The following is a 288,358-nucleotide window of genomic DNA, read 5'->3' as shown; positions in this document are numbered from 1 at the left end:
CATATAGTGATAAACCACCAGCCAATGGGCCAGGCACAACTACAGGACAACTAGCCCCAATGAGTCAGCAAAACAGATAATAACATCACAGTCATTGAGTCATGACTCAGCATCTCCATGTCAGCATCTGTGTTTACACATTTGTGGGCCTTTCATCACCTACCTACTACGGGCACTGGTTTGGGATGCGAAGACCCCTCTTTCTGCTACTCAATCAGTTGTCTTTTTATTCATTCCAAATGACTGCCCTGAGACAGAGGATGCAATGATGACCATGGTATTGCAGGGTCTGTCTTAGTGTCTCAACTCTTACTCCAAGCCTACTCAAAATGCCCTCTCCTTTCTGACATCTAGCTGCCAGGAATTTTGCACAGAAGCAGAAAAAAGAAACATTATTTCTGGATCTCTGTCTCCTCTAGCCTCCCCTTACCAAACTTCAGTAAAAGATCATACAAGGCCTGGTGTAGTGGCTCACGCCTGTAATCTCAGCACTTTGGGAGGCCAAGGCAGGCAGATCACCTGAGGTCAGGAGTTCAAGACCAGCCTGGCCAACATGGTGAAACCCTGTTTCTACTAAAAATACCAAAAATTAGCCAGGTGTGGTGGCGAGCACCTGTAATCCCACGCCAGACCTTGTATGATCTTTTACTGAAACTGGCTAAAATTCCATCTAGTTACTTTTTTTTTCCGCTCAGGCTAGAGTGCAGTGGTATGATCTTGGCTCACTGCAACGTCTCCAAGAGAATTGCTTGAATCCCGCTTGGCTCCTGGGTTCAAGCAATTCTCCTGCCTCAGCTTCCCGAGTAGCTGGGATTACAGGCACCTGTCACCACACCCAGTTAATTTTTTGTATTTTTAGTAGATACGGGGTCTCACCATGTTGGCCAGGCTGGTCTTGAACTCCTGACCTCAAGTGATCTGCCTGCCTCAGCCTCCCAAAGTGCTGGGATTACAAGCATTAGTCATTGTGCCAGGCTCCATCTCGTTAGTTCTATTTAAATCTAGTTAGTTCTATTCCTTGTACATTTATAATATTGAATGGAAGATAAAACTAAAGATATGGTGGAAAATTGTTTTATTGCAAGTTTCACTGTTTCAGTGTTCATGAGACCTCCAAGTGGGGCTTGAGAATATAAGTTTTATGCAGCACTCCTTTATCCTAGGCGTGGGATACAGGACTACTCCTGTAGTCCCACCTACTCAGGAGGCTGAGACAGGAGAATCACTTGAACCCAGGAGCAGAGGTTGCAGTGAGCTGAGATTGCACCATTGCACTCCAGCCTGGGCAACAAGAGTGAAACTTTGTCTCAAAAAAAAAAAATACAAACGTAGAGATGTCACATATGGAGATGTGGCAGAAAAATGTAACTCTGTAATTTTATCTGAAATTAATATTGTTTTACTCATAACCCTAGCCACTTTGTGGATAAAAATTAACTAAATTTGCATTCTCATTTAATATTGATATTATTTGCAAATTTTTGAAAATTCAGGTAATAGTACCTCATTTTGATAAAAGTGCTTGAGCTCTCAGAGCCCCTTGCCCCTTAGGAGGGAGTCCAAATGTCTGGAGGGAGGTGTGTGGCTTATGTGTCCTTATAACATTAGGGAGAAAGGACATCCTATTCTCATGCTGGGCCTTTGGTGAATGCTGCTTTTGGTGAAGGCTCATAGTATCTGCTGTTTTGCAGAGCTGCCTGTTATCATCTGGAAGCTGTTCATCCTGATGGCCCACTCCTTAGCCTGCTGCTGGAGCAACTTGAGATCTGAGATTCTCAGTTTCCATACAGCCTGCTAGAATGCCCTAGGCTATTGTCCCTCACTTGTCCCTTACCCACTCTAATAAACCTGGTGGCTCAGCAGTTCACCCCTGGCTCTCTGGACTAGAGCTCCATATTCCATCTCAGTAATGCTCTATCCAGTTCTATTCAACCTGCTAATGAAGTCATCAGTCAAAATTTTTTTTCAAGTATTACCTTTTTAATTTCTAGAAGTTCTACCTCAAAAAAAATTCTGCCTTTTCTCTGTTCATATTTTCAATTTCCAACTTATCTTTTTTTTAACATTAAGGATAACTTCTATTTAGCATTGATAAATCAAGCTGGCTGAGTCTTTCAGAGTCTGTGACTGTTGTCTGCTCTTTGAAATTCTCCTTTATGTTGCTTTGTGTGTGTGATTTGTGACTACAAGTGGCTCATTTCTCTTCAACCTTTTCTGCAAAAATTATTTGAGGCCTGAAATGAACTTCCATTCCTCTATAGTGGATTCGTGTCTACTTCTGCTAGTTACCTGGAAGTGCTACCAAATAAAAATTATTTAATTAAATTCTCAGCTTGAAGGCATGAATTCTAATAGGTCATCTTTCATGGGACTATAATATGATTGTGCATTTTCAGTGAAGATTTTTTTTCCTTCTTTTCAAAACCAAAAGTTACACAGCAAGTTATTTTGTAGCTTTCCTGCACAATGGAGTTTATTTCTCATTCAGCAACTTTTCATAGAGGATGCAACCACTTGAGATTCTCCTAACTTTATGCAAGGATTCCTCACCTTGGCAGAGCTCTGAAGTTTATCTTTCATTCCCTGAACCTCAAGCAACAACCAAGGTTTCCAGGTTTAATCAGAATTCCCCAGTTTAAGAGCCTCCAGCATCTGGTTACCTCCCAGGGTTCCTAGTTTCCCTTCTTTTATGTGCTTAGTGAATTCCTTACTTTTGTGCCAGCTCAATGCAGCATTTTTATTCTGCCCAAGATTTTGTTTTAGTCAGGAGAGCCACCTAGGGTACTACTCCAGCATACTACGGGAAGCATAACCAGTCCTTTTTCTACCATAAATAAGAAATAAACATTTACGTGGTTGAGATTTTGAATCCTCGGGCTTTGACACCAGTCAATTTCAGGTGAGAATTTCAGTTATTGGACCTACTACTGTATGGCCATAGGCAAGTCAGGTGTTTGTTCATCCATTTGTTTGTTTGTTTGTTTTTAATTATGTCCACAGCGAGGGCGCTGCTCTGCTTAGTAGAAAGCCTCAGCCCAGAAGCTGGTTGTCTCTGAATAAAGGGTTTAGGATGACCTCCCAGGCTGGAGGGATCCATGGAGACGCATAGTGTGACCCAGAGGGGAACATGCTCCACTCCCCTGTTGGGCTGCAGTAAGTTTCTTAAACTTTTTTTTTAAGCTCTCCTTTCTTTATTTGTTCAATTGAGATAATAACACCTTACCTCTCAGGTTGCTACAAGGATTAAAGAGATCATATTTGTAAAGTATTTAGCAGACTCCCCGGCATATATCTGGTGATTATTAGCTATTGTGATTATTAGTGTTATTTTGTACATTTTCTCCATGCTCTTAAATTTTTCGTAAGCATCAATTTTACTCAATTAAACAAATACTCATCGAATGACTACCATGTTTAAGCTTCTAGAGTTAAAACAGTGAGCAAGACAAAGCCCCTACACTTTGATATTTATGTTCTAATAAAAAAGACCGGTAATAAGCCAGTAAGTAAATAAATAAAGTATATAATGTCTTGACCCAGCAATCCCATTACTGGGTATATACCCAAAGGAATATAAATCATTCTATTACAAATATACATGCATGAATATGTTCATTGCTGCACTATTCACAATAGCAAAGACATGGAATCCACCCAAATGCCCATCAATGATAGACTGGATAAAGAAAATGTGGTACATATACACTGTGGAATACTATGCAGCCATAAAAAGGAATGAGATCATGGCCTTTACAGGAACATGGATGGAGCTGGAAGCCATTATCCTCAGTACACTGACCCAGGAACAGAAAACAAAACACCACATGTTCTCACTTATAAGTGGGAGCTGAACAATGAGAACACATGGGCATAGGGAGGGGAACAACATATACTGGGGCCTGTCGGAGGGTGCGGTGTGGGGAGGGAGAACGTTAGGAAAAATAGCTAATGCATGCTGAGCTTAATACCTAGGTGGTGGGTTGATAGAGGCAGCAAACTGCCATGTACATGTTCACCTGTGTAACAAACCTGCACATTCTACACATGTACCCCAGAACTTCAAATAAAAATAAAAATTAAAAGATATATATGTATACAATTTCAAGTACTAATAAATGTCACCCCCAAAAGCATAAATCAAAGTAGAATATGAAAAATGATTGGATATGGTATAGATGCAATATTATTTTAAATATGATCAGATAAGGCCTCTCTGATGAGGAAATAGTTAAGAAAAGTTTCTGAGTAAAGTGAAGGAATAAGACATACAGAGATCAGAGAAGAAAAACCTCCCAGACAGAGACAACTACAAGTACAAAGACCTTGAACTCGAGATGCACTTGCCCCAGTGGGAGTGTCAGGAAGGCAAAGATGACTGGAGCAAAGGGGGAGGAAACGAGTTGGAGAGGTTGGGAGGGGCCAGACCATGTAGGGACTTGGGATCCACGGTATGGATTATGGCTTTTATTCCAAGTATAAAGAAATTGTCGTTGGGGCATTTTATACAGGGGAGTGACATGATCTGATTCATATTTTAATAAGACCATTCTGGATAATGTATGAGGAGCAAATAATAAGATGAGAACAAATGAGTCTAATGGGAAAAGCCAGTTGGGAGGCATCTTGCTGATTCAGTAACAGACAAGAGACATGGGGTTTGGGATAAGGTGGTAGTTGTAAAGATGCTAAAAGGGTACACGATTTGAAAGTAATGCTCACAGAGTTTGGTGCTGGATTTGGATGTGGAATGATGAAAAGGAGTCCGGGATAATGAATATCTAACATTTTGAGCTGAATGAGACAGGGATAAATGAGATGGGGAAGAATGGGAGAGCACTGAACTTGGTAAGTGAGGAAACCAAGTCTGGCTTTGTACAGATTGAATTTGATATGTCTATTAGTGGAAATGTTGAATAGGACATTGGTTACCCATGAGTCTAGAGCTCTGAAGAGCTGTAGATAACATCTGGGTCAGTAGCATATGGATGGTTTTTATTTTTTATTTTTTAGTTATTTTTTTACCTGCTAATAAACATTTTTATTTTTTTGAATGCTTTAAAATTTTTTGTGGGTATGTAAGTACATATATGTATGGCGTACACAAGATGTTTTGATACAGGCATGCAATGTGTGATAAGCACATCATGGAGAATGAGGTATCTATCCCCTCAAGCATTTATCCTTAGAGTTACATACAATCCAATTACACTCTTTAAGTTATTTTTAAATGTATTATTGTTATTATTGACTATAGTTACCCTATTGTGCTATTAAATGGTGGGTCTTATTCATTCTTTCTTTTTTTTTTTTTTTTTTTTTTTTGGTACCCATTTCCCCACCTCCCTCACAGCCCCCAGAATACCCTTCCCAGTCTCTGGTAACCATTCTACTCTCTATGTCCATGAGTTCAGTTGTTTTGACTTTTAGATCCCACAAATAAGTGAGAACATATGATGTTTGTCTTTCTGTGCCTGGCTTATTTCACTTAACATAATGATCTGCAGTTCTACCCCATGTTGTCGCAAATGACTGGATCTCAATCTTTTTTATGACTGAATAGTACTCCATTGTGTATGTGTACTGTCTTTATCCATTCATCTGTTGATGGACACTTAGGTTGCTTTCAAAGCTTAGCTGTAGTAAACAGTGCTGCAACAAACATAGGCATGCAGATATCTCTTTGATATACTGATTTCCTTTTTTTTTTTTTTTTTTTTTGTCTCTATACCCAGAAGTGGGATTGCTGGATCATATGGTAGCTAAATTTGAAGTTTTTTCGAGGAACCTCCAAACTGTTCTCCATAGTGGTTGTACTAATTTACATTCCCATCAACAGTGTACGAGGGTTCCCTTTTCTGCACATCATTGCCAGCATTTGTTATTGCCTGTCTTTTGGATATATGCTATTTTAACTGGGGTGAAGGAATAGCTCATTGCAGTATTGATTTGAATTTCTCTGATGATCAATGATGTTGAGCACCTTTTCATATATATGGATGGTTTTTAAACAGTGAAGCAGGATGAGATTACCTAATGAATGCATGAATGTAGGTACAGAGGCAGAGTTCAAAGAATTGAACCCTGGCTGCTCTGCCATTCGGATACTTAGAAACCAAGCATGAGAATCCAATGAGTATAGAGGAAGATATGAAAACAGATATCCAAGAAGCCAATTGAAGAAAATATGTTTTACTGAAGATTTTGTGGTCAACTGCTTCAAATGCTGCTAAGAAGTCTGTAAGATGAGGGTTAAAAATTGACCACTACATTTGACAAAATGAACATTATTGATAGGAATTAAAACATGGAAGTAGGTTGATGTGAGAGATTTAATATTGACAGCTTTTTGGAGGAGTTTTATTATAAAGGAGAGGAAAGTAATGGAGTAGGTAACTCTCTCCTGTCTTCTGGTGTTGCCAGCTGTCTTTGGCATTCCTTGGCTTGTGGCGGCATGAAACTCCATTCTCTCGCTCCATCTTCACATGGTCCTCTTCTTTGTGTCTATGTTTCCTTCTATCTTTCTTCCATTCTTGTAAGTGCACCAGTTATTGGATTTAGGGTCCACCCTAATTTAGACTTCATCTTCACTCATTATATGTGCAAAGACCCTATTTCCAAATTAGGTCATATTCTGAGGCTCCGAGTAGACATGGATTTTGGGGAGATACTGTTCAATTCACTATTAGAATTGAGGGCATATGCAAAGAAGTGATTACCTCAATGAACCATAGAGTCTAATAAGGAAAGAGATATAGGACATGTAATGGGATGGATAATGGTCACTGAAAAATGGTAAGGCACATAGATTGGCCAACCCTAAACAGAGTAAGGGTACTACAGTAAGTGAGCTGGAAAAGCAGATGGCGGACAAAGAGTGGGATGCCAGAAATTTTGGAGGCAGTGTATTAGTCGATGATGAAATTCTAGGGTATAATCTCTGAAGAGGTTGGAAACGGGGCTGTAAAGGAAATGAGCATCAGAACTGAGTTTAGGTTGGGTATGGTGCTTCATGCATAATCCCACACATTGAGAGGCCGAGGAGGGTAGATTCCTTGAGCTCAAGAGTTCAAGACCAGCCTGGACAACATGGCGAAAACCTGTCTCTACAAAAACTAGAAAAATTAGCCAGGCATGCTGGTGTGTGCCTGTAGTCCTGGCTACTAGCGAGGCTGAGGCAGGAGGATTGCCTGAACCCAAGAGGTCAAGGCTTCAGTGAGCCATGTAGGCTGGGCAACAGAGAGAGACCCTGCCTCAAAAAAAAAAAAAAAAAAAAAAAAAAGAACTGATAATAGCAGGGAACTTTGAAGACAGGACATTAGCTGATTTACCTATGGGGATGTTAAAGTCCTCAAGAATGATGTCAGGAGGGGTGGTAGATGAAAAGTTAGGGAGTCATGTGCCAAAACCCTTAGTGAGAGAGGAAGAATAATGAGGCTGTCAGTTAATTACAGCAGTAAGTATGAATAGCAGCCAGATTCTTATGGATGTAAGCATCAAAAGAACTGCAGATTTCAAGAGAGGAGCAAGGTAGGTACCAACGCACCTGCAGGCACTGTGAGAGCCAGAGGTGAGAAAGCAACAACGTGTTCTCCTAAGAGGGTCCAGTGGGCTGCATAATTCTCAGGTGCTATTCAGGTTTCGGTTAGAACAAGGATGTTCCAAGCACGTATTCAAGACATAAAGGATTCTTCTGGCAACAGCCTAGTAGAGGGGTGTGGAAAATGATCAGAACAATGGGAGACAGAATCAGATTACAGAGTGTACCCTGCCATGCTAGGTGAGAGGCTGGGGAGGAGGTTTGGCCAAGGAGACTTCTGGGGGTGATAGAAGTGAACAGGACGGCAAAGCCCTCCGTTGTAGGGACAGACTGTAATTTAGTTAATTTTTCTCCTAATTTGAGACACGTGACAGTCCCTATATTCCCAATATTATTTATAATGGGATGGATAATGGTCACTGAAAAATGGTAGGGTGCACAGATTATTTGTAATACTGAGACTATTTGGTACCCCCGCCCAAGTGTGTTACGGCAACCATGCCCTCAGATCGTAGGTGGCCCACTGGGCTTATTCATACCACTGGAATGGGAGCCTGAGGTCATGGAGAGATGGGCTTGTGGGCTATGTAACTTCTTTATTCACAGCACCTTGCACATAGTAGGAGTTTCAAAATGGTGGCATGAGTTATGGTCATTTGAAAATCTAAAACTAAAACAGTCCTTGGTTCTCTTCCTCCACGCTTTCCTTTGTCCTTTTTAGAGGTGGAGTGGGGGAGCACAGTGTTAGCCAAAAGATTTTTCTACTGTTATAATAGTCTTCCAGCCTGTTTACTTGTTCAGGGCACATTGTCACCATGTGACAGGACGTGTGGGCTCTAAAAGGACAAAGTGTGTGGATCCTAGCCAGCAGGGTCAAGAAAATACTTCATAAACAAGGCTGTAAATAACATCTGGGCTGTCCAAATACAGGAGGACCTGGTAGCTTTCCTTTGGTTGTTGTTTTGTTTGGTCATGGCCATCTCCCTGTAGATCCAAACAAGTCAGGGAGCCACAGTAACAGCCCCAAATTACTTCAGGCTAATTCTCGTTGCCGAGACTATATGGCAGGCTGTCAATGGGAAAACCAGACTCTCTGCAGAGTGAAATGACAGGAAACCAATGAATCATAGCATTGAAGAAGAAAGCCAAAAGATCAGATTAATCAAGATAAAGACTTTGAACCATGAAGGGGAAATAAAGTTTATAAACATTTTTTATCTCAGGGTACAGAAAATATTTAATGAGAAGAAGAAGCATAATTGAATTTTTTTTCATGTAAATACCTCAAGCCAAAAATTTTCATGTCGATATTAGTCAACTTATGCATCCAATACTCAATTTTCTTTCTTCTGCAATTGATTTGCAGATTATTATAAAAACATCCTTTACTAGTAAAAATTACTTGAAATAAAAGATAAATATGATTTTTAATATCTTGAAAGAAAACTACATTGTAAATATGCACTGCAGAAAACTCTGCCTTGGCTCCAGGTGCGAAGTTCCCAGTTACCTCAATTATTCACGTGATGCTTGCATCTTTGATGGATGGCATAACCTGTTCAGAAATCAGGGTAAGTTCTGCTCAGGCCACCCTTACAAATGAAGGCAAGTTTGAAGGGAAAAACAGTGGAAAGGACCCTCTACAGTGGCTTCTCCCTTTCTCTGTCTCAAAGGGGAGGCCCAGGAAAAGATCTTTTGCCAACATCATCCTGAACCTCTACTCAGCCATTGTTAGAATGACAGAATTGAGAAAGAAAAATAGATGTTTTGACAGCCAGACTGGGAAGGGTTCCAGCTCCCCACCACTGGCTGCAGATGTCATCTAGCTGTGTCTATGGAAAGATCACCCAGGTGCCGATGTCTGGGAGCCCTGTTCTGAGAAAAGGTGTCACAAGGGCAGCTTTCTTCACCACTGCTCTGGAAGCACTATTTTGTCTCTGATTCAATTCCTTTCAATAGATACTAATTGAGTAACTACTATGCACATTGTGAGCTGACAAGGAAATAGCACTGGACTTGGAATCAGGAGATCTGAGTAGATAGCAAGGTTCTATCACTGACCACCTATGACAGTAGGTCAACAAGTTGGTCTTTTTCTCAGTGTGTCTCTACATCTGTGAGATGGGTTTAATGCGAGCACTAGATGTCATAAAGTTTGTGCTGCTATGTGGCCAACTGTTACTTTTCTTCCTATCTTCTTGTGGCTTTGCTGTTGCAGGAAACATAAAATCAGTTTAAGTCAGTGTTGTGGCTCTCTGTGGAGAGATACTAGCCTAACTCCTGGGAGAATTTTGCACATGTACCTGGACATGACATGAGGGGCCCACCCTAGGACTGTGAATCCGGATCTCTGTGATCCAGGCAAGAATCTTTCTGTTCCCCAAACTTCCCGGGTGATTCTGCAACATTCTACTGCAAAGCTGGCCTCAGTTTTCCTGAACCCCACAAATGCTGGCATTGTCACAGAGATTCCTGAGACATAAGGCCTTCTAGGCATTCCAAAAGTTATGTTACACCCAACACTTTAGAGTTGGGGGACTGGATATAGGCAGAGAAAGAAAGGGAAGCTTTCCCCGTAACCTTGTCTTCCACTGTATAATGTATGAGCTCTGACCACAAAGCTCACATAGCAATTTTTTTGTTCCTCTTTCATGATACTAACCCCATTCTCCTTTGCATTGGAAATTATATGTAATTTATTCTCTCCATGGTTCACCTTGTATTCTTCAAACTGCTTGGCACATGGCAATGATAAATGAATGTTGAGGTGCATTGATAGGTAAACGAATTCAACAGTGAATTCAGTCTTCTCAACTTCTATACCTGCTGAGATCCAAAAGGAAGAGGGTGATTGGACCAGGAGGAGAAAGGCAGTGTCAGTATCTCTGAAGCTGCCTTGACCAGGAACAAAGCATTTTTGACTCATGAGGGACCATTTCCCCAGGGGTGAGAACAAGTGCACCTTTTCCTGTCTCTCCAGGCAAGAAACGAATGGTGAGATCTTGAAATGCCTTGCTGTGCTCTGCCAAACTCACAAATACACCATATGAGATGCTGATGAAATACTTTTAAAGAAAAGAAAAACTGGCCGGGTGTGGTGGCTCACGCCTGTAATCCCAGTACTTTGGGAGGCCGAGACAAGTGGATCACCTGAGGTCAGGAGTTCAAGACTAGCCTGACCAACATGGCAAAACCCTGTCTCTACTAAAATACAAAATTAGGTGGGTGTGGTGGCGGGCACCTATAATCCCAGCTACTTGGGAGGCTGAGGCAGGAGAATTGTTTGAATCTGGGAGGCCGGCGGGTATGGTGAGCCAAGATCGCCATTGCACTTCAGCCGGGGCAACAGAGTAAGACTCTGTCTCAAAAAAAGAAAAAGAAAGAAAGAAAGAAAGAAAAACCGTAATTGAAGTGAGTTGTTCTCCAGTGACACTTAGTGCCCCCCAAAAATCTAAGCAACCATGGTCTCAGGCTTTCAGCAGGCAGCTTGCTCTTGTCTCGTGCATGCAATTCTGTCTCGTGGAGAGCTATAATAGACTGATAAGCAGAGTTTATAGTGAGGAGGTTTCTAAAACCAAGAAACTGTATAAACATAGAAAAGTAAAAGAGGAAGAATCAACGGAACCAAGAGCTTATTTGTAATGTCTCATGTACCATGTGGGAGGCTTCCAGGTTTGAACTGCTTATTTGAAATCTATCTTGCTGAGGGCACATATGAAGGCATGTATTCTCCAAATCCATTTTGGGGGCATCATTTCCAACAGCCAGGCAATTTCAAGTCCAGGTTGGCCAAGATATCTTAGGATTTCACAGTGGAACATGTCCTTTGAAAAACAAGAATGAAAAGCAGGGTCTCAGGTGGTGAATATGGAGGGTCAATCAATTACTGTTAAAATCCTTGACAAGGTCTACCCAGATCTGCTGTTATTGAGGAAATAACTTCAGTTGGAACAGGTAGCAGTCACTTAACCCATCAATTGAGCTGTTTAGATGAGTGGCTCACAAGATTCACTGCCAACCTGAATTAAATGTAAGTGTACACCCAGACTGGTTTCAGCATCACTTGCACAAATATATATATATTTCCACCTCTACCTCTGAAAAAGCCAATTCAGTAGGACTATGATAAAAGAATAAATACTTTTAAAGGTCCTCATATGATTCCAGGGCCCAGTTAGATTTGGGGACCACTACAATCCATAATTAATAGAGTCCAGGTGTAGCCCAGCTACGGAACAACTCCAAGGCAGCTTTGGAGTAGCTACCAAATTGTAAGGGCATTTCCATTCTTCAGTGCATTTTTAACATTGAGAAACACTTTAGGTAGTGAGTTAAATCGTATATTCATGTGCTCTACACACACACACACACACACACACACACACATACACTAGTGATAGGAAAAAAAATCTAGATTTGATTCATCCAGTTGCTGGCCAAATTCTTTCCATCCACTGAACTTCCTCAGAGTTCTTTGAAGTCAACAATTACTTTGTTCTCAGAGGAATCGTTCTGCGGCAAGGAAAATGTTGAAAGCTTAGCAATGGTATTAGGACTTTCCCAATCTGAATCATTTCAAAATATTTATCTGCATTTTGTTTATTCTTTTTCAATATTTAGACTTCATTCTTTCTATTAACAAAATCTACTGATATTAGTCACTTGGAAGGCATGGCAAAGACAGCGAATTTGCCAGTGTTGATAACAAAAGGCAACTACCAATAACTGATTTCCTTATTAATCTACCCTGTCCTCTTTCAGAAGCACAGGTTTGGTGCATAGAGCCTGAAACAGAATCATTTCATAGTAAATATGAGCTATAATTTGCATTCTTCTTTTTTCATTAGCTCATTAGCCTGCCCCTCTCCTCCTGACAGGTTACCAGCAATGTACTGAGGGAATATTTTACACACATCCTATTCCTATATTTTAGCATTACTGTTCTCTGACCTCCCATTCTGCCCGTCATATGTTTGTCCCTGGCACTTACAGAGTGAGAAATCTGGGTAACATCCCTTTATAGTTGAAACCAGTGGCTTTTTTAGCGTTTTTCTCTTAGATTCTCCATTTACAGGAAACCATAGACACTAATGTCAATTTCCTATACTGCTGTAGTATCTCAGGACACAGGGATTGCCCTTTTCATGATCCCTGTTCTTTCTGCATAAGCCCATCCTCGCGGAGATGCTCACTGTAGTGTCTGAACACACACTGACTCCTAACTGTGGGAGCGGCTGCTCCCACCCGTTTCTACTCCGCACCTCCACTCTGTGGCGCTCTCTCAGCCAGGCCCTCCAACTCCAAAGGGTACTGAATTGTTGTATTACACCCAGTCCAGATCCCAGTGTGTAGCCTCTGTGTTTTTCACTATGTAATGGATGAAGTGTTGATATTTATAGTAGCGTAGTTATTGATAACCCAAATGATAAGATCACTTCAGTGTCTCCCAAATCATTTCTGTTCCTTCAGTGAATGCTTCCACTGGATTCTCTCATCACAGCACATCATCAATCAGCCTCTGCAATCACAGGGAAATTCACAAAGCCAGAGAGGGTGTGTGTCTGAGGCTTTGCAAGAGATACGCAAATTACCCCAAAAAGGAACATTTTAAATCAGTTTTTCTTTTAATGGCCTTCCACCTCCCCGCCCCCCCACCCCCCATCCCCCACCCCCCACCCCCCCCCACACACACACAGAGCTTCTGTTTTTCCAAGAGCTTTTGAAATTTTGCTTGGCTTATACCCCTGAGGCCAGTGGACAGGAAATGAGAATTGGATAGGAAAGGAGTTGAAAACATCTTTTGCAAATTTTTTTGTTCTGTGGGGTATGATAATTTTCCGTCTAAAATGTTTTAAAAATAGGTTTACCAGGAAATATTGTTTTATATAGGACTGCCATTATTTAACATTTATATATGGTTATTATTATCACTACCAGTTAAAATGACCATATTAATAACCTCTTGGACAACTTTCATTTGACCACCTGAAAACTTAGAAAATACTGAGACAAATTTCCCTGCAGTCTAATTTTAGGGATGGTGTTCTAAGAACAGTCTTATCCTATTGAAGAAACATGTCCCATAGAATTACAGTAATTGAAGGGGCAGATTTTTTTAAACCCTTAAATCATTTGCTCTTTTAACTTCACTTACCATAAAGGAATAGTTTCAAGTGATTTTTATCTAAACACAGCAAATGACCCTTCTGATTTTATTTAAGACTTTTAGATTTTCTAATTCCCTTCATCTTTGTTATCAATTATGCATTTTCTTCCCAATCTGTATGGAAAAAAACAAGATAAAGACAATGTACAGAGTTTTTCCATAAAGATTTGTTCTTTAGTTTGAGCTTATTTTCTGCTTACTATTTCTATGTTCAAATGTCTTTGTTTTTTGAAGTTACGAATATGATAAAACATTTTGCTTATTGTTCTCATTTGACAAAATTAAAAGTTGATGCTTCCACATCGGTCCCCAAATTTAATTTTGACGTTTCATTTCTGAATGAAATATAAAACTCCTGAAATAAGCACTCTGCCTTTAGAATTCCACAGAGACAGAGCACCACTAAATGCCACCACAGTGACTGCAATAAGCCAGAGCACGTAGGGATGCCTGCTGGAGACTTTGCCGCTATAACTTAAGAAATAGATTAGGTGACTGTTGCTGGTGTCCCAGAGGTCATAATTCTTCTTCAGATATTTCAAAAGGATAAGGTAATTAAGTTAATAATCCCTGTTGTTATAAATACTAGATGTGGCATTGTTCATTTATTGCCTTCTAACATCCATGATATCGATTTACACAAGAATAACTTGGGGGAAGCTCTGGTATTGAAGGCTCTAGAAAAGAACTAGGATCAAAGACTCCTAGATTAAAGGGTTGATTTAGGATAAATGTTTAAAGGCATAATGTGAACAACACTCTTATTTCAAACAAGAAATCCCGGTCTTACCTACGGTTCTCTCTGGTGACAGGGATTTCACTTCCTCTAAAAACAAAACAAAAATGGATGCATAATTGAGTGAAGTAAATTGTTACTTGTGCAGCTAACATAAAAGTGCTTGTATTTAGATACCTTTAATTTACATTCAAAATGCAGTTTAATAGTTAATGTAAGTAGGCCCACACAAGAAGAAAAAGTGGAGCTCTTGATATATACATGTTTAAATAACATGTACAGTTAATGTGCATATGTTTTGCAACCCTAACAAGTGTACTTATCTATCTGTTGTATTTTGAGATCATAATAGTTAGTGTCTATATCTGGCCTCTTTTGAGAAATTCCCAAAGTACAATTAAATAGCTAGATGGCCCCACTTCATAAACCACAGACATCCAAATTAGCATAGTCTCATAGGCTCAAAGACAAGACAAATTGGTATGTGGTCAAAGAAGAATTTTAGTAAAACAGGAAAATACAACCTATGCCAACTGTGCAGTATTTTTGCAAGCTACTGGTTGTCAGTGTCATGTTATATGTGACAACCGCTATGGCAAATGGCTGCTGAGAAACTTCTGGAAAAAAACAAAAACTTATGCAGAATAGTAGAATTTCAAATCTGTCAGCCAGGTTGACGTAGCAGGATCATTTCACAACAAATTTCTTTAAGTCTCCATTTTCCCACTTATGTCCTATTCCCTGGGCAATTTGCCAAGCCTACTACCACTTTCCAAAGGCCCTGGGTGGGTATTTGTGTTTAGCATCTGGCACTGAGAAGAATCTGTCTTCATACCTCTGTGATTGTCCACCATGCCCTGCAATTAAGTATGTTCTGTTCTCTTCCACATTCAATTTTTATTTTTGATTAACATATAGAATTTTTCCATAAGAAGGGCCACAGACTATAGTCTACAGGCCAAGTATACCCTACCACTTGTTTTTGTAAATAAAGTTTTATTGGTCCACATGCATGCCCACTTGTTTATGTGCTGTCTGTGGATGCCACAGTAGTTGAATAGTTGCTATAGAGATTGTAGGATACAAAGCTTAAAATATTTACCATCTGGCCCTTTACAGAAAATGTCTGCTGACCTTTGGTCCACAAAGAAGAAAATAAATATTATAGGAGGCAATTATCCATCAGGTGGGTTTGGGTGCTAATTCCTTATGATCGAACATTGCAAAAGAATGTTCCATTTAAAGTCATTGCCTTTCAACTCACTGAGAAAAATATGCAAAGACAGCTGCCTATCCATGTTTATTTTTATTTTATTTTATTTTTTTAGCAGCTGGAGTGCAGTGGTGTGATCTTGGCTCACTGCAAACTCTGCCTCCAGGGCTCACGTGATTCTCCTTCCTCAGCCTCCCAAGTAGCTGGGATTACAGGCGCCTCCCACCATACCAGGCTAATTTTTTATATGTTTAGTAGAGACAGGGCTTCACCATGTTGGCCAGGCTGATCTTAGACTCCTGACTTCAGTATCTATCCACCTCCTCGGCCTCTCAAAGTGCTGGGATTACAGGCATGAACCACTGCGCCCAGCCCCACCTTCCTTTTTAATACTTGATCTTTGTGTAGATTCACAATATGTGCTGAAGGAAGAGGAAATATTTTGAGCAAGAGTGATCAGTACTGAAGCAGACATGTCTTTGGCAAAATGTGAAGAAGGTGAACCCATCTTCAGTGTCTTTTCACCATCCCTTTTCTTCTGCCATCCTCTCTACCCCTCCTTTGTCCTTGGCATACTCTGGGTCATATCCAAGTTCCTCTTGTATCTGGCTTAGCTCTCAACTAATCCCCACAGGACTCTTATCTGATAGTGACTTTGGTGTTACTCTTCCCATGGTGTTTGTATTTTAAAGATGAACTTCTGAGACTGACGAACTATAGCCAAAAAACAGCTTGTCAATCGGGGCTGACTGTATTGGTTACCGTCATGCCAAGGTTTTGATTGCCACTGGGCAGCCCATGGGCCAGTTGCTTCCCATTGGCCACCTTGCCTCCAGAGGCAAGGAGCTTCCATCAGGGTGACATTCCAACATTACTTGCTATCATGTCATGAAATAAAAAAGCTTGGGAAGCATTCACCTCCAGGAACAAATCATTGTGTGTTTCATTTACCCCAAAGGTAACCGATCTTGGGAAATTCGAGTTAATGATGACCATTTTATAGTTCCCGGAAAGTATGAAGACTCTGTTTATAAGTAAATCAATAGTCTATAGATAAAATTAGATGAAGTGTAAGTTTGGGTCACTTAATTCTCAATCAAGAATAAAGTCAGGTTTTACTGATTAACTGATCAGGACTGTATACTGAGTATAAGAATGTAAGCTACACCTCTGTTCTTGTCTCCTGTATCCTCACCACCTCACCCAATGTCTGGTCCATAGAAGGAGATTAATATTCTATGATCACACTACCTCTAATATGACCCATGGATGTGCAGCATTGTCATTACCTGAGAACATGCTAGAAATGCAGAATCTCAGGTGCACCCTAACCTCCTGAGTCACAAGTTGCTCTTTAGCAAAATTCTTTAAGGGATTCGTATGCACTAAAGTTTAAGAAGCACTGGGTAGGAGACCAAGTGAGACTAGACCCTCCAATGAAACCTGGCTGTGCCATCTGAAATTTAGAAGATATGAAATTAAAAATAAATGTTTTAGGAAACATTAAAAAAACACAAAACAATAAAGTGAACATAAAAGGGAAAAGTGTTGATGTTGTTGTATTGTTTGGTAAACATCTGTGAGGGCAGAGTGCCATTTTGTAAACTCAGTCATCACCGAGACAGGCTTTGTGTACCACATAGCAGATGGTCAGGCCTCCAAAGAGTTAAGCAGAAATCCTGACTTGGTCTCTAACTTGTATCATTTCCTTTAAAATACTTGGAGGGGTGAAACCCTGATGTGTCGAGCTTAGTTCAGGCTCTATTTTTCCTGGCAGGGAAGTTCATCAGCTTCATGCTCATGTGGGGGGTTCTGGGCTTATAGCCGGAAGGCTCAGCGGGACACAGGGATGGTTTAATGGACCATGCAAATCTCCAAAGTGGATCCCACTCCTAGAATAGAAAAACGCACCTGATTCTTAGAGTGCATTATTATATGGCCAAAAGGAAGGATGATCTTCTCTACGGTTTTGTGAATTTTTAGGTGCTGTCAGGCCACTCTGACTCCTAAAGGAAATAATTTTTAAAACCACTGCCACACCAAAATGGAAGGTTGAATTGTCTAATATTTTAGAGAAAAGAATCACACAACTCTATAGAATATGAGGTATAACTTACAGGCTTAGCTTTGATCCTTTGCCATCTTTAGAAATAAATGTTTCTGGAGCCAGAGGACAGAAATAAACACCACGTTGGGGAGAACCATATTCTGCCCTGTCCCTTATACACAGTAAAATGCTTTGAACTTTTCTGGACATCATTAGGGATGTTTAAAGCCAATTATTCTGACTCTGTAAGAGCATCATGGGACATCCTTCTTTTAGATTTACTCCCATGAAAACAAATGCAGAATCCAACTAAAGGGAAAGAGTCAAGGTGGCCTGAGGTCACAGGCATCCTTCTGGAGAGCTGGTAGGACCTGCAGCCCTACATTTAGACTTGGCTAGAGCTAGCCCCTGCACATGAATGAGTCAAGATTCGTTGACTCTTGGGGGCTGAGCAGAGACAGTGCAAGTGGTATGCTAAGGAGGAGAGAAGAAGCAAAGTGGAGAGAAAAAGCAGCTAGAATTCACAGTCTACAAGTACAAGGCAGCACAAAGTTTCCAAAGCCTCTCTAGATATCTTGGCAGGGTGCTGAAGGCACTTTGTAGCCTGTCCTTAACCCTCCTGGCCAGCCTCAACCTATGCCATGTTCTTTGGCAGTGCAAGTCATTGCCCTGCAATTTCCTTTCCAGTCCTTTCTCTCTCACCCAGCACAGTAAACTGAAAGTCCTTTTTCAAGACTCAGGTCCTGCAGTATTTCCTTACCAATGTATTCCCACCCCTGACATGGCCAGGAAAGCCAGCTGTATCCCATATGTACCTCATTTTTTGGATTCCCATTATAGTACTTGTCATATAATTCCTTTTTAGAACTTGCTACCTTGTCCTTTGATTTCTTATTTATCACAGACACACTAACATGGTGCCCTAAAGGGCCGTCATGTCTTTCTTGTTCATTTGACAGACCCAATTCTTAGCAACAGAGCACGGCATGTAGTAGGCATTCAACATTTGCCAAATTTGAACAAAAATATTATTTCATTTCTGAATACTCTTTAATCTCTCAACTCCTTTAATTTTTTTAAAAGTGAGTATGATGTAGCTGTCCTGTAGAAATCATTTGGAAAACTCATCTGGAAAAACATGAGAGGTATTAATGACCCAAAGTCCATTGCAAGTCCTCATCTTCTATGAGCCTTTTTTTTTTTTTTTTTTGCTGACAACTCTGTTCCCTAGGGCTGTCTCCTTTATCCACAGGGCTGTGAGTATGAAACCGTGTTTGAGGTGTGCTGTCTCTTATTGCTCCTTAATTGTTTCATATCTATCAATCTTATCTCCTCAGCTAGGTTGTAGTTCAAGTCAATTCAGACATTCAAATCAGCAAATGGTTATTGAGTGATGGGTATCTATGAAGATCTGTGCTGCTTGGGTGTTGGCACCAGTTCTTGTTTTAACTTAATTCCTTTAGTAAGTATTTATTTGGGCATTTACTTATACACATGATCTCTGTGATAAGAGAGATTACCAAGGAAATTGCCAGTATTAAGCAAAGTCAAGGGAAAATTGACCAGGCTACTGACCTAGCGACTGACCAGGACCAGTGAATGATCCTAAATGAAGTAGCTTGATGGCCCCAAACTCAATATAAACTCACGTGCAACAAGATTGCATGAGATTCAGGTAACCCTTGGCATCGGAGGGCCCTTCCAGGGGTTGAAACATTGTGGAAATAGACTTTGAAAAGCAGTCCATGTCAGAAGTCATGTCATCCATAGGTTATAAGATCTCTGCCAGGTGGCAGGGGCTTGAAAAACAAAGCCCTGCCCTGGGGTGAAGGAATACGGTGGCCCCAATTCTAGAGAACACCTAAAAAACAGTAAGAAAAGTAGCAGGCAGAAGCTTGGGACTATTAGTGGAACCCTCATAAACTCTATGAATCTCTGATGAGAATGCTGGCATGGTAGCTCATACCTAGAAGCCCAGAGCCTATATGTCCCAGGCTGCAGAGGAGGCTGGAGGGTATATGCAGGAGCTTGGGAGTTCCAACTGAGACACTGAGTTCCAGATCTGGAGAGCAGAACTCAATTCTAAGTTCTCCCAGATGGTGACCTCAGGCTGCTGACCTTTCATCCTGCCATCTCTCCCACTTCGAGGGGAGGATGAACCCGTTCTTCCATTGAGTAGAAGATTCAATGCCAGTTTAGTAAGAGAGAGAAGAAGGGGACCAGACAGGACCAGGATCAGGGAAGACCAGAGGAGCTCAGGACCAGAAATTTACCCGCCAGGTACTATTATATAAATAGCTCCTTGTGTTACTGCTCTTATGGCACTACATGGGAATTACTGTTCAACTTGTTCATTACTTTTACCAGGCACTAAGCTGAGTATAACCATAAGGGCAGAGTCTGGGTCTTATCTTGTTCACAATTTTATTCTTAGCACAAAACACAGTGCCTGCCACAGAGTGGGCACTCAAGCTATGTTGCCCGACAAATAAATTAATGTCAGGCATAGGATCAAGCAAAGTCAGTCAATTAAATAAAAGGCAAAGTGCTGAAGATGGAGAGGTACTATACTCCAGAGAAGCAAGGCATCAATCAAGTCTGGAAGACAAAGTAAGGCGATACTGAGTAGTGGTTACTGTCTAGGCTCTAGAATCAGTCCTGGGTTTCAATTCTGGTTCTGCGTCTGTTCATTTCTATTTTGTGAGCTTTGGCAAGTTGTTAAATTGCTCTACATCTCAGTTTCTACTCTGCAAAATAGCAGTTTACAATATTAACCTAATGTGAGGATTAAATAAGATAGTAAATGTAAAAGGTCAGCTCGATGCTAGATCCTATATTCAACAAGTGGTTGCTATTAAAATGGGCAGGAAGAAGCAAATCCTGTAATTCCAATAGCTAATAAGAATCATCCAGAGTTAGGGAGATTGGAGCTCAGAGATAAAGAACGGAGTTTCCAAGACTAAGAAGTAAATGATGAGGGACTCAAATGGAGACTAAAAACACAGACCAAGGATTGAGGTGTCAAGGAGTAAGGTCCAGGCAAGGGATCTTGTATGCCAGGCATGAAGGGAAAGTGGAAAGAGTGTAGCTTGAACCCGTTCCAACAGCTTTTGGAGGCCAGGGATCCTTCTGTGCCTTACAGCAGTGCTGTTCACAGTGAGTAGGCAGGTCTGAGCTCATCAGAGAAGCTAATAAGTACACTTGGCAAAGAGCAGGGATGAGAAGGGGTGTGAAGTCAGACAGTTCATGACAGCTAGGTGCATGGAAGGTGGTCAACAAATAGCTGTTGATAATTTATTTTCATCATTAGCACAATTGTTCCAAGGTGGGGGAGTGAATAAGCCTTCACTTGGATTGTGAAACTCTTTTTTTTCAAATGAGGCAAAGTTGAGCATCTTACTTGCTCAATTTTATTTGTCAAATATTCTAGAGAAAATGGTCATGCCTAAACTATCCCTATTGTTTCATTTGTAGGATCACTGGTGCATCTTATGGAATGTTTGATCATGTGTCATTAATCTGCATCCAGTGGTACAAAAAGCACTACCTGGAAACAAGATTCCATGGCTGAAATGAGGGTGAGCTAAACTGAGAGTTGTTAGAATGGATCTGGCACGTTTACCACTCTGAAGGCCTTCTCTCTCCAGCCCCTCTTACTGCAGTTCTGTGGTGATTTTGCTCACCGAGACAATAGTGGGTCTGAAATTCTCCAGCTCCTTCAAGCCCTTGCTCCAGCGTGTGGCCTTTGGGACTCAATTTGGGCTGGTTTTTTCCTGAGTAACCAATCTGTTTCTCAGCATGAGAGTCACAGGCATCACACAGAATGCAAAGTTTTCTTGTAAAAATGTCAGTTGCAATAAAGGGAATCTGGAGCCAGCCTGGCAGCCTGGGGGCTGTTACAAGATGAAGTCAGAGCCTCAGCTTGTGTCTACAAGATACCAAACATCCACTTAAAAAGTGAAAAACTCAAGCAGTCATCCAGATGTTTTGTCTGCTTGATGCCAAGCATCCTGATATTTTCAACTATCCAGATGTTTGGCATCAGGCAGACCAATATCCAAAATCTGGAAACATCTAGGTGTTTGGTATCTTGTATTATGCCTTAGTCCACTGGAAAGTGAAGGCCAGAAGCTTGGACACCATTTTTCCTGACTGCGGGGAGGAATTGTGAATCTCTCAAGACCTTCATGGGAATCAGACTATCTAGTCTAAAAAGTAAAAAGAACTTGGAATCAAACACATAGGTTAATAGGGCTTTGCCAGAAGGACTGAAACAAGGAAAGGGAAAACACAACAAAGCCCACTGCAGTTCAAATGGCTTTGCAGTATCTTGCTCAGTCAAGAAACCTCTTTATGTGTCCGTTCCTCAAATCTCTGGGAAGGGGCAGTAGAGAGCTCAACTCTGAAGCAAGCCAAAGCTTGGGTCTAATTTTGTATTGCCATCAGGCATTACCTATTAAACTGGGGCCTCTGCTTCCTGAAAGTGAACCTGAACTTCTAGACTGACTTCAGAACATTTTCCATGTTCTCATGGCTGACCTGGTCATGCTGGAGTTACTTAAACCTTCAAGTTGACCTATTTCTGCGTATGTCCCCTAAGTGTGAATGTAAACAGGGATTGAAGTGGCCTCTAAAGAGATTGAGAGAATGAACTGTGCTTTGCTAGGACCTGTTCTCTTATTCAGACACTCCTTACCCTGCTCCCTTAGATTCTGGCTCACAATCTACGCCTAACTCTCCTCTCTCTCTTCTCCCAAAAATCCTGAGAAATGACAAGTGCAGTTGAAAGAAACGAGAGAGAGAGAAGAAGGAAAATGTTCTGCAGATAACATGTGCAGGGGAGTTTAAAAACAACACCACAACAACATAAAAGAAACAATAAGAGCAACCCAATAAATGAATGAAACACAGTCATGCAACAGAGGGAATCTGAACATCTGCACTTTTTCTTATTTATAACCATGTCAGGAAAACAGGAAAAACAGTGTGCAAAACCTTAAGCAGAATTTTCTTTCTGTTCCAATTTTGCTAGTGAATTCCACTAGGAAGAAAGTGACCGGTTTGATTGTCTTCTATAGGCTTGTAATATACAATTCATCATTGTCTCATGCATCCTATGATTGTGAGTCATTAATACTCACTGTTATGTGGGGAAATTCCTCTCCTACTCACATCTGGACTTTACAGCAAAGGATAGAAGCAGAGCCCGTCTGGCCCTTTATCATTTCTGGATTTGATGCATCCTTTTCTCTTCTAGGATGGCTCCTTTGCCATTGTTTTGTTATTGTTGTTGTTTATTATTACTTGGTTGAGTCAAATGTTTTAACAATTTTATTGTGACAATGGTAATGGCAATGATTGCATTCAATCCAAATTAGCTCCTCAATACCATCATTGTTAAATCAATTGAGAGATTAGCAATAGCTAATATATCCATAATTTGATCTCCTTAAAGGAGACAGACATCTGTTTTCCTTGGCAGCAGTCTGTTTCCAGGCCCTTACTTGATACCATGTGCATGCCTAACTCCTGTTCACAATAGCTTTTATCCTTGAGGTTTGGTAGTATAGTTAATTAATGCCTTTATCTTTTCATGAGAGATGCCAGCTCACATCAACCCCTACCCGCCCCCCCCCAAAAAAAGGGGGAAGAAAAAAACCACACAACTACAAAGGCTTGGCTTCATATCTGGTGTAAACAGAGAACCTCAAAGTTGGATTCAGTATTAGAGAAAAATAAAGATTGCTTTCATCCACGTAGCTGAAAATTTGCCTGTATCCTCTAATTGTTCCTGCCATCACTGACAATGCAATGAGTATTTGGGTCTGAATATTAAAAATCTGATTTTTGCTTTTGAGACATACAAATGTCAATCAAAATAGAAGAGAAGAGAAGCAAGATGTGTGTTTCCTGGACGAGAACAGTCCTTGATGCCAGACAGCATGGTAGGAACCATTTCATGTTGTGCTGGGAAGGGAGGGAGAGGCCAGCTGCCTTGTCTAGAAAGAACTGAAGTGTGCATTTTTATAAGTGCTTAAATAAACCATCAGGTTTTTTGCTTTATTTGTTATAATACTGTACAAACCTGCATAATGAGAAAAGCATAACTCATTTCCTACTTACAGAAAATCAAATTCTTTAGTAGGTCAGTAATTCTGTTGTCCTCAGAGAAGTGTCTAGTTTTCTTATATAAGAGAAATCAATGTACTAAGATAATTATGTAGTTATTCATACCCTCAAAGAGTATTTATTGAGTACAAAAGCAGAATGCTGTTGATGAGAAAAACTCCAGACTGAAACCTGGGTGATTCAGGGTTCTGGTTCAGTTTAGTTGGGAAGATAAGTACAGGAAACATTTAAATGAAAGTAAAAACAATACACAATTAAGTACCTAAATGGGCATTTGGTAAGATAAAATCTGCCTAAAGAAAAAATAAAGCTTTACACTTCCAGGATGTAGGATAAGAAACACTTGTTAGGCTGGGCGCGGTGGCTCACGCCTGTAATCCCAGCACTTTGGGAGGCTGAGGCAGGCATATCACAAGGTCAAGAGATTGAGGCCAACCTGGCCAACATAGTGAAACTCTGTCTCTACTAAAATTACAAAAATTCGCCCAGTGTGGTGGCAGGTGCCTGTAGTCCCAGCTACTCAGGAGGTTGAGGCAGGAGAATCGCTTGAACCCAGGAGGCGGAGCTTGCAGTGAGCCGAGATCGCGCCACTGCACTCCAGCCTGGTGACAGAGTGAGACTCCATCTCAAAAAAAAAAAAAAAAAAACACTTGTCAAAACGTGTCATTAATTGTTTTCATGATTACTTCTTATCATTTTTGATACTTAGTCTCAAAACCTAAATCCAGATATTTTTCCAATGTGAACACAAAAATAGGCATCAAGACTTAGTGTTTGGATAGCCACTATACTAGTAGCTTCAAATGTTTTTTCTCTCAAATCCAACTAGTCACAGGTATTTTTTAATAGTTACATTTTTTCTTTTTAATTATTACAAGTATTAAAAAAACAGACTAATAATAAGCACTAATGTGTACACCCAGCTTTGTTAAATCTTAATCTTTTGCCCTATTTCTTTCAAATCTTTTTTTAAGGAAAAAAAGACATTCATATTTAGTTGAAACTCCCTATATATCCCACTCCTAATTCTACTTTCCTTCCTCCATCCCTTTTAGAGTTAACCACTATTCTGAATTTGGTGCTTTTCTTGCATGTTCTTACATTTTTATATTATATGTTTATATCCATAACTATATATTATATGATTTTAACTTTATTTTTTATCATACTATATTACGATTACACAATTTGCTTTTTCCCTAAACATTCTGCTTTTGAGACTTATCCATATGAAAATTTGTAGATGTAGCTCATTTATTTTAATGGTTGTATTTGAATACACAATCTATCCCTTCTCTGGCTCATAGACACTTGAGTTGCTTCAGATTTTTTACCACAAAGCTTCCATGAATATTCTTGAAAAAGCCTCTGTGCACATGTGCTAGAGTTTCTCTAGGGGCAGAATTGCAGGATCATACAACATGTGCATCTTTTCCTTTTCTCACTATCATTGAATTGCACTTCCAAGAGGCTGTGCTGATGTATATACCCATAAGAAGTATATGAGAATTTCTGTTTCTCCACACCTTTCACAACACTTGCTATTGCAGGTGCACATTTGAAAAAAAGTATTATCACTGTCTCTACTCTCGAAATGCCTGAAATACTACTAAATATATACTACTCAATAAATTAAAAATGCATAATTGCTTCCTTATTGAAAATATTGTACATTATCACTGATGCCATAAAAGAATCTCAAATGCCTACAAGCCTTCTCACTAGGGAAAAGTTACCCAACAGGCAAAGACTCTTTCTCTTCCTGAGAGCTTTCAAGGTGTTCATCCAAGCCATGATCAAGTTTTAGAGCTAGAAAACATTTTAGAAATCATTCTCTCCAGCAGTATCATTTAAACTAAAAAATCGGAAGAGTTATGCCCAAAGGTACTCAACTGTGACAGTGATCATAATGTTATCATTAATTTAGAACCTATTACGTGCCAAGTACCTTTCTAGATGCTTCATAATTGTTTTTTTACAGGTTAGTCTCAAACTCCTGGGCTCATGCAGTCCTCCTGCTTCAGCCTCTGGAGTAGCTGAGTAGATGACATACTAGAGGAGTATGTCATCATGGTCAACTGCTTCACATGTATCTTTAATCCTCATGACAATAGCCAGGTAGCTCCACGACTAGTTTATTCTCCAAAACACATTTCCATGGCTAGTGAGAGCAAGCCACGATGCTGTTAATCTGGTGGAACCAAATTGCACCAGAGACAGTTCCTACTTTCAGAGGCATAAAATCTGGAAAGGAAAGGAACACCAAAGTATAAATGAGCATGTGAGGAAAGCTGGGTGATGGCTCAGCCCAAGCCATGCTACTGCCTTGGATCTTTTTCCAGGTATGATCATTTGGGAAAATGTTCTAAAGAAACTTATATGGGAATTAGGCTTTAGAGGCCAGGGAGAACTTGGATGGGCACCATCTTAACTTGGACGTGTAATCTGGGCAATGCCCACTTAATGACCATGAGATAGACAGTGATGGGAATCCAAGACCCTGCCATCAAAATGGGGTATGTCTGGAGAGAATGAGGAAGGACGAATCAAACCAAAAGGAACTGGGAGCAGGTAAGCCTGACAAACAGTGCAGAAGATCTGCAGAGCCAGGCAGCTGGCAACTGAGGAAAATCCAACAAAACTACTTCTCAGGAACATAGCAACAAGGTTTCCCATGCTCTGGCCCCGGCTGCCCTCCTTTCTTAACCACTCTTCCCTCCTTTACCCTGATCTGCTGGCCTCTCCTCGGTCTCTGGTGATTACAGCAGGGTCTTTCACCTGCAGTTTCCTCTGCTTGGGACATCACCCAGCTTTACACATGGCTGGCTGCTCCTTCTCATCATTCCACTCTCACCTGAGATATTGTCCCTAAGCACCCCATCTAATCCAGCTTCTGCCCGTCCCTGCCTCCATCTCAGTAGCCCATTTGACTTTCCTCATAGTCTTTCTCACTCACCCAAATTACTTTGCTTCTTTACTTAACCACTTACCCCAATGAGAGAGTGAGCATCATGAGAACAGGGAATTGTTCTTGCCGTGTGTTATGTGGCCAGGCCCTGGTATACAGGAGGGCTTCCGTAAACATTTATTGATTGTTGAATGAATGAACCATAATATTCCAGTTTTCAATGAGGCAGGTAGGCTGTTAGAATCTGCAAAGTGTTGGCCGGGCGCGGTGGCTCAAGCCTGTAATCCCAGCACTTTGGGAGGCCGAGACGGGCGGATCACGAGGTCAGAAGATCGAGACCATCCTGGCTAACACGGTGAAACCCCGTCTCTACTAAAAAAATACAAAAAACTAGCCAGGCGAGGTGGCGGGCGCCTGTAGTTCCAGCTACTTGGGAGGCTGAGGCAGGAGAATGGCATAAAACCTGGGAGGCGGAGCTTGCAGTGAACTGAGATCTGGCCACTGCACTCCAGCCTGGGCGACAGAGCGAGACTCCGTCTCCAAAAAAAAAAAAAAATCTGCAAAGTGTTTTGGGACCTCGGAGTCTCAGTCATAGGGGTGGAGTTTAAGGGAAGGATTATGTGAAGGGAATGCTGAGTACAACGTGTGAGGTAAGGGGCCCCCAAGAGGGACGCAGAAAACAGAAATGAGGCATAAGTTCAGGTACCAGGACTGAGGGTGAAGATGGGCCTCAGAACCAAAGCAAAAGCTGAGAGGGGTGAACAGGCTAAATTGTCACAAAGGGACTTTCTCTACCACAAAGTGTCAGGCTACGTACTATTTAAATCCCTCCTGCCCCAGATCCGGGCAAGACCTGACCACAGCAGTGAAGTGAGTAAGGGACATGCGTATCTCCTGATCTGGCCCCGTGGTGGAGGCAGACAACTCCATGGTGATGGAAAGCAGAAATATTGGTGTAGATAAGTGTGAAGATGAGCTGTTCCCAGCAGAAAGGACAGCAAGAGCAAGGCAGGGAGGTGAGAGAATCATTGTGTTGGGAAACAGAATAAACAGAATGTATTGGGTGCAAGGCTGAGCACCTGCTGATGAAGAGCAAGGGAAAAGGGAAAGTGAGGCCAAATGGTGGAGGAACTTGATTTCCAAACCAAGATTTTGCCATTAAATCGAGGAAATAGAGAATCTTTGAATATTACTTTACTGCTTTGGTTGGCTTTACGCAGGGAAGTTATGTAGTCATTTTGGACACTTTAGCAAGTTTCCTTAAGGCAGGAATCTTGTCTGTTTATTTAGTGATGTGTCTCCAACTTAGTGCCTGGCACACAAAAGAGCACAGGGAAAAAAAACAAAATACCACTGTCAAAGGCATTGCATTTCCACTTTAATCTGGTGGCTATATTCAGGACAGCAAGCCTAACGGTGGGCCAACTCATTGGAAATTTATTCTAAAATCTGGTTTTAGAAATTTGATTTGTTGCAGTAGGAATGGGAAAGCACAGATTTGGCAAAAGAATCAGCAGGACTTAATGACTAACTGTATGTTTACTTGGGGTGGGGGTTGAGGCAGGGGACAGTGCAGGAAAGGTGGGAGTAAAAACTGATTCTGAGCTAGTTTAGAGTGTGGGTGACTGAATGATACCACTACGGAGGCAGAGAAGTCGGAATGCAGAACTGTTGAAGTGGGATTGGGAAGCTCGGTGTAGGTATTTGAGGTGCATGAAGCCTTAAGTAAGTAGTGATATTCGGAAGGCACTCGAAATGAGACTGGAGTTCTGTAGAGGCCTGAAGGAAAGATGTATATTTGCATGTAAGTACTTCAATCATTTTCAGAGACAGATGATTGGGAATAAAACTAAATAGAATTGAAAACATCAACTGCATAGCTAGGATGCAGTGAAACCTAACTTACCTGGCCTGCCTCGTATTCAATAGTAGAATACTAGGATCCATTTCTAAAATCAAACATGCTGAGTGACTTCGCACCAAAACCCAATTCCTGCTAGGCCTTCAGGACCTAATGTCCTCAAAGCTAGGCAACTTATTTTTTTTAGGAGATGGTATTGCCAAGTGATTGAGAGTATGGCAATAGAGTGAAACTGCCGGGGTTCAAATCCTGACTCTGCCACTCACTAGCCAGATGAGTTTAAGCCAGTTACTTAACCTCCCTCTTTCTGTCTCTGTAAAATAGAAGTAATAATAATACCTATCCCCAGCAGACTGTTGTGAAGACCAAATGAATCAATGTTTATAAAGCATGTAGCATAGTACTTGGTAATAGCCAATGCTCAATAATGGTCCTTGAAGCTTTGTACTGAGGACTGGAATATGCGCTCTTATTTTCATTTATGAAAAGCGCATGCTTTCCCTGAAAATCCCTGGGATATTGTAGAATATTTTCAGCAAAATAGGAAAAAAAAAACACACACACACACACGTACCCTATCAATGTTCATTCTACCAAAAGAGGTCACCTCCTTAGATTTAGATTAAAAAATATACCACTTAGGCATGCTGCCACTATAGTGAGTCTAGCAACTCAGGTGCACTAAATTCTCACAATTGAAAAAGCCCTGGGAGAATTTCAATGCTATTGTTTTGGAGACTTCCTTTCACCCTGCTTTGAATTTGTCACAGTTCCAATTTTAGACAGTAAATTATAAGTCTTTAAAAAGAGAGTTCCATTCAATCTTGAGAAAAGGGAAAATGAACCCCTGAACTGGATGTCAATTATCAGTCCCTGACTTGGGCAATGTCTGAACTCTTCAGGTTGGTAAATTCAACCATGGGGTGTTATGTTTTTTTGTTTTGCTTTGTTTTGTTGGCTTGTTTGTTTCATTTGTTAATTTTTTTTTTTAAACAAGAAGTTTGTTTCAAAAGAGCCTTTCTGTTTTATTCATAGTTGTCAGACCATCACAAGCAATGAGGCAGTGAAATTTATTTGAATTGCCACTCTTAGTTACTTTTTAAAAATGTACCCTTAAAATAGTAACTCTTACAAGGATAATCTACCAGCAAACATCAGTAGGCCAGACATACTGGCAGTCCCCAGTCAATCTGTAACTGAAAACTAAAAGTATAGCAGGAAATCCTAATAATGAAACTTGCAGGATTAGAGAGCTGATGAAGCAGAGAACAAAAAGTAGGTGATAACTACTCAGTACAGCCTTGCTGAGTGTCAGGCCTTTAAGGATTTTCTTAACATGTGGGTGGATCTTCATCTATTTTTGACTTCACTTTAGCCATCCAAAACAAGTCTTGGCTCTGGGTTATTTTCCATCCTCTTCCAAGATAACCCCACACAGCTATAATCAACAGAGTTATTCCAACAAACATTTTTTTTTTCTCAGTAGTCTTTCTCAAAGTAATAGAGAGTTCAAGTTATCGTATCTTAATGTCATGTGGTACTAAATCACACACTCCAAGGAGAGATAACAAGACTGCCCAAGGAGGGTGGGTGTGGTGGGTGTGGACTTTGCCCCAGCCAATGTTCCTTTCTCTCTAGGGGGCAAAATATGTCCAGCTCATGTATGGCAAGAGGTATCACAGCTGGATGGGGTGAGGCAAAGAAAATAAAGAAGACAGCTCTGCCAATGGTTTAAAAATGCCTAGGCTCATCTTGGTTCCATAGTTGGAAACGGGATGATTTCATCTTGTTTTGCCAGTGAATCACAAGGTGGCCTTGAGGGATCACATGCTCCCAGCTTGCTTTCCTTGGATATAGAGGCCTTTGCATTCATCTGTCAAGTGCAGAACGTGTGGATATGTCAGGAAACCCAAACCTTCTTGTTGGTCATACCAACTGTTTTCCAGTGTTCTACAGGGGGTCTTAGGACCTCACTGTCCCCCACCCTGACAGAGTCATGTATCCTAGACTTTGCATTCAGTCACACACAGGTTCTGGTTGCAGAATAAACTAAAATGTAGACTGAATCAAGACCTATAGGACATACTTCCTGGCTTTGCTGACTTTTTTGGCCCTCATCTCACCTCATATTACCAAAGTCCACATGCCTGGAAACTCTACAGATCTCTTACTGATGAAAACTATATAGAAACCAGGGCTTTAGCCAGTAATTCCCCTAATCCTCCTTTGGCAGTCTCAGAGGGCAGAGGACACATCTACGGTAACTTCCCAAAGGCCGAGGAAAAATCAGTTGATCAGTTGGTAAGACTCAAGCCCTAGTGGAGACACTACAGGCACCAAGTACAAAAGTAATCCCTTCATAAGAACTCAAAACCATTTATGTACAATTGGAATCCACTCTTACCCACTCACCCACCCATATACACTGTTGAAGTCATGAAACTGTGGCAATTATTAAAGGAATATATTTATTTACAGAATAGGAAAGTGCTATAGTTTTACATTTTATTCAATGTACAATGGCTTTGTGGCTATGAATTAAGACAGTATGTAAGAAAACAGCAAGAAGATACAAATAAGGGCCTAGAAAATGTGTCCCTTTGCAGCATCTCAACATCACCAGCTCCCAGAGAAAAACAAATGTACCTTTTGCACGGGAGGAAAAATCTTTTAGTAGTGGTTATGAGGGTGATGCTTTCTGCCAGAACGCAGACTGTTCTTGAACGCCCAACATCTCAGCCTACTCAGGCTTCTAAAGAGGTATAAGACAAAACCAGTACACATACAACAAAATCCATCTGATCTTCAGCATCCCCAGCCTCTGGGATGCTGGGGCAATCATGGAGCCAATCTGGGTTTCCTTTCTGTAAAAAACTGGGTCAGCACTGGAGATAAGACCAAAGAATCACTGGGTCAGGCTTGAAGCACCCCAAGCTCCCTAACCACCCCTTCAAATAGATGAGCCTCTTGGCCGTGTTTTTAAGAACTAGAGAAATCTGAGGGTCCTGCAGAAATGTTTTTACATTCAGATAGAAAGAGAAAAGCCTCTCAGGTAAACTGCCTGCCTTAGATCTTCTCTTGAAATGAAGACCTGGAAATAAAAATATCCAGTATAGGAAGCATATCAGGAAAATATACACACACACACACACACACACAGTAACTGCACATACAACATACAATGTGTTATATCCTACTGTAAAATTGACATCTTTGTTCATGTTCTTTAAATAATTTCTAAGTTTTCTGTTAACATTTTCCTAAAGCTGATGTTTTCCTTCTCACCTCACATGTTGGTTTGTTTGTGGATGTGTTTTCCCCACCTTGGAATGTGTATTTTAGCCAGGCATGATGGCTCATCCATGTAATTCCAGTATTTGGGAAGACCAAGATGGGAGGATTGCTTGAGCCCAGGAGTTTGAGACCAGCCTGGGAAACAAAGTGAAATCTCACATCTACAAAAAAAAAATCAAAAAATTAGTTGGGCACAGTGGCATGTGCCTGTTGTCCCATCTTCATGAGAGGCTGTGGCAGGAGGATCCCTTGAACCCAGAAGGTTGAGGTTGCCATGAGAAGTGTTCACACCACTCACTGTACTCCAGCCTGGGTTACGGAGCAAGACCCTGTCTCAAAATAAATTTAAAAATTAAATTTTTTAAAAAGAAGGTATATTTTTCATTGGACCTCATGTCATTGCTCATTTTCTATCTTTCTCTAAACATTGGTGAAGACACTCTGCGATTTCAGAATATGTGCTTCACATAACACTTGTCACCTTATTTCATAAGTGCTTATTGTAGAGACAATTGAAAGCATAAAGAACAGAGTTCTTCAAATCCTCAAATGTTTAAACCTCAGTTTCTTTTATAAGACCTATGCCCACAGTATTGTGTCTGAAACCAATAGGGGGAAAAAGAAAAATGTTATTCCTTGGATGTCCCTAAACGTGCCAGGGTTCATTTAGACTCTCCTTTTGCACACATGTCCTCTAAATACATCTTAATGTGTGTTTATGTTATGGTACAAATATGGCCATTTGTTCAGCTTTACTTTGAAGGAGATCATAGAAGTCTTTTTTTTTTTTTTTTTTTGACAGATTTTCCCTCTGTTGCCCAGGCTGGAGTGCAGTGGTATAATCTTGGCTCACTGCAACCTCTGCCTCCCAGGTTCAAGCAATTCTCCTCCCTCAGCCTCCCAAGTAGCTGAGATTACAGGCATCTGCCACCATGCCCGGCTAATTTTTGTATTTTTAGTAGAGACGGGTTTCACCATGCTGACCAGGCTGATCTCAAACTCCTGGCCTCGAGTGATCCATCTGTCTCATCCTCCCAAAGTGCTGGGATTACAGGCATGAGCCACCACACCCGGTCAGAAGAAGCCTATTTTGACCTTCTAAAATGAAGGCACTCACACAGTCACTTCAATGAGTGAGTGAAAGCTATGAAAGGACATTTCAGAATAGTTTAATTATTGTCTTGATTCATAACTCAGTGATTTTAGTACATGGTTCAGAAAAGGCTCTTGGTCACTCATCAGTCAATACAGTAGCAGCTGTGGGATCTTTGACAGCCATAAGCCATGTCTCTCTGGATCTACATAGGTATACACAGGGATATAAATAAACATATATGCCTGACTTGACCCATATCCGCCCTCAGTATCATGTGATTTCAAGAACACTTTGAAGACATTTTACTTCCTCAAGGATCTCCTCAGTAGCATAAGTTCCACAATCAGAGACTCATTCCTTTACCTTAAAGTTTCTTCTATTATATTACAAATAACCCTGGGATAGTGCTAACATTGAGAATTATGCCCCAGTGCAAGTGAAGTTATCAGACTCTCTGCTGAGAGCTGTGTTTGGTTTCCAGGAAAGCAGAAAGGACAGATGATACTGATTGCCCAGAGGACTCCAAGATGGGAGGAAGGAGACCAAGAAGACAGGATAGGGTTGCTCCAAGACAATTCTCACAATTGTCCCTAAGGCCAGAATGGAAGACATGTTTCAAAGCAGAGATGACTTAGTTAGTGAAGTCAGAAGAGGCCTTTAATCTCAGGAAAAAGAGAGAATGAGAAAAGAAATAGAAATGTCAATGAACAAGAGAGGTACACCTCTCTCTCAAAGACCCTACACCATCTGCCTCAAAAGGCTTCAGCGTTTCTCCAACTTGTTGTTTGTGGGCCCCAAACAAGATCTGGTTGCTTTTTATACATTCAGATTGGCCATAGACCAAGGCCTGCATTTCCCTTGTTAAGAAAAGGAATTAAGCCCCAGATTGCAAAACATTTACAAACAAATGAGCTTGGAGTAAACTTTCAAAACCAGCCTTAGACAACAGTGACAATTATAGATGGTCAAGATGGTGACAGTGAAACCAAACAGGACAGAGAGAATAACAGGGTAGAATAGAACCCCCAGCTCCAGGTCCAAGAAGCCCGGCCGCTAAAGATGAAACATTTCTGATCCATTATTGGGTCTGGCTGATGGTTCACTGTCTGAATGACAGGTCTCATCGGCAGGGTTTATGCGAAAGGAGATGATTTCAATTCCTCCTTTTATGGTACAAGGACTTTGGCAAGGTCACTTGACGTGTCCCATGTGAGCTTCTCAGAATCTTCTCCAAGCATTAGTGAGAGACAGAACAGCAGATTTTAAATGTAAAGATTGGGCAAGCTGTGCTGTGTCCAGGAAAATGCTACCACGGTGGGCTTATTGTCATTATGACCATTATTTTTCCGCCAACATCTTTCATTGCCTCTCGGTGTTTTTATGAAACAAAAGAACCCAGCTGAGACTTCCACAAAGAAGAATGCAGGGAAAGGGGAAAGGGGAGAGAATACCTTGAGCAAGAATAGCTTGGAAGGAGCCAAAAGTGGAAAAGGAAGTCTAATTCTGTCCTAGTCCAGGGGGAAAAATGTTTTTTGAGAAATGTAAACAAATCAGGAAATCCTGGCACTTACTCCAGTTCCGATCTGGGGAGACATACAGGTCCTTTCCCGAGGAGGGAGCTGCTGTTTGTGAATGAAATCCAGATAAAATTATTCATTGAGCGCTGCCAGCCCCAGTTTCCAGCTTTCTTTTTGCCTATGGCATAGCTCAAACCTTAAAATAATAATAATAAAAAAACATATGCATGTTATTAACTCTCCATATTCAAATGGAAATTCAATGCTATCATAAATCTCTCTTTTCTAATGTAAATTCCATTCTTCAGCACGAAGCTGCAGGAAAGCCATTGTATCTGAGTAATCTAAACTTGAAAGAGAATTTTTGTTAAACTAGTTATGATAGGGGAAACATGTTTTTCACTGAGTCGAAAGATTAAAGTTGGTTGTAAAAAGGGGTGGGGGACTGAAGGAGAATTATTGGTTGCTCAACTAATGATTAGATACAGAACTTCAAGGACAAATTAAGAGGCACAAAAGAGCGAGCCATGCAGATAAGTGAAAACAGTTCCAATGATATTAAATAAAAGATGCATTGTTTATGTTAGGTTGTAATCTCTATTCCCATATTCATCTAAACAACCCCCACCACTCCATTAGCTACCCCAAGTAAATTCCTAACTCCACTGCACAACGCATCTGCGGATTGGAGTAGTATCTACCGTTCCCTTTCTCACTGCCAGACCATCCTCCCTATCTTTAGTTTCACTATGTCTAAGCCCCTCTTCCTTTCCTTTTTTTGTTTTTTTTAAACAGAGATTCATACTTGTTACCCAGGCTGGAGTGCAGTGGCATGATCTTGGCTCACTGCAACCTCCACCTCCCAGGTTCAAGTGATTCTCCTGCCTAAGCCTACTCAGTAGCTGGGATTAAAGGCATGCACCACCATGCCCAGCTAATTTTTGTATTTTTAGTAGAGATGAGGTTTCACTGTGTTGGCCAGACTGGTCTCGAACTCCTGATCTCAGGTGATCTGCCCATCTCAGCCTCCAAAAAGTGCTGGAATTACAGGCGTTAGCCACCATGCCCAGCCTCTAATCCCCTCTTCTAATGAGGCCTTGGTCCAGAAGAATGTAGTAGGCAGGAGGATTAAAAAAAAAAAAAAAAAAAAGAAGAAGAAGAAAAAAAAAAAAAAGAGGTAAGGTAGCCTTTTTTTGTTGTTTTGAAAATATGTTGTGAACCCTTTGGTTTATTTCAAACGATTTTCAACCAGTACTGTATATCATCCCTCATCTCAAATCGACTCCACTGATTTCTTTTGATTTATCACTCTTGTCCAACCTACCAACCCTCTTTGCCACTCATGCCCACTGTTAAATTAAGTGTAGCCTAAAACCACCTCCTTACATATTTTAAACTCAGCCCAAAGGTTTCTCTCTATATAGTGAACTGCAACCTAAGTGGATGTGTAAACAGACTGTAACCTACTCTAGTGACAATCACCAAGTTTCAGCCAATCAAGGGTGGCCAAGTATTCAAACCATGTTCAAATAAGGCACACTCGAAGCTGTAACCAATATGGCTGTTTCCGTTCCTCACTTCTGTTTTCTGCACATCACTTTCTTTTTCCTGTTCATGAATCCTCCACCACATGGCTGCACTGGAGTCTCTGAGCCTCCTCTGATTTGGGAGGCTGCCCAATTCACATACTGCTCTTTGCTCAATTAAACTCTGTTAAATTTAATTTGTCTAAGCTTTATCTTTTAACATCACAAAACTTCCCCAGGTCCCTTCTTTGAAAAATTATTATTCTGAATGTAGACTTGGTTTGGGCATGTAGCAACAAGAATGTGTCTGTGCATTACAGAGCTACAGGGAGCAAATTTAAAGGGCTTCCTCAAGCTCTGATATCAATAGCGGCTCAGGTAAGAGACAAGTTTCCCTTGGAGGGAGGAGATGGGTTGCTGGGAAGGACTGAGGTCCAGGACATACCTCCCCTCCAAGGGGTCTGGGCCTAGGCCCTCACTGTCTATGTTTGCATGGAAACCTCCAGAGCAGAGCAGGGTCTGGGCTTTAATCCTCAAGACAAAAACCTTCTCAGCTAACTTTTAGGAACAGAGAGCAAAGATATACAGATAAAATATATCCCTCTGTATCAATGCAAAGAATTAACTCTGTCCCAGAAGAGTACTTGTGATAAAAAGAAACACTGAAATCAGAATAGAAATAGTCACAGTAGGGGTCAGGTGCCGTGGCTCATGCCTGTAGTCCCAGCATTTTGGTAGGTTGAGACAAGAGTCTCACTTGAGGCCAGGAGTTCAAGACCAGCCTGGGCAGCATAGTGAGACCCTGTCTCTCAAAAATAATAATAATAATAATAATAATAATAATAAACATTTGTTTAAATAAAAATTTAAAAAATATTAACAGCAGGACAGAACTTGACTCGTGCAGGTGTACAACTAAGGGTTTGGCTACACATGCACACGCCTGCTGTCAATGTGTTATTAATATTTAGAGCTGAAATAATACAACTTAGAATCATCTTGATGAAAATACCAGAACCAACCTCTGCAGCGGCTTATAACATAGTCACCTTGCCTCAGGACCAATTTCTCCCCTGATCTCTTATTAATGTTCAACATTCAAGATAGAAGATTTAATGTTCTCTCTGGATTTTGTTCAGAGATTTATGACACCTATAGAAATGTTCATAAAATTTGAGGCTATGCAAGGCTTTTGGCATCTGTCGCATTGTTATCGGAACCATAAAAGTCATCACCATCTTGTCCACAGCCAGTCTTTTCTTCCTAGATAATCCAGAGAAAAAGAAAGTTGCCTCTGAGTATCTGCTTGAAGCAGGCTCTGTTGTCAGGTGTGTGTGTGTGTGTGTGTGTGTGTGTGCTGAAGGAATAGTGGTGTCATATCAGGGAAAGGAGAGAGAATAGCAAATCAACCTGTATGTGTTTGAGGACTTAAAGGGGAACTTTGAGAAATTGTTTCTGGAGCAACTCATTTTATCTGTCAAAAGGATGCTGCAGTATATGTGTCGCTCACTTCAGCCTGGTTCTCTGGCCCAGCCTACCCAGGAGTGGTAGTCTCCAGAGTGTACACAGAGAAGGGAAGCAGGTGCTTCAACTCCCCCGGCATCTGGTTTAGATGACCACAATGCTGAGAACACCTGCAGCTTGCATTTCAGCCAAGTCTGGCCTCCCATTGTATTCAACTGGACTTTCTGCCTTGAGCAAGAAAAAGGAATTGTTTATCAGATTTGCCAAAGGATCTCCGGGGAGGTGGAGAAAGACAGGATAAACAAACATACAACAAGTAAGGGTAAGCAAAGCACTGGGAGACCTGGATTATTTGTGACTGTCCAAGGTAATCTTTCAGCCTGACACAAAGTAAGGAAAAGCTGAGAGAGAGAAGCAAATGTTAGCATGGACCAAGTCAGTTTCCGAGCGGTTGGTGAGGGAACTGATATTAGATCATCTTGTCCAAACTCTGGTTGTAGGCTGACACAGAAATCAAATTCTCGAGACTGGAAAGACTTTTAGTTAAACAACATGGGTTTAAAAGATGACTGTCCTAGAAAAATCTTACAAAGAAGATGGTCTTACCACTTGCGTAGCAAATGTTCCGTTGCGCACTTTATAATTTCATATTTTGTAATAAGTACACAATGGGTAAACTGGTTACCTGCAAATCATATCAAAAGCGGTAATCTTGGTTTTACTTCTCTAACCAATGTAAGCAAAGCAAGCACGTCTGATGTAGCGATACAATACAACTTCATGGTTGGCATATTGGAACAAAAATTAACACGCTTATTTCCAGGGCCTCAGAAAATAGTTTAGCGGTATCATGTATTGTGTTTTCTTAGTAAATAATTCCGCAGGAACCCCTTCTTTTTCTTTCCTTTGTGTAGAGCCCCAACTAGTGGAATATTGGAAAACTGCGCTTAAAGAGAAAACATGTAAATAGGAGATGACCACGGGTCTCTCTCCTCACGTTAAGAGCCAGTACGATCGTACAGACACAGTTCATTTTGAGGTGTGGAGATATGGACAAGGTGCTAAATTAAAAGGGGAGGGGTGTGTGAAACTGGTTTATACTTAGCTCCTTGCAGGCGTAAAGGGCAGACTGGTACTGATAAAAACAAGTGCAATCTCCAGCATTTGAAATGAGTCAATGGGCTATATCTATCACTAGTTTGAGAAAGGAAAATATTTCTTGAGTTCAGAACTTATCTTCTTGAAGACATCTTTTCCAAAGAAAGAGGAAGATATCCTGTGACACAAGATTGCATATGTTGGAGGAAAGAGACCTGAGACCTGGTTTCACAAATTAGATGAGAAGGCAGTTGGCAACATTGTCCCACTGGTGCAGAACAGAACAGGTAACACCGTGCCTGTGCTGGGGTCGGTGAGAAGGAAGGGAGAAAGCAGGTGGAAGCAGCAAAGTGAAGGGAAGGACTCCCACACAAACAACTAAGAGTAAAATATAGACACCTGGAGAAGTGATTTATGATACAGATTTTCCTGAAGGAATGAAATCTTAAGGGTTCTCAGGCTTTTAATTTTGTTTCTTTCTTTCTTTGTTACCTCTCCATTTCAAGGAATCTCATGCTTGTAGATTTTTTTAGGAGTCTTGGCTCCCTTGCCAAAAAGTACCAATAAAATGCAGGCAGCCCGGAAAGGTTATAAAAATGCAAGATGAATTCATCCATCAGACAAGGTCTTGTCTGTACGTGCAACAGGGGGTTCATAGACAGGCTTCAGGGACTTGGTGGAGCTCCCTAACAAGATGTGCAACTTCTGTGTGTGTGCATTCTTCTGGATTTTATAGCTTTTATCAGATTCTCAAAGGGGCCTGTAACCCAAAAAGAAGAATAAGGAATATAACTGTATAGAAATCTGCACCAAAAAAACTCACATTTTAATAGATGCCCCTCAGAGTAATCCCAGACTCCATGAAATTCTGCTCTTAGAGAAGCCAAACAGAGATATCAAATTATTTCAGTACATCGTGAGTCAGATTGTAGCTTTCTCTTTTATCATGCAGTGACTCTTTGAACAGAGAGCTGTGAGACGTTTTTTGTTGCATTTTGCACTGCTGTGATGGCATAGGACACCCTTCTCAAACCTCAACAGTGCTGTCCTCTTGAGCAAGTCCCAAGCTGATTAACCTCCATTAACCAGCTTTCTTCACTGTGCATTAAACAAACAAGATGAATTACGCTCAAGGATCCAAAAGCAGCAGCAATCATTTTTGTTAGTTTTTTTAAAAAAAATAGATTAAGCAGTGGAAAATAGAAAAAAAAAATGCTGAACTTTGGGACTTGAAGACTTACTCAGCACATTTGGTTGTTATCAAAATTAAATCATGAAAGCAGAGTTTCTTATACCACTTCATGTTTGTGGTGGTTATTAAATAAACTCTCCAGTTTTTCATTTCTTTTGAAAGGGGATTTGTTTAAATACTACTTATTTGAAGATTATTAAGTCTCCAGAGTTCAAGGATAACCAAGGTGATAATGCCATGGTGATGCTATCTAACTTCTTTTATGGCGTCAGCTTTCCCATAGATTTTATTCAACAAATGACTTGGTTGTGAAGAAAAACTGTTTATTAATCTGTCTGTCTTAGCCTTCACCTCCCAACCAGACAGTTAATCGTCCAAGGGGAGTTTGAAGGATAACTAGAGAACACACATCATCTATAAGTAATCCTCTCGTCGGATGGCGTGTGGTCCAATGTCACTATGATTTTCCTTCTGAGCTGTTAACTCCCGTTCTTCCTGCCTCAGAGAGGCATAAATGTGTTTTTAAAATTCAGGGAAAACAAGATGTGTAGCTAATCTAAGAAATAATGTAAAACTTGCCTGCACTAAAGGAGGGGAGTGGGTCCGGGGGCTTTCTGTTGCTTTTGAGACTATAAGAAATTTACGTGATTTGTTGATGTCTTTGTGTCCTTATTGGAATGATTAGACAGGTCTTCAGGAAAACAGTTTTCAAAAACTGAGGTTTGGCATTTTTTGGTTTTTTAATTTGCCTTCCTACCCAAGACCATTTTTAAAAAGTATTTCGAATATAACCACAAACTGTTCAACCAACCGAAAATGAAAGTAGGCCACTTAGAGGTTTCTGTCTAAACTAAAGCAAAATGTCTTGAGCTAATAATTTTAACCATTGGGAGTTTGCTGGTCACTAAAAGCAGTTACTTTGGAATTAAGAAATAATAATTTTAAATATTACACATTAGAATTTGTAATTTTTCTTTTATGGGATATGCAGATTATAGTTGGTTTGGGATCTTTTGGGTTTGGTTTGGTTTTGTTTTTTTCTTTCCTTCCTTCCCCCTAGGACTAACCTGACCTTCCTGAGCAGTGAAACCTCAGACTTGGACTTGGGCCAGCTGCCTTTCAGCACACCATTAAGAACTCATGGAGATGCTGTTTAAATGTGAATTTTCCAGCACTCCTTCACCAGACAGATAGACAATGCTAAAGCAGTTGGGGCATGTTTGACACATCCAATTTTTAAAAGCAAGAAAAGAGGAAAAAAAAACTTCAAAAATATGTATATCAAAGTGAAAGTTAATGAATAATGAGGCCATTTGTCAGATACAACACCTTTCAAGACTGTCTAGATAATAACAAATCTGCGAGTCAATTTAAAGAATGAACAAGGCTTCAGATAAAGATGTTTTCATGACTTCTGAAGAAAGCAAGCATTCCAGAAATAAAAGGAGACCACTCACACCCCTTATATTCTAATGACTTAGGATCCCCTCAGGCATTGTCAAGGTCCACTATGGGACCTGATTAACCCGAAGAGAATTATAATACATAGGCATACCAAAAAAACAAAAAATGAAAAGCAGGCAGAGGGAAAAAATGAAAAATCTGTATTTCCATTAGGTTGATAATGACATTTTAAGCCCGCTATAGGTTGAGACATGCAGATGAAAATAATAAGGTCAACTCATGAGCAGTGTTTTGGAGGTGAGCCATACCACCGCCCAAGTGAATGGTGAACTGCACTTCAGCTAGCAGGCCTAGTCTTCGATAAATGATAGCAGCTTTCCTCTATTGTAGTTTGTGATGGCAATTGAATATCTAACCATAAAATAAAGCAGAAGCAGCCAGGTGATTTGAGGACATTTCCCTCATTTGACAGAATTATATCAACATGTACAAAAATACAATGTATGAGCCCATATTCACAGTCAATTCTCAATTACCTGTAACTATGTTCCCACCTCAACTGCTCCCAAAGTAATGTCTAATTAATTTTGGAAGACATTTCAAATTACTCTACCTTCTGCCATGCATTTTGCTTAATCTCATTTTACTATCTTAGCACACTCTGATGGAGTTGGAGGACTAAATGATAATCAACAATAATGACTGAAGAAGTGGCCTGAAATGCTTAAAGTAATGATGAAAGTTCATAAAATAGATAACCAATACAAACATAATGACACATGCAAACATTTTGTTTTTACTGCCTTATTTATTTATTTATTATTTTTAGATGGAATTTCGCTCTTGTTGCCCAAGTTGGAGTGCAATGGCGCGATCTCGGCTCACCGCAACTCCGCCTCCTGGGTTCAAGTGATTCTCCTGCCTCAGCCTCCCGAGTAGCTGGGATTACAGGCACGCGCCACCACCCTGGTTAATTTTGTATTTTTAGTAGAGACGAGGTTTCTCCATGTTAGTCAGGCTGGTCTTGAACTCCCGACCTCAGGTGATCCACCCACCTTGGCCTCCCAAAGTGCTGGGATTACAGGCGTGAGCCACCGCGCCAGGTCTGCCTTCTTTATTCTTAATTTCTTTCTAATGACAGTTAAACCTTTTCACATAACTTTCCATTGTGAGTTTTCTCATCGACTTCCACAATGACAAAATGTGCTAAGTAAACTATTCTTAATTTTTTGTGGCAGAAGTATACACATTGGGAGTATTACTATTTTTTTTAAAATACGTGATAGTTTTTTCTACTTACAAACCAGGGTTGAGTTGATGACAATTTTTAAAGAAATTCACTTTTCACATAGTACAAGTTTTCTTAAGGTGAGTTACCTGATAAATACACTTGGCCTTTGCGATTTCCCTTCCAAGAAAAATATAGTCAGATTGGCACACACAAAAAAGAATATACAGATAATACTAATATTGATCATTTCCATTTGTTTAAAATGCATCTCCATATTGCAATAGAATTAATAAGATAATTTTGTATCTCTTGCAACTTGTACAAAATCCTGAAAAAGAAACTAAAAACTGATTCTGAACAAGTCCCAAATGCTTGAAAATTTGGAGTTTTGCTTATTTAACAGTAGACAACTTTTAGCAAATCAATTCAAATATGCAAAGAAAACAAAGGATTGCTTTAAACAAGTTATTAACAAAGGTGTAAGTATAAAGGCAAGTTGCTCCCCTTGAATAAATGTATCTTGGCTTTGGTAAGTCTCTGTGTCACGTCCAGAGCAGACGGAAGTATCAGAACGTCAGTTCTGTTTGTTAATGGCAAGATTCCAATTTTAGAATTTTGACCTCATCTGTACTCCTTTATACCTATTTTTAAAGAAATATGCCATTATTATCTGGCCCCAGACTACATATTTTTTTAATTTAAGTTTTTATTGATGTATTTCTTGCAATATACTTGGGAAGGATGCCAAAATGTTAACATTGGCATCAATAAAAAATGATATAAATGCTTTAAAGGAAAGAGTGAGAGAAAAGAAGAAAGATAAACCATTTCATGTCTGTAGCTATATTATTGTCATCATTAAAGTAGAGATACAGTAAAAGTAAGAAGAGAGAAAAGAATGGCACACACATGTATCCAATCATATTTGTCTCAAAAATATGCCAACTTTCCATTTAAAATGCCATGGCATTTATTATTTTGAACCCATTCAAAATTTCTTCTTACTGAGGTTCTTGGAATGGGCTCCTGTAATTTGAGTAGTTGTAGACATTATTTGTCTAATGTGAAGTTTTCGGTTATTAGTGTAGTCAGAATGTAATTTCTCTTAATTTGCACTAAAAATTATAAAGTTTGATACTTTTCTACAACCTAAAACTAGGCTTTATGTTTATTGTGATGTGTGGGATCCTTAAAATAATTTCTTATTACTAAAATATTTTTATACATTGGGAATCAAAATTTAAGTATGTATTAGGCTAAAATTGGTACTATGAATTTTTACAGTACACATTAAAACTGAATGGAGTTTCAAAGAAACGAGTAAATAGTTATTAGAACTTTACTGCATATTTCTGCCGATAATAGTGCAAAGAAATTTTCTTGTGGGAATTGAACAAGATGGGCTTTTCTCTTCATCTATTCCCCCATTCCAATTTCTGAAAACAAACAAAAAAGATGTTCCTTAATTATATCAACCTTGCATCTGAGACAGGGTGTGGTGACTCACAAGTGTAATCCCAGCACTTTGGGAAGCCAAGGCGAGCAGATCACTTGAGATCAGGAGTTCAAGACCAGCCTGGCCAACATGGCGAAACCCCATCTCTACTAAAAATACAAAAATTAGCCAGGCATGGTGGCGCACATCTGTGGTCCCAGCTACTCCGTAGGCTGAGGCAGGAGAATCACTTGAACCCGGGAGGTGGAGGTTGCAGTAAGCTGAGATGGCACCACTGCACTCTAGCCTGGGCAACAGAGCAAGACTCCATCTAAAAAAAAAAAAAAGAAAAAAAATTCATCTGAGAGCAGGTAAACTATGGCAAAGTCATGCCCCAATCGTTGGTGTACGATAGCCATTTCCTAGAATTGACATAAGTTCCAAAACACAGGTGACCTAAAACAACAGCAATTCACTCTCTCACAGTTTTGGGGCTAAAAGTCCAAAATCAAGGTATCATCAATGCTGTGTTTTCCCTGACAGTTTTGGGGAGAATCCTTTCTTGCCTCTTCTAGCTTCTGGTGATACCTGCCAACAATCCTTGGTATGTGTTGTTTTGTAGATGCTCCACTCCAGCCACGTGGTCACCTTCTCTCTGTGGGTCTTCAGGTAGTTTTCCTCTGTGCCTCTCTCATGTCCACATTTCTACCTTTCATAAGGACACTAGTTAGATTAGATTCAGGTTCATTCTAATAACCCCATTGTAACTTTATTACCTCTGTAAAGACCCTGTTTCTAAATAAGACCACTTTCTGAGGTACTATGGATTAAGACTTCAACATATCTTTTTTTCATTTTTTGGTGAAGGGGAGTGTCAGAAAACTAACTTGTTGCTTATTTTTTTCTGTTCCAGACGAGACAGGGTCTTGTTGCAATACAGAAAAAAAATAGAAATCATTTATAAATATTATGGCAGGAAGGAGAACCTGAAAGTTAAAAATTAAAACTATGAAATTTCCTTTAAAAAGTAGATAATATTAAGTTGAATGATACAAAATTACTGAAAACTCCAACCATTTTGTACCTATAAAATGGTAAGTTTATATGCTCCAACTTAATAAATTAGTGGAATGAAAAGACTAGGTATTTACACACAAACAAAGAAAACGTTTTCAGGAATGAATAAATGGGTTTTATATTTTTCAATATGCTGGCAATAGCAAGAGTCTACCTCCCTGATTTCTGAGAGAGTACTAGAAGTATTTACATTCAAGTACTTAGTAGTACCAATTCAAGTACCATTTTCATAAACATCATTAAATTCTTGAATTTGAACTACATCTGAAGTTTCAGTATTATAATAATTAATATTCTTTCAGTTGCAAATGACAAAAACCAAACTCCAAAGAGCTAAATCAAAAAAGGAGAATTTATTTTCTTATGTAAGTAAACAGACCAGGTAGGACTTGAGCCAGGATTCAAACCATATCATAAGGAGCCGAATTTTTTTGTTCTCCAGTTTGAGACTCCACTTTTCCAGAGACAGTCCAAATTTTACTATGATTGGTTCTTCTTACACCATAAGTTCACCCCTGAGCCAATCACTGTGACCAAAGGAATACAATTTAAATCTGGCTCATGTGCTCTACTCTTAGGATCCGACCACAAAATTGAGAAAGAAGTAAATTTTAAATAATAAAAATTGGCAACTTTCATATCACCTGAGCCCAGAAGATTGAGCCGCAATGAGCTGTGATCACACTACCGCACTCCAGCCTGGGCGACAGAGTGAGACCTAGCCTTGGAAAAAAAAAAAATAGAAAAACTCTCAAATAGGAAAGGAAGAAGTGAAATTGTCTCTGACAACGTGATCTTGTATATAGAAAACCCTAGAGAAGCCACCAAAAAAACTGTTAAAACTGATAAATTCAATGAAATTGCAGGATACAAAATCAACATACAAAAGTCAGTAGTATTTATATATTACTAATAATGAACTATCTGAAAAAGAAACTAAGAAAACAATTCCATTTAAAATCACATCCAAAAAAAGACACACCAAACCTCAGTGACATGCAATTTACCCATGTAACTGGGTAAATTTACAAACCTACACATGTAACCCATGAACGTGAAATAAAAGTTGAAAAAAAAAATATTTAGGATAACCTAGGAGGTAAAAGATCTATATACTGAGAACTATAAAACATTGAGGGAAAAAATTGAAGATGACACAAATAAATGGAAAGATATCCCATGTTCGTGGATTGGAAGAAATATTGTTAAAATGTCCATACTACCCAAATATACAGATTCAATGACATTCCTATCAAAATTCCAATGTCACTCTTCACAGAAATAGAAAAGCAATCATAAAATACAGAATCACAAAAGAGCTAGAATAGTAAAAGAAATCTTGAGCAAAAAGAACAAAGCTGGAGGCAACATACTATTTAATTCCAAAATATATTACAAAGCTATAGTAATCAAAACAACATGGAACTGGCATGAAAGCAAACACAGGGACCAATGGAAAAGGATAGCCCAGAAATAACCCTCCACACCCAAGCTCAACTGATTTTCTACAAAGGCGCCAAGAACACACAATGGGGAAAGGACAGTCTCTTCAATAAATGGTGTCGGACCGACTGGCTAGCTACATGCAGAATAATGAACTTCGACTTTTATCTCACCCCTTATACAAGAATCAACTCAAAATGGATTAAAGATTTAAATGTAAGACCTGAAACTGTAAAACTACTAGAATAAAACATGGGGGGAAATCTTCGTGACATTGGTCTGAGCAGTGATTTCTTGGATATGATCCCAAACGCACAGGCAACAAAAGCAAAAATAGACAAATGGGATTGCATCGAACTAGAAGGATTCTGCACAACAAAGGAAAGAATTAATAAAGTGAACAGACAACCCACAAACTGGGGGAAAATATTTTCAAATTATATACAAGATAAAGGGTTGATACCCAAAATATATAAGAAACTCAAATAGCAAGAAAACAACACTATTAAAAGTGGGTAAAGGGCCTGAATAGACATTTCTCAAAAGAAGACATACAGATGGCCACAGGTATATGAAAAAATGCTCAACATCACTAATCATCAGAGGAATGCAAATTGAAACCACAGTGAGACATCACCTCATATCTGTTAGGATGGCTATTATTAAAAAGATGAAAGATAACAAGAGTCGATAAGAGTGTAGAGAAAAGGGAAACTTTGTCCACTGCTGATGGGGGCGTAAATTGGTACAACCATTTTGGGTTACAGTAAGGAGATTCCTCAAAAACCTGAAAGTAAAATTACTATATGATTCAGCAATCCCTTTTCTGAGTATGTATCCAAAGGACTTGAAATCAATTATGTCAAAGAGATAGCTGCACTCCTATGCCAAGATATGGAACTAACCAAAGTGCCCATCAATGGATAAACTGATTTTTTTAATGTGGTATATATACAGAATGGAATACTATTTAGCCATTAAAAGAAGGAAATTCTGTCATTTGCAAAAACATACGTGAATGCAGAGGACTTTATACTAAGGGAAATGAGCCAAGCACAGAAAGACAAATACAGCATGATCTCACCTGTATGTAGAATCTAAAAAAGTTGAACTCATAGCAGAGAGTAGAATGGAGGTTACCAGAGGCTGACTGAATAGGAGTGGTAGACAGGGAAAAGGGAATTGTTGGTCAAAGGGTACAAAGTTTCAATTAGGAGGAATAAGTTCTCTTCACCTATTGCACAGCACAGTGACTATAGTTAATAATATTTTATTGTACATTTCAAAATTGCTAAAAGAAAAAGTGCATTTTAAATGCTCTTACCACAAAGAAATAATAAGCATGGGAGGTGATTGGTATGTTAATTAGCCTAATCTGACCATTCTACAATGCATACATATATTGAAATATCACATACCCCATAAATATATGCAGTTATTATTTGCCAATTCAAAATAAAATAAACCTTTTTTTAAAAAAGCAAAGCAACATCAAAATAAGCCAGTCACAAAATAATCGTGTATAATTCCAACTATATGAAATACCTAGAGTAGTTAAATTCATAGAGACAGAAAGTGGAAGGGTGGGTTCAGGGACCAGGGAAGGGGAATAGGGAGTTAGTTTATAATGGTGCAAAATGCCACTGAACTGTGCACTTAAAATGGTTAAAATGATTTTTTGTTATGTATATTTTACCACAGTAAAAAGAATGGGGGGAAAAAAGCAGCATCAGTGGAAGCCAGATGATGGTGGAATGATTTTTTTTTTTTTAATGATGCCTTGTCAGAAGAAGAATTGCAATGTGGTGAGGCAAACTTTGACTATCAATTTGTTTGAAACACAAACCTAATAGACAGAAATTATAGGAATCTCTGTCAGATATAAAAATTGTGCTAAAATCAGGTTGGTCTCTTAACCTAAATAATACTTTTATTTTGCTTTTGATTGTGAAGGTGGTAAATTCAGTCAAAACTGAAATGGGTGATTTGGGGAATCCTAAAGGTTTCACTCTCAAACAATTTGGGGGCTGTTGCATAAACACAGTTCCATCATATCTCAGGTATCATTTGAAGGCATAATCCTTACACCTTCCAGCACCTTCAGACTGCATGGAAAGAGATTTCTGCATGGGAAGAGATTTCTAGCATACCCAGGGCCAGAGAGGGACCCATAAATGAGGCTATTGATGCAAAACTCTGTGGATTAAGTTCAACACCTTGAATTACATGGGAAATAAGCAGGAGCTGGGGGCAGCTAAGGGAACACAGGTGTGGCGTGTCCAGAGAAACCCACATTCCTGAGTCTACAGGCAGCCATATTCTATTCAAGCTGCATTCCCCGGGTGGTCCAGCTAACAAAGCTTCCTGTCATAAAGCTATCGCTCAGTACAAGGCAAGTGTATTGTGAATGCCAGGTTCAAAACAGTTCATTGAAAACTTCTTGGTTAAGTAATTAAAGCAGTCTGAGCTTTGGGAAATCCTCCAGGAGAGAGCTCATTTTGAGAACAGCTTTCCAATTCACATGTTTCATAAGCCAAGGGTGAGCTTAGTTCAGATGAATAACACACACACACACACACACACACACAAATTGTGGGATTTAAAAGTAGAACTGAGGTCAGGGCAAGACCACAGCAGAAGTGAATTGGCTTCAAGAAAACTAGATTTTTTTTCTCCAAAACCATCTGTTTATTGGATTGTTTGACTTGATTGCCACTACTGGTATCTCCAGATACAAATCTATATTGGAAAGATTGCAGGTGAAGTTGCCTGCCTACCAGCCACACAGCTCAGCTTTTTCTCCCCTTTGGGCAAAAACCAAAACATAAATTATGTGTGTTTTAAGTGAATGAAAGGCAAGCAGACTTTTATCTTCTGCTAACCTAAAACAATGAAACAAAACAAAATAAAATGGTATCATTTTTCCTAGAGGTGTTTAAAAAGAGAATGGACAAACTATTTCTCCTACAAACTGTCCTTTGTCTCAGGTCAAGTGACTAGAAAGATAATTTTTCAAACTCCTTTCCATTCTGTTATTCAATGTTTTTGTCATATATGTGGTTATGTATTTTACTTTTTTAGTTTGCAGAGATTGCCTTTATGGGCCGAGTGCAGTGGCTCACACCTGAAATCTCAGCTCTTGAGAGGCCGAGGCGGGCAGATCACTTGAGGTCGGGAGTTCAAGACCAGCCTGGCCAACATGGTGAAACCCTGTCTCTACTAAAAATACAAAAATTAGCTGGGCATGGTAGCACATACCCGTAGTCCCAGCTACTCGGGAGGCTGAGGCATGAGAATTCCTTGAACCTGGGAGACACAGGTTGCAGTGAGCTGAGATCACGCCACTGCGCTCCAACCTGGACAACAGAGTGAGAGTTTATCTCAAAAAAAAAAAAAAAAAAAAAAAAAAAAGCCTTCCATCATGGTACTTCCATCATTCTCCTGTAATTCTGCTGTAACAAAGTACCAGGAACTTAGTTGGTTAAGACAATGTAAATTTATTCTCTTAGCATTCTGGAAGTCAGAGGTCCAATATCATTTTACTAGGTTAAAGTCAAGATGTCAGCAGAGCTGGTACCTGCTGGAGGCTCTGAGGGGAAAATCTGCTTCCTTGCCCTTTTCAGCTTCTAGTGACCACCTGTATTGCTTGGCTTGTGGCCCCTTCCTCCATCTTCAAAGCACATCATTCCTATCTCTCCTTCCAGGATCACATCACCTTCTCTGATTTGACTCCTCCCGCATCCTCTTACAGGAACTGTTATGATAACAGTGGGCCCACCTAGATAATCCAGAGTAATCTCCCCATCTCAAGACCCTTACATAAATCACATCTGCAAAGTCCCCTTTGGCCATACAAGTAACATTCACAGGTTCCAGGGACTGGGACATGGACCTCTTTGGGATGCCATTATTCGGCCTACCACAGTACTTCAGAAAATTGGATCGATGTCATTCTACGACATTGTTCTCTACTTTCAATTTTTTTAAAAAAATAGCCTACATGTGCTAAACACTACTAGCTCTGTTGTTATATCTTGGAAGTAACAGGGTATAATCTATGCTTTTGGGGAGTTTGTAATCAGGTTGGATAAGACCTATTCATGAGCAGATTAGAGAAGTATTAAATAGTAAATGGAGGTGGTGTACAATGCTATAGAGCATCCACTATGTGTTAGGTACTGTGTGAGATGCTCAGTGTGAAAGATGAATGACTTATGGTCCGTAACCCTGAGTGGAATAAGTACTGCAGAGTGAGAATTAAGTATGGGAGGAAAGTCTTTGTTTACAGAAAAAGACTGCAGATGTACACTCAGAATTAACTTATAGATTGGATTGGTGTGATGGAAAAAGCAGGCGATTGTCATAGGCCAGAAATCTGGGCTTTTCCAACAACCTGGCAAAAATTAGGTATATATCCTTGAAAAGATCATGTCTCTTCTCTGATTGCTCTGAATTTTAGCAGTTTCCTGGTTTTAATAGACTGTGAGTTCTCTGAATACCTTTCAGAATTTTAATAAAGAACTGTTGTCAGTACTGGAATTGATGAAAAACACAACCCAAGGAACTCAGAAGATAGAGAAAAGAATTCAAGATTGTTCGAAAATAAAGGAAGGCAACAAGAATATAGTTACTGGGATAGTAAAGAAGCAACTGGATTCATAAAGATCAAGCAGCTACGGAAAGCATTGCCTCTCCAACCATAATAGAACTTGCATTGCTGAAATGATCAACATATGTTCAGTTTGGTTTTGCTTGTCTTGCTTGTCTACCACCATAATCCACAATGTGAGGCTTACCTTTGAGAAACTTAGCACTCCTGATTGTTGAGATGTCTAAAGAACTTATTAAGTCAATTGTTCCCTGGAGATAAGCATTAACCCCTGTATAAAAGCTAGGACTTTCTGGCAATGGGCACGAAGTTTTCTAGCCTGAATATTCCAGAACATTCATGAAAAAAAATTTTAATTTATGTATTAATATTTTTGAATTGTTTAAAAAATTTCCCAATCAAGGGACCTGTGAGAAAATACATCTTCACCTAGTTTGAGGTGGAAAACCTGAGCTCAAAGTAGTCAATGTTTATTCTACAATTTAAGGCTTTTAACTTTCCAATAGCCTAACTTTAAAGTGTCCCTGAACCTTTTTATTCTCCCTGATGCGGGGTTAGGGGTGAATATCAGTGAATAGGAAAAGAGCCCCTAAGAACGAAAAAGAAAATCCTTTCTCACGAATAGCCTGAGGTGAAAAAGTGCTGTTACTCCGGGGGGGTTGTGGCTGGCTCCTTCTAGTCTTGCATTCTGAGTTTTAAAAGCTGCTGTTGTGGGTTGGTAGCATTAATGTGCTTCAGGAGAAAACTAAACAGCTTTCCCCTGACCTGTTGTTATTTATGGAGAAGGTAGAGGGGCTTTCTTTTTAACCCCTAGAGTAAAAGGAGAAAAAAATTGGCTCATTTGAGGGAAATGATATACCCTGTAAATGGTGTTTTCAGGAAGTTTCTGATGTGGCCAACAGAAATTTTGTGTCAGCTTAAAGATTTTATTTTTTCCACAGTTGTAGAAATGAGGAAAGTACAGATTTCACTGGAAATATAAATAAAAATTAAATTGAAATGGCTCACCTGGGGAACACAGTCTTTTCCACTAATCTCCTGGGAACAAGCTAGTCAGCATTTGGTAAGATACACACACAAAGCAGCACAGTGCCCAGTGTGAAGAGAGGTGGAATAAATACATGCACCGTTTGTTGGTTTCTTATAATGCTTGTTGCAAATCTAGAATTGACAATCCTCAAACACAAGGCCATTATGTGTTCTTGTACAGTTGAGGTCTGTTTAAATGCGCAGCCTTAGAGTACAATAAATTCCACCAGTTTCCCTAATGGATTTATTCTTCTTAAGTTCTTTATGTGAGAAACATTACACCATTTGAACCAATGACATGAAACTGTTGAAGAGAAGATTTATTCACTTAACAGGTTAATTCATGAAAGTGTGGTTCTAATTGTTGATTTTAGCAAGTGGAAATACAACATTTGAACAGCACTACTCATTTCCTTTCTTAACAGCAGGCTAAAATAGATTGATATTTTTCAGCCCCACTTTCATTTCATGGGATTTACACCCTGTTACTAAAGCAATCAACAGCCTTTGATTGATGGTGATGCCAATTAATTCAGATGATCTTATCCCAGGAGTTCATGGAATTTATCATTGCTGCTCATAAAAATTACCTTTACACTCTAAACTTTTTTCCTTCTCTTCTTCTGTAGACTTTTCTCAGGACCAAGTACCTAACTAACGATTGATCACCTTTCTAACTTTGGATGATTGGTGAAATTGTCATTGTCCTACTTATATACACGAAAAATATATTCCATTTCAATACTTTAATGTGTATTCTACCTCACTGCTACTAGAACCACGAAATGTTTTAAAGTGGAACATCCTTAGTTATTTTTGTTACCTAGGTGGCAAAGTTCAGTCAACATCAACAAATATGCATTGACATATAAGTGCAATGAAGCATTTTCCATGGTTAAACTAATTTTTTGCCATTTTTAAAGCACTTTTGTATCTATTATGTCATTTAGTCCACACAACGACCTGAAAGTTGGAAAGGGCAAGTATAATTTTATCACTGGAAAAAGACAGGGGTTAAATGTCTTGCTAAAGGTTGTGCAACTAATTACTAGCAGAACCAGATCTTCAACATGAGCCTTCTGGCTTCTAATGAAGGGTCCTCCCTCTCCACCAGGGTGTTCAAAGTCTATCCTGAGAAACCTCCTCTGAGTCTACCTAAAAGAAGCATCGCAGAAAAGGAAGACAGGAACACTGGACCCCATTCCAAATTCCGTCAGTTTTTATCTATTTCACACGTTGGGAGACTGGATAAATTTTTGTTTAAACAAGGAGATCCTTGGCAAAAAAAAAAAAAAAAAGAGAGAGAGAGAAAAGAAAAAATGGAAAACCAGTGCACATTATACTGCCTCAAAACGCATAGGAAATCCTGGCACAGTGATAATGTCAATTCAGTCATTTTTTTTTCCCTAGTACTAGTAACTGATTTAATCAGTTTAAGAGAAAAAGGCCAATGTAACAGAGAAAAATGTAATCATTGTTATCCTTAAGGCATTAAGAACCTGGTTGTCTGTTAACACCAAATTAGATCCTTTTTTTAAACATTATATGTGCACCTTCTACAAATGTATCTATTAAGAATAGCAAAATGATGATTTGGGTGCACACAGAGAACTGGCCATAGGTGTGAGCAGTGTGGGATGAAAGCAGGGAGGATGTGATACACTTCAGCCTTCATCTCTTTAGGGTACCAGGTTGGCCATTCATCACCCACGCCAGCACTGGGCCTCTTTAGTACACTGTATTCTAACACGGTTTTCTTTTCTTTCTCCAGAGAGATTTCCTGTGAGGCACATTAAGTTCAGTTTGACAAATAAGGTTTTAAGAGATAATACATGCATTGGGGCCTCTTAAGTCATGAAAGAAGAAGGATTTGAGTCTGGGGTTACTAGTGATCATCATGCCTCTTTCCCCTCACCCTCCCCCGATACACAGAGAGGAAAGCCCTCTTCAGAGGGAGAGACAGGAGCCAAGCAGAGAAGGGTCTAGCCCAGGCAGCCTCTTCTCAGTTCCCATCACCAATGTTCTCAGAACAACCCTGGCTTCTGCAGACCTTCCCGTTATTCTATGACTCTTCCAATAACAATCCTCTTTTAGGCCAAGCTAGTCTGAGTTGGTTTACCATCACCTGTGCTAGAAAAGAAAAGCCCCTAATACTGCACTAGCTCAAAGTGGTAGAGACAGCAAAAACAAACAACTCTGAATTTGAGTCATGATGATTCCAGCCACTTAAAGTTGGGTTAACTATTTAATTTCTCGAAGCTCCAGTTTCTTCTTCTATTGAGTGGTAATATTAATAACACCACTATCACAGAGTTATTGCAATGGCTAAATAAAATTACATGGGTGAAAATCCAGCTGTTCTTTCCTGGTGCTACCTTCAATAGGCATATTTCTAAGGCCCCCAATTGAGTAGTAGTTCATTCATCCCACACTTATTTATTAGTCAAGTATCAACCACATGCCTAGCATATCTGGCATTGGAATATGAAAGTAAGAAAAAAAAAAAGAAGAAGAATATAGTGTCTCTAACCTCAAGAAGTTTGTAGTTTCACTGGAGAAACATACAACCTATAGATTAACTGGCATCAGAACAATTTTTGGCATAAATATGAGTTGATAGAACATGAGGGAGTAGCCAAGGTGGAGTATGGCATATCAGAAAAGTTTCTTAGAGGGAGGAGAATTAGAGCTAAGTCTCAGTAGTAAAAAGAGTTATACAATAGATTACCAGAGGAACACTTGTAAGATGAAATGTCCTTCCTTGTCTGTCAAAACGTTTAGATACTTGGTCTTTCCAAGTGAAAATTTTAATATCAAATGGCACTTCTGGTTTGTGATTTGAGTGACTGTACTCTCCAAGAAGTCACTATTTGACTATCCAGGTCAAATTTAATTCTTACCTAAACACCTGACAGTTTTGACTTTTCTGATCTAAAATTCTCTCCAATATTTTACTTTCTAAAAACGCCTTGAGTGGATTACTCTAAATGAGTAAAGGGTAGATAGAGAAGCACAAAATATTGTTTTCAGATTTTCTCTAACAGCCCATGCACTGTGAGGATGCCCATGGCATCCCTTCTGTCTAATTGGGTTCAGATACCATCATGTTTGAACTAATAAAGTGACATCAGCTGGTCATAAATCAAAATCTGTCTAAAGAAATAATAATATATGATTAATATGCAGAAATACTTGCTTAAGGAGCAGACATTAAATGCATTTCTAAGAATTTGTAAAAATATCCTTGATTTGCCCCAAAATCCACACATTTGTTGGGGAAAAGAAATTAGAAAATATTAGTGGTTAAGAATATGGCTTTGATGTCAGGTGGACCTGATTAATTTCCCTAAGCCTCAGTTTCCTCATCTGTGAAATGGAGATACGAATAGCTGTATCTCACAGAACTTAGTGAATACTAAATGAGGAGATGTAATAAAGATTCAGGGTAGTGCTTGGCACACACTGTGGTAGGCATTTCATAAATGACTCACTTATGATAACTGTTCCCCAGCCCTAGGTGGATGCTAGAATCACCTGGCAAGCTAAAAAAAAAATCAGACCCACCACAGAGATTCTGATTTCATTGGTCTGGAAAGAAGCCCAGGCACTGGTAATTTTTAAACACTCTTGAAGGGATGCCAGGGATGAGAACCACTGCCTTAGACTTTGGCATCATCAATACCTACAACTCCTCCATAATCTTTTATTTTTCCCCAAAGAAAAAAGCTATTCAATTTGATTATTTTAATTTTTTAATTACAAATAAAAATTGTATAGATTTATAGTGTGCAATGTGATGTTTTTAAATACCTATACATTACAGAATGGCTAAATCAACCTAATTAACATATGCATTACCTCACATCCTTATCATTTGTGATGAGAACACTTAAAATCTCTCAGCACTTTTCAAGTATATAACAACTATATAACAAGTATATAGTTGTATTTAACTATAGTCACCATGTTATACAATACATCTGTTGAATTTATTCTTCTGTCTAACTGAAATTGTGTATCGTTTGACCAACATCTTCCCAGTCCTCCCCACCTCCCCACCACCTGCTCATGGCATGATCCAATTTTAAGCATCCCACTTCCCATGTTCTGCCTCCTGACTTTTCAGTTCACTCTCTTTCCAATCTCAGTAAAAATCTTTTCAACTCCATGAGGACCCAGTGATTCTATCGCCTCTACAATGACCCTCCCCCAACTTTTTATAGGTGTCCTTACTCAGCTTAAATTCCATGCTTCATCATTAAAATAATTCCCTTGATGTTTTCTCAGCTCCTTTGCCCCCTCCACTTCACCCACCTTATTTGGGGTGGTATCTCTTCTTCAAAGATAGCTCCCAATGAAACATACCTCCCAATATTCACGCCCTTTTGTAGACCCCTCTCATATTGAATCCGGTTGACCTGTGACGCACTTTAACCAACAGAATGCAGTGGAAGTAACACTGTGCCCCGTCCAGGATTGACTTAAGAAGGCCTGGCAGCTTCTGTATTTGCACTTTAGTGAGCCGTAAGCTACCATGTAGAAATTCAGCTACCATGCTGGCAGGACCATGTAGAGATACTACATGAAGAGGCCTTAATGGAGAAGAGATGCCCAGTCATCCCCAGTTCCTAGCTGAACCCACCCTTACAGCTGTCTCTGCAAAGACACTAGCTCAGTTAAGCCCAGATGATTGCAGCTCTAGCTGATACCACATGAGGCAAAAGAACAGCTTGGTCAGTCCACATAATTGTGAGAAATAATGCATTGCTGTTGCTTTAAGCCATTAAGTTTTGAGGATCCTTGTAATACAGCAATGGGCAAATGTAATATAAATTGGTTCCTACAAATTCAGTGCTAAGATAACAAAAACCAAAAATCTGTGACATTGACTTTGGGACCAGATAGAAGCTGGAAAGGCCTCAGGAAGACTATTAGTGAAGATGGTAAGGGCAGTTAATAAATTGCTCTTGGAGGCTGGAAAACAGGGGGTACCTAAGTTATGTACTGACCAAAAAATTAGCAAAACTGTTACATCATCAGAAAAAGGCTCCCTAATGAAGGATGAGTTTGACTATGGAGATTTTCAGGCACTATGAGGCTTCTGTCTAATAGAGTGGATTATAATTTGATACACAGAAACCCACAAAGTTTTTAAAGGAATTATATCCACTTCTAGCCATCCAGAAAGACATGTGAATGAGCTATTGTGAACATTTCAGCCCAATGAAGTGTACGACATCACTTCAGCCCAGCCTCACACCTTGTGAAGCAGAAGACCAACAGGTCAAACCATAGACTTGGAAGAAAGAATAAACTGTAGTCATTTTTAAATGACTGCATTTGGAGATTTGTTATGCCGCAATAGATGATAACTGAAACACCTCAATTCTAATTGAATACAACTCTTCTGTTCAAGAGTACAACTGGCATAGGTGCATTCCCAAAGCTGAATGAGGCTGGAGAAAACCATATGTTGACCGGTCTTTAAATCATGACCAAAACTTCAAGTAAACTCTTAGTACTATAGAAAAATAATACCACATGTCCTGAGTTCATACAGTTATTCAACTATGCCATCTTTTTCTCAGTTTTTTTTTTTAACCTTACCTCTTCCAAACTGTCGATATCCTATTCTCCATCCTCACTCTTAGCCTATGTCTTTTGCTCCTCCTTTCATGGTTAAAATAGAAGCAATTAAAAGATGGTTTTCACAAGCTCCCTTCACATCAATTCATCTGCCTATACTGGAGGCCATCAACTCTGCTTTTCTTTCCACTACCATAGGCAAACTTTCCATGTTCTTATTTTGTGCCAACCCCTCCACTTTTGCATGAGATTTCCTTCTCTATCACTTCAGCCTCTCTCTTCTCTGCTTCAGCATTTTTCCCCTCTCTCCTTGGTCATTCCATTAGGGGAAAAAAAAATCTTCCATCTTAAAACCATCCTTCTCTTCATCCCACTTTCCCATCTAACCACTATCAATCACATTATCAGTACTCCCCTTTATAGCAAAATCTCTCAAAAAGGTTATCTGACTGTCTCCAATTTCTTTTCTCCTATTCTTTTCTAAATTCACTCTGATAAGTATTTTACTCCTAACCATTTCACCAATGCTCTTCATACAATCACCAATGACTTCCCTGTTGATAAACCCAAAAGCCAATTCTCAGTCCCTATTTTATTTGAACTTTCAGCAACATTTGACATAGTTGCTCACGTCCTTTCATTTAAATCACTTTCTTTACTTGATATCCAGGACACATGCCCTTTTGGATTATTTCCTTTATACCAGCCCCTGCTTGTAGTCTCCCGTACTGATTCATCCTCATTTTCACAACATCTAAAGGTCATCTCATGACCTGGTCCTTGGACCTCTCCTCTTTCATCCATTAGTACATACTTGTAGATATTATCCAGTCTCGTAACTTTAAAAATAATCTATATGCTGCTGTTGATTTCAAATGTATATTTCTAGTTCTAATCTCTAAAGGGCAGATCATAACTGCTTATTCAATCATAGGTATATCAAATTTAACATGTCTAAAGTGAATGTTTTCCCTCTTACACCACAACCTATTTCTCTCATTTCTTTCTAGGCTAACTTTGTTCTGTACTGTTGCTCAGACCACAAACCTTGGAGTCATCCTAGACTCTTTTCTTTCCCTCATACTACACATCTAGTCAATCAGCAATTCCTGTTGACTCTATGTATTAAATGTGTTCAGAAGGTGGCCACTTGCCACTCCTCCACCATGGCTACCTTTTTCCAAGCCATCATCATCTTTGCATAGATTGTTGCCACAGCTTCCTCACTGGTCTTCCTACTTCCCTACAGTTGTTTTCAATATAGCAATCAAAGTGACCATTTGAAAATATGAGTCAGGCATGTCACTCCACTGCTCAAAATCTCCAATGGCTCCCATCTCACTCAAGTTAGAACCCTTACACTGCTGACAGGCACTAAAAAGTCTGCACCCCCTCACCCCACCCTTCTTCTCTGACCTCACTCTCATTCCACTCCAGCCACTCAGGGTTTCTTGGACTCCTGGCAGGAACTAGGACTTTTGTACCTGCTTCCTCCTGGAATGCTCTTTTCCTAAATATCTTTATGCCCTCTCCTTCAACTCTTTCAATACTCAAAAATGAACTTTCAGTAAAATTTTCCCAGAAAATGTTTACTAAAGTTTCCCAAGAAGTCTCTAATGTCCATTCCTATAGCAATTGTACCATTTGTGTGTACATATAGGAAGCTCTTACTTCCTGTCTTTACTAATATGCAAATTCCATGAAAGTAGGGATTTGTCTCTTTTTATTCACAGTTGTTCATTGTCACACTGTTCATTGTCAAGAACAGTGCCTAGCACATAATAGGTACTCAGAAAATATATATATATTTTGAGGGGTGAATGAGGGAGAGAGGGACAGTCTCACTCCATCACCCAGGCTGGAGTGCAGTGGTGCGATCTTGGCTCACTGCAACTTCCGCCTCATGGGTTCAACTGATTCTCCTGCCTCAGCCTCTGAAGTAGCTGGGACTACAAGCACGTACCACCACACCCGGCTAATTTTTTGTATTTTTAGTAGAGGTGGGGTTTCACTATTTTGGCCCGGCTGATCTCAAACTTCTGACCTCAGGTGATCCACCTGCCCCGGCCCCCCAAAGTGCTGAGATTAGAGGTTTGAATCAACACGCCTGGCCTCAGAATACATGTCTTAATTGAATGGACGTAGCCTTAATAAAAATACAAATTCTAGAGCTACCAATACACACAACAACACAGATAAACCTCAAAAACAATGCCAGGCCCAGTGGCTCACACCTGTAATCCTAGCACCGTGGGAGGTTGAGGCAGGAAGATCGCTTGATCCCAGGATTTCAAGACCAGGCTGGGCAACACAGTGAAACCCCATCTCTACAAAAAATACAAAAACTAGACAGGCATGGTGGCACATCCCAGCTACTCAGGAGGCTGAGGTGGGAGGATCGCTTGAGCCCAGGAAGTAGAGGCTGCTGAGCCAGGATAATGCCACTGTACTCCAGCCCGAATGACAGAGTGAGACCCTGTCTCAAAAAAAAAAAAAAAGAAAAAAAAAAGTTGCACTAAAGAAACCAGACACAAAAGAGTACATGCTGTGTGAATCCGTTTACTTAAAACCCTTAAAAAAAAAAAAAAAAAAAAAAGCTAATTTATAAATAGAGAAAGCAAATCAGTGATTGCCAGAAGCTAGGGGTGGGTGAGGAAATTGACTGAGAAGGGACACAAAAGAACTTCTGGAGGTGGAGAAAATATTATTTATAATGATTGTGCTTTATTGTATATAAGTTATACCTTAGTAATTTTTATTCTATATATCTGTATTCATAAAAATACAAATTCTATAGTTGGGACCATATGTCACCAGGTTATATGAACAAGTGCCAGAAACATAGAGTTAATTTATGTGTTTGGAGTAAAAAGACTCAGAGTGATTTTGAAAGAAAACAAGATAAATCTCACAAATCATAACCTATAATAAACACAATATTTAGAGACTGAAACATAAATGACACTTCTCTCACCACAGTGCGCTGTCTTTAGGAGATGTTAGCCAAATGTGTCATGCCTTGGGTTTAGTTCTTCAAATTTTTTTTTTCTTTCAGCAAGATTCATTCATTTCTAACTCTTACTAAATAGAACATGTAACTCAACTTCAATCAAAATAAAGCCAAGATGGGAAGAAGACAGAGCGCAATGCTCCCTGTCTCACTCTGGGACCTATCAGGAAACCCAAAATGGGAATTTGATATAGGTAACCAGTATGAGCCAACACTAGTGGAACAGTAAACTTAACTGTTTCAGAGTACCTGAGAAAAGGATACTTTTAAAATCCAAGACCTTCTGAGAACCATGCTCAACAAGTATGTTTCCCATGCATTTTAAAAGTTGGGTAGATCCATAACACATTTATTTGTATACATTATATAAAAATAAAATTTTAAAAATTTACAAGAACTCAGTAAAGAAAATAGCAAAACATTTCCATGAGACTTTCAAAAAGACTAATTGATGGAGACATTATGACCTCTCCTAAATGGACCTATTCTCCCTAAGTTAATCTATAAAAGAAAGAACTGTTGATACAGCAAAAGGTTGAATTAATCATCAGAGAATTATGCTAAGCGGAAAAAACAATCAAAAATGTTATATACTATGTGATTCATTTCTATAATATTCTTGAAATGGCTACATTATAGAAATGTAGAACAGACTAGTGGTTACAAATGGTTAGGAAGGTGGGTGGGGGCAGGAGGGAATTGGGCATGACTATAAAGGGCAGCAAACAAGAGGAATCCTTGTGGGGCAGAGATGTTCTGTATCTTAACTGCACCAGGGTCAACATCCTGGTTCACATTGTTCTATAGTTTTGCAAGATGTTACCACGGGGGGAAACTGGGTAAGGGGTACACAGGATCTCGCTGTGTAATTTGTTACAACTGTATGTGAATCTACAGTTATCTCTAAATTAAAACTTTAATTTTGAAAAAGTGAATCAATTACTTAACCACTGGGGGAAAAAATCAAATCATACCCCTATTTCCAACTTGACATCAAAACTAATTCCAAGAGTTTGACAAGCTGAATATAAAAACAGCTCATATCTACCACGTGTTGGGCAATTTCTATGCGCCAAGTACATTCATAGAATGGTAGAGCTCCCCAAACCCCTTGCAGGTATTGCAATAAGGGTGTGGCTCATTTGCTCGGGTCACCATGCACTCAAACACCTTATGGGAGGGGGAGCATGCAGACGGGCAGATGTGGGAGTCAGGGAAAGTGCTTTTGGGCTCTGGCCCCATGGTAGCATCTAACGGTGTGTTACAACTAATATTATTTTAGCAGTTGCCATCCAAATATGGCTGAGTGTTAAACCACCTCAGTGAAGGGTCAGGGTGACACCCTGCCCTCTTGGTACTCGAGTCCTTATCCAGCGTCCAGAAAGAATCAGGTCACATGGACTTGAAGAATGGTGAATGTGGGGATTTTACTGAGTGATGGGATGGCTCTCAGAGGGATGGATGGCGACATGGAAAGGGGATGGAGTGGGAAGATAATCTTCCCCTGGAGTTTGGCTGTCCTGTGACCAATCTCCTCTCTGTTCCCAGCTGAACTCCTCTCGAGATGTTCAGACACTCAGACACTCCTTCAGTTCTTTCTGTCTCTGCTGTGCCACTCTGCCACTCTTCTGCTCCTTTGTTCTTCTGCTCATGGAACCTCGGGTTTGGGGTTTGTATGGGTACAGGATGGGGGGCGTGTGGCAGGCCAAAAGGCAACATTTGGACACAAAAACAGGAATGCCTCTTCCCATTTAGGGCCACAGGTTTCCAGGCTTGAGGGTGGGGCCTTTGCCAAGGAACCACCCTCTTCTACCCAGTATTTCCCTGCCTGCTGTCCGTGTCATTCATCTATATCCTCATGCTATTCTTCCAACAAATTTGTGATAGAGGTATTATTATCCACATTTTAACAAAGAGGAATATTAGTTCGTTTCCCAAATTTGCACAATAAAAAAGAAAAATCTATACATAGAAGAGAAATAATACACAGCAATGTGTTAACCTTGATTTGGATGAATAAGAATCTAAGTGTTTTGAGATTTTTCTTCTGTAATTATTTATATGCACTGGGTTTTTCTATAATGCGCATGCTTTCTTTTTTAAAAAAATTTTAAGATTGTGCAAAAATAAAGGAAGGAATTTTTATCGAACACAGGAACAAGTCAGAAGGAAGTATGGCTCAAACAGCACAACACACAAACCCAGGTTAATATAAACTATGTTCTAATAATTGCATCTAATTACAAGGGAGAGCTAAGCACTAATAATGTTTAAAGAGGATGTTTTTAAAATAACAATTAGCAATTACAAAGGAGAAATTTGGCAACATTTGAGAAATGACTGAATGGAATAAATATAACATTTCTTGAAAGGTGATTTTATAATTACTAATTATTTTTGTTCCAATTTCTACCTACTTTAAAAAAAAAAAAAAAAAAAAAACAGGTGGGCAGTCCTGAAGCCACAAGACTGCTGTAGTTGTCTAGGCAAAGAGTAACCAGAACCTGAATTGGTGGATAGGAAGGAAGGGGCAGAGATCAGAAAAGTTAAGAAGGAAGTGAATAAGACTGATGATTCATTAGCAATGAAGAACAATGGGCAGAGAAAAGTCGGAGTGTGATGTAAGAGACAAAAACAACATTGGCTAGTCTTGGTTTTGCCACAGTCCAGTTGTAGATCCTCAGGACAGATATTTAATGCTTTCTTAGCTTTGTTTTCCTCATCCCTACAATGAATGTGTTGCTCTATAACTTCTCAGGTCCCTCCAAGATCTAACGTTTTGAGGGTGAGTGACCAGAATGATGATAGTAACGTGAACAGAAGTCCCACAGAGGAACCTGATCCCAATTTCTGGGATTTAGATGATTCTGTTCAAGCTGTTTAACCTGGAACCCTTCTGTGTATCCATTTCCATTATAAAATGGTAATAATAATAATAATACTGCCTACCTCGTAGAGTTGTCCTACATAAACCTATAGGGGAGTGCCTGGCATATCATTAAGTCTCAACAGATGTGGGCAACAAACAAAAATGCCATGCCTTCTTAAAACTGATCACAACTATGCCTCATGGTCTCATCAGAGAGACTCTCTAGACAACAAAACTTTTGTCATGAAATCCAACTTTTATGATGTCCCCTCATATATATTATTGGAGCAGATGTTGGATGTTTACAGGAATGTGACATGTAGGATTTTGAGTAGCTGAGTCACCAGACTTTCAGAGTTGAAGCCTTCAGACACTACGTCCTAAAGGGAGTGCTCGTTGTCACGTCCACTCTTCCTAGCCCTACACCATCACGTCCTAATATTTGTCATAGGTATTACCCCAAAGCAACAGAACATGAAGATCTGAGTCATTTTGAAAAAAATAAGTGTTGATCCAGCTGCCGTAACTGTCAGAAACAAACCACCCTGAGCACAACGGATGCCAGTGCACCAGATTGTGAGGGTGTGTGGCTGACCTCCCAGTCCTTGGCTCTGTTGCCGTCACTTAAGGGATTTGCAACAAGAACACGGCGATATGGCACATTTACGCACGTATGTGGCTTCCCTCCCTGCCCAAGCCTGCTCTCACCTGAATCTCATAATAGGGCTGGCAGTTCAAATAACGTCTGCCAACCCCCCAAAAAAGAAAGATAGTAATTATTTACCTGGGTCTCCAGGAGGAAAACTAAGTACAAGAGTGTCAAACTTCAGGGGAGAGGATACCAGTGAGGAAACATTATTAGAACATATGCCTTAATATTAAAATTATAGGAAACATCTACAGAAAAGATGCAGAGAAGTTTTTGCTATTATTGTTTAAGATTCCATTGAGTGCATTTGGCAAAACTTGTGATTTCAGAGCCAACTTTCAATTTCAACTACATACAGCTGCATGAATCAGGCACTCTCTAGGTCACCATCTAGAACAATGCTAAAGGTACTTTCCAGTGTAAAGTCAGGGTAATTCTCTTCTATCCAGTTCCCTCAACTTCACCTTAATGGCCACCAAAATTGTTGGTATGGAAATTCCTATAATGTAAGGGGAAAATGGCAGTTAAATGATTATTCCTTTGTTTCTCTCTATCGTGGCAAAAAATATTTTTGTTTTATCTCTGTATTAAAATTTTTTTCGTCACTGTCAACATTATATACTGACTAGACAGAATGTTTATATCAAACCTTAGAGTCTCTGGTTTACAAGGTTCATAAATGAAGAAGGTGACTCTGTTTGTTTTTTCCTCATCACCTAGAACACAAAACACTCCTATCAGCCTCAGGAACTAAAACTCAACTATCATGAGCTTGCTCCCTTAACACCTTGAACATTTGCTCTTGTGACACATTGCAATTTTTCATCATCTATCCTTTTGTCTACAGGCATTAGTAGAGATGATCTGTAGTTTTGCTTTTTTCCTTTTTTTTTTTCTGCTGACAAGCAAAGCTGTGGAGAGGAGGGTGGGTGGGTGTTGAAGAAGCTGCTGAAGAAGCACTAGCAGTTTGTTCTTAAACTCAAAAATTTCAGTGGTGCCTACAGCCCTTCCAGTAATTTTTTGAGTGCCTATTTCCCTGAGTTAAATCCTTTTCTTCTTCAAATACCTGGAGGTATTTCTATTTCCAGTTCTGAACATAGACTGATAGTTAATATCATTGGTCTAGGACAATGACCCTTAGGGATGGTCCCGACACACCATTTACAAAGTGAATTGCTTTTTCTGAGGTATAAAAATACACATTGAAATTGGTTTTCTGGCTACCTTACTTTTACTAAGCTGAGTTCTTTTTATTCGTGTTTTTGTTATTCCTGCTCTCCTAATTATTGAAAAATCAGTGAATAAACATGAACAGCACAGCCAGGAATTCTTGGCTCATGAAAAGGGATTTTTCTTAATGCTCATTTTATCGTCTACTAAATAATCAAAAGGATGATGATATTCATGAATCTTGGTGGGATTGTGGAAGCATTTGAATGAGAGCTGTAAAGCTAATGATAAAATGTTTACTGATGGTATGTAATTTGCCTAGACTTTATAGAACACCACACGTTGTCACTTTTCTGTTTTCATGACGGTTTCCAAAATGGGAAAATTGAAACTCAGAAAATTTTAGTCAAGGAAAATAGCAAAGAGCTAAACAAGAACTCAAACCTCGGATATTTGGTTCCAAACACCATGCCCTACTTTCTACCCCATACTACTCCTCTTTACATTAGAGATCAGTACCTTAGAGATCAGACCTAAAAGTTTTAGGCAGTATAGTGTATACACACACACACACACACACACACACGTGTATGTATGTTTGCATATGTATCAAGAGGCACAAAACTCTTTTTTATCATTATTTTTCTTTATTTAAGAGGCACAAAACTCAACCTCGATTATTCAGGGTCATTAGATTTTAGCCATGTTTCTTATTAGAGTAAGTATTTTATAATATCAGGATATATTTTATCTTGATTCTAAATATATATATACACACACACACATTTTATACACATACATTTATATGTGTGTATATATGTATATATTTGTGTATGTATGTGTGTATGTGTGTTCCTTAACCTCTGTGGTTTTGTTAAATACTGACCTTCACTTTTAGATTGCAAGGGGAGTAGGTCATATTAAGGCTGAATGTTCCAATTCTGATTTTAAATTATCCATTTGTAAATTAAGCCACTTTAAGCCTGATGCTCATCCTTGTAGTTCTCTTTACAGTTCTCTCCCCTCTTTAAGTAATCAGTTTCTTCTCTTTCTCTTTTATGTCAAAAGCCTTCCTGAGATAATGAAGGTCAATTCTTTCTCTATGAGGGATATCTCAAATCTCTTCAAGGGCTTTCTCAAATCTCTCCAAGGGCTTCATTTCCTATGCAGAGTGCGCCATCCTTAATTACTCGAAGAATCTTTTGACAGAGCCTTTCGTAACAATTTTGTACTTTCCTGCTTTAAAGAATTTGCCGGCTTAGTAAAGGCATAGATAGAACCAGAGCCATTGCAAGAAGAGCCAAAGGTGGAAGGCTCGTGAGACAGATCCTTGACCTCAGTGCTCCCTAAATTGGAGAGAAAGTGGATGAACAACAACAAAATATTAATTCTCTTGTTCATTTATTTCTCTTTTGCTAGTTGAGAACTAGCTGAAATACAAAATCTTCACTATGTTATGGAACACCAGTTATGGGGATTGTGTTCTATTGTTTCAGCTTGTTACATGTGATTTTCAAACACTGCATTAACTTACCCACTGCAGTATTATACTGTGATTTTTTTTTCTATAATTTACAAGATAACTCAAGCAAAAGCACATTAAAGAGGGACCAGTACCAAGAAGATACTCAGTAAAATCAGCAAATGTTTGCCTCTCCCAGCCTCCACAGGTGATTTATTGTACACAGGTACAGGCTTTTGCCTGAATCACTTCATTTTCCCTTGTTGGTTCTGGTTCATAGTTCAAGCCTGTCATAATCTTTTTGGCCCAGGTTCCATCATCCAATGTATTTGCTATGCCTCCAAGCTTTGCATGCCAATTGGCTTTTTGAAAGCAATTTCTTTTATTTTTATGTGTCCAAATCTGGGTGAGAGAAGGGAAGGTATAGGGGAGAAAACCCTATACCGGGAGATAAGTTTTTATCTCCCGGTATAACACAGAGTACTTAGAAACATTCTAAAGTGTTATTTAATGATTTTTTTTTTTTTTTTTTTTTTTTTTTTTTAGACGGAGTCTCGCTCTGTAGCCCAGGCTGGAGTGCAGTGGTGGATCTTGGCTCACTGCAAGCTCCGCCTCCCGGGTTCACGCCATTCTCCTGCCTCAGCCTCCCGAGCAGCTGGGACCACAGGCGCCCACCACCACGCCCAGCTAATTTTTTGTATTTTTTAGTAGAGATGGGGTTTCACCAGATTAGCCAGGATGGTCTCCATCTCCTGACCTCATGATCCACCCGCCTCAGACTCCCAAAGTGCTGGGATTACAGGCGTGAGCCACCGCGCCCGGCCAAGATTATGACAGGCTTGAACTATGAACCAGAACCAACAAGAGAAAATGAAGTGATTCAGGCAAAAGCCTGTACCTGTGCACAACAAAGCACCTGTGGAGGCTGGGAGAGGCAAACATTTGCTGATTTTACTGAGTACCTTCTTGGTACTGTTCCCTCTTTAATGTGCTTTTGCTTGATTTATCTTGTAAATTACAGTTTTAAAAAAATCACAGTATAATACTGCAGTGGGTAAGTTAATGCCGTGTTAATGAGAACAGGGGCTAAGTGGGAGTTAACTGAATCATATTTGAGTTCATGTTATGAGTGGGTGCATTATTTCCTGGTTTTATTGGAATAAGTGCAAGAAAATGCAGGACTTTGGGCTTTCAGTAACCCCTATACTGCTGATGTGCAGTATATGTAGAACTATAGCACTAGAGCTAATAAGATGGTAACCACACCGCCTTCTGCTGCTGAGACCACATGGGGAATCCTGCTTCCACCCCTAAAGATTATTCTCTAAGTGAGAGAGGGCAAGTAGGACCATCTTTGGAAGAAACCAGAGAAGCATCTCATTTTAGGTGGGCCACAAATTCTAAAGTCACCACACTAAAATTATGTATAGTCAACTTTGTCTTTGAACTTTTTTTTTTTTTTTTGAGACAATGTCTTGCTCTGTTGCCCAGGCTGGAGTGCACTGGCACGACCTCGGCTCACTGCAACCTCCATCTTCCAGGTTCAAGCAATTCTCATGCCTCAGCCTCCCAAGCAGCTGGAACTACAGATACACACCACCACACCTGACTAATTTTTTGTATGTTTAATAGAGACAGGTGATCTACCCGCCTCAGTCTCCCAAAGTTCTAGGATTACAGATGTGAGCCACCAAGCCGGCCTCTTTGAACATTTCTTAAATCAATTTTATATTTCCAGGACCTGGGTCATAAGGTCAAAAGGCATAAATTAACTCCTTTTGTTTTCCTGTGCATGTTTTCTGTGAGTTCCCTTTCCTTTCCCTGGTTCACCCTTTCTCTAGTTCATGAATCCAGTGGGAATGGTGACTGTGAAAGGGATCAGAAAAATGCCACTTCAAACTATGCCACTTTTGCATATTTACTATTTGAGACGAAGACAATTGAGAAACAGCAGCTGCAAGAAAGGATCTTTGCCCTTCCCCTTTCTGGTTAAAAGCAAGGCATATTTCCCATGAGAAAGTTGCCCTTCTGATACCAAGAAGAGAATACTCTTATCAGAGACAGGATTTGGGAAGGAGATGGTGCAGAGATAAGTTTGCACAAGCAAACCTTGCCGAAATAACTCTTATCTTCCATTAGTTTCTCTCATATATTTTCTAGTCACTATCCCACAAATTACTGCCCCTAGGGCCTTTTTGGACCCCCATCCTTTGTCCTGTCATTTCTCCACAAGTTTTTTGCCCTTTGTTAAAGTGGTATATAACCCCCTGAGTCTAACTGCTTCTTTGGGGTTTTCACTTCTTTCCTATGAAGCCCCTCATGCCACATAAAAGTATCGACATCAGATAAAATTTGTATGATTTTCTCCTGCCAATATGTCTTTTGTCAGCTTGATTCACAGGCCCAGCTACAGAATCTAGGAGATTAGAGAAAAGGTTTTTCCTCTCCTACAAGTGTAAATGGGAGGAAAGGAATAGGGGATTCTTCCCTCACTGTTGCTGCTGTTGTTTGGTGCAACACAAATATTACTGAATTTCTACTAGTTAAATGAGGTTTTGTTGCAACTTAAAGGAAGGTTCAAAACCACATTATACAACTGAAGAAATTAGAGATATTAAACCACAGAATTATATATTCACAGAAGACCCCAGAGCTATCTTAAAATATTGAAAGGACTATCCATTGACAGAGGAATTAGAACAGAGATGGCCATTTCAACAACTAGTCATGGCTGTCTGGAGCTCTGAATTAAAAAGAATGTGAAGCAGCATCCAAGCTCAGTGGGAAAAAATTCTGCTCGACAATGATGTCTGTCAAAGCTTGAAAGAAAGCCAGTACCCATGTGTTGAGAACAGAATGGCTATAGCTGAAAAATACTAAGCATTTGAAAGAGGAGTTTATGTGGGGTTTGGAATGCCATTTTCTGTCATGCACACTAAGTCAAGAAGGTTTAAAAGGGAGAGAGAAAGAGAGAGAGAGAGGGAGAATAATAGAATGATTCTTCAGAAATGAGAGCACTTACAATTATAAAGAGCATTCTCTTTCATTCCTGGTACGTTTCCACTTCCTTTTGCATTTTCTCATAAAGAAATCCATGTATCCTCATGATAAATTTTCTTGGTTAGCTTTAGATAGTCATCTAGATTTCTGGTTTTTGCAGCCAAACAACCCCTAAGAGATCTATGTCTTAGTGGGGGCATATTTCAATCCCATTTAATTCAATTCAACTGATGTTTATTGAATACCTATTGTGTCTCTTATACCCAATAATTGGGGTTGAGTCTTGAATCTGGTCTATGACTGGAATCTATGAAATATCCAAAGAGAATAATAGGCATAGGTTATGATGAGCTATAAAGAAAGAAATGAAACAGAACATAATGTAGAGTTCTTAGCTCTCCCCACCCAGGTTTATGTTCTGAGTTTTCTTTAACATTCTGTCCAATCGAGTGTGAGTGGGCTGAGACGTGGGTGGCAGAGCTGAGACACGGCCCCTCTAACTGTCTCATGTACAAACTTGAGGGGTAAGAGGAAGTTTGACACAGGAAATAACAGCCAGCAGCCGGGCTCTCTGACAAACACTATCCACTGAAGCCTTTTAATTAAGCAAGATCATTTTTTTTTAAATCTGCTCAGAAAATACTGCCTTAATCTCTGAAGATAATAAACCTCATTTAAAGTCCTGAGTTGACTCACTGTCCATAATGACTGAGATAGAAGCAGAGCTTTTATCCTGCAAAAACCATTACCAGGACACAGCCAATTAAGAAATTAACCAAAATCTCCATCCCCAGTTAGAGTGCTTACCTCTAGGAAAAGCCTGAGGGAAATTATAAACACACAGTTTCTATGTGTGTTCTAACGCCAAGGTCCAAAGCAAAAGAAACCCAAACCAAATAAAAAATTGAGAGGGAAACTGTTTTAATTGATCATGAGCAGCCAGACTTCCTCTTCTGCATTATCTGTGTTTAAGTAATCCAATTAGTTTGACCTCATATGAGCAAGAGAACCCAAGTGCACATCTTTTGAAGTGGTTGTTTAGGGGTATCCTGAAATTTCTTAATATCAATCCCAAGAACATCTAAATGATATTTGCCCCTGCACTCCTACCAGCATAGAGGAAATATCAATACCAGAGGCAGGGTGGAGGAGGAAGATATTTACTTTTTGCTATTCATTATCATGTACACACACACACACACACACACACACACACACTTTTACCCACATTGTGGAACTACTAAAAACCATGTGTGGCTCAGATTAATCATCCTATGTTGCAAATAATATCAAAATGACTCTGAGTAGCATAGAGTCAAGCATGGGTGTCATGTATGAGCTGATGCTGCTGGTAAAGCCTTGCTTTTCCATACATAGAATATATCACAAGAATATAGCCTGGAGGTGCCAAGTCGTGGATGACTCTTACTCCAGCAGAGGGTCTTGGCCATTTACACTGAATGAACGTGCTAGTGGCAATGCTGCCCTCTTTTGGAACAGGGTACAGAGATGGGTCCAATTACCAGCTACTTTTATGAAAAGCAGTAATAACAAAAGACAATGCAGTGATTTATCCCCACCGATGACTCCTCTTATCTTTTCAAGACAGTAGTGGTCCAGAGTCTCTAGTGGTTTTCTTTAAGAGTTGGAATAGAGTGACTAAAAGTATACACGAGTAATCCTCAAGAATAACTCATCTGAAAGGCTGGTACCCACACCTGGCTTTCTTTTTGCTCTTCGCATCTTATAGTTTAGCATGCAGCCATTGATTATATGCTTACTGCCAGGACTTGGCAAAAGAGTGCAAATAGAGGGCCGTATCCTAAATGTCTAAATAGTTAAAGGCTATAAAGCAAGCTAACAAACTGCTAAAGAAAACAGATTCTATCCTTCTGCCTTGACAAATTGACCTAAGTGACCTGGGGGCCCGGGTTAAATTTAGAACTTTTGGATTCCTTGGAATTTTGTACCAGAACGTTCTACCTGTACTCTACTACCTCTCTTCTTCCATTTCTGATACTGTGCCACACAGAGACGGGTCCTCCATTCATGCATGTGGACACTCTGACCCCCATGTTCACACTCTATCTAGTGCTTCCCTCCCCAGATAGCCACTCCTCAGTCTTCCCTTGGGCTGAGAGGTCTGCACACTTCTGTTGCTATCCACCTTTGGAGGAACAGCCAAGAGAAGACCTTGCGCAAGCCCTGAAACCAGGTTTAGGGCCATTTGGACATAGAATTCCAGAGTTCCAAGGACCTGGAATAGGCTCTCTGGGAAGGAAGAGAGCAAAGTTTATGTTATCAAGCAAGTTACTAGTTGGACAACTGGAGCTTAATCCCACTGGGGAGCTCTAAAAGGCTATGGAGACCTAACCACAGAGTTACCCCAATCAAGGGCCAAGGGAACTGGGGTATCTCTACAGGACTCCCCCAGTCATTGGCTGAGGGTGATTTCCAGAAGGAGTTAATTCCTTGCCTCTTTTGGCCTACTCTATGCATAGACAGAGTGGGCTCTGATGACCAAAGAAGACTTTTAAGTGGAGTCACAAGTGTTGTCAGTTGGAAATCTGGCTGAGTGCAAGAAAACAGTCAGTGCTAAGGAAATATGGACCAGCATCGGCATCATCTGTCTCTTGCATGCTGAGATCCACTCATGCTCCACATTAAATTGACCCTACACTGCCATAAATTCTTCATGGTGGTGTTAGAAATAATAATAATAACGAGGATTCCTGAGTTACTGAGACCAGCTACAGTCTCCAATGTTGCAATTGGCCCCAAGGCCGTAACTGACATTCTTTGTTTCTTCCTCCATCACCCAGATTCACTCTCACATTCAGCCATACTGCGGCTGGTCTAGGATGCCTGCCTGGTAGAGTAACCCGGACCATCAGGAAGGAGTCCAAGCCTTTGGTTACCAATTCTTGTTGCTGCAATCACTCATTTATGGTTATCAGCAGGTATGGGAAGCACCACAAAGTATTCGCAGGGAATTTCTGAATTTCGGATATTTTCCTCCCTGCCCTCGTTTTGCAGCAGCAACTCTATCTCCTAATAATAATCAAAGTTAATTGCATCTTCCAGTATAAATGCTTTTTTCCTTTGCTTACCTATCTACTGGCCAGAGGAGCCCAAAATGACCAGTCAGGTGCAGATATAGTGGAAACTGATATGTCCTCTGTATTAAGAACCTCAAGAACCAGAACCTCTAAGTGAAGTAAAGGCAGAAGTTGCTGGGACAGGAAACATAAGTGAGTTACTGAGAGTGATGGTGAGTAAAGCAGCTTCTACTTCCCTCACCCTTGACCTTGGATCCCAGATTCATGTATTCCATACATCAGCAACAGCACCATACATGGCTGATGACTGGAAGTATATAACACCTCTTGTCCCCACCTTCATCTGACCGCCCCAGGAGACAAAAGCACAGAAGTAACACAAGGTGATCTTCAGCTTTATTAAAAGGATCCTTAGTTGCCAATAACAAAAACATCTCCAATTCAAGCAAGAACAAAATATCATTAAAGAACATTAGGTGGGAATCTTTGGTAGGGCAAGAAAGTTAGGTTCAGACATGGCACGGCCAGAGAAGATACCCAATCCACACCATGGGACTCTCTGACCAGACACAAATGCTAGGCCTTATGTAGCTGACACAGAACCAGCACCACTGCTGTCCCCATATCAAATGCCTCAGCTGCCACTCCCATCAGAAAATGGATTCTGCAAGGCTCTTCATGCTGCTTATCTGGATTGAAGTCTTGTACAATATTTCAGATCAGCAGAGCCTGGGGCACACGCTTAGGCCCTTCCTGCAAGAGATGCTGGGAAAACAAGCTATTGCCTTTATTCATGGCAACCAGGAGTCACAAAATGGAACATTCTCCACACTGAGGAATGTTGCTGAAAAGATTCCCATAGCCACAAACATGCAAAGCCCGTTATATCACTCAGAGGGTTTATTTCCCAGGCCTAAAATCCAGTCAATTAAAAACCTAATTTGGCAAAAGACTGCCAACCCTCTCCAAGGAACAATTCTCACCTTCTTCTTCTTCTTAGAAGTGTAACTCCCTCCAAGTTGAACTGGGCACATGGCCACCAGCTAGAGACTACATTTCCCAGCCTCCTCTGCAGGTATTATATTACTACATTCTCACCAATGGCATGTAAGAAAAAATGTATTGTCGCTCCTGGGTCTTTTTCTTAAAGATGAAAGTTTCTTAGCCTATACTTCCACTTTTCTTCTTCCTGCTGGCTTAGAAATGGCAACAATTGGACCAGCTGCCTTGGGCCTTGATAGGGATGCATACGTTGACCACAGCAGAACCAACCCACAAGCCTGGTTCCTGGATGAACTCACAGACCAGTGGTGCCTTTCCAGCCCAATTAGAGTACCTTTGGGCTTTTACATGAAATAGAAGTAACTTTTCTATTATTTAAGTTGATTTATTTTTACAGTAGCTTAGCCTTCACACTCAATAATGTGCTTCATCATTCGAGAGACAGCAGGAATGTTTTTGTGGCTTTTGAGAATCCTGAAGTGCTGGAGGTAGGCTCAGAGGCCACCGGTATTCTGGTTGCCTTCTCAAATAATGCATAACCAATAGGAACCCTGTGGTAGACCTCAGTGACATTATAAATCTCTAGGGCTGGCAGGGCGCAGTGGCTCACGCCTGTTATCCCAGCACTTTGGGAGGCCAAAGGGGGCAGATCACCTGAAGTCAGGAGTTTGAGACCAGCCTGGCCAACATGGTGAAACCCCGTCGCTACTAAAAATACAAAAATTAGCTGGGGGTAGCAGTGCACATCTGTAATCCCAGCTACTTGGGAGGCTGAGGCACGAGAATCGCTTGAACCCAGGAGGCAGAGGTTGCAGTGAGCCCAGATCGGTCATTGCACTCCAGCCTGAGTAACAGAGCGAGATTCTGTCTAAAAAAAAAAAGAAAAAATCTCCAGGTCAATGCAATGGAATATTGTAGGCATTTAATAAACGCTAGCGAGCACCCTTCTTTCTCAGGAACCACAGCAGCTGAATGTCCTGAAGGAATATTATTGGGCTTTGGGATGTTTCAAAAACTCTCACAGAGAAGATGGTCAAATTGTCATCAGAGCTAGGTGCCAGCTTAAATTTACTGAGATAAGAACTGAGCAAAAAGGAAGGAACTTGATTTGAGTCTGAGCCTATGTATTCTCAAAACATGTAACTTGTTTAGGTGGAATGCTTGAAAAGATGGGGTGCCTGGTTTCCATTTGAAATCTTTTAAAAAAGAGGCCTTGTATAATACTTAAATGGATACTAACCAAGAAAACTGCTGGGTTTTTCATCCATGGGGACTGGGGGGAAGGAGAACATCTTGCTTAGATAAAAAAGACTAGTGGCAAAAGGAGGTTCTTCAGCATCACAGGGAGCACATGATGCTGAATGAATGGGGACGTGAGGAGGATCATAGTTTAGGAGAATAAAGGAACCATCAAAGGACAGAAGATGAGACTTCTATCTGTGAATCTGTCCAAGACCTCCATTAGGTTGAACATCCATTCATCTATTTATTCATTAGTTTACAACATTTATTGAGCACCAGCCACATGCCAGAAACTGGGCAAGGTGTTGAGGACACAGCTGTGCATTAAACAATATAAGGGAAGAAAATTAAAATAAGGACAGGAGATGGTAAGTGACAGAGGATGCTCTCATAGATAGGATGCTGGGGAGGCTCTCTGAGGAGGGGAAATATGAACAGAGACCTGAATGAAGTGAGGAGGGGAGCCCTGTGGGTGTATATCTGGGAGTTCCAGGCAGAGGGAGTGTAAAAGACAAAGGATCTGAGAAGCAGCTTACTTAGCAAATTTAAGGAACAGAAAGGAAGCCAGGGACTGAGCATGGTGGCTCACGCCTGTAATCCCAGTGCTTTGGGAGGCTGAGGCAGGCGGATCACAGGAGTTTGAGATGAGCCTAGACAACATGGCATTATGCTGGGTGCATTGGCATGCACCTGTACTTTCAGCTGCTCGGGAGGCTGAAGTGGGAGGATCACTTGAGCCCTGGGAGGTTGAGGCTGCAGTGAGCCAAGATTGCACCACTGCACTCTAGCCTGGGAGACAGAGTGAGACCATGTTTCAAACAAACAAACAAACAAATAAATAAATAAATAAATAACTGGAAAAGGAAGCCAGTATGGCCAGAGCACAGCAAGGTAGGAGAAAAGTTACTGGAAATGCAAGTAGAGGGGGACCTGGGGCTAGCTGATACAGACCTTATAGGTGATAGGAAAGGATCCAGCTTCCCAGCTTCAATATTCACAGAACATTCCTTAGCCACTGAGCATAGGGGTTTGCTCTCACATTTTTTTTTTTTTTTTTTTGGAGAGGGAGTCTCGCTCTGTCGCCCAGGCTGGAGCGCAGGGGCGCAATCTCAGCTCACTGCAAGCTCCGCCTCCCTGGTTCACGCCATTCTCCTGCGTCAGCCTCCTGAGTAGCTGGGACTACAGGTGCCCGCTACCACGCCCGGCTAATTTTTTGTATTTTTAGTAGAGACAGGGTTTCACCGTGTTAGCCAGGATGTTCTCAATCTCCTGACCTCATGAGCCGCCCGCCTCGGCCTCCCAAAGTGCTGAGATTACAGGCGTGAGCCACCGCGCCCGGCCAGCACCGTGATTTAATACTGTAGATACTGTGCAAAGAAACAGGAATAAACTTCAGGTAAACTCTGGAATAAACTGTAAACAGGCATATTAGGGATACCCAGCCACAAAATAAATACTTATATAATGTTTAGTTGGAGGCTGTGGCAATTCTCTGCACAAATAATCTTGTCTTTGGCAATCAACCAGTTACATTTGCTATAATAAAAGTAATCATTTTTATTTCAACATAACTGCTGACTGTGGTGGAACTTAGAGGGCATTTGCTCAAAATAATATGGCTTAAGTGTCATAAGACCTGGAGCAGCCATGGCGAGAGTCTATTTTGGTCATCAGTTTGGCATTCAATAGAAGCATTTATTGGACAATCTACTTCTATATTTTAGAAAAACCGAGTTGTAAGAAATTACCCAGGAAACACAAAGGAATGCTGCCTGCCAAGAAGACTCTACCTTCCCCTAGTCTACAAGTGGTAGAAACATTTTTCACAGCCAGATTCTGTAAGGAAAATTATGAAATGGGATTGCTTAGCCTAGAAATTTTCTTCAACGTATATTAGTGTATTATTTATGTTAAAACTTCTCCCTTTCCTTTTTTAAAAGGAAGATGCTTAAATGAGGGGATTTGCTTTTTATCCTGGGGCAAGAGTGGCCTTTGACTCAAGGTTAGATAAAGATAACTCTATAAAAAACATTGAGGGCTCTGTGATGGCAACAGGAAAAGCCCAAGAAAAGAGAGAACCTTGCTGAAGGATCCATCCTGGAGGGGGCAGGGCGGGCTCTGATGGGGAGGAGGGAGGAAGGCAAAGAGTGAAGAAGATGAAGGAGACCTGGAAGTGACTATTATTTCAAGAGATGGCCCTGATAAGCTTATTGTAGATCATGGAGCTTGGTCAGTGACCTTTAGCTGGACTCGGGTTACCTTAGCTGTCACTATTCAGTCATCACAAAGATAGTCCTGTCCTTTTGAAAGACACGTACAAGGTATAGTTCAACTTAAACTATGTCTGTAATAGCATTAGGATGTTCACCTCTTCTGTATAACATCCATATAGGTATCTAAGGCAACTCTGCCTTCTAATCACCTACCAGTTGCTATGCCAAGTAGGGTACTGAGGTTCCCAATCTTAGCATAATAGTGGCTTATGCTCAATTATAGAGCTAAGGACTGTTGCAGGCTGTGGGGGAGGCAATATGAAGAGGACAGGGAAAGGATATGTATGGGATGGGTTTTATTTCATTGAGACAATTTCTTAGAGATTATACTGTCTTTATATAAGTTTTTATAGTAGTTTACAAATAGTATTTTTAAATCGTTCTATTTTTAGCAGTTTCTTCATTTTGTTTTCTCTTTTTCTTTAGAAGAGATGCCATCTCTTATTTTTAAAATCTCTTTTCAAGAATTTAATTTTATATTGCCCTCAAGACCAAAAATATGTCAATTTAGCAAGGGAAGATGTTTAATTGCTTCAGAACATCCACATTTTGAAGAATAAACATGTTTCTTTTTCTCCTTGGTCAATTTGGCAGCACAAAGTAACTTATTTGTGGCTGTTATTTGTCTCCACAATTTCCCTTAATAGTAGGTTTCACAGTCTTTATATTCATGAAGTATTTCCTTATGTCTGGACCAAATCCCTTTTTGCTCTAATTTGAGGCCAGTGACTCTGTGGAGCTGCTCACAATTGTCTACTGAGTAGACAAACACTTGGAGTTTGTTTTGAAAACTCACTTTGGCCTACTCTTTACTGTAATAAACAATCCTGAGCTTCCACAGCCTTCCTCAATGGCATTATAGTGCACTTATGAAAATGTGCTCATGTGCAAAACTGGACATAGTTCAACAGTCTTAGGACTAGTTCAAGAAATGCAATACAGAATTGATTTAATTTAATCCTCTGATCCCTTGTATTTGAATGGTACTTTAATTTACAAAGTACTTTTATAAACAATAGCTCATTTGATCTTGATAACAAATCTGTGAGATGTGTATTACTTTTCTTTTTCTTTTCTGATAAGGTCACTGAATCTTGGGCCACACTGCTAGTAAGTGGGAAAGTAGAGATTCAAGTCTCACTCCTCTGAGACAAGGTCTGTGGAATTTCCACTACCTACCAGCTGCATACTATGTGCAAAGCCCTGTGCTGAGTGTTGGAAAGGCTATAACTATATCCTATATATAAAGGATATACAAGAGGTCTTCAAAGAGTTCATGGACAGCCTGGGCAACATAGTGAGAGCCCATCTCTACAAAAATTTTAAAAATTAGCTAGGCATGGTGGTGTACACCTGTAGTCCCAGCTACTTGGGAGGCTGAGGTAAGAGGATTACTTGAGCCCAGGAATTTGAGGCTGCAGTGAGCTATGATCATGCCACTGCACTCTGTCTGCATGATAGAATGAGGCCCTGTTTCAAAACAAGAATAAAGAAAAAGTTCATGAAAATGCATTTTATGAAAAAACTATGTATTCAAAATTTTTTTGTACCAAAATAAACTTGAACTGACATGTTATAATGGGTCTGAACAAGATCTTGTTTGAGGCACTAAGAAGAACAAGACATCAGTTTGAAAAGAACCCCTATCAGAGTAACATGAATTCTACTAAAATTGAAATAAGAGCAAACATCAAATTTATGGTAAAGCTTGGCTGGAAGAATGGTGAAATCACTGATGCTTTACGAAAAGTTTATGGATACAATACTCCAAAGAAATCAACAGTTCACAAATAGATAACTCATTTTAAGAAAGGACGAGACAATGTTGAAGATGAAGCCCACAGCAGCAGACCATTCCACATAAATTTAGGAGGAAAAAATTAATCTTGTTTGTGCCCTAAATGAGGAGGACTGACAATTAACAGTAGAAGCAGTAGCCAACACCATAGATATCTCAATTGGTTCTGCTTACACAATTCTGACTGAAAAATTAAAGTTGAGCAAACTTTCCACTCCATGGGTGCCGTAACTGTTGTGCTCAGATCAGCTGCAGACAAGAGCAGAGCTTTCAATATAAATTTTAAACAAGTAGGATCAAAATCCTGAGGCGTATCTCCAAAGAATTATAAGAGGAGATGAAACACGGCTTTACCAGTGTGATCCTAAAGACAAAGCACAATCAAAGCAATGGCTACCAAGGGGTGGCCGTGGTCAGTCAAAGTGAAAGTGGACCAGTCAAAAGCAAAGGTCATGGCAACAATTTTTTTGGATGCTCAGGGCAGTTTACTTGTTGACTTTTGGAGGCCAAAGAATGATAACATCTGCTTATTGTGAGAGTGTTTTGAGAAAGTTAGCCAAAGGCTTAGCAGAAAAATGCCTGGGAAAGTTTTACCAGAGAGTCCTTCTCTACCACGGCAATGTTCCTGCTCATTCTCTCATCAAACAAAGGCAATTTTGTGAGCATTTTGGTGAGAAATCATTGGCATCCACCTTACAGTCCTCATTTGGCTCCTTTTGACTTATTTTTGTTTCCTAATCTTAAAAAAGTCTTTAAAGGGCACCCATTTTTATTCAGTTAATAATGTAAAAAAGACTGCATTGACATGGTTAAATTCCCAGGACCCTCCGTTATTTAGGGATGGACTAAATGGCTCGGATCATCACTTACAAAAGTGTCATGACCTTGACGGTGCTTATGTTGAGACATAAAATTTACATTTTTAATGTTTATCTTTTAATTTCATGTTTCTATGAACTTTTTGAAGTCCCCTTGTATAAACAGTCAATTCCTGCAGACTTGCTTGTAGAGATAAGGAAAAAGGTCTTGGGAAGAAAATAGAATGAGTTGGGCTCTGAGTGTTAAGTAGGTTCCAGGTATGTGGAGAAGAAATTAAGAACATTCCTGATATGAAGAACAGGCCTCCATGAAGGCATGTTTTGCAAGATCATTGCATAGTAAGCTTATCTCCTTTCACAGTAGAAGGAATAAAGGTGCCCTCTTTGAGAGGTGATAAAGTTTCATGAGTAAGAACTAGAGCCGTAAGCCTAGCATGGTGGCTCACACCTGTGATCCCAGCACTTTGGGAGGCTGAGGTGGGTAGATCACCTTAGCCCAGGAGTTCAAGACCAGCCTGGGCAATATGGTGAAACCCCATCTCTACAAAAAGTATATATTTTTTTTAATATTTAATATATATAAATATATTTTTATATTTAATATATAAATACATATAATATATTTAAATATATATTTATATATTTAATATATATATTTATATATTTAAAATATTTAATATATTTAAAATATTTAATATATTTAAGTTAATATATTTAAAATATTTAATGTATTTAAATATATTATATATAAATATATATTTATATATTTATGTATTTATAAATATATATTTATATATTTATAAATATATATTTATATATAAATGAGCCAGCCATGGTGATATGTGCCTGTAGTCCCAGCTATTTGGGAGGCTGAGGTGGGAAAATCACCTAAGCCTGGGAGTTCAAGGCTGCAGTGAGCTGTGATCACACCACTGCTCTCTAGCTTGGGCAATAAGAGTGAGACCCTGCCTCAGAAAAAAAAAATAAGGAAGGAAGGAAGGACAATTGGAGTTATAGCTCATTCACAGGGATTTAAGCCTAGCACCTTGAGTACTCCCAAGAAAATGTGTCATGCATGTGAAAACTTTCTACCATGTGTTCTTGCCAATTTAGGGGACAGTGAGGAGGGCTTGTGTTGGAGAAGTGGAAGAGGTAAATATATTTGGCTGTGAGGTTGATCAGTGTCTCCATTTTGAGGTGGAAGAATATAGTATCACTAATTATCTTCATCGCCACGGGCAAATATAATCACGGTTGTCGTTTTCTTCCTCCAATGGTCTACTTAGTGCAATAAGAGGAATGTCATTGTTGAGTAAATGTATTAGTTTCTTATGGCTGCAGTAACAAGTTTCCGCAAAATTTGAGGTTGAAGCAATGCAAATTCATTGTTTTACAATTCTGTAGAATAAAAGTCCAGCGTGGGTCTTACTGGGCTAAAATCCAGGGGTTGGCAGGGCTGCGTTCCTCTCTGAAGGCTCTAGGGCATAATTCGTTTCCATGTCTTTTCCAGTGGCCAGAGACTTCCCTCATTTCTTGGTTCCAGGTCTTCTCCCCTCTTTCCAAAGCCAGCAACAGCAGGCGAGTCATTATCATATCACATTCCTCTTTCCTACTTTACTGCCTCCCCCTTCCATTTTTAAGGGCCCTCATAGTTACATTGGGTCCACATGAATGATCCAGGATAATCTCTCTACTTTAAGGTCAGCAGAGTAGCAACCTTAATTCCATCTGCAACCTTAATTCTCCTTTGCCATGCAAGGTAACAGATTCACAAGTTTTAGGGATGAGGACATGTATATCTTTGGGGACCCATAATTTTGCCTACCAGAGTAGACAGTGATGCCCAAAGACATTCCCAAAACCATTTGTTTAACAGATCCATTGATTAGTTAAGTTGTAAGGCTCTGTTTTGTCCAAAAATGTCTATTAAAAATGGTCAAGCCTACCAGACACAGACACTTGGTGCTGGCATTTATCTGGAATAGCACCTCTGCCTACTAACTTGGAGACAAACAAGGAAAGAAGACAAAGAACATCAAGGTGTTGTGTGCTATGCTTATCTTATGCTGCCCAGCTTATGTTCTTTGCCTTTATTATGTGCATTTAAGGGCTTCTACTCAGAAGGACCATCAGCCCACACTCCAAGGACTACTGAGAGCTTCTGTATGAAGCTCCGATGAGCTCTACCATGTCCATTTGCCATCTCCTTACTACAGCTAAAATGGGCTCCCAATAATTCCAAGCTTATCTTTTGTTGGCCTTTCCTCTTTTCTGAGTATTGAACTTTCATTTCCAAAATGCCTCAGGACACCAGAACTCAAACTCTGACCTGATTTAAAGAAAACAGATACATTCAAATGTATTTTTAAAATTCAACTCATGACTCAGCCTATACAGTTGAGTTGGGAATCTTCAGAAAGGAGTAGCCCCCTCCCCTCTCCCCACAAAAAAAAAAAAAAAAAAAAAAAAAAAAAAAAAAAAGGTTATTAGAGATATTTCAGGAAAGTTAAATTTAATTATAAAATTGTAGAATATAAATATACTTTAAAAATTCTAACAGAACTTAATGATTTTTCCTCATTTATTTCTCTTCTGTATCAGAGAAAGAATCAAATCACTTACATCAGTACAGGTGCAGTGGCTCATGCCTGTAATTTCAGCACTGTGGGAGGCCAAGGTGGGTGGATCACTTGAGTTCAGGAGTTTGAGACCAGCCTGGACAACATGGTGAAACTCTATCTCTACAAAAAATACAAAAATTAGCTGGGCATGGTGGTGGGCACCTGTGGTCCCAGCTACTCTGGAGACTGAAGCAGGAGAATTGTTTGAACCCAGGAGGTGGAGGTTGCAGTGAGCCAAGATTGTGCCACTGCACCCCAGCCTGGGCCACAGATTGAAGCTCTGATTTAAAAAAAAAAAAAAAAAAAAAATCACTAACATCAGAGGAAATTGTCTTGTTTTAATTTTAAGATTTTAAGATTTTCATCCCATCAGAGGATTCAGCTCCACAAATTTTCTTGGCAATACATTCTGAAGTTTAACAGTTCTCCTGTCTAAAATCAATTCCTGGTCTAACCTAGTTTAAATCTATTAATTCCTTTATATTCGTAGTAGAAATGTAGAAACATCTGGTTTTAAACTTTATCCAGAGGATGTGTAGATACTTGAAGATGTTTATCACTGTTCATCTTTGCTACGCTTGCCAGAATTTGGTACATATTTTGACAAAATTTGTGTTAACAGTAATGCACTGTAGTGTCTAATCTGGGCACAAATACTACATGTGTGAGTGCATGTCAGCAAGTGAGTGAGTGTGTGTGTATTGTTGATATTATTTTAAAAACAGAAGAATCTCATCCATATGGAACATCTGGGAACCCTATCAAATTCCTTTTTTTCCAAATCAAATAATCCCAGTCTCATTTAATTTTGTTTCAAAAAGTTGAATTTATAAACCTCATAATGAACCATTAAAGGAAGCAAGAAATCACTCTGGCACTCATGTAGATAGGCACCTAGGGCAATGATGTTGAGCCAAGCTTTCCTAGAAACAGGAAGATAAATAAATAAGGTTTGTTTGTTTGTTTGTTTGTTTGTTTGTTTGTTTTTTCTAGCATTAGAATGCTATGGAACAGAACCAAGTGTACCAACAGACATTTGAGTATCCGATAGATTTGTAGCACTGACATAGGATCTGTGGAACAGACGAGTAATGAGTTTTGTGACCTGCTTGAAACATGCAAATGGAATTTATCTCAGGGGTGCCAGTTCAGTCATTGACTGGAAATTTACTCAGGCTTCCCATTCACCCAGGACTTCAAATGTGAGCTTTTGGTGATTTTCCCCAAAGGGAGTCTCAAAGATACATACCCATGATTGACAGAAGATATTTATCATTCAATTATAAGCTTCTGTCCCATTACAGGCATCCTGCCTATAGTGCATTTTAAATTAAATACTTTTTGTAAGTCATGTAATTATTTTACAAAAAGTACAATTACATTGTATTGCTTATGTATTTAAAGCATTAATTTATTAACAGTAAACATTTAAAATATATCACAATTTTTTATAACCTCATTATAAAATTGGGAAGTAGCCTAGTGCCTCTTTCAACCTCTGGGAGAACCTATTCATATAAAATCCCATCTTGGCTTCTGAGCCTTTCAGTAAGAACCTGAAAGTTCCCATGCGTGGCACTATGTCCATGTCCTGAAAGAGCAGGATCTGGCTTTATTGGACTGACGCTTTGATGGCCTTTGATCAGGTCATTGTACCAGAGCAGCCAAGATATAAAGCAAGATGTGGCCTTTCAGTAACCTTCCTTTCTTGTGTGAGAGTAAGACAAGTTAATTGGGCTTGACAGTACAGATGACCCTTTCAAGTCAGGTAAAATGAGACTGTTGTGCTTATCACAGGTAGATAACCATTAATATCGCTTGTACTGTCTCTGGGAAGAGAAAGGGGCTTGTTTGTTTTCAATGTTTTTCAAGGAAGGCAACAAAGATTCCTGAGAAGGTTGCCTGGTCAGTGCCATCTAAGGAGACAATAATGCCATTTGAAAGGCTCAAGACACACTGAAAGGCAGAAAACACACTCCCATTGATAAATTATTATTATTGATAACCCCATCTTTGTCCTTTATTTTGTGTAATTGTCAAAGTTCAGACTGCAGGCCCCAGCAGATTATTTCAGACCTGTCTTTAGAAAGCTACCTCTGAAAAGGGAGTCTTTTTGTATCCTAATAACAATGAAATGTCCTGGGCAATCTGAGTTGATATTGTTTATACTTTATTTAGCAAATTGTTTTGCTCACAATATATTCTGGGGCTGTTCTTTCCTTTGTATTAGTTCGATTCTCTTTATGATCAACAGCAGTGATCACACAAGTGTTCACTGAGGGAGACGGCGGTCATAGAAGAAATCTCCCTCAGCAGAATATCATTCACTCTTCCGCTAGGCAAAGTTTCCAGGGATGCAAGATGGCACCATTCTCTCCTCTTCCCTGCAGAAAACCAAAAAATTACAGGCTACTCTCAGGGAATCAAAGGCCCTTTGAGTTAGTAGGACATTGGTACTCACCATTCTATTGTCACCAGTGTTGGCCCTGTTCCAGTTTCAGCCATTCAGAATCTAATTTAGAAAGAAAGAAAGGGAGCCAGGTGCAGTGGCTCACACCTGTAATCCCAGCACTTTGAGAGACCAAGGCAGGCAGATCCCCTGAGGTCAGGAGTTCGAGACCAGCCTGACCAACATGGTGAAACCCTGTCTCCACTAAAAATACAAAAATTATTCCAGCATGGTGGCCTGCGCCTGTGTAATCCCAGCTACTCAGGAGGCTGAGGCAGGAGAATCGCTTGAACCTAGGTGAAGGTTGCAGTGAGCCGAAATTGTGCCATAGTACTGCAACCTGGGCAGAAAGAGCAAAACTCCATCTCAAAAAAGAAAAAAAAAAAGAAGGGTGAAAGGGAGGAGGGAGGAGGGAAGATAATGAGGCTGGCCTAAGTAGAGTTCTTAGGCAGCCTACAGTGTGTTTCTGCTATCTGTGAACACAGTCCTGGTGTTAGGGACATGATCTATGGATTGATGTCACATGCCTTATGTTAGTAAAGGGAGATTTCCAAATTACTTCAAGATTTACCAATAAAATCAGAAATAAATCTGAGTTTTGTTGCTTAGCACAAAGGGAATTACATCAGTATCGTATTGGCAGAGGGGCTTCAGAAAAAGAGACTCATCCATTATCCTTCTAGGTTTTGTCAATTGGCAGCAGTTCTTCTGAACAACTTGACAATGCATATCAAATGCAAGGCAACATGATAATCCTATTTTTGGAAATATATCTTCAGGAAATAATTCAAGAGGAGAAAATGATGTTACTGGAAATCTCCAAATAAAGAGAGATGCCTAGAGAAGCATTATACTATCTAAAACTGGAAAAATCTAAATTTCCAACAGTAGAGGATAATTGAATAACAAAATATCAATGCTGTGAAATATTAGGCAACCATGAAAATAGTAAGTGTGATGGATGTACATGGAAAAATATTTATGAAATATATAATGAAAAAATAATGCAATATTCTATGTATACAGAAGACTACTATTATGAGACATTTCATGTGTATCAAAAGGGTCTGTAAATAAATGAAAATAAATGATGTGTTTTTTTGGTCTTTTACAATTTCCTGATATAATACTTCAAAGCTGATTTAATCATAAATAATTTACATTAAAATTAGTTCCTGTTTAGTGAATGAGTGATTGTTGGCAGACGTATATTTTCTTATATCATTACAGGTAAGGAAATAGTAGGAGATTTGTTTAGACACCAAACTTAGTCCATAAAAATTCTTTCATCATCAAAGGTGTACTTGATATGCTTGAAAAGATTAGGATGATAGATTCTGAGTCTTCCCTTCTTGGCATGATCAGAGGATAAAATCTTTTTTCATCATCTTAAAAAAACAGAATTACCATGTGCAGTCTCAGAAAAATAGTGAAATTTTTTTCACTATTTAACATAGTTAAATGAACCAGTTCACACTCATTCCGAAAATTAGCTCAGAGCTTTTTCTTCCAAATGTAACAAACTAAATAAACAACAACAAAAAAAATACTCCGAGTAGGGCATAATCATATTAGCAAAGCAAAAATTAGTTTTAAAGTTCTACATGTGACCAATGTGCTTGGGTGGAAGACATTTGTTAACTTCTTTGTCGTTTATGGAAGTCTGTCCCTCTGTATCTGTATCATGGGTTCCTCTAAGGACAGATAATTTGCTTTTGCATCATTTATACCCCTACATGTCTCCAACATCTAGCACATCATTTGCTAGATATTTGATTAAATAAGTAACAAATTAACAGTCCAAGCCAAATTTCAAACATGTCTTTTCCCCCATTTAATTGCCACATACTATGTTAGAGTGGAGCATGTTTAATAAAATAATACTGTCGTCTTTGATAGAAAGCCAAAAAAAATCAACATTTAATAATAGAGTCAATTCTACCACATGCAGAGCCAGGGAAGACTTCTACTCTTACACTTTATGTATTGTTTTACATATCCACTTTCTGGATTGTTTTAATTTTTTTTTTACTTTAAAAAATATATATTACTTCTGTAATTTTAAAAAAATAGAATGAAAGGCTGGGAATATTTTGTTTTGGCATGAACATTCACACTTCAGGAATTTGTTGTTCCTTATTAAGGGTGGGGACCAAAAAAAGTTTCAAAGATGCTGAAGCACAAAAACTGTTTAATGTAAGTGTTAGGATTCGCGTAACTAGAACTTGGAAAAATGCTATTGATTCAGATCCCCCCAATACTTTGCTAAAGCAATTAAAAAGAAACATATTTTCTTCCTATTTTAAAGCAATACATTGTTTTTTCTAGACTGTAGGGGATGGGGAGGGAATCATGTTGTTTCATACTTCTTAAGTGTAAGTATACCTTATAACTCCTTGCAAAAGAAGGGAGAAAAAAATATTAAAGAAGGACAAGTCACAGCCCTTTCCTTTTTTCCCCCAGAAAGTTTATTGCAGGTTAGTAAGAACTTACAGAACTATTTGCCACCAAACTTACCTGATAATCTCAAAGCTGTGCCTAACGTTAATGAGACTTGACTCTAAAATTCAATGGATGATGACTTCAAAATGAGGTAAATCTTCCCATGTCTTAAGAGTGGGTTGTGTAAAGTGATTTTCTTCCAAAGACTACTGAAAGGAGAGGGGGGATAAAAGTAACTTTACAGCAGAGACACCTGACAAACACTATCCTGGCCAGGTGCTCAAGGTTAACAGCAACAGTGATAAGTCTGGCCGATGGCATGTACCCTTGAGATGATGTGATGAGTGGGCCATTTCACCTCTGTGGTCTTTCTCCCCCAAACCCATTACTGCAGCCTAATCATAAGAAAAATGGGCAAATCCCAATGGAAGAACATTCTACAAAATACCCAAACAGTATGCCAGAAAACTGTCAAAGTTATCGAAAAGAAGAAAAGTCTGAAAACCTGTCACAACCAAGAGGACCCTAAAGAGACATGACAACTGAATGTAATTTAGTATCCTGGATGGGATCCTCCCTAGAACAGAAAAAGACGTTAGGTAAAAACTAAAGGAAATCTGAATAAAGTATGGACTTCAATTAATGTCAATGTATTATTATTGGCTCGTTGTTATAACAAATATACCATAGTAAATATAAGACGTGAATAATAGGAGAAAATGGCTATAAAGTATATAGGAATTCTCTTACTCTCCTTGCAACTTTTCTGTTGAGTCCAAAACTATTTTAAAATAAAAAGTTTTTTTTTTTTTAACAAAAGTAAATGAAGTAGAAATAAGACCTGAGCAATTTAATCTTTGTGGCAGGAATTAAAGATTTCATTAGTCAGAGGCAGTGGTACACATCTGTAGTCGCAGCTATTTAGGAAGCTGAAGTGGGAGGATCTCTTGAGCCAAGAAGTTTGAGGCCAGCCTGGGCAATATATTGAGAACCCATCTCTAAATTAAAAATTAAGAATTGGCCAGGCGCGCTGGCTCAAGCCTGTAATTCCAGCACTTTGGGAGGCCGAGGTGGACGGATCATGAGGTCAGGAGATGGAGACCATCCTGGCTAACACGGTGAAACACCGTCTCTACTAAAAAATACCAAAAAAAAAAAAAAACTAGCGGGCGAGGTGGCGGGCGCCTGTAGTCCCATTTACTCGGGAGGCTGAGGCAGGAGAATGGCGTAAACCCAGGAGGCGGAGCTTGCAGTGAGCTGAGATCTGGCCACTGCACTCCAGCCTGGGCGACAGAGTAAGACTCCGTCTCAAAAAAAAAAAAAAAAAAAAAAAAAAAGAATTAAAACAAAAAAGTTTTAAGATTTTTTTCAAGCATGCAAGTTCCGATTATTTGACAAATATGCACCAGTCTTTGTGGATTACTCTAAAAATACTCTTTTATGATATACTCTTACAATAAATTTTGATAAAACCATAAAAAGCTGTATCTGAAGAGTGGAACAGATCTTTGAAATAGACTCATCTTTATTTTATGAATGAGTAAGAAGCTGATAGGCAGAGCAAAAAGGCAAACCCAATCCCCCTAACTCCACATCCCCAAAGTATGAAGACCCCATACCACAAAATACCAACTGAACACAGGAATCTATTTCTAAGATATCTATCACTCCAAACACAGCCTGCCAGAAATTTGGTATAATTGCCTAATGTTTCCAATGACTTAATTTTAATTAATTCTAGATAATCAGCATAGCTGAATAGAATACTTTAAAAATCATTTATATTTCTCAATTCTTTGCTTTAAAGCTGCTCTATAGCCCTGGAGTATCAGAGCAGGTACATCCAGACTGCCACTGGCTCAGAGTGTGAGCAAGTTTTTGACTTACATCTGGGAACATCCCAGAGAGAGAACGCTCTTACCATACCTTTCGGCCATGTGTGCCCAGCCTCAGTGACCACAAACGGATGTCAGATACAGTACTAGCTTCAGGAAAATAACATGCTTTTTCACTTTCCCATCACTTCTTAGAGTAACTGAGAATCTCTCATGATGTAACTAAAATGCCTTAATCAAATCCACCTCATAGGCAAGGTTACTAGGCTTTGTAACACCTCAACTCAAGAGCTGAGCAAATCCATTCTAGAGACAAGTCATGTTTCTTGACTCTCAATCTGGTACTCTGGATACTAAGTTGTACCCAGAGTTTTATTCATTTAAATTGTCGGAATCATTGTTATTGAATCCAACATTTCAAACAAATTCAACCATTGTTAAATTTCATGAAAAATATGCACAATATCAAGTACTGCATTCAAAGATAAAATATGTTCACCAATAACTACATCTGAAATGTTAGAACTATCCTACCATTCAGCAAAGATGTATTCACCCTTACTGAGAGATTCTCTCCAAATTATTTCAGCCCATAAAAGGGGATAATAGTGTCCTTAAATCTTATTCTAGAATATATGCCAACACAAAATACAGTTGTCCTTTGGTATCTTCAGGGGATTGGTTCCAGGACATCCTTGGGTACTCAAATCCACAGGTGCTCAAGTCTCTTATAGAAAATGGTATTGGTATCACATTTGCATATAACCTACACACATCTTCCTGTATACTTTAAATCATCTCTAGATTACTTATAATATGTAATGCAATGTAAATGCTACATAAATAGTTGTTATACTGATTTGGTTTTGGTTTGCATTATTTTTTATTGTTGTATTGTTATTTTTATTGGGTTCTTTTCCAAATATTTTCAACCCAGAGGTGGTTGAATCCGTGGATGTGGAACCCATGGATACAGAGGGCTGACTGTAATGTAGTATTTGCACTGAGGGAAGACACACTTCAATTTAACATTTTTCCACAACTTCCAGCCCTGAAGGAGAATCCATAGCTACTTTGAGTTGGCTGACTCACCACAACCATTCTGAAGTGGAAGAAAGAGTCACATTAACAGGAGTCACTTATGGATCAAGGAACAGGTATCACACAGAGCCCACTATGATTGTGTGTCCTGTGAGCTTGAATATAGGCAGTCAAGACTGTCTGGGAAGGAGAGGGTCAAAGAGTAGCTTATTATGCTACTGCCTACCTTTTCTATTTGATGGCACACTGTCCAGTAGTAGCTAGATATTTACAGTTTATTTGGTCCAAAAAAACATAAATGAGGTCCCTCTAGGTAGAAGAAAAAAATTATTCTATATCAGGCAATGAAAGTTAGCTTAGGAAAGAATTTCAAGAGACATTTTCTTTCAACGGTATCGTAATATTTTATTTCTTGTGATATACTCTAGCCATGTAAACAATAATTATCATCCTCAACTTTACTACCCAAAGAGAAATCACTGGCTGAGGGGAGCAATTTGAAAGCAAGTATGCAATTTCCTACCAATGTATATTTTGTATTTTTGAAGTTGTAAAAGTTGGGCATTATATACAGAAAAGATGGCACTTGGACAGGTGGATAGCCACAGTGTTCCACACTCTAGACCGGTGTTATCCAGCAGAACTTTCTGCAATGTTGAAAATGTACTTTATCTTTGTTGTCCAATGTGGTAGCCACTAGTCAGACATGGCTACTAAGCACTTGAAATGTAGCTGGAGCAACTGAAGAACTAAATTTTATTTGTATTTAATTTCCAGTGGATAGCCATAGTGGCTAGTGGGTACCTCATTGGGCAGTGCAGCTACAGACCAATGGGTTATAACCGCTCTGCAAGAAGTAAGAGGAACAGTCATTAAGGATCAGGATAAGAGCTAGTTTAGGTACAAAATACTAAATGTGAAGTCTGGAGAGTGTGGGGCTTTGTGCCAGTCATTTCACCATTAAATCTCTTCAGCTGTAAAATAGGAATTTGTGACTCATCTAAAAAGAATGTACTTACTTCTATAAAATCTTAGGAGCATTTTTCAGATTTTCGTATGAATCATACAAATTGATCAACAAGATTGTATCTCTTATTTTTTCCACTCTTTCTTTATCTACTATAATGTTGATGATTGATGATGGTGGTTGATTGAGACTTATGTGATTTTTATAATACAAAGAATTCTATAAACACTGCTAATAAATAATGTAATTAAATCTCCAGATCCAGGGATCTGATATCTTGGTAAATTAAAGTTATTTGTTCACATAAAGTTCTCTTTTGTCCATACTAAGGCTAAGTAGAGATATCAAGGAGACAGTTGAATGTACAAGTCTGTAATTTAGGAATAGTTCAAGATGATAGCTTGTATACCCTCTCCAATTTTAATAGAGTAACATAGTATCTAGGTATTCAGTTTATTAAAATTATAAATTCCTGTAAGAGACTATGTCTACAATATATCTCCTATCTTCAAGAGTCTTTTCTATAGCACTTTTCTCAGTTCCATATGTCATTGTTTTATTCACAATTTAAATGAAATGGAATCAAGTTTGCATTGACAATTTAACAACATATCCATATGTATTTTTAAATTTGTGTTCTAGCTCAATGCAACAAAACCTTTGGCTAGCAAAAACTTCAAAGTTCCAAAACAGCCCATTCATTTCAAACTGTTAAAATTAGAAAAATGCTAACAAATAAAGTTTTACATTTTTCAAAAGTTCTTTGGAGTTCATTTTAAAAAGATATGAGCAATGGTAAAATGTAAAATGTAATGATAATGTTGCTATGTATGTTAGCTTTTTCCCAACACCCTTTGTATAAGAAAACTGCTGCACGTGGTGGCTCATGCCTGTAATCCCAGCACTCTGGGAGGCCTAGGTGGGTGGATCGCTTGAGCTCAGGATCTCAAGACTGGCCTGGGCAACATGTGAGACTCCATCTCTGCAAAAACTAAAAATAAACTCGCCGGGCATAGTGGCATGCACCTGTGGTCCCAACTACTTGGGAGGCTGATGTAGGAGGATTGCTTGAGCCCAGGAGGTCAAGGCTGCAGTGAGCTATGATTGCACCACTGCACACCAGCCTGGGCAACAGAGCAAGACCCTGCCTAAAAAAAAAATTTTTTTTAATTAAAAAAAAAACCTTATACAACACTTAAAAAGGAATTCCTGAAGTTGTTAGTTTATCCTTCCACATTTAACTTAAAAATAGATATAAAAGACCCATTCTGAAATATCACTTAATATGGTGGTTTTACTATCCTAGGACCTTTACCCACATTCAAAATGACTGGAAGAAAACCATTCAGCTGAATGGTTTATGAAACATACCCATTTTAAAAGCCTTACTTTTCAATTCACTTGATAACGTACATTGTACATACAGTCTTTCTATCATGAAGCATCTTTAAATATGGAGATTATGGCTTTTTCATCATATTTAAAATGAATACAATTAATTAAATGTTTTCTGAAATTCTGAGGATTAATCAAAGGCAGCTAGCATTCTTTTCTTAAGTCACTAAAAATTGGGTTTTTGCTGCCACCTGTTGACAGTAATTGCAAATGATAAATCTCGTCTCCACAAATCGCAAACTTGCGTGCTTGAAAAAGTCCTTAGAAACATACTACTTCCTTCATTTTATGAATGATAAAAGGGCCTAGAAGGGCCAAGTGACTCTCCCAAGGTCACTCAAAGGGAGACAGATCTGAGACTAGAACATAGGTTTGGGGGTTTGGGCCTTGGAGTGCAGTGTTTGTTTTCCCATGCCTCTTATTGAGCTTTCATAGGTGGCAGAGCACCTGAAATCCATAGTGCTCTTTACACAACGCCATGAAATACTGACGTGTTTCAATCCATTATATTAACTAGTAATATTTTTTACCATATTTTGAAGGAACAATTCTATGGCTCTCTAATATGACATTCAAACAAGCGTGGATATGTCTGGCCAAAGGGGAAGGTGGGTCCACCAGTTGGCTGTTTGCATGAGCAATTGAACAGCCATCTGGGAAATAACTCATCTCTATGACAGAAGAGAGTTCAGGCCCACAGGTCTAACCCAAGAGGACACAGAAGAGGCTGCACAGAGGTTAATGTGTGTCAGAGTGGCTGAGGGCTCATGTTTGAGCCTGAAAGAGAAAGAGCTGGAACCAGAGTCAATAAAAACTAAAAGAGTGCTTCACACTTCTTGGGTGCTGGCTTCCTAAGTGAAAGAAGACAGCTCTTCTGAGGCCTCAGTCGATTTCACAGGCACCATCATCACTCTGGGAAGGGCATAAGTTCCTTCAATACCAGCATCAAGGGTGGCTTAGTGGGGACTGTCACCTTGGAGAGTCAGGGCAGGGACAGAGCACACATGGCACCTGGCTGACCACATTAATTATCACATAGTAAACATCCTTGTGACTCCTGGAATTCGTTCAGAGGGAAGACTCTGAAATGGGCTTAGACTTCTCTCAATTGCTGATGGCGACATAGGTGGACAAATGCTGTTTTGTTCCTATTACTCTGAACACCAGGTCTGTGCCACAGAATTGGTGCTTATCAATTTGCACATGACAAAATATAATGCTTAAAATTTGTAGTTTTTTTTTTTAATGAAACTGGTAATCATGATTAGCTAATCTAAAGGAAAGTTGTTTGACCTTAAAAAAAAAAAAAATCTCTCTAGGCCTTGGTTTCCCTGTATATAGAATGAGGAAATTATTAACCTACCCTTCCAACCTCCCTGAAATGTCTGAGAGGATGCTTTAAAACTGTGAGACTTACTCATATGGAAGGGAGTGTTTGTTAATTTAACCTATCCTTTGCTACTTATTGATACGCAGTTAATTGTGAACATGTGTCTTCCTTTGGCCAAAAAAACATGAGCAGAAGTGACACACCACTTCCAGATAGAAGCTTTACAAGTCAGTATGTACTTCACCACGTTCTCATCACTCTAACAGGATGCTTACGGAACACATTAGGACGGAGCCTCTGTTGATCTGGATCTGGTCCTTGAGTGACTACACGTGTGCTGAGCCACATTGGACCTGGAGCACGAAGGAGAAACACACTTTTGCTGATCTAAGTCACTGAGATTCTGGGATCATTACCTCAACATTACCTGGACTATCCTGACTGGTCCAAGGACCTCGCCACATCTGGGATACAAATGTAAAATGTAAAGAAATAATCCCAGTCAAATCGAGGTGAATGAAAGAGGGCTTCTTAGAATAAATGTTTTAGTGAAAGCCTAAAAAAAGAAAAAACTAAGAATAACAGATGAAAGAACTATTATTTCATATAGCTAGCTTAATTTGAAATATGGCTAAGAATTAGATGGTCAATAATAACTATGCAATGTTTTTAAACAATATCAAAATGCAAATTTCTCATATACTATAATGCTTAGAATGACTTTAGAGGAAATCAAGTCCTTACCTGTATTTCTATGAGGCTTATATATTGCCTGAAGACAGAAGTAAAAAGCCCTAACACTCAGAATTCCTTTTTATGTATTTATTTATTTATTTTCCTTTTCTTCCTATTTTGCTTATGACAGTGAAGATCTCTATAAATCATGAACGTAGACATATGAGTTTTAAATGTCTGAATTTGGACAAAAAGGAAACAAACCCAAGGGACATACACAAATAAATACAAATTTATCAACAGATTCCCCATCCCTCCTCACCTCCATTGAATGTCGGCTTTAAACTCTTGGTGAGGAGTGGTATCTCCAACTCTTGATCTTACCACTTTCATCCTCACTTTAGCAGCATTGTAAAAATGACCCCGAAGACATTGCTGAGTGAAAGCATACCTTCCAGAGTGACACAAGTGAAAGAAAGAAAACATCCAAACAATGAGGCCTTTGATGGGGAGCCCTGAGATTTCCTAACAGCAAATAGGACTAATCAGTGGCTATGAAAGTAGTAGCCTCAACTCCCATTAGAAAGAAACAAGATGCAGGCCTCTTTCTGTAACTCCCAGAGAGAAACCCTGGGGAGAGTGGTTCACCGGGCTGTCCAACCCAGACAGGTCAAACTTCTTTGCCCTTCCTGAGTGCAGTATGAAGAAAGCATCAACATAAAGGAAATATTTTTGTTGGCAGTCATATCAGAGCATGCTGACATCCCTGTTTTTAACAATTCCCTGGTCAGCCTGGGTGTGGTTACTCTTTTGAAAGTTTAGTCTTGAGGAAGTAGGTCAAGGGAGCCAGTGTTGTTGTGTTCTCCTGAGCATGACTGAATCCTTGCATTCATTACGTGCACGTTGCTTTGGAATGAGCGTCTTGCTGACACTGAGTGACACCTACCAACCAGAATTTCTGGCTTCCCCAACTGGCTAGCAAGGTTGGGCTCTCTCCTTAAAACAGGCTGAGCTGGGCAAGCAAACAGCCTGTTGTGCTGAGAGTCAGAGGATATTGATCAAACATGAATCTTGGTTGAGGAACGACAAGTAGCTAGGGTTGAGATAAATAATCCAAGAGGCCCTGTATGTATTAGCATAAGGGAAATGGAAATTGAAAGAAGACCAGGACCACGAGATAAGCAGAGGCAACTAGAGAAAGGGCTCTTAGAAGGAGTGAGCAATGGTTCTGATTCATAGCCCACCAGCACTTCCCTCCAGCACTGTGTCAGACACTATTCCCCAAAATCCATTTTCTCTTCTTCCTGAGCACAAAACTGGGCTCCATTTTCCAGGGTACTTTGCAATATGGCGTAACCAGGTGACCAGGTTCTAACTAATGGAATGTGACAGAAGCAGTACGTGCTACTTTCAGACCTGGCCCATAAAAACCACTTACTCACAATCCGTTTTCTCCTTCTAGTTTCCTGGGGTGGTGATGCTAGAAACCATGGGTTAAAGATAGCACAGATGCAGTTAGCCGGGGTCTCTGCAAAAAGCAGAGCCCACCTTCTCCTCTTCCCATTTCTAGCTGCTGACTTGAAACCACTCAGTCCTGTAAAGTGAGAAAGAAATAAACTTTATGTTCTCTAAGTCATTGAATTTGTAGATCTTTGTTGCAGCAGCAAAGCCTACCCTGCTTATAATTTGTATCACACCTGTGACATTATCTGACTTACACTATAGAAGCCATTTACTATAAAGCCAGTGCATAACTATAAAGCCAGTGCATAAGTCTCCTAGTTCCCTATCATCAATGAATATAAGAGACTTGCATGATTTGACCAGTTTTCCTCTCCCGCTTCATCTCTCCTGACTCCTACATTGCTCTGTAGGCTCTGATATGGTTTGACTGTGTCCCCACCCGAATCTCATCTTGAATTGTAGTTCCCATAATCCCTATGTGTGGTGGGAGGGACCCAGAGGGAGGTAATTAATCATGGGGGCGGATATCCCCATGCTGCTGTTCTCGTGATAGTATGTGAGTTCTCACAAAATCTGATGGTTTCTTCCTGCCGCCACATGAAGAAGGACATGTTTGCTTCCCCTTCTGCCATGATTTTAAGTTTCCTGAGGCCTCCCCAGCCATATTGAAGTGTGAGTCAATTAAACCTCTTCCCTATATAAATTACCCAGTTTTGGGTATGTCTTTATTAGCACTGTGAGAACAGACTCATACAGGTTCCAACCATACCAAACTCTCACACTCCTTCACATGCATCCCTTTTACACAGCCCTCAGCATTTCCATAGGGTACTCCCTTAAACTCTGCACCTAGCCACCCCCCCACCCCTACTTCTGATCTGTACCTCATTACTTCTTACTCATTTTTCTAATTCAATTTAGACATTACTACCTTGGGTCACCCTTCTCTATCCCTCCAAGACTAAGTTAGATGACATCTGTGCTCCCACAGCATCCTGTCCAATAGATTCAACCGTACTAGATTAGAGTTGCCTCCCAAATCCAGGTTCCATAAACCTCTAGCTTCTAGCATGGTACCTGGAATGTGGTAAGCACTCAATAAATATTTATTAAATGAAAGACTCGCTCCTGAAGTGGCCATCAAAATCCTAATATAGTAATCTGAGATCATGTTTGAGCACAAGTCAACATATGTTCATCTTTTTATAATTCCATGTTTAATTCAGTATCCTGTGTACAGGTGTTACATGTATATATCTGTTAAGTGACTCCCTTTTCGGATAAAGACTTATATTTTTGTTTGTTTGGTCAGTTGGTTCTTGAGACAGGGTCTTGCTCTGTCACCTGCGCCTCAACCTCCCAGGCTCAAGTGATTCTCCCACCTCAGCCTCCTGAGTAGCTGGGACCACAGGCATATACCACCATGCTAGGCTAATTTTTAAAATTTTTTTATAGAGACAGAGTCTCCCTATGTTGCCTAGGTTGGTCTTGAACTCCTGGGCTCAAGTGATCATCCCATCTCAGCCTCCCCAAATGCTAGGATTATAGGCCTGAGTGACCATGCCTGGCCATATTTTGTTATTAAAGGGAAAACTCAAAGTGAAACTTTGATGCCTGATGCACTATTTGCATTTTATCCTCAAAATGGCTCTATTATCCATTTTCCTACATGTACTTCCATATGCATAAGAAGCGTAATTTCTCCTGTAAGTGATAATTAGAAAAATTCAGAAAGATCAATTTAAATAAAACAATTAAATACATGTAAGAAATGGATGTGCCTTAAAACTGATACAAATACATCAGAAATATTTTAGGCAAACAGAGTAACATCCAGTCAAGTTTAGAAATGGGGCTAAAGTGTTCATCTGAAGGATAGGAGATTTTAGTGGATGTCAAATCCTGTAGGCCAGCAAAACAAAAAAAAATCTGATCAAGAATTCTTAGACTTGTGATAGCTTGTTGGAAAGAAGCTAATGGCAATGATGGAAAGGTATATAGGTATATAACCACACATACACAAAATCAAATGTTCTAAGAGAATAGATTCTGAAGAGGTGAGTCAAAAAAGGTAAAGAAGGAATAGAGAACAAAGAAAATTCTTTTTTTTTTTTTTTTACATTTTTTATTTTATTTTATTTTAGGTTCTGGGGTACATGTGCAGGATGCACAGGTTTGTTACATAGGTAAACATGTGTCGTTATGATTTGCTAGACCTATCAACCCATCACGTAGGTATTAAGCCCAGCATGCATTGGCTATTCTTCCTGATGTTCTCCCTCCCTCCATGCCCTCCACCCACCTGGGCAGGCCCCAGTGTGTGTTGTTTCCCTCCATGTGTCTATGTGTTCACATTGTTCAGCTCCCACTTATAAGTGAGAACATGTGGTGTTTGGTCTTTCTGTTCCTGCATTAGTTTGCTAAGGATAATGGCTTCCAGCTCCATCAATGTCCCTGCAAAGGACATGATCTTGTTCCTTTTTATGGCTGCACACTATTCCATGGTGTATGTGTACCACATTTTCTTTATCCAGTCTATCATTGATGGGCATTTGGGTTGACTCCGTGTCTTTGTTATTGTGAATAGTGCTGCAATGAACATACACATACATGTATTTTTATAATAGAATGATTTATATTCCTTGGGGTATATACCCAGTAAGGGGATTACTGGGTCAAATGGTATTTCTGGTTCTAGATCTTTCCGGAATTGCCCCACCATCTTCCATGATGGTTGAACTAATTTACACTCCCACCAACAGGTAAAAGCATTCCTATTTCTCTGCAGCCTCACCAGCATCTGTTGTTTCTTGACTTTTTAGTGATCACCATTCTGACTGGTGGGAAATGGTATCTCCTTGCGGTTTGGATTTGCATTTCTCTAATTATCAGTGATGTTCAGTTTTTAAGATAATCCTATTCTTAAGACTTTGAAGTTTTATGGCAAATTTTGTGGTGCCAGATAAATCCTCAATAACACACCTTGTGTTTGTACTGTACTGTGATGAGAGATTGCCTTATTAGCAGATAATGTTTTTAAAAATATTTGTATGTTATTTCTAAGGCAGACTGGAAGCAGACAGTCCTGGGTTAAACACAGGATGAGTGATCTTGGCAGCTGTAGGTGGTATGCACCTGTGATTTCATAGGAACAGTATTCATCAGAAGAGACTGGAAGCAACTGGTATCACTGCAGACTTCTAGGGTACCTCAGGGAAAGGTTTCCTAACTGTTTTTAAGGATCTGGGTGACATATTGGCCAGCATACTCAAGGACCAAAAAAGGATCCATGGCTTAGAAAGAAGAGTAAACATCAGACATTGACCTTAGAATTAAATGTCACTGAAGGGATTAAGCCAGGAGCCAGGGAGCAACCTTAAGTAGAGAAGTCTCTCTTTCCAAGAGCCTCGTGCTATATTCGCAGAAACTGTGCAAGAGCCTAAGCATCTCTAAATTCTATATGAACAGGAAACTTCACCAGATGAGGAAAGGGAATCAGCTGCGATAGGGATTGATGAAGCCGTTTATCTAGGGTGAACTTTAGTACTTGGCAATGGGAGTCCCCCTTTTTAGGGTAAATCCGAGTTCAGACCAGCAGAGGGCAGTGTAGTAAACTTTGAAACATCAAATGGCTAGGGCTTAAGAGAGTATGAATCCAGTACTGAGGGACTGTTAGTGAAGAAGGGATGAAGGACTGTCTGTGGGATCAGGGTTGCCTTGAAATGATAAAGAAATGGTCAGCACTGCACTCTAGCTTGGGTGACAGTGCAAGACCCTGTCTACAATACAGTACAAACCATACAATACAATACAATACAATACGATACACAGAAATGATCAGGAGTGAGCCTACACTTGTGATGTGTAGGTATGAGAAGTGGAACAATTAGGAATTAATCTCCACTTCATTTCAAAGAAGATGGATCAGTAAGCTGGTCCCTTTTTCTGACTCCAAGAACAGGAAAAAGGACCACAACAAGTCGCGTCCCAGTCACTCTTTCAGGAATCTGCAACTGGCACCCCAGATTCTTCTGCCCAGGTGAAATCCTAACACTCAGCTTTCTCCTGCACACCTCTTCTTGATGTAGGCCTGACAGGGGGCTGGCACTGTGGTGCTATGGATCATGAGAAGCCCTTACCTCCCTATCTGCTGCTATCACTCTTGGAAAGAAATGTGAAAGACATCCTGTAGACCTGGGTGACCACTCAGTGAGGGTTCAAAGCTTTCCTACTGGCAGGCTATGGAATACTTTGTCTATAAAAACAGAAATTTCCTTACATTACATGATAGTTAGCATGCTTACTAGTGATCCACTTCAAGCTTTTACTACTGCAGAACCACCTGTGCCTTGCTTTCTTGCTGGTCCCTAAATAGCACGTCATGGCAGATTGTGAATGCTTTACGTACTGCGAGTAGCAATCACTCAGGACCTTCTCCAAGTCCCTCTTGCCTTTCTTTGTATCCTTTTCTGTTTTACAGTTCACAACTCACAAAATCTTTGATTTTCCTGGTCCCAAACTCTGGATCTCATACCCTAAATTTGGTGTCTGCCTTTGGAACTTTCAGATTTGGCAGGTTTTAAACCCTAACCAGGTTCTTGGATCTTGGTCCCATAGCACGGCTTTAAGCATTGCCTCCAACCTAAGGGGTGTCCTATTGCCTCCAAGGAGGGCTCCTCCTTCCCTCTGCCATATGTAACTGGCCAATGAGACCAGCCTCTGGTCCCCAAGACCTCCAAAGGGAACTTTGAATTGTCAGCAGCTCAGTGGGCTATCTAGTGAAAACATTCCCTCCATCATATGACAGATAAGTTGACAAAATAGGCCCAGAGAGTAGTCTTAGACCACTTGTATCTCTGATACCAGGGTTATGCCACAAAAATCAAGATCAATTAAACTTGAATTTAAAACAATCCATGTTCACCATGACTTTCTGAGTGGACAGAAAATAAGAAATCAATAAATACTGTCTGAGGTTTAAACTTGTACTTAAATAAGAACACACACGTTCACACACATAAGAACATTCCATAAAGACTATAGCATTATGATTTTATATATACTATTAATTATGTATTAAACTGATGCCACTACAAAAAGTAGAGGAAAATGCAATTCTGTTTACTTTTCATAATATTACCTCCAAAGAGCTCTTTTGAGAGCTACCATCTCTAGTTTTTTTGTTCATTTGTTTTTTGTTTTTTTGAGATGGAGTCTCACTCTGTCGCCAGGCTAGAATGCAGTGGAGTGATCTCGGCTCACTGCAACCTCCGCCTCCCAGGTTCAAGCAATTCTCCTGCCTCAGCCTCCCAGGTAGCTGGGACTACAGGCGTGCACCACCACAACCAGAGATGGGTAGAGATGGGTTTTCACCATGTTGGCCAGGATGGTCTCAATCTCTTGACCTCATGATCTGCCTGCCTCAGCCTCGCAAAGTGCTGGGATTACAGGTGTGAGTCACCACACTCAGCCTAACATCTCTAGTTTTAGAGAAAAGTCTATCTGAAGTTTCAGCAATTCCATCAGTTTTACTTTTTCTTTTTCTTTTTCTTCTGTTAAAGTCAAACAAATACCAATACAGATGTTCCTTGACTTACCATGAGGTTATATCCTGATAAACCTGTCATAAGTCAAAAATATTGTAAGCCAAAAATGCATTTAATAACCAGACATACCCATTGTAAAATCAAAAAATGATAAGTGAAACCATCATAAGTTGGAGACCATCTGTAGTTATTATTTAAAAATCGTGTGTATTATATAACCCAGTGTGTACGTACTCAACAGTTTATTCAAGCTACTATTGGTGGACATAAGTTTTGTTTCTACTTTGGTGCTATTATGCACAAATTCTTCCATAAACATTCTTGTATGTATATCCTGGTGCACATGTCCATAAGCTTCTCTTAAAAATACCTGAGTGGGATTACTGGTGTGACATATCTGAATCTTCAACTTTATTAGGCAAAGCAAAACTGCTTTTCAATGTGGTTTTACCAATCTACATTCCTTCAAGTGGTGCATAAGAAGAATCTCCCTTGTTCTACATCCCTCCCCTATACTTGGTATTTTCAGAATTATTGTTTCTTTCTTTCTTTTTTTTTCTTTTTTTTTTTTTTTGAGACAGAATCTCACTCTGTTGCCCAGGCTGGAGTGCAGTGGCATGATCTCCGCTCACTGCAAGCTCTGCCTCCCGGGTTCACGCTATTCTCCTGACACAGCCTCCCAAGTAGCTGGGACTACAGGCACCTGCCACCACATCTGGCTAATTTTTTGTGTTTTTAGTAGAGATGGGGTTTCACCGATCTCAAGATGGTCTTGATCTCCTTGTGATCCGCCCACTTTGGCCTCCCAAAGTGCTGGGATTATAGGCGTGAACCACCATGCCTGGCCCAGAATTATTGTTTCTAATCTAGTGGATTTGTAATTATACCTCACTGTGGTTTTAATTTGTATTTCCCTGATTCCTAGTGAAATTAAGTACTTTTGCATGTGTAAATTGGCCATTCAGACTTCCTCTTCTTTGAAGAGGCTTTTTAAATCTTTTAGGGGAGAGGCAGAACAAGATTGCTGAATAAGACTGTCCAGCAATCATCCCCCAACAGGAACATCAACTTGAACAACTATCACACAGGCAAATACCTTCACAGAGCTGAGGAAACCAGGTGAAAGATCATAGTACCGGGTTATATCCCAAAAATTAGAAAAGATGCATTGAAGAGGGTAGAAAGGACAAGTTTACATTATACTTATGTCCCCACCCCTAACCCCAGGCAGCACAGTTTGGAGTGAGGGACCCTCAACATGGAGGAAGAGAGGGAAGTGAGTTCAGAATTCAGAATTTTGCCTTGGATCCCAACACTGGGCCCACCACAGTAAAACTTCACAGAGGGCATACCTCAACTGCCCATATGCCAGATGGGTACCCACAGGTGGGTACTGAGACTCTAGGCCTTCCCCAGCTCCAGGCAGAACCACAGAGCCCCACACTTCAGGTTTGCATGGCAGACTCAATCTCCAGCCCACATTACCATCAAGCCAACTTCAACAAACTCAGCTTCCAGACAGCCCTCAGTAACCCTGGGTTTTTGGTGCACCCCAGTGCCATACCAGTTGCACCTGCCCTGGGCTTCTGGTGCACCTACTGCCATACTGCTGCAGGGCGCTTAAGACAAAGCCAGTCTGTGAATACTAAAGTACTTCTTAAAATGTGCAGAAATCATTACATTACCATAAGAATCAAGAACAATCAGAGAAACATGACATTCTTAAACAGACAAAAAAGGTGCCAGTGACTGACTTGAAAGAAATGAAGATGTATGAAGTGCCTGACAAAGAATTCAAAATAGCCATTTTAAGTAAGCCAGTGAACTTCAATAAAATACAGAGAAACAAACAATTCATCAAAATGAGGAAAACCATGAGTGACCAGAATGAGAAATGTAATAATTGAAATTTTAAAAAATCAAACATAAATCCAGAAGCTGAAAAGTACAACGAACAAAATTTAAAATGCAATAGAGAATATCAACACCAGAACTGATCAGGCAGGAGAAAGAATCTGTGAACTCAAAGTTATGTGAAAATATACAATCAAAGGAAAAAAGCAGGGAGATAATTAAAAGAAATTTTAAAAGCTTATGAAATTTATGTGACAGCATCAAAAGAGCAAATATTGTAATCATAGGAATTTAAGAAGGAGAGGATAAAGATAAAGGGGTAGAAACTTTACTCAAAGAAATAAGAGAGGAAAATTTTCCATACCTGGAGAAAGATATAAATAACAGGTGCAGAAAGGTCAAAGGTCTCCAATCAGATTCAATCCAAATAAGACTTTCCCAAGACGTACTGAGGCAGGAAAATAGGGCCTTCAGGCAGAGGACATAAGGCCAATTCATACTTCAGCTATGATGAGAAATATCCTCCCATAGGGCATGAGCTGAGTAAATGACTTTGTAACTTTATTCCATCGTCTTCATTTACATAAGGTGTACACCAACTAACCAATAGACTCCTTTAGAGTGTATTTAAACTCCCAAAAATTCTGTAACGGGGCCCTTGAGCCCCTATGCTCAGGCCTGCTCCCACACTGTGGAGTGTACTTTAATTTCCAATAAATGTCTTCATTCTCTCCTCGCTTTGTTTGTGCATCGTGTCCAATTCTTTGTTCAAGACACCAAGAACCCAGACACCCTCCACTGGTAACATATTTTGACAAGCCAGCCAGGAGAAGGTAGCCCCGAAGTTTGGGGTTTATTTTTCTCCTTTCCCCTTTTACATACAGGGAAATCTTTATCTCTCTCTTTCGCTTTCCAACTTGGGACCCTTGGTGGGCAGTGCCTAAAGATGGAAGCAGCTACAGGTTCCTGTCTGTGGCTGGTGTAACTAAGGGGCTTCCATGTACAAGAGCCTAACTGCAATTTCCCAGTTCACTTAAGGGACCTGGGTCTTTTACTTTTTCTTTTTCTTTTTCCTTTCTTTCTTTTTCAGTCTTTCAGTGGCTGTACATAATTGCAATGACCCAAAGGGGGAAAGACTCTTTTTTTTTTCAATCTTTTCCAGTTGTGTTCCCTGATCCCTACATGCAGTGTGGCTTGGAGCAAACTCATACATGTTTCAGGCAACTTAAATCTTATTTTCTTTCTTTCTTTTTTTCCTTTTTTTTTGAGACGGGGTCTTGCTCTGTCACCAGGCTGGAGTGCAGTGGTGTGATCTCGGCTTAAGGCAACTTCCGCCTCCTGGGTTCAGGCGATTCTCCTGCCTCAGCCTCCCAAGTAGCTGGGATTACAGGCATGTGCCACCACGCCCAGCTAATTTTTTTGACTTTTAGTAGAGACGGAGTTTCACCATGTTGGCCAAGATGGTCTCAATCTCCCCACCTCTTGATCCACCTGCCTCAGCCTCCCAAAGTGCTGGGATTACAGGTGTGAGCCACTGCACCAGGCCAAACCTCCTTTTCTTATGCTAAATTCTTCCCTTCCCTACTCTACTGGCTAAGGACAAAAGGGAAGCTCATAGTAGGCTCTGGAGGGAAAACATGCGAGTGGCACCAGTGCCCACCTAAGGTCAGAGACATCTGAAACTCTAAGATTGGACCCCACTGGGGGACCCCCAAGGAGGAATTCTCCAGACCTCAGAACCTCTGCTAAGGGTGGCCCCTTTGGAGAGGTTGAAGTCTGGTATTAACCCCTCCTCACAATTTTCTCTCAGAGTTGCAATACTGTTTGGCCCCAATATTGTTTGGAATCTGGAGTTTGCTGTTGAATGGGAAAGTGGGATGGCATTCCATGTATCCGGGCTTTTGTGCTGCTGTTCTAAGCAAGGGGCCTGGTTAACATATGATACTCTTTTTTGGTCCTATTTGACCTTTAAAAAATCAAACTGCCATGGAGACTACTTTACCCGAAATTTTGGTTCACAGCCTTCATTGGATTATCTTTTGGGCCAAAGTAAAACCAGCAAGCTTTTATTGCTGTCTTGTGGCTAAGGTTCCAAGCTATTGGATCTTCATTTATGTGTGTGTATAGATGTCCAGATCTGTTTATTTCTATGTACACTTCTTATTATATGTTGTGTCTACCAACTTGGCTTATAAGTAAAACAATGCTCATAAATTAAGTAAATATTAAGCAATTTTCAAGTTCATGTGACTTAAATATAACTTTACTGGTTATATTTAAAACAAGCTAGTTTTAAAATTATTGGTATAATAAAAATAGAAATGCCATCAGAATTGTCAGCATACATTTTGTCTGGATTTTATGCTTGTCTTTGCTAGATATTTTGAGATGTCAGTGTTTGGCATAGATGGTTATAAAACTACAAACCCAGCCAAAACAAAAAGATCTTGGTTTGTGTGCTTTCTTTTGAAGAATGAGAGTATTTTATGAGAGTATTTTATGAAAGGAAAATATCTTGGTCCCCCCAAAATCACTAAGCTGAAGGGAAAATTCAAACTGGCAATGTTAGGGCAAACCTGCCTCCCATTGTATTCAAAGTCACTGAGATAAATACATATCTGATTGCCTCCTTTGGAAAGGCTAATCAGAAACTCAAAAGACATGGAGACTCCCAAGCCCCTTCCCTGCTTCAAGTTGTCCTGCCTTTCCAGACCAAACCAATGTTCATTTTACATGTATTAACTGGTGTCTCATGTCTCCCTTGTTAAAAGTGAAAGAATTGAGTACAATGAATGGGATAAATGTTTTAGGTAAACTTTTTGTGTATGTTATTAATGAGAAAAAGAATAATTTTGTCTAATTCAGAAGCTATCCCAAAGCTAGTTCAAATTACAGATTTTAAAATGTTATTTATGAAACAATGTAGTAAGGAACCATTAAGTAAGGGAGAAAGATGTGGAAAAAGCTTAGATAATAAAACATTCATTAAAACCTAATAGAGAATTGGAGACATTAGCTAATTAACATTTTCATCATTAAAACTTAGGCAAGTAATAATTTGTTCCATTTTTCTGGAATTCCTAAGCTACCTTTGTTGAGCCCACAGGAATTAATGGAGCACAATAGCCTTTTAACCTTAAACTAGCTTTTTGGATTTTAGGCTTCTTGATACCTTTTAAGTGTGTTGAGTATACTTTCTTTTTTTTTATTTTATTTTTATTTTTATTTTTATTTTTTTATTTTTTTTATTATTATTATACTTTAAGTTCTAGGGTACATGTGCATAATGTGCAGGTTTGTTTCATATGTATACTTGTGCCATGCTGGTGTGCTGCACCCATCAACTTGTCAGCACCCATCAACTCGTCCTTTACATCAGGTATAACCCCCAGTATAATCCCTCCCCCCTCCCCTCCCCCATAATAGGCCCCGGTGTGTGATGTTCTCCTTCAGAATTTGAGTCATATTTCTCTCTCTGCCTAATTTCTTCAAAATTTGTAAACTGTTTGTGAATATTCTTAATTCATGGCAATGTGTTTGTTTGCAGATAGTTGAGCAGTGTCCACAGGGCCACTCAGGGAGTGAGAACCCATAAACCTGGCTTGCTGGCAAAAGGGTAAGAATTTCTTACCAGTCAGTCTCTGGCCTCTTTTTCACTGTGCAAACTAGTTAAATGAAAGGTAACAATCACTGTTTATCTCCTCTGTAAAGTTTTAATTAATACAAAAGAGTTTTAATTAATTGGTGTAATAATAGGAGCTTAAATCAAATATTTTGTCAGAAAAGTAAAAAGTGTAATGCTTTCTAGTTCACATGACTTTAGTAATCCTTGTGAAATAAACAATTTAAAAGATTATTGATAAAATACAAATGTCTTCAAAATGTAAACATGTGGTCTAAATTATGTTCAAAGATTAGGTTTGTTAAACGCTTTAAGGTCATAAGCTGCTTTTTGGCTTTTGGAAATTGTTTAACTTGCTTGCTTTACAGCTAGGTAAGGCCTGGGGACATGTGGAGTTGGGCATGCCCCTAGCTATGCTGGAAATAATCAGTCCTTATCAGCACCTAGCACACAATTAACATAACTTACCAGGTTTTACATTAAAATTAAAATTGCTAAGAGTCACCATTATAACATGCAATTAAGACTACTAGTAACAGTTTTGCACTCAAGGTGTATATGAACGGTAGAATGTGTTTTTGTTTTTCTTTTTGTAAAAGGTTATAAAAGGTGTTTGTTTGTTTGTTTGTTTTATGAGACAGAGTTTTGCTTCTGTTGCCCAACTGGAGTGCAATGGCATGATGTCGGCTCACTGTAACCTCCACCTCCCGGGTTCAAGTGATTCTCCTGCCTCAGCCATCCAAGTAGCTGGGATTACAGGCACCCGCCACCATGCCTGGCTAATTTTTGTATTTTTTAGTAGAGATGGGGTTTCACTATGTTGGCAAGGCTGGTCTCAAACTGCTGACCTCAGGTGATCCACCTGCCTTGGCCTCCCAAAATGCTGGGATTACAGGTGTGAGCGACCACGCCTGGCCAAAAGGTTTTTCTTTTAAAATTTCTCAGTCATCATTTTAGCAAAATAAATAATTTATGATAATCTGGAATTCCAAAATCAAACTTCAGTTTCAAAATTATCTTTTCTAATGCCTGGCTTTTTGGATGGATCTAAAGGCCCCTGAAAACATCCGGATACTAGGTAAACAGGATTATTTGATATGTTTAGGTACATGGGATTGCCAAATGATGTTCCATCTTCTTTAGGTTATATTTTTGTGAATGACACTAATACATGTTCCAGAATCATATGGGATTTCTAAAATTCTAACGTCTAAGTATAATTACAGTTATTAAGTTATTATAAATCACAGAAATAACCACATTTCCTTGTATAAAGCTACTAACCCAAGTAGAACAAAAAATTAATTAAATGCCAAGAAAATACTTTGTCAGATTTTCATGTTAAATCAGCTGATACTGAAATTGTTTAAATATACAATTTGAATGAACTCCACGGTCAAAGTCAAATTACCTATGATAACCCCTCAGTTATCAGTGCTATCCACCTAATTTGGAGAAACAACTGGTATTCAAGAGGATATGTCTAATGTTAATTAAGCATGGACTCATGGAGAATCAGGATGGCCATCTTGTGCTTCCTGAGTCCTTAGAGCTTTTATTATTAAAAGTTCTGCATTCTATGACTCATCCTGGAAAAGATAAAATGATCCAAATTAAATACATTGTTGTGGTAACTTACAAATTACTAAAATAGTTTATAACCAACGTTTGGTTCCATATTTCTGGGAAAACAGCTAAAGCTTCAGGTACATTTGGTCACCTGGTGGACCATTTAAACATTTTATAAAGGGATTTCATTCAGTTGTTATTTTCAATGCATGTTTTCTGCTTGCGTAAAACCTTTCTCATGCAAGAGGGCTGATGTTAAAACAGTAGATTATTATGCTACCATAATATCTTCACCAGGTAAGGAAAACTTTTTATGGTTTGGATCTTCTGAGAACATCAAAGAAAAACTGTCCTTGCCATCCACAGTAAAACAAAACTTTGGGACCTTGAACTTTGGGTTCATAATCTCACAACTGAGAAGGGTCGTTCCACACTCTTGGAACTGTTAAGGTAAAACTAACCGGGGAGGTTTCTCCCCAGAGGAGAAGGGCATCCTTAATGTAAACAGCTTATGCCAAGTTCACAGATTAAGACTTCTACTATCATGAAACTCTTATCTTTGGATAGTTTCCCTTGCTTATGCCTCTATGAACAAAAGAAGTGAAAAGGGGGTCTATTATGTGCACTTATAGGGTATACTTTTATTTTAAGGAGTTTTCAGCCAACCTTATACGTGGATAACTTTGTACTTTGATAGATAAAAGAATGAAGGCCCAATGTAGGTAAGAAACTTTAATGGTACATATGTTGCCTCATCATCAGTCAGAAACAAAACATTGGTTCACTCCTGTTAACCTACATCATAGGTTAAAGACAACATTGCCAGGAGGTCTTCACTCTTCTAGAAGGGCATCATTTGTTAGGTCCTTTTTCCATAGTTTAAAGTAAATGAAGCGAGGACTAGAAATGTATCCCTCATGATAGGCTCTATAGCAAATTCTCCTGTGAAGGCAGATTAATGAAGAAACTGCTTAGTTAAGTACATAGACTCTTTATCTAGCTTACCCTTTGATGTATTTGATTTTAGGAGGTCTGGTTTATGGGGACCTTGGGTAAGGATCATACTCTGAACTCTTTGTATTATCCTCCCAATAAACATAATAATAGTCTCCTTGGTGCACTGTATTCTCTCAAAGGTTTTAAATGCTTGTGTGCAGCCACATCTAGAATGTCACATGATCTCTCTTGAACTGGAATGACAGGAGCTGAAAGAAATGTGCAACCATGAGGACACTGTAACCTATAAATGATGTGCTGTGACTGGAAACCCAAAATAATGGTAACTGAGAGTGGCACTAAGGCCCTAAGTTTTGGTCACACTCTTACCTAAGTTAGAACCTAATCAAAAAGGGGAAATTTTAAAACAAAATTCTGGGAGGCCATCATTTTGGACTAAGTCCATGCACTAGACCCCAGCAGACCAAACCAGACAAAAATGGAGTCGTTTGTGCTAAGACTTTAAGGAAACACATAGATTCTAGAACAAGTCAGGTTTTATTTTTTCTCCTGGAAATCTCTATAGCAAACATTCCTGACAGCATAGCTATCCACCCCCTGAAGTTCCCATTAAATCTTTTAACCAAATTCATTTCCTCTCACCTAGAGACCATCAAGCTTCAGATAATCATGCAACAAAGGTTCCAGCCAGTTCCAGGTGAAGATACCACCCCTGGTCATTCAGAAGCTACCCTGCCTCCACTACACAGAGCAGGGTGCGAGTTCCGTGATCCCCAATAGGTAGGGACTATGCCCTAAGCCAGCATGAAGCAGTTACAGAAGAAAGACCATTGTCCCTCTCCCTCCCATAAAGATTTATGGGGATCACATCTTTCAGGGGAGAACTGAGGCAGGAAAATAGAATCTGGAGGCAGGGAACATAAGGTTGATTCACACTTTGGCTATGACAGGAAATATCCTCTCCATAGGACGTACACCGAGTAAATGACTTTGTAACTTTACTTCATCCTCTTCATATACATAAGGTGTACACCGACTAACCAATTGACTCCTCTCGAGGGTATTTAAACTCCCCAAAATTCTGTAACAGGGTCCTTAAGCCCCTATGCCCAGGCCCACTCCCACACTGTAGGGTGTACTTTCATTTTCAATAAATTTCTTCATTCTTTCCTTGTTTTTTGGTGCATTTTGTCCAATTCTTTATTCAAGACACCAAGAACCAGGACACCTTCCACCAGTAACAATATAATCAAACTGTCAGAGAAGGTGGTCCCAAGATGGCCAACTCGAAGCTACTACGGTGTGTGACTCTAACCAAGAGGGATGAAAGGAACAAGTAAATACAACACCTTCAACTGAAACATCCAGGACTGATCAGCAAAACAGCATGACCCACGGAGAATGGAGAAAAGCAGGGCAGGGCGATGGCACACCCAGGAGTGACATGGAGCCGAGGGAACCTCCCCCTGCCCAGGAAAGCACTGAGTAGATGTGCAACCCTGGAAACCATGCTTTTCCCATGGATCTTGACACCTTTGGGTCAGGAGAGCCCCATGTGAACCCACTCCACCAGGGCCTTTGGTCTAACACACAGAGCTGTGTGGAGTCTCATCAGAGCAGCTGCTCAGGCATGCATGGAGACCCAGGACTTTTACATACGCTGGTTTCAGGCTCCCTAGAAAAGGTGACTGCAACTCAGGCAAGGTGGGAGGTTAGACCTCCACACATATCCCTAGGAAAGAAGTTGAATCCAGGGGGTCAAGCAATGATGGTCTCCAGGCCCCACTTCTACAGCACCTAACAGGATAACACCCACTGGCTTGGCATTCTAGCCAGACACCAGCAACAGTGTTGCACCTACCTGGGACAGCACAGAGTTCCCTGGGGAAAGCAGCAGGCTGCCATCTTTGCTGTTTGGGCAACTCAGCCATTCCAGCCTGTGGGCTTTGGAGAGTCCACACTGAATGGGGGCAGAAGGAATCCCCAAGCACAGCACAGCTGCTCTACCAAAATGTGGCCAGACTGCTTCTTTAAGAGTACCCTGATCCCTTCCTCCTTACTGGGTGGGACCTACCAACCAGAGCCTTCAGCCACCCCGGCCCATTTTCTCTGACCTGACAGATATTTGATTTCTTCCTGGGACAAAGTTCCTAGAAGGAGGGGTGGGCCAGCATCTTTGCTGTTTGGGCAACTCACATGTTTCAGCCTATGGCCTTTGGATAGCCCAAGCCAACCGAGGGGGTGGGCGGGGAAGGGTGGTAGAAGTGGTATCCTAGCACAGCACAGTTGCTCTATGAAAACATGGCTAGACTGCTTCTTTAAGCAAGTCCCTGATCCCATTACTCCTGACTGGGTGAGATCTCCCAACCAGGGTCTTCAGCTACCTCCTACAGATGCATTTGGGCTGGCAACAGGTCCATACCCCCCCGGATGGAGTTCCCAGAGGAACGGACAGGCTACCATCTTTGCTTTTTTGCAGCCTTCACTGGTGTCACCTCCAGGTATTGAAAAATCCAAGAATGACTAGAAACTTGAGCAGACTCCCAGCAAATGGCAGCAGCCCTACAGAAAAGTGGCCAGACTATTAAAAGAAAAAAAAAATCCAAAGATCAATAACCTCAAAGATTGAAGAGTCCCAAAAGCAGCAAGAGAAAAGAAGCAATATATATAAGGGAGTTCCAATACAGCTGGTAGCAGACTTCTCAGGACAAATCTTACAGGCCAGGAGAGAGTAAGATGATATATTCAAAGTACTGGAGAAAAAAACCCACCCCTACCAACCAAGAATACTCTACCCAGAAAATCTATCCTTCTGAATGAAGGAGAGATAAAGACTTTCCCAGACAAACAAAAACTGAAGAAGTTCATCACCACTACCTGTCTTAAAAGAAATGCTACAGGGAATTCTTCAAGCTAAAAGAAAAGGACACTATTGAGAGACATGAAAATATGATTGTAAAAATCTTTTGCTCATTTTCTACTGACCAGATAAATGTTTTCTTATTGATTTCTTTGAATATTTATAATATTTTATACAGGATTTTAATAGTTATATGTGCTATAGATATTCTTTCTCTTAATGCGGACTTTTCACTCTCCTTATGAATGTATTTTGATGAACAGGGGATCCTAATTTTAATGTAGTCATCATTATCATTCTTTTTCTTTATCATTAGTGTTGTTGTTTAAGAAATCCTTCACTCTGGCTGGGCGCGGTGGCTCACACTTGTAATCCCAGCACTTTGAGAGACCAAAGTGGGTGGCTCACAATGTCGAGAGACCGAAGTGGGTGGATCACGATGTCAGGAGATTGAGACCATCCTGGCTAACGTGGTGAAATCCTGTCTCTACTAAAAATACAAAAATTAGCCAGGGGTGGTGGCATACACCTGTAATCCCTGCTACTTGAGAGGCTGAGGCACGAGAATCACTTGAACCCAGGAGAAGGAGGTTGCAGTAAGCCAAGATTGCACCACTGCACTCCAGCCTGGGTGACACAGCAAGAGTCTGTCTCAAAGGAAAGAAAAAAGAAAAGAAATCCTTCACTCTAAAACTAAGAGGTTTTTTCCTATTTTCTCTTCTAAAAAGTCTATAGTTATCCTTTTTATGTTTTCTTTAATCTACCTTGAATTTATTTTTATATGTGACTTAGGTACAAGTCAAATTTTAATTTTTTTGTACAAATTCACAATTGGTTGGTTTTTTTGTTTTTTGTTTGTTTGTTTGTTTGTTTGAGATGGAGTCTCACTCTATTGCCCAGGCTAGAGTGCAAATGTCGGCTCACTGAAAACTCCACCTCCCAGGCTCAAGCAATTCTCCTGCCTCGGCCTCCCAAGTAGCTGGGACTACAGGCGCCCACCAACATAGCCAGGTCATTTTTGTATTTTTAGTGTAGACAAGGTTTCACCATGTTGGCCAGGCTGGTCTCAAACTCCTCACCTCAAGTAATCCACCTGCCTTGGCCTCCCAAAGTGCTGGGATTGCAGGCATGAGTCACCATGTCTGACCAAATTCACAATTGTTTTAACATATTTATTATATATAAGAATACAGTTGGTTTTTATATATTCATTTTATAACCAGTGGCTTCCTAAAATTTTAGTAATTGCAATCATTTATGCATAGATTTTTAAATTATATACCTATGTAATCATCTTTCTTCATACTTCATGAATGAACAATAAATTTTTTTCAACATATTTCCAAAAAAATTAAAATTCATAATGTTTCCCATTTACTATCTTAATGTGGCCAAATTTATAGATTTTTATGTTAACCTTGTACTCCAGGGATAAATCAACTAGACTATAGGAGATTGTCCTTTCTATACATTGCTAATATTTTATAATTTTGGTACCTATGTTCACAAGTTATATTAGTTAGTCATTATAATTTTCTTATCTTTTATTTTTTTAATGCCTCCTAACTGAAATTTTGTATCCTTTGACCAACATTTTCACAATCTCCGTACCTCACTCCATCCCCAAGTAGCCACCATTCTACTCTCTGCTTCCATGAGTTCACCGTTTTTAGATTTCACATATAAGTTAGATGCAGTATTTGCCTTTCTGAACCTGGCTTGTTTCATTTACATAATGTCCTCCAAGTTCATCTATGTTGTCATATATGACAGGATTTCCTGGTCTTTGGAGGCCGAATAGTATTTCATCCTGTATAGGTACCACATTTTGTTTCCCCATTCATCTGTTGATGAAAATTTAGGTTGATTCCATATCTTTGCTAATGTAAATAATGCTGCAATGAACATGGGAGTGCAGATATCACTTCAACGTATTGATTTCCCCTACTTCACATATATCCCCAGTAGTGGGATTACTGGATCATAACATAGTTTTGTTTTTAGGAAACGCCATAGTTTTCCCTAATGGCTGTAATAATTTACATTCTTACCAACAGTACATAAGGGCTCCCTTTTCTGCACATCTTCACCAATACTTGTCATGTTGTCTTTTCCATACTAGCCATCCTCACAGGTGTAAGGCGATAGCTACCTGGGGTGGTCTCAATGTGTGTTTCCCTGGTTATTACAGATCTTGATCATTTTTTCATATACCTGTTGGCCATTTGTGTATCTTCTTTTGTAAGATGGCTATTCAAGTCCTTTTCCCATCTTAAAAACAGGGTTATTTGTTTTCTTGCTATTGTTTGAGTTCCTTATATATTTTGCCTTTTTACAAACATTTTTATTATATTTTAAGTTTTAGGGTACATGGGCACAACATGCAGGTTTTTTACATAGGTATACGTGTGCCATGTTGGTTTGCTGTACACATTAACTCATCATTTGCATTAGATATTTCTACTAATGCTATCCCTCCCCCATTCCCCCATCCCACAACAGGCCCTGGTATGTGATGTTCACCACCCTGTGTCCAGGTGTTCTCCTTATTCAATTCTTACCTATGAGTGAGAATATGTGGTGTTTGGTTTTCTGTCCTTGTGATAGTTTGCTGAGAATGATGGTTTCCAGCTTCATCCATTGTCCCTGCAAACACGTGAACTCATCCTTTTTCATGACTGCAGAGTATTCCATGGTGTATATGTGCCACATTTTCTTAATCCAGTCTATCATTGATGGACATTTGGGTTGGTTCCAAGTCTTTGCTATTGTGAATAGTGCCACAATAAACATACATGTGCATCTGTCTTTATAGTAGCATGATTTATAATCCTTTGGGTATATACCCAGTAATGGGATCGCTGGGTCAAATGGTATTTCTAGTTCTAGATCCTTGAGGAATCGCCACACTGTCTTCCACAATGGCTGAACTAGTTTACACTCCCACCAACAGTGTAAAAGTGTTCCTATTTCTCCACATCTTCTCCAGCACCTGTTGTTTACTGACTTTTTAATGATCACCATTCTAACTGGCATGAGACAGTATCTCATGGTGGTTTTGATTTGCATTTGTCTGATGACCAGTAATAATGAGCATTTATTAATATGTATGTTGGCTGCATGAATGTTTTCTTTTGAGAAGTGTCTGTTCATATCCTTTGCCCACTTTTTGATGGGGTTGTTTGTTTTTTTCTTGTAAATTTGAGTTCTTTGTAGATTCTGTATTTTAGCCCTTTGTTAGATGGGTAGATTGCAAAAATTTTCTCCCATTCTGTAGGTTGCCTGTTCACTTTGATGGTAGTTTCTTTTGCTGTGCAGAAGCTCTTTAGTTTAATGAGATCCCATTTGTCTATTTTGGCTTTTGTTGCCATTGCTTTTGGTGTTTTAGTCATGAAGTTCTTGCCCCTGTCTATGTCCTAAATGGTATTGCCTAGGTTTTGCTTTAGGGTATTTATGGTTTTAGATCTAACATTTAAGTCTTTAATCCATCTTGAATTAATTTTTGTATAAGGTGTAAGGAAGGGATCCAGTTTCAGCTTTCTGCATATGGCTAGCCAGTATTCCCAGCGTCATTTATTAAATAGGGAATCCTTTCCCCATTTCTTGTTTTTGTCAAGTTTGTCAAAAATCAGATGGTTGTAGATGTGTGGTGTTATTTCTGAGGCCTCTGTTCCATTGCATTGGTCTATATCTCTGTTTTGGTACCAGTACCATGCTATTTTGGTTACTGTAGCCTTGTAGTATAGTTTGAAGTCAGGTAGCACGATGCCTCCAGCTTTCTTCTTTTGGCTTAGGATTGTCTTGGCAATGCGGGCTCTTTTTTGGTTCCATATGAACTTTAAAGTAGTTCTTTTCAATTCTGTGAAGAAAGTCATTGGTAGCTTGATGGGGATGGCATTGAATCTATAAATTACCTTGGGCAGCATAGCCATTTTCATGATATTGATTCTTCCTATCCATGAGCATGGAATGTTCTTTCATTTGTTTGTGTCCTCTTTTCTTTTGTTGAGCAGTGGTTTGTAGTTCTCCTTGAAGAGGTCCTTCACATCCCATGTAAGTTGAATTCCTAGGTATTTTATTCTCTTTGTAGCAATTGTGAATGGGAGTTCATTCATGATTTGTCTCTCTGTCTGTTACTGGTGTATAGGAATGCTTGTGATTTTTGCACATTGATTTTGTATCCTGAGACTTTGCTGAAGTTGCTTATCAGCTTAAGGAGATTTTGGGCTGAGACGATGGGGTTTTCTAAATATACAATCATGTCATCCGCAAACAGGGACAACTTGACTTCCTGTTTCCTCATTGAATACCTTTTATTTCTTTCTCCTGCCTGATTGCCCTGGCCAGAACTTCCAACACTATGTTGAATAGGAGTGGTGAGAGAGGGCATCCCTGTCTTGTGCCAGTTTTCAAAGGGAATGCTTCCAGTTTTTGCCCATTCAGTATGATATTGACTGTGGGTTTGATCTTATTATTTTCAGATACATTCCATCGATAACTAGTTTATTCCGAGTTTTTAGGATGAAGGGCTGTTGAATTTTGTCAAAGGCCTTTTCCGCATCTATCAAGAAAATCATGTGGTTTTTGTCGTTGGTTCTGTTTATGTGATGGATTATGTTTACTGATTTGAGTATGTAGAGCCAGCATTGCATCCCAGGGATGAAGCCAACTTGATCGTGGTAGATAAGCTTTTTGACGTGCTGCTGGATTTGCTTTGCCAGTATTTTATCGAGGATTTTTGCATCGATGTTGTTCAGGGATATTGGTCTAAAATTCTCCTTTTTTGTTGTGTCTCTGCCAGGCTTTAGTATCAGGATGATGCTGGTCTCATAAAATGAGTTAGGGAGGATTCCCTCTTTTTCCATTGATTGGAGTAGTTTCAGAAGGAATGGAACCAGCTCCTCCTTGTACCTCTGGTAGAATTTGGCTGTGAGTCTCTCTGGTCCTGGACTTGTTTTTTTGTTGGTAGGCTATTCATTATTGCCTCAATTTCAGAGCCTGTTATTGGTCTATTCAGGGATTCAACTTCTTCCTGGTTTAGTCTTGGGAGGGTGTATGTGTCCAGGAATTTATCCATTTCTTCTAGATTTTCTAGTTCATTTGCGTAGAGGTGTAATTACAGTATTCTCTGATGGTAGTTTGTATTTCTGTGGGATCGGTGGTGATCTCCCCTTTACCATTTCTTTATTGTGTCTATTTGATTCTTCTCTCTTTTCTTCTTTATTAGTCTTGCTAGTGGTCTATCTATTTTGTTGATCTTTTCAAAAAACCAGCTCTTGGATTCATTGATTTTTTGAAGGGTTTTTTTGCATATCTATCTCCTTCAGTTCTGCTCTGATCTTAGTTATTTCTTGCCTTCTGCCAGCTTTTGAATTTGTTTGCTCTTGCTTCTCTAGTTCTTTTAATTGTGATGTTAGAGTATCGATTTTAGATCTTTCCTGCTTTCTCTTGTGGGAATGTAGTATTGTAAATTTCCCTCTACACACTACTTTAAATGTGTCCCAGAGATTCTGGTACATTGTGTCTTTGTTCTCATTGGTTTCAAAGAACATCTTTATTTCTGCCTTCATTTTGTTATTTAGCCAGTAGTCATTCAGGAGCCTGTTGTTCAGTTTCCATGTAATTGGGCAGTTTTGAGTGAGTTTCTTAATCCTGAGTTCTAATTTGATTGCACTGTGGTCTGAGAAGACAGTTTGTTGTGATTTCTGTTCTTTTACATTTGCTGAGGAGTGCTTTACTTCCAATTATGTGATCAATTTTGGACTAAGTGCAATGTGCTGCTGAGAAGAATGTATATTCTGTTGATTTGTGGTGGAGAGTTCTATAGATGTCTATTAGGTCCGCTTGGTGCAGAGCTGAGTTCAATTCCTGGATATCCTTGTTAACCTGTCTCATTGATCTGTCTAATATTGACAGTGGGGTCTTAAAGTCTCCCGTTATTATTGTGTGGGAGTCTAAGTCTCTCTTTGTAGGTCTCTAATGACTTGCTTTATGAATCTGCGTGCTCCTGTATTGGGTGCATATATATTTAGGATAGTTAGCTCTTCTTGTTGAACTGATCCCTTTACCATTATGTAATGGCCTTTTTTGTCTCCTTTGATCTTTGTTGGTTTAAAGTCTGTTTTATCAGAGACTAGAATTGCAACCCTGCTTTCTTTTGCTTTCCATTTGCTTGGTAGATCTTCCTCCATCCCTTTATTTTGAGCCTATATGTGTCTCTGCACATGAGATTGGTCTTCTGAACACAGCACACTGATGGGTCTTGACTCTTTATCCAATTTGCCAGTCTGTGTCTTTTAATTGGGGCATTTAGCCCATTTACATTTAAGGTTAATATTTTTATATGTGAATTTGATCCTGTCATTATGATGTTAGCTGGTCATTTTGCCCATTAGTTGATGCAGCTTCTTCCTAGCATTGACGGTCTTTACAATTTGACATGTTTTTGCAGTGGCTGGTACTGGTTGTTCTTTTCCATGTTTAGTGTTTCCTTCAGGAGCTCTTGTAAGGCAGGCCTATTGGTGACAAAATCTCTCAGCATTTGCTTGTCTGTAAAGGATTTTATTTCTCCTTCACTTATGAAACTTAGTTTGGCTGGATATGAAATTCTGGCTTGAAAATTCTTTTCTTTAAGAATGTTGAATATTGGCCCCCACTCTCTTCTGGCTTGTAGAGTTTCTGCTGAGAGATCTGCTGTTAGTCTGGTGGGCTTCCCTTTGTGGGTAACCCGACCTTTCTCTCTGGCTGCCCTTAACATTTTTTCCTTCATTTCAACCTTGGTGAATCTGGTAATTATGAGTCTTGGGGCTGCTCTTCTTGAGGAGTATCTTTGTGGTGTTCTCTGTATTTCCTGAATTTGAATGCTGGCCTGTCTTGCTAGGTTGGGGAAGTTCTCCTGGATAATATCCTGAAGAGTGTTTTCCAGCTTTGTTCCATTCTCCCCTTCACCTTCAGGTACACCAATCAAATGTAAATTTGGTCTTTCAATATAGTCCCATATTTCTTGGAAGCTTTGTTCGTTTCTTTTTACTCTTTTTTCTCTAAACATCTCTTCTCACTTCATTTCATTAATTTGATCTTCAGTCACTGATACCCTTTCTTCCACTTGATTGAATTGGCTACTGAAGCTTGTGCATGCATCACGTAGTTCTTGTGCTATGGTTTTCAGGTCCATCAGGTCATTTAAGGTCTTCTCTACACTGTTTATTCTAGTTAGCCATTTGTCTAATCTTTTTTCAAGGTTTTTAGCTTCCTTGCAATGGGTTCAAACATCCTCCTTTAGCTTGGAGAAGTTTGTTATTCTGACTTTCTGAAGCCTACTTCCGCCAGCTCGTCAAAGTCATTCTCTGTACAGGTTTGTTCTGTTGCTGGGGAGGAGCTGCAATCCTTTAGAGGAGAAGAGGCACTGTCTTTTTAGAATTTTCAGCTTTTCTGCTCTGGTTTCTCCCCATCTTTGTGGTTTTATCTACCTTTGGTCTTTGATGATGGTGACCTACAGATGGGGTTTTGGTGTGGATGTCCTTTGTGTTGATATTGATGCTGTTCCTTTCTGTTTGTTAGTTTTCCTTCTAACAGTCAGGTCCCTCAGCTGCAGGTCTGTTGGAGTTTGCTGGAGGTCCACTCCAGACCCTGTTTTCCTGGGTACCACCAGCAGAGGCTGCAGAGCAGCAAATACTGCAGAACAGCAAATATTGCTGCCTGATCCTTCCTCTGGAAGCTTCGTCTCAGAGGGGCACCCAGCTGTATGAGGTATCAGTCAGCCCCTACTGGGAGGTGTCTCCCATTTAGGCTACATGGGGGTCAGGGACCCACTTGAGGCACTTTGTCCGTTCTCAGAGCTCAAACATCATGCTGGGAGAACCACTGCTCTCTTCAGAGCTGTCAGTCAGAGATGTTTGAGTCTGCAGAAATTTCTGCTGCCTTTTGTTTAGCTATGCCCTGCCCCCAGAGGTGGAGTCTACAGAGGCAGGTGGGCCTTTTTCAGCTGCAGTGGGCTCCACCCAGTTCGAGCTTCCTGGTGGCTTTGTTTACCTACTCAAGCCTCAGCAACAGCGGACACCCCTCCCCCGCCTCATTGCTGCCTCGCAGTTCAATCAGACTGCTGCGCTAGGAGTGAGTAAGCCTCCGTGGGTGTGGCACCCGCTGAGCCAGGTGTTGGATATTATCTCCTGGTGTGACATTTGTTAAGACCATTGGAAAAGCGTAGTATTTAGATGGCAGTGTCCCGATTTTCCTGGTACAGTCTGTCATGGCTTCCCTTGGCTAGGAAAGGGAAATTCCTGGACCCCTTGCACTTCCCGGGTGAGGTGACACCCTGCCATGCTTCGGCTTGCCCTCCATAGGCTGTACCCACTGTCCAACCAGTCCCAGTGAGATGAACCAGGTACCTCAGTTGGAAATGCAGAAATCATCCATCTTCTGTGTCAATCATGCTGGGAGTTGCAGACCAGAGCTGTTCCTACTTGGCCATCTTGGAACAGACCATAATTGTTTTTTCTAATTCTGTGGAGAATGTCATTGGTATTTCGGTAGGGATTGCATTGAATCCATAGACCGCTTTGGGTAATAAGGACATTTTAACAATATTGACTCTTCCAGTTCATGAACATGGAATGTCTTTCCATTTTTTTGTATCCTTTTCAATTTCTTTCATCAGTGTTTTATAGTTTTTATTGTAGAGATCTTTCACTTCTTTAGTTCAGTTAATTTCTAGGTATTTTATTTGTGGCTATTGTAAATTAGATTACTTTTTAAATTTGTTTTTCAGATTCTTCACTGTTGCCATATAGAAATACTACGGATTTTTGCAAGTTGATTTTATATCCTGCAACTTTGCTGAATTTGTTTATCAGTTCTAACAGTTTTTGGTAGAGTCTTTAGGTTTTTAAAAGTGTAAGATCATATCATCTGCAGACAAGGATAATTTGACTTCTTCCTTTCCAATTTGGATGCCTTTTATTTCTTTCTCTTGTCTAATTGCTCTAGCTATGACTTCCAGTACTACATTGAATAACAGTGGTGAAAGAGGGCACTCTTGTCTTATTTCAGATCTTTGAGAAAGGCTTTCAGTTTTTCCCCATTCTATAATACTAGCTGTGGGTCTGTCGTATATGGCTTTTATTATGTTGAGGCATATTCCTTCTATTCCTCGTTTTTTGAGGGTTTCTATCATGAAGGGATGTTGAAGTTTATCAACTGCTTTTTCAGCATCAATTGAAATTATCATAGGGTTTTTGTTCTTCATTCTGTTGTTATGATGTATCACATTGATGGATTTGCATATGTTGAATCATCCTTGCATCTTTGGGATAAATCCCACTTGGTCATGATGAATGATCTTTGTAATGTATTGTGGAATTTGGTTTGTTGATATTTTGTTGTAGATTTTGGCATCAGTATTCATCAGAGATATTGGCCTATAGTTTTCTCTTTTTTTTTTTTTTTGATATGTCTTGGTCTGATTTTGGTATCAGAGGAATACTGGACTCATAGATATGAGTTTGGAAGTATTCCCTCCTTCTGTATATTTTAGAATAGTTTGAGTAGCATTGGTATTCACTCTTTAAATGTTTGGTAGAATTCAGCAGTGAAGTCATAGAGTCCCAGGCTTTTCTTTATTGGGATACTTTTTATTACACCTCTGATCTTGTTAACTTGTTATTGGTCTGCTCAGGTTTTGGATTTCTTGATGGTTCAATCATGATAAGTTTTATGTTTCTTCTAATTTATCCATTTCCTCTAGATTTTCCAATTTATTGGCATATAGTTTATCATAGTGGCCACTAACAATCCTTTGAATTTCTGCAGTGTCAGTTGTAATGATTGTAATATATCCTTTTTCATCTTTGATTTTATTTGTTTGGGTCTTTCCCGCCCTTTTTTTTTTTTCATCATTAGTCTGGCTAAAAGTTTGTCAATTTTGTTTATCTTTTCAAGAAACTAACTTTTTGTTTCATTGATCTTTTATATTGTTTTCTTCATTTTATTTCTTTATTTCTTCTTCAATTTATTCATTTATGCTCTGATCTTTATTATTTGTTTTCTTCTACTAAATTTTGCTCTTGGTTTGCTCTTGGTTTTGCTCAGTTTGCTCTTGGTTTTCTAGTTTTTTAAAATTCATCATTGGGTTATTTATTTGGAGCTTGTTTCTCCTTTCTGATGTAGGCACTTTCAGCGACAACTCTCCTCGTTAGTACTGCTTTCAGTATATCCCATAGGTTTTGGTATGTTGTGTTTCCAATATCATTTGCTTCAAGAAAATTTTCAATTTCCTTCTTAATTTCTTCATTGACCTACTGGTCATTCAGGAGCATATTGCTTAATTTCCCCGTGTTTATATAGTTTCCAAAATTCCTCTTGTTGATTTCTAGTTTTATTCCATTGTGGTCAGAGAATATGCTTGACATTATTCCAATTTTGAATGTTTTGAGACTTGGTTTTTTTTTGAGACAGAGTCTTATTCTGTTGCCAGGCTGGAGTTCAGTGGTGCCATCTTGGCTCACTGCAACCTCCGACTCCCTGGTTCAAGTGATTCTCCTGCCTCAGCCTCCTGAGTAGCTGAGATTACAGGCACATGCCACCACGCCCAGATAATTTTGGTATTTTTAGTAGAGACGAGGATTCACCATGTTGGCCAGGATCATCTCGATCTCCTGACCTTGTGATCCACCCACCTTGGCCTCCCAAAGTGCTGGGATTACAAGTGTGAGTCACTGTGCCCAGCCAAGATTTGTTTTGCAACCTAACATATGGTCTGTCCTTGAGAATGATCCAGGTGATGAGGAAAAGAATGTGTATTTTATGTCTTTGGATCAGAAGTTCTGTAACTATCTATTAGGTCCATTTGTTTTATAGTTCAGATGAAGTCTGACATTTCTTTGATGAGTTTCTATCTGGTAGATCATTCCAGTGTTAAAAGTGGGGTGTTGAAGTCTCCAGCTATTATGGTATTGAGGTCTATTACTCTTTTTAGCTCTAGTAATAGTTGCTTTATATATCTGGATGTGCCAGTGTTGGGTACATAAATATATTTATAATCATTATATCCTGTTGCTATAATGATAAAGGATTAACCCCTTTATCATTATATGATGACCTTCTTTGTCTCTTCTTACAGTTTTTGTCTTAAAATCTGTTTTGTCTGATATAAGTATAGCTACTTCTGCTTTTTCTTGGTTTCCATTGCCATGGGATATCTTTTTCCATCCCTTTTATTTTCAATCTATGTGTGTCTTTATAGGTGAAGTGTGTTTCTTGTAGGCAACAGATCACTGAGTCTTGCTTCTTCCACCCCTACCCTGTCCCCCCAACCCCCGCCCCCCCGCCAGCCATTCAGCCATTCTATGTGTTTTGATTGAAGAGTTTAGTCTATTTATATTCAGTCTTATTGTTAATAAGTAGGGACTTACTCCTGCCATTTTGTTTTTTGTTTTCTGGTTGTTTTGTAATTTTATCTTCCTTCTTTTCTTCCTTCTTGTCTTCCTTCTAGTGAAGATAATTTTCTCTGGTGGTATCATTTAATTTCTTGTTTTTTATTTGTGTTTATCTGTCATATATTTTTCAATTTAAAGTTATGTTAGGTTTGTAAATACTATCTTATAACCCATTATTTTAAACTAATGACAACTTAACGTTGATTGTATAAACAAACAGGCAAAAAGAAAACTGATAAAAATTCTACACTTTAACTTCTTCCCCCTGCTTTTTAACTTTTTGTTGTTTCTCCTTATGTCTTATTCTACTGCCTATGTCTTGAAAAGTTGTAGTTACTAATTTTGATTGGTTCATCATTTAGTCTTTCTACTTAAGAGTAGTTTACACACTAGAATTACATGGTTATAATATTCTGTGTTTTTCTGTGTGCTTACTATTACCAGTGAGTTTTGGATCTTCAGATGATTTCTTCTTGCTAGTTAACATCCTTTTCTTTCAGATTGAAGAACTCTCCTTAGCATTTCTTGTAGGACAAGTCTGATGTTAATGAAATCCCCCAGCTTTTGTTTGTCTGCAAAGGTCTTTATTTCTCCTTCATGCTTGAAGGATACTTTCACCATTCTAGGGTAAAAGTTGTTTTCCTTCAGCATCTTAAATATGTCATGCCACTCTCTTGTGACCTGTAAGGTTTCCACTGAAAAGTCTGTTGGTAGATGTATTGGAGTTCCACTGTGTATTATTTGTTTCTTTCCTCTTGCAGCTTTTAGGACCCTTTCCTTGACCTCTGAGAGTTTGATTCTTAGATGGCTTGAGGTATTTCTCTTTGGGTTAAGTCTGCTTAGGGTTCTATAACTGTCTTGTATTTTAATATTGATAACTTTCTCCAGGTTTGGGAAGTTTTCTCTTATTCCTTTGAATAAACGTTCTACCCCTACCTCCTTCTCTACCTCCTCTTTAAGGCCAACAACTCTTAGGTTTGTCCCTTTGAGGATATTTTCTAGATCTTTTAGATATGCTTCATTCTTTTTTATTTTTTCTATTTTGTCTCCCCTGACTGTGTATTTTCAAATAGCCTGTCTTCAAGTTCCCTAATTCTTTCTTCTGCTTGATTAATTCTGCTATTAAGAGACTCTGATAAGTTCTTCAGTATGTCAGTTGCATTTATCAACTCCAGAATTTCTGCTTTATTCTTTTTAAATATTTCAATCTGTTTGTTAAATTCACCTGATAGAATTCTGAATTCCTTCTCTGTGTTATCTTGAATTGTTTTGAATTTCCTCAAAACAGCTATTTAGAATTCTCTGTCTAAAAAGTCAAATGTCTTTCCTTCTCCAGGACTGGCCCCTAGGGCCTTATTTAGTTCACTTGGTGAGGTCATGTTTTCCTGGATGATCTTGATGCTGGCAGATGTTTGTCAATGTTTGGGCATTGAAGAGTTAGGTATTTATTGTAGTCTTCACAATAAGGGCTTGTTTGTGTCATCCTTCTTTAGGGGGCTTTCCAGGTATTCAAAGGGACTTGGGTCCCTAGCCCAATATCACAGTGGTTTCTGCAGACTCATAGAGGTACCACCTTGGTGGTCTTCAATAAGATCTAGAATAATTCTTTGGATTATCAGGCAGAGACTCTTTCTCTTTTCCCTTACTCTCTCCCAAACAAACAGACCCTCTGTCTCTATGCTGAACTGCCTGGAACTGAGGGTGTGGTGAGGCAAGCACCCCTGTGGTCAGACCTGAAGCCAGCACAGCACTGAGTCTTATCCATGGCTCATTGTAACCACTACCTGGCTACCACCTATATTCACTCAAGGGCCAAAGGCTCTATGATAAGCAGATGGCAAAGTCAGCCAGGTTTGTGTCTTTCCCTTCAGGGTGGTGAGCTCCCCCAGCCTCCAGCTGTGACCAGATATGCTATCTGGGGGCCATGGATTGGAGTCAAAAACTTTAGAAATTTGCCTGATGTTCTACTCTACGGCAGCTAAACTGGCACTCACAACAGAATACAAAGTCCTACTTGCTCTTCCCTACCCTTTCTACTGGTAGAGGGGCCTCTGCCTGTGGCCACTACCATCATCTGTCCACAGAGAGTGGGGTGGTTCTGCCAGGCCACTATCAATGTTCACTTAAAGCCCAAAGGCTCTTCAGACAGCTTGTGGTGGTGAATGCTGGCAGACCTGGGACTCACCCTTCAGGGCAGTGGGCTTCCCTCTGCCCCAAATCAGGTCCAGAAATGCTGTCCAAGACCCTAGGCTTGGACTTAAGGACCCCAAGAGCCTGTTTGTTGCTCTACTCCACTGTGACTGAGCTGGTACCTAAGGTGCAAGACAAAGTCCCCTTTACTTTTCCCTCTGCTTTTCTCAAACAGAAGCAGTCTTTCACCATAGGGAAATGTGCTGGATTATACCTGTAATCATCATGTCTCAGAGCAAAGGCCCATGGCATACTACCTGCTGGTTATTCAGGATCCAAGGGCTCTTTATTCAGCAGGTAATGAATCCTGCCAGAAATGGGTCCTTCTCTTAAAAGCAGCAGGTTCTCTTTTGGCCCAGGGTGTGTCTAGAAATGTCATTCGGGGGCTAGGGCCTGGAACGGGGGCCTCATGACTACCTGGTGCCCTCTTACTGTAGCTGAGCTGGTATCCAAGATGTATGACAAAGACCTCTTTACTCTTCATTCTCCTCTCCTTAAGCAGCAGGAAGGAGTAACTTTCATGACTAGGAGCTGCATTGCCTGAGGTTAGGGGAGGGATGGCACACGTACTCCCTTCACCACCCTGGCTGGTGTCTCCCTAGGTCATGTGCCACCCTAGTCCTCTGACTCTGAGCCCAGCCCAGCACTATGAGTTGCCTAGGAATTGCAGTCCTTAGCAACGAGGACTAGGACTAGTACACTAGCCTTTCAAGTTTACCTAGCACCCCAGAGCACTTTGGCCTGAGGTGGCAAGGCTTGCTGAGAAACTCAAGTTCCTTCTGCTGGGATGGGTGAGTCTCTTCTGGCTGGGTCTGGTCCAAATGCTCCCTCCAGGCACAGGTACTGGCTGAGTCCAGCACAGCTTTGCTCTCTGCTATGACAGGACAGCACTGAGTTCAATGTAATGTCCCCTAGTCACTGCACTGTCTCTTCCCCAAGTGCACAGGCTCTCCATGCTGTACAGCCACTGCTGAGGGATGAGAAATGAGTGGCATTGGTAATTTAACATTGTCTCTCTGGCCATCTTCAATGCTTCCTTCAGCACTATGAAGTTAAAACCAAGTAGTGTAATTGCTCACCTAATTTTTTGGTCCTTGTGATGGTACTTTTCTGTGGGCAGATAGTTGTTAAAATTTGGTGTTTTTGTGGCAGGGGACAAACAGTAAAGGCTTCTATTCTGCCATCTTGCTTGGCCCTCTGATTAACTTATTGATGATGTTTTATAATTTTACCAATTTATTTTTTATTACTAAATGTTATCTTTAATTTTTTTCCAAATCCAATAGGTCACTTCTACATTTTCTTACAACTTGCTATTTTGAAGATAGCATTTTTTTCTTGAAATATTTTATATCTTGGCATTCCATATTCTGTATTTGATTTTTCCAATAAATAAAACCCTCAGAGGATCTAAATATGCTGCTTCTTATTTTTTCTTCCTCATATTCACGTTAAAAAGTCTAGGTAGAATAGGGAGACTGAGGTGGGCAGATCACGAGGTCAGGAGATTGAGACTATCCTGGCTAACATAGTGAAACTCCATCTCTACTAAAAATACAAAAAATTAGACAGGCGTAATGGCATGCACCTGTAGTCCCAGCTATTCAGGAGGCTGAGGCAGGAGAATTGCTTGAACCCGGGAGGCAGAGGCTACGATGAGCCAAGATTGCGCCACTGCATTCCAGCCTGGGTGACACAGCGAGACTCCATCTCAAAAAAAAAAAAAAAAGAGTCTAGATAGAATAAAACAGAGGAAGATACTTCAAATAGAGGGAGTTTAATATAAGAAATCTGTTTGGATCCTTATTCAAATAAAATAAAAAACAAAAACAAAACATTTTAAAAAAAGAAATTTGTTATGCAAGTGGGAAGGCCTGGATGGATGATTTTAAAAAGTAAAAAGAAGAAGAAAGGTGATGGTACCTAGAGATTAGTAACCGTTAGAAACCACTCATATGCCTGAGGTTGGAGGAGCAAAAGGTTAGGTGGTATCATGCTGATACAGTTTGGATGTCCCCTCCAATTCTCATGTTGAGATATAATTCCCAGTGTTGGAGGTGGGGCCCGTTGGGAGGTGATTGGCTCTTGGTGGTGGACTTCTCATGGTTTAGCACCATCCCTTGGTGCTGTTCTCATGATAGTGAGTGAGTTCTCAGGAGATTCAGTTGTTTAAAAGTGAGTGACACCACCCCTTATTTCTTGCTCCTGCTCTCATCAGGTGATGTGCGTGGTCCCACTTCACCTTCCACCATGGGTAAAAGCTCCTGAAGCCTCTGTAGAAGCTGAGCAGATGCAGGCACCATGCTTCTTGCACAGCTTGCAGAACCATAAGCCAATGAAATCTCTTTTCTTTATAAATTACCCAGTCTCAGGTATTCCTTTACAGCAAGGCAAGAATGGCCTAATAGTAAAAATTGATACCAAAGAGTGGGGCATTGCTATGAGGACACCTAAAATTGTGGAAGTGGCTTTGGAACTGGGTAACAGGTAAAGATTGTAAGAATTTGGAGGACTCAGAAGAAGATAGGAAGATGATGGAAAGTTTAAAACTTCTTAGAGACTGATTAAATGGTTGTGACCAAATGCTGATAGTGATATGGACAGTGAAGACCAAGCTGCTGAGGTCTCATATGGAAATGAGGAACTGGAGCAAGGTCACCCATGTTACACTTCAGCAAAGAGCTTGGCTGTATTGTGTTCATGCCCTAGGGATCTGTGGAAGTTTAAACTTAAGAGTGACAACTTAGGGTATCTGGTGGAAGAAATTTCTGTACAGCAGAGTGTTCAAGGGGTGTTCTGGCTATTTCTAACAATCTACACTCAGATGCAGGAGCAAAGAAATGACTGAAAGTTGGAAGTTATACTTAAAGGGAAAGCAGAGCATAAAAGTTTGGAAAATCTGTAGCCTAGCCCCATGTGAAAAAGAAAGAAAAAGCTTTTTCAGGGGAAGAATGCAAGCAGCTGCAGAGCAACCACTTCCTAGAGAGATTTACATGACTAAAAGGGATCTAGATGCTAATAATCAAGACAACACGAAAAAGGTCTTGAAAGCAATTCAGGGCTCTTTGAGGCAGCATCTCCCATCACAGGCCCACAGGCCTAGGAGGAAAAAATGGTTTTGTGGGCCAGGCCCAGAACCCTGCTGCTCTGCTGAGCCTCAGAACACTGCTTCCTGCATCTAGGCCACTTCAGCTGCAACTTTGGTTCAAAGAGCCCCAGATACATATAGCTCAGGCCACTGCTTCAGATGGTATAAGCTGTAAGCCCTGGAGGCTTCCATATGGTGTTAAGCCTGTGAGTACAGAGTTGCAAGGAGTGAAGGAGGATTGGCAGCCTCTGCCTAGATTTCAGAGGATGTATAAGAAAGCCTGGAGGCCAGGCCTAGTGGCTCATGCTTATAATCTTAGCACTTTGGGAAGCTGAGGTGGGTGGATTGCTTGAGTCTGGGAGTTTGAGACCAGCCTAGGCAACATGGCAAAACTTCATCCGTACTAAAGAGACAAAAAATTACCAGGGCATGATGGTGTGTACCTGTAGTTACAGCTACTTGGGAGGCTGAGGTGGGAGAATCACCTGAACCCAGGAAGTCAGGGTTGCAGTGAGCCATGATCGCATGACTGCACTCCAGTCTGGATCACAGAAGTGAGACAAAAAGACTTTGGGGGACTTTTGGGAAGATTTGATACTATTTTGCAAAGTGAGAAGGACATGAGATTTGGGGGCCCAGGGACACAATGATATAGTTTGGATGTCCCCTCTAATTCTCATGTTAGATGTAATCCCCAGTATTAGAGGTGGGGCCTGTTGGGAAATGACTGGCTCATGGCAGCGGGTTTCTCATGAATGATTTAGCACCCTCCTCTTGGTGCTATCCTCGTGACCGTGAGTTCTCAGGAGATTTGGTTGTTTAACAGTGCATGGCATTTCTTCTCTCTCTTTCTTGCTCCCGCTCTTGCCACATGATGTGCCTGCACCAGCTTCACTTTGCACCATGAGTGAAAGTTCCCTGAGGCCTCCCCAGAAGCAGTGTAGATGATGGCACCATGCTTCCTGTACAGCTTGCAGAACCATGAGCCAATGAATCTTCTTTTCTTTATAAACTACCCAGTGTCAGGTATTCCTTCACAGCAATGCAAGAACAGCTAATATACATGCAGACCTCATGAGTACAATACTGCTGATGCTGCGTCAGCACCACTGTTATTATTCTGGTCACTGTTGCTACTGCATAAGAAGCTCAACTAGCTCTGCAAGGTCCTGGAAGTCCCTAGGCCATTTGAAATTGCTGAATTAGCTACTGATGCCTCTGAGGCCCCAGGTTCCCCACTGCCGACCAACTATGCTCCTATTGCAGCAGACGTCAGTGATTTGAAAGTTCCTGCCATTGCCAGAACCTAAGTTAAAAGAGAAAAGTAGTATCTCTCTTCCTCCCCATTCTCATCTTTATTTTCTTTCATTGGTAGAACCTAGCCAGAAACGAGTCGACAATGGAGTTCAGGAAATGTTTTTAGGCTTGCAGCCCTTTGCAGTACAGAGGATAGCAAAGTGGTGTGAAAATGTTGCTGGATGCTAAGAGACAAAAAGCCAATACAGTGTCCTTGCATGATCTTTGAGAGTGATTTAAATCATGGCTGATTTAATCAGTAGAAAATCTCTGAGCCTACATCAGGATGCCTTCTTTCAAAGATGGCCACCTATGATTGACAACTCTGATGTAGTAATTTATTTTCAGGGGCAACCTTTCTTGAGTGTGTACAGGGAAATTACATTCACAACTCCAGAGAGTAACACTTACATGGAATATCATGTAAATAATGTCCCTTGGAGTTGGTTTTTTTTTTTTTTTTTTTTTGGTAATCACAGGGACCCTGTTGCTTCTCAGTGTTCTGTTTTTGGTACATATTTTTAAATGGCTGATCTGTTTGGAAGGAGTAAGAGTGTAAGGAGTAAGAGTAAGAGCAATGTAATAGCAACTCTTTCTTTTAGCAGGACCTGTCTAGTCCACCTTACTGCCCACACTAAAAACTTCCATGTAGTACTTTGACAGAAACAAAAACAGAAGCGGTTTTTCTTTCTCCCTTCCCCACGAGAGAGCTGGGAATTCTGTCAGTTATCTTTCAATGGAATTTGAGCTACCCCAAGACAGGGCTTAGGTACTTTAGATTGTCTTAAGGATTGGGGCAAATCCCTAAATCGGCTTGGCACTGGACTTTTTGAGTTTTACGGAACACTGACTCTCCACAGTGCAGGGTATAATGGACTGAATAAAGACAAAACTTCCTCAGAACATATTACTTTGCAGAGGCTGTAATGCTACATTGTGGTTTACTGATAAATGGTTAAACTATAAATGTCAAATAAGACCAGCACAGTAAACTTGAATATAGGCTTCGTTCTTTTCTTTTCTTTTTTTTAGACGGAGTCTCACTCTGTCACCCAGGCTAGAGTGCAATGGCACGATCTCGGCTCACTGCAAGCTCTGCCTCCCGGGTTCATGCCATTCTCCTGCCTCAGCCTCCCAAGTAGCTGTGATTACAGGCGCCCACCACCACGCCCAGCTAATTTTCTGTATTTTTAGTAGAGACGGGGTTTCACTGTGTTAGCCAGGATGGTCTCGATCTCCTGACCTCGTGATCTGCCCACCTCGGCCTCCCAAAGTGCTAGGATTACAGGCATGAGTCACCACGCCCAGCCAGGCTTAGTTCTTTCTAAATCAAGATAGCAGTGAGTACTGCATGAGAGAAGCAGTAGCAAATGGAAAAGCAATTACCTGGTTGCTACTCAGTTAACTCCAGAGAAAACTGGAGAAAACTGATCAGGGTGAAGAACCTGGAACATGTAGGTCAGATATTCTGCTTAGTTTACATTAATTAGAAAAGCACCAAGAGAGACTGGGTGCAGTGGCTCACACCTGTAATTCCAGCGCTTTGGGAAGCTGAAGTGGGTAGATCACCTGAGGTCAGGAGTTCGAGACCAGCCTGGTCAGTGTGGTGAAACCTTGTCTCTATTAAAAATACAAAAAACTAGCCAGGCGAGGTGGCGGGTGCCTGTAGTCTCAGCTACTCGGGAGGCTGAGGCAGGAGAATGGCATAAACCTGGGAGGTGGAGCTTGCAGTGAGCTGAGATCCGGCCACTGCAGTCCAGCCTGGGTAACACAGCGAGACTCTGTTTCAAAAAAAAAAAAAAAAATTAGCTGGGCATAGTGGTGGCACCTGTAGTCCCAGCTACTCAGGAGGCTGAGGCAGGAGAATCACTTGAACCGGCAGGCAGAAGTTGCAGTGACCCGAGATTGTACCATTGCACTCCAGCCTGGGTGATAAAGCAAGACTCTGTCTAAAAAAAAAAAAAAAAAAAAAAAAGCACCAAGAGGATAATCATTAATTATCCTAGAGTTTTACAAATTCCAATAGAACTTAAAATTTGTAACAATATCCTAAAGGCCACAAGATGAAATGTTGCTCCATGAAACTCTCTTTGCAGTTGTCCAATCCTGATTTTCTGCAGTTTTCATGTGCTTACCTGTCTCCATACTATCTTTTTGTGCTTATCTTTACTTTTCTTGGTATGAGCAAAGCTGTGATGCTGTGTGTTCATCTTGCTTTGTCTATCCCATTTTCCCCCTTTCTTTTCCTTCCTAAACTCCTCCCTCTCTAACTTTATACCCAATCATTTTGAACTGACACATTTTCTATTATACGTTGTATTTATTGAATAGTTTTAAGTTCTCAGTGCTCCATTTAAAACAGTGGATGAATAGATCATTTCATCTTTTTCTACTTCAATGAAACAAGTTAATTTTTCATGCAGGGGGCCACACCTGATTTTTCTCCTACAATTGGCGTAAGAAAAAAGATTCCTCTTTCCTGATTTAAAAACATTCCTATCTTAGGAACTTCATTAGAAATGCTTTAAATAAGTTCCATGAACTGAAGTAGAAAAATACTTCAGATTCATTCTTGATTTACTTTCTCTGCCCACATTTTTAATCTGGATTGAATTCAGCCCTATCCTCTCATTTTAGTGCTTAATTCAGCCAAGCATTAAACTGAGAAGGGGAAGAATGAGGTGGAGACCTGGATTTCACAGCTGTAATTCCAGACACTTCAGATCTCCTTTTAACCATATGCCTATGCTGAAAGTAAGGTATTAGAAGGGAACAGTTAAGGGTTGGCACGGTGGCTCACGCCTGTAATCCCAGCACTTTGGGAGGCCGAGGTGGGCGGATCACGAGGTCAGGAGATCAAGACCAACCTGGCTAACACAGTGAAACCAGTCTCTACTAAAAATATGAAAAAAATTAGCTGGATGTGGTGGTGGGCGCCTGTAGTCCCAGCTACTTGGGAGGCTGAGGCAGGAGAATGGCGTGAACCCAGGAGGCAGAGCTTGCAGTGAGCCAAGATGGCGCCACTGCCCTCCAGCCTGGGCAATTGAGCAAGACTCTGTCTCAAAAAAATAAATAAATAAACAAATAAATAAAATAAGGGAACAGTTATAGTTCCTGAAAAGGTCAGATCTATGAATTTAGTATGGACTACAGGCCCAGCAATAGTCCCTAGAGCCAAATCTTCTCTTGAAAATTGTTTGAAAACAGAAGAAAACTATGGAGAAAGTCTTTTCAGTAGACAGATAATTACTGCCCAATCTTACGGGCATCTGTCCATAAGGTTTGGACAATTCTCTCTCAGGACAATCTTATTCTTAATTCGGAGTTACTTCTGAGGTTCCTGTATCTTCTGTTCCCACTCAGAATTAGAAAAACTTAGATTCTTCTGAAATCACCAGACCCAACTGCCACAATTTCTAAATTAAAATATTGATGATATGACGGACTCATTCAAAGTTAGGAAACCAGTTAGTGACAGAGCCTGAAAGAGAATCTTACTTACTCTTATCTTAGGTGCTATTTCACATTTCACGATGCCTTGCAAAGATTAGATATACAAGAATACATAAGAATTTCCACTAAAGGTTTTTCCACTGGAAAAAGCAACATAAATCTTTGGGGAAACATAGTCTGAAATGACTGCACTCCACCAATTAGTCAGTATGTTAGCTAGCTACCTGGTAACCAGAGTCAGATTAAAGGGTGGATTATCCAGGCAGCACTCAAAGCATCCATCTCTAAGGGGTGCTAACAAGACTTCACCCTTGTGTGAATTAGAAAAATATCCTTTACCCAGGAAAGTGCAGCCCCTTGAGACTAAGACACCCCTTCCTCCAGGTGAATGTGCCAGCACCTGTTCGCAGTGTGGCAAGTGGAGAGTGAGATGTATTTCAGTTCCCACTTCACCCCTTGGGTGGGCATCCTCGTGCATTTACCAGAAATCCTCTCTTGGAGACCACATGTGGGTAGGGGTTGCTTTCATAAGCAACTCAAGGTGGGTAGAGACAGCCAAGCAGCAGTAAATGATCACTAGCCTGCCTTCTTCGGAGGGTGACTCTGCTTAACTGAGTGGGGCACAAAGTTTGAGGTCAGAAGAGAGGCTGAGGGCTGCCCTGGAAGTCCTTCTACGTCTCTGCTCACCCTCATTCCCCCAAGGGCCTAGGGTTCTGAGTTAGAGCATGAGTTATCATGGTGTAAATTCTACAATTCCCCTGAAAACAGTTTACGTGTCAGAGGTCACAGAGTGCTCTGGTTTTTATTCTGGAGGTAGCACCTCCATTCTGAGATAGTTCAAATACTTCCTTTCTCTTCATTGTCTATGGACAAAATTGACTTTGCAGTCAACTGATGAATATGAATTTTGTACTGTCTTAGCTGTGTGATGACTTTGAACTAATTCCCTGAAAGCTGCTGAGATTCCTTTTCCTCATCTGTAAAATGGTCTTTGCTTTAAGGATTAAAGGAGACAACACATTGGCAAACGGAAGTGCAACTGATGTGGCCAATGGGAGGGGAAAGGGTGCTCTCCCATCTTCCCTCCCACTCCATCTCACTCCAGGTGCAGCTAACCTACTGCTGGGAGCCTATTGCACTGTCTGTGCCACTACAAACCTTTAGCTCTCAGGGCCCAGAGGAACTGGGCACCAGAACGGTTGACTGAAAGGGAAGAGAGGATGATATCTGAGGTTTGATTTATCTTTTGGGTACCACAATTTCCACATTTTCTTTAGGTCCTGCTAAATTGAAGTTTTCCCTGCTAACGGGTGCCCCCTAGACTCTAGAGTATCTCTACTTATTTATGGGTAAGAGGGCCGTCAGAGTGGTTAAGAATGAGCATTGGTATTGGAGAGACCTAGGTTTGAATCCTGGCTCTACTTTTTCACTTTTTGTGAAGTCCTGGGCAAAAGTCAGTCCCAGTTTTCCTTAACTATAAAATCGGGACGTTAGTTCTAGATACTTTCCTGATACATTGAAAAAAACAATAAGCATAGTTTGCTGATACATTGAAAAAAACACTCAATAAGCATTAACATTATCATTAGGGGGTCTGCTGGGTCAAGTGCTCCTGGGTTGCTCTTTAAAAAATCCATCACAGTGGCAGAAGGAGACAATGCCTGCCAGTCCCTGCGTCAGGTGACAGCTAGGGAAGGCAGGAGGTGGGGTCTGGAATTGGGACTTCTGGGCTGTAGCGGGCTATGCCCCTGTGTTTGCACGAAGTTTGTTATCAATAGCGTGAGTTCTCCCAGAATTGAGAATTCTGACTGCCCAAGGAGGGGGTATCCGGGATCAGACGCAGAAATGATGACACATCTCTGTGATCGTAAATGGTGAACTAAGGGTGAGGCGTGGAATTGGGACCATATCACAAAAGAGATGGAGGACACAAGTTTACAATAGTTACCATATCCACTTAGATTCAGGAGGTGAAGGACTTTCTGGTTACATCTATTCTTTCTTCCAGGACCTTTTGGAAGCCAGGGATAGAAAACATACTGGGCACACACTATATCCCTGATGACTGGGGCTATGAAGTCTCTTCTTGGTGGTCCAGGAAGTAAGACCAGAACACATACCGCTGCTAGCCCGAGGATGATGACATGTAACTATTAAATTTTCATGGGTTTGAGGTCAAGCATCTTGTCTAATATCTTTTTTCCCCATAAACAGTAGGTGTTCAATAAACAAGCATGACAGCAGGAGGAGAAATGAGGAACAGGCAGGATAAATAAAATACCCCCGATGAGTTCCAGGCCTCCTAATCTTGGTCCTTTCTCAATTGGTAAATCTCAAATAAGGGCTCGGCCGTAGTCCTGCCAACACCTCCAAAGCATCTCCATAGTCCGGATGCTAAACCACCCAGTGTCCACCAGGGGTCCTGGGATGAAGGGAGACGTGTTTCTTTCACGGTCTGATATGATCGATTACTTCTTCCCTTCAAGTCCAGAGTCGCAGGCAGTGGACATAAGGCCACTTCCAGCCCTCTGCTTCCAAGGCTGGGGAGAGGCAAGGTCTCCCTTCGCCGCCGTACCCAGCCCGGGAACAGGAAGGCTGGGGATAGTGGCGGACTCCATCAGCAAGGAAACCCAGGGGCTTCACTCTCCTACAGGCAGTCCTGCGAGCGCGGCCAAAGCGAGGCAGGGCGCTGGGGCAAGCGCGGGGACCCAGCCTCGGTGAAGGGACTTGTACCAGGCGCAGAGGCCGGGCAGGCGGCCGGGCGTGGGCGAGCGCGTAGCCGGCGTGCCTCCATGCGCCCGGGCGGCGCGGGCGCGGCCGGCGCTCCTGCAGAGGGAGCTGTGCGCCGGGGTTGGCGCACGCTCGGCACCGCCCGCTCCCTCTTGCCGCCGCCGCCGCCGCTGGGCCCGCCCGCCGGGGAGGGGCTCCCGGCCTCGCCGACAGCGGCTTCCTGCTTTCTGCACGTCCTCGCCGCCGCGCCGTCAGTCGGTTTGTGCTAGCTGTGGCCGTGAGCCGCCCGCCCAGCCGCTTCCTGCGCCCCAGCCGCGCCTCGCGGTCAGCCCGGCTCGCTCAGGTCCGCTCCCGGAGCCCGCGCCCCTCCACGCTGCCCCCTGCCTGTCCCCGGCCATGCTGTCCCTTCAGTACCCCGACGTGTACCGCGACGAGACTGCCGTAAGTACCCCTGCCCCCGCCCACGGGGCTCCCGGGCGCAGGTGTCCCGCCGGCCTGACCCGTGGCGCTCGCAGCTCCTCTCCCTGCAGCCCTTTGCCCCCCCCACCCACGTCCTTCCCCTCCCCCTCGGCCTTTGTTTGGGAGAATTGGGCCGGGGGCGCGGGGCTCCTCTACAGCGCTGGGGCCCCGCGGGCGGTCACTCTGCTAGTGCTGGCGGCGGAGTCTGTGGGCAGCGCCGATCGGCCGCTTTCCAGAATCAATGGGGTCAAGGGCAGATGCCCGGGTAGGAATGAGTGTCTGTAGGGAGTGGGAAGACAGACGGTGTCATTGCTTTTTTGACTGGCGAAGCCTCTTGCTTAAATATGGTGGTAGGAGAAAGTGTCTGCTGGTGTGTGCGTGTGTGTGTGTGTGTGTGTGTGAGATATGATGTCACCTTTGAAAACGAAAACAAACTTTTTAAAACTTACACTTTAAAAGTCCTTAGAGTTGAAGCATATTCGTTCAATTTTAAAAGGTGTGTTGAGCGCCTACCCTGTCCCAGGTCGGATGATGCGCATTGGGCCTTGGGGGTGCCAGAGACCCAGACAGAAATGGGGAAGGCAGAGCAGTGACCCCATAGTGTGGCCATGCTGATCCATGTTTTCTTAAACAAGAGAAGGAGTTGAGAGAGGGTGAGAGGAGGTCTTAGAAGGGAGAGGGGTTGATCTTTTTCAGAATAAGTAAGTTTTGTCTAGTGGCGGAGTTGACCACCATTTGCCTTAGCTGCAGATGAACTCAAGGTAACTGTTGAGATCCAGTAGGCGGAATTCTGGGCAGACACCTTTTTTGTGTAAACATGAATTTGACGTCTTAAGAACTGGATTGCATCCACATGTTGTGGCCATGATTCTCTTACTAATAGCTACATTTCTCAGATTACTTAAAATATAATCAGAATGAGTATGTATTTGTGTAACACAGTTTTAATGTTTTTCTGTTTACTTTCCCGATTTATGCCAGAAAGTGTTTACTTTAAAGCACGTGTTACATTGGGGTAAAGGGTGCTGACGGTTTAAAGGACATATTGTTTTAAATTAAGACTTCCAAGTGACACCGATGCATTCATTCATAGTTTCTCTGACCAGTGGCCATCTGGTAACCATGTTTTCTCAGTCTGCTCAGCTGCTTGCTTATTAAATTCACCCTAACAGCTCAAGAAGCTCTATTCCTGTGATTTAAAGGGTTGTTTCCTTTGTATATGGGAGTGAAGTGATCCCTGCTGGAATGGAGAAATGATCCCACTGGACTAAATGAAAAGACCAGAGTGCTAGTTCTGGTTCTGTCATTCACTAGTTAGGTGACTTTTAGCAGCTCTTACCTGTTATGGGCCTTTTTCCTCTATGTGAAATATTTGGACTGACCATAGGACTTACTGGCTTCTGCAGTAGGAATGTTGTCGTTCATTCATTCATTCATTCATTCATTCATTCACTTGACAGTCTAGCTCTGCAGTGTTCCAGACTAGTAATGGGAAGACATGTGACTATTTGGTTCTGGTTCTTGAGGTTCAGAATATAAAGAACTACCCATTCTGTGGTTTGATAAGTGCAGTTTTAAGTTTGTTTTTAGAGTTACTTGTTAGTTTTTCACCACTCTGGGTGCCTAAATCCTACAGTTTATTTATTTGTGTTTAATAGTTCATGAAAGGTTTAAGTGGGGATTTTATGAAGACATCTAAGAGATTATAAACAATTAACTCGGAAGGGTATACTGTGGATTTTAATACACTCCAGTTTCTTCTCATTAAACAACTCATGATAACTCGAAGCCTCGCGGCCAAGGGAATGCAGTTCTGGCCCAGTCTGAATCCTGTTCTGTGGCTCCCTCAGCCTACGGTGGAGTATCTTTTTTTTTTTTTTTTTTTTTTTTTACATTAAGGTTTGGTTACTAAGCCCTAGGCTTGACTTAGGTATTTGCTTAAATTGTAACCTTTGGTCTCTAGGATGGGTTTGTTTCTCCCCAGTATCAGCTGGGGGATTGCTGTAGCTTTCTGTCTCTTTCACTTGAGCACCTTCACCCACATGCTCAGTATTCTGCTGAAAGTGTTGGAGCATTGAAACTGTTTTGGTGGAGTTCTGCCTTTTTGGGCAGAAATTTGGAAGCCATGACACTTCTTGTGCAATGCCATTGACCACTGCTTAAGAGAGTTGCTATCCGGAAGTACAGGCCTACCACAGGGGACTCACACGCTGATAGAAGAGGATTTAGGATGAGAGGAGAACACAGAATAGGATGGGACTAATTTCCATCAGGAGGAGGAGGTATTATGTAAAATGAGTCTGGAAGTTGACCAGTTGGGTAAGGGACAAAGGACATTCCTGATCCTGTGACTAAAATAAAGTCATAGCTAGGCAGACCTGGATGGTTGCGGAATTGCATTTGTTTGTAGGGTGGCAAGAAGGCCATTCTGACCAGACCATCAGTAGATGGATAAACTTGCATGGGGCTTGAAAGATGACCAGGGCAGGTTTGATGGGTCCTGCCTGCTGTGTGTACGAGTCTGCACTTTGTCCTGAAGGCGGTGGGTGAACTGTTGAACGGTACAAATGTCGAACAGGATTAAGTAGTACAGTACCTTATCAGGGCTCTATTTTTAAAGCGTCTTGGGGAGATCAAGAATGATTAGCAAACTTAAATCAGGTGGAAGAATTTGATTCAAGGGACGTGGCTATAAGACACACCCACCTCATTTGTAGGGTGTGGTCTTAGAAAAAATTGGAGGTGGGGAGTTGTGACTCCTGGGATTGACTGTGGAATTGTCCTAGAGAGAATCAGTTTCTTGTCCTAGTTAAAAATATCTGATCAATAACTTCCATCTGCTGTAGATGGTGGTGCCTGGTCTGAGCAGATAGGGCTGCTTGGTGTAAATTTCTGGATATGCCTGAATTTAGTAACATAATCCAGGAACATTTTTTAAGTGTCTACTCTGCCCCCTCTGATGAGTGTTTGGGGAAAACGGTGGGCTGACTGCTTTAGTCTCAGGTCTGGTTCTGAACTTGGTATGGTTCTGGGCATGTTACCCAACGTTGTCCCTGCTGTTGCTCCTAGAAGTATATGATTGAAAGATGCTTTACAATTCAAAATTTTCTGCTTTCTTAATGCTAGGAAAAGAAGATTGTTATTTTAACCCTATTTTGTAGCCACTTCAGGGTGTGTAAAATGTAAAAGACTTGCAGATGAGAAGAAAAGATAAAAAGCTTTTGTTCAGTGGTGACAATCTGCTAAAATTTAGAGAGGTCAGGATTGAAAATTGGTAACTTTATGAAGACCCATCAGGAGAGGCCTTAGTCGGGTTTTAAGTTCCTTGCTCTTGTTTTTATGTCTCTTGCTCAGTCAGTTGTTTAATGAGAATATATACAGTGTTCTGGCTTACCTGCCCGTTTATCCAGTTGTGCATTTCCCCAGGAGTTCTTTCAGCTGGCATCAGACGAGGACAGATGTGGAGGGCCCAGTGTTGTAAGGGCCAGGGAGATTGTTCTCACCTAGCCAGCAGCCACACTGCAACTAGAGCAGCACTAAGCTTTCTTTAGGAAATAGCCCTTACCTTCTGGCCTTATAGAAGAAAGCAAGGAGACAGATTAAAAATTCATCTGAGATAGAGGTAGTCTTCCCAACAGCCTTATACAAAAAGTCTTAACCAGAATGTTGGAGTGGTTCAGAGACTCGATTGGCAAGATATTGTCAGTGTGGTTTCATTAATGGGGTTAATCTTTTTGTTTTGTTTTGTTTTTTGAGATGGAGTCTTGCTCCGTTGCCTGGGCTGGAGTGCGATGGCGTGCAACCTCTGCCTCCTGGGTTCAAGAGATTCTCCTGCCTCAGCCTCCCGAGTAGCTGAGATTACAGGCACCTGCCACCATGCCCGGCTGATTTTTAAATTTTGAGTAGAGACAGGATTTCACCATGTTGACCAGGCTGGTCTTGAATTCCTGACCTCAAGTGATCTGCCCACCTCAGCCTCCCAAAGTGCTGGGATTACGGGTGTGAACCACCACACCCTGCCCTAATGAGGTTAATCTTGATGGTATCAGGTGGAGAGATTTTGTAATGATTTTTACTGCTGGATAATACTTTTGGCATAGTCACTTGAGGAGTAGTGAAAACTGCTTGTACTTGCTCCTTCAGATGCTTTCAGGGGGCTTCTAAGGCCAGGCCTTAGAAGCTCCAGAAAGCTTCCTTTGGCTGGGTTCTACTTATATTAAGCAGTTTTATTTCCTCCGATATCGTGGTAACCTGAATGGGTGATGCTTTTGCACCTTCTTTTTGTAAACATTAAAAAAAAAAGCATTTCATAACAATAAAAAGGAAGAAGGGCATTAGTTTTAAAATGTTTTGCCATTGCATTTAAGTCAGCTTTTTAAACATATGTCAATTAGAATCGTTATACTACATATTAGTAACTTGCTTTTTGGCAGTTTAGCATTAAAAGCAAAACTGACTGGGCTATATTGCAGGGAGATTTTCTAATCATTGGGAAGCTCGTGGAACAGGAGAATGAGCACGTGTGTGTGAGCCCCTCCCTGACGTGCCCTTCTTGTGTGCCCACTGTATTGTCCACTGTATTGTGTCATTCTGTGCTTGGCTGCTGACAGCATGTTTTCAAGTTTCTTTAGCACAGTGGCAGGTCTTTGTTTTGTGTTGTAGGGACAGAGCGGTTTCCTGTTCTGACCTTTCATCTTTCTTTCCTCTCTAGCTAAAACATTCTTTTCATGAAGGGTGGCTTGACACCTTTGAGAACCTGCCAACTTTGGTTCATGTGGTAATTTGGGCAGACATGTTGCCAGTGAGCCAATTAGCATTTTTGTCCATCCCTTTCGTATTTCTCCATTACATTTAACAAAAATACCAGTTTTAATCGGGGTTAGAGAGTAATTATCTAATACGTCATTTTGTCTTCTACAGGTACAGGATTATCATGGACATAAAATTTGTGACCCTTATGCCTGGCTTGAAGACCCCGACAGTGAACAGACAAAGGTAATTTGGTTTCTAATTAAAGATAAGGCAGCCTTAGTAGCTGGCACCAAACTCTAAATGTCAGTTAACTACAGCTTTTCCTTTCTGGTGTCCTCCTGGGTTTTCTGCCATGGGATGGTGAGTATACCTGTTGTTACCGCTACTTTTTGTCAAGTGATTCATGGGAAAAAGACGAAAGCATGGCTTAGTCCCAGAGAAAGTCATGTAAGTGTTTCAGATAATGTTTATGGTTCATAGTGACACTGATGAGCTATTTTAAGTGAAAATATCGGAAAGAAAACTGATTTTTGCCAAAAGAAATATTGAAAACCTAGATGGAAATGATGTTAAAGGAAAAAATTACCTGAATGTTTTTTTCTAAAGAAAAGAAAATCTTGTATATGAAATGAGTATCAGGTCTTGAAAACTGAATACTGTCCTTAGATTGCTTATTGATGTCAACACAACAACAATGAAACAAAAGCTAAGTGGTAAAGGGGCAGAGGGGAGCATTTTCTGCCCTAAAAACAAAGCTTTTGTATTCTTTTGGAGAAATAGTATTTCAAGGATCCTGCTGAAGTCTCATTCAGTAATGAAGGTGGCCCTAAGTCCTATGTCCCACAGACATTTTTCACCTTTTGGAGTGCCTGGGAGTTGTCACTTATGTATACTTTTTTTTTTTTTTGAAGACAGAGCCTTACTCTGTCACCCAGGCTGTAGGGCACTGGTGCGATCTTGGCTCACTGCAACCTCCACCTCCTGGGTTCAAACAGTTCTTGTGCCTCAGCCTCCCGAGTAGCTGGGATTATAGGCATGTGCCACCACACCCTGCTAATTTTTGTATTTTTACTAGAGAAAGGGGTTTCACCATGTTGGCCAGGCTGGTCTTGAACTCCTGGCCTCAAGTGATCCTCCCGCCTCGGCTTCCCAAAGTGTTGGGATTACAGGTGTGCACCATCGTGCCCAGCCTATTTATATGTACTTTATGTAGTTAATTAGGTTTGCTTGGGTCGGGGAATAGTGTTTCTCAAGTTCATCTTAAGTTCTTTGATTCTTTTATTTATAACCATAGTTCATAATACTTAGTACATATTTACAGTTTCTAATATGTTCACCATCCTGAAATTTATTCGAGCTTCTTTAGAGTCTCAGGGTACATTTCCCATTAAAAAAAAAAAATGTTAAATGGCACTCTAGGTAGTTTTTCAGGCCAGTCTTCAAACGCCTGTGTCTTAACTCCACCTGTTTCCTGTGGTCCCTTGCCACCGTATATACCAGTGTTCTCTGGAGACCTGAATTCAGATTTGCCAGAAAAGCATCCCTTCCTGATGTGGAATTGCCCATCTCCCCACTGGGACAAGGAAAGGGATGGAGTGAAGAGCTTAGCCGGAGCATGATGGTATATGGAGAAAAGAAGAGAAAGTAGAGGTAGGGGAGTAAACCATATGATCATCTCTTTCTTCTTCCTTTAGTCTCAAGCACTGGCTCACCTGCTTTCTGCCATCCTCACCTGTTCTTCGTGAGTAGCATCTCTCCTTAGCCCACTGCAAACCTCTTAACGACTTCTTTTTATCCTTTGTCCCTACAGTTAGCACACTGCTATTTTGAGATTTCCCAGTGGTTTTTACTTTTATCTGCAATCCTACATTCTTTCTCTAACTCCCTTCAAGAAAGACAAAGGTCTCATGGATGAGAATGGTTGCTATTTGGGGTTTAATTTTTCTTCCCGGAAGCACTGGGTTATAGTAGGGGATGGGCAGAAATTCCAAAGTGAGAAACACAGGAGTATCTTTAGGAATGGTGGAGGCTATAGCTCTGCAGGTAAGTCTGGGGAACAGAGAACAGGTGTGGGGTTACCTCCCCACTTCATCCCTGCCATAGATTACCTTGATTGTTCAGCACTGGACTGAGACAGAGGGATTGGGTCTGGGAGTGAAGAGTCACACACACCTGCCTAACCTGTACAGGCTAGAAAGCACCAGGGAAAGGGTGAAGTTCTTGTACATCTCTTGGAAAACTGTCCCTAAGACGTGATGATTTCTTCGTCTGAAGTATTGGCTATAACCTGGATTTCTACAGCCTTTGATGGTGATTGAGTGATTGAGCGCTGTCAGAATGACCCAGATTTTATCTGTTAATGAATGTATACTTTGCTGTTCCTTAGTTGATAATGACACATTCGTGGATGACAAGCCACTTAGTAGTGGATATCAAGCTTCCAATTAGTGGATGAAACTGCTAGTTAATGATCTTACAGTCAGCTCTTGGTAGAAACTGAGACATTGGAGTGTACACTGTTATTTTTGTGGTATACATTTCTTGGATGCTTACTATGTGCCAGGCAATTTACCAGGAGTTCTGCATATCCTGTTTCATTTGATTCTCAAACTCTGAAATAGATATTTTTATTTCCCCCGTTTTACAGATGAAGAAATGGAAGTGCCAGGTGATTAAGTATGTTGTCCATGGTTACTCAGCTAGTAAGTGTGTAGTCAGGGGTAACCCAGGTAGACCAGGTGGTTATCAATTACATGTTAAAAAATAAGTAAAAGTAAAAAGACTGGGCATAATACTTTGTAGATGCAAGCTAAAGGAATTTATTCACGTCTGTGCTTGCCGTGTGCGTTTGTAGGCCCTCGTGTGTGAACCCTGGGCCAGCCCCCGCTCTCATGCTGACCTGTTCTTTTTCTAAAAATATATATATTTTAAATTGTAATATTTCAGAGTACTGTGATCTTACATTCTTCTCTGACTTCATATTCTACCATGGCAATTTTTCGTGTTAGAAAGCAATCTTTACAGCCCAGAATTTTAATAGTCATACTATTTCATCAGGCGGATGCACAATATTACGCCTAATGACTTCTGTTGGAAATTATTGTTTTCAACTTTTCACTATTACAAATAAGGTCCCAAACACGCGCTTTTCTAGATCTCCACATTTCTGACAATGACATGATTACTTGTTGCAGTAGCCTTGAAATCTCTTCTCCATTCTCAGATATTTGCTTTTTGTCGTTGCTATCAAATGCGTTCCTTTTTCATTATTGATGGCATATACGAGTGTTACTGACTCTTTTGTTAGATACTGAGTCTTGCTCTCGCCCAGGCTGGAGTGCAGCCATCTTCTGGGCTCCAGCCGTCTTCCTCCCTTAGCCTCCCAAGTAGCTGGGACTACAGGTGCATACCGCCACACCCGACTAAACTAGCTACTGCTACCGATTTTATATTTATTTTGTACCTAGTTCCCTTACTGAACTCACTAAATTTTCAGTTATTTCCCTTAGATTTTTAGATACATAATCATATAACATATAATCAAATTTAGTGATAATTCTATTTTCTCTTCCTACGAAACTTTGGTTATTTTATATATTTTGTACCTAGCAATTTTTTTGAACTCACTGATTCAAATAAGTTTTCAGTTATTTCCCTTAGGTTTTCTAGATACATAATTATATAATCTACAATCAATTATTATTTTCTCCTCTACCAAATTTTGGTTCAGGTCTTACTGAATTGGTCAAAGCTCTGCAAAACACGTACGAATAATAGTGACAAAGAACTTTCTAGCCTAGTGTTTAAATTGTTATTTTGAATAATATTTGTCATCTTGTTTAAGCCTTGTTATTCCTACTTTTAGTTTTGGATTTCAATTTCTTTTTAATACCAATCAGGATAATTATATAGCTTTACTAATAATATTAAAATGTCCTTGAATTCGTGTGATAAAATTCCATTTTTTCTTATCTGCTTTTATGTTCCTTACAACTGTATTTACAAGAAATGTTGGTCAATATCTTGTTATCCAATATAATAACCACTAGCCCACTAGCCACTTGTAGCTCCTGAGGACCTGAAATGTGGCTAGTCTGAATTGATTATGTGTTGTAAGCATAAAATACATGCCGGATTTCAAACACTTAGTTTGAACAAAAAAATGTGAAATACCTCAATATTTTATATGGATTATATAAAACCAGTCAGGACATTGGAAACATCTGTAGCTCTCTTATAAGATCTGAAATAGAGTTTCTATTTAATCTAGTATTTAATACAGGTTAGCCAATCCTGACACTGCCTAGCATTTAAGGTTATATCCTTTATAAAACAAAATCAGAGAAGACTTGTAATGGAAAATTCTCAAAAACAAGGTTGAAATGATTTGTGTGTAGTGGATTACATAAAATATATTATTGAAATTTTTTTTCCCTTAATGTGGCTACTAGAAATTTTTAAATTATATATGTAGCTTGCATAATGTATCTACTGGGCAGCGCTGCTCCTCTGTTTCTTTACAAAATATCTCTGTTAACATTTTTCATATCAGCCTTAGATTTGCTTCAGAGAATCAACTGAATTGTGTGTTATCTTGTACAATCTGAAGCATTTGCTATAAAATAGCAATATTGGCCTTGACAGCTAGAAAAAATTCATCCAGATTCAACTCTCCCTCTACCCCCTGCCTCGCCCCTGTTTTTGAGAATTTTCTGTTACAAGTCTGCTCTGGTTTTGTTTTATAAAGGATATAGCCTTAAATGCCAGGCACTGTCAGGATTGGCCAACCTAAATTAAATACTAGATTAAATCTGAGACCTACTGATAGCATTTTAGATGTTGTAAAAGAGCTACAGATGTTTCTCACTTCTTGACTGGTTTTTATTGGAAATGTAATAAACAGCTTTTTATTTGTTGTAGAGGCTCTGTAAAGATTCTCCTTTTTACAGCAAGGTATGGCTAATACACCTTTGTGTACATGCTAATAACCATAAATAGAAAATGTTCATGCTGCTTTTCTGCTCTTATGAAAAACACACCATACCTTTTCAGTCTGGGACCAAAATTTAACTCATCAGATCCAAGATGATAGACTCACTGGCATCAATAACAAGCCTGTCTAGGGACGAATGAGAGGTATGCATGGAAGGTGCACAGGAAAGGCCCCCTCTGACACCTGAAGTATGCTGTCTGAACAGGTCAGCATGGGGCCGGCCGCAGTGGTTCACACCTGTAATCCCAGCATTTTGGGAGGCCGAGGCGGGTGGATCACCTGAGGTCAGGAGTTCAAGACCAGCCTGGCCAACATGGCAAAACCTTATCTATACTAAAAATAGAAAAATTAGCCGTGCGTGGTGGCGCACGCCTGTAATTCCAGCTACTTGGGTGGCTGAGGCAGGGGAATCACTTGAACCCAGGAGGCAGAGGTTGCAGTGAGCCAAGATCATGTCACTGTACTCCAGTCTAGGTGACAGAACGAGACTCTGTCTCAAACAAACACACAAACAAAAACTAAATTTGTAAAAACTGGTCTGGGAGAACTATATGGAAATACAAACTAAACGCCAAAAGTAAGGTAAAGGAAAAACTTTGAGTTAGAAATCCTTCAGATTCCTGCTAAGTATAATATGCTGTTTAAGTGCACGTTAACAAAGTGTAATTTCACTGGTGTAAATGCGATATCAGGGTAACGATGGTAGCGTTAGCGTGAAGGGCCAGAGAAGGCGGTTTGCAGTCCTTAAAATGATTTGAGGCTAGGTTTTGTGGCTCACACCTGTAATCCCAGCACTTTGGGAGGCCAAGGCGGGCGGATCATGAGATCAGGAGATCGAGACCATCCTGTCTAACATGGTGAAACCCCATCTCTACTAAAAATACAAAAAATTAGCTGGGCATGGTGGTGGGCGCCTGTAGTCCCAGCTACTCAGGAGGCTGAGGCTGGAGAATGGCGTGAACCCGGGAGGCGGAGCTTGCAGTGAGCCAAGATTGCGCCACTGCCCTCCAGCCTGGGCGACAGAGTGAGACTCCGTCTCAAAGAAAAAAAAAATGATTTGAAGACTAGATAAGTAGGTCCCAATAACCAGGCATGTTTCCTATTCCGCACGCATTTCCAGCTTATCCTTTGTAGCTTGGAGAAGGAAGTTTGATGCAGTCTTACCTTACACCGTGTTTGGCAGCTTGAGCCTCCAGTGTGTGAACAACATGTGGTTGACTTGCTAAACTTTACCTTTCTAAATTTCCCTCTGGTATGTGTACTTATTTCCCCTGGTAAACAAATAAGCAAACCCCAAACCCCACACTTTGCCTTAGCTCTTCTGAACCGCCTTCTTCCTTTCAGTCGGTCTCTTGGTCCCTTAGGGCGTGTGCCCTGTTCAGATCTTACTTTATCATGGGCTCTCTCCCTCTCTTTCCCTGCCTGTCCACAAGCCGCTTTCTGCATGCCTGTTGACATAGTTGAAACCACCCTTTTCTTTGTACCACTCCCAGTAGCATCTCCCATTAGCATAAACTATTTTCTTCAAGATCAGTGGTGGCCCAGTGGCCAAATCCAGAGACTTCTAGAAATCAGGCTAGGCACAGTGGCTCACACCTATAATCCCAGCACTTTGGGAGGCCAAGATGGGAGGATTACTTGAGCCCAGGAATTTGAGACCAGCTGAGATGACATAGTGAAACCCTGTATTTTTATTTTATTTATTTATTTGTTTATTTTTGAGATAGTCTCATTCCATCACCCAGGCTGGATTGCAGTGGCACAATCTCAGCTCACTGCAACCTCTGCTTCCTGGGTTCAAGCGATTCTTGTGCCTCAGCCTCCTGAGTTGCTGGAATTACAGGTGCCCACCACCACCTGCCAATTTTTTGTATTTTTAGTAGAGACCAGGTTTTGCCATGTTTGTCAGGCTGGTCTTGAACTCCTGACCTCAAGTAATCCTCCCGCTTCAGCCTCCCAAAGTGCTGGGATTACAGATGTGAGCCACCACACCGGGCCTTTGTCTCTTTAATTAAAAAAAAAAAAAAAATGTGTGTGTGTGTGTGTGTCTGTGTGTGTGTGTATGTATAAAACTAGAGACTTAGATAAATCAGCATATATTCCTCACTAGGGAGATGGACCTCATGTCCAGGGCGAATTGTAGAGTTGGGACTTGCAGGCAAGGAGAATGCTCTTCCGTCAGCCCTGCCTTTTTTACATTGCTTTCATCATAGAGGCAGCATCTCTCCGATCACTGGGGGAATGCTAAATTAGCATTTATTCTTCCTGGCCTCTTTACCCGTGTGGTACCAGGTAGTCTATATTGCATAATTTGCTCCCTTTCCTAGTAGTGATACTTTCTTCTCTTTACTTTTCTGGCTTGGTTTTGCAACCCAGGAGTCCAGGTAGAAGCAATGTTCTTGTAATCTCAGTCTCCCCATCTTACCCCATCTTATTGTGTCTTCAGCCTTTTAGCTGAATGTTCTAGAAGTTGTTACTGAGTTACTGAAGGAGAAATACACAAAAGAAAAATTTACACCCTTCAAGGGGTGACTGCCTTAACTGTAACTGATTGTCAGGTCTGGCTCTCACAGAACTGTCCTGGAGCTTGGGCTCATGAGTTAGCTAAATGTAGAATATCAGTGGCATTTATCTAATAACTTTTTATTCTCCCTGAGTGCCGCCCTGGGCCAAATGAGAGTAACAGCAACTCCATTTCCTTCACAGACCTTGAGAAGAGAACTCTAACAGAATTGGAAGAAAATATTTTTATTTATATTCGTTCCTTCTGAAAAATAAGATAAAATAACAATTTGTTTCGGAGAGGATGAAAGGAATATAAATGTAGATTTCTTTTCTGGGACATGTGAGTTCCCACTTTTCATTCTCTCACTGACTAGCTGGAAGTGACCCCGTTACACCAGCTGATTAAGGGGCTATGGCAATTAGAACAGAAATCCTTCAGGATTGCAGGATAAGAATCCTGGAAATGTCACCACCTTCTCCCCCTGTCTCAGTACTGTTTCTTTCCTTGGCAGGAAAGATTTAAATCTTAAAGGACTTCTGATCATATCTGGGATATTTAAATCCTAGGATTTCTATGTAGGTATTTTAGTGTCACAGAGATCAGCGGAGAACAAAGTTTGTGTAGGAAAACATCTGCTTTCCCTGGTGCCCTTCATTGTCTGTCCTGAAGTCTTTTTGTTTCTTTGCTTGCTTGCTTTTGTTTTTGGTCTCTGGGGTTAACCTTAAAGTGTGTAGCTAGAGGAGTTTCTGTTCTTTCTGGTGTCAATTTCGGTGACAGTCTGGCCTAGGTCTGCCTGGATCATGTGCTTTCCCTAGTCCAGATCCAGAGCCAGCTTCTCGAAGAAGTAGTGCTTAGCTAGGTGAGCAGGGATTGATCTGTCTGATTGCCCTTCCCCATCTGGCCACTACCTTTTCAGGCTAAAGGAGAGCTATTGGGGTGGACGCTTGCCCCCAGGAAATTCCAGTACATGAGGGGCTGGTTAAATGTCTCTAAGCCAAAAGCCAGCAGTTAAAGCTTACTGATGGAGCTGCCAGTCACCAGAAATTACAGGTATAAAGGGCTGGTTTTGGTGTACAGTGTTCTTTGAAAACTTTGTAATAAACCGGGGGTGTCTCTGTGGATAGTTCCTTCATTCTGTGAGTTGGCAGGCATTTCCGATGTTGCTTCTGTTGCAAGGCAGTGTGGAGGAAAGAAGTATTTGCTGGATGGTAATAGAAGTCAGAAGATACAAATTGCAGTCTTTGGTCTTCTGTTTTCTTGTCCCTGACTGTAGCAAGCTGTCTAATCTAGTATTCATTTTCTTCATCTATAAAGAGTTAAAGTAATATTCATTCATTTAGCTCCCAGTTATGATAACACCCAAGTGAGAAAATGTGTGTAAAAATCCATATACAGCAAAGTTCCGGTCAGACGAAGACAGTGCTGCTTGGGCATTGCAGCTTCCGTGTATCAGGGTATAGACTTTCTGACTCTAGTCTCCTAATTGCTTAGTCAAAATGTTTGACTTTAAAGACTCTTATCTCTTTTTATTTTTATCCACAAAACTAAGCCGATTTTCGTTTTGAATTCTAGATTTTTCACGAAAAGATACATTCTGAACATTGTTTTTTCGTTGGAACTGTGACTTGTAAGTGTGGTTTCATTGTTCTCAAGTGTAGTGTTGAAACTAGGCCAAAGATTACTTAAAGGCAATAGCCTTAAAGTAGCGTCTTTTTAAATTGATACCTTTGAACCCCACTGGCAAAACTGGCCTGTGAGACGCCTTCCACCCATTCATTCATGTTCCATATATGGGCCTGGATTGAGAATTACTGCTGTATATATCCCTGCTCTAGTAGATATGGGAAATGTGTTTAGTAACTATTTTACCACATAGTATCTCAGTCTTTAAGACTTCTAAGGTCTTAAAAGTCTTATTACCTTCTGTGGGAACGTTTAGCTTTATTATAGTTTGTAAACATACTTCTCATAAATTCACAAGGAAACATGTATTGAGGGAATACCTTCCTTCTGATCTCTGGATGGGATAATTGTCAAAAGAATGAGGAAGTTGCTGGTACTGGGCTACTCTTAATCGCTACATTCCCTTTTCCCCCCACCCCCACCCCCCAATCTCCTTTCTCTTGCTTTCTGTAATAGGGTTTTTGATGCAAGTGGCAAGAACTGATTCTGGGCAAGTTAGGCAAATAGGCATTTATGGCAAGGATATGAAGGCAGCTTGGAATGGACCAAGGGCCAGGCTCTGAGCAGGCAGGAATGTCACTTTTCACCCAGCATGGCTATGGCTTCAGTGATCTCCAGTCATTCAGCCTGCCATCTCTTTTTCAAGTGATGGTATCCCAAAAGAAGGAGTCTTGATTGGCCAAGCTGTGGGTGTGTGCTCGCCCCTTGGCTGTAGTGCAGCAGTAAGAGAAGACATTTGGTAGAAGCCTCAGGGACTCTCTTTGGCTTCTGCAGTGGCAGCCCAGCTACCTGCTCCACTTAGAAGGGAGGGCACGAGGGAGGGAGAATGGATGCTGGCTACCCCAAGTGTCACATGCCTGTAGGTTTCATCTCTCTCTTTTCTCCATATGTGCTTCATTTCCTCCTCCTTCTTCACCTTTCCTCCTCTCTCCTTAGTTTATCTGTGTGCCCCCCTGTGCTGAGTATTGGGTTAAATAAGGGGGATGCGGTGTTGTAAGTAAGACAGATGCCCATACCAGCATGGAATTTGCATTGTAGCTTGGGAGGACCAGAGATTGAAGATGGACACACCACCTGATCTCTGTGCTGCTCGAGATCGGAGCAGAAAGGAGGCCAGGCCACATCTTGTAGCACAAGCTTGTCCGGCCTGCGGCCCACTGACCACATGTGACCCAGGATGGCTTTGAATGCTGCCCAACACAAATTCGTAAACTCTTAAAACATTCTGAGTTGTTTTTTTTTTTTTTTGCGACTTTTTCTTTTTCTTTTTCTTTTTAGCTCATCAGCTATCATTAGTATTGGTGTATTTTATGTGTGGCCCGTGACAATTCTTCTAATATGGCCCGGGGAAGCCAAAAGACTGGACGCTCCAGTTGTAGAGGGACTCCAGCCCCATTGGTTCGCTCTCAGGGAAAGCTCCATTTTAGAAAAGCACACCCTAAATCATTGATGAATTGTTTCAAGTACTTGTATACATTTAATGTTGCTGTTTTCTCTGTAAGCAGTTACTCAGCTTTGGTTTCAGTCATCTGAAGTTTTTCAGTGAAAAATGCTGGCATCAGATATGGTATTTTTGGGAAAACAGCTGTTAAAAAGTGAACATCTAAAGAACTACGATAACTGATTTCTTTCAGCTTCTTTTTTGTTTTGTTTTGTTTTTTGAGGTGGAGATTTGCTGTGTCACCCAGGCAGGAGTACAGTGGCAGATCTCCACTGCAACCTCCACCCGCCGAGTTCAAGCAATTCTCATGTCTCAGCCTCCCAAATAGCATGAGTAGGTGGGACTACAGGCATCCGCCACCACACCTGGCTAATTTTTGTATTTTTAGTGGAGATGGGGTTTCACCATGTTGGCCAAGCTGGTCTCGAACTCCTGACCTCAAGTGATCCGCTCACCTGGGCCTCCCAAAGTGTTGGGATTACAGGCATGAGCCACTGCGCCTAGCCTTAACTTCTTTTTTTCCCCACCATGTTTAGGTGCCTAATTCACTGTCCCATTCTGCCATGTTTAGGGGAGAAAGTGCTTAGCCATAAAAATAACCAGAGCACTTGTTAAAAATACAAATGCTCAGGCTTCAATCTGGAGCATTGGATTTCAGTATAAATCTGTTCTCCAGGAGCCCCACTCCTCACCCTCAGGTAATTCTTCAGACCCAGAAAGTTTGGGAAAACTTCCCTAGGGAATACTTAGATTGCTTGATTAAAGAACAATTATAGGATGGTGCGGTGGCTCACACCTGTAATCCCAGCACTCTGGGAGGCCGAGGCGGGCGGATCACGAGGTCAGGAGATCAAGACCATCCTGGCTAACACAGTGAAACCCCCTCTCTACTAAAAAATACAAAAAATTAGCTGGGCATGGTGGTGGGCGCCTGTAGTCCCAGCTACTTGGGAAGCTGAGGCAGGAGAATGGCGTGAACCTGGGAGGCGGAGCTTGCAGTGAGCTGAGGTCACACCACTGCACTCCAGCCTGGGCGACAGAGTGAGACTCCTTCTCAAAAAAAAAAAAAAGAATAATTATAATACCTTTCATTTTTTTAAGGGCCTATTCATAAGCAGCTAAGTTCTAATAGATGCCTCATTGTTGTTTATAGCATCTTTGTAAATTAGTGTTAATGGTTCCAGTTTTTCTCATTGGGGGAAATCAAGGCATGTGACAAAATTTCTGGGACTCTTCCAGATCCTCTGACCATTTGAATCAGCTCTTCATTTAATCATATACATGACTCTCTGGAGCTCCAGTTGTACCTCCATAAAACCTCATAACTTTCTGCTTGTTCTTGTCCATGCCAGCACCTCCCTGGGTCCCGCATACATTGCCACTGAGCTAGATGTTCAGTAACTTCCTAACTTGTCTCTTTTCTTCCAGACTTTTCTTTTTACTCTGCTCCCTCTAGCAACTAATGAGAACCCTTAGAGATGTTGGAACCTCTGCCTGTTCATAGGAAGGCAGTGTGTATAGTTGTTAAATGAGCAACTTTAGAGGCAGAAAGTCAGGATTGAATCTTAGCTCCACAATTTTATTAGACATTGGTCATGTTGGTTTTTTTTTTTTTTCTTTGAGATGGAGTTTCTCTCTGTCAGCAGGCTGGAGTACAGTGGCACGATCTTGGCTCACTGCGATCTTTAACTCCCTGATTCAAGCAATTCTCTTGCCTCAGCCTCCTGAGTAGCTGGGATTACAGGCATGTGCCACCACACTCAGCTAATTTTTGTATTTTTAGTAGAAACGGGGTTTCACCATGTTGGCCAGGCTGGTCTCGATCTCCTAACCTCGTGATCTGCCTGCCTCGGCCTCCCAAAGTGCTGGGATTACAGACGTGAGCCACCATGCCTGATCCGACATTGGTCATGTTTTTTAGCCTCATTTTTCTGACTTGTAATTTGGAGAAAACCACCTCATATAATTGTTAAAATTAAATGATAGTAGTTTTGAGCCATTTAGCAAAGTAGTAGGCACACAGTAAGTGCTTAATAAATGCTCACCATTGCACTTGTTATTGAGCAGTTTCAATAGTATGGAAATTATGGTTTTTGATAATTTGAAAGACTTCATCCTTAGAGTTATCTGGGGACAAGTTCTTTTATTGCAATTAATTCTTGGGCTCTTTCCCCCCATTTTGTTTCACAGTCATTGCTCTGTTCAGTTCTGCTTTCTTTTTGGATCAATTTTAGTCCTTTGTATTTCTTAGTAAATTATTCATTTCATTGAGATTTAAAAATTACTAGCATGAAGTTATGTGTAATATGCTTTTAATATGACTTTACTCTCCCAATCCGCGGTTATATTTGTTTATAATTTCTAAATTTGAGTATCTGTAGCATCATCTTTGCTTGATTAGTTTAGCCAGAACTTTGGCTAAATGTGCTTTTTTTTTTTCTTTTTTAAAGCATATCTAGGAAGTCTGTAAGTTTCATACTTAGAAGTTTCTAGTTCATCAATTTCTTATTTTCTCTTATTTTTAAATTTTTTGTTTTAATGCTTAAAGTTCATTCTTTCTCATAAAACGCCTTTATTGTAAAGAACTTGTTCAGTCATCCCCAGCCAGCCCTGGAGCAAGCTTCTGGTCAGCTCTCCTCTTTCCAGCCTGCTCATGGTCATCCAGTCCCATCTCTTTCAGAAAACCAGAGGCTTCCAAGGAAAGCTGTGTTAGTCAGGACACTTGATTACTGGTACCTGAAACCCAACTCAGACCAGCTCACATAAAAAGAGGAGCTGAGTGGCTCATGTTATTGGGGTTCAGGGTATAAGTGCCTTTAGGCATAGTCCGATCCAGGAGTGCATGTTGTATTTTTGGAACCTGTCTTTTTCTCTAAGGTCATCTGCTTTTCTCTGATAATTCTATTTTTCCAGCAGCTGCTCCTATGTGGTAGAGAAAGATGGGTCTTGTCTCTTTGGGTTGCACACAATCCTTGTAGCCCCAAGTGTCTTAAGTTGAGATAACTTCTGTCTTCAAATACTCATCTCTGTCCCTAAAAAAGGATTCTGATTGTTTTGCCTGGGTTTACTACTATTACTATTTTGTTGACTATTGCCTGTGGGTTAGAATTGATGGAAAGACTTTGCTTATGAAAATGAACAGGGTTTACTTTATATAAAGAACATGGAGGGGAGTTAGCATAGTTAGAATACAGACAGAGGTGTCTGTCACATTTTCTACGACAGATGGAGGTACAAGCGACCAGTACCCAGAATCCTCACTGAGAATGCTCAGTTGCAGATGATACGATCTGATGGAGAAAGAGGGCAAAACTCAAACTTAATGAAGGTATAACTCTCACCGTTCCAGCCAGATGTTCCTCATCAGTCACAGTGTGATCACTGCCCTTCAGTACCTGGCATAACCAAGCATGAGCACTCAGTCTCCTAAGCCTGCTTCCTGCATGCTCCTGAGTTAAGTAGTGCAGGACTGGAAGAGGCTGGCTCCCTGATGTGTGAGTCATGCCAGAAAGCCCTGAGATCAGCCATAGCCTCACCTGCTTGAGGTCCTGCCCAGCCCTGGTCTGGGGTAGAGACATTCTGATTGGCCAGCAGCGGTCACACCCTTTCGCCCCAACTATCAGTGGGACTTCATACAGCACCAGAAAGAAATAGACGTCAACTCCAACAGTGTTTGCCACATCCCATGAGCCTTAATGTGTGATAGGCTTGTTTTTCTTAATTTTTTGTATTTTCTAAGTAATCTTGTTACAGTTTGGATTTCCTCATTGATACAGACTTATTCAGGAGAGGGAGGATATGTGTGTTTATTGTCCTCATGATCAGATATTTAGTTAGGTTTGGATTTGAGGTGCAAATCACCTCTTCAGGTTTTTTTTGTCAGGAGAGTATACACCAAAGAACAGAGCCTAAAGGGGTTAAAATTTCAGTTTTGAGTGGGCTCCCTGGTCGTGACGAGTATTGAGAACAAGGCCTGAATGTCAGGTCAGAGTGATGGTTTCTGCTTCTTCCCCAGTTGACAGTAACTGGCCCCAGTGAGGGAACGAGTTGGTTTACCTACACGGGGATGAGCAGAGAGATGGAAAGAGGCCTAACTGGGCTTCTAGAAGGCCCCGCCTAGCCTGCTGGTCATGTGCAGCTAGAAGCTTACTATGAGCCCTTTTTACCCAAGAGCAGGTGGTCCCAGGGAGAAGAGATGGGCCCACTCTGGGTTTTTTATGTTAAAGTTGAGCCCAAAATATTTTGGACTCTCACTGACTGAATGAGAATATTTTTCCAGCTTGAGAATGAGCAGGTGGGTGCTTGTGGGCCAGGAAAAGAAAGCACTTCATGGGGTGAGGTTAATGGCATTGTGGTCAAAACTGTGACCTGAACAAGCTTTTCTTTCTGAGGCTTAAGTTTCCCCCTTTGTTGTCTGATGGGCTGCTAATTTTTTGTAAGTCCTGGAAAATTACGAGCACTCTTTTTTTTTTTTTTTTTAGTGGTAGAGATTCCTTGGCATAAATATTAGCCTTGGAAAGTACATTATTCCAATCTTTTATAGTTTCCATTTCTGGACACGTTTCCTGAAAAGCAGCTGCGTCTAATTCTCTTTTGGTTGTGACCTACCTTGACTGTCCTGCCCTCCTGGCCCTAAGTCCTACAGCCTCAGGGTGAGCTCTGCCGCCTCTAGGCTGCTTTTTGATGGGCTGTCCCTGTACTTGGAGAGTCATTTCCAAATTCTAAATTCTGCTGAAGTGAGAGGGGATCCAAGTGTCCTGCCCCCACTTTTCTCTTAAGCTGGAATGATGGTTTTTGCCACTTTCTCCAGAAGCCCCTGATAGTTGCTTAACCAAGTCCTGTATTTGTTATTTGTAGCAGATACTCCTCAAAGCTTGTGGGATGTAGATAGCACCATTCCTGGTTTTCATTGGTATTTCAGAAGAGGGGAGGTTGATACCCGGGCCTGAGCCAGTCTCTACCTGGAAGTCCCTGGTCATCTTGCCTGCCTGCCAACGGCACTTGCCCCAGCCTACCCTGCTCTGCCCTGGAAGTAGCTTCCCTTTATTTGTTCTCCTCTAGCACATATCTTTGTCTTTCATTCATCTTGTTAATCACCGTGGTGCACATTGTAGTGTTTTGTATAAATATTTATTTAGTAACTCTAGGTATAATTTTTATTCATTTATGTAAGAATTGTAACAAGATGAGTATTTTTTAAGTGAACAGTATTTTTAATTTACACTTCCATTTAGAAAGGGAAAAATTAGAATTATATATTCAAATATGGAGCAATCAGTAAATGAGCCTATATCTGTATTTCGTAAGTCAATTTTTTAAATTGACAAGTGAAAATTGTATATATTTAGGTGTGCAGCATGTTATTTTGATATATGTAGAAATTGTGAAATGGCTAAATCAAACTATTTACCATAGGCATTACCTCACGTCTTTTTTTTTTTTTTGTGGTGAGAACACTTAAAATCCTTCTTAGCAATTTTCAGGTAGTTACCATGTTATACAGTAGATCTCTTGAACTTATTTCTCCTGTCTAACTGAAACGCTGTGTCCTTTACCAACATCTCCCGCAACCCCCGCCTCTGGTAAATACCATTTTACTGTTTCTGTGAGTTTGACTCTTTTAAATAAAATATATAAGTGAGAGCATGAGGTATTCATCTTTCTGTGCCTGGCTTATTTTGTAGGACTGCAGTATTTTGTGTATTAAAATAGAGTACATGAGGGCAGTTTGAAGAAATTCTTCTGAAGACATTAGGAGCAAAGGAATCTCGGCTCCCAAATTAAGCCACCCTTTGCCAGATAGCTTTTCTTTTTCTTTTTTTAATTGCAGTAAGAACACTTCACATGACGGCTACCCTTGTAACAGATTTTTCTGTGCACAATATAGTATTGCTAACTATAGGTACAGTGTTGTACAGCAGATCTCTAGAACTTAATGATCTTGCATAACTGAAGCTTTGCTTTGCTTTTAAGTTTTCTAATAGTCAAGGCAAATGAGATATAAGTAAGATTTCTTAGTTTTGAGCAGCTACTCTTTCCTAGGAAAATGTGTTCAGATTCATCTGTGGATTTAAAATCTAAACTGTTGACTCTCTTTAGCAGCTCAGCTGCATGCATTGGGGCTTTCATATTTCAGTTATTTTAATACATCCTAGAATGAGACTACAGGTACTGAAACTCCTTGAACAACAAGGAATTTGAGTTTTCCTCACCCTACCTCCTTATCACCATGGAACTCTTCCATTTTCTTTTTATTTTTATTCTTTTTCTCCCTTTTCCCCAATTTTTTTCCTAATTTTTAGATCAACCAAGATGGTATACCTGTTAAATACATAAATGACCAAGAAGGTATTTTCCTGGTTGAAATATCAGAAATATTATTGGCATTTATGAAACCCTAAATTTAACAAAGCTTCTTTACAGAAATTTTCTGCCACCCTCATGAAAATGATTTGCCCGAGTTGTAAAGATGTGTTATGAAAGAACTTGAGACTTTTAGGAATTCGGACACTCTTTGGTTTTACATCTAGATATTTGACTTAGAGGAGCGCAGTCTTTAAGTAATGGTCTATTTAAAGTAATTAGCTAACATTTGTGGGTAGGAGGTGACAGAATTGGATGTTACTAATCCTAGCATTCATTATTTGGTAGCATTTTTATGCCTGGCATAACAGTTTTATGAAAATTTTATATGTGAAAAGCCAGTGTGTCTGCTTCAGGGTGAGATTAATTCTGTTGCAGTGGTTGTAAGTATACTATGAGACATGTAAAAGAAGCAAAGCAAAATAGAGAAACAGCTGGAGAACACAATTCTGCTTTTCCAAGGAAAATGAACTTATCTGTTGAGCAGCCTCTGACCCTTGAACCCATTGTGGGCCTACGTGCAGCCTGATGCAAATCAGAAGGATCAGGGAAATGATATCTTCAGGGTGCTCTCTTTAGAGAATCCCTCAGTGGAAGGGCGGGACCCTCAGCATGTCGAGATCTCAGAGTGGAATCCTTCTTAGGACTCTGACTAGAACGTTCTGGTGAGGCCCTCTGGGAAATAGCCACCAAAACTGCAAACTAACATGTGCTGTGCCTGTTTTTTTTGGTCTCCACTCCCATTATAATGGTTGTTCCCACCCCTTTTAAGAGACCAACCATTCCTCTCGGCCTTGTCTCTCACCCAAACCACTGTCCCAGCCTCCTAACTGGCCTCTCTCTGTCTGCACTTTTGCTCCCCTGTAGTCTGTTCTCCATCCAAAGCACAGTAATCTTTCAAAAAAGGTAAATCTCCTTACCCAATCATGGCTTATTTGCACTTCGATGAGAGATTGAAACTTCCTATCTGCCCACCAGGTGCCGCCTGCTGTAGCTCATTTTGGTCCTCTGGCCTCAGCTCATTCCCAGCCTCATTCACGTCTTTACTCTTCTTCACACCTGCCAAGCTGTTCCCTCTGTGGGAGCCAGGACTCCCACATCTGCTGTTTCCTCTGCCCAAAACATTCTGCCCCACCTTGCGTCATTGTTCCCTCTCAGACCTCAATTTGAAACCTCCTCAGAAGGGCTTTTGTGACCACCCTGCTTAATTAGGTGCCTTCTTTCCCAGTGATTTTCAAGATCTGCAAGGAATGGCTGATTTGTAAATTTCCAAACCATTTGTGGATTGAGGTTTTTCCAAAATATAATGAAGATGCTATAGTAATGTCAAATTGCCGTCAAGGTATTCAACACTCACTCTTGTTTTCCGTACTCTTCTCATTGTGGCCTGGTAGCAAACAGTTCAGGCCAACACTGATCTGTAGTTGACACTTTTGTAGCAAGCAGCATTGCTCTGCTGATTACCCTGTGTACATGTCCTTAGAACCAACCATTCTGCAACCCTCTTGCTTTTTGCGGGTGTGTCCCCAGTAGAATGAGCTCCATGATGACAGGGATTTTAGCTTGGACTTGTCACTCATCCATCCACAATGCCACGATCAGTGTAAACACACACAAGATTTGTGTTTAGTCTATGTGGATGCTCCAGCTCCCTGATGTTCCTACCCAGCACAGCCCAGTTCACGGAGAAGAAAATCATAGGAGCCCTAGGTTGCATCTCCCTTCTTTCCTGTGTGGATCTGCTTCATCTCCATCTCCTTTTTCAGTCTCTTAGTAATTTTGCTAACTCACTGCATGACCTTAACCAGGGAACTTTAATACCACTTGCCTCCACCTCCATATCTGTGAAGTAGGCATGGTGTTTTCTTCCACTGTAAAATGAAGTAGTGCTTTTGGACACACTTTGTGATCTCCAAAATGCTCCCCTGAGTGGTTTCTCAGATAGGCATTGATTTTATAACTAAAAAAACAAAATCCAATTTCCTCCTTGATGTTTTTAATGAGGGAAAGTGCAGTCAGCAAACTTCCTGTAAAGGGCCACATAGTAAATATTTTAAATGTTGCAAGCCATATAAGTCTGTTGTTTTTTTCCCCCCAGTTCTTTAAAAATATAGAAACCATTCTGATCTCCAGAGCTGCAGAAAAGCGGGCCAGGGCAAAGATTACCAATCCCTAGTGATAGTCGGAATTGTATTTCTGTGGGACTCAGTAAATTTTATTTCCTGTTTATATGAAATCAGAAATGTGACCTGTAACAGTTTTATTTTTCTTGAACTGGCACTCTTGCAAAAATGTTAATTACTGTATTCATACTTTACACCCCTTGTCTCTTGTTTTTAAATGCATCATAATCACTGATTTTTGGAACAGTTTATCTCACCACAAATACATGGTTCTCCAGAGCGGGATTGGTGGTTTTTGTAGGGGAACCCAAAGCATTGTTGCACATTTGAAGACCATTTTGAGCTTGGATGGGCCCTTAGAGCTTGATGATATATCCAAAAGTGGACTCTGATAATAATGCATTTTTGCCTGCCATTCAAAATATATTATGGTCTTAATTTCCTTAAGTTTTTCTCTGATGATTTGCTTATTTATAGACATCTGATGAAATCTTCTATTGAATTTAAAGCTGATACAATGTTCTTGTTTCATTTCTTGCTAATAGTCAGATGTGAATTACTACTGGCCAAGTTTTTATAGTATTGTCAACTTTTTAACTGGTTAGTTACAAACAGGCTGTGCTTCGATACAATTCATCTTTTGTAAAAGCCCCTTTTCCTGCCTTCACTGCCAGTATTTCCTGATGGCCATCTCTTGCCTTTCTTATAAACCATGTTGCCGATATTCTTCTGCAATGCCACTTGTTTCCGGTGTTTTTTGTTTGTGTGTGTGTGTTTTAAGACAGAATCTCCCTGTGTCACCCAGACTGGAGTGCAGTGGCACGATCTTGGCTCACTGCAGCCTCCACCTCCCAGATTCAAGCAATTTTTGTGCCTCAGCCACCTGAGTAGCTGGAATTACAAGCATCCACCACCACGCCCAACAAATTTTTTATTTTTACTGGAGACGGGGTTTTGCCATGCTGGTCAGGATGGTCTCAATCTTCTGACCTCAAGTGATCCACCCGCCTCAGCCTTCTAAAGAGCTGGAATTGCAGGCATGAGCCATTGCACCCGGCCTCCAATGTTTTTTCAATGTTCTTTGGTTGCAGATTTTAGCAAAGTTCTCTGATTGAAATTAACATGGTAGTAGGTCTTAACAAGTCAAAACCAAAATTGATAAAATAGCACCTGGGTATCCCTAACTTTTTCTTTTTAACTCTAGCTTGCCTTGGGATGGCCAGCTGCTGAATGAGAAGCCCGGAACCATGGCGCTATGTAAATGCAGATTATTGGCAGTGTGTGATATGAGCTACAGTATAGTGTGTTAGGAGCGTGGATCTGGGAGCCAACTCTGCCATCTGCCACTTCCTAGCTGTATGATGTCGGGGAACTTTTTAACCACTCCAAACCTCAGTTTCCCCATCTGTAAAGTTGGCCTAATAAAAGGACCTTCTCCATAGGATTATTGTGAGTTCTAAATAAGTTAATACTTGCCCTCTAAGCATTAGCTGAATTAGTGCCATGTAAGCACTGGTTGTTACTATGTATTAATCAGTCACTTGGCAGGAGCCGGGCAGGTATGAAGAAGAGTAAGGAGGTGAGAGAGGCTGGTAATGAGAGAAGAGGCACTGGCTGAGACAAAGTGTGCTTTTTCTGATACATGTTAGTGGATAACATTTCACATGGAAAATTTTATATTTAACTTGCTTTGTCCATTTTAATTTCTCCACAGGCCTTTGTGGAGGCCCAGAATAAGATTACTGTGCCATTTCTTGAGCAGTGTCCCATCAGAGGTTTATACAAAGAGAGAATGACTGAACTATATGATTATCCCAAGTATAGTTGCCACTTCAAGAAAGGAAAACGGTGAGGCTGCTTTTACTGAATTTCCTTTTTATTTTCAAAGTAAATGCTTGCTTAAATTGTAAAATACAAATTCCAGATAACTTGTCCTTGTATAAGATTAATTCATTATAAGGAATTAATTTCTATGTCTGAATATGAGAATAATATTTTTGATCTATTACATATTGTCCGAATTGTTAAAATAATGGCTAAGAAATTTAGTAGAGATAGGTCATGTAAAGACATCTAGATTATAGGAAATTGTTGTTGTCTTATGGGTAGTAATTGGTGAGACAGGATGATTCATAGACAGCAGTGGAGGTTTGTTTGCCTCCAAATTTAATTATCTTTGACGTATACTACTTGGAAACATTTAATTCTGTGTATTTCTTCCATCAAAGAATGGTGAAATGAGTGAATTCACTTCTCTTGTTCCTGTCCTGTTAACACCCACTTACACACGTTTTCTTGATCTTCTATTAAATCTGTTTGGAGCCACTATCACACATTTACTTTAGACTTTCTTCAGCCCTCTGCCATTCTTACACAGAGATCAGCAAAGTAGAGTCTGCCTACCAAACCCTGCCTGCCTACCTGTTTTCATAAATAAGGTCTGATTGGGACACAGCCATGCTTATCGGTTTACGTATTGTCCATGGCTGCTTTTGTGCTGCAGCTACAGGCTTGAGTATTATAATGACAGACTGTATGGCTCACAGAGCCTGAAATATTTGCAGTCTTGCCCTTTACAGAGAAAGTGTGCTGACCTTCCACCATAGCAGCCTCGCTAAGGAAAAGAACCAGAATTTGATTTTAGAAAAGTCTGCTTTCTTCTTCATTTAAAAGAAAAAGTTACTGCTTTATTTGAATATCAGTTTTTATTTTAACACACAAAATGGTGTTTATTTGTCTCTACTTAGCTAATGTGCAGAATTACAGTATTTGATTTGATTTGAATATGGAAAGCAGTTCCGTTAACAAGCTCTAGGTGGAGAGAAATGATGGGCCCTTTCACCTATGTCCCCACGTCCCTGTGACGGCCAGGTTACAGTTGTACCTTTGTAGGGTTTTGGTTTTGTTTTGGTTTTTGCTTGTGCGTGTTTGGTTTTACTCCACAAATAGAAGACTCCACAGCTAAATAAAGACCATCTCTGTTCCCCAGGTATTTTTATTTTTACAATACAGGTTTGCAGAACCAGCGAGTATTATACGTACAGGATTCCTTAGAGGGTGACGCCAGAGTGTTCCTGGACCCCAACATACTGTCTGATGATGGCACAGTGGCACTCCGAGGTAAGTGCTATACACAGAGGCCCGTGGAACATCCAAGACCCTCACTTGGAGCTCTGAAGTTAGTGCAGTTGCTTCACCTCTGAAATACCAGGCAGGGTGTGGACCATATTGTAGAACAGATGCACATACAATATCAGGAAAGCTCATTTTTGCACAGTATATTTAGAACACATGAATAGTCACATTCCTCTTTTCCACTCTGATGGCATGAAGCAGAACTGGAGAATAATTCACACTGGACCCAAATTAGCTTCTAAGGCTTCTGGAATCTTCAAGTATCATCATAATTTCCTATAACATCCCTGAGACATACCTGTGATTAGAAAAAAATAAGTCATCTTTCATAAGAAATTTAAGCTGTACAAGGAATGCTCCAACTATGAATATTAAACAGGAAAGAATGTTTATCAGATCAATTTCCCTCTTGGGAAGGAAGCGTCAGAGTTTTAAAAATCTAGTTAATTGTCAGCATGTCAGAATTACAAGTAAAAACACACAAATCTTGTAGAAATTGGACAGCTGGGTGTCCTGTTCCCTGAAGATGCAGGTTTGAAGACTAAGTTTGTCCACAGTTGCTGTACATCTCCTGCTTAACTCTGCCCCTAAGGTAACCTCCTCCACAGGCCACAGAGAAGATTATCCCAGGTTTGTGCAGTAAGCAGAGTTCTGGAGTAAGGAACTAAGTTATTCTCCAGTTCTGTGTTTTAATAATTGTAAACTCTACAATGATAGTGTCCTAGATGATGTTAGCTCAGCCTTTCCCCTGCAGTATCTTCTGGTTTTGTAGGAAAAAACTATATGATTAGTTATGGCCCTCTAGAATTGAGAAATTGAGACATTGAAGTCCTCTGTAATCAATAAGATGGGAGTTACAGAGCCCCGTTCCATCAGACCTGTGCAAAGACCCTTTTATATGAACACTTCTAACCATGATCCAGTCATTCAGTGGTCCACCCTCCCCTCCTTCTGAATAGGCTGTGTATATAAACAATGATCCTTTATCAAACCAATATTGAAAATAAGACGTCAGCCAGCTCAGATTCTTCCATGAATCTGACCGTGTAGTTTTCAGTGAATTTAATACACAGATTCTGTTGAAGTAACATATCCCATATAGGAATTCATTTAGTTTCCACAAGGATCTATCTTGCAACCCATCCAGAGGGACAGGGTCTTAACTCCCACCCCAATAATGCATTCTTCCAGTGACTTCTTTATGGAATGTTTGCCATGGACAAAGCCTTGATGGGTGAGGAGATAAATTAGGCATGAGACCTGCCTCAAACAGTCATTGAGTTTTCTAAGAGCGGTATTATAGGGAAGTTATCACAAAAGGAGTAAACATTCAGATTCTTTTTATAGTATATGATTTTTAAACATACATTTCAAATCAAAATGTTTAATTTCAATTTTTCTGATAATTTTCTGATATATATATATACACACGCACATATACAATTCAAACACTCCAGTGCTAGGTAGAATAAAAGGTGATTGTGTTTCTTCTTCCTGTCACTTTCTAGACTCTTTTCTGCATTTACATACGTATGAGCCTAGATACTTTATAGGACTTACAATGGTTAATGAGTAGGTTCTGCAAAATTTTAAACTAATTCCTCATTAATTAAAATTCCATGTAAAAGAATAGGAAACTTCTAATAATAGTTGAGCTTCTTAAAATTTTCAGTCCCAAATAACATTTAGCAAACAGCCTAGGAGGAAATCTCTGGTGTCAGAGTCTTCAATAGGAGGTGTTGTATCAAATGCTTTACATACTTCATAATTGAAACAGCTAATATGAAACACAAGTATTTGCCAGGAAACATTCCATAGTGATTAGAACATTCCACCAGGGCCCTAAAGGATTGTACATGATATGACAGTGTATAGACATGTTGCTTTTCCTTTCACAATTTCTTGTGGAATGTGCACGCTGGGCACCTTCACTGCAAACCCTCAGGCTTTATTTACCTGGGCCTGTGATGGTCAGACAGTGTGGACATTAATCCTTGTGCACAGGTAATGCTCCGAAAATGAGGCTGTAACAAGGGATTTTAGATTGGAATCAATCCCCCAAATTACCTAATGGCTCCAATTTAGTTCTATTATATGGTATGTGTCATAATTCAGTCATTACTCTAAAAGCAGTTTCCTTTTTCTCCTTATTCCCTTTAGAGTATAAATAAAATATGACAGAAGTCTCAGATGAGCTCTGCTTTTAACTGAACTGCCTATTGCATTATAAAAATTTCAAAATGAAAGCATTTTAGTAGGCATATAATCTGATATTTCATTTTATAGACAAATTAAGACCTGGAGAGGTTAGGAAGCTTGTCTAAGGTTATAAGGGTAATTCTTGTAAAACTTGGGCTGAGCCCCAGGATTCCTCACTACCAGATTCCTATCCCTTTTGTTGCCACATTCTACCTCCGTGTTACGGAAGAGAGCTTTGTCAGATGGCATAGAGGGCAGTGGAGTTGTGTTCCTGCCGTTGTCATTGGATGATTTCTCCTGTGTCCCATAGGTTACGCGTTCAGCGAAGATGGTGAATATTTTGCCTATGGTCTGAGTGCCAGTGGCTCAGACTGGGTGACGATCAAGTTCATGAAAGTTGATGGTGCCAAAGAGCTTCCAGATGTGCTTGAAAGAGTCAAGTTCAGCTGTATGGCCTGGACCCATGATGGGAAGGGAATGTTCTACAATTCATACCCCCAACAGGATGGAAAAAGTGATGGTGAGCGAAGATTTCAGATGAAGCACATTTTTCACAAAATGAAGTGTGACTTCAAGTGACTGAAAACAGATGCTAAACCCTACATAGAGGCTGTGTGGTCCAGAACCATGTTTCCTCAAAGGGTGTTGTATCAGTTGCCTTTGCTGTGTAATAGACCACACCAAAATGTAGTGGCTTAGAATATTTTTGCTATGAGCCTGTGGGTTGGTCAGGTAGTTCTTCTGGGCTTGGCTGAGTTCTAACATGTATCTGTGGTCAGCTGCAGGTCAGTTGGTTCATCTTGGCTTGGCTCTTTTACATATCTGGGGCCTCAGCTGGGATGACTAGCAGACTAGCCTGGGCTTGCTCACGTGGCACCTCAGTAGAATTACAAGATGGGGAGCTGAATGACATAGCCTTCTTAATGCCTAGGCTTGCTCCTGGCATGTCACCTTTGCTGCATTCTGTTGGCTAAAGCAAGCCAGAGGGCCATCAACTTTTCAATGGTGGAGAAATAGATACAGGGAACTGTGGAAAATTGGGATCATTATTACAATCAATCAGTCCCTTATAGATGTGTTATATCTCCTAAGGAGATTATGGAGAAGATGAATTTTTAAACCGAACCAAACTATTTGATGATGTTGAGTGATTATAAAATTTTACTACTGTAGTAATCGCATATTCTTCTCTGATCAGAAGTTATTGGTCACCTGTTGGTTGGCATTTATCTTCATGCTTTTCTCCTTGTTACTTCCTGGACACACCTTTATTGTTCTCCTCTTTAATTGCACAAAGATCCTGTTGTGTTCAAAGATCCTCCTTCTTTGTTCCTTCACTTCTAATTTTCCCAGACAGGAAGGGCTGTGTACCTTGTAGCTTACTGGTACAATGTGTCATTTTCTTCCTTTTGCTACCCCGCATTTCAATGTGGTATGTAGCATTTTCTTGTTATGTTAGTTGGTCTTTACAGGTGAGTTTTACAATCCCTGTGTTAGAGATTAGGAGCTTGGGCGCAAAGGCTCAGTAATTTTCTTGAGGGCTGGGGTCTGGCAAGAAGCACAGCTACTCCAGTGCTTTCTGCTGTACATGTTGTCCCCTTATCATGACTTGCTGTATCTTTGTCATCTTTAAATATCCTTGCTTTCTTTTCTGTTTTTTTCCCCCGCAGTTGAATTGGGAATAAGGCTGTAGTGCTTTTCATCTGTTGGCTATGTTTAGCTTTTTCTGCTTTTTGATTAGGCTACATCAAGACCTTTTTTATAAATTCACCAACGAATTACAAGAGGAGCTAAAAGTAGGCTTTTTATTCAAAGATGTTGGCTAAAGAAAGACATCTGTGCTCTGGAAACGAAATTAGCTGCCTGTGTTAAGAGTGCCCCAGAGTTAGAGAATGTTAGTTATTTCCATGTTCTGGGAGACAAAAAAGTATAACTGGCCAATTCATGTTAGAGAACGTTACTACGTTAACTTGTAAAAACCAAAAGTCATTATTTACCGTCAGCTTTCAGTGGCACAAAATAATAATAATTAGTAATTGTGATAGATAAAAGAAAGCCAACATCTTCTTCCAGCTATAATTTTGCTTCCCTCTTGTTAGGATCTCAGTAGCCTCTTAGACTGTGATGGGACCCTTAGAAATGAAGCTAAGCAATTCCTACCATGTGCTTCTTACCAGTATCCCTGAAAGCTCAATGACAATTGCTTTAGTGCCATAAAGCTTGTTTTACATTATGGTATTATCTTACCTTTTTCCCTCCCTTGCCCTGAAAGCTTGGTACATCATCATCATCATGAAAAAAAGAAGTTCAGCCTCAAAGAAGTCTCCAAAATCAGCAAATATGAGTTAGTTACTTTTAGTTCGATATTCAACTGATACCTAACCTTTTTTTTTTTTTTTTTTTGAGATGGGGTCTTGCTCTGTTACCCAGGCTGGAGTGCAGTGGCGTGATCTCAGCTCACTGCAACCTCTACCTCCCAGGTTCAAGCGATTCTCCTGCCTCAGCCTCCCGAGTAACTGGGACTAGTTAAGTGCCACGCCTAGCTAATTTTTTTTTGTATTTTTGGTAGAGACGGGGTTTCGCCATACTAGCCACGTTGGTCTTGAACTTCTGACCTTGTGATCCTCCGGCGTTGGCCTCCCAAAGTGCTGGGATTACAGGCGTGAGCCACCATGCCTGGCCGATACTTAACTTTTTAAAAAGTAAAGTTTAGTTTTGAGAACAGTTTTAAAAGCAAAATTGAGAAGAAAATACAGAGACTTCTCATGTACCTCCTGCCTCCACATATTCATAACCTCTCTTATTGTGAACATCCCCCACTGGAGTCGTACATTTATGTTTCATTGGCAAATCTACATTAACACATCATTATCACCCAAGTTCATAGTTTACTTTAGGGTTTGATTTTGGTGTTGTACATTTTGTAGGTTTGAACAAATGTATAGCGACATGTATCCAGTGTTGTAGTATCATACAGAGTAGTTTCACTTGTCCTAAAAATCCTTTGTGTTCCAACGATTCATTCGTTTCTCTCCCCAATCTTTGGCAGTCACTGATCTTTTTACTGTCTTTATAGTTTTGTCTTTTCCAGAACATGCTGTAGTTGGAATTAGACAGTGTGTAGCCTTTTCAGAAAGGCTTTTTTCACTTACTAATAATACATTTAGGTTCCCTACATGCCTTTTCACGGCTTGATGGCTCCTTTCTTTTTAGTGTTGAATAATCATTGTTTGAATGTGCCACAGTGTGTCCATTCACCTACAGAAAGAATGCTCAGTTGCTTCCAAGTTTTGGCACTTATGAATAAAACTTCTATAAAAAATCTGTATGCAAGTCTTTGTTTGGACACAAGTTTTCACCTCCTTTGGTAAAGGAGCATGATTGTGGGATCATGTTGTTAAGAGTCCTCCAAAACTCTTTCAGAGTGGCTAGACCATTTTACATTCCTGCCAGCAATGAATGAGAGTTCCTCTTGTTCCACACCCTGGACAGCGTTTGGTGCTACTGGGGTTCTGAATTCTGGTCATTCTTACAGGTGTGTAGTTAAATCTGAGTTTCTTTTCTTTTTTTTTTTTTTTTTTTTTTGAGATGGAGTCTCGCTCTGTCACCCAGGCTGGAGTGCAGTGGTGTGATCTTGGCTCATAGCAACCTCTGTCTTCTGGGTTCAAGCAATTCTCCTATCTCAGTCTCCCAAATAGCTGGGACTACAGGTGCATGCCACCACACCTGGCTAATTTTTGTATTTTTAGTAGAGATGGGATTTCACCATGTTGGTCAGGCTGGTCTCGAACTCCTGACCTCAGGTGATCCACCTGCCTTGGCCTCCCAAAGTGCTGAGGTTACAAGTGTGAGCCATCACGCCTGGCCATATCTGATTGTTTTAATTTGCATTTCCCTAATGATATATAATGTGGAGCATCTTTCCATATGATTATTTGCCGTCTGTGTATCTTTGGTCAGATGTTTGTCAAGGTCTTTGGCCTAGTTTTTAATCGGATTTTTGTTTTCTTATTGCTGAGTTCTTTGTAATATTTAGGAATTTTGTAGTTTTATGTTTTACATTCAGGTCTGTGATCCATTTTGAGTTAATTTCTGTGAAGGGTGTAAGATCTTGTCTGGATTCATATTTTTGCCTGTGGATGTCTGGTTGTCCCAGCACCGTTTTTTAAAAAAGCTACTGGGCTCTCTCTTCTGTTCCATTGATCTATTTGTCTGTTGTTTTGCTAATACCATGTTATCTTCATCACTGTAGCTTTATAATAAATCTTGAAGTTAGGTGCCAGTCCTCCAACTTTGTTCTCCTTCTGTATTGTGTTGGCTAGTCAGTATATTTTGCCTTTGCATATAAACTTTAGAATCAGTTTGTCAATCCACAAAATATGTTTCTGGGATTTTGGGATTTCATTAAATCCATAGACAAAAATGGGAAGAACTGATACCTTGACAATATTGAGTCTTCCTAGCCATGGAGCATGGATTAGCTCTTCATTTATTTAGTTCTTCTACTTCTTTCATCAGAATTTTGCAGTTTTCTTAGATAGATCTTACACATATTTTGTTAGATTTATACCTAAATATTTCGTTTTTGGAGGTGCTAATGTATTGTTTTTAACTTCAAAATCTACTTGTTCATTGCTGGTATATAGGAAAGTAATTGATTTCTGTATGTTAACCTTGCATCCTGCAGCCAGCTACTTAACTTTTTAAGTGTTTCTAGCATTCTGCAATATGAGTGGAATTGATTTTCTTAAAATTACCAAGTGCACTTCAACGTACATTTTTAACTCCTTCAGGCACAGAGACATCCACCAATCTCCACCAAAAGCTCTACTACCATGTCTTGGGAACCGATCAGTCAGAAGATATTTTGTGTGCTGAGTTTCCTGATGAACCTAAATGGATGGGTGGAGCTGAGGTATTGTACAGCTGTGAAATTTTACCCTCAAAGACTGTGTTTCGTGGATGTGTGTATAAATATTCTTATTATGTGGTGACTTTTATGGATGGTAGAAGTCCCATGAGTGAATATTCTTTTGTTAAAAATATTGGTATTCAGATTGACTCTTCATAATGGAGGTGATAAACCTTTTAACTGCAATCTCAACCTATGACTCTTAATATTAAAAGTAATACTTTGAGGGTAAAAAAGTAATTTTACTTATAGTAAAAACTATAAAAGTACCTAGTAAGGTAAAACATGAACCTTTCAAAACTCAGAATCCTGTTTCTCAGAGGTGAGTGTAGTAGCCTTCCACACATTTTCTTTGTACATACAAGTGAGAATATGGGGAAAAGAGAATGTGTGTGTCCTTCCCTGTTTTACACAGCTGTGCTCTTTTCATGCATATTGGTCACTTGTTTTTACATTAAAATAAGTATCTTTTAGACATTTTCTCATCAATATTCATGTATTTCTTGGGGTCTTGACAGGAACCAACCTCTTGAAGTGTGATAGGTTTTTAAGTTACTGGTCTAGAATTTAGTCTGTATTTTGAGAATCAGGTGTGAAGAAACTTAGAGGTACTTGGAGTAAAATTTTGACTCTGGTTAGTTCATTCCTGTGTGCTAAGAAATATTTCTTGTTAGAGAAGCATTCTGAATGTTTTAATATGGGTGGCATGTATTCCATTTTTAGTGGGAATGAGGAATGTACTACAAACTTTTTAGCTCATCGAGACGCCTCTTCTATTGAAAAACAGTTAGCAGTTTGTTAGGAAAGGCACATTTTCAATTTTAACTTCTGTTCCTAGGTCTACTTCGTTGGGGGACAAAACAGGAATCTATGGTATATTATTCCATGGGAATTGATCTTCTGTATTCCAAATTGTCCTTTTATTTATTTGGATTTTCTAGACCAGGGGTCAATAAAAAACTGCCACTGGGTTGGATCTGGCCTGCTGCCTGTTTTTGTAAATGGAGTTTTTTTGCAGCACAACCACACCCATTTTTACCTGCTTTCAAATTATAACTGCAGAGTTGAGTGATTGCCACAGAAGTCCGTATGGCTCACAGAGCTGAAAATATGGACTGTCTAGACCTTTATAGAAAAAGTTTGCCAGATTTTAGTAGAACGTGTTAAAAATAAATTTGTAGAACATTTTGTTACCTTAAAATGTGTCTGTTTTTTATGCCTTTTCTTTCCCATCTAACTTCCCACTCTACCAGCCTTTCTTGTGCATTTACTATTGTCTTTTTTCTCACATATTTGTTTTTAATGGCTTTTCTGAGATCTATTTGGAGATTGTTTCTGCTAAGTTTTCTATCTACTACATCTCCTCATACATAGGGCTTCTGCGTACCATAGATATAAAATAATATACATTTTTTACCTTCATTGGAGTGAAATACAATTAAGATAAATATGCTACCAAAATATTAGGTGATGTGTAATCTCATAAAATTGACCATTGTAACCATTTTTAAGTGTATAACTTACAAGTTGTACTTAAGTGAAGTGTACTTTAAGTGAACTTACAAGTTCAGTGGCATTAAGTTCATTGACATTGTTGTACAACTGTTGTCATCGATCCTCAGAACTTTCTCATCTTGCAAAACGGAAACTCCACCTTGTGAACAATAACTCTCCGTTTACCCCACCCCTCTCCACCCACCACTGCCATCACCTGGCAGCCACCATTCTACTTTCTGACCCTTTGTATTTGACTGCTCTGGGTACCTCATATACATGTCATCTTACAGTATTTGTCTTTTTGTGACTGGCTTACTTCATTTAGTGTAACATCTTCAAGCTTCAACCATCTTGTAGCGTGTGTTAGTTTCCTTCCTTTTTAACGCTGAACAATATTCCAATGTATGTGTGTACACCGTTTGTTTATCCATTCATCCTTGGGCTCTAGGGTTGCTTTCCACAGTATTGTTATGAGTCATGCTGCTGTGAGCAGCTAGTGTTTACAAATAGAGTGGAAATAGATCACATGCATTAAACATATGTATAGTCACTTCTGCTAGCTAGGCAAATAAAAGCAAATTTAAATAGGTTAGATGATTCTTCTACCATTCTTTCAATAGATGTACACTCTGCGTAACTCATCTGATATAATCTTTACTACAGTTTGAGAAGGAAGGAATACATAAAGAAAATAAAATACCTACTAGGGTAATTATCTTGCAAGTCCATTCTGGAACTGCCTGCTGGGTCTGTTAGGGCCACAGCCTGTATCTTCTTAACCACTATGTACACTGTTTCCCTGATCAAGAGGAAAGGGCACACAAAAATTGAGTAATAACTGTATTTATTTTTATTTTTATTTTTATTTTTTTTTGAGATGGAGTCTTGCTCTGTCACCCAGGCTAGAGTGCGGTGGCTCAATCTCAGCTCACTCCAACCTCCGCCTCCCGGGTTCAAGCAATTTTCCTGCCTCACCCTCGCGAGTAGCTGGGATTACACAGGCGTGGACCACCACGCCAGGATAATGTTTGTATTTTTAGTGGAGACAGGGTTTCACCATGTTGGCCAGGCTGGTCTCAAACTCCTGATTTCAGGTGATCCGCCGGCCTCAGCCTCCCAGAGTCCTAGATTATAGGCGTGAGCCACCATGCCCAGCCTAAGAGTAATGACTTTAAAGAATAGCAATAAATAAAGGGATGCATCTCTACTTTACAGAAGTAATAAATGAAGTTGTTAAAAAAAAAAAAAAAAAAAAAAAAAGCTAAAGGAACAATATAAAGTGAGTCCTTTATATTTGATCTTTATTGGACCAGGGCCCTATTTAGTGAATTATGTAGAGGAAGTCTGTAAGAAAGCTTAGTGGGCTCTGTAAACAAAAAGTGGGCGTAGACTTCCCTCAAGCAGTGTTCCAGAACTTGGGTGGTCTTGTTGTGACTGGTGTCATCCCACCAGTTACCAAGGCTGGTCAGGCAGGTCTGGCTGGCTAGGTGAGTGCTGCTTCCTTCCTCCTTTCCCAACCCAGCTGTGTGTGATCTCCTTCTGAGCGAAAGGACCATCTGGCTACATGGAGTAGTACTCTTGTCACTTAAACATGAACTCTAGAGTTCTGCTGGTGTGACACCTCAGAAGCCTCAGGTCCAACCTGAATTGATGGTCCAGTTCCAGGTCTTCACTCAGAAAAATCTAGATCATGAAAAAAATCTTGAGGTGGAAATTTCTTATGTCCTTCAAGAAGTGTGATAAAGCCAGGGGAGTCCAAGAAGCAGGTGTACTGTAGAACTAGCTGGACCAGAAGCACCCATGACTGGTGGACACATTAGCACTCAGGCTATTCACTGGAAATGAAGCAGTTTCTTAACAGCCTTTATTTAGTGATTTGCATCTTAAAGAAAAGCAATAACCGGAATCTCACTCTGTCCCCCAGGCCGGAGTGCAGTGGCGTGATTTCGGCTCACTGTAACCTCTGCTTCCCAAGTTCAAGCAATTCTCTCTCCTCGGCCTCCCGAGTAGCTGGGATTATAGGCTCGCGCCACCATTCCTGGCTAAGTTTTGTATTTTTAGTAGAGACAGGATTTTACCATGTTGGCCAGGGTGGTCTCAAACTCCTGACCTCAAGTAATCCGCCCATCTTGGTCTCCCAAAGTGCTGGAATTACAGGCATGAGCCACCGTGCTCAGCTGTAGTCCTCTTTATAATCATGTACCAAAGGCATGTGCTGCAATTGTTGCTTTTATAAAGTACTTGCTTTTAGTACAGTCATAGAACCTAGTATTTAGATAATGCATTTTACAGTGTCTGTGATGAGAGAGCCAGTGTTAGAGTGAGAGGAGTGTACTGGAACAGAAATTTTTATTCTAGTTCTGTCTGTGGCCTTGGGCAAATTAATCTGTTCAAGGTCATTTCCTTTGTTTCCTCCAGGGCTTTTTCAGCTCTGAAACTGGACAGAGGATTTATCACAGCATCTCTTAGCCTCCTGGGAGAGAACTTAGCTGCTGGGTGTGAGAGAAGCAGGACACAGGGCAGGATGCAGGCTTTGTGGGTGTGGGTGGAGGAACCCTGTGGGCAGAGACTGGATGTGCTTATGGACGTGTGCGGATTTCTCTGGCTTGCTGCCGTCCACCTCCCCTTCGACTGCCGCAGTCCAAGTTCACTGAGAACTTCTCTTTATATCCTAGATGCTATCTCCTCGTGACTCATCTTCCTTCTTCACAGATACCTCCTCTGCCTTCCTGCATGGACAGGTCTGTCTTGCCTTGATCAGGCAGATGTCAGGAAGTTCCAATCAGGAAGCAGCTTTAGTTTCCCCACTGTTGCCCTCCGTCACGCTGTGACAGCGTGACTTCCCGGGATGACTGCCTTCAACCCGGCAGAACTTGCTTTCTGGACACTTATGGGTATTGGACCTGCTATTAAAAGTTCATTGCAATCCAAAACAAAATATTGCTCTCTCCAATTTACATACTTTTACCCTCTACCCAGCTCAAGTTTGCCAAGCCCCTCTCCTTGCATATTCATCCTGTTAGTTTTCCCAGTAGCCATGCAGGGAGGAGGAGTAAGACAAGAGAAATGGGAGTTTTGCTTATTGGGAATTGTTTGTTGGTCATTGTTTGTCGGCCTCTCTTGGCTGCTTGCAGTGTGTCCAGATTCCAGCTCTCCTTATGCCATCCTTTTTTAGAGAGAGCCCCTCGATTTTAGGAACCTCTGTACTTTGCTGTTCCCTGATGTGGGTTATAAACTCTCTGGCTGCCCTTTTGCACCACCTGCCTGCCCCCAAAGCTTTTGATCCTAGAAGCATTCCCTCAAGATTCAGACTTCTCTGCCTTTCCTTCCTCCACCCTTTTTCATCAGGGACCTTTCAAGATGACTCGAGGCCAGCTGTCTTCCTAGTAGCTTCCTGGGTACCTCTTGCTCCAGGGGAAGGCATATCCCTGGGTTACTCTGTCCTGGAAGTACAAGCTCTGTTCACTGCCCTCCTCACTTACAGCCAAGGACCTCGGGAAGCCTCCTACATTCAGTCCCTCCTGCACATGTCCAAAATGCTGGGCTCAGGAACAAGAGCTCCCTTGTGCCCCTGGGGTGTAACATGAAACAGCTGGCATTGGGCTTTGATGGACAGAGATGCCAGTTATTTAATATAGACTGTGAGGCTTTACTTGAAGGACAGTTTCATGGCAGTGTATAAATTGTCAGGTTCTGTTGGAAAAAAAAAAACCCACAAAGCTCTGTTTTAAAGTGAATTGTTAGCATTTGGGGAGAAAAAAATCCTAAAGAAATCAAACATTTTATGGCAGTGTTCCCAGCAGAGGGTGCTCTAGAATGAAGATTGTGAAAATGCATCATCCCTTTAGAAAGGATTAAGGAGAAAATGCCCAGCTTCTTTGTGATTATCTCGCTAAATCCTGTATTGAGAACCTAATTCTGTTATACCTAATTCTTGAAAAGTTTTTTTTTTCCAAAAGTAATCCTGAATCTTAATATCTGTCACATATCTCCATAAGCCATTTTTATATGTTCACCTGTGATCCCTAGTAATTAAAACATATATATTACACATATATTAACATATAAAATGTGTTGCCTGATGCTTGACTTATAGTAGGTATGCAGTGAATGTTAATTTCCTTACTCTTGCTACATCCGCTGCGGAAGTTCATGCACGTGAAGATCAGCAGGGTCTCACCTTCCAGAACAGTCATAGAAAAGTCCACTGGTGTTCCTGATGGGGGATCTCGGCCTCCTCTGCCCGTTGCTGGTTGGCTGTTTTTGACTTGGACCAGTAACTGCTCAGCAGCCCTCCTCCCAGTTGGCACAGTGCATATTTATTCCCCAAGTACTTAGCGCTTGCCTTGTGTCCACCACTGCTTCCTTTCCTTAGCACTGCCTTACGTGATAATATTCACCGTGCTGATTAGCACACAGGAAAATCTCAGCAGCATGGTTGAGAAGGCAGAAAAGTCAGAAAGCCAAGCTAGAGACCTGGATGTGAGTAAAGCAAGAAGGCTGTGCTGCTCTTTATACATAAAACAATCCTGCAGGAGAGCGTCATTTTTAGTAGACATGTTGGATTTGTTGATAAGTCACTTTTCTTACAGAACACTTGTTTTGCTCAGCAAGGGAGAAAATAAGACAAACCGTAGATACTTTTTTTTTGCGAGATGGAGTCTCACTTTGTTGCCCAGGCTGGAGTGCAGTGTTGTGATCTTGGCACCCTGCAACCTCCACCACCCGGGTTCAAGCGATTCTCGTGCCTCAGCCTCCCGAGTAGTTGGGATTACAGGCATGCGCCACCATGCATTTTTTTTTAAAAAAAGCTAATTTTTGTATTTTTAGTAGAGACGGGGTTTCACCATGTAGGCCAGACTGGTCTTGAACTCCTCACCTCAAATGATTCGCCCGTCTCGGCCTCCCAAAGTGCTAGGATTATAGGCGTGAGCCACCACACCTGACCCAAACAGTAGATTGTTGAATAACCAAATCTATCAACCAAACAACTTAGAAACAGTAGTGCCTATATCATGTCAAAATATCATTATTTATTTTGTATGTGTTTTGTTTTCTTAGAATTTTCTGTTTTATCTGTTTCTGGCGTACCAAGCAACACATCATATAGTATTTAGATTGATTTCTTTTTGTCTTCTATTGTTGTAGAACCACACTGTACTGGGAAAACTGGGTAAATTTGTTTGTTAAAATTATTAATGCATACTCACCTGTGCTTATGCCTCCCCTGTATGTCTGTTACTGGCATTGCCTATTATTTTTATTACAAATCCATAAATGAGTTTCATATATGAAAAGTCATCATTGTAGGTGGTTAGTTTTAAAAGTTTTCCTAAGTGTTAGAAAAATAATATTAAAGGGATGTTGCTATGATTCACAACTACTGTGAAAGGAATTCAAAAGATTTATATAAAATAAATTTGATAAAGTCTCCTGCTCTGAGAATAGCATGATTAACTCTCAAAGCTATTAAGATCCATTTTCACTCCTTTTGTTCATTTCCAGGACAATTTCAAGTGTCACTGCTTTTTAGAATCCTTTTTTTACATGCAACTAATTCTTTTATTATGACATATAAAAGAAAATACCTTCCTCAGTTTGAAAGTGCATGTAGATTCAAATAATGGAAAAACTTTCTTCGCCTTTTCTTTGTTAGGTTCTAAGAGAAAAAAATTAAATATACTAAAGAAATTTCATGGCCATGAAAATTTCCTTATTAATACAACACCACACAACTGGAGTGTAGTTGCTCTAGCATAAAATGACTTGAGTTTTTCTTTGAAAATATGTTTGATGTAAGTCCACATATTCTCTCTATATATAAATATTAGGTTTTGTGTTCTGTTGTTTTTAAGGACAAATTACTTCATACATAGTTAAATTGTTGGGAGTTTAAAACATGAACTGCTTTTCTGTTAATTGTCTCAATATGAAGAAAGGCTTGTTTATTTTGGTCATTTGGAAAGCTCAGGTATTCTTTGCATTGTATAGTGTTGAGACTGAAAATAGCCAGATTCATTTTAATATTCATAACAGAGGTTTATTGTTTAAAATATATACCCATTTTCCAGAGAAACTGCCATATTGAGATATTAGTATCTATTTCATACTTATCCTGAAGACTTATAGATATATGGTGTGTACATATGTATATATATGTACATGTGTGTGCAAAGCCTTCAGATGACCCAATGGTAGAGCCGATGACCTTGTGAAATGGAATAGCTTGATCAAGACTCTGGTCTGAGTGAATCACATCACACCTAGGTAAGGCATTAACTGAAGACATTTTGTAAAAACATTTATTTGGGACTAGATTCCCTTAAAAATACTCTGGTCGCTACTTATCCTTCTAAATTCTGTGACTTTTGTAGGAGTTATTTTCCTGAATATGCTAAGTTGTCCAAATTATGTGTTTATCAGACAAGTACATGTGAACCTAATGGAGTAAAGTATAAAATACATACTCTAACAATTTGAACTATGTCTAGTGAGAGTTTTCTTTGACTTCCTTGGTGTAGCCTAGTACCACAGTATACACAAGTAGAATTGTTAATGAATTAATGTCTTCTTTAATGAAACTATAAAATACAATACCCCCATACTTTATGTCCTACCTTTTGATAAATGTAAATTAGTATGATAGCTGTTATTGGGTTCCCTCTTCAAAAGTAGAAGCCAAAACTTACAGTTTTCCTCAGGCTAGCATAAAATATGCCAGGGTAAGAAACCACCAAGATGAAAGGGGAACACTTCTTTCCCCATTCTTCTGACCTTCCTGCCGAGAAATTTCACTGAATCTTGGTTTCTCAATGACTAGACATGAGAGAGGTTGGGAGTTCACAGATTAACTGACTCACAGCACTAAGCCACATTCTTAAGTGTGTACTTATTCAGCTGTAAAGTTGAGATCTCGGTTCTCCATCTGTTGACTCTTGTTCTGTTTCTAGTTGATTCAGACTTCAGTCAGGGAGAACTGAACTGTTTGTTGAGCCTGGCAAGGACACTGAGTGGAAGAAGAGTAGCTGTGGGCTGTGTTGTACACACTGCATATTTACAGGATATTAGCGATGCCTTACATGTTGTCACAGATCAGCTTCCCTGGGAAGCAGACTCTGAGATAGAAATTTGTGTGCGGGAAGTTTGCTGGGAGAGCTTTCAAAATCTCTGCCTGTGTGACGAACGAAGGCAGCAGAGGGAGGACTTGAACTGTGATGCAATCATCACAGAGGAGTCAGGCAATCCTGCAGGAACCCTCAAGCTAGGTGAGCCCTTCAGCATTGTCCTAACAGGAGGGAGAGGGGTCCAGGCCTTTATAAACCTACATTAACCAGTTGTCATATGTGGATGAACCCAAAAGAATGTATGATCTTGGAAGAGGTGCATCTTCAACTTGAGGATGAGGCCTGGAGAGATTCTCATCTGAGAGCTGTCTACTCCCAACACCCATCAGCTGGGAAATGAGGGCTTCAGCCCTAGAGGGCAGCCCAGCACAGCACCCACTACACATGCTGATGTCTGTCAGTGAGATACACACTTGAGAACGAATGTATGTACTTGAGTATATGTTAGACATAGCTCTCTGCACCAGATAACATAAACCAGGGTAGCCTTTGAATTTTAAGCATGGACAATTTCAAGAAACTAGGGGAATTCTACTTCTTTAATAATCGCTTAGGGGTCATCACTTCCCCAAAGCCTTTTCAGAATTCATTTTTTCCGTCCAGCTCACCACCCTGTAGATGCCCCTCTCACCCATTCCCATCATACATTGTACTTCTTGCTATTAATGTTCTACAACATGGCTCTTTCTGTGTGTGTCTGTATCCTTCAGTGTATCTGTCTCTCCCACCTAAGCATGAGTTCTTGAAGGTTCTGGCCTATTGATCTGTGTGTGCCTGAGCCTGGTTCAGCAGCCAGCACTTGGTAGACCCTTGATAAATGGTGGTGGAATACACACCCCAGCTGTGGCTGCCCTGAATAGTGAACTGCAGTGGTTAATGGCACGTGTTAAATTGTGTCTTTGGTATGGAAGATGAGAAGTTGGCTGGGGATGGGAAGTTGACCGAGATTTTCCTATTAAGATCTGCCACTTCTGGTGATAGTAGCTGTGTCCAACCTCATCCACCCTGGGCACAGGAATACACTTTTATGAAAAGGCTTTTGCCCTTGAGGCTGTGGTAGTTGACTCTTTTGGAGAACTGGGCTGGACCACCCAGAAGATCCATTTTACAATGACGAGTGGCATATCCAAGTACCCTTAACCAAAGCAAGCTGAGTGACTTTCCCCTTTCATTGAGGACCTTGATTCTACTCTGGTGGAAAGAGAAGTTAAATTTGAGGAAACTTTGCCAAGAAAGAGTAGCCAAGGCAAGGGGGAAGAGTGAATTAATTACTCCCTGAAGTCTGGAGATGAGTGCTCCTCCCACCTTCAGGAGACATGCCTTTCTGCCAGCCACCAGAGAAGGAGCGTGGGGTTGTGGCTTTTGGCTTTGTTTTTTTTATAACCTCCCAGGTTTCTGTCTGCTTATGGAAAATGAAAGGTGTAGTACCAGTGAATGACCAAATGTTATTTAGCCTGTCTGTAGAATACCATGCTCTCTCTACATCTAGATTTTTTCCTCTTTCCAAATACATTTATCAATGCAAATGTTAGTACTTTCTTCTCTTTTAACATTTTCTAATTATGTTGAACCAGTACTCTAAATATAATTCAACAGATGACTTTGCAGAAGTAGACTGTCAAAGTAACCTACATATTAAAAATTGACTAATAAAAATGGTAAAGAGTTTTAGCCTTGAGGTTTATTGTTATTGTTAGGAATGCAAGTAATAAATTTAATATCGTTAATGTAAATGTTTCATTTATAGTAATTCTTTTAATTTTGTTTTTGCTAATGTTTTATTTACATAAATGGTAGATTTTTATGAAGGTAAGTCATTTTTACTTAAGGAAAATTTGCTTAAAATAATATAGATTTAAAATAGAAGGAAGCCATGAAAGCACAAATTTAGGAATTTGTAAATTTAGGAATTATTTCATAATTGGTCAGGCTAATATTATTACAGTTTTTGCAAAAGAAAAAATCAGTGTTTGCAAATCAGATTAATTGCTTCTGGAGAGCACAATTATTCTAGCTGGGGTATCATATCGCTTAACGAAAAAAAAAGAAAACCAGTATTGTTGAACCAGAATTCAAACTGTTCCATGAAGGCCTGATGGGCTCTTGGCTTGCCTTCTTTTCTACTTTTCTTATTTTAAATCTGGCTTTTAGGAAAATAACTTTATTCTGTTGATAGTCACATGCCCTCCACATCAACAGGATTTATGTCTTCCCCTCCCAATGATTTCCAAAATTCATCTTTTAAATTGCCTTGAAATAATCTGAGTGTGGTGCTGTCATTAAGTGTGTGTTGTTTAAATTTAAGTGGAAGAAGGTATATTTTTAGTCTGTACATTTTGGGGCAACAGTGACTTACAAATGATTTTGAGGCTTGAGACTTTGAGCATTTGAAAATTCAACGTTGTTTTCAGTTTAGCAAATTTTAGTGGCTGTGGAACAACTCCAGATTGTGATGAAGAGAATTATAATGAAGAGGACTGACTTAATTGGCATTATAACAGCAATGTACCTTGGGACTTCCTGCTTTAGATTAAGTATAAACTGCTACAGCTATTTAGCACAGCCAGAAATGCTGAGAAAAACTCATTAGATGTGCTTGAGACAGCTGTCATTGAAGGTTTGGTATGGTTCTTGCAGTGAATTTTACTGCTCTATCTTTCTGATGACTGGAGCACTACAACTGAATTGGCCATCATTTATGATTGATGTAAAGTGACTTTAAACACTATGCTGTAGTCTGTCTTTATTTAAAGGACAAGAGAACAAAAGTTTGAAGTAGTATTAATGATGCTACTTTCAATTATATTAATAAGATTGTAATTGTGAAGTTGTGGATAATCTTAATATAGGATGGTTTAAAAATAAGGTGGAACCAAAATTCTGAACAGTTAGCCACGTATATTAAAAGCTTAAGGATAATAGAATGTGTAATTCCCAAATCAAAGAAGGAAAAATATAATACAAAGAGGAAAGACACTGGGGAAAGCAAGATAAATAAAAGGTTCAAAATTTAAAATGTGGAAGCCAGTACCTCAGCAATAAAAATTAATGGATATGGAATACAGATTTTTAGATTGGATTTTAAAGACTAGTTGTGTCCAAGTTGTATTCATTTGCAAGAGACTTGTTTAAGACATCATGATAGATTTTTGCTTCTGGACATGATGGTATAACTGGTACTGGACTAGTCCTCTTGCTGTACACAGCTAGGAAACTATGCAAAATAGACAAAGCAACTGTTTTCAGATATTGATCAATAGGGCGCCCCAGACTGATCCAGGAAAGAGGTAAGTCCTACAGTTGCCCTGGCTTTCTGCCTGGAGGTACTTTTTGGCCTCTGGCACAAGGAGGAGAAGCTCAGAATATTGTCGTTTCACTGAGCTAAGGATCCAAAGATTGGAAATCAGAGAGACTGAATACACTGGAATTTGCAGGGCAGAGTAACAAAAGGAGGAAACTGCCCCCTAAGAGTTTCAGATATCTGCCTTGGAATCCCCTCATGTTTTTGGCTGTTAAGCAGCGTGTACGCTGACTGACTAAGACTTTATGATTCAAGCTAAGAACTACTAGGGGGCTGTAAGCTGACAACTCCCAAAGGTTTAAAACAGCTGGGAGACGTTCACATTCTGACAAGTCAGAGGGGAAAGACTTTGTGAACACCCAGGGTATTCAATTAGACCTCAGAGAGGCCATGCCTTAGCAGTAGGGCTGTATACCTTACCCAACAAACCTTTGAAAACAAGTCTAGAATGGATCAAGCTGATCTGGCAACAAATTAACTGTCACAAAATGTTTTACAGACAGACCAGAAAATAAATCCAGACAACATTCAAAAGTCCAGAATCCAGTTAAAAAATAAATAAAGTTATTAAAGAAGAAGCAAAAAAAAAATGTGACTTATAGCCAAGAGAAAAAACAGTCAATAGAAACAGATCCAGAAATAACAGAGTAGAATTAACATATAAGGACTTATAAAAAGCTATCATAAAAAAATACTTTTTAGAAATCTTTACTAAGTGTTACTATAATGAACAAAGAAATAGAAAATATAAAAATGAACCACATACTCTTCTAGAAATAAAAAATGAAACTCTGAAATGAAAAAGTATCTGTTTTATAGCAGTTTAGATGCTATAAAAGAAAATGCAAAAGTTGAAGACAGGACAATCGAAACTAAACCACAAAGAGAAACTAAAACAAAAATGAACACAGTTTCATTGACCTGTGGAATACTACCAAGTTATGTAACAGTATATATTTGAAGTTCTAGAATAGGGGTGAGGAGACAAAAAATATATACATGAGGAACAAATGGCCAAAAATGTTACAAATTTGATAAAATACAGAAATCCACAGATTCAAGAAGCTCAATTAATCTCAAGCAGGTTACTACATCAAAGCCCATTACAGAATAATCAATATTCAGAAAGCCAAAGATAACAAAATACTAAAAGCAGCCAGAGGAGAAAACACACATTACGTATAGGGAAAGAAAGATAAGAAATGACACCGACTTTCCAATGGAAACAGTGCAAGTCAGAAAACAGTGGAAAGATGCCTTCTTAATGGGGTTTACCTTGATTGCCATATTTAAAACTATAGCCTCGGCTGGGCGCAGTGGCTCACGCCTATAATCCTAGCACTTTGGGAGGCCAAGGTGGGTGGATCACCTGAGGTCAGAAGTTCAAGACCAGACTGACCAACTTGGTGAAACTCCACCTCTACTAAAACTACAAAAATTAGCTGGGCGTAGTGGTGGTTGTCTGTAATCCCAGCTACTCAGGAGGCTGAGGCAGGAGAATTGCTGGAACCCAGGAGGCAGAGATTGCAGGTTGGAGTACCGTTGCACTCCAGCCTGGGCAACGAGGGTGAAACTCCGTCACAAAAAAAAAAAACTACAACCTGCCCACCATATCCTGTCTCCCTTACTGAGACCTGTTCATGTTTTCATGGCATTTATCATAATATACTACATAATTCTGTATTTATGTGTTCCTCTCTCTTAATAGATGTAACTTTTTTTTTCCTGATTTGTTTATTGATGTATCTTTAACACCTAGAAAAATGTCTTGCACAAAATAGCTGCTTAGCAAATGTTTATTGAAGGAGCAAATGAAAGAATAAGAGCTATTAGGGTTTACCAGAGAAAAAGAGCTAACAGGATGTGTGTGTATGTATATATATACACATAGAGAGGATTTGTTTAAGGAATTGGCTCATGTGATTGTGGAGTCTTGGCAAGTCCTAACCCTGCAGGGTAAGCCCACAGACTGGAGACTCAAGGAAGAGTTACAGTTGAGTCCAAAGGCTGTTGGCTGGCTGAATCCCTCCTGTTCAGTGGAGGTCAGTATTCTGTCAAGGCCATGAACTGATTGGATGAGTCCCACCCACATTATGGAGGGTGATCTGCTTTACTCTAAATCTGCTCACTTAAATGTAATCTTATCTTTAAAAAAAAAAAAAAAAACAAAAAAAAACAAAAAAACTTCACAGAAACATCTAAACTAAGATCCAAATATCTGGGCACTATGGCCTAGCCAGGTTGACATATAAAATTAACTCTTATAATAAGGATATGGAAAAACAGGAACTCTCATACAGTACTGCTAAGTAAGAGTGTAAGTTGGTACCACCACTTTGGAGAATAATTTGGCAACATCTCATAAAGTTGAATATGTGCATGTCCTACCACTGAGCAATTTTACTTCTAGTTATATATACTGGGAAGCATTTTAGGTCACAAATATGGTCCAGAAATTTTCTAAACAATTATTTGTAATAGTAAGAAAACAAATAATATAGATGTTTATGGATAGGATGATGGATCAACTAATGGTGGTATATTTCTAGATTGTAATACTGTACAGCAGTTAAAATGAATGAACTAGATTTGCACATACCAACATGGACTAATGATAAAATTTACATTGAATGAAAAAAATTAGTTGCAAACGAATATGTGTAGTTTGATACCACATATCAATTTTGTCAACTCAAAACAATAATATATTGTTTGTATTAGATTATTGGGATTCTTTTTGCTGTTTATACTAACAAGGAAAGTCTCTGAGCATAGGCCTTTCATTTCTGAGATCTTGTGGTAGAAGGGACTAAAAATATGCATAAGCAGTTATTCAGTAGAAACTTGTCAGTGTGACCAGTGTGGACCATAGTGAATTTCTTGCATCTATACCCATTTTGCTAATTCTTTTCTTTTCTTTTCTTTTTTTTTTTTTTTTTGAGATGGAGTGTCACTCTGTCACCCAGGCTGGAGTGCAGTGGCGCTGTGTCAGCTCACTGCAAACTCTGTCTCCTGGGTTCAAACAATTCTTCTGCCTCAGTCTCCCAAGTAGCTGGGGTTACAGGCACCCACCACCACACGTGGCTAATTTTTATATTTTTAGTAGAGACAGGGTTTCACCACGTTGGCCAGGCTGATCTTGAACTCCTGACCTCAGGTGATCCACCCCCACTCGGCCTCCCAAAGTGCTGGGATTACAGGCGTGAACCACCGCATCTGGCCCCATTTTGCTAATTCTTACTGAGAACAACGAACTTTAAATTATGCAACCCATGAGAAAACTTTAAAGTCAAGGATATTATATTCAAAATGATGGATTTTACATATTTTCAGTTTAAAGAATAGACTAGAAATTAAAATAAAAATTACATTGAAGTTACGACTTTCAGTTACCTCTGCTGGTATTTTCAACTAAAATAATTCACTGTGTTTTGTTAAACTATGATTATGGGTGAAATAAGATAAAATTGATGTTCATTTTTTTATTCAGATAACTTATCAGATCATGAGTTTGGGGCAGAGACACTGCCTTTGGAAATTAACCTTAACTTTTTAACTTAATATTCAATAATGTTCTCACACAAATATATTCTAATTAGCCCCCTGCACTATTTTTTTTTTTCTTTTTTAGTTATCTGATGATGGCCGCTATGTCTTGTTATCAATAAGGGAGGGATGTGATCCAGTAAACCGACTGTGGTACTGTGACCTACAGCAGGAATCCAATGGCATCACTGGTGAGTTATTTTATCAGACACAGATAATTATTCCCAGAAACTTCATTTAAAAAGTATTATTTTGGTCTATTAATTGATTTCCCAAGACCTTCCACTCTACCACATCTTCTCCGTTCATCTGATTTTTTTTCTTTTAGTACTATTCCCTAAAATGAGGGAAAATGGAATGAAACTGTTGGCTTTAGCATTTTCTCTGTAGATTGAGATTAGCTGTACTTTCTGCACATAGTGTGAAAATATCCCGTGAGTATTGCACATGAAGAGCGTGAAGGAGAAGCTGACCCTTTTGGTCTATAACTATTTAGATTTAATGGTGCAGCCGGGCATAGTGGCATCATACTTGCAATCCTAGGGACTCAAGAGGCTGAGGCAGGAAGTCAGCTTGGGGCCAGGAGTTGGAGACCAGCGTGGGCAACATAGCCAGACCCTCTCTTTAAAATAAAAAAGGCATAATGTTGCAAACTGTCACAGGCAAGGGTTATTACACCAATGGGAATTGGCTAGATTAACATAGTCAGTAGAGTGGCTCTCAGTACTTAGGAAAAGAACAGCCTGTGTTTGCTTGCCAAAGCCTTACATATCATGATAAGCATAGAACCAGCCAGTTACAGATTCTGGAGATGGCTCATTTTAAATGTTGTTCTCTTCCATCATCTCTATCATACCAGCACTATCATCAAGCACAAAAACTTTTCAGCTGCACAATTTACTATGCTGAAAATTCCCAGATCCAGAAATCCTGTCAGACGTACTGGCATCCCGATAAGGACAGACGCTAAGCTAATTACATTATCTTCTAGTTAATGTAAAATAAATAATATTTTAGAGAGGGTTGACCTAGATTTTCAAAATACTAAGTACATTTCTGTAATACTGTATTTACCTCATTATTAGTTTCTAATCTGTGTTACATTGTGATACGAAAATATTTGTTTGATTTAGCATTGCATCATTTTTAAACTTCTCTGAGCAAGATCTGCATTCTAATGTTAGATACTACAGAGCACCATTCACACATATAGCAGGGTAAAGTCAGCAACTTTTTTCCTAGAGTTAAATATATATCCGTTTAATAAAACTGAGTATTTTTTTCTATTAAGAAAAAGAGATACTTCCATCTTGGTGTCAAGAAGTCAGCCTGGGCCACACCAGTGTTTGCATTCTCTGTCAGGCCAAACCACCATCCAGGAATTGTTCGCTTGAGTTGCAAGCACAGGTCTTCATAGAACTGAGCAAACCTTTTAAGATTGAGCCTGAACGAATGAGCGACATGAGACATTATGGTGCTGTTATCCTGCACACATATTCCAAATATAGAGAAGAAAATTCTGTCCACATATTTATATACCAGACTGCTATTGCTATATCCACTTTAATAAGGGATAATAATATATATATATGTATATATATATATATATATTTTTTTTTTTTTTTTTTTTTTTTTGAGATAGAGTCTCGCTTTGTGGCCCAGGCTGGAGTGCAGTGGCCAGATCTCAGCTCACTGCAAGCTCTGCCTCCTGGGTTTATGCCATTCTCCTGCCTCAACCTCCCGAGTAGCTGGGACTACAGGCGCCCGCCATCTCGCCCGGCTAGTTTTTTGTATTTTTTAGTAGAGACGGGGTTTCACTGTGTTAGCCAGGATGGTCTCGATCTCCTGACCTCGTGATCCGCCCATCTCAGCCTCCCAAAGTTCTGGGATTACAGGCTTGAGCCACCGCGCCCGGCGGGATAATAATATTTTGAATGAAACTTTCAAGTGCTGGCAAAACTCATGGAAACCCTCTCTGTTTTCCCCCAACCTCTCAGTCCCTATCTTTCCCCCGCAACCCAGTTATTTTATTATTGCAGTGTTAGCATTTAGAGAAGAGGGTACTCGAGATTGGGATTCCAAAAGGAAGACAGTACAGAGGTGCACTAGTCTCTCAAAAACCAAATTCTAGATAGTGCAGCCAAGAATGAATATGAAGAAGAAAAAAGGGGAGCATCTAAGAAAGTCTGGGTGGCCATGATCCATTCAGAGCTCCAGGGAAGCCTCAGCTCTGCTCTTAAGGCCTTCCAACTGATTGAGTCAGGCCCACTCAGATTATCCAGGATAATCTCTCTTCATTAAAGTCAGTGGATTATGGGCCTTAATCCCATCTACAAAGTACTTTCACAGCAACACCTATATTCGTGTTTGATTGATTAACGAGGGACACTAGCCTAGCCAAGTTGACAGCAAAAAGACCATCAGTGATTAACGAGGGACACTAGCCTAGCCAAGTTGACAGCAAAAAGACCATCACAGTGAGCTCATGGAAAACCATGTGGAACAAACAAGTCCAGTGGTACTAACCTGATTTGTCAGTGTTAGGGCTTCACTGATGCATTTGGCAAAGTATGGCATATCCTGTGGACCAGAAAGCAGAATATGAAGAGAATAACAGAGGATAGGTGGATTTGAAGCTGTTGAGCTGCATACTGATGAATTGGATCGGCATTCTCCAGTGGTAGCTGCTAGGTTCCAGGTGTAGCACTGAGCCTGTTATCTTTTTTCTGATTATTGCTTTGCTAGCATTACATTTGTGTATAACATAAACTTCAGAGTATTCTTTTGAATGATGGTCAGGGATTCTGAAAGTTCTTGACAGTTGCAGTTATTCACCAAGTAGATACCAGTTTTCACTCTTAGGTTCAAAAATCAATTTTGCAGGACAGGATTGGAGAACTCTTGTTTGTTTGCTTTTTAATTGATCACTGGTTTCATTGTGAATCATTGATGATTATGACTATTCAGAGAAACAAGTATTGTGTGTGATTGTTTTACTATTGAAAAGATTAAGTAAATTTAGTCTATAAAAGAGGAGACATAGCAGATTGAGATAGGGATCATTAAATTAAAAAGCAATGGTTTCTGTTAATTATGGTTGGATATATTGGGATAATAACCATAATAACCATCAGATTTGAATGTTAATCTCAGCTCCGCCACTAAATAACTGGTTACCCTGGTAAAGTGTTTTTTTTCTCTCTCCCTTAATATTTCCGTGTCTGCAAATAAGGAAATAATATCTACTTCCTAGGGAATTGTGAGGAAGAATGAAAATGCAAAGAAAGGAACTTAGCAGGGTTTCTGGCATACAGTGGGTTCTCAAGTATCCCTTCTTTTTTTCTTTGTTTCTTGACTGACAGAGGAATATTTAGAATCACTGTACTTTAGTTTTAGGTAGCTTAGAAAACTAGATTAAGGACACCAAAACAAAAAACAAAGTCTTTTATCTTCAGATGCAAAGCTGCTCTAAATACAGATTTTCAAATTAACTTGTTTCTGCAAAGCCAGATTCATAATCACAAAAGAGGAGACTGTGAGAGAACATGTCTCATCGTGCAGGTTGGTGATTGAAAATTCAGGGGTCCATATGCCCGGTTGGTGACCATGACTAACTCCTAGGATCTTTTTTGCTTTTTTTTTTTTTAACCTGCTTCGCCAATTTTGTTATCCTCTTTACACTAAAAATACGATAATTAACATTTAACTTAAAATGCTAAATGCACTAGATAACTTGAATGTTCGATGACTTAGACCTGAACAACTGGTGCCTGAAAACTCAATCCATGTTGTGAAACCTCAAATTTTATTTTACTAAAATCTGTACCCCTTTTGATATCTTAAAGCCTTTCTGCTAGGATTTTAATCTGTTTTCCCTTAAAGCCAGGGGAATTATCACCTTTTTTGTATAAATTAATTATTTGTATATTTAAAACACCACTCGATTGTCTTTTTTGAGGACTGAAGAATTTCACTTAGGTGGCTCATGTCACATTGCCATCATCTGTGTCTCCCAAGAAAACCTGTCTATGTGCATTTTGAAATGAGAGCACAAAAAGCCCCCCAAAAACGGCCAATGGCAATTTAATATCTTTTAAAAAGCACATAGGGAGAAAAAATAGCAAGATAGAAAATATCTTAGCAACTTGAAAGTTAAGTGAGATCTGTGTGAATTAAAACTGGATTCATTTTGTCAAATGATTGTGGACTTCTGTTCTTTTGCTGCTTTATGCGAGTGCTGTCTCTGTTGTTCTCTGCCTCTCTTTGGAGAACCTCATTTCTGCTATTTACATTTGCAGTATTTTCACTTAAGAATATGAACACGTTTGTTGCAAGCTGTGGATCACATCCTTTACCCAGTAACTGCAGTTGAGGCTGGCAATTGCTCCTTCTTACCTTTTCTGAACAGGTAATTTCCATGACTCACCTCATGCATCACTATATAGAAATGGAATTAGGCCTGTCATCTGGGCTTTAGAAGCTTATATATGATAATTTTTCAGCTCTTCAGAACAGCTAAGCAGATCCTCTCAAAAGAGTCACGTCCTCTTCTCCACTGGTTTACCAGAGAAATGTGTGGAGTTACTACTTTCTTATTTTGGGAGAAGAGAGGTCCCTGTCAGGGGCTACCGGGCTTCCTTGTATTTTTTTTTTTTTTTTTTTTTTTTTAGATGGAGTCTTGCTCTGTTGCCCAGACTAGAGTGCAGTGGCGCCATCTCACTGCAACCTCCACCTGCCAGGTTCAAGTGATTCTCCTGCCTCAGCCTCCCGCGTAGCTCTGACTACAGGCACGTGCCAGCATGCCTGGCTAGTTTTTGTATTTTTCATAGAGATGGGGTTTCACCATGTTGGCAAGGCTGGTCTCGATCTCCTGACCTCCTGACCTCCCAGAGTGCTGGGATTACAGGCATGAGCCACCGCTCCTGGCCTTCCTTGTACTTTTGATAGATACCTTTCTCTCCAGAGTTGCCCCTTCTCCTCCTTTCCTCCATTCTGATTTCCTTTTCTCTCCATACAAAAACACTTTGTGTGAGGATCCGTGAGCTGCATGAGATTAGAGATGTTGCCTGTCTTGTTCCCCATGGAGTTGCCAGCACCTAGAACGGTCCCTATTGGACTCACAGCAGATGTGTACCAGCTTGTCTCAAATGATGTGTCCCTTTAGGGATCCTTGTGCTCAGGCGGCCTTACTTGATAAGCCGCCCTCCCTCTGTAACTGTTACTGACTTCTGAGCGTTTTGAATCTTTATCCCTGTGGCTTCTTAAATTTTTTTTTCATTAAATTTTTGTCCTTTGTTGAGCCCTGAGAATGATGTGTTCTTTTTTTCATTCCTGTATATTGTGTGAGCAGAAGATTTTTGCTTCTCTTACTCTGTTGCTTAACATCAAAAGCGAAGAAGTGTCAAGGTATCATTAAAGACACCAGGCTAGCATGACAGTTTTTAGTTCTGCAGTAGAAAAGACGGCTGAGTCTTGACTCCTGTGATTCTTGATGTGATTCATGCCCACAGATTTATTGAAATTAATTATCCTGAACCTTACAAGAAAATAATTTGTCTGGATTTTCTTATATTTTTTATGCCTTTCTAATCAATATTATTTCTTTTGAAGTATGTATATACTGTGCTTCCTAAGTTTGCTATAACCCTATTTTATTTATTTACTTTATTTAAATATAAAATAGAGATGGAGTCTCACTATATTGCCTACCTACGCTGGTTTCAAACACGTGGGCTCAAGCAGTCCTCCTGCCTCAGCCTCCCAAAGTGCTGAGATTACAGGTGCGAGCCACTGTGCCTGGCCCTATTTTGAATATATAAAAAGTTGCCTTATATACTTTAGTTACGTAGACAAAATTCAGAATAAATTTTTGAATATTTTTTGCAGTATGGGTAAATATCAGGGCTAAGAGCTCTCTTTTTTCTCAAGTATGTGGACTTTAAAAAATTTACATGAAAACTTAAGGAAGTTTATGCCTTAAAAATATAAATACATTTAACTCAGGGATATATTTCTAAATATTTTTATTACAAAAGCAGAAGATACTAATAACTTCTTTAAAATTTAACTTTGGTTACTTTTGTTGTCTACATTATAAACAGCTGTATGTAAGGTTCAGTCGAAAATGTAGGAGTACCTAAATCACATATTTAGTTATGAATTAGACCTGTATTAACATCCTACCCTGTGCCAGGCACTATGTTGAGCACTTGTAATGACACGTGGTGGCCCTTGCCCTTCAAGTGCTCCCCATCTGCTGGATGGTAAGATGTGAATATCATCAGTTCGAGGGGGTGTCTGAAGTGCTGTGGCCCCAGCGCACAGATTCAGGCTCAGGCTTCCTCTCTCTTCTGTTTTCTTTCTTTTTGTCGTTTTCTTTTCTTTTTGGTTCTTTAATTTTCCAGTAGAAAGTCGGGTACTTTATTCCCTGCTTTATAGGATGATAGTAGCGAAAAAGGAACTTACCATTAGTCCCTGTTCTGAATACATTTTTTTTTTCTGCAACCTCCGCCTCCTGGGTTCAAGTGATTCTCCTGCCTTAGCCTTTCGAGTAGCTGGGATTACAGGTGCCCACCACCACACCCGGCTAATTTTGTATTTTTAGTGGAAATGGGATTTTGCCATGTTGGCCAGGCTTTTCACGAACCCCTGACCTCGGGTGATCCGTTTGCCTCAGGCTCCCAAAGTGCTGGGATTACAAGCATTAGCCACTGCGCCCGACCTACATTTAAAATTAATTGTATCAGAGGTTTTTAATAGAATTCTTAAGAAGTGATTGTTAGGCAAAAAGAACCCATAAGTCTGAAATCTTTGTTGTTAGTAACTTAACCTCCTTCAACATAGGCATCCTTAAGACAGGCCCAGAGCGGTCTTTGCTCATGTCACAGCATTTATGAGGAGTTTAGGGGAAAAAAGTGGATGGTGGTGACATGCTGATTTCTGTAAGGAAATAAGAGCTTACCTGGGAGTTGCCCAGACTTTCACTAACCTCTCTGTGCTTCCTCCTTTTTTTTGCTAAAAGTTTGATCGTTTTAGATTGATAAAGTATTCAGTACCTACCATATTTTTATTTTAATGCTTTCGTGTCAAAGAAAATTGGCTTTTTCCTGCATTAGGAGTTAAATTTGCATTACATGATAACACATAACCAGAAAAGGAAATGTGGTATTTAGCAGACATGTAGATTGGTCATTTCACCATCTCTGACTAATGCAGCTCTTGTTTTTAGGTAGCAGAGATGATATTGACTCTTTTGTTCTTGCCTGGTAGGGCTGAACATTCTTTGGGCATAGAGTGGAAAAGGGGAGATAAACATTCGAGAAGCTTTAAGCAAAGGAGCTGTCCAAAGCTTAGCAAAGTCATCTGAGTGCTAAAAGCAAACCAACAAGGGAACAAGGAAGGAGGGCCTCAGAGAGAAGACAGGGAGTTGGTAGGAAATCTGCGTGTCAGAGTGGGAATGCGGGAAAACGAAAAAGAATTGGGACGTCAAAAGACAGTATAAAAACAAGACCCAAAATAGGAAATTCTATGTAAAAGACAAAATACTAATGATAAAATGAGTATTTATACTAATTTTAAAACATGTTCAGTTTACTTTTGTCACTTGAACACTGGTGTTATTTGGAATAATAGTTAATACTGTTCATGTAACATTTCCTGTGTGTCAGGTTCTAAGCTACAAATGTAGGAATTTCATTCAGTCTTCTCAACAGCTTCTGAGGAGCACCAATTATTATCCCCAGGAAACTGAGGCTGGTGAGGACAACTGGCTTTCCTAATGCCATTTAAACACTTGGATCCATGTCAGTTTAACTCCCAAGCCTGTATTCTAACTTAATCATGTGGCAGACTGAGACAGAAGGAAGTCATTCAGGACAACAGCAGCCTGTGCGCCCTGCAGCCTCAGTGCCTGACCACTCCTAGCATTTGTTATCGTGACATGTCCAGCCCTTAGAGTTTTTGTGAAGTATAAAAGCACTTTAGCTGCCATTAACAGGGAGCTTGCACAGCATTTTCTATGAAAAGTAGTTACTATAGTTTAGTTGATGATTTTTCAAAGAAAGTAATAAAAGTATGACTGCTCTAGGAAAAGCATAAGATAATTTATTTTAAACTAATCTTCATTGGATAAATGAATCAGTCCCCACTAAGAAGCAGGTTTATAAAAAGTAATTTTAACATTTGAATGTAGAGAGGTTTGGGAATTGAAAATTCTTTTGGCTTCAGAGTGAATAATGCCACTTTATAGACAAAAGAACCTCAGAGAAGGTAGCCAAAAAGTGAAATGGTTAAAGAGTTAAATCATGTTTGTTTTTAAAAAGTGATTTTCCTGTTTTCCATTTAAATCAACAGTGTTCTAATTGGTGAGTAGCAAAAATCAGCCCCATTGTTCAACTGAAATACCTTTTCTCTTGATTTATTTCTCTACCAAAGCCCTGTAGAACAAGATTTCAGGAGAGCAAAAGAATTTCAAGAGCCCTCATTTAAAACATCCGGCCTTGTGAGGGCCTGTACTTTGGACCATTTTTCAAATCTTATAGCTAGACTTTTGTGAATCCAGCCACATACCTTATTCTGAATGAGCTTATGATGTGTAGTATGTATTTATGGCTAAGGTTAATGCTTCAGAATTTGGTGGCAGACAATAACGTACACCTTCCTGTTGTTTTTTGTTCATTGCAGCTTGAATTTTTTTTTTTTTTTTTTACATTTCTTTTTTATTATACTTTAAGTTCTAAGGTACATGTGCACAACGTGCAGGTTTGTTACATGTGTATACGTGTGCCGTGTTGGTGTGCTGCACCCCTTAACTCATCATTTACATTAGGTATATCTCCTAATGCTATCCCTCCCCACTTCCCCCACCCCATGACAGGCCCCGTGTGTGATGTTCCCCATCCTATGTCCAAGTGTTGTCATTGTTCAATTCCCACCTGTGAGTGAGAACATGCAGTGTTTGGTTTTCTGTCCTTGCAATGGTTTGCTCAGAGTGATGGTTTCCAGCTTCATCCATGTCCCTACAAAGGACATGAACTCATCCTTTTTTATGGCTGCATAGTATTCCATGGTGTATATGTGCCACATTTTCTTAATCCAGCCTATCATTGATGGACATTTGGGTTGGTTCCAAGTCTTTGTTATTGTGAATGGTGCCACAATAAATATATGTGTGCATGTGTCTCTATAGCAGCATGATTTATAATCCTTTGAGTATATACCCAGTAATGGGATGACTGGGTCAAATGGTATTTCTAGTTCTAGATCCTTGAAGAACCACCACCCTGTCTTCGACAATGGTTGAACTTAAATAATTTACACTCCCACCAACAGTGTAAAAGTGTTCCTATTTCTCCACATCCTCTCCAGCACCTGTTGTTTCCTGACTTTTTAATGATCGCCATTCTAACTGGTGTGAGATGGTATCTCATTGCGGTTTTGATTTGCATTTTTCTGATGGCCATTGATGAGGAGCATTTTTTCATGTGTTTGCTGGGTGCATAAATGTCTTCTTTTGAGAAGTGTCTGTTCATATCCTTCACCCACTTATTGATGGGGTTGTTTGATTTTTTCTTGTAAATTTAAGTTCTTTGTAGATTCTGGATATTAGCCCTTTGTCAGATGGGTAGATTGCAAAAATTTTCTCCCATTCTGTAGGATGTCTGTTCATTGTAATGGTAGTTTCTTTTGCTGTGCAGAAGCTCTTTAGTTTAAGTAGATCCCATTTGTCAATTTTGGCTTTTGTTGCCATTGCTTTTGGTCCTTTAGTCATGAAGTCCTTGCCCATTCCTATGTCCTGAATGGTATTGTCTAGGTTTTATTCTAGGGTTTTTATGGTTTTAGATCTATCATTTAAGTCTTTAATCCATCTTGAATTAATTTTTCTATAAGGTATAAAGAAGGCATCCAGTTTCAGCTTCATACATATGACTAGCAAGTTTTCCCAGCACCATTTATTAAATAGGGAATCCTTTCCTCATTTCTTGTTTTTGTCAGGTTTGTCAAAGATCAGATGGTTGTAGATGTGTGGTGTTATTTCTGCGGGCTCTGTTCTGTTCCATTCATCTATATCTCTGTTTTGGTACCAGTACCATACTGTTTTGGTTACTGTAGCCTTATAGTATAGTTTGAAGTCAGGTACCATGATGCCTTCAGTTTTCTTCTTTTGGCTTAGGACTGTCTTGGTAATGTGGGTTCTTTTTTGGTTCCATATGAACTTTAAAGTAGTTTTTTCCAGTTCTGTGAAGAAAGTCATTGGTAGCTTGATGGGGATGGCATTGAATCTATAAATTACCTTGGGCAGTATGGCCATTTTGACGATATTGATTCTTCCTATCCATGAGCATGGAATGTTCTTCCATTTGTTTGTGTCCTCTTTTATTTCATTGAGCAGTGGTTTGTAGTTCTCCTTGAAGAGGTCCTTCACATCCCTTGTAAGCTAGATTCCTAGGTATTTTATTCTCCTTGTAGCAGTTGTGAATGGGAGTTAATTCATGATTTGGCTCTCTGTCTGTCATTGGTGTATAGGAATGCTTGTGATTTTTGCACATTGATTTTGTATCCTGAGACTTTGCTGAAATTGCTTATCAGCTTGAGATTTTAGGCTGAGACAGTGGGGTTTTCAAAATATACAATCATGTCTTCTGCAAACAGGGACAATTTGACTTCCTCTTTTCCTCATTGAATACCCTTTATTTCTTTCTCTTGCCTGATTGTCCTTGCCAGAACTTCCAACGCTGTGTTAAATAGAAGTGGTGAGAAGAGGGTATCCCTGTCTTGTGCCAGTTTTCAAAGGGAATGCTTCCAGTTTTTGCCCATTCAGTATGATATTGGCGATGGGTTTGTCATAACTAGCTGTAATTATTTTGAGATATGTCCCATCAGTACCTAGTTTATTGAGAGTTTTTAGCATGAAGGGCTGTTGAATTTTGTCAAAGGCCTTTTCTGCATCTATTGAGATAATCATGTGGTTCTTTTCTTTGGTTCTGTTTATATGATGGATTATCTTTATTGATTTGCATATGTTGAATTAGCCTTGCATCCCAGGGATGAAGCCCACTTGATCATGGTGGATAAGCTTTTTGATGTGCTGCTGGATTCGGTTTGCCAGTATTTTATTGAGGATTTTTGCATCGATGTTCATCAGGGATATTGGTCTAAAATTCTCTTTTTTTGTTGTGTCTCTGCCAGGCTTTGGTATCAGGATGATGCTGGCCTCATAAAATGAGGTAGGGAGGATTCCCTCTTTTTCCATTGATTGGAATAGTTTCAGAAGGAATAGTACCAGCTCCTCCTTGTACCTCTGGTAGAATTCATCTGTGAGTCTGTCTGGTCCTGGACTTGTTTTGGTTGGTAGACTATTAATTATTGCCTCAATTTCAGAGCCTGTTACTGGTCTATTCAGGGATTCAACTGCTTCCTGGTTTAGTCTTCGGAGGGTGCATGTGTCCAGGAATTTATCCATTTCTTCTAGATTTTCTAGTTTATTTGCGTAGATGTGTTTATAGTATTTTCTGATGGTAGTTTGTATATCTGTGGGATTGGTGGTGATGTCCCCTTTATCATTTTTTATTGAGTCTATTTGATTCTTCTCTCTTTTCTTCTTTGTTAGGCTTGCAAGTAGTCTCTATTTTGTTGATCTTTTCAAAAAACCAGCTCCTAGATTCATTGATTTTTTTGAAGGGTTTTTTGTGTCTCTATCTCTTTCAGTTCTGCTCTGATCTTAGTTATTTCTTGCCTTCTGCTAGCTTTTGAATGTGTTTGCTCTTGCTTCTCTAGCTCTTTTAATTGTGATGTTAGGGTGTCAATTTTGATCTTTCCTGCTTTCTCTTGTGGGCATTCAGTGCTACAGATTTCCCTCTACACACTACTTTAAATGTGTGTCAGAGATTCTGGTATGTTGTGTCTTTGTTCTCATTGGTTTCAAAAAACATCTTTATTTCTTCCTTCATTTTATTATGTACCCAGGAGTCATTCAGGAGCAGGTTGTTCAGTTTCCATGTAGTTGAGTGGTTTTGAGTGAGTTTCTTAATCCTGAGTTCTAGTTTGATTGCACTGTGGTCTGAGAGATGGTTTTTTTTTTTTTTTTTTAATCATTTCTGTTCTTTTACATTTGCTGAGGAGCGCTTTACTTCCAACTATGTGGTCAGTTTTAGAATACATGCGATGTGGTGCTGAGAAGAATGTATATTCTGTTGACGTTGGGTGGAGAGTTCTGTAGATGTCTATTAGGTCCACTTGGTGCAGAGCTGAGTTCAGTTCCTGGATATCCTTGTTAACCTTCTGTCTCATCGATCTGTCTAATGTTGACAGTGGGGTGTTAAAGTCTCCCATTATTGTATGGGAGTCTAAGTCTCTTTGTAAGTCTCTAAGGACTTGCTTTATGAACCTGGGTGCTCCTGTGTTGGGTGCATGTATATTTAGGACAGTTAGCTCTTCTTGTTGAATTGATCCCTTTACCATTATGTAATGGCCTTCTTTGTCTCTTCTGGTCTTTGATGGTTTAAAGTCTGTCTTATCAGAGGCTAGGATTGCAACCCCTGCCTTTTTCTGCTTTCCATTTGCTTGGTATATCTTCCTCCATCCCTTTATTTTGAGCCTATTTCGTCTCTGCATGTGAGATGGGTCTCCTGAATACAGCACACTGATTTATCTTTACTCTTTATCCAATTTGCCTGTGTCTGTGTCTTTTAATTTGAGCATATAGCCCATTTACATTTAAGATTAATACTATTATGTGTGAATTTGATCCTGTCATCATGATGTTAGCTGGTCATTTTGCTCGTTAGTTGATGCAGTTTCTTCCTAGCATCGATGGTCTTTACAATTTGGCATGTTTTTTGCAGTGGCTGGTACCAGATATTCCTTTCCATGTTTAGTGCTTCCTTCAGGAGCTCTTGTAAGGCAGGCCTGTTGGTGACAAAATCTCTCAGCATTTGTTTGTCTGTAAAGGAGTTTAGTTCTCCTTCACTTGTTAGACTTAGTTTGGCTGGATATGACATTCTGGGTTGAAAATTCTTTTCTTTAAGAATACTGTATATTGGACCCCACTCTCTTCTGGCTTGTAGAGTTTCTGCCGAGAGATCTACTGTTGGTCTGATGGGCTTCCCTTTGTGGGTAACCCGACCTTTCTCTCTGGCTGCCCCCAAAATTTTTTCCTTCATTTCAACTTTGGTGAATCTGACAATTATGTGTCTTGGAGTTACTCTTCTCAAGGAGTATCTTTGTGGCGTTCTCTGTATTTCCTGAATTTGAATGTTGGCCTACCTTGCTAGGTTGGGGAAGTTCTCCTGGATAATACCCTGCAGAGTGTTTGCTAATTTGGTGCCATTTTCCCCATCACTTTCAGGTACGCCAATCAGACGTAGATTTGGTGTTTTCACGTAGTCCCATATTTCTTGGAGGCTTTGTTCATTTCCTTTTACTCTTTTTTCTCTGAACTTCTCTTTTCATTTCATTTCATTCATTTGATCTTCAGTCAGTGATACCCTTTCTTCCACTTGATCGAATCGGCTACTTAAGCTTGTGCATGCATCATGTAGTTCTCTTGCCATGGGTTTTTCAGCTCTGTCAGTTCATTTAAGGTCTTCTCTACACTGTTTATTCTAGTTAGCCATTCATCTAATCTTTTTCAAGGTTTTTCACTTCTTTGCGATGGTTTCAAACATCCTCCTTTAGCTCAGAAAAGTTTGTTATTACCGATCGTCTGAAGCCTTCTCTCAACTCATCAAAGTCATTCTCCATCCAGCTTTGTTCCATTGCTGCTGAGGAGCTACATTCCTTTGGAGGAGAGAGGCACTCTGATTTTTAGAATTTACAGCTTTTCTGCTCTGGTTTCTCCCCATCTTTGTGTCTTTATCTACCTTTGGCCTTTGATCATGGTGACGTACAGATGGGGTTTTGGTGTGGATGTCCTTTCTGTTTGTGAGTTTTCCTTCTAACAGTCAGGACCCTCTGCTGCAAACTGTTGGAGCTTTCTAGAGGTCCACTCCAGACCCTGTTTGCCTGGGTATCACCAGCAGAGGCTGCAGAACAGCAAATATTGCAGAATGGCAAATGTCGCTGCCTGATCCTTCCTCTGGAATCTTTGCCTCAGAGGGGCACCCGGTTGTATGAGGTGTCAGTCGGCCCCTAATGGGAGATGCCTCCCAGTTAGGCTACTCGGGGGTCAGGGACCCACTGTAGGAGGCAGTCTGTCCGTTCTCAGATCTCAAACTCTGTGCTGGGAGAACCACTACTCTATTCAAAGCTGTCAGACAGGGACGTTTAAGTCTGCAGAAGTTTCTGCTGCCTTTTGTTCAGCTATGCCCTGCCCGGAGAGGTGGAGTCTACAGAGGCAGTTAGGCCTCCTTGAGCTGTGGTGGGCTCCACCCAGTTTGAATTTCCCAGCCACTTTGTTTACCTCCTCAAGCCTCAGCCATGGCGGGCACCCCTCCCCCAGCCTCACTGCCACCTTGTAGTTTGATCTCAGACTGCTGTGCTAGCAGCAAGCAAGGCTCCGTGCGCATGGGACCTGCTGAGCCAGGCGTGGGATATAATCTCCTGGTGTGTTGTTTGTTAAGTCTGTTGGAAAGGTACAGTATTAGGGTGGGAGTGTCCCGAATTTCCAGGTACCATCTTTCACAGCTTCCCCTGGCTAGGAAAGGGAGTTCCCCAATCCCTTGTGCTTCCCGGGTGAGTCGATGCCCTGCTCTGCTTTGGCTCATGCTCCGTTGGCTGCACCCACTGTCCGACAAGCCCCAGTGAGATGAACCCAGTATCTCAGTTGGAAATGCAGTAATCAACCGTCTTCTGTGTCGCTCACGCTGGGAGCTGTAGACTAGAGCTGTTCCTATTTGGCCGTCTTGGAACCTCCCTCCTGGAGCTTGAATGATTTTCATTTGTGCCACATCTTCAGGCTTATCTAATTAGATAGCAGGACTGAAGGAAATTTCTACTGTGCTTTGCCGTTGGTGCATACTTTAGTGATGTTGGGTAGGGAGGGGTCATAACAAATATCACTGGCTCCAGGACCTTGTCAGGTAGCAACCATAAGGTGGTTACTCTGTGAAATAAAGGTTTCACATCAGGAGATGCTTTATTGTTGGGGGAACATTTAAGGAATCTGACATTTCACTGAGCCAAGATTTCATGTCTACAAATGTCATATTCCAGAAAATTGTTTCATTGTTCTTATTATAAGCAAATGTACATTTTCTTATTCTCTTCAAATTTTGTATTACCAGCTAATATTTTTCTTAAATTGTTTTTCTTTTAAGGAATGGGGATTTTTTTTTAAAGCATTGTTTTATGTAGACCAAGATGAATTGCCTTTGAGTGGATCACCTGCTGAGTAGTCTTTTGAGGTTAGTAGTTTATCACTGGATAAAAAAAGCTAATTGCAACCCAGATGCAGAGTTTATGAACATTTTTTCAAATTAGTTGAAAATTAGTTGTAAGACGTCTGTTTCTGGGAGTTTGGCAGTTTATATACTCTGAATGACTCCCAGTTGAAACAACTGAAATGTAAAATATAAAGTATCTTTCCAAATATATTGCTAAGTTGGCATGAAAGAAGGGAAACCATAAAGACCAAAGATGAAATGAAAGCAGGAGTGCTGGAATATGAGCTGGATTGTCCCTGAATGTTTCTGCTGGGGAAAGAGGGAAAGGGGGATAGGAAATAAAGCATAATTGGGAGTCTGCTGAGACATACTGTCAATATAAGGATGACTGATAAAAATAAATTTGCCAATGGAGAGGCTGGGGATCGGGAGTGAACACTAAGGAAACCTGCCTGTCTTTACCTAGGCACTAGAAGGGGTAAGGGAAGACACGGTGTGAATTCTCCTAAAACACGAGAAAGGCCATCACATGAGTGCAGATTGACTTGGTTGTACCAATGAGATCCAAGATCCTCATGCCAAGAATTTAATTATATTGCTGTCAGGTTGGTTGCATCCCAAGAGGCAAGAAAGGAAACGCACATCTCTGAAAGAGTGCTACTTCAACCCAGGCCTCCAAGAATTTCCACAGATAATGTTTCAAGGAAAATCAGCAGTTCACAGTAAAAAAAGGTCATAAATCAGATGAAGAAATTCACCAGCATGAGAAATTAGAGCCAGCAGAAATACTGGCTGCTGGTCAAATTATCAGATGCCTAGTGAAAAATGAATATATTAAATATACTTAAACAGTGTGGTGCTCCTTTTAAAAAATAAACAAGAAGCTTGAAAGGATGAGCAATAAATAAGATACTGTAAAAAATGACCAGCCAGATTTGAAAAATGATTAAGTAGAACTTCTAGAAATTTTTAAAAAAGAAAAAAGAAATTTAAAAAAAGATTATTAACATTAAACATTCATTTATTAGGCTAAGGAAGAGATTAGACACAGCCAAAGAGATAATTAGTGAAATAGAATGTAGATATATAAAGGAACTACCTAGAATACAGCCCATCACGAGGTGGACATTGAGTTTATAGACACAGAAGTTTATAGGCACAGAAAGAGCAGACTCTTTCCAAAAATGATAAACTACAGATTGAGACAAACCATTTTGCAGAAGACAACTAGAAAAGCTGAGGAAAATGCCTGTTTGAAGGCATCACATAGCTAATGAGAAAGTGATTAATAACTGGTCTAAGATACTACCATGAGAATGCTGTAGCTATTTTAATATGAAAGTAGACTTTAAAGCAGAAAGCATTACTAGAGATAATACCTCATAAAAGGTTCAATTCAGTTTTATTTAGATGTGATACTTCTTTGTGTATCTAACATCATGATTACAAAATACAGGGAGCAAAAATTAATAGAAATATGAGCAAAAACAGACAAATTCACAGGCCTAGACAAACATTTTTCAATATACCTTTTATGTGACAGAATGGCTAAAAGAAGTCAGTAAATATATAGAAGATTTGAACAATCTGACTAACAACCTAATAGGCATGTTTACCATATCACACACAACAACTTCAGAATACACATTCTTTTCAATAACATATGGGAATATTTTATGTATATTTTCTTGAGACAGGGTCTTGCTCTGTCGCCCAGGCTGGCATGCGGTGGCATGATCTCGGCTCACTGCAGCCTCCACCTCCTGGATTCAAGCAATTCTCTTGCCTCAGCCTCTCAAGTCGCTTGGATTACAGGTGTGTGCCACCATGCCTGGCTAATTTTTTTGTGTTTTTAGTAGAGACAGGGTTTTGCTGTGTTGTCCAAGCTGGTCTCAAACTCCTGGCCTCAAGAGATCTGCCTGCCTCGGCCTCCCAAAGTGCTGGGATTACAGGTGTGAGCCACCATAGCCAGCCTCCAATCACTTATTTTAAATTTGAGTTTTTATTATGGGGAAGGTACTAATAGTTACTTTTAGAATTTTTTTTTTTTTTTTTTTTTTTTTTGAGACGGAGTCTCACTCTGTCACCCAGGCTAGAGTACAGTGGTGCAATCTCGGCTCACTGCAAGCTCTGCCTCCCGGGTTCACGCCATTTTCCTGCCTCAGCCTCCTGAGTAGCTGGGAATACAGGTACCGGCTACTACACCTAGCTAATTTTTTTGTATTTTTTAGTAAAGATGGGGTTTCACCGTATTAGCCAGGATGATCTTAATCTCCTGACCTTGTGATCCTCCTGCTTTGACCTCCCAAAGTGATGGGATTACAGGCGTGAGCCACTGCGCCTGGCCCTATAGTATTTTTATATTTACCTATTATTGCTAGTTTACAGTTAAGAAAATGAGGCTTAGCAAGGAATAAAGAGATTGCTCGAGGTCACCCAACTAAATAGTGTTAGAACTGGGGTTTTAATCCAAACATATGACCACAGAACTCTTTCTGTGGTGGAATTTATTTCCCTGTTAAGTTTAATTCAATAACAAATTATATGAAGATATGCTGCAGAGATGAATGAGATAATGAATGTAAAGTTGCCTTGAGAGATTCAAGGAATGTAAATGAACTACCCAAATTAGTGTAGCAATTTCACTGTGAAATTAAAAGTAGATAATTGGAGAATAGCTAAGATCTGGCATTGCCTTTTAGTACTTTAGAAGTCATAGAACTTTTTTGTTTATGGAACTTTTGAAATGTTCTCTGAACATCATCTGTGTCAAACACATGGTAAAACATGTTTTTCCAAGGGATTTTGTGGTTTCAACTTTAAATATTAAAAGTGGCGTTTAGGGAGCTATTTAAATGATGATGATACGGACGTACTGAAAATTTTCTTTAGTGATGATCATCTCTAGTTCTTAGTATTAAAGTCTGGAAAATGTCCCTTTTATGCCAAAGAAAATTTTATTTTGTATGTTTCAAGTTACCTGCCACTCAGTTTTGTGCCAAGTATGAAACAGTGAATGAAAAGACAAACAATAAGCAAATAAATACATAATTGTATCTTGAGAAAGAGCTGGGCACTAGGTTGTGTACGTGTAGTCCTGGCTACTCGGGATGCTGAGGCAAAGAGGATCTTGGGAGCCCGGGAGTTGGAGGTTGCAGTGAACTATGATTATGCCTGTGAATAGCCACTGTGTTCAAGCCTGGGCAACGTGGAGAGACCTCATCTCTTGTTGTTGTTGTTGTTGTTGAGACAGAGTCTCACTCTGCTTAGGCTGGAGTGAAGTGGTGTAGTCTCAGCCCATTGCAACCTCTGTCTTCTGGGTTCAAGCAGTTCCGTGCCTCAGCCTCCCAAGTAAGCTGGGATTACAGGCATGTGCCACCACACCCAGCTAATTTTGTATTTTTAATAGAGACAGGGTTTCCATGCGGCCAGGCTGGTCTCGAACTCCTGACCTCAAGTGATCCGCCTTCCCTGGCCTCCCAAAGTGCTGTGATTACAGTCATGAGCCATCATGCCCAACCGAGAGACCTCATCTTTTAACAAACAAAAATAAATAGATGAATATATCTTGAGAGAAGTGCTGTGAAGAAACAAACTGGGTGCCAGTTAAAAGTGGCATCTAATAAAGACCAATGCCAGTAAAGGACAGGAAGTGAAGCAAATGTTGGAACCATCTGAAGTTGGCTAAGTGGGAAAGGACTGTAGCATGCAAGACCATGGGAAGGAATTTTTATTTTATTTCAGGTATAATGGAGAAGTCATTGAAAGTTTCTAAGGACACTAACATGGACCAGTTTAGAAGATTGAGATATTGTGATGGCTGCCATACTGAGAAAATCAAGAGTGACAGTGGGAAGACCAGGCAGGAAGCTAATGTTATAGACCAAGAATTCTCAGACTTGGCACTATTGACCTTTTTAGCTGGCTGCTACTTTGTTATAGGGCTGTCCTGTGCATTGTAGCATGTTTAGCAGCATCTCTGGTCTCTACCTTTTAGGTGCCAGTGGTAACCGCACCCTCAAGTTGTGACAGCCAAAAGTGTCTCCAGACATTTTCAGATGTTCCCTGGGGGTGAAAGTGTCCGTGGTTGGGAGCCACTGCTGTGGAACACAAAGACTTGGGAGGGAGGGAGACGACGACTTGGAATGGTGTGATGGCAGGAGAGGTGGAGAGAAGTACCCAGATTTGAGGCTGGCTCAGGTGGAAGAGGATTTACCCGATTTTGTGGGGGTGATGGGCTGGGAAGAGAGGTCCTTCATTCTGCCCTCCTTGCCGGGTGTTTCAAGGGCTCCTTAGCATTTTTCAATTCACGTACAACTGGTCCTTGCTCCTTTTCATGCCCTAGATCTCCCAAATATCTCTGCTTTATGTTTTGGGGATAAGAAAGATCCACCCTCTCCTCCCTACACACAAAGCAACACCATTTTTAAACATTAGAGACATGATAATGCTTGGTCTCTTGCCAGGAATCCTAAAGTGGGTAAAACTGATCGACAACTTTGAAGGAGAATATGACTACGTGACCAATGAGGGGACGGTGTTCACGTTCAAGACGAATCGCCATTCTCCCAACTATCGCGTGATCAACATTGACTTCAGGGATCCTGAAGAGTCTAAGTGGAAAGTGCTTGTTCCTGAGCATGAGAAAGATGTCTTAGGTGAGAACACACGTTACTTGAAAATTGTGCTCTTATTTTTGATGAGAACGTCAACAAGTTAGTGCATCTCTCATTCTCTAGTGACCTGTTACAAGATAAAAAACCTTCAACCTGTAGTCATCAGGAATGAAGTGTGTAAATAGTTCATCCAAGTTTTCATTGTGTCATATCTTTGTAGCTTAGTACTATATCATGTAGAAATGCACGGTCTTCATAAAAATTGTAGAGGTAGGATTTCAGACTTCGAAGGTACTGCTTTTTAAAAAAATAGGTCAGTTGTCTTTGTATACTTAATGTCTGGTAATAATCACGAACATTTAATTTTTAAAACTATTTAGATTTAGAATCCTTAGCTTTACGCTTTTGAGTAACCTTTGGCTATTGGCTGTATCCCTGTTGTTGATCTTAGTGTGGATTTAGAGCCCTCTTATTAGAAAAGGGAATAGACTATTGTCAGATCGAATTGAAACCCATCGCAGTTGCTGCTTTGTGCAGTGAACTATGTTAACCTCTTGAGAACGTCACTTCCATATCAGTCGTGTTTCACAGAGAGCCTTTCAGTTCCCTTTTATTCATTCTCTGTGATTTTTCCAAAAATGATATGCTGCTTGATAAATTATTTGTTGCATGAAAGTTGATGTTGACTAGAACAAAACTCATTAATATGGGGACAGTTTTTTACACAAAAGAAGAGTTCAGTACCATTAGGCCAAGGAAGTTTACTTGGTGGTGGTGAACTTCTGCTGCTGGGTTGAATGAGGATAAAATAGGACCATTTAAAAATGCAAATATATGTGATATATAATGAGGAAAAAAAGTCCCCCTTGAGATCTACAGAGTGGCCCTGTCTGAGATAAAGCAGTCCTAAAATGTGTTTTTCAGTGAATTAAAGCACAGGTCTTGGAGTCAGGCAGATCCACGTTCAGGTCCTTGATCAGTAAGAAACTATTTCTCTCTTGCTCAAGGTGGTGTGCTTTCTGTGCCTGGCAGGTATTTAAACCTAGCATTGCTTGGGGGTGGCAGGGAAGCAGCTGATTCCAGCTGCTTCTCTCGGGATCACAGGTTGCTGTGGGCACTTCCTGCTGGTCCCTTGTTTCTGCAGGTCCCTTGACCCTGGAGAAAGCACTCCTGGGTGTTTTATTGAGTCTGTTCAGCCCCTGGGCACCTGACTGCGCCCCTCAACCCTTTTGTACTTAGATCTCCATACCCCTGTAGGCAGTTCTGTTGGACAGGACCCAAGACAACCGCATGCCTGCTCGAAATTCATGTCTGTAACCCTGAGACAGCAACCCATTCCAGGCTCTTCCTCTCAAGTCGTTGGCCATTGTCCTGCCTTTTGGATTTCCAGGCACAGTCTCTATAACTTGCAGGTCTGGATCAGGCACCAGTACCCTGTCTGTGTTAGGCTGGGGTCGGTAGAAGGTGATAATCTTGTCACCCTCCCATAGGGCGGGGGACTTACAGGCAAGAGCAAGAGGAAATCTTATCACCTGTCTCCTCAAAACCCTCTGTTCACATTCTGACCCTTATTTATATTTGGATGAGGGATCCACAAGAAACACAACAGATTTTTGACCATTTATTTCAATACCTTTGTGTAGTGAATCTGTTTCATGGTCACTTTGATAGCCTGATGGCTTCTGTCCAAACCAAGGCAGGAATGTCCCCCTAAGGGTAGTTATAGCCAGCAGTTAGTGAGGGCTTCCTACGTGCCAGGTTCAGCACTCTGTTCTTCATGCACAGACCTCATGCATGCGTTGGTGCATCCCAATGAGACTTGGGTGGCATAAGTCTTCATGTAGGTGCTCAAGGAGTTTTTCAGGCACAGGTCAGGATTAAACAGTGATTCTAGTATAGGACACCATCATGGATGTTGTAACTATTTCCCAAGGCATCTGAATTTCTGCCATTTAAAGTCAAAAGAGGGGTTTTAACTATGCCTTAAGGTGACATTCCATCTTATAGATATAATGAAATGCAGATTAATGCTAGGAGATTTTGTTGAGGGGGGTGATGTATTTGTATAACCTTCCTTCTGAAAGGTTACAAGATTTTCAGACTGGAAAGGGGAAACCTTCAGTGTTCACTAGAACTCATCAGTTTAAAGAGAAGCATGGTTGAATTTGAATGTGCCATATATCATGAGCACGGAGTGCCCTATTGAGAAAAAAGAACTAGAAATGAGTCATAAAGTACAGCTGTAAAGTCAGAGCTTTTATTAATGACAGTCTACAAATCACCTTGTCCTTTTGTTACTCACTTTTATCTGTTTTATAATTCTGATGTACTCATAGTTAACACAGATTGATTATTCTTTGACAGCTATAATTTACTTCATTTTCCCCCCATACTTTTGTCTCTTTAAAACATTAAGCCACATGAAATATGTTGCCTGACTGAGGTTTTTTTAAAAAGTGCATTGGAGAATGAGCAAATTACTTTTGGTTGTATGAGTTCTTCTCTATGTTCTCACTTGAGAAAAAAAAGCTTGCCGTAGTAATCTCAGCAGCCCAAGATCAAGGCCCCTGGTGACCCTCAGAGTTCCCTCTGGCCAACATCTTGTTTTTCATGTGGATAAATTCTAGCATCCTAAAAACGTGAACTGCTAGTTTCTTGGGTTATCAAAATAAGCAGCGTCAAGAACCCCACCCTACCACATGAAACCCAAGAAAGGCTTGTCTGTTCAGCACATGTGGCCTGTCACCTGCAGCCCTGTCCTCGCTTCCACTTGCTGCGGTGTCTCTCCCTCTGGGGGACCTGGCCCTACCTCAGGCAGACCTCTGTGCTCACCCTTCGTTTTCTCCTTTCCTCATCACCTCTCACTCCTACTCTCCCAGCTCTGTCACTAAACCCTGTCACTGCAAGTTGCAGCCCTGGGAGTTGAGGAGAACTCTTTACCTTACTCTCCATATCCCTGCAGGCATCAAGCCCTGGCTGTTCTTCTTGGGAAGTACCTTTCATTTATTTTCTTTCCTGCCCAGACTTGATCCCCCGCTTGATGTGGTGTTCTCCCCGGCTTGTTGCAATAGTGCTCTTACTCTTCTCCGCTCCGTAGACTTCCATTGTTCTGCATTCAGCTGTCAGACACATGCATCCTTGATTAATGCCATCTTTGTGTTGCCCTTGTGTTCAAACAGTGGCTCCACAGTCACAGGTAACTAAACTCCCCTCTACCTGGCTCACTGGATGGCCTATCAGGCCACCACCAGCATCTCCATCTGCCTTAACCTGAACAGCTCTTCCTCTTGAAAACAGATCTCTCATTTGTTCTCTTTACCAGTCTTCTTTCTGTCCTTCCTGTTCCTTTCCCCATTCCTGGCTCTGGCCTTCGTGCCAGGAGTCGCCTATCTTCCTGCACCTCATCCCATAGGATGCTGTGCTTTTCCTGCTAGCCCCCATTTCCCCTCCATCTCCACACTCCTGTACTTGAGACTCAATTCAACCCTTGCTTTAGGGCTGTCATTCGTTTTGGATCCTCAACCAACCAGTCACTTACCCTTGTTTATGGTTTATTACTTGCATTTTTATATGATTTTGTCTCACGAGCAGAATCGACCTCATCTTACTACTTGTCTCTCTAGCACTTTGCAGGGAATCTGGTGGATAACAAGGGATTATTACATTTTTATCTAATAATCCTGTCAAACATGAACCATGATTTGACTTTTATTGTTTTCCTCCTTATAGCTCCTATAGCATGATAATGGGCACAAAATAGGAAGGCAGGGTTACTATTCCACACGTTATCTAGGTCATCAAAAGCCCCTGGCCGAGGAAATAAAATAGTCATTTATTAAAGGAATATGTTGAAAACTAGATGAATAATTAAAACCAATTATCAGGCTGGGCATGGTGGCTCACGCCTGTAAACGCCTGTAATCTCAACACTTTGGGAGGCCGAGACGGGCAGATCTCTTGAGGCCAGGAGTTCAAGACCGGTTTGGACTAGATAGTGAAATCCCGTCTACTAAAAGTATGAAAATTAGCCAGGCGTGGTGGCACACATCTGTAATCCCAGCCACTTGGGAGGCTGAGGCAGAAAAATCCCTTGAACCTGGGAGGTAGAGGTCGCAGTGAGCTGAGATTGCACTATTGCACTCCAGCCTGGGCAACAGCAAGACCCTGTCTCCAGAAAAAAAAAAAAAAAGTAAACGTGACATTGCAAGTCTCATTGCTACATATAGTCCTATGTGTAGCTCTGGAACTATTGCTCAATTAAATATGTTTTCATTAATTTTTAAAATTGCATTAGGTGTTTTCTCCTTCTTATCCTTTCAGAATGGGTAGCTTGTGTCAGGTCCAACTTCTTGGTCTTATGCTACCTCCATGATGTCAAGAACATTCTACAGCTCCACGACCTGACTACTGGTGCTCTCCTTAAGACCTTCCCGCTTGAGGTCGGCAGCATCGTGGGGTACAGCGGTCAGAAGAAGGACACTGAAATCTTCTATCAGTTTACTTCCTTTTTATCTCCAGGCAAGTGTTTTTTCACTGTTGCTGTTCACTTTTTTTTTTTTTTTTTTTTTTTTGAGACAGTGTCTCGCTCTGTCGCCCGGGCTAGAGTGCAGTGACTGGATCTCAGCTCACTACAAGCTCCGCCTCCCGGGTTCCCGCCATTCTCCTGGCTCAGCCTCCCGAGTAGCTGGGACTACAGGCACCCACCACCTCGCCCGGCTAGTTTTTTGTATTTTTTAGTGGAGACGGGGTTTCACCATATTAGCCAGGATGGTCTCGATCTCCTGACCTCGTGATCCGCCCGTCTCGGCCTCCCAAAGTGCTGGGCACTGTTGCTGTTCACTTTAAAAATCAGACTGGTGTTTGGGTTTCTTTGGGGGAAATGGAAGTATAATGCTATGTTATTGAAAATCACATATGCTGTATTATAGCCAAAATTACTTACTGGGAATAAAACACTAGAACAGATGCCCAGAACAAAGGGAAAGGTAAATGCCTAAAATGGCAGTCTCATTAATCTTATATTCCAAGTCTCTGTTCTTCTGGAGCCAGGAACAGCTAACGTTCTAGGTTGATTAAAAATTAATACCAATGGGCCAGGCACAGTGGCTCACTCCTATAATCCTAGCACTTTGGGAGGCCGAGGTGGGTGGATCGCAAGGTCAAGAGATCGAGACCATACTGGGCAGCATGGTGAAACCCAGTCTCTTCTAAAAATACAAAAACTAGCCTGGTGTGGTGGCATGCGCCTGTAGTCCCAGCTGCTCAGGAGGCCGAGGCAGGAGAATCACTTGAACCCGGGAGGCAAAGGTTGCAGTGAGCTAAGATTGTACCACTGCACTCTAGCCTGTCAACAGAGTGAGACTCCATCTCAAAAAAAAAAAAAAAAAAAAAAAAATTAGTACCAATGAATACAACGTTTGATTCAGTCTTTGGTCTATATGCACAAGAACACAGTGCAGATATAAAAATGTAAAATATTTAGCTACATCTGACAAAAAAATGTTCTCTGGAATAAGCTGAGAATCAATTCTGCTGTTGTTAAACCCAAATAAAATGTAATTCTAAAAGTATAGTCTTACATCATGAAAAAATGTGTGTTATTTGGTTCTAGTAGGAAAGGGAAACACTTGTAAGTTGTGGTTTTACATTTTATGGTATGGGTTAATTTTCCCCAAAGTAAACATAGCTCTCTTTTTAACTTTAAAAAAAAAAAAAAAAAATTGGTCACCTTCAGTTTGCTTTGTTTTGTTTTTTTCCTCCATTCCGTCCGTCTGCACTGTTTTTGTAGCATCATGGCCATACACACACTGTGGTTTGTCCCAGGAGTCTGGCTCAGTTGGCAGTTTGCAGTTGACCAGGCAGACCCTGTCCTAAAAGCAATCTGGCTGAAAAAAAGTCTGCACTTTCCTTATGCACATATGTTGAACTCCTCTGAAGTGCTTTTTGTCCCACTCAGTTTTGCTGCAGTCGTTTGGTCATTAGACAAAAAAAGCAGTCTTAGGGGAGAGCAAGGCAGGTGCTCAAGTGGCCCCGACCACCTCTTGGGATTTGGCCAGTTGACAGTGATGTCTCGGCACTTTTATTTTGAGCCTCTGAGTCACAGAGCAGGCAGTCCATAAGGAATCTTATTGTGGTGGCAGGTTGCTGTCAGGGTTATTAAAACCAAAAGAATAATGTTCTGTAAATAGGTCTGATAGTATACCTTGAAAACCTAGCAGGCTTTGCTTCCCCAAGCACCTTGTAGTAGATCAAGAGAAACTAGGAAAAGCACCCACAAGAATGTGGAAACCGCGCAAGGGCCAGAAGCCAGGAAGCGACCGTTCAAGAATTCGACTTCAGGGTGTCCTGCACCTCCTCCATTCCCTCTTCCCCCTAGAACCTGGAGTACAGCAGCAGCCAGTGGACAGATGAGGAAGATCATTTCTTCTAGATAGCCATTCTTAACCCACTGCTGCAGTACCCACAGTTTATTTCCTCAAATTTACACTGGGTACAGAAGTTTTACTTTGGAAAATTTTGTATCTTAAACAGTTTAAATGGATAAAGGACAATGAGGAGGGCAGTGAGGGTGACTCACCTGCTCTTAATAAAAACTGGAGTCCCCAAAGGCCTGTAAACCTCCTTCAGTGACCGCATGTGACCATTTATGTCAGGAACAAGCTCATCATTACCTGGGGAAGAAAGGGCTTATTGTCCAAGTGTAGAGGCACTCAATTATATGGAAAACCCCAGGGTCACAAATAACTGCAGCTCCAGCTTCCTGCTGCAGACATGTGGTACCTCTGGCAGGTGCACACCAGCTGACTTTGTTTTCCTTGGAGGTACATGGTGAAAACACATCTTGAGCCCAAGCCACTTATGACTTACTTTGGCACCTTGAATCCCATTTGGAAGAAAACAGGCAGCCGTAGCAGCTTAGAGCACAGTGCACTTACTCCCTCTGGTTCAAACCACTTAGTGGTTGAACCTGTGAACTCTGTACTTGTGGAACCTTGGAGAGTTGCCTAGGGTGAGCTCCAGACCTGCGTGTTGTAATAATCTCGTAGAGCAGTCCCATATGCATGGCTCTGGGAGTCAGGGGTGAGAAATCATAGAAAAGCCTTTCAGGGATTATCAGTGATAAGTCTAAACTTTTTGAGACTTGTTTTTCTTTTGTTCTTTTAATAATGTTAAAACCCAACCTAAAATCAGTTAAAACAAAATCTCTGTGGGTTACAAAGTGTGCCGCCTTTTTACATACGTGACTTTTTGGATCCCCTGATTCTTGTTTTGGTGGCTTCTCCTAGAGTTGTCTCTTTCTCCTGACTACTCCTGCTTCTCCTTACATTTATTTCAGATTACACTGGGAACATACCAGCTGATCTCCCTGCCTCCTTCTCAAGTCCAGATACCTCCTCTGGCCTTAAGGGACTTCCATAGTTCAATTCTCTTTTTTCAGCATTAAACTTTGAAATTTATTTCCTAGGGATCACCTGACCAACTCTGGTTTATGATTCTAGGATGTTTTCTTCAAACCCCACCTTCCTTGTTCTTATCCTCTGTGAGCCACATCAGATGGGACACAAAGCATCATTAGATTATAGAGATTCACATCATGCTGTGAATATGCAAGGGGCTAACCTAGATGGATCTGTAAATAGAAAGTATCGATAAAATATGTTAAGTGCCAATACCTCCAGGTTTAACACAGCCTCCTTCAAGGCACCACTTCTGGTGCACAGGACAGAAGAATAGGGAGGTCGGGCATTTGAAACTCTTTCCGTGAACAGTAACCAGCCCCTGTTGCATATTTATTTCGTTCTGCAGTTAGATTTGATGTCTCAACCTTTCTAGATAAACAGGCATTTAGAGTCTATTTCCTACTCATTGTCTTTCACTACAGAACTTGCATTCTAGTACTTTGGAGCCTTGTCTCAGGTCACTGAGCTAGCAACTTGCAGAGCTGGGAATTTTGGCTCCCTAGGCCTTTGTCATTTGCTGTACTACAAGTCATGGTGATGCCACGCTGAGGCAGGTGCTCAAATGGCACATGCTTGGTCTGCACACTGTCTTTGTTGTTGTTGTTGTTGTTGTTGATTTGTCCTTTTTTTCAAAGATTCACATGCTTTTTGTGTTTGTGGGGGGCACCAGGTACTCCAAGAAGCTCTTAAAAATTAAAACATACCACAAGAGATAGCCTTTTACCGTCAAGATTACATTGATTTAGGCAAGTGCAATGTTCAGTATATCTGGTAAATTAGAATGCATGCTCACAGAATGCAACTGGAAGTATATATAAAGGTATACTCTAACAAATATCCAAGCGTAACTTAAACTAAGAAAATCAATACTTGAGTCATGTTATACATCTTACTGTCAGCGTTAATTGTATACCCTGTTATGGTAACCTTAAAACAGTTTGTCTGTAATCATGAGAATTGAGACAACATGCATAAGGATTGGCGGCTGTGCTGTTCACCGATCTGAATGTATTACTCCTTTCCAGTTGGGGGCAGCATATTGTTTCCCAGCTATTAGTGAAGTGCATACACAGAGGAGTCGAGAAGAAAGAACTGACATTTTAATAATGATTATTCCATTTAAATGTGCCCTGTGGGAGTACTGTTTGGTTTTTGGTTTTCCAGCAAGTACTGATGGGATCACTAAATCGATTTTTCATATACTTGACAGCATATGTTTAAAGTATTATGTGGGGAGGTGCTATTTCCACACCAGCCACTCTGTGGATGACTAATTCTGTTTTATAAACCACAGCAGTGTCATTGTTTTCAAACATTAATGACTTGTCTTATTATTTCTTTGATTTAGTTCTTAAATGTTAGAAAGTAGTAGCATTGGCCGGGCGCGGTGGCTCAAGCCTGTAATCCCAGCACTTTGGGAGGCCGAGACAGGTGGATCACGAGGTCAGGAGATGAAGACCATCCTGGCTAACACGGTGAAACCCCGTCTCTACTAAAAAAAATACAAAAAACTAGCCGGGCGAGGTGGCGGGCGCCTGTAGTCCCAGCTACTCGGGAGGCTGAGGCAGGAGAATGGCGTGAACCTGGGAGGCGGAGCTTGCAGTGAGCTGAGATCCGGCCACTGCACACCAGCCTGGGCGACAGAGCCAGACTCCGTCTCAAAAAAAAAAAAAAAAAAAGAAGAAAGTAAGTAGTAGCATTAAATTCGGGAAATGTTTAATTAGTGTTTCGTAAGCTGGAATTCTTAGTATGTATAGTAGTCATTTTGTGTTGTGCACAACTACTGGGATCATCCAAATTGGAAAAGCAATTTTGTAATTCCTCCTGATCATCTTTGGTCCGTGATCGCTGTCCACATGCGTGTCCACAGAGAGGCAGGTGTCAGGTAGCAGGAGCCCCGGAGTGTTTATCAAGAGACCCCTGACTGGCTCTTGACCCTGGGCAAATCACTTGAGTTTTTTGTCGTGACCTCCCAGGTCAAATGGCGCTAGATGAAGTCTACCTTTTTTTTTTTTTTACCTGAATTCCTAAGTGACCCAGCTTGGGAAAGACCAGTTAAATTTCCGCAGTTAGGTTTCTCACCTTTTCTCATATGCACAGAATGCATTAGAATCTTCTAAAATGTATATACTTACTAGTGTTGTAAAAAAGAAGGCTGCATGAGACGGTGATGATGAGGATGAACACTTACATAGCACCCCTCATGCCAGATTCTGTTCTAAGCACTTGTCTGCAGTGAGCCTTCGACTGTGGTGGGGATTAACCAAGTCCCTGACAAATAGTCCTCTCTTGCTATTACTGGCATTTGGTTGTGGTTTGTGATCCTTGCCCCCTTTGCATCTAGTGAGTCCCGTAGACTAAACCAAGCCTTCTTCTACTTTTTAGGTATCATTTATCACTGTGATCTTACCAAAGAGGAACTGGAGCCAAGAGTTTTCCGAGAGGTGACGGTAAAAGGAATTGATGCTTCTGATTACCAGACAGTCCAGGTATGGAGAATAAGATCTCATTAATGTGAGAGTTAGGAAGTCTGACTTTCAGGCTGGGCCATTCACACTGCAGCTTATCAGAAGCGGTGGAGGCAATTCATGGTAATACAGACAAGTATTTTGGAGCCCCCACTGTTGACAGTCTTTGAACCAGGCACTCAGGATTCAGCAGTGAGCTGGCGTAGTCCCTGCCCTCCCGTAGCCTGCAGGTTCTGCTCCTATGGCTGCTACTCTTGGACAGGAAGCTGGAGTTCTTTGTACTGGGGCTCCTATTGCAACATGTCTGTCTGTGTCGGTCTGCTTGCTTGAATATGGGTTGTGTTCTAGCTCAGGTCTTTTGGCGTTGTAAATAACATGGGGATTTGCTTTATGTAAAGTGTTGACTTAAGTGCTGTGAGTCAGTGTTTTTAGTCTGAAGTTCATGTGCATTTCTGCATGGCACAGAGTAGACAATAAAACATTTGAATGCATAAATTAATTAATTGTCATGTCACCACAAGCTTCGTCTTTGGCCACCGTCTTTTCAGGTTAAGAATCTCCTTTTTTGTTTTTTCAGCTCCCCAAGGGTACTGAGTCTTCCAGAAACTGAATCACTGGTTGATTGATGATCATGAAGAATGTCTCTGTTCCTTTGCAATGAGAGGTCACCAGTAGGGCACGAGGGGTTTATCAAGGCCCTCCCACCTGGAGGGCTGGACCACACAGGTCACAGATTAGGAATCAGAACATTATTTGTGAAGAAAGATTAGAACAAAGAGCTCTGGATGTTCCCCACCATGTTTCTGTGAAACTAGGGCATTATTATAGCTTGGTGAATTACCCTTCAGTTGGCTAGAAATGCTCTAGATGATAGGCTACATCTAGATCATGAATAAAGCTTTGTTTACAAAAACAGGTGGTGGGCTGGATTTGGTGTAGAACTATGATTTGTCAGCCCCTGTTCTATATCAGCATTTGGCACACTGGCCTTCTGTTTTATTGGAGAACACATGCCCGTTTGTTTACATACTGCCTGTGGTTGCTTTAGCACTTAGAGTGGTTGCAGCAGAAACTCTATGGTCCAGAAGGCCTAAAATACTTAATATTTGCCCTTGAAGAAAAAGTTTGCAGAATCTTCATCTATGTAAATAGCATTTAAAAGCACAACATTCTTGATAGACAAACAGGGCCAAGACGACATACAGGGTCAAGAAGCTCTGTCAGACAGGCCTGAAATCCACCTGGGGCATGTCATTTAACCTTTCTGCCAGTTTTTTCAACTGTAGAGTAGAGATTGATAGTATCTGTTTTTTAGGATTCCTGTGGGATTATTAACAGAGAAGGTATATTAAAGAACTGGCAGTAGAATATAATCTATTTTTTTCAATCAACATTAGAACTAAATATAACAGACTTTTAGTTTCCTGTTTGTTTGGCTTCTTGTTAGTTTTGTTTTCACAGTGAGCCATTGCCTAGAGCGAGATCCTGTAGGGGCCTGTAGCCCCTCTCTGGTATTTTCATGGTTCATAAATTCACCCTCATCCTATATCAATCTTTTAACATCAGTTCACTTTTGGTCTGGCATTCTTTGCTCTTTTTTCTTTTCTCTAATTTGTAGAAAATGTGTCCCTATCAGCTATGACATTTGGTCTTTTCAAGGCCTAGTTCTGGTCCTTGCCTGGGTATCCCCAGCAAGGATAGGTGTGCCTCTCCTAACAGGAATGCCAGGGACACCCAGGCAGCACCCAGCAAGTGTTCTCTCCTCTGGTCTCAAGAGCACAGTCTCAGCTGCCCTAGGTAGGATGGGGTAGGGTTGCCCAAGAGAGATCCTGATCTTCTCATGCCTATGAGGGGGCTCAGTTCTGTGTAAAACAAGACACTGTTTTCTTCTTTTTTCCACTTCCCACGAACATTTAATACCCAAGTGTATAACTGCCTTTGGAGTGTGGGGAAGGGAAGGATCCCTATAATAATGACAGCTGCCAGGGAGGATGCTTCTTCCAGGAAAATACCTCTTTTTTTTTTTTTTTTTTTTTTTTAATAGGTTAAGTTCTAAAGCACATGTGCACAATTTGCAGGTTTGTTACATATGTATATATGTGCCATGTTGGTGTGCTGCACCCATTAACTCATCATTTACATTAGGTATATCTCCTAATGCTATCCCTCCCCCCTCTCCCTACCCCACAGGAGGCCCCGGTGTGTGATGTTCCCCTTCCTGTGTGCAAGTGTTCTCATTGTTCAATTCCACCTATGAGTGAGAACATGCAGTGTTTGGTTTTTTGTCCTTGCGATAGTTTGCTGAGAATGATGGTTTCCAGCTTCATCCATGTCCCTACAAAGGACATGAACTCATCCTTTTTTAATGGCTGCATAGTATTCCATGGTGTATATTTGCTACATTTTCTTAATCCAGCCTATCATTGATGGACATTTGGGTTGGTTCCAAGTCTTTGCTATTGTGAATAGTGCTGCAGTAAACATACATGTGCATGTGTCTTTATAGCAGCATGATTTATAATCCTTTGGGTATATACCCTGTAATGGGATGGCTGAATCAAATGGTATTTCTAGTTCTAGATCCCTGAGGAATCGCCACACTGTCTTCCACAATGGTTGAACTAGTTTACAGTCCCACCAAGAGTGTAAGTGTTCCTATTTCTCCACATCCTCTCCAGCACCTGTTGTTTCCTGATTTTTTAATGATTGCCATTCTAACTGGTGTGAGATGGTATCTCATTGTGGTTTTGATTTGCATTTCTCTGATGGCGAGTGATGATGAGCATTTTTTCATGTGTCTGTTGGCTGCATAAATGTCTTCTTTTGAGAAGCATCTGTTCATATCCTTTGCCCACTTTTTGATGGGGTTGTTTTTTTCTTGTAAATTTGAGTTCTTTGTAGATTCTGGATATTAGCCCTTTTGTCAGATGAGTAGATGGCAAAAATTTTCTCCCATTCTGTAGTTTCACTCTGATGGTAGTTTCTTTTGCTGTGCGGAAGCTCTTTAGTTTAATTAGATTCCATTTGTCAATTTTGGCTTTTATTGCCATTGCTTTTGGTGTTTTAGACATGAAGTCCTTGCCCATGCCTATGTCCTGAATGGTGTTGCCTGGGTTTTCTTCTAGGGTTTTAACGGTTTTAGCTCTAACATTTAAGTCTTTAATCCATCTTGAATTAATTTTTGTGTAAGGTGTCAGAAAGGGATCCAGTTTCAGCTTTCTACATATGGCTAGCCAGTTTTCCCAGCACCATTTATTAAATACGGAATCTTTTCCTCATTTCTTGTTTTTGTCAGATTTGTCAAAGATCAGATGGCTGTAGATGTTTGGTATTATTTCTGAGGGCTCTGTTCTGTTCCATTGGTGTATATCTCTGTTTTGGTACCAATACCATGCTGTTTCAGTTACTATAGCCTTGTAGTATAGTTTGAAGTCAGGTAGCGTGATGCCTCCAGCTTTGTTCTTTTGGCTTAGGATTATCTTAGTAATGCAAGCTCTTTCTTAGTTCCATATGAACTTTAAAGTAGTTTTTTCCAGTTCTGTGAAGAAAGTCATTGGTAGCTTGATGGGGATGGCATTGAATCTATAAATTACCTTGGGCAGTATGGCCATTTTGACGATATTGATTCTTCCTATCCATGAGCATGGTATGTTCTTCCATTTGTTTGTGTCCTGTTTTATTTCATTGAGCAGTGGTTTGTAGTTCTCCTTGAAGAGGTCCTTCACATCCATTGTAAGTTGGATTCCTAGGTATTTTATTCTCTTTGAAGCAATTGTAAATGGGAGTTCACTCATGATTTGGCTCTCTGTTTGTCTGTTATTGGTGTATAAGAATGCTTGTGATTTTTGCACATTGATTTTGTATCCTGAGACTTTGGTGAAGTTGCTTATCAGCTTAAGGAGGTTTTGTGCTGAGATGATGGGGTTTTCTAAATATACAATCATGTCATCTGCAAACAGGGACAATTTGACTTCCTCTTTTCCTCATTGAATACCCTTTATTTTTTTCTCCTGCCTGACTGCACTGGCCAGAACTTCCAACACTATGTTGAATAGGAGTGGAGAGAGAGGGTATCCCTGTCTTGTGCCAGTTTTCAAAGGGAATTTTTCCAGTTTTTGCCCATTCACTATGATATTGGCTGTGGGTTTGTCATAAATAGCTCTTATTATTTTGAGATACATCCCATCAATACCGAATTTATTGAGAGTTTTTAGCATGAAGGGCTGTTGAATTTTGTCAAAGGCCTTTTCTGCATCTATTGAGATAATCGTGTGGTTTTTGTCTTTGGTTCTGTTTATATGCTGGATTACATTTATTGATTTGCCTATGTTGAACCAGCCTTGTATCTCAGGGATGAAGCCCACTTGATCATGGTGAATAAACTTTTTGATGTGCTGCTGGATTCGATTTGCCAGTATTTTATTGATGATTTTTGCATCGATGTTCATCAGGGATATTGGTCTAAAATTCTCTTGTTTTGTTGTGTCTCTGCCAGGCTTTGGTATCAGGATGATGCTGACCTCATAAAATGAGTTAGGGAGGATTCCCTCTTTTTCTATTGTTTCGAATAGTTTCAGAAGGAATGGTACCAGCTCCTCCTTGTACCTCTGGTAGAATTCATCTGTGAGTCTGTCTGGTCCTGGACTTTTTTTGGTTGGTAGGCTATTAATTATTGCCTCAATTTCAGAGCCTGTTATTGGTCTATTCAGGGATTCAACTTCTTCCTGGTTTAGTCTTGGGAGGATGTATGTGTCCAGGAATTTATCCATTTCATCTAGATTTTCTGGTTTATTCGCATAAAGGTGTTTATACTATACTATTCTCTGATGTTAGTTTGTATTTCTGTGGGATCAGTAGTGATGTCCCCTTTATCATTTTTTATTGCATCTATTTAATTCTTCTCTCTCTTCTTCTGTATTAGTCTTGCTAGCCGTGTATCAATTTTGTTCTCAAAAAACCAGCTCTGGATTCATTAATTTTTTTGAAGGGTTTTTTGTGTCTCTATCTCCTTCAGTTCTGCTCTGATCTTAGTTATTTCTTGCCTTCTGCTAGCTTTTGAATCTGTTTGCTCTTGCTTCTGTAGTTCTTTCAATTGTGATGTTAGGGTGTCAATTTTAGATCTTTCCTGCTTTCTCTTGTGGGCATTTAGTGCTATAAATTTCCGTCTTCACACTGCTTTAAATGTTTCCCAAAGATTCTGGTACGTTGTGTCTTTGTTCTCATTGGTTTCAAAGAACATCTTTATTTCTTCCTTTTGTTATGTACCCAGGAGTCATTCAGGAGCAGGTTGTTCAGTTTCCATGTAGTTGAGTGGTTTTGATTGAGTTTCTTAGTCCTAAGTTCTAGTTTGATTGCACTGTGGTCTGAGAGACAGTTTGTTATAATTTCTGTTCTTTTACATTTGCTGAGGAGTGCTTTACTTCCAACTGTGTGGTCAACTTTGGAATACGTGCGATGTGGTGCTGAGAAGAATGTATATTCTGTTGATTTGGGGTGGGGAGTTCTGTAGATGTCTATTAGGTCCACTTGGTGCAGAGCTGAGTTCAATTCCTGGATATCCTTGTTAACCTTCTGTCTCATCAATCTGTCTAATGTTGACAGTGGGGTGTTAAAGTCTCCCATTATTATTGTGTGGGAGTCTGAGTCTGTTTGTAAGTCTGTAAGGACTTGCTTTATGAATCTGGGTGCTCCTGTATTGGGTGCATATATATTTAGGACAGTTAGCTCTTCTTGTTGAATTGATCCCTTTACCATTATGTAATGGCCTTCTTTGTCTCCTTTTATCTTTGTTGGTTTAAAGTCTGTCTTATCAGAGACTAGGATTGCAACCCCTGCCTTTTTCTTCTTTCCATTTTCCTGGTAGATTTTCCTCCATCCCTTTATTTTGAGCATATGTGTGTCTCTGCATGTGAGAAGGGTCTCCTGAATACAGCACACTGATGGGTCTTGACTCTTTATCCAATTTGCCAATCTTTGTCGTTTAATTGGAGCATTTAGCCCATTTACATTTAAGGTTAATACTGTTATGTGTGAATTTGATCCTGTCATCATGATGTCAGCTGGTCATTTTGCTCATTAGTTGATGCAGTTTATTCCTAGCATCAATGGTCTTTACATTTGGCGTGTTTTTGCAGTGGCTGCTATCAGTTGTTCCTTTAAATGTTCCTTTCCATGTTTAGTGCTTCATTCAGGAGCTCTTGTAGGGCAGGCTTGGTGGTGACAAAATCTCTCAGCATTTGCTTGTCTGTAGAGAATTTTATTTCTCTTTCACTTATGAAACTTAGTTTGGCTGGATATGACATTCTGAGTTGAAAATTCTTTTCTTTTCGAATGTTGACTATTGGCCCCCACTCTCTTCTGGCTCGGAGAGTTTCTGCCGAGAGATCTGCTGTTAGTCTGATGGGCTTCCCTTTGTGTGTAACCCACCCTTTCTCCCTGGCTGCCCCCAAAATTTTTTCCTTCATTTCAACTTTGGTGAATCTGACAATTATGTGTCTTGAAGTTGCTCTTCTTGAGGAGTGTCTTTGTGGCATTCTCTGTATTTCCTGAATTTGAATGTTGGCCTGCCTTGCTAGGTTGGGGAAGTTCTCCTGGATAATATCCTGCAGAGTGTTTTCTAACTTGGTTCAATTCCCGCCCATCACTTTCAGGTAGACCAGTCAGACGTAGATTTTGTCTTTTCACATAGTCCCATGTTTCTTGGAGGTTTTATTCGTTTCTTTGTACCTTTTTTCTCTGAACTTCTCTTCTCGCTTCCTTTCATTCATTTGATATTCAATCACTGATACTCGTTCTCCTAGGTGATCGAATTGGCTACTGAAGCTTGTGCATTTGTTCCAGTTCTCATGCCATGCTTTTCAGCTCCATCACATCATTTTAGGACTTCTCTACACTGGTTATTCTAGTTAGCCATTCGTCTAATCTTTTTTCAAGGTTTTTAGCTTCTTTGCGGTGGGTTCAAACTTCCTCCTTTAGCTCGGAGAAGTTTGATCGTCTGAAGCCTTCTTCTCTCAACTCGTCAAAGTCATTCTCCATCCAGCTTTGTTCCGTCGCTGGTGAGGAGCTGCGTTCCTTTGGAGGGGGAGAGGCCTCTGATTTTTAGAAATTTCAGCTTTTCTTCTCTGTTTTTTCCCCATCTTTGTGGTTTTATCTACCTTTGGTCTTTGATGATGGTGACTTACAGGTGGGGTTTTGGTGTGGATGTCCTTCCTGTTTGTGAGTTTTCCTTCTAACAATCAGGAGCCTCAGCTGCAGGTCTGTTGGAGTTTGCTGGAGGTCCACTCCAGACCCTGTTTGCCTGGGTATCAGCAGTGGAGGCTGCATAAGAGTGAATATTGCTGAACAGCAAATGTTGCTGCCTGATCGTTCCTCTGGAAGCTTCGTCTCAGAGGGGATACCTGGCCGTGTGAGGTGTCAGTCTGCCCCTACTGGGAGGTGCCTCCTAGTTAGGCTACTCGGGGGTCAGGGACCCATTTTAGGAGGCAATCTGTCTGTTCTCAGATATCAGACTCTGTGCTGGGAGAACCACTACTCTCTTCAAAGCTGTCAGACAGGGACATTTAAGTCTGCAGTGGTTTCTGCTGCCTTTTGTTTGGCTATGCCCTGTCCCCAGAGGTGGAGTCTACAGAGGCAGGCAGGCCTCCTTGTGCTGCCTCCACCAGGTCGAGCTTCCTGGCGCTTTGTTTACCTGCTGAAGCCTCAGCAATGGCAGGTGCCCCTCCCCGAGCCTCACTGCCGCCTTGTAGTTAGATCTCAGACTGCTGTGCCAGCAATGAGCGAGGCTCTGTGAGCAAGACTCCATGGGCGTGGGACCCTCTGAGCCAGGCACAGGATATAATCTTCTGGTGTGCCATTTGCTGAGACCGTTGGAGAAGCGCAGTATTAGAGCGGGAGTGACCTGATTTTCCAGGTGCCATCTGTCGCCGCTTCCCTTGGCTAGGAAAGGGAATTCCCTGACCCCTTGAGCTTCCCAGGTGAGGCGATGCCTCGCCCTGCTTCGGCTCACACTCAGTTGGCTGCACTCACTGTCCTGCCCCCACTGTCTGACAAGCCCCAGTGAGATGAACCCAGTACCTCAGTTGGAAATGTAGAAATCACCTGTCTTCTGCATCGCTCACGCTGGGAGCTGTAGACTGTAGCTGTTCCTATTTGGTCATCTTGGAACCACCCCAGAAATACCTCTTACCACTTAGTATGATTGGAGTGTTTCCCCTATTCGATGGCTTTTTTTTCTGTTCTGATAATGGTAATGTTCTTTATAGATGACAAGCTAGTTACCACCTAAAAAAGTATTGTTTTCATTTACAAATGAAAAGATAAAACATGACAGCTAAGCAAGTGCCTCTGTGGAATGCAAATCTACCAGCCGCATGCATAGCAGCCTGGAATGTCCAGGTTAAACCGAGGAGAACATGCACTTAGGCGCCCCCAGGTGCCTGTGGCAATGGAACACTCCCAGAATTTCCCTATACCTGGATCTCCACTTCCCAAAGAAAACTTCCTGGCATTGAGCCTCTTAAATACTTACTATTTTTGTACTGCTGTAATATGAGGAATAAAAAGACTCATGGTAAATATTTAAACAGTAACTGGACAGTACAGATTTTAATGCGTTGCTCTTCGTTTCCATATTTAGAAAATGCAACTTTGCCCTATGTATAATGCCAATAGATCTTTTATCTACTGATTATGTACCTCGTACATGTTGTACTGTTATTAAAATAGAATTCTTTCATTGTGTAAAAGGTGCCTTTGAAACACAATATGATGTCACAACAGCATTGTCACAACAGCATTGACTTGTATGGCTTAAAATCTGTTTTGCAGTGGTTTAGATTCAAGTGTATGTATGCAGCAGAGCTTTGACATGCAATGAGAGCGTGACAGATATTCTCACATTTTGATCAGGCTCTTGGCAGTGTTGCCAACAATGACCTACCACTGTAAAAAGCAGACTCTGGAGAGAGATTTGTGGATGAATGGAAAGCATTCTAATGGTGCGTAATAGAAGCCACATTTTTGATTCTATTACACTTTATTTTCATTTTCAGTTACTTTAGGATAATGTTACTTTTTATTCCACTTGACCCTGGGGTTTATATTTACCCCATAGGTGACTTGAAAAGAGTATGTCCCAGGCTGTCTGTCATTTCTTCATTCATTCTGTGAGGCATATTATCATTTGGATGTGAATACTGCAGCACAGATTACTCTGCATGCTTAGTCAACACTGTGACCAAGAATCTCTTTTAATGGTGCTGCCTACCTGGTGGTGTAGCTGATAAAATAGACCAGCCAGGAGAAGGAGAAGGGCCAAATAAACATGGCTAAATGAGCCACAGAGTGCTCCTCTTTGTGTGTTCTGTTAATACATTCCTTCAAGACCCTGAGCATCTCGACGGGGAAGGTGAGTGATCTGGTATCATATTTTACAGACAGACACAAACAGAGCTGCTGTCTATATAACCTTTATCCATTCCTGATTATAGCTGTGGGTAGAAAATTGATCTGTACCAGAAATACAATTTTGAAAATCTGATCCTAGAAACACTGTCAGTTTATCTTCCAATCTGGAACACAGATAAGAATTCAGTTTTAGATAGGTTTATCAAATCTGCAATTGATTCCTCTTTTTCCTGCTTTTTATTGTGAATGACATAACCGTGTAATATTGATTAGAACTTCTGTGCCATTGTCTTTTAAAAATAAGTCGAAATACTGAACATAGAAATTATATTTGTAAAACAGATTTGGTGGTAAGTGAATTTACCTGAAAAATCGGTCTACATGTACAATCAGCAATATGTTTCATTTTAAACAAAGTGAAGTCACAGGGAAATGGGAGTTAAATGTAGCCTATCAATAAATATTCATAGTATGATATGCAACGCCAGGTACTGTTTGAATACAAAGAAATTCCAGACATAAGCACTGCCCCTGGGAAATTGACAGTCTGACTGGAAAGTTGAAACATACAGATCTGAAAAGATCGAAGAACCCAAGGATGTTATCACAGTGGTCGGGGAAAGGCACAGGCTTCGGTCGGTGCTGTGGCGGTCACAGGCCGTCCTGGCTGGGATAAAGGAGGAAGCCTTCACAGGAGGAGTGGAAGTTAGGCAGGGCTTTGAGGGAATGGGTGTTTTTATAATGTCCAGTTCCCCACTGAGATTCCTGAACAGTTTTACCACTGTCCTTGGTTCAAAGATTGCTTCTGCCTTTTTGTTACAGTAAATTCAAGAAAACAATAATCCTACCCTCAGTACCCTGTGCAATGGTTGCCTGGGGCACTTCTCTGTGGATGAAATAGTGTACTGTGGTTGAACGTGGTGTCACAAAGGAATGTAATGTAGCAGAAATACACTTTGATTCCTCAGTGTTTCATCTTTGTTAAGCCAGCTAGAGATTGGCTTTTCTTTCCAAATGAAAGACAAAATTTATAGACCTGAAAAGAACACTTAACTGAGTGTATACCCTGAGTCAACTCCATTAACAAGTGTCTACATTTTATAAAAATCAGTATAAATTAAGAAAATCCAAGTACTCTTATTTTAAGAAGGGGAGCAAACTTAATACCAAGGAAAAATAATAAAGATTTTATAAGTAGTTAACATTGATTTTATTATCTTTACTGTTGTTCTCTTATACTTAATAGGAATTTGGCTTTTCTGGGGATTACCTGCTATAGTACATATGAAACATCAATAACATGCCTAAGGCGGTTTGCTTTGCAGCCGAGCCAAAATGCTAAAGTAAGAAGATTCTTTGGCTTTACCAGCATGCCGTGGGGTGGAGGAAGTGGGATTTTTTTTTCCATTTAATTCAGATTTTTCTAATCTTAGTGATAGCTGATTGGTGCTTACTAGCATATAGGCTTTGCCATTCAAAGAACATATTCTCAGAACATTAATTAGTGTTTTAATACTCATTAACTTCTGTGCCGAGTTCATGACACATACAGCTTTTGAGTGTTGCCTCATCCACATCCTTGGTGAGCTGACTGTTGAACGGGTGGCAGTGTCTTCCCACAGCAGCGTGTTCATGTGATTGGGTACAGGTCAGAAATTTTCAGAACAGTTTAGTGAAGGGCGAATGGGGCAGCATTTTCAAAAAGCAGCTTTTCGAGAGGTCACTGCTTTCATACGATTAGGAAACTGCTTGAATTGGTGTCAGCTGTTCTTGACGATCTAGTACCTGAGCGTTTGTGTTATTTTTGATATAATGCTTCACGGTGACATATCTTACGTTAGAATTTCACACATCGTGCAGGCATTCTAGACTGAGAGCATAGTATTCATATTCAGAGTGTACGTACTCGTGTCCCTTTCTCCTCCTCTGGATACCAGCTGTGTGATTCTGGAAGATAAGTCTGTTTTCTTGCTGTCTTATAATAGAGAAGTAAGTTATATGGCCAAAGTCTGTAGTTGCTGCAGTCTCTACTCCACTCTACATAAATTCTCTCCTGTGTCTAAAAGAGGACATTACTTTGCAGCAACCTGAGACTACATAACCTATGATACGGTGATTGGGTGTATGTCAGCTGGCTTATAAAGATGTTTGTTAGGAGGTGACGTGCATTCTATCTGCTTATGTCTTATTGGTGAAAACATACACTCGGTTGCAAAGAGGTTTGAGATGTAGTTTTATTCCCAGAAAAAAAAAAAAATGTGGCCAGCTAAAAATTAGGGCCTTTTTATCAAGGAAACAAGAGGAATAGATAGGTGTTGGGGGACAACTAGCAGTCTGCCACACAGTGCAAAAAAGACCTTCAGCAAGAGCTTTTTGGTGTAGACCCTGAGATCAGGGCACCCAAATGCCACCTGGTGGCCAGGTACCTAAATCTCAGGATCAGGGTTGGAAAAATGAAAGCTCCTAAAAAATAGAATTTTCAGATATTAGAATTGTTGACAGCAGAAATCACACACTACAAAGACAGAAGCACCTGTTCAGGAGGCACCCCTCGCATGAAGAAAGAAATGTAATACTGTTTCTAGAACATGAAGCGTGATGCAAGCGTATGGGAATATTTGGGCGTTAGGATGGACTCTGAGGGATTACCTGGCATGGTGAGGAAGCTGTGTAAGCTAGTGTCCAGATGGCTTTCCAGGTGTTTGATTCTCTGCTAAGTCAGCGTCTTGCCTGGGATGACCCAACTCCCAACTGCCCTCCTACTCAGTCCCTGAGCAGGATGTGGACACAGTCCATCCTTTGCGCCTGCTGTTTGGAATGGAAGCATGGCACGAACCCACCTATAGAAAGGTAATCAGGTCCCTAATTTCATAGCTGCCTCCTTTGCTTTTTCCTAGGGGGTATGTTTTTCCACTAATGTGATTTTGGTCTCAGGACGACTTATATGCCTTCCAACTGCATGTACGTTAGAGTTCATCTCATAGAGCCCTCTTATTTTACAGACAAGGAAACTAAAATTCAATCAGTGTAAGTGTATTAACAGAGGTTAAACTGTTAACAATTGACAGAGCCAAGACTGGAACTTAGAACTCTAGATCTATGCTAATCCTGCACGTTTTGTTATCAAGATAAGTTCTTCTCTCTGTAGCTCAGGGTTTTTGTTTTCACCTCTTAAACAAACATACTAGCCAGGCACAGTGCCTTATACCTGAAATCCCAGCACTTTGAGAGGCTGGTGCAGGAAGATCACTTGAGACCAAAAGTCCAAGACTAGCCTGGGTAACATAGCAAGACTCCATTTCTACAAAAAAAAAAAAAATTTTTTTTTTTTTAATTAGCCAGGCACGGTGGTATACAACTGTAGTACTAGCCACCCGGGAGGCTGAGGCAGAATGATCATTTCAGCCCAGGAGTTCAAGGTTACAGTGAGCTATGATTGTGCCACTGTACTCCGGTGAGACCCTATGTCTAAAAAAAAATTAATTAATTAATTATTAGACTAAATGGCCTCTAAATCCCTAAGCTTTCTTACCTCTAAAAAGTATAGTTTCTACACCATGTATCTTGTGATTACTTTGTAGATCCTTATAGAACCTGTTAGATAACAATACTCAGTGTAAAAGGGGAGATAATGAGGGACCACAAATTTATATTTTTATGATTTGTAAATATGATTTATTAATGACTTGTTTTATAAATAATTTTAAATATTTTATAGTGAATGTTAATGTTCACTTCTAGTCTCCTTGTTATATGTTAATGGAGATTGTACTGCTTTTTCATTAGTTTATTTATGTCATACAGGCATACCTCATTTTATTTTGCTTTATTGTATTGTACTTTGCAGATTCCTCATTTTTTAAAAACTGAAGGTTTGAAGCAACCTTGTGTTGAGCAAGTCTGTTACCACCACTTTCCCAACAGCACGCGCTCAGTTCATGTCTGTACATTTTGATAATTCTCACAATGTTTCAAGCTTTTTCATTATTACATCTGTTATGGTCTGTAATCAGTGAGCTTTGATGTGACTCTTGTCACTGTTTTGGGGCATCACGAATGCGCTCATAGAAGGTGGTGAATTTAATTGAAAAATGCTGTGTGTGTTCTGACTGCTCCGCCCATTGGCTGTACCCTCATCTCTCTCCCTCTCCTCAGACCTCCCTGTTCCCTGAGACATAATCATGTTAAAATTAGGCCAAATAATAACCCTACAGTGGCCTCCAAATGTTCAAATGCAAGGAAAACACGAACATCTCTCACTTTAAATCAAAAGCTAGAAATTATTATGCTTAGTGAGGAAGGTATGTCAAAAGCCAAGATAGGCCAAAAGCTATAGGTGCCTCTTGCACCAAACAGCTAACTTGTGAATGCAAAGGAAAAGTTCTTGAAAGAAATAGAAAGTGCTATGCCAGTGAACACATGAATGGTAAGAAAGCAAAACAGCCTTATTGCTGATATGGAGAAAGTTTGAGTGGTCTGGATAGAAGATGAAACCAGCTGGAACCTTCCCTTAAGCCAAGGCCTAATCCATAGCAAAGCCCTAACTCTCTTCAGTTCTGTGAAGACTGAAAGACATGAGAAAGCTGCAGAAGAACATTAGGGAGCTAGCAGAGAGAGGTTGGTTCATGAAGTTTGAGGAAGGAAGCCATCTGCATAACATAAAAGTTCAAGGTGAAGCAGCAAGTGCTGATGTAGAAGCTGCAGCACGTTATCCTGAAGATCTAGCTAAAATAATTGCTGAAGGTGGCTGCCCTAAAACATTTTCAATAGGCAGAACAGCTTTCTGTTGGAAGAAGATGCCATCTAGGACTTTCATAACTAAAGAGAAGTCTGCCTGGCTTCAGAGTTTCAAAGGACGGGTTGATTCTATTAGGGGCTAATGCAGCTGGTGATTTTAAGTTGAAGCTAGCGCACATTTACCATTGTTAAAATCCTAGGGCCCTTAAGAATTGTGCTAAATTAGCTGGGCACAGTGACTCATGCCTATCATCCCAGTGCTTTAGGAGACCAAGGCAGTAGGAACTCTCGGGCCAGGAGCTCAAGATGAGCCTGTGGGATCCCATACAAAATTTCTCTACAAAAAAATTAAAAATTAGCCAGGCATGGTGGCATGTGCCTGTAATCCTAGCTTCTCAAGAGGCTGAGACAGGAAGATCATTTGAGCTCAGGGGTTCAAGGCTGCAGTGAGCCATGATGGCACCACTGCACTCCAGCCTGGGTGACAGAGCAAGACTTTGTCTCTTAAACAGAAATGAAAAAAAAAAAAAAAGAAGAAGAAGAAGAATTGTGCTAAATTCACTCTTCCTGTGCTCTAGAAATGGCCTGGATGGCAGCACATCTGTTTACAGTGGTTTACTGAATCTGTTAAGCCCACTGTTGAGACCTACTGCTTAGAACAATTCCTTTCCAAATATTCCTGCTCATTGACAACGCCAAGAGCTCTGATGGAGCTGTACAAAGAGATTAATGTTGTGTTTATGCCTGCTAACACAGTATCCGTTCTGCAGCCCATGGATGAAGCAGTAATTTTGACTACATTTGTAAGGCTCTAGTTTCCTTACAAATGGATGGATCTGGGCAGAGTAAATTGAAACCCTTCTGGAAAGGATTCACTATTCTAGATGCCATGAGGAACATTTGTGATTTGTGGGAGGAGGTCAAAATACCAACATTAACATGAGTTTGGAACAAGTTGATTTCAACCTTCAGGGATGACTTTGAGGGATTCAGGACCTCAATGGAGGAAGTCACTGCAGATATGGAAATAGCAAGAGATCTAGAATTAGAAGTAGAGTATGAAGATGTGACTGAACTGCAATCTAATGATCAAACTTGAATGGATGAGGAGTTGCCTTCTTGTGAATGAGCAAAGAAATTGGTTTCTTGAGATGGAATCTATTCCTGCTGGAGATGCTGTGAACATTGTTGAAATGACAACAAAGAATTTAGAATATTCCATAAACTTTGTTGATAAATCAGTGGCAGGGCTTGAGAAGCTTGACTCCAGTTTTGAAAGAAATTCTACTGTGGGCAAATGCTATCAAACAGCATTGCATGTTGCAGAAGTCTTTCATGAAAGGAAGAGTCAACCAGTGTGGCGAACTTCATTGTTGTTTTAAGAAATTTGCCACAGCAACCGCATCCTTCAGCAACCACCATCCCAATCATCAGCAGTCATCGACATTGAGGCAAGACCCGCCTCCGCCAGAAAAAAGATTACAACTCACTGAAGACCGAGATGATCATTAGCATTTTATGTCAATAAAGTATTTTTAAATTAAGGTGGGTACTTTTTTTAAAAGACATAATGCTATTGCTTTGTACACTAGTGTAAACAGCTTTTATATGTACTGGGAAACCAGAAGTGGGTGTGACTTTCTTCTTTTGTGATACTTGCTCTATTATAGTGGCGTGGACCTGAACTACAGTATCTGTGAGGTGTGCCTGTATAGACACACACTTAGATTTTTATTTAAGTCCTAATGTTGGTCACCATGTGGCAGCTTGAACCCCCACTTGAAATATATTCAGAAATAAAATAAAACTTTATTTACTCTTTTGCTTTTGTCATCTTATCTCTGGTTGACTTCTCTCAGGATCGTATTCAGGGATTGGCATTCATGCCAACACTGGCACCAGCCACCTTCTAACTCAAATTCAGAAGAATATTCACAGATCTGTTTTGGAAATGGTAGCCCAAGACCTCTGCCCCTTGTGCAGTGAATCTGGATGGCCACTTCTGTACTCAAAGCCGGTGATTTTTCTACCTGCAGGGTTACATCTGTCCCAGTGTCTGTCACCCTATTTCTGCCATCCTAATAGGTGATGGTAGACAAATAATAGGATTAGCAGGCCATCTAGAAACACAAGTGTGATCATTGTTTAGATTTGCTCTGCCTAGAGAAGACTTGGCAGGAAAGAGTTGGGGGTAATCTTTTCCTGCTTTTCTTAAATCCCAGGGGCAACATTTTAGGTTGCCAGCGACTCAGCTGTTTTTGGCTTTCTGCTGTACTCTTTTAGAACAAAAGGAGAGGAGAGACAATAGAAGCTTCGTGTGAGCTGTCCACCTGCTACACAGATTTCTTCCCTCTCCTCCCCTCCACTTGTTTTGCCTGGAGTTACACTGATGGTCGATGGGTGATGGGTGAGTAAAAATAGACCCAGTGCTAGGGATATTCCATTATCTCCCTGAAGGAAAAACCATTACTGGCATTACTGTCATTGGTCTGTGAAGGAGAGAGGAAAAAATTTCCATCTCCACAAGTGTAGTCTTTTGATTTGGATTAAGTGTACCTTGACCTGGGTTTAGGGAGGTAGACTGGATTATTCTCTGTTCACCCTCTGTGCTGACTCCATGTAAGATAGAGAGAGAAATGTTGTCATAGTTAGAAAAATGGTAGTAAAATATTGTGAAGTGGAAGGCATTGTGAGGGTACCTCGTAGAAATACGTGCAGATTGCTTGTCATTGTCTGTGTTGGGTACATGCTCCTTCACACAACTTTCGATGCTCTTCTTCATTCAGCCCTGCCCCAGTGCCGCCCCATAGCCCCAGACCATCATACTCAGACTCACCTCTGCCTCGTCTCTCCATGACCCATCCTGGTTCTACTCATTTTTCTTTACTATTTTCTGAAATTCCACACATCTTTCAATATTCATCCAAACGCCAGCTGTCCTGTAGAAGCTTGTCTTCTTGCTCCTGCCCCTGGGAGCTCAGTGTAAGGCAGAAGACAGGGAAAGAGGATAGTCAGCTGTTAGTTGAAAATACAGCATGGATGTGTGCCCACGTTCTCGGTACATAAACTCATTGCTTCAGAGTTGAGTTGCCCTGAGAAGCACTGCTGGCTTCTCTGATCAGGCTGTCACAATTAAACAGTTGAGTACTCTGAGGTAGTTAGTTCTGGGTCTTCATGTAGAAATTGATATAAAACACTGTGGCTTTGTTAAAACACTAGAGAAAGCGTCATCATTTATGTTGGTTCATGTCTCAAAAGAAAAATTTAAATCATCTTCTCAGGCTGAATTGACAAATGCAGCCTATTTTAATTCTGTCTTTAAGAGCATCTAACAGTTAGTTCTGAATCCAGTAATAGATGACTCCTTGTTTCCTCCTAGCCTCTATGTGTGTACATTTGTATACATATGCCTGTATGGAAGTAGCCGTAAACATTGATAAATGCATACAAGCATGTCTTTAAACAGCATTCTTTTTTATCTCAGTTCAGATAGAGGGTGATTGTGAAATTGGATTTCAAATAGAAAGTCATTTAGCCTGCAAGTAAAAAATCATTATATGTGTGCTACCTACATCTGGAGCCTCAAGTTTTCTGTTTTGCCTAGGATATATCTAATTAAACTCCAGAATTTAATATGTATATAGCTAATTTAAGTATTTGGAAGAGACTTAGAGAGAGTATAATCTGAGCTGTGGATGGCATGTTGTTTAAGAATCTCAGATTTGATTGTGTTTGGAAATGCTGACTTTGACACCGTTGCTTAGAATCCTTAGAGATAAGAGCAATGAAGGAGTGTTTTGGGATTCCTAAAGCTCACCTGTTTGGATTTACAATTCATTTATGTCTATGTATGGCTGCCTTTCCTTGCCTTCATCAGAAATTCTCTGTCAGCATTGATGGGTGGAGGTGGGATGGGGAAGAACCCCTTTCATTCATCCTGTCAGTTTGTTTTTATTAAGAATTTGCCATGTGCCAAGTATTGTGCTAAACACTGGGAATGTAGCAGTGACCTGAAGACAGGTTGTCTTTGCCCTTATGAGAAGAAATACTGGCAAAAACAAGTGAACAGAAAATAAATGTCAGCATTGCAAGTTGGGAGAAGAGCTGTGCATGAAATAAACAAAGACTGCAGCCGAGAATGACAAAGGGCCCTCTGCAGTTGGAGTGGTCACGGGAAGCTCCCCTGAGTTTTCACTTAAATGGAAACCACCTAAAGGCTCAGAGGGAACTAACCAAGTGAAAATGGGGGACAGGCAGCCCAGAATGTTAAAGCAAAGACCCTGAGAACAAAGCAGTTGGTCTCAGAGAGGACCTAAAAGAAGCCCAGTGAGTAAGCGGGGAGCGGATGAAGAGCAGGGGGAAGGCAGAGAGCCTCATGGCCATTTTAGGGATGTCGGATTCATTCCAAGTGTGATAGGAGTCACTGCAGCATTTTATATGGAGAGCAGCATGGTTCTGATGTAAGAAAATCATTTTCTGTTTTGTGGAGAACAGATTAGAGGGGCTGATAAGGAAGCAGAGAGAGCAGATGGACATTGGTAGCAGTAGACCAGATAAGAGATAAGGTGGCTCAGGCTGGAGGGGGACTGTGGACAAGGTGGGCTGGTGAGTTTGGAATATGCCTGGAAGGTAGAATTGCAGAGACACGCTAAGGGATTGCATGTTGGAGGGCTGAGAGAAAAGGATGTGTGAGGAATGACTGAGATTTTTGGATCTGAGAAACTGGTACCATTTATCAGTGAGTTGGCAGTGGGTTGTGTAGGATGAGATTAGTAGGATAAATATTTTCAACGTGTTAAGTTTTTGGTACATGTTAAATATCATCCAAGTGGCAGTGTCAAATAGGGAGTTAGATATTTGAGTCTCATGCTCAAAGGAGAGATCTGAGTTAGAGGATTAAGTGGAAGTCTTCAGCATAAATATATTACTTAAATCCAGGGACAAGAGTAAAGTCACATACAGAGCACATAAAGAGTGGAGAAGGCTCAGGACTGAGCCTGGGGCAGCCCCACATCTATTGGGGTCAGTTGAAGGAGGAAGAACCAGCAAAGGAGCTTGAGAAGGAGCAGTCAGGGAGGTGAGAGCTGAACCAACAGAGACCTCACCTGGCAGAGCAGGAAGTCCAGGAAAAGGGATTAAAAGGAGGGAGTGGCAGGCCACACCCAGTGCTGATGGTTGGGCAAATGAGGAAGGAAGAGGACTTACTGGATTTGGCAAGGTGGTTTATTGATAAGATATTGATAAGAGCACTTTCAGTGAGTAGTGGGGCAGATGAGGGCTGACCAGGGTGTGTCAGGAGAGACAAGAGAGGAGTAAGTAGATGCTCTGATTACTGGTTTCTTTTTGGGTAGGTGTGATTGAAGATGGGGAGAATTAACTATACTTTTACATATTTTTTATTGCATTTTTGCAATAAAATAAGGGCTTGTATTAATCTTGTGTTAATGGTATGATATGAAAAGCTTAAACTAAAAATAAATTTTTTAAGGAAAATACAATCCCTGGTACGTTAATCAAGCATCTCTGATTTTTAACAGCTGTGATTTACATCTTCTTCCCAGTCTTCCTACTCTCTCTCTTCTTCTGATTACTTTTCAAATTTGACGTTTTCTTCCTGTAGAATAACCTGTACAGCTATGCTAAGAAAACCTATAGAAAAATCAGTCTTAATTACATAAAACTTTACCAAAAAGGCGTTCCATAGCTTTTGTGTCCTTAAGTTCAGGACTAGCGAGAAGGTAGGAGAGGGGCAGAAAATGGGCCCCATACAATGAAAACTTGCATGGGGCATATGAGTTCAATGGCATATTAGTGAGAGAAAGTAGATTGCCTTGGTGTATTGATGGGATGGTTCTGGAGGGAGGGATTCACTCAGAAACAAGTTCCTTGAGAAAGGGAAGGGAGCCACAGCCCTAAGAGGTAGGATTCGCCTTCAGAGGAGAAGGGGCATTTTCTCCATTCTGCCAGGAGGGAATGAGTGTGCAAGGGGACAGCGAGGCTGGGGGAGGGGCGCCCGCCATTGCTGAGGCTTGAGTAGGTAAACAAAGTGGCCCTGAAGCTCAAACTGGGTGGAGCCCACCACAGCTCAAGGAGGCCTGCCTGCCTCTGTAGACTGCACCTCTGGGGACGGGCATAGCCAAACAAAAGGCAGCAGAAACCTCTGCAGATTTAAATGTCCCTGTCTGATAGCTTTGAAGAAAGTAGTGGCTCTCCTAGCATGGAGTTTGAGATCCGAGAATGAACAGACTGCTTCCTCAAAGGGGTCCCTGACCCTCGAGTAGCCTAACTGGGAGACACCCCCTAGTTGGGGCAGACTGATACCTCACACAGCTGGGTACCCCTCTGAGACGAAGCTTCCAGAGGAACGATCAGACAGCAACATTTGCTGTTCAACAATATTCACTCTTATGCAGCCTCCACTGTTGATACCCAGGCAAACAGGGTCTGGAGTGGACCTCCAGCAAACTCCAACAGACCTGCAGCTGAGGCTCCTGATTGTTAGAAGGAAAACCCACAAACAGGAAGGACATCCACACCAAAACCCCATCTGTACGTCACCATCATCAAAGACCAAAGGTAGATAAAACCACAAAGATGGGGAAAAAACAGAGAAGAAAAGCTGAAATTTCTAAAAATCAGAGGCCTCTCCCCCTCCAAAGGAACGCAGCTCCTCACCAGCGATGGAACAAAGCTGGATGGAGAATGACTTTGACGAGTTGAGAGAAGAAGGCTTCAGACCATCAAATTTCTCCGAGCTAAAGGAGGAAGTTTGAACCCACCGCAAAGAAGCTAAAAACCTTGAAAAAAGATTAGACGAATGGCTAACTAGAATAACCAGTGTAGAGAAGTCCTTAAATGATGTGATAGAGCTGAAAACCATGGCATGAGAACTACATGACAAATGCATAAGCTTCAGTAGCCAATTCAATCAACTGGAAGAAAGGGTATCATGATTGAAGATCAAATGAATGAAATGAAGTGAGAAGAGAAGTTTAGAGAAAAAAAGAGTAAAAAGAAATGAACAAAGCCTCCACAAATATGGGACTATGTGAAAAGACAAAATCTACGTCTGATTGGCGTACCTGAAAGTGATGGGGAAAATGGAACCAAGTTGGAAAACACTCTGCAGGATATTATCCAGGAGAACTTCCCCAACCTAGCAAGGCAGGCCAACATTCAAATTCAGGAAATACAGAGAACGCCTCAAAGATACTCCTTGAGAAGAGCAACTCCAAGACACATAATTGTCAGATTCACCAAAATTGAAATGAAGGAAAAAATTTTGGGGGCAGCCAGAGAGAAAAGTCGGGTTACCCACAAAGGGAGTCCCGTCAGACTAACAGCGGATCTCTCAGCAGAAACTCCACAAGCCAGAAGAGAGTGGGGGCCAATATTCAACATTCTTAAAAGAATTTTCAACCCAAAATGTCATATCCAGCCAAACTAAGTTTCATAAGTGAAGGAGAAATAAAATCCTTCACAGACAGGCAAATGCTGAGAGATTTTGTCACCACCAGGCCTGCCTTAGAAGAGCTACTGAAGGAAGCACTAAACATAGAAAGGAACAACCAGTACCAGCCACTGCAAAAACATGCCAAAATGTAAAGACCATCAATGCTAGAAAGAAACTATATAAACTAACGAGCAAAATAACTAGCTAACATCATAATGACAGGATCAAATTCACACATAACGATATTAACCTTAAATGTAAATGGGCTAAATTCTCCAATTAAAATTAGACACAGACTGGCAAATTGGATAAAGAGTCAAGACCCATCTTTGTGCTGTATTCAGGAGACCCATTTCACGTGTAGAGACACACATACGCTCAAAATAAAGGGATGGAGGAAGATCTACCAAGCAAATGGAAAGCAGAAAAAGGCAGGGATTGCAATCCTAGTCTCTGATAAAACAGACTTTAAACCAACAAAGATCAAAAGAGACGAGGAAGGCCATCACATAATGGTAAAGGGATCAATTCAACAAGAAGAGCTAACTATCCTAAATATATATGCACCCAGTACAGGAGCACCCAGATTCATAAAGGAAGTCCCTGGAGACTTACAAAGAGACTTAGACTCCCACACAATAATAATGGGAGACTTTAACACCCCACTGTCAACAGTAGACAGGTCAACAAGCATATCCAGGAAATGAACTCAGCTCTGCACCAAGCGGACCTAATAGACATCTAACGAACTCTCCACCCTAAATCAACAGAATATACATTCTTCTCAGCACCACATCCCACTTATTCCAAGTTTGACCACATAGTTGGAAGTAAAGCGCCCCTCAGCAAATGTAAAAGAACAAAAATTATAACAAACTGTCTCTCAGACCACAGTGCAATCAAACTAGAACTCAGGACTAAGAAACTCACTCAAAACCACTCAACTACATGGAAACGGAACAACCTGCTCCTGAATGACTCCTGGGTACATAACAAAATGAAGGCAGAAATAAAGATGTTCTTTGAAACCGGTGAGAACAAAGACATAACATACCAGAATCTCTGGGACACATTTAAAGCAGTGTGTAGAGGGAAATTTATAGCACTAAATGCCCACAAGAGAAAGCAGGAAAGATCTAAAACTGACACCCTAACATCACAATTAAAAGAACTAGAGAAGCAAGAGCAAACACTTTCAAAAGCTAGCACAAGGCAAGAAATAACTAAGATCACAGCAGAACTGAAGAAGATAGAGACATAAAAAATCCTCCAAAAAATCAACGAATTCAGGAGTTGGTTTTTTGAGAAGATCAGCAGAATTGATGGCCACTAGCAAGGCTAATAAAGAAGAAAAGAGAGAAGAATCAAATAGATGCAATAAAAAATGATAAAAGGGCATACCACCACCAACCCCACAGAACAACAAACTACCATCAGAGAATACTATAAATACCTCTACGCAAATAAACCAGAAAATCTAGAAAAAATGGATAAATTCCTGGACACATACACCCTCCCAAGACTAAACCAGGAAGAAGTTGAATCCCTGAATAGACCAATAACAGGCTCTGAAATTGAGGCAATAATGAATAGCCTACCAACCAAAAAAAGTCCAGGACCAGACAATTTCACAGCCGAATTCTACCAAGGGTACAAGGAGGAGCTGGTACTATTCCTTCTGAAAATATTCCAATCAATAGAAAAAAAGGGAATCCTCCCTAACTCATTTTATGAGGCCAGCATCATCCTGATACCAAAGCCTGGCAGAGACACAACAAAAAAAGAGAATTTTAAACCAATATCCCTGATGAACATCGATGCAAAAATCATCAATAAAATACTAACAAACCTAATCCAGCAGCACATCAAAAAGCTTATCCACCATGATCAAGTGGGCTTCCTCCCTGAGATGCAAGACTGGTTCAACATAAGCAAATCAATAAACGTAGTCCAGCATATAAACAGAACCAAAGACAAAAACTACATGATTATCTCAATAGATGCAGAGAAGTCCTTTGACAAAATTCAACAGCCCTTCATGCTAAAAACTCTCAATAAATTTGGTATTAACAGGACGTTTTTCAAAATAATAAGAACTATTTGTGACAAACTCACAGCCAGTATCTTACTGAAGGGGCAAAAATTGGAAACATTCCCTTTGAAAACTGGCACAAGACAGGGATGCCCTCTCTCTCCACTCCTATTCAACATAGTGTTGGAAGTTCTGGCCAGGGCAATCAGGCAGGAGAAGGAAATAAAGGGTATTCAGTGAGGAAAAGAGGAAGTCAAATTGTCCCTGTTGGCAGATGATATGATTGTATATTTTGAAAACCCCATTGTCTCAGCCCAAAATCTCGTTAAGCTGATAAGCAAATTCGGCAAAGCCTCAGGATACAAAATCGGTGTGCAAAAATCACAGGCATTCCTATACACCAGTAACAGACAAATAGAGCCAAATCATGAGGGAACTCCCATTCACAATTGCTTCAAAGAGAATAAAATACCTAGGAATCCAACTTACACGGGATGTGAAGGATCTCTTCAAGGAGAACTACAAACCACTGCTCAATGAAATAAAACAGGACACAAACAAATGGAAGAACATTCCATGCTCATGGATAGGAAGAATCAATATCGTAAAAATGGCCATACTGCCCAAGGTAACTTATAGATTCAATGCCATCCCCATCAAGCTACCAATGACTTTCTTCACAGAATTGGAAAAAACTACTTTAAAGTTCATATGGAACTAAAAAAGAGCTCACATTGCTAAGACAATCCTAAGCCAAAAGAACAAAGCTGGAGGCATGATGCTACCTGACTTCAAACTATACTACAAGGCTACAGTCACCGAAACAGCATGGTATTGGTACCAAAACAGAGATATACACCAATGGAACAGAACAGAGCCCTCAGAAATAATACCACACATCTACAATCATCTGATCTTTGACAAACCTAACAAAAACAAGAAATGGGAAATGGATTCCGTATTTAATAAATGGTGCTGGGAAAACTGGCTAGCCATATGTAGAAAGCTGAAACTGGATCCCTTCCTTACACCTTATACAAAAATTAATTCAAGATGGATTAAAGACTTAAATGTTAGAGCTAAAACCGTTAAAACCCTAGAAGAAAACCTAGGCAATACCATTCAGGACATAGGCATGGGCAAGAACTTCATGTCTAAAACACCAAAAGCAATGGCAACAAAAGCTAAAATTGACAAATGGGATCTAATTAAACTAAAGAGCTTCTGCACAGCAAAAGAAACTACCATCAGAGTGAGCAGGCAGCCTACAGAATGGGAGAAAATTTTTGCCATCTACTCATCTGACAAAAGGGCTAATATCCAGAATCTACAATGAACTCAAACAAATTTACAAGAAAAAAACAACCCCATCAAAAAGTGGGCGAAGGATATGAACAGACACTTCTCAAATGAAGACATTTATGAAGCCAACAGACACATGAAAAAATGCTCGTCATCACTCGCCATCAGAGAAATGCAAATCAAAACCACAATGAGATACCATCTCACACCAGTTAGAATGGCAATCATTAAAAAAATCAGGAAACAACAGGTGCTGGAGAGGATGTGGAGAAATAGGAACACTTTTACGCTGTTGGTGGGACTGTAAACTAGTTCAGCCATTGTGGAAGACAGTGTGGCAATTTCTCAAGGATCTAGAACTAGAAATACCATTTGATCCAGCCATCCCATTACTAGGTATATACCCAAAGGATTATAAATCATGCTGCTATAAAGACACATGCACATGTATGTTTACAGCAGCATTATTCACCATAGCAAAGACTTGGAACCAACCCAAATGTCCATCAACGATAGGCTGGATTAACAAAATGTGGCACATATACACTGTGGAATACTATGCAGCCATTAAAAAAGGATGAGTTCATGTCCTTTGTAGGGACATGGATGAAGCTGGAAACCATCATTCTTAGCAAACTATCGCAAGGACAAAAAACCAAACACTGCATGTTCTCACTCATAGGTGGGAATTGAACAATAAGAACACTTGGACACAGGAAGGGGAACATCACACACCAGGCCTCTCGTGGGGTAGGGAGAGGGGGGAGGGATAGCATTAGGAGAAATACCTAATGTAAATGATGAGTTAATGGGTGCAGCACACCAACATGGCACATGTATACATATGTAGCAAACCTGCACACTGTGCACATGTACCCTAGAACTTAAAGTATAATAAAAAACAAAAATAAATGTAAAAGAGTGCCTGGGGGCGTCAGTGCAGGTTATCCAAGCACCAGCTCCTTGCTCTCCTTCTATGAGACCTCTTAGGCCCTGAATTCTCCATCTGCTTACTATTTTTTCTTGAGTTTCAACTAAAAATAAAAATAAAAATGTTGTTTTCCAGCCTAGCCAACATGGCGAAACCCCGTCTCTACTAAAAATACAAAAATTAGCCAAGTGTGGTGGCACGTGCCTGTAGTTTCAGCTACTCGGGAGGCTGAGACAGGAGAATTGCTTTAACCCGGGTGGCAGAGGTTGCAGCAAGTTGAGATCACGTAAACACATTACCCCCACAATATTGAGAGTTTGTACTGGTGTCAGTTTGGGGAATGATTTGTATCATTCTTGATGCATTAGTGGACTGACATCCTGGCTGGGGTCAGTGTCGACAGGCAGGGCAGTCAGTTCTGAGATCAAAACTAAAACAGTAGGGACTCTGCCATTTTTTTCATAGGATAAAGTGGCTTCTTAATAAATAGCCTAGCCCTCACGATCATATTTGTCTGCCAGTTTGACCAGCCTTGAGCAGTGCCCATGAGACCCCACCAGCCTGGCCCCTGCCCTCTCCCTCACTCATCTCTTGCCACTCTCCCTCACCCCCCTGCTGCAGCCGCTCTGGCCTCCTTTCTTTGCTTGGCATACATGCATGTACTCACCCACTCTACCCCTCCCCTCTGCCTGGACTGCCTCTACTCCTGGTCCTCCATCCTTTGTACTACACAGAGTCACTTACTTTGCATGGATCAGAGACTCCTCTCTCCATCCTGTGTACTGTAGCAGCCCTTCCCCACTCACTTACCCGTACCTCCATTGCACTCATCACCAGCTGACATTAGATTTTCATTCATGTGTTTGTCTGTCTCCCCTTTAGAATGTGGTTTTCCCCACTGCCGTGTCCCCAGAGTCCAGAACACAGAGTGGATATGTATAAATACTTGACGAATGAAAGCAGTTGTGAGAGATGGAGTCTGAAATGATGTAGTTGTTGCCAGAAACCTATAAAAGTGAAACATTTCTTTTTTAAAAAATATTTCTATATTGGACCATCTCCCTCTCCTCTGGTAGGGTAATTTGTCTGCTAGAAATGGACAAATATTGTCAGAAAATGAATGTTTTACTACCAGTTTTACCTCTGTGAAATTTTTTATGCTATCTAGTCTTTAAGAGTTATTTTAGGCCACAGTTTATAACCAAAACAGAAAATAATACTATGCCTCCCTTACAGAGCTTCACAGTAAATTTTTCTGTTTTCCTAGCATGCTTTTATTTTACTGGAGCCCTCCAGCTCTAGGTTGTTGCATGTGTACAGAGGTTTGGAAATCTTTTAGACAAGTTGACCAGTAAAAAAGCAATTCTACTGGCAGGTAAATTCAGTTGGCCCATTCTGTATTGTGTTTTATGAGAATCTAGGATCATTGCTTTGTTTTTTGTTTTTTGGTTTTTTTTCCCGAACTCTGGACAGTCAGATCTTTATCCTTTTAGTGACTTGGCTTTTTTAACATCATCTTTTTAAAAATAGCTTCTTTCATGCATTCAGTTTCCTTTTCCTTCTTCGCTTCTCAGTATTTGTATTGGGTTATGTGCATGTTTTCTTCATTGTGTTTCTCGTAATGTCTTGAATGCTGCATTAGTCTAAGTGAGGCCCTAGAAGTCACCGTGCCCATAAAGAAACGAAAGGATGCTAAAGACGGTGATGGTTGTATTGACTAATCCTAATTTAAATAAAATGGAATTTTCAAGTGAGAAATCACAGTAAGCATCTAAGAATGACTGAGTGTGGCTGGGCGCCCTGGCTCACACCTGTCATCCCAGCACTTTGGGAGGCTGAGGCAGGCAGATCACCTGAGGTCAGGAGTTCAAGGCCAGCCTGATCAACATGGAGAAACCCTGTCTCTACTAAGTTAGCCGGGTGTAGTGGTGGGTGCCTGTAATCCCAGCTACTCAGAAGGCTGAGGCAGGAGAATCGCTTGAACCTGGGAGGTGGAAGTTGTGGTAAGCCAAGATCACGGCACTGCACCCCAGCCTGGGCAACTGAGCAAGACTCCGTCTCAAAAAAAAAAAAACAAAAAAAATTGAGTGAAAAGATTGCTTAAGCAAATAAAAGTAATTATTTCACAGATATTTATTAAGCACTGTGGTGTGCTTAGTAAATACCTGTGAAATGATTATTTTTGGTAATATAAGGCAGGATAACATTTACTAGGGAAAATGGAGATGTAATTAAGTATTTCCAGCAATTCAGTGGAGGGAAAACCATATTAATAGGCTGCTCACAGGTTCTATGGGAACCTGGAGAAGGAGCAGTATCTAAGGCTGCTCTTGGAAACAAGGCCCCCTGGAAAGGAGCTTTGGGCAGACAGAAAGAGCACAAGAAGCAAATAATGAAGAAAACACAAATCATACATAAAAATTCATACAAATACTGAGAAGCAAAGAAGGGAAAAGAAGTTGAATGCAAGAAATAAGCTACTTTAAAAAACATGATATTAGAAAAGCCAAAAGCCACTAAAAGGATGAAGCTGTAAGCATCCAGAGTCTGAAGAAAATAAATCCAAAGTAATGATCCCAGAGTCTCATAAAACACAATAAGGACTAGGTCGGTGGAATTTACATGTTAGTAGAATTGCTTTTTTATTGGTCAGCTTGTCTAAAAGCTTTCCAAACATTTGTAAGCGTGCAGCAACCTAGAATTAGAAGGCACCAATCCGGTGGAAATGAATCGCTTGTACGAAAGCAAAGGTGTCCTCACAGTGCTGCAGATGAACAAGTAGACTGGTTGGAGCCCCACAACACGTGAGCCTGGAAAGGGAGACAGATCCAGACCCTTAAGGGCCTGTGTAGGATTCACATCAGGCCATCTATGTACCAGGTGCTTAGAGAATTAGTCACGTTCCAGGGAAAGTTGTGAAGGGGGTGGTGAGGGTGGGTTGGTGGTGGTGGTGGAGGAGCCCATGGGCACAGCCGAAAACTCCAACAGTGTGTATGATGGGAGAAGAGGACCACAGTCTCCAGGAACGCTCACATTTCAGGGACACAGGAGGAGGAGGAGCCACAAAAGCTGGCATTACAGAAGCCGGAGGAGAAGAGTTTCAAGGAGAATGGTGTGGTATTGCAGAGAAGTCACAGGGCATATAGACTGGGCAGTGTTGGGATTGTCCGTGAGCATTTGACTACGAGAGGAGCCAGTGAATGTCAGGTAGTGACATTGTAGTGAATTGGCCATGAGAGGGGTCAGGGAGCCTAACTGCTTCTCATGAATGAGGGGTTTCCTTACAGCCCAGGACATGTGTGCTAATTACCAGGTAGTAGAAATATTACTTGAAATGCACTAAATGAAAGCTATTGCACTCCACATACTGACTTTGTTGCCAGCCTTTCTGTATGCACCCCAATACTTCATAATCATCAATATTCCCCATCCACCATCCTGAATGCTGTCTGTCATTAAAGTATACCATGTTCTTTTCTAAATCTTTCATGAACATGATTCAGTTACTCATCTTCAGCTTTCGTTTTCTTGATTACTGGTGATAATAAAAAGGTATATATAGGGCTGGGCAAGGTGGCTCATGCCTGTAATCCCAGTACATTGGGAGGCCAAGGCGGGATAATCACTTGAGCCCAGGAGTTTGAGGCTAGCCTGGGACACACAGGTGAGACCCCATCTCTACAAACAATTTTAAAATTAGCGAGGCATGGTGGCACATACCTGTAGTCTCAGCTACTCAGGAGACGGAGGCACAAGGATCCCTTGAGTCCAGGAGTTTGAGGCTGCAAATGAGCTATGTGATTGTACCACTGTACTCCAGCCTGGGTGACAGAGTGATAGCCTGTCTCAAAAAAAAAAAAGAAAAAGAAAAGAAAGAAAGAAAAGGATATATCTATAAGATTAAAAGTGTATTTCTGTATTTAGAAACGAATATGCAAAAATCTGTCTATGATGATAGCACTGGGGCTAGAGTGGTGGGAGGCATGTCTGGGCCATCAAAAAAGATACATATGATTTGACTGGTAAGATTTCTGCTACTGTTACTCCACTGCACAAATATAAAACATTTCACACAGCCAAGTTCAGAATATAAATCAAAAAGAATTTGTTCTTGTACCTTCACAGCAGGATTCCTGAACTTTGTGATTTGCCTTCATCCCCCGCTCCCCGCCCATTTTTCCCCACCACCCTAGTGAGTTGCTTCCCAGTAGCTATTTGTGATGCCGCCTCTACACCTCTAGTTCAGTCTCTTCTAATTGACCACCTCTTTGCAAAACAAAAAATGGTATTGAACAGTTATGCCAACTTCCTGATTCTAGGACTTCTGTTGATGCTGTCCTCAATTCGGGGCCACACTCAGCTTCATACAGTCCCATTTAATCCCCTACACTGCCATGACCTGCTTGCTTGCACAAACACTGCTCTGCTTTTTCCCCACTAACATCTGCCTCTCTTTAATAGTTCACCCTTTTACAGGGTGAATAGTTACCAGCCACAAATTTTTAAGGCTGCACAATTCTCTTCTGTTCTATTAATGAACATTCTGACCAGAGTTTGTCTTTCCAGCATTTTGGTTATTAATTTTATTTTTCTACCTAATGCAATAAAATAAGTGGTCTGCTGTAGTTTTGAGTTAATGAGGATTTGAAATGGATTTCACGTATCCTTGTTGGGTTTTTATTATGCAGGTGCAATCTCATGCAGTAAATTACCATAACTAACCAGTTTAAGAGCCCATAAAGCTCCTCTGCCCTGGCATTGCTAAATTAATAGATTAACAGCTACACATAAGGAAAATGTCAGATGTTAAGTATTTTTCATTAGTAATAAGTTGGAAATTTGTGACCTCAAAAAGCTTATGTAATCTCTTAAGTGCCTCAACCAAAGTTAATTTTATCTTATTATTTTTCAAGTTACAAGCATTTTCAGGCAAGACTGTAGGCTGCTCTGTTTGTATAAATTTTTTTTAATGAAACACCATTCAAACTACCTTTTCTGATACTTAATTGAAATATAGGGTCTAGTTTGGGCATTAATTTATGTATTAATCTAGCATGTTTTCTAAGCGCCTACTGTCTTCTGGGTACCATGCTGGTTACGGAGGCAAATAGATGCACAGGCCTAGAACAGGGACACATGGGAGCACAATACAGTGCCATGGAGAGTTCAGGAGGGGCCCCCGGAGGAGCAGGGAGGGGATTGGCTGATTTCCTTTTTACAGTGGCTAAGAGCATAGAGCATGGAGCCAGAAAGCTTGGGTTCAAATTCTGACTCCATCATTTACAAGATGTATGACTTGGGTTCCTTACTTAACAATTTTTCTGGGTTAGAATGACCCCAGCTGAAAAGTGGGAGTATTCATAGTACATCCCACGGGGGATTGGTTCCAGAACACTCTGTGGATACCAAAATCTGAGGATGTTCGAGTTCATTACATAAAATGGCACGGCATTTGCATACAGCCTATGGTCATCTTCCCACACACTTTAAATTATCTCTACACTATGTATAATAGAGAGAAGTTGAAGGCAGAGAGTGGAGAGCTTTAATTGCTGGTCTAAAACGTGGACTTTGGCTGGGTTTGGTGGTTCACACCAGCACTTTGGGAGGCCCAGGCAGGAGGATTGCTTGAGGCTAGCAGGTTGAGACCATCCTGGGCAACATAATGAGACCCATGTCTCTACAAAAAATAAATAATTAGCTGCGTGTGGTGGTGCATGCCTGGAGTCCTAGCTACTCAGGAGGCTGAGCCGGGAGGATGAGGATTGCTTTATATACATACATACATACATAAAAACATATGTACATACATACATAAATACATACATATACACACATGGACTTCATTTGTAGAGAATGGAGAGGCATTTTTGAATAGGAGAGTGACTTAGATTAAAAAGGAGGTTTTAGATGGATTAAGCTGGTAACAGGTGCTCAGATTGGAAGCAGGAGTCCTGGAAGCCAAGGCCCTTGTGCAGGCAGGCAGGGATAAGATGGTGTGGGAGAGGCTGCTACAATGACTTTGAGCTCCAGACCTGAGGCAAGCTGGTATAGGTATTTGAGGATCAAAAAGAGAGTATTTAGCCCTCGGAGCAGGCGGCAGGGGCGGCCTGTGCAGCAGTGGCCAAGATCAAGTCTCGGGACCTTCACGGTAAGAAGGAGGAGCTGCTCAAACAGCTAGATGACCTGAAGGTGGAGCAGCCCCAGCCACGCGTCACCACCAGCCTCCAGGCTCTCTAAGATCATGTCATCCGCAATTCCATTGCCCGTGTTCTTACCGTAATTAACCAGACTCAACACAAAGAAAACCTCAGGAAATTCTACAAGGGCAAGAAGTACAAACCTCTGGACCTGCGGCCTGAGAAGACATGTGCCATGCGCCACTGACCCAGCAAGCACGAGGAGAACCGGAAGACCAAGAAGCAGCCGCGGAAGGAGTGGCTGTACCCGCTGCGTAAGTACACAGTCAAGGCCTGAATGTCACATTGTCAAAAAAAGAGAACTGGCTGAGGAAAACAAAAGAAAAGTGTGTATTTAATATGCAATTCTGTATTCATTCAACAAATATTTATTGAAGGCAAACAATGCAGAACTCATAACCCCCTGATGATGGATTCATCATGTGGTTCTCGTGCAGGAGCAAAACACACAGCGTATGCCTTTCATGTACAGCCTAAATCCCATTGCAATGAGCCACGTTACGGGGCAGTTTCTGGCTGTACCAAAACAGAAGCTGCTTTCTCTGGGCCTCCGCGTGTAGCAGGGTTCCTTCACTTCTAATGAAAATGTCTGATTGTGTGTCTTCATTGACTACAAAGAGATCAGACCAGTGGAACTGAAGATGGCTTTGATGTTCTACAATCAAGTCAGATTTATTCATCATAGCCCTGTGTGTCTTTCTACCTCAAACACCAGGTTACCGCTGAAATCCAAATAAACTTATCAAAGTGCCATAGCACGAGATCCAGCTGTGCCTCCATCGCTGGCCTTCTTTCCTTGTGTTCAGAACTGCCACTTTCTATTTCGCTTTTGGCTTCACAGTTTGAGACTGGGAAAAGGCGTATTATTCCAAAAAACAGATGGTTGAGCCTTAGAAAGCTGCTGAATTTCTGCAGAGATGATCAGTATAGCACTTAGCACATTATTGGTGCTCAAGAAATGTACTGAAAGTTAAAACAGATTTTAAATAGACAGACTTTGCTGTTATTGAGGTATCCTAAGGGAGCTTTTAAATCCCTAGTGTTACCAAAATGACCAGCCATCCTTAGAAAAACTAAAGCAGTCTGGAATAGGCTTTCCTTCTATATTTTCCACCCAAAGATGACTCTTTAACTTCTCTCCATTCCCCAAAAGTTAAATGCCTGGAACACAGACAAGATGACAACCTTCTAATGCCAGGCTAGCATTTTTCACCTTAGTACAGCACAGAAACATGTAGTGCCTCCCTCTAAGTCCTGGGAAGTTCTTCATATGCTCATTTTACAGGGTAACTGAAGCACAGAGGTTGCCTGCCTACTGCCCAGTTCTTTTGGTAATGGAATGTCTTGTTCCTCTGCGTGCTGCCTGTGGACTCAGAGCAGTTCTGCTCCTTGTCAGATTTATTTGGCACATGTAGCACAGACCACACAAGTGGCCTCTGTCAACTCTGATAGAAAGGGGGAGCTCAACACCCTTTTATGAACATTCTCCTTTAAACCTGTCAGGCTCTAAAATTAGGCAGGAGTTGCTATCACCAGACATTCTTCTGTGTGAAGGGGCTGCCCTTTGCAGCCTACCTTTCATCTTTCCTAGATGAGCACATCCCATGACTGGCGATAATGGGAGTCCTGGCATTTGCCTCAGATAGCACAGTATCTGAACTGGATCAAATGTGTTACTGAAGATTGTTTTCAGGAACCTAACTGATTGCACATTCGCGTGTCTTAACACAATTGATTTTATTACTCAATGTGTGCATCTCAAGGAGAATAATTTCAAGAGAGATAGGTGATCTTTGCACAAGTAAGGTCATTCATTTGAAGGAACAGTAATGTGCCATTGATTTGTCATACTTCTCTTTTTTCTTTCAAGGAAGATATTCTCTTTTTTTGAAACCAGATTTGCATGTTAAGGCAGCTAGATGTGTATTTAGTGATTGCCATCTTGTGCTAAAACATGCTTCCAGAGTTAAACTGCTTTATCATTGGTGATGCCTCTGGAAAGTTGTGCTTGACAACAGAGATGGGATTTCTGAAACTTTATACTTATGTACTTTATATAAATGTACATCATTTCTTTTTTTTTTTTAATAAAAAACATTCAGCTCAAGGATCTGTGAGTTCTTATCTGTTAAACAATTATTTTTAGAATATGGTTTTAAATGTGCAAAATCAGAAGCTGCTTTAAATTTAATTGATTACTTAAAAAGTTGGGATAGCTTTATGATTCGCTCAAGCGTTTTTTTCATTTGTGAAATGAATGGTGTCTGTTAAGCCTTAAAAAAATACTATTGAAATGGAATTTTTTTAGTAGAATGGCCATGGAAAGATGTAGTGGGATTTTTATTGCTTTAATAATCTGTCTTCAAGATGGTAACACTAATGACTGTGTGGAAAAGGATCATCTTTCTAAGCTGACTCATTTTGCTAAAATAGTAACAGCAGCCACTCTTGTACCTGGAATATCGCTTTTTGAATGCTTGAATGAGTCTCCTTTTTAAGAAAATAACGAAAACAGTCTGGGTGCGGTGGCTCACGTCTGTAATCCCAGCACTTTGGGAGGTTGAGGTGGACAGATCACTGAAGGTCAAGAGATCGAGACCAGCCTGGCCAACATGGTGAAACCCTGTCTCTACTAAAAATACCAAAATTACCCAGGCGTGGTGGTGCGCACCTGTATTCTCAACTGCTCAGGAGGCTGAGGCAGGAGAATCGCTTGAACCTAGGAGGCAGAAGCTGCAGTGAGCTGAGATCATGCCACTTCACTCCAGCCTGGGCAACAGAGCAAGATTCCGTCTCAAAAAAAAAAGCAAATAGCATTTCTGGCAGAATGATATTTGTCCCCTGGATTCCCTAGAGATGGGTGGTCATTGTCTTGGGGAAGAAAGAAATGAATGTGTTAAATCTATGCCAAAGGCTCTAACACTTTCAACATTTTGCATAATTGCACCCAATAAAGATATTTACAAGGAAGTAATAACTTGAAGTTAATTACTTTGTGATGTAGTAGGAAAAAAACACTGAACCAGGGACTTGAGAGACCTTGATAGTAACTTGCCATAAGCTGGCAGTGTTGCCTTGTCGGGTATCTTTTTTTTTTTTTTTTAAAGACAGAGTCTGGCTGTGTTGCCCAGGCCGGAGTGCAATGACGCAATCTCGGCTCACCGCAACTTCTGCCTCCTGGGTTCAAGAGATTCTCGTGCCTCAGCCTCCTGAATAGCTGGGACTACAGGTGCCCTCCGCCATAACTGGCTAAGTTCTGTATTTTTAGTAGACACTGGGTTTTGCCATGATGGCCAGGCTGGTCTTGAACTCCTGTCCTCAAGTGATCTGCCCGCCTTGGCCTCCCAAAGTTCTGGGATTGCAAGCATGAGTCACCACACCCAACCCTTGGCAGGTATCTTTATCTTCTTGACTCTTATTTTGTCATTTGTAAAATAAGAGAGGACTGCTAGCTGGATGAAAGCCCGGAGTGACAACCTCTCCTTATATCTGAAACTAAAATTTTAAAGTCACAGAATTTACTGTTATTATCTTATATCCTCAGGGCTGAGAAAGAACTGACACCAGCTTTGTTTACCAGGTGGTACAGTCTTGTGACTGCTCCGAAAATACCCTTCTCAGCCCTCTATCAAGAATCAGTGTGGGCTTCATGAAGGGTGTGGTTCCTTACAGCCTTGTGGTGCTTAATGTTATTGGTTTGGGATGTGGAATAATATTGTTATGCTGCTGTGTGTCTCCACAATGAAGAGTTCAAGTTTTTTGGTTTTTTTTTTTTTTTTGAAGGAGAATTTTTATTAAGTACAGAAACTCAGCAGTATATATTTAACACAGTTTAGTGGCAAGTTCTTTGACCTCTGCCTTTTACCACTTGGCAATGTAAGCTGCAGATTTATGACCCCAGACATTGCCTCCCAGGTGACAGTGATCTCAGCATACCCATCATTGTAACTGGTCCTGGTAGTTTCCACCAGCTTAGCCAGAGCTCCTTTGTCTTCCCAGTTAACCTGTATGCAGGCAACACTGGTGCCGGTCTCCCTGTGGACTAGACGTCCCAGTCTGGCCGTTCCTGTATGATGTAGTAGGGAACCCCCTCTCATGAGACAGGGCAGATGGGAAGACAGCCTGCTGGAAAGGATCCATGTCATGTGCAGCCACCACCAGTTGAGCCACCTTATTCTCCCACAAGGTAGTGACAGTGTTAACCGCTGCTCCAAGGACAGGTGGTCTCCAGTGGGGACCTCCCGTTTGCCAGCAGCTTTCTTCTCAGCCCAGGCCAGCAGCCATCGCTTCTTCTCTTGCTCTGTCTCTGGTCAGTACCTGTGGGCCAGCCTAGGCAGCTGAGTGCTGTTTTGCTGCCCAAGGCCTGGACGAACTGGTTCCTCACGAAGGCACTTTCAGCCGTGTTTAGAGGACAGCCCTTTGTCACCGCAGCTGGATGTAATGGGGCCGCTTGACAAAAGTGAGGTCTCTTGGGATTGGATGTCCTGCAAGTGCCAATATTCTTGGGTCTCTCTCAGGTGATTCATCACCTTGGCTGCCTGCTTCTTCACAACAGAGCCTGAGGCCACCGTCTCCAGCTGCCCAAGATACCAACAGAGTCTAACGTTTACAGAAGAAGAAAATGAAATTAAGGAAAGCAGCTTTCTTAATTTACTATGTAACTTCGGTCAGCTGCTGACTGGCTCACTAATGCTTAGAACTAACTGTGGTTTTGAATCACTGTCGTAATGTTTGGTTTTATTTTCTGTGTCCTTCTTGAAGGCTTCATGTCAATATACTCCAAGATAGTCCCGCTTATGAGATCTTACCGGTGCTTCCAAAGACAATCTATCTGTTCATTGTGTATTCTTTGGTGGTGCTTGTAGTCTGTTAAGGTGAAAGGGGGTGCCAGGTCCAGGCTCCTTGTTGAACTAGATCTGTTGTACAACCCATTTACTCTGCTGTTGACAAGAAGAAGGAAGACAGGGCCCTGTCTGTCTCACATGATGAGCTGTTAGCCCTGGAAGACAGACAGACTTTTCCTATTACTCAAGTGGGCATCTGTTAGATCCCATGTGAGCACTTTGTCTTCCTGTCCATTGAGGGTCTCATAAAAGCTTTGGCATCCCACTACAGAACTGTGTGCACAGTGGACACTCAGAAAGAATGGAGGTATATTATCAGCTCTCTTATTGGTAACAGTATGGGAAAAAGGAAAAGGAAGTAATTTTGTTTACCTTGAACCTAAGTACTATGGGAACAATAAACTACCAAGTAAAGAAACAACACATGCATTTAAGCTTTGGCAACTGTTTACTTATCAAGCACTAATGGTTCTTATATATATGTATAAATGACATTTTGTATGTTACTAATAATAGTTTAAGGTTCTACTCTTCCTACCGCAACTCCACTGTAGCCGATGAGAGGAGTCAGGGAGACTGGTTGGTTGGTTGGTCATGATGCTAGTGAAGTGGAGAGCTCTGAGCTGGTTTGCCTGTATAAATGACAGAGAAGACACTTGCTTGTGAAACCAAATGACCAAGGGGGTGCCTGGGTGTAGGGGGCCTTGGCACAAGATGATCCTGAGGGTTGAAAATAGGGTGGCTGAGAAGAGAGTGCTGCTATTAGCCCAAGTAAGAGGCCCATGGAGGAGCATGTACACAGGTGTATCTGGGCACATTGATTTGGAGATGTGGACAGGCCATCTACCACATGAGATCATGAACCCCTGTAGCCTAGGCAACTTGACGGGCTTCTAACCAGCCCCTCACAGGTGACTTCCAGGAAACACACGTCTGGCTATGGGCCTGCAGATTTGGACATGGAGGTCCTTTGCATAGAGCAGATTGTTGGAGCTCTCTGAGATGGCAAAGAGGGAATTCGAAAAGAGATAGCCAAGTATAGAAAATTGCAAAACAGGAGGAAGAGGAGGTAATAATGGATCAATTAGGAAGGTAGAAAAAGATTTCGAGGAATGTAAAAGAACCAGAGAAATACTCCACCCAGGAAGCCAAAGAAACATTTGCCATATAGGGATTGAAAGGGATGAGGCCTGGAAAGGAACCATTCAATAATGTCATTTCTGAACAATGAGAGAAAGAGAAAGAACAGATTCTCCAATAAATGGTGTCTAATAGTTGGCCATTTGGGAAAAAGTAGTTAGATCCCAGACCATATGTAAACATAAAATATAAATGTAAACAATCAAGATGAAATTATAGACAAATTTTTATAACTTGGAGTCGAGAATGTTTTATAAGCTAAGAAGCTGAAAGGGAAAAACAGATATTTGGGTACATAAATATTAATACCTTCTTGCATCTCAAGACACCACAGAGAAAGTTAAAAACAAAACAACAACTTGTGGTGTACTGGGACAAAATATAAACAAAGCATAATAGAAAAAAGGTTACTACCCTTTAGTGTAAGATAAATTCCTGTAATCAGAAAGGAGAAGTAACAGAATAAAAGAGCAGGTATACTTTTTTCTCCAAAGACAAAATATAAAATGACTGTGAAAATGTTTGCTAATAAAAAAATACAGTAAGGAAATGGCAGTGTTTGCCTGTTAGACTAGTAAAAATTAAAATCCATTTTAACATCCACTACTGATGAGGCGTGAACACTTAGGCAGACATTGTCACTGGGCACCTAAGTTGTTCAGTCCTCTTTGGAGAATATTTGGTCAAGATTTATTGAATTTTTGAGTGTATGGATACTTTGATTTAGCAGTCTCATGTCTAAGAATATATCATATAGAAATCATACCATGAGAATACCAGATTTATCTAAAAGGGGTTTATTGCATCATTAACAATCACAGAACATAAAGAATAACTTAAATATCAGTGAGAAAATGGTTAAATGTGTGTGCATCCATAGAATGAAATATTAGGCAGCCATTTTTAAAAAGAGGTAAATCTGGGTGTTTTACTCTGAAAAGAATTCCATGATAAATTGCTATGTGAAGAGGGAGAATGAATCATAGCCCAATATTAGCCCGATCCCATTTATCACTATATAATAATAACCCCTATGTGTATTTGAACATGTAAATAGGTATGTCTGTATACACCCATGAAAATGTTGGGAAGGACATACCAACAGGGTAGAGGCAGGGATGGAGAGGCAACGAGAAAAACAGAAACGTTATTGATGACCTTTGAAAGAGCAGGGATGGGGATGGGAATCAATGGGGTGGGAAAGTGGTGAGCTGTGAGTATGGGGTACTCGGGATTAATGATTAGGAAGATGGAAATGTAGCTTAAGAGGCAGACAGGGTGATACATAAGGTTTTGTTGGCTAGGATAGGAGAAATTTGAGTCTAGCTGTATGCCGAAGGGAAGAAATACAAAAAACAAAAACTAATAATTGAAAGAGCACAGTAGTAGTGGAGGCAGTGAGGAATGGAATCAAGACAGGGCGATCCTCCTTTCTCTGGGGTTGCAGAGACTGAATGAAGTTAGCAGAAACTTTACGAGGAGCTACAAGCAGATGGACCCTATGAGGGACAGGCAAGGCCAGAGGCAGAGAGTAGGAAGGCAAATGGTGCTGTCAGAAATGAAAAAAAAAAAAAAAAAAAAAAAGACATTGGAAACTACTCTTGAATTGATTTAAGTGGGGAAAGATGGAAGACATTGAGGAAGGAAAAGACGTAAGTTCAGAGCCAGCTGAGATCAAGTATTCATTTGTAATGAAGCAAGTTGCCATTTCCTGAGTGTCCAGCAGCCCAGGGGAGAGAAGGAATCCCGTGGGTTTGGGTCAGAATTAGAGGAGTTCCGGACTTAGTGACATTTAAAGAGCTGCCCAGGGGTCCCAAGCTGGGCCAGGAAAGCCCAAGCGATGCTGACAGCCTGAGAGAATATAAAGAACTGAATGTCTTCATAAGAGTTTTTTAAAAAATAAAGGCAGATACCCCAGGGGTAAGGAAATGACAGAAGTGGCAAAAGAGCAAGTTGGAGCCACAAGGGGGGTTGTCCTAGTTCCTTGCAGAAGAAATTCAGGCTCTAAGGGCCAAGGTGTAACCAAGGTGATGGGTGAGTATCGTGCTGTTGGTTTGTCTCAGGAGACTCTTAAGTCCCATGAGGGCAGGGATTATGCATCTCGCCTTCTTTACATCTCCAGGGCTGAGTGCAGTCCCTGGCACATAATAGACACACAGCAAACATTGGAGGGAACCAGCAGCTAGGGTAGGGTGGAAACTAAGGTCTTGGTGTTGAGGCATTCAGGCATCTCTAAGGTGAGGATGCTGGACAGGCTTCACTGTTAGTCACTGAGGGAAATCACAGGAGACCCAGGTAAAGAGAAGTATAGAGACTTGTATTAAAATGATCAAGAATTCTGGGAAAACTTCTGGTTTTAGTTGATATTAATTTGTGTCCCTTACAAAAAAACAGTTCATATAAAAAGCCCTCAAGAACCAGGTAGACCTTTTAGGTTTGTTAGTTTTCATTGACATAATTTATAGTGACCCATTTATATTTCTCCAAGTCGCAGTTCCCTAAGAAGATGGCTCCTCATAGCCGAGGGAAGGATGAGAGCTACATACACTCGCTCTTTGTCCTGGAAAACCTGGGATTTGCAAGTGAATTTCATAATAAAATCTAGATCAAATGTCTCCAGTCAACCTGGTGCCCACTAGCAAATGACAGACTCTCCTACTGATTAAAAAAAAAGAAGTTCCCAATCTCTTCACATACTCCTTTCTTCATGGGTTTTTTTCTTTCTTTTTTTTTTTTTTTCTTTTTTTTTTGAGACAGAGTTTCACTTAGGCTGGAGTGCAATGACCAGATCTCTGCTCACTGCAACCCCCACCTCCCGGATTCAGGCAATTCTCCTGCCTCAGTCTCCTGAAGTAGCTGGGATTACAGGTGCCCACCACCACGCCCAGCTAATTTTTTTGTATTTTTAGTTGAGATGGTGTTTCCCCATGTTGGCCAGCTTGGTCTTGAACTCCTGACCTCAGGTGATGCTCCTGCCTTGTCCTCCCGAAGTGCAGGGATTACAGGTGTGAGCCACCCCGCCCGGCCTTTTCTTCATGTTTTGTTGTTGTGGGTTTTTTTGGAGATAGAGCCTCACTCTGTCACCCAGGCTGGAGTGCAGTGGCACCATCTCAGCTCACTGCAACCTCCGCCTCCCGGGTTCAAGCTATTCTTCTGCCTCAGCCTCCTGAGTAGCTGAGATTACAGGCACGTGCCACCACACCCAGCTAATGTTTGTGTTTTTAGTAGGGACAGTGTTTTGCCATGTCATGTTCTCTAGGCTGGTCTCGCTGGGGGTAGTTGGAGGGAATTTGATTTTTTGAACTTCAGGTTTTATCGTGAGATTTCAGCAGTTCAGTCACATATGCAAGCTCTACTTCTAATTCTTGTTCTCTTGCTGTTTCCACCATATATGCAGTGACTTCCTCCATTGAAGTCTTGAATCCTTCGGAATCATCCGTGAGCGTTACAATCACTTCTTTCAAACTCCTATTAATGCGGATATTCTGACCTCCTCCCTTGAATCATGAATGTTCTTCATGGTATCTAGAATGGTGAATCCTTTCTAGAAGGTTTTCAATTTATTTTACCCAGATCCATCAGAGGAATGTATGTCAACTATAGCCTTATTTGCTTTATTGTGGTTGTCTGGAACCAAAAACTCAGTATATCTCCGAGGTATGCCTGTATGTTTATTTCAAGACTAAAATACAGAAACTTCCCACAGTGAAGTCATCTTCACAGTGTTCTTTCATTTTGGACTGCATTCAAAATAGTTTTTAACATTAGAACCACACCAACTTAAAGCTTGGATATATTTCTACAACTACGGGGATAATGGGAACTTTGTGCTTTCAGTGGCATTCTCCAAGGATGCCTTTGTCCTGGAGTCAGATAAGTGAGTTGCAGGCTGGCTTTCAGGTACTAGAAATCTTACAGATGGTAGCAAGAAAAGTGATACGGGAGGAGGAAGTTGAATTTTCATGAAGCATCAAGAGATAGAGCACTTTGAGAATGATGGAGGGTCTGAGAGTCAGTTAGCTGGGATGAGAAGTGTATCAGTCCAGCTGGCTGCATGAAGATCAGGGTACATGAGAAGGGGTCAGCCTGGGGAGAATTGAGCTGCACCTGGATTTGAAACTAGATGAGCAGCTGGGGGTAGTTGGAGGGAATTTGAGTTTTTGAACAGATGATTCAGTGAAGGTAGCCTCATGTAAGATGGTTTGCTTGCTCGCTCATTGATGCTGTTGCCTCTGTGGGTATAGTGCTCTGAATTCTAACTCTTGAGTTGAAGGCTATGTATTTTAGCTCACTAATCCCAGCCAGTCCCTTGGAACTTGTTCCTCTTACTCCGTGTTTACTTGTACCTACCCACACAGTTACATTCTATTGGTGGCTGCTAACTGGCACTAAATAACTTTAAATAAAACTGTATTCCCTCTGATAATTTTGAATTCTGAAGAGTATTCTCCATGATTCCTCAGATGCCAAATTTAAATGTATCTGTCAGCATTTCTCTGCAGAGTCCGAAACAAATGCTTTTTATATTACTGTTTCTTGGCAGGTTTCAGAAAACTACCAGATTGCAGGCATGTATCACGGTCCTGTAACTCCTATGTCTAAATCTGCATCCCTGCCCATTCTCCCCCTCCACACACACACACACACCCCGCCATGGTTATTTCTATGGACTTTGTGGCAACTTTGCACAACAGAACTGCTACCTTAAAAAGTTATGGATAAAATATGACTCCAGGTCACATGAAGTGTAAAGGCTTATGCCCATGACTGGAACATAAGGTCAACAAGATGATTCCAAACTGGGGCACTTTCCAGGGGTGGTTTGGGGGTAAAAACACCATGTTTACACAAAGAGAAAGCTATTCACAGCTTTCCTTTCAGGAAAAAAAGCATTATCAGCTTTTTGTGACTTATTTATTCTATGGCTTATCAGTTGACTAACTTTTAATGTTCCCTTCCTTATGCCTTTTTTTTTTTTTAATCCTTTATCCAAAAGGATATGGAGATGTTGACTTTGAACTTGCCAGAGGTAGCCCAGATTCAAGAAGGCTTTATGAACCTTAATTGTCAATAGTGGAAAGAAGGGTCTTTGTTTAATCAGGAATAATAGGATTTCTATGTTTTTCCTCATCAACTTTCTAAGCTAATAAGTGTTGTTGCTGCTAGCATTTGTTTAGTAGTTCAGCGTAGAAAAATGACGTCGAGCATCTTAACATTTAGAGAGGAAGTTGAATATGAAATTTGTTTTCTGGAATATAAGCCTTACTAGATTGAGTTGCTTGGCAGGATGACAAATCTGCCCCTCCCAGCACTGAGAGGGATGAGAAGGAGCAGAGAATGGAAAGCCTGTTTTCTGTGTGCCTCAGGAAGGCCCGGAGAGGTGGGCACAATGGCCACATGTGGGGATGCAGAATTGAGGCTGGGAGAGGATAAATGATGTGTGAAGGGCATCCTGCAAGATAGTTGTGGAATAAGAATTCCAATGCAGGTCTCCCTATTTTCAAATGCAGGCTCTTAAAACTGCCCTACATTCTCTCCATAAAAACTGAAAGATGCTTCACCAGATAGCCCTGTAGAGGTGCTAGGTTTTCATTGTGCTACTGTACATCATAAACAGAGAATTTACTATCTTTCCCATTTAAAAGCATGCAGTATTTACTAAGTAATGCTAAATCTTATATTCTGCTTTCTTATGTTCTAGATTTTCTACCCTAGCAAGGATGGTACGAAGATTCCAATGTTCATTGTGCATAAAAAAGGCATAAAATTGGATGGCTCCCATCCCGCTTTCTTATATGGCTATGGCGGCTTCAACATATCCATCACACCCAACTACAGGTGAGCTCAGAACACACTCAGAGTGCTAGTATTTGATCTTTTCCATATAGTGGAAACAAACCAGAGTGCTCTACTAAATCAACTTCCTGAAATACATTACTGGCCAGGCGTGGTGGTTCACACCTATAATGGGAGGCTAAGGCGGGCGGATCACTTAAGGTCAGGAGTTTAAGACCAGCCGGGCCAACGTAGTAAAACCCTGTATCTACTAAAAATACCAAAAATATTAGCTAGACGTGGTGGCAGATGCCTGTAATCCCAGCTACTCGGGAGGCTAAGGCAGGAGAATAATCACTTGAACCCAGGAGGCAGAGGTTGCAGTGAGCCAAGATCACACCACTGCACTCCAGCCTGGGCAACAAGAATGAAACTCTATCTCAAATAAAATACAGTTCTGCAAAATTCTTGCTGCTTGTTCTCATAGATGGGCAGGATTATGTGTTAATTATCTGAATTTTTGAGCAGGAATTGAAGAATCATTTACAAGCTAATTTTGAAAAACAACCAAAAATATCCTCAGTATAATAGGTTGTTTGGGAACTGGATGGGGAGGCTATGGCTGCATGACTACAGAAGATTAGTATTAATCGAGGTCTTAAAGGAAGCTCCTTTCTTCAGTGTTTGTCATTTGCTGCCACCACACTACCTTCAGTATTCTCTTCAGAGGGAATGATTTCTTAGCTGATGATATTTTCCACCAGCAGAGTCTTAAAATAGACTGTCTTAACGTTCAGTCATAAATGTTTTCTGTGTACTCTGTTACATCATCTATTTTAGACTGTTGTGTGCTGTTTCTGTGATTATTTCCCAGATAACTACGTTCAGGGAGAAAATTCTACATTTATATGTTTGCTATTGTTGGTATAAATATCTTCTGTTATTTGCAAACTTGATTTTAATATCCCATTGCTAGTATAAAATGGAATTTGCTTTGAGCACTTTTAATAAAAACGAGGAGGTTCCCACCAGCAAGACTAGCTTTGAGCGAACTTCTAAATAGAACCCCATATGAAATCTGATTCACAGATTCATCCAGGATCTTGTGTGTTTGGGAAGAGATTCATGGACTGGTGACTACCAGGACATAAATTCAGAATAGATTCAACCATCTGTCCTGAAGTTGAATACAAGAACACTGGTACTTTGTTTTGAGCACTCAATATCTGTAGAAGCTCATTATTTTAGATTTAATGAAGTATGAAATATGATGCCCGCCCTCAAGTGATTTATAATGAAATTGTGGACCTCAAATAACTGGCTGAAGAGTTTGCATTTATCCTTTTGTTAGCAAGGAGCTGATGGGAGGCTTTGTGTAAAATCACGATGTAGAACAGTATTTTCGAAAGCTATATGTGGCATCATCATATGAGCAAATGAAGGGAAACTAGTTAGAAAAGTGTCATAACGGTTGCTGTTCATTCATTCTATACTGACAGCTCCATATACCAGGCAACATTCCAGATATGGGGACTTCCCATCTCTTTCCAGTTTCCCAGGCAACAAGATTTGTTATGATTGTAATAACAAATATGTAATATTAACACATAGATATCAATGTGTTAATATTACATGCCATATTATTCTCTGACATTATTAGTCTAAGAATGCAAGCCTCAGGTAGAGCAACCTTGCCCCTTGAAAAAAAATAATAAAAAAGACGATAAATGTTGGGGTGTATTATATTAACCTAATCCTTATATCACTCGAAGTATTAAAATGCAGGCTTCAGTTTTACCTCACAGCGATGCTCGAGTTTGGGGCAGTGAACGCGTGCTTCATCAGTGGACAATGAGTCACCTCGAGCCCCATACCCTTGGTCCCAGCAGGTGGGCCATGATCAAAACAACACTGATTCCCAAGTGGATCTACTGTAGCTAAAACCACTTGTCTTTGTTCATTTGGGCAACAAGCATTTATTAAGCCTGCCCCGTTGGGATTCAAGAGATGAGTCCTGGGGCCATTTTCATCCCAGAACCCAGTGCATTTAATAATAGTCTCAAGAGAGACCATCAGAGATGCATGAAAATCTTGAAGAGAGGACCAAGTGATCAAACATCAGTTTGGCTAATAAGGTGTGGTTGGATGGCCTGATACATCTACCCTAACTCATCTGACCTTTCCTGTTCATCCTCAATACTCAGGAAATTAGCATTCAAACCATTGAGAGCCTTCAGTATATAGAAGTCCACGGTTTCCCCAGTTACTAAAAGAGTGACACAGTTCTCCGAAATAGTTCTCAAAGCACAGTTAATTTTAATTAACAGCATGTCACTCAGTACTTTTAGGGTCACCATGGAAAGAGAAGAGGGAAACAAAATCCAAATTTTCCAGAGGACTTAATGCTGTTTCCTAGAGGGTTTGCGCTGTAGTTTCTTCTGCTTATCTTTAGAAAATATCCTCCAGCCCTGATAACTCTATTCCTGATCTCCTTTACCTCTTGCACACCCTGTGTTGGCTAATTTACCATAGAAATTTCTGTAGAACTGGAAAACATGTTTAAAAATCCATGTTCCAGAAAAAGCTTTTTCTTTTTTCCAACTTAAACAGTTTAGAGAAAGTTACTCAAAAAATGATAAAAGGTACTATTATCAGGTCCTCCTGTGAGCCCAGCACCATTCATGCCTGGGCTGGCAGTGTTTTGTTTTTTTCTCTGTTTATATTATGAATTGTGTAGTGAAATATTTATCAACGTAGAAAAATAAGACACTGAATGCTCATGAAAACGTATTAGCTTTGCCTGAGCGCAGTGGTTCACGCCTGTAATCCCAGCACTTTGGGAGGCCAGAGCGGGCGGATCACTTGAGGTCAGGAATTCAAGACCAGCCTGGCCAACTTGGCAAAACCCCGTCTCTACTAAAAATACAAAAATTAGCCAGGCATGGTGTCACACACCTATACTTCCAGCTACTCAGGAGGCTGAGGCTGGAGGATCACTTGAGCCTGGAAGGTGGAGGTTGCAGTGAGTCATGTTTGTGTCACTGCACTCCAGCCTGGGTGACAGAGTGAGACTGTCTCAAAAAATATGTATATATATTAGCTTTGCAGTTAAGTATTAATAGGAAGTTGTGTATTTTTCACTTTAATCAAGCAATAAAAGAAATGTCAAGCTCCTATTTTGATGATATTACTCAGGGTGTTGTTGGGCATACACTTTTTTGAGATGGAGAGAGAGAGAGCATGGTCTTCACTAGGCAGTTAATGGAAGGTTAACTGTTTTTACTGCTTCTCAGTGTTTCCAGGCTTATTTTCGTGAGACACATGGGCGGTATCCTGGCAGTGGCCAACATCAGAGGAGGTGGCGAATATGGAGAGACGTGGCATAAAGGTGAGGTGTTTTCTCTACAGAAACACAAGTCTGACATAATCAAAGCTAAGGTTGTGCTCATCCCTCCTGTGTGAATGAGCTGAGGGGGTTAGAAGCAGGAAAGCTTTTTGGCTAGATGAATGAAAAACAAGGATATTATCAGACACATTTAGGCACCACCCCCCACTTAAAAACAACTCACTCTTTTCAGATTTTATTTTCCTTTGTTACAATAAATAGACGACGTACATATTTTTCAGAAGCATTCCCTGTTATTTTGGGGCTTAACTCATAGGTTGTGTTTTTAATTATCACTGTCAGGAGTGAACCTTGGAGAGCTTTTTGGTATTTATTCTGTCTCCTGTTAGCCTTGTTTTTGTAGTTTAGCATGAGTTGACTGTCTTGAAACAGAAGTCAAGGCAGGTCATTTTCTCTTAAGAGAAAGGAGCAATCTTGGAGCTTTCTGTTCCCAGTGTGGGCATCCTCCTGCTGGTTTTTTCAGATCTTCCCGGCATTGCTGAGAAATCGCATCTTCCTAGCCTTGCTGCTGTGACTCTATTGTGCATGAGTTTTAGACATAAAAACTGATTTTTCTTTTCTAGTTTTATTCCATCTCCATTCTCTGGCCTCCTGAAGCAAGTATTGTAGCTGATTGACTAATATCCAACTTTATACCCCAGATGGTCACAATTTTTTTGAATGATCGTCTGTATTTTAAAATCACATCTCTTCCACTTCTTTCTATGTGGAGCACCCCTCACCCAGGCTTTTGTGTATCTGAAATTGAATTCATAGACTAACCAGTGGTCTGAAGAGGTTCTTCACTTGTCTTGGTCCTGTGTCTTTGGGGGAGGGAGGACACGGGAAAGCACCTTCACCTCCACCAGCTCTGTGCTTCCCCCAATCTTGACACCAGCGTGGCCCCCAGTGCTTGGGGTTGGTCAGGAGCTCTACGTGGGAGGGGTCTCCTCAGTATCAGAGACCACCCTTCAGATATCTGTACCTCCCTTCTGTTTCCTACGCCATCCCAAACCTGAGGCTCTGGAATTTTTTGCATCAAATCAAATCAGCAAACATGAGGATAAACCTATAAAGAGATTCCCATAAGAACCTGTTAGGTACCGTATGCAGGAAAGGCTTAGGCCTGACCCCTGGGCATCCAACATGCACCCCAGGGGCTGACAGCAGACTTCTCAAGTGCACCTTAGTGAAAGTGAGTGCCGCGGCCGGCCATCTGGTCCACCGTTGCCAGGTGTCATCCCTGGAAACTACTGACTGTGACTGTCTTTGAAACTGCAAAGAATTCATTGCATAATTTTGAGCTGATACTAGATTTTACACTAAAATCATACTGTGAAACTGATATTAAAAGATGAGTGATAAGAGGATAAAATTTCTGTATACCATATGTTTGATTTACATCCCAAATATGTGTGCTAATTCTGAACCCCTTGACTCACCTGATTTCTTATTTTAGTTGTATGTAGTTTATGTACCATACCCCCTACTCATGGTCCCCTGATCCTGGGATCCTCTCCTGAAAGAACTGGATTATTCTCCAGAAAACCCCTTTGGTCATCAGATGTCCACCATGCTCTGATAGGGAAGAGTAACTTTGCTCCTAGTCTGCTCTCTCATTCTTTTATTAATTAGAACCAAGTTATTTTCCAGTCTTGGGACTAAGGCTAACAGTAGACTATGTTTAGACTGATTTATAAACTTCCTCAAAATTTAGGCCATGATGAAAGGACCAGAAATAGACCTTTTCCAGTTACAGCCTAGGATATAACACTGGTAAATCTGAATTCCATTCTGTTAATTGACTTTAAAATTTAATGCTCTTTTTAAAATATAGTCATATACCCAAAATACTGTTATTCCCGGTAACTAAGTAATCCTAGCTATTCTAAATTCACTGGTAATTTCTTACTGAAATCTTAACATTTGTTTTGATATGAAAAACATTTTAGTAGCACTGCTTTGTCTTTAATTAAATTTCAGCAGAAGTGGTTAATCTCAAATATCTAATTAGATCTGTGTCTGGTCTTTGTTCATTTCAAAGGCAGTGATTTCAGACATCTGTTCCTTTGAGGACATGCTTTTGACTTTTGGCCTTTACTTATAGATATTTCATGGCCCTGTAAATGTTTCTCCAAGTAATTTGTTTGGTTTAATATACTGGAATGATTTGCAGATGATAAAGCCCAGATTCTCTGGGGAAATGCTGAAGATCTTTCATTCTGGAATTGAGAAACCATAATGTGATGCTCTGCGGCAGCACTGCCTCACCACCCAATTCCTGCTGGTTCTTTCCATTAACAACTGAGAGCAAGACTGGGGAATTTCTTTCTCCCCATCCCCGACCATGTCAGACTCCTGCAGAGGTGGTGTGGGAAGCGCGCCTCTGCAGAGCACTTCCACCTCCATCTTTGCAGGGAGGGGAGGCACGAGCACTCCCACGGCCAGCTCCGACTCGGGTGCCGGGTGCAACCCAGAGGACTAAACACTGCTGCAGGTCTTGCTTTATACTTGTAAGTTCAGCTTCCCAAAATACAGGTTCCTTGTGATGCCATGCTGCTATCCTTTCATCATCATGCTTCTCTTAGAACCAACCATCTGTTCCCTTTGGGGTGTTTCCTGTTTAAGTTCTAGAGGCTTTTAGAAAAATACAGATCCACCATATGGATTAGCATTGTGGTATTGATGATATATTTCCACAGTGCATAACAGAACTTAAATTGAGGCTTTTTTTTAAATGCAGTGTTAACCCGTGGTTTTTAAGTTAATCAGTAGTTGAAACTGTGCCCTATCATTTGAATTCCCTTTAAACTGATTTTTATGTTTTGTTAATTAACTTTCTTCCACTTTGGCACATTGTAGGTGGTATCTTGGCCAACAAACAGAACTGCTTTGATGACTTTCAGTGCGCTGCTGAGTATCTGATCAAGGAAGGTTACACATCTCCCAAGAGGCTGACTATTAATGGAGGTTCAAATGGAGGCCTCTTAGTGGGTAAGTACTGGATTTTATTCATTGTACTTACTAGTTAGCCCTCTTGGGGTTTTCAGATACACTATCTGTAGGCAGCTCTTGATTTACTTTGTGGATAGGACCACAAAGTGGTATAAGGAGAGCAAAACCTGTTTGTACCATTTGTATTTGGGCATCTGATAAATGACATACAAAGAGACCCTATTCTGCCTTGGGCAGGTCCTGAGATCTTGAACAAGTCTCTTAATCTCTTGCTGTGAAAGCAAGTGGGGATGGGAGGAGGGGATACAGGGTTTCCAGAAAGTCCTCAGGCTTTTCAACATTCACTTTGGGGAGTAAAGCTCTATTACCGATGAGAATCCCCATGCCTCTGACAGATATGGGAGAGGCTGGGGAGCTTTGGAGCCTTTGGGCAGGTGATTTCTGATGGTTTCCTCCTGTGCTCTGAGGATAAATGCAACCAGGGCTCTGGAAGCTTGTAAGTATTGCCTTGCTTTGTTTAATGATAGACTGCCTCCCTTTTCTTTCTACCTTGGGTTTTTAGCTGCTTGTGCAAATCAGAGACCTGACCTGTTTGGTTGTGTTATTGCCCAAGTTGGAGTAATGGACATGCTGAAGTTTCATAAATACACCATCGGCCATGCTTGGACCACTGATTATGGGTGCTCAGACAGCAAACAACACTTTGAATGGCTTGTCAAGTAAGGTTTTATTGACATATATATGTTGTTAGTGGTTTAATATAAAGTTGAACACAGTGACCACAGGATTAGTGCTTGAGCCTTGTCACTTTCAGTGCCTTGCATTTGCATATAATCTACTGGAGAAGAGATAGGAATACCTACTTGTCCTTCTTGTTTTAATATAGTCTTTAACAAAAGCAACAAACTACAAAAATGTGGTAGGACAGAATTCTACAGATGGCCTCCCAAGATTCCTACCCTTGTTATTCAGACACTTATCTAGATACTGCTTGCTGTGAGGGAGCAGGATATTAATCTGCTGCTTTTTGGAGTACCTGAGGGGTCCCAAATCATGTAAACCCTTAAAGGCTGAGCACATTCTCTGGCTGGAGTCAGGGATGCAGCAAAAAGGGAGGTCAAAGAAATTGGAAGCATATAAAGGATTCAGCCTGCCATTGCTGGCTTTGACAATGGAGGAAGCGGGACCTCTAGAACTTTTGAGCAACCCCTAACCAACAGCCATCAGGGAAACAGGACCTAAGTGCCACAGCCACACACAACTGAATTCTGCCAACATCCCGAGACTGCAAGTAGGTTTTTTCCAGAGTTTTCCCATAAGAGTCCAACCAGCCAACACCTTGACTTTGACCTTGGGAGACCCAGAGCAGAGAACCCAGCTGAGCCAACTGAGACTTACAGAACTGTGAGATAAGAAGTTTGTGATGTTTCATGCTGTTAAATTTGTGGTAATTTGTTACTGTAGCAATCAAGAGGTATTATTATACTTTATATCCATATATGGGATTTCCTTTTCTAAGTTAAGCAAAGAATATATGCTCCTGAAATGGTAGGTCAAAAATAGGGGAAGAGGGTGTTCAGTATGGTGGCTCACACCTGTGATCCCAGCACTTTAGGAGGCCAAGATAGGCAAATCACTTGAGCTTAGGAGTTCAAGACCAGTCGTTCATGGGCAATGTGGTGAAACACTGTCTCTAAAAAATTAACTGGGCATGGTGGTACATGTCTGTAGTTCCAGCTACTCGGGAGGCTGAGATGGAAGGATGGCTTGAGCCTGGGAGACAGAGGTTGCAGTGAGCCAGGATCACACCACTGCATTCCAAGACCCTGTCTCAAAAAAAAAAAAAAAGGAATATATTCAAGTACAGTTAAACTTCTTTTATGCTCAGTATAACTACACGTTTGAAACATTATTGAAATCCTATACAACTTCCCTCGTATCCTGCAACCACTATGCTGATAACAATGAGTAAACAGACATTAAAACTTCTTTTTGACAGTAAGCATGCCTATGATTTGCGTTGTTTCAGCAGCCCTGTGAGATTCCTTCTTATAGTCTTTCAAAGTTGGAGCCACATAAATGACACAGCTCCCCAGTTTCCAGGAGCCCTTGCCAGTCATGGCCTAAATGGTAATGCAAGCACAGTCTGTGGTAGTCACTCACATACTAGTTAACTACAGTCCTCATTGCTAGTAAACTACCTACGTCCCTGTGCCATAAAACTCTACTGTTGCTCTCCAGCCTCACAAAGGCGTTTTTGCCTTCCAGATACTCTCCATTGCATAACGTGAAGTTACCGGAAGCAGATGACATCCAGTACCCGTCCATGCTGCTCCTCACTGCTGACCATGATGACCGTGTGGTCCCTCTTCACTCCCTGAAGTTCATCGCCACCCTTCAGTACATCGTGGGCCGCAGCAGGAAGCAAAGCAACCCCCTGCTTATCCACGTGGACACCAAGGCGGGCCATGGGGCAGGGAAGCCCACAGCCAAAGTGATAGAGGAAGTCTCAGACATGTTTGCATTCATAGCGCGGTGCCTGAACATCGACTGGATTCCATAAACAGTTTCCTGCTTCCTCCTGGCAACGACAGAAAACCTCAAGGGCTTTCCCACGTTCAGACCGAGAAACCACTGGGTACAATGCTTCCCCACAGGAACATTATTCCTGCACTCACAGACTACAGTTGAACAGAACTGCTGTGGGAATTTTATCTTTTTTAGGCTTCTCCTTTTTAGCAAGCCCTTGACGTTTCTTTTTCCACCCAGTCTAGGCACACGTGGTTTTTTGTTTTTTTTTTAAAAAAAAGGCATGTTTGGATAAATAGCTAAATGGCAACAAACACATTGTGAATATTAGATTGCTGAATTAAGGATCATAGTCGGGCACACTTATATATAACACCTCAGTGAAATTCGCTTCTATATCCATAACCTCTATATCTTTAAATAAATGTGAGAAATGTTCTCATGGAGAAGACTTCTTTGCAACAATAATAAATGTTATTTAAGAATGACAGGCTTTACTTCCGGTTTCTTCCTATTGAGAGGCAAACTCCAGACGTGGAGTTTTCTGTGAGAATAAAGCATTTCACCTTTCTGCAACAAGTTACTTTCCAAGCAGTTAAGTCATAGAATGTTTGTTAGCTTTGAAAATAAGTTGTTCAGCCACTCCATCTCCCTTGTTAGAGGTGAGGAAGCTGTCAGAGGAGGTTCACTGTCATAAACACTAACCACCTAGCTGGGTAAACATCTGATCTGGGTATCTTTTGGTTTGGATGCCTCCTTTCAAAAATCACTGGACTGGAAAATTCAGATTATTCACCTAATTGTCTGTGTATTGATTCGTTTACAAAGTATTCCTAGAAATCAGAGTTCGCCAAGGAACTCTTGGAACCAAGGATACTTGGTTCCAAGAGATCACATGAGTAAATTATCCAGATACATATATCCAAGCGTATCTTACAGTCAGAAATTCCAGCATTTCCCAAGCTGTTTCTCTTGCATAGATCACTCCTGGAAATAGAAATAGTTATACTTGGTGGGGGGGGGGATGTTTTTTAAGATATACTATTCCTTAAACTTTCATCCATAATTTTTTTCAAGACATATATTTTAACATTTCATGAAACAATGTTCCTTTGAATACCAGTTTGGGAAATGCTGATCTAACTTGAAACAGTTTTTTTCCCCTTTGTCTTGCTTTATCAGACATGAAAATTATTTTATATAGTATCTTGACCTTATATAAAATAGCTTAAAAGATTTACTTCATTATTCCAATAATTTGTACTTTTCCAAGTAAGTCCCATCTTCCAAGCTGTACATGTATGTGCTTTTAAGAGCTCTCTCTCATTCTCTATTTCAAGTTATGGTCAAAAATTAGACATACCATTTTCTATCAAGCATATCACTGCATACCAAGCATACTGAAAGACAGCTATATGGCTTGGTTTTTCTCTTCTGGAATCATGTTTTCCATTACTATTTAGTACTGTACATAATACAGCTGTCATTGAACATATGGTTCACCATAACCCCTCTGGAAACAGTGTGCCAGTAGCTAGTGTTGCATACCAAGACTCCATCATCACCACCATCTACTCAGAAGCTGATACTAGCTAGCTTTGGTGTAACTGCTGACCAGCATGGCAGGAAAGAAAGAAAATACATTTGCACAGTCAAGCCAAAGGCAGCCTCTTTCCTAGACTAGCTGTGTTGTGTGAAGTACAGATAGCTGAGTTGTACCCACTGAGTCCAGAGCATTTTGAAGGTTGCACAGAATCTTACCATACTTTCTGAGGTGTGCTTCACAGCAGAAAATACAGTGTGTAGTGTCTGAGCTTCAGATGTCAGGACTGGGTTCAAATCTCAGATGTCACTTAGCAACTGATGATGAGGAATACAGTAATACATTTTTAATGCCTAGCATGATTGGCCTCCAGTTAGAAGTTCTCTTTTCCAACCTAATTTTTGTATCTAGATTTTAACAGGATAACTAATCCCACCAACTAAAGGTATTTTGGGGAGTGTGGGGAGCTTTAAACATTAGAAATAAGACTTGAGATTGGGCTCCTACCCGGAACTCTAAGGGATTCTTCTCTGTTCGATCCCACTTTTCTGTATCCTGTGCTCTGCCCTTTGGGTCTTCTTATTACTCTCTTCTAGCTATTTGGAAATGCACAGATTACTGTTAACTGTAGACACCCTACTGATCTAACACTAGGTCTTCTTTCAAACTATATATTTGTACCCATTCATCTCTACTTCCTCCCTTTCTCCACCTACTTTTTTAGCTCCCACATGAGTGGAGAACATACGATATTTGTCCTCCTATGCCTGGCTTATTTCACTACCATATTGACCTTCAGTTCCATCCATGTTGCTGCAAATGACAGGATCTCAGTCTTTTTCATGTCTGAATCATATTCCACCGTATATATGTACCACATTATCTGTTCATCTGCTGATGGGAACGTAGGCTGATTCCCTCTCTTGGCTATTGTGAATAGTGCTGCAGTAGACACAGGGGTGCAGCTATCTTTTTGACATACTGATTTCCTTTCTTTTGGATTTATACCCAGTAGTGGAATTGCTCGATCATAGAGGACCTCTATGTTTAGTTTTTTGAGGACTGTTGTTTTGAAAAAAAAAAAAAAAAAAAAAAATAGTTGTACATGTTGCACAGGTGGCCTCACTGCTTTGTCACAAGGCCTTGCTAAACACACCAGAGCATGTGTTACCTTAGTAAGATAAAGTCACATCTATGTTCACTATGTACATACCTGGAATACTATAAAACTTTCCAGTTAATCATATTTCTTAAATACTCCCACTAAAGCTTAAGCAGCTACACACAAATGGTGCTACGAGTTTGAAAAGGATAAATTTCAACTAAGGAAGCCTGTCACCAGTCTCCCAAGGTTTGTCAGTTTTACCAGCCGCTGGAAGTTGCCAGCAGGCCACACAGCTAATGCCCAGAAGGAGTTGCAACGACTCAAAGGCAGGTTAAGCACAGGCTGGAAAGCTGGGGAGGTTGCTGTAAAGAGGCAAAGGTCATATTATTGGGGTGGTCAGGCCAGTGGGATGAGGACTGAGGCCCATGAAGGAGGAACATTGAGCCATTCTCTGCCTCCATATCTCAGGAACTGAAGGCGCAGAGAGAAAAAGTCCTGCCCTCATCCAGTTGATATTCCAGGGAGGAAACGGTAAATTATCTTGCTCGTGTTTACCCTGTGCCACCTGCTGTAAGCGCTCTTTGTGGATGAATGTTTGTCCTCACACAACTTTAGGAAGCACATAATAGCTTTTCCCCATTTGGCAAAGGTCTGAGTCCCCCAGCCAGGAAGTGGGCAGGCAGGGCAGTAACCCCAGGAGCTGGGCCTTGGAGACTGCACTCTTTTTGAGATGGAGTTTTGCTCTTATGGCCCAGGCTGGAGTACAGTGGTGCTATCTCAGCTCACTGCAACCTCCACCTCCCGGGTTCAAGTGATTCTCCTGCCTCAGCCTCCCCAGTAGCTGGGATTACAGGCGCATGCCATCACTCCCGGCTAATCTTTTTGTATTTTTAGTAGAGATGGAATTTCGCCATGTTGGCCAGGCTGGTCTTGAACTCCTGACCTCAGGTGATCCACTCACCTCAGCCTCCCAAAGTGCTGGGATTACAGGCATGAGCCACCATGCCTGGCCGAGACAGCTGTCTTACTACTGTTGTCTGAGTGTTTGAGTGTTGATATCCTCCCCAAAATGTGTATGTTGAAATTGTAAATCCCAAAGTGATGGTATTAGGAGGCAGGGCCTTCAGGAGGTGACGGGTCATGAGGACAGAATCCTCATGAATGGGACTGGTGCCTTTATATTAGAGCCCAAGGAGAGGCCCCCCTCATCCCTTCCACCATGTGGGGACACAGGAGACGGTGTTGCCTACGAACCAGGAAGCAACCCTCATCAGACACCAAACCTGCCAGTGCCTTGATCTTAGATATCCCAGACTCTAGGACTGTGAGAGAGAAATTTCTGTTGTTGTTAAGCCACCAGTTTATGCTATTACAACAGCTTAAACAGACTACGAGAGCCATGAGCCTATTAAGATAATAAACAGAATGTATAATTTCAGGAATTAACAAGAAACAGGAATAAAAAGAGCTGTGAAGAAACAAAGTGAGGCAAATCAATAGTCCGAGAGAAGGAATGCTATTTGAGTCGAGGTCAGGGTACCTCAGGAAGCAACATTTGAACAAAGACTCGAACAGAATGAGGGGACAAACACTGGGTAAAGATTTGGGGGTTTGTGGGGGTGGTGGGGACAGCAGCAGTGGGCAGAGCCTGAGGCAGGAACTAGCCAGGCCTTCAGAGGAAGAGCAGGAAGCCAGTGTGGGGGGAACAGGGAGCCAGGCAGGGCCTGGAGGAGAGGCTGGAGAAGGCAGGCAGCTCAGTCAGGTGAAGCCACCAAGAGATGAGACCCGACAACCCTGTGGGAAACTGACGGCAGGAGAGCCTAGGGGAAAGCGGCAGGGGTTATTCAAAGAGCAGGTGGCTTAGCACCTTTAAGGAATTTGGGGGCAGGGGGCAGCAGGAACCCACCATCACAGAAATCACTGACATGCCACATCATGGATGAACCTCAAAAACATTATAAGTGAAAGAAGCCAGACACAAATGACTGTGTATAGTCTGATTATATTTAAGTGAAGTATCCTGAAAAGGCAATTCTATAAAGACAGAATGTAGATTAGTGGGTACCTGGAGTTGGGGGTGAAGATGGTAATTAGCTACTTGGGCATAAAGGATCTAACCGGGATGATGAAAATGTTCTAAAACTGCGTTACAGTAATGGTTGCACAACCTGGTAAATTTACAAAAAAAGTCATTGAATTGTACACTTGAAATGTATGAATTTTATGGTTTGTAAATCATGTTATCAAAATAATCTCTGGTAGTGAAATAAAGAGAAAAAGGAGCAATGACCCTTTCTGGATGAGTGCCATCCAGGAATAGCCACCTGGAGAATTGCAGAGTCAAGTAAGAAAGGCAGGTGACCAAGGGCCACTGAGATAAAAGCTTGCATATCAGTTTTACGCAAAGAGGATGAGGGCTATTTTGAGCAGCCGTCTTTAGGTCAGAGTTCACATTTGCAGGCAAAACTGTCCCTCTCTCTACTGAGTTTGCTCCTGTAGATCAAATGTCAGGCCTGCTGATACGGTGTCCGGAGAATATGCCCTGCATCCACCTTACAGACTTTGCTCTGCTCAGGAGCTCAGGGCCTCCTGCAGCCACATGACCGCAGCACTGAGAAGCAGGCAGGGGGGAGGCACAGGCAGGGAGGGTTCGTTCAATGCCAAGGAAGTGACTAAGGAAGCTCTTGTTTATCGTGCAAGAGAAAATGTCTTGGTGGCCATTTGTGGAGGTTATTAACGCCAAATAATCCCAGAAATTATAAACAAAATGTCATAATGGTAATCTATGATTTAGAAACTGATTTACATCTAATTGACAAAATATTATAGTGTCTTCCAGTTCCAACGTATTAAAGGCTTTGATAAACATCAAAGGAAAGAGCTTCCAGTCACCTCTATGGAGAGTCAAACTGAGGTTAACCTGAAAACAAAGTCAGCATCAAAACATAATCACCCTAAAACTCCAGAGAAAATGATGGAAGTTAACACAGGTAGCACCAAGTTATTTCCCCAGGACATTCAGGCGTTGGCACTGTGATTGGCATTTTTCCAGAGGACCAGGTTGCCTGCGACCTCAGGCCCCAGAAGATGCAGGAACCTGAACACCAGGGCCACCGCCTGCTCCGTCACTACTCTGGTCTTTGCCTTGGAGTGTGAAATTCTGCAGTTCATCCAAGACAAAATCATGCACCACATAACATTTCTGCATACGACTGCGTTGTTTAATGATAGTCCCATAAGACTATAACGAGCTGAAAAATTCCTATCACCTCATGACATCATAGGCGCCCTAATGTCACAGTGCAACACATACGTGTTTGTGGTGATACTGTTGTAAACAGACCTGCTGCATGGCCGGTTGTATAAAGGTCTAGCACAAACAAGTATGTACAGTACCTAATACTTGATCATAACAGCTGTTCCTAGTTTATGTGTTCACTATATTATAGTTTTTATCATTTTGGAGGATACTTCTAAAAACAAAAAAAGCTACCCTGTAACACAGTCTCAGGCAAGTCCTTCAGGAGGTTTTCCAGAAGAAGTCACTGTTATAGGAGATCACAGCTCCATGAGCGTTACTGGCCCTGAAGACCTTGGAAGGATGTACAGCGAAAGACAGTGAGTAATATTGATGATCCTAACCCCGTGTAGGCCTAGGCTAATGTGTGTGTTTGTGTCTTAGTTAACAAGGTTTAAAAAGTAAATATATATATATACACACATGAAAAAAGAATAGTTTTGTATAGCTGTACAATGTATGTGTTTTTTGTTTTTTGTTTTTGAGATGGAGTCGCCCAGGCTGGAGTGCAGTGGTGCGATCTCAGCTCACTGCAAGTTCTGCCTCCGGGGTTCACACCATTCTCCTGCCTCAGCCTCCAGAGTAGCCAGGACTACAGGTGCCTGCCACCATGCCTGGCCAATATTTTGTATTTTTAGTAGAGACAGGGTTTCACCGTGTTAGTCAGGATGGTCTCCATCTCCTGACCTTGTGATCTGCCTGCCTCGGCCTCCCAAAGTGCTGGGATTACAAGGGTGAGCCACCGCGCCCGGCCCAATGTATGTGTTTTAAGCTAAGTGTTATTTTTTATTTATTTACTTATTTATTTTAGACAGTTTCCCTCTTGTCACCCATGCTGGAGTGTAATGGTATGTTCTCAGCTCACTGCAACTTCCACCTCCTGAGTTCAAGTGATTCTCCTGCCTCAGCCTCCCGAGTAGCTGGGATTACAGGTGCCCGCCACCATGCCTGGCTAATCTTTGTATTTTTAGTAGAGACAGGGTTGCACCATGTTGGCCAGGTTAGTCTCGAACTCCTGACCTCAGGTGATCCACCCCCATCAGCCTCCCAAAGTGCTGGGATTGCAGGCATGAGCCACTGCGCACCAGCCAAGGTTATGCAGTTTTAGCAAGAATACCCCAGATGTGACGTTGTGCTCTTCTCAGTGCGTCCTAATGGGGGCACAGGGTGTTCATATGTCTTATTTCTGGTGACATCAATTTGGATCACTTGGTTAAGGTGGTATCTCCCTAGTCTCTCCACTATACAGTGACTATTTTTCCCTCTTAAAGATTACTTTAAAATTTAAGGTAAGTTGTATTTTTGTCTTAATTCCGATACATATTTAAATACCACTTTTGGAAAAATATTTCAGACAAATTATAATAAAAATTTATATAAATAAGGTTCCTGTGTGTCCTATCTCAAATAGTTGTTACCATCTGTTCTGTCCCTAAGCCTGGACGATGTCTTGATTTTTTTCCTTCTTAAATCCAGTTGTCAACAAGTTCTACCAAATTCTACTTCTAAATTTGCCTCAAATGTACCCACGTATCTCTATCCTCACCATGCTTCATAATTGCTCTCCCTGACTCCCAGTTTTGTTCCTTTCAGATTCTACTCCAGCGCTTTATACAAATGAGTAAGATCAGGTCACCTCCCATTTTAAGCCTTCTGTGGCTTGTCTTAAGCAGAGACAATCTCTGCAGCAAAGCCTGGGATGGGCCCTGCAGGATGAACTGGTGGTAGAATGATCTAGGCAGCTGAACAAGTTAATCGCTCAGCTGCAGATCAGAATCAGCTGGAGAGCTTATTAAAGCTATAAATCCATGGGGTCCTACCTACAGAGATTCTGACTCACAAGGAGCCAAGATCTGCTGTTTAACAAGCTCCCCAAGTGATTCCAATTTGGTGGTCAACTGAGGAATTACTGACTTAATACAGCAAAATGATGTCAGTTCTGATGTTGGTTCCCAGGAGGAACTTTTTCCTCCATTTTTCAACTTTCTGTAATGCTGTTGCAATTCTGCTATAATTTCTAAATATATCTTTAAAAGTTATATTATACTAAAGGTTTTATTTAAAAATCAGCAAAATATGAACTCTTTGCATATTCTAACTTCTGTTGAATTTGCACATATTACAGGAATGTTCTTTTTCTTAAGAATGGTGATCATTTTATTTCCTAAGACTCATTATATTTAAATCCCCAGTGGTGTGCATACAACCTTCTTGGGATCATGATATGTAGTTCTATTGTCCTATTTTAAAGATCCCAGTGTCCAGCAAAGAACATTTACCAAGCTCTGGTCCCCATATTTTAAAATTTAGGTGGGGCCCTGCGCATGGCTGTGGAGTAGACAAATACAGCCAGTTCACCTAGTGCTAAAAATGTATTTTTAGTCATTCCCAATTTTTTTTTTTTTTTTTTTTTTTTTTTTTTTTTTTGAGATGGAGTCTTCCTTTGTCACCCGGGCTAGAGTGCAATGGTGCAATCTCGGCTCACTGCCACCTCTGCCTCCTAGGTTCAAGCAATTCTTCTGCCTCAGCCTCCAGAGTAGCTAGGACAGCAGGCGCCCACCACCACACCCAGCTAATTTTTACATTTTTAGTAGAGATGAGGTTTCTCTATGTTGGCCAGGCTGGTCTTGAACTCCTCTGACCTCAGGTGATTCGCCCACCTAGGCCTCCCAAAGTGCTGGGATTACAGGCGTGAGCCACCGTGCCTAGCCCCAGTACTTTGAAATTTAAATAAAAATTCAGCAATTTCAAAAACATAAGTAAGCAATTATTTCTATCAAGTTCATTACCTGTGCCAGACTTATTAATGCCTCAGCATAATTCCCTACATGGTAACCTGTAGCCTCATTTCTAAGATAGCAAAATACATGGTCCACCAATGAATTTTAAAGTTCAACTTATATATATTAAATATATATAATATTCATATATTTAATTATATTAATGTATAATATATATTATACATTAAACACTAAATAATGTGAACACTATTAGGATGGAGGTAACTGAAAGCCCAGAATCCGCCACTGTGCAACATATGTAAGAAATCTGTACTTTACCCCCTAAATCGATAAAAATAAAAACATATTTAAATCTATGTACAGAAAAAATGTGAACAAATATTTTATCTCCCAACAAAATAAAAGGAGTGGCATCTGATTTTTTTTTTTTTTTTTTTCAGTCCACATGTACCTCCCTGGACTTCTCCTGATCTCGCAGGTTTTGCACTTGAATGCGCTGGGGAAATGATGACAGAGGGAGAGGAGATGGGGAGTAGAAGAGTCTCAGTAGATACTGGCTTGTGATCATTTGTACTTCCCAGTTCCCTAAACCCTCTGCTCTAAGTCAGAACCACTGCAGAATGTGACTTTTTTGTAGGTCTAGAGCTAACTCGTTCACCACCTGTTCCTTCATATTTTTTCTTGTGGCAAATATACACACATAGACACACATATGCACATATTTTTAAGACTATTTTTAAGCAGTATTGGGTTCACAGCAATATTAAAGAGGAATGTAGAGATTTCCCATATATCCCCTCCCCCCACACATGACATAGACTTCCCCATTATCAACATCCCCCACCTCAGAGGTACATCTTGTTCTGACTGATGAACTTACATGGACACATTATAATCTCCCAAAGTCCACAGTTTACATTAGGGTTCACTCTTGGTGGTGTACATTCTGTTGGTTTGGAAAAATGTATCATGATACGTATCTATCATTTTAGTATCATACAGAGCATTTTCTCTGTCCTGAAAATCCTCTGTGCTCCATATTCATCCTCCCCAACCCTTGAAAACCCCTGATCCTTTTACTGTCTCCATGGTTTTGCCTTTTCAGAATATCGTATAGTTAATTTTACAGCATGTAGCCTTTTCAGATTGGCTTCTTTCACTTGGTAATTTTCTCCATGTCTTTTCATGGCTTGATCGCTAATTTCTTTTTAGTTCTGAAATACATTCTATTATCTGTGTGTACTACAGTTTATTTATCCATCCACCTACTGAAGGACATCTTGGTGGCTTCCAAGTTTTGGCAGTTATGAATAAACTGCTATAAACACCCATGCACAAGTTTTGTGTGGATATAAGTTTAACTCCTTTGAGTAAATACCAAGGAACACAATTGCTGGACTGTATGATAAGAGAATGTTTAGTTCTGTAAGAAACTGGCAAACTGTCTTCCAAAGTGGCTACATCATTTTGCATCCCCACCAGCAATGAATGAGAGCTCCCATTGCTCCACATTCTGGCCAGCATTTGTCAGTGTTACAGATTTCGGCCATCCTGACAGGCATGTAGTGGTATTTGTTTTCTGTGTGTTTCCTTGATAACATGTGATGTGGAGCATCTTTTTTTTTTTTTTTTTTTTTTTTTGAGGTGGAGTCTTGCTCTGTCACCCAGGCTAGGGTGCAGTGGTGTGATCTCGGCTCACTACAACCTCTGCCTCCCGGGTTCAAGCGATTCTCCTGCCTTAGCCTCCCGAGTAGCTAGGATTACAGGCATGAGCCACCATGCCTGGCCGGAGCATCTTTTTATATGCTTATTTGTCATCTGCATATCTTCTTTGGTGAGATGTCTGTTAATGAAGGATTGCATTGAATGTATAGATCAAGTTGAAAAGAACTTTTTATTTATTTATTTATTTATTTTGAGACAGAGTCTCACTGTGTCACCCAGTCTGGAGTGCAGTGGCATGATCACAGCTCACTGCAGCCTCGATATTCTGGACTCAAGCAATCCTCCTGCCTCCACCAGGCAAGTAGCTGGGACTACAGGTGCACACCATCATGCCTGGCTAAGTTTTGTATTTTTTGTAGAGACAGGGTTTTGCCATGTTGCCCAGGCTGGTCTCAAACTCCTGAGCTCAAGAGATCTGTCTGTCTCAGTGTCCCAAAGTGCTGGGATTACAGGCATGAGCCACTGCTCCTGGTCAGAACCAACATCTTAATAGTATTAGTTTTCTTATCCATGTACATGGAATATCAGCCCACTGATGTAGTTGAGTTCATTCAGAGTTTTATAGGTTTCCTCACATAGATTTTGTACATGTTAGGTTTATAGCTAAATATTTTATTTGTGGAGGTGTTAATGTAATATTTACATTTGTATTGTGTTTTTAATTTCAAATTCCATTTGTTTGTTGCTAGAATACAGGAGAGCAATTGACTTTTATTTATTAACCTGGTACCCTGCAACCTTGCTATAATCACTTCATAGTTTCAGTAGTTTGTTTTTTGTCAGTTCTTTTGGAAGTTCTACATGGATGATCATGACATTTATGAACAAGAGTTTATTTCTTCCTTCCTAACGTGTTTAACTTTTATTTCCTTTTCTTGTCTTATTGCATTAGTAACTTCAAGTGCCATTTGAAAAGGATTTGTGAGAAGTGACATCCTTGCCTTCTTTCTGATCTTAGGGGGAAAGCTTTTTCTCACCATAAAGCATGATATAGCTGTAGGTTTTCTGTAGATATTCTTTATCATGCTGAAGAAGTTCTCCTTTGTTCCTGGTTCACTGAGAATTTTTATTATGGATGAGTGTGGATTTTGTCAAATGCTCTTCCTGCATCTATTTATAACACTGATTTTTTTCTTTTTAAGCCTTTTGATATGGTGGATTAATTGATTTTCAAATGTTGAACAGGCCTGGAAATAGCTGTGATAAATCCCAGTTGGTCATGGTGTATAATTCTTTTATACATTGTTGGATTTGATTTGCTAATTCTTCTGAGGATTTTTGCATCTACGTTCATCAGAAATATTGGTTATAGTTTTCTTGTAATGTCTTTGTCTGGCTTTGGTATTAGAATAATGCTACCCTCATAGAATGAGTTAGAAAGTATTCCCTCTGGGCTAGGTGCAGTGGCTCACGCCTCTAATCCCAGCACTTTGAAGGCCAAGGCAGGCAGATCACAAGGTCAAGAGATTGAGACTATCCTGGCCAACATGGTGAAACCCTGTCTCTACTAAAAATACAAAAATTAGCCAGGTGTTGTGGCATATACCTGTAGTCCCAGTTACTTGGGAGGCTGAGGCAGGAGAATCGCTGGAACCCAGAAGGCAGAGGCTGCAGTGAGCCAAGACTGTACCATTGCACTCCAGCCTGGCTGACAGAGCAAGACTCCATCTTAAAAAAAAAAAGTATTCCCTCTGCTTCTATCCTGTGAAAGAGATTGTAAAGAATTGATATAATATCTTCCTTAAATGTTTGTAGATTTCACTAGTGAACCCACCTGGGCCTGTGATTTCTGTTTTGGAAGCTGATTATTGATTCAATTTCTTTAATAGATACAGACTTACTCAAATAGTCCATTTCTTCTTGTTTGAATTTTGTCCACTTGCGTATTTCAAGGAATCAATCCATTTCCTCTAGGTTATCACATTTGTGGGTGTAGAGTTGTTCACAGTATGTTTTTGTTATCCTTTTAATGTCCTTGGGTATGTAATAATGACCCCTCTTTTCATTTCTGATATAATTTTTTTCCATTTTTTTTAGAGACAGAATCTCACTATGTTGCCCAGGCTGGCCTTGAACTCCTGGCCTCAAGTGATTCTCCTCCCTCAACCTCCCAAGTAACTAGGATTACAGGCATATGCCACTGCACCCAGCTTCTTGCAACACTTCAAACATTTCACTCCATTCTCTTCTGGCTTGCATGCTTTCTGGGGAGAAGCAGGATGCAATTCTTATTTTTTATTCCTTTAAAAGTAACATGTTCTTTTCCTCTGGCTTATTTCAGGATTTTCTTTTTTCTTTGCTTAATTTCTTTATTCATTTTTAGAGACAAAGTCTTACTCTATCACCCAGGCTGGAGTGCAATGGCATGATTACAGCTCACTGTAGCCTTGAACTCCTGATCTCAAACAACAGAACTTTTTATTTATCTTTGGCTTTCTGTAGTTTGAAAATGATATGCCTAGATGTGGGTGTTTTGGCATTTATCCTGCTAAGTGTTCTCTGAGCTTCCTGGATTTGTGGTTTGGTGTCTGATGTTAATAGGGGGAAATTCTCATTTTTTTTTTTTTTTTTTTTTTTTTTGAGATGGAGTCTCTCTGTATTGCCCAGGCTGGAGTGCAGTGGCACAATCTTGGCTCACTGCAACCTCTGCCTCCCAGGTTCAAGTGATTCTCCTGCCTCAGCCTCCCAAGGAGCTGGGATTACAGGTGCCCGCCACCACACCTGGGTAATTTTTATATTTTTAGTAGAGACGAGGTTTGCCCATGTTGGCCAGGCTGGTCTTGAACTCCTGACCTAAGGTGATCCACCCTCCTTGGCCTCCCAAAGTGCTGGGATTACAGGCATGAGCCACCACGCTCGGCCATTATTGTTTCAAATATTTCTTCTGCTCCTCTTTCTTCTTCTTCTGGTATTCCCACTACACACGTTACTCCTTCGTAGTTGTCCCATAGATCTTGAATATTCTAGTTAGTTATTTTCAATCTTTGGTTTCTTTGCTTTTCAGTTTTCAAAGTTTCTATTGATATATCCTCAAGCTTGGAGATTCCTTCCTTGGCCATGTCCAGTCTACTAGTAATCCTATGAAAGGCATTCTTCATATCCGTTAAGCACTACTTTTCTGTTCTTTTTTAGAATTTCCATCTCTCTGCTTACAGTGCCCATCTGTTTTTGCAAGCTGTCTCCTTTACCCAGTAGAGCCCTTAGCACATTAATCATAGTTGTTTTAAACTCCTGATTTGATCATTCCAACATCGTTGCCATGCCTGGCACTGATACTTGTTCTGTGGTGTGGTTTTTGTTTTTCGGTTTTTGTTTGTTGACTTTTAGTATGCCTTGTAATTTTTTCTTGATGGCTGGACACAATGTGTTGGATCAAAGGAAATGCTGTAAATAGTCCTTTTGTAATGTGGTGGGGTAAGGTATGGGTGGAGGGGCAGCATGCTAGAGTGCTATAATTACATCTGGGTCTTAGTGGTCCTGTGACTCACTCTGGGCTGTGAACTTCACAAGTGTTTCTCAGTTTTTTCCCTCCCCTCTTAGGTGGTACAGGATGACTGGAGTGGGCTGGAGTTGGGTATTTCCCTTCTTCCACATGAAATGCTAAAACTGACTGGAATTGGGTATTCCCTACCCCCATCTGTTAGGCTTTGGTAATACCCAGCAGATTAGGTTCTGGTCAGCCAGTTTCTCCTGATAGTGAACACTGGTATTAAGAACAAAGTGCCCTGGCATATTTCAACAGGGTTCATTTTCCCCTCCCTTTATCAAAAGTACAAGGCAATTTTTCTCTGGAACTGCTCAAGCTGTTGGAGAGAAATTTCACAATATTGTAAGGGCCCTCACTATGACCAGGTCCTCCTGGAGCTTTTTTTTCCCTCCCCCGCCGCCGCCGGTAAAAAGAGGGTTTCGCCATGTCGCTCAGCCTGGTTTCAAACTCCTGAGCTCGTGCAATCCTCCCAGCTCAACCTCCCAGAGTGCTGAGATTAAGGGTATGAGCCACCATGCCTGGCCCCTGGAGTTTTTAAAAGTCAGAGCTGTCCACACTGTATCTCTGAGAATTCATCACTTACAGTTAAGGTTTTCCTGCTCTGGCACTGGTTCCCACTGAGGTTCCACTTGGGCGTGAGCCTTTGCTCCAGTAAGCTGTGTCTCCCTGTATTTGCCTCTCTCTCCAATCTTGGGAACAACAATTTGCCCTGTGTCCTCCCCTCTCACAGACCGAGAAGACTTCTTGACTTTTTAGTCTGTTCAGGTTTTACTTGTTACTAGGATGAAACAGTGATTCCAAGCTCTTTACGTGAAAGAGAGAAACCAGGAGTCTACAAATGTGTATTTTTTAACTGTTAAGAAAAATTAATGGATACAAATTATGACAAAATTTTGATTAAGAAATGAACTTTCAGCCAGGCACAGTGGCTCACGCCTGTAATCCCAGCACTTTGGGAGGCTAAGGCAGGCAGATCACCTGAGGTCGGGAGTTCGAGACCAGCCTGACCAACATGGAGAAACCCCATCTCCATTAAAAATACAAAATTAGCCAGGTATGGTGGCGCATGCCTGTAATCCCAGCTACCTGGGAGACTGAGGCAGGAGAAGAGCTTGAACCCAGGAGGCAGAGGTTGTGGTGAGCTGAGATCGAGCCATTGTATGGGCAACAAGAGCAAAACTCCGTCTCAAAAAAAAAGAAATGAACTTTCTTGTAGTTTGCATGAATGAATGAGGAAAATATACATAGTGGGATAAGATCTTTATCACAGACTCTGACCATATGCAAAACAAAGAAAAATCGAAAATTAACAAAGTACCATGAATTTGAAAAATTCAATATTCAGCTGTGTTTAATTATTACTTTTTAATTTTGGAGTCTCACATGTAAATCCAATAAGCTCCAAATGAATGAAACATAAAATCAACTGGGAGAACTAATCGAGAGTTTCCCCAAAAAACAATTTTATACTGTATGGGATGTTCCACTGGGGATTACTACAGCATTTTTGTTAAAAGGAGATGGATTGAGTCATTACTATAAGGCCAAATCATACTACGTTTTATCCGTTTGGTGTATGTATCTCAGAAGAATCATGAACGTCTTTGGAGATTAAATGAGACATCTAAAAGTAGAAACCAGAAAAAAAAAATAAAAACTTGAAAGGAGCAGAGAAACTGAGCACATGGGATGAACTGTTGAGGCTGAACACAGAACTTAGCCCTGAGTCTACAGGCTCCTGGATGAACTTGGGTGAATTTCCCTCACTTCAAGAGCCTCAGCTTCTCAGTCACAAAATACAAATCTATGGATCTCAAAAAGGCTATTATATAATACCTGGATTGAGTAAATAACTGCCCTACCCAAAGATACCCTCTCTGCCAGCTGGTCTCTTCACCTTCCTTCTAGGGTCCAACTGATGTCTCACACTGGTGACTGCTGAGGATCAGTAGGCCCATCCGTCTGCCCACTGGGGACAGCATTCTGTCATCCACCACCTGGCTCCAGCGTGCCAGTCACTTGCCAGTCACTTGCTCTGCAGCTTCTTCATCCTGACCTCAGGCTCCAGCTACTCCTCCATCCTCCCAGAATCCCTCAATTTCTTCAGCAGGACTCTTAAGGGTCTCTAGTCCCCTGCACACCGCCTGCAGGCTGGGGAGAGCCAGGAGCTGCCTCAGGCCTATCTGTCAGCCAGCTTCTCCCTCAGGGACACATCACAGCCGATGTGCCAACCAGCGGATATTGCCATCCTCCCAGGGGATCCAGAGCGGGCCAGGACACAAACCCCTTTGCTTTTGTGTCCACTGATTTGCCATGGCTCCTCTCTCCAGCCATCAGCCCATAAAGGAGTGGTCAGGACATGTCTCACTGCCTGCTTCCCCTCCATCTATCTTCCCTCCTCTCTCACACGTTCCTCCTCCCCCGTCATAGGCTACTTCTCTCTGTCCCTGCTGTTTATTGTCATCTGGTCCACCAGGACTGCTCTCAATAGATGCTAAAGAAATTCTCTCTCCACAAAGCTTGCCTTTTAAAACTCGTGCTTTTCTACAAATCTGGAAGTCCTCCTCTAGAAGTCTAGGACTGAATCCTAGACTCAAGTCTTTCTCCTTGTATTCCTGCTGCAGCCGTCCTAACCCTCCCTTGAGGAACACTAAACATTCCTGCTCAGAAGATGCAAATCTATATTTGAATATATTTCAAATAACAAACACTTCTTCAGAATGCCACACCCCTCCCTGTGATAGTTTCTCTCTCCATCTCACATTTTCTCTCTCCTAATTAAAGAGGGTTTAAAGTTCCCCTAAGAGGAATAACTTAAACTAAGAAGTTGGAAAGATGGGGCTAGAAAAATGGATTGTTAAGGATAAAGCAAGTCACTGCAGCTCTTTTTCCCTCGCCTCATCAGCTACTGCCTGTAGGTCATGTGTATGTCTTAAGACAACTGGGTTCAAACACTCAGTCTCCTTTCCTTTAAGTAAGATTTCAAAAGACGTGCATCCCTTGTGATAGGAATTTCAAAACAGATTTTCAAACCTCTCACAGTTGTGGATAGCTCTTTTGCTACCCTAACAGCTCTTCACCACCCCTAAGAGTCTGCTCATTCTCAATCCCAATTCTATAAAATATTTTGTGAAATTCCTCATACAGACATTTTAGTCCACTCCTTCTAGGGCACAGTGCTGCAGGCAACGTAGAGATGAGTAAGTCAGGGACCCTGCACCCCAGAAAATCCAACTATGGAGGGAGAGGGAGAGGGGGAGGAGCAACTACATAGGAAGCTCTGAAACAATGGAAAACGTGACTGAGGTACAAAATGCTCCAGGAGCACTAACCGTGGAGTCTAAGGGGGCACTTCTCGCATGTGACTGTGTATCAGTGACTAAGTCATGTGCTGGAAAATTCCCTGAAAGCTATTTTACAGCCACAGCAGACTCACTCCACAGGACTGAGTTCTCCAGATGGTTACTAATAAAACTACCTTGAACCAAACCATCATGGTCCAAGTCTGTTGGCTTCTGGTCAAGTGGAGGAAGCTGAAGTGCTAGCAAGACCCACAGCCGAAAGGGCACTTCTCTATGCCAAGCTTCCTTAAAAGCTAGAGAGAGGACAGAAGCCAGAACAGAATACAAGGGGCAGCAAAGAAATCTGCAGTTCTACTAGCTGTTCTAAGTTGCTAATTGAGAGGGGAGATGTGCTTTGGTAACCAGAGAAGTGGGGGTTAACATTGCTATTGTACCATGAAACTTGAGACCACTCTTTATCCCCAGGATTTTCATCCAAATGGAAGGCAGAGAGGGGTCTATAGAGAACAGTAATGGAAAGAACAAGCAAGCAAAACAAGGAATGCTGGTGAAGGTTAATTATAAAAGTAAAGGGAGAATACAGTCATGCACCACTTAACGACGATGGTGGAGAAACGTTCTGAGAAGCATGTCATTAGATGATTCCATTGTTGTGCAATCAGAGTGTACGTACACAAACCAAGATGGTGCAGCCGAGGTGCACCTAGGTGATGTGGTGTCACCTATTGCTCCCAGGCTACAGATCTGCACAGCATGTTCATGTACTGGATACTGTAAGCACCTGTAACGCAATGGTATTTGTGTATTTAAATATACCTACACAGAAAGTACAGTTAAAAAAATGGTATTATGAGACCACTGTTGTATAAGTAGTTTGTTGTTGACCGAAATTTTATTCAGCACATGACTATAATAAAAACTGGAGAGCACTGACATTACTAAATATCGGAGCCAGAATTAGTTGTCTGGCTAAAACTTGAGATAAATCTGTATGTTTTTTTGGTTTGTTTTTATTTGAGACAGAGTCTCGCTTTGTCACCTAGGCTGGAGTACAGTAGCAACCTCACTGCAATCTCCCTCCTGGCTAATTTTTTTTTTGTATTTTTAATAGAGACAAGGTTTTGCCATGTTGGCTAGGCTAGCCTTGAACTCCTTGCCTCAAGGGATCCACCTGCCTCGGCCTCCCAAACTGCTGGGATTGCACCCAGCCGAGATAAATCTTTGAAAGAAGGAGAGTCAAGAACTAGAAAAGGGGCTGGGTGCATTGGCTCATGCCTGTAATCCCAGCAGTAATCCCAGCACTTTGGGAGGCAGAGGCGGGTGGATCAACTGAGGTCAGGAGTTCAAGACCAGCCTGGCCATCATGAGGAAACCCTGTCTCTACTAAAAAATTAGCCAGGTGTGGTGGCATGTGCCTGTAATCCTAGCTACTCAGGAGGCTGAGGCAGGGAATATTGCTTGAACCCAAGAGATGGTGGTTGCAGTGAGCTGAGATCATGCCATTACACTCCAGCCTGGGCGACAGAATGAGACTCTGTCTCAAAAAAAAAAAAAAAAAAAGAACTAGAAAAGGCCCCTTTGGAGGGAAACTAATAAATATAGTGGAAGAAATTAAGCAACATTTAGAATAAGCAAGCAAATATTCATTGCAAAAATGTTGCTGGGAACTTGAAAATTAAAATAGATCCACTTAAATAAACATGTTAAGAGTCACTTATTTCACGTCATGTGCCGGTGCTGGCAAAGCCCTATCAGAGCAAGCAGGGTAGAGCTCTCAGCCTGGAATGTGGCCAAAGAATGCAGTA

At 40.7% G+C, this 288,358-nt stretch overlaps 1 protein-coding gene across 2 annotated transcripts; it reads left to right on the top strand.

Annotated features, from left to right (window-relative positions):
- The first annotated feature begins 136,957 nt into the window (after positions 1 to 136,957).
- Positions 136,958 to 269,840, top strand: PREP (prolyl endopeptidase). 2 transcript variants are annotated; one of them, XM_008007468.3, is made up of 15 exons: positions 136,958 to 137,207; positions 142,146 to 142,220; positions 162,801 to 162,934; positions 164,076 to 164,206; positions 166,731 to 166,940; positions 171,214 to 171,335; positions 186,886 to 186,991; positions 206,587 to 206,778; positions 211,057 to 211,254; positions 216,582 to 216,685; positions 260,410 to 260,546; positions 263,777 to 263,871; positions 266,731 to 266,862; positions 267,386 to 267,542; positions 269,092 to 269,840. In XM_008007468.3, the coding sequence occupies exons 1-15, from the start codon at positions 137,163 to 137,165 to the stop codon at positions 269,384 to 269,386; spliced, it is 2,133 nt and encodes a 710-aa protein (XP_008005659.1). In that variant the 5' UTR covers positions 136,958 to 137,162; the 3' UTR covers positions 269,387 to 269,840. The 2 variants fall into 2 exon arrangements, with proteins under 2 accessions (XP_008005659.1, XP_008005660.1); XM_008007469.3 differs by lacking the exons at positions 136,958 to 137,207; positions 142,146 to 142,220 and adding an exon at positions 143,542 to 143,627.
- Positions 269,841 to 288,358: the final 18,518 nt, after the last annotated feature.

The sequence above is a fragment of the Chlorocebus sabaeus genome, chromosome 13 (assembly GCF_047675955.1).
Source record: "Chlorocebus sabaeus isolate Y175 chromosome 13, mChlSab1.0.hap1, whole genome shotgun sequence".
In the NCBI taxonomy this organism is placed as follows: domain Eukaryota; kingdom Metazoa; phylum Chordata; class Mammalia; order Primates; family Cercopithecidae; genus Chlorocebus; species Chlorocebus sabaeus.
This window is presented reverse-complemented; position numbering and strand designations above follow the sequence as displayed.

What these genes read in the sequence shown, in the direction of transcription:
- PREP (XM_008007468.3), top strand. Translation starts at nt 137,163, where the DNA reads ATGCTGTCCCTTCAGTACCCCGACGTGTACCGCGACGAGACTGCC. An exon ending in TGGCACAGTGGCACTCCGAG is followed by an intron (nt 164,207 to 166,730) that starts GTAAGTGCTATA and finishes TGTGTCCCATAG; the next exon opens with GTTACGCGTTCAGCGAAGAT. An exon ending in CACTTTGAATGGCTTGTCAA is followed by an intron (nt 267,543 to 269,091) that starts GTAAGGTTTTAT and finishes TTTGCCTTCCAG; the next exon opens with ATACTCTCCATTGCATAACG.